The sequence below is a fragment of the Triturus cristatus genome, chromosome 7 (assembly GCF_964204655.1).
Source record: "Triturus cristatus chromosome 7, aTriCri1.1, whole genome shotgun sequence".
Classification (NCBI taxonomy): domain Eukaryota; kingdom Metazoa; phylum Chordata; class Amphibia; order Caudata; family Salamandridae; genus Triturus; species Triturus cristatus.
In genome coordinates, this window is record NC_140590.1 from 1,480,794,100 (window position 1) to 1,481,082,457 (window position 288,358).

Sequence of the window (288,358 nt, forward strand, 5' to 3'; positions counted from 1 at the left end):
AGCAACAAAATTGGGAGAAAAGCATAGGGGTGCAGTCGGGAGCAAACAGAGGAAGGGGCAGGGGTAGAGGCCATGCAAAAACAAACCAACAAGAAGAGGGAAGCGCAACACCAGACCACAAATAAATGGGTACAACAACGAGAAGTATGAGACAGAGGAGGTCCTAGATAATGAATCACAAGAACAAGAACTTAAAGTAATCAATCTGTCTAAAAGCAACATCACAGAATTAGAAACTCAAGTACTGAAACGTGGTCTAAAATTCTGTCCCACAAATGAAATGGACCTGGCACAAACCAGGATAGACCTGTACAAATATGTCCACAAATTAAAACTCGCTAAGATTTTTAATGAGACTCTAAACATGGCTAAACACAAAAAGACAAAAAGGAAAACCTACAATGAGCCTAATGACAAAAGATGCAAGGGACTTTGTCACATTGATGGAATTGGACCAGGATCCAAGTGAACAATGTAGAGATTTGGAAACCTACTGTCCACAACTGGGTGAGGGTACCAGTGGCAAAACAATAAAATCAAAATTCTACCCTCAATTGCCACCAGGCAACAAAATAGAGACCTTCCATGAAGCGGTAGTCAAGGATTTATACTAACTAAAGACCAAAAAACACAAATACAATCTAACACTAAAAGAAAGCAATGCTTTGAGAGATTTGAAAAAGGATGATGAGATTGAAATTAAGATGGCTGATAAGGGTGGAAATATTATCATCCTTGATAGGGACTTCTACATACGCGAAGCACACCCGCAGCTGAGAAACACAGAATACTATCAGCGGCTAAAGGAGAACCCAATGTTGAAAAATCTCTTGGACCATGATGAAATAAAATACCTCACAACTGAATATCCGATCAGAGCAACAATATATTTCCTTCCAAAAATACATAAACATCCAACTAGACCACCAGGGAGACCGATTATATCAGCAAAGGGGCTCCACTAGAACCGTTTGCAAACTTTGTAGATGGCTATCTTTTACCATATGTCAAAGGCTTGACATCATATATATGGGACACAAGTGATCTATTATGATTCATACAAGAGATTACCTGGTTACCAACATATAAACTAATCACAATGGATGTGATCTCGTTGATATACTAACATCAAAAATGAAATTGTCATAACTGCGTGTGAATATTTTCTCAAGGAACACAACATCCATTTTGCTAACCACAACAAAATGGTAATAGAAATGAGAACCACACAGTAGTTATACAAATATGTATTTATTAATATGACACTCTCTAGTACAACACAGTATCTGCTATATGCAGATAATCACAAATCACACAATACTGTCGCACAGAAACAATAGTAAATAGCACTAATACACAGTGGGCTCCAGGGGGAGACCAAACCATATCCTAAATTAGTGGTATAAGAACCACGACTCGAGTCAAGACAGTGTCTAAAGGATGAAGAATCACTGGGAGCCCAAGTAACCACCCAAGGTGAGTAAGTAGGGACCCCACGGAGGATGGGTGCAGTGTGGGAACACAACCGCGTGCTCCGTACAATTCGATCAGGAAGTTGCGGTGGAAGTTTTAAAGTTTAAGGACCCTTCCAAGTGGACTTCGAAGAAACCAAAAGGAGCTTAGGAGGATGGAGAGTCACCCCACCTGTGGATACCATGGTACCAGAGTTACCTATCCCAGGAAAGCATGGTGTATAGGTCTGAAATGGCGTTGGAAACCACAGTCGAACCCAATGGAGGACTTTGAAGAAGAGCCGCTGCTGGAAGGAGGAAAAGTGTCCGTTGGAATCCAAAGGTGGATTCTTGTTGAAGAGTACCTCAAAACATAGGGGACAGAGTCTGGGTCACTCAGGAGTGACCAGGGGCTCGGTAGATGACCGCCCACCAATGTTGGGTGATTCAGTGTGTTGAGGGGGCTCTTGACTCTGCAGCCACAGGAACCAGGAGCTGTCGAGGACAAGGAGCAAAATGCAAGCTGGTACACAAAAGATGTCAAGTGCTGAGGGGTCTGTGTCTGACAGGAGCACCAACAAGCCTTGGCAGCGGCAACCCATGCAGAAGGTCAAGGAAGGTTATGGTTCGGACCAGCAAGGTCCTGGAGACTCACCAAACACAGGGGAGTCAGGGCAAGCCTGAAGCAACCAGGGGAGCCCAAGAAAAGCTGAGTTGAACCTCAAGTGGACCCACAGGCCGGAGGCACAGGAGTCGTGAGGGGACCTCAAGCGATTTCACAAAGCAGCAACCAATGGAGCAATCAGTGCAAGGAGGCCAGAGTTCTTTTTAGGAAATGATGCCAGAGGTTAGGGCTACTTGGAGCCCAGTGCAGTTGTTCAGGAAATTCCAACAAGTATATCCACTTGCAAATGAACATGGTGCACAGGGGTATGCGTATGGCAGCCTCCGCGAGGGATTCTTGCCTCAAACTTGGTGAGAGGACAGCTCTGTCCTCGAGGGATATGGAAACCCACCTCCTGTGTGGTTGGATCCTTCAGAGTCCGTAGGAGCTCTGGAGCAGCAGACCGGTCACTCAAGATGGGGTGCCTGCGATTGCAGGGGAGTGACTCCTTCACTTCTAGGGAGATACCTTCGGTTGTCCTTGATGCTCCACAGGTCTTGCATGGAGCCTGTATGGTGCACGGGCACAGACAATGCTTTAGATTGAGTGGGAGAGAAGTTCAGGCCCAAACAAAGTCCAGCAAAGTCCAGAGTGTCCAGACGGCCAAAGTTCAGTGGTTTCTGGTTCAGAATTGTGTCCATGTTCAATCTAGGGTCCTACGGCCAGGTAGGCCCTTTTGTACCCACAGGAGAGGGTTGTACAGATTTAGGGGACCCTCCTAGGGGAGGGTCTGGACAGTGGGGAGGTTAATCCCATGTCCTTTGTCCAGTTTTGTGCCAGAGCAGGAGCCAACGGCTCACAGGACTGGTTTGAACTGGACTATGCACAGGGAAACCAAATGTGCCCCTCATGCAGACTTTTGGTCACTGGCAAGCACACCCACCCAGCCCTAATGCACTAAATCCTGTCTGGGAGGTGGTCACACCTGCCTGTGACAGGATGCCTATTGTTCCACCTTCCTCTGCTCGAGCTTGGCTCAGCAGCAGGAGGGCAGAAATGTGTCTCTGGTCGGCAGCAACCATTTTGTGCTGCCTGGGACTAGAAGGCAGGTACTGGGAACACCAGGTACCCAACAAAGCTCTCTTCTGAGAGGTGGAATCATACCTCCCACACCAGTTACTGGTGTGGGGGTATGACTCCACAATGTTTGACACCAAACATGATAGAGTTACTTTCAGCCATTTTAGAGTTGGTCATCACGCGGTCGCATGTCGTAAATGGCTCCTGCACTAACAACCCGGGAGAATGGACTCCGTAGGTTGCCGGGGCGTTCTGCTCATGCAGTGGCACCCTCTCACTTAGGACCAAGCACCTTGCCTTCAGGATTGTTAAGGCCTGCTATAGCGGTGACTGATAGGTTTTAAGTGTAATGCCCCTTAGATATAGTAAACCTATATCTTAAGTAAGTGGTGCATGCACCAACTTACACAGGCTGCAATGGCAGGCCTGTAGTTCCATTTTGCATGGCTTCTCATGGGTGGCATAATACATGCTTCAGCTTTGGGTGGCCTCTGGGGTACCTATGCCCTGGGTACCTGGGAACCATATACTAGGGACTGACAAGGGTACCCTAGTATCCAATCTGGAGTGTACCTAAGTACATGACATAACAGTTTAGGCAGAAAGCAGATAGACTGGGGCCCTAATTAGCAGGATCCTAGTCACACTAGTCAAAAACAGTATAACATGAAGCAAAAAGTGGGGGTAACCATAAGAAGCAGATCCTACTTTCTTACACTTAGTCTTGGTGATCCAAGTGTCATAGATTTGTATTGAGTGAACACATGAACAAATAGATGGGTTAGTTGTGGGTAGGTACTGTTAAGGTAGATATATCACACATGCAGCAAGTCCATTTCTAGACGTTTATTCAGTAATCACAAATAGACCCACCAGTCCAACAGCAGCTCAAGCTTCCAACTGACCCCACAGTCCCTAGCATTCCACGAGCCCCAGCATAGCAGATCGTTATGTCACTGGTGACCACTAGAATGTAATGGTAGCTCAGCGACTGAGCCAAAGGGTCAGGAATGCATGGCCCAGGTACTGGGCAGAAGGACCATGAGTACAAACCACAACACATCTTCCCCCCATATAATATATAAAACAAAATTAATTGTCAATTATGAGAGAAAAGAGACAATGAATGAAGTTCAAATACGTAACATAGCATAAAAAATTACAAAGAACTGTCCCCCCCAAAAAAGTATGCATAAAATGTAACCTGACAAAACTAAAATGCATGCCCTAAACACTTTAAGACATAGCATAATCCCTATGCCAGATTGGATTTACCACCATATGGATTTTGAACTTGCTCATCCACACAACCTGATTGATCAGGGAGACCCAACCCATACAAAGTCCTGTTGGCTCTCTGAACACTATCATTCCACTTAACTAACCTGGACATGCTCCACACATCTCCAGAGTTCAATCGCACCACATTGTTCTTCACTTCCAAAATCACAAATGGGCCCATGAACCTGAAACACCCCTTTCTTAAGAACCCCGGCTTCTGGACCAGTACCTTATCTCCCACGCTCCAACTCTTGTCCTGAACCCCATTCCTGACATCAAACCTGATGCCGAGATGACCCTGCATGGTGTTTACTATTGGCAATGGACAGAGTTTCTATGTGGCCCCACTTGGGTTTTGGTCCCGCTTGCTCTAACTTTTGGGCCCCCTTGAGACATGTCCCTTTCACTGCTGGTATACCTGAACTGATCTGCTCCCCTGCCCCTTGTCTTTTCTCCCCTCCCTTTTTCCCCCTCCCTTTCCCCCTCTCCCTCTACTGAGGTCTTGACCTCCTATGTTTGATTATGCAACAGTAACTAACGTAACCATGCAAATCTGTTATTCTTGTTATTCCGGACTGTGGATGTGTTATTAACATGGCTGATGCCCGGTAGAGCTGCTAGACAGCTATAGAGAAGATTGGCCCTGGTCTTCCCCCTCGGCCGTCACCTACCCAGCCGGATATTATGCATAGTTCTCCTTGTCTCCCCACTTTGTCTCCTTCCACCCCCTCCCTCCTACGAACTACTATAACATTGTTCTTTTTCCTATATTTTTATTATGCTCTTGTAACGCATATAATTTGTAACTTGTAATGTAACGATTCAAATGTAAAGCGCCCTGATACCGCAGGGTCTAGCCAGCGCTATATAAAACTCAAATAAATAAAAAAAATAAACCTGGCCTTGTAATGCTCTTGATGAGCTAACCTCTTAGCTTGAAGGCTTTCTTTAAGGATGGTTTGGTTCACAACATATCCCTGTTCTATCTCACCAAGACTCAACCTTAACCATGGAGGGTTTAACTTATCATTTGGCTTCCTGCCTCTCAGGACAGAAAAGGGTGAGAGCAAGGTCCCACAATTAGGCATATTGTGGTGAGATCACCAAGTCTCCCTAAGCATACACTTGAGAGAAGTCCTAGTCTGCAAAGCTCTCTGAGCACAACTCTTCACTATTTTGTTCATACTCTCTGCCAGGCCATTGGCCTGCGGTGATATAACACTGTCTTGTAGTGTTTGATAGATAAATCCTTGAGAAAGGAACACATCTCATGGGATGCAAATTGCACCTCATTGTTGGTGATAATGCACTTTGGTGCACCTTCTCTGGAGAATTTCTCAGAGAGAAATTCTATCACCGTCCTGATGTTAACAAAAGGTACACACTTAGTCACTACCCATTTTGAGGTGTAGTCAACCAGCAATAACACATAACATTCCTCATTACCCAAAAGTTCAAATGGACCAGCAATGTCAGACCTCAACTTGGACCAAGGTTCGACAGGGACCTCCTTAGGTGACAAAGGAATCATACGTTTTTTTGCTCTTGTCGCTGTTGGCACACTCCCAGCAATCTTTCACTACTTGCTCAATTTGCCGATCCATACCTGGCCAGCATTACCATTCATGGACCCTAGCCTTGGTTAAATTTCTGCCAAGATGTCCTTCATGCACTAAATTAATTAAATTGTTCCACAACCCGCAAGGCGGTATCACTCTTTGTCCTCTCAACAGCTTTTCTTCAATTATACACAATTCATCTTTCACATTCATGAAACATTTCAAAGAGTTTGGCACATCACTGTCAGCTGGCCGACTCTTAAAAATCCAGTCCTTCAGTTCTTCCCAATCCTTGTCTTCCTGGCATGCCTGGGACAACGCGTCAGCATCAACCGTCGATTTGCACACCCATGTAACCAAATAAACTTCCACTTCTCCACCACACTAATTTAAAGGCATTCTAGACAAGCAATCGGTTGGTAGGTTTTTCGAACCTGGCACATATTCCACTCTGAAATTGCATTCAGTCAATACTTCCATCCACCTCTTGATTCATGGAGATCAGTTCTCAGCATCCCTACATGTGAAAATCTGGCACAACGGCCGATGATCTGATCTAACAAGGACAGGAAATGATGGATTGCCCAATACACAGCCAATGCTTCGCCCTCCACAACAGAATACCGCTCTTAAGCACCATGGAGTGAACAAGAAGCAAAGACCACAATCTACATCTCACCATCAACAATTTGGGACAGAACTGTCCCCAAACCACTTTTACTGGCATCTGCCGTCAACACCGTTTTCTTGCATGCATCAAAATGCCCAACAGTAGGCATGTCAAAAGCAAGAATACACACATGCGATCACATAAACTTTGCATTCTTCTTCAATAATGATCTCAGGGGTAAAGACAAACCAGCAAATTGGGGAAAAATTGTGAAAAAAACTCTGCTAGTCCCAGAAAGGATCGTACTTGATCTTTATCCACTGGCACGGGTGCCTTCACAACGCTCTCAGCAAAATTCAGTTTGGGACTATTTCCCTCACCCATAATTGTATGTCCAAGATAACTCACCGACGTTACTCGAAACTTGAATTTATCTTTCTTGATCACAAGTCCAACATTTTGCAAGCGAGTAAGAACTTCTCACAACTGCTTGTCATGCTCTTGTTCATTCTTACCAAAAACTAAAATGTCATCCTGAAAAAGAGCACTTTATGTAATCCTTCTGATACCTTGTGCATGACTCTTTGAAAGCAAGCAGCTGTGGAAGCTAATCCAAATGGCATGTGGATGAACCTAAATTCACCCACAGGCGTCACAAATGATGTAAGGTGCCTAGAATCGGGATGGAGCAGAACCTGGTGGTAAGCGTAGGACAAGTCCATTACATTGAAAAACGTTGCGCCTTATATTAGAGCTAAAGTCTCTGAAATGTTAGGTAGAGGTTGTCTGTCTACCCGGATGTGTTTTTTAAGTCCCCTCAAGTCCACACACATCCTAACACTTTTTCCACCATCGTTGGTTGCCAAAACAGTCGGAGCAAGCCATTCTGAACACTTAATCTCCTCAATGACACCAGCTTCAAGTAGTCTCTTGATTTCTCACTCCAAGGACTCTATAATTAAATGTGACACCTTTTTTATGTTAGACACAAAAGGCTGGGCTCTGTGTTTTAAAACAATTTTGTGCTAAACAAAATTCAATAAACCCAGATTTTCGTTGAATACGATGGGAAATTGGAAACATACATCATCAGGCAAGTGGACAGCAGCAACACTTTCTCAGGATTATTGAGATTCAATGTAATGCCCATGTCCCTTCGGTGTCTCCACTCAAGCAAGTTATCTCCTCTATTAACAACATAGACTTTCTCTAGTGTCTCCCTGTACTTAAATTGTATGGTCATTACAGCGTATCCGACTACATCAATTTTCAATCCACCATACCCCACCGGACTGGTATAAGGTGCAGACAACTCGATCTCTTCTGTACCAAATAAAGTTTCCCAGTTCTTATCACCCACCATCGTGTAAGGCGATCCAGAATCAGCCAAAACTGACAATTGTTTCCCTCCAACCATGAAATCACATTCAGGCATCTCCAATTCTTCTCCATCAATTACCCTGTCTTCTCTTACACTCAACATAATCTTTCTTTCTTCTTCCAGATAATGCTCAACCTGACCCTTGGCACTGCGACGCACGCAAGCATAGTGTCCCTTTTTCCCACAAATTTGCACACCGCAAGTCTTGCAAAACAACTTTGACTATTAGACAAGTGTCCATCACTTCCACACCTGAAACACTTCAAACCACTGGTAGTGCGTCCAACATTCAAATGCGCATTTCCAAACATTTTCTTGAGCATGTCACCATTGCTCTGTTTTTTTATTTCACCAGCTCATTTATCACCATCTTTCTTTATTTCATGAATGACAGTTTCATCAGGTGCCACAACATAGTTTTTGTCATCTCTTATCTCACGTACCCACATATTCATGTTCTCTTAACCTTCTACAATATCTATTTTTTTTTATGATATGGATTCTTAGCAAAAAGTTTTTGTTGAACCCTGACATCATTGGTGCATCTAACTATCTGATCCCTTACTAGAGCACAAGTGAATTCACAAGTGCGATCTAGCATTTTTAGAGTTGACACATAACTTCCAATTTTCTCTTGTTTAGCTTGAACCCTTTTGAAAAGCTTGTGCCGTTCTAGCACAGCATTTATTTTAGCTCCAAAGTGCCTTTCCAACATCATGACCAACATATCAAACACATTGTCCGGTTCGCCTTCACCACGCCCCAGAATAATTGAATCTAGACTCTCAGACACATGTCTACCTTCAATCCCTAAATTATGTAACAAAACTGCCTGTTTCCTGAAGGCAGAACATTTCTCACCACCAATGGCAAGCAAATATGAATCAAATAAGAGTTTCCATCTGTTCCAAGGCAAAATGGAATCAGACTTATCAGAGAGAAACTGTGGTGGCTGGGACATGCTAGATGATGCCATAACGTAAGGAATAAGTAATGCTTATAAATAAGAAAGGAGAAGAGGAGAAAGAAGGAGAACAAAAACAAGAGAACGTAGTCAAAATGACAGATAAATGAATAGCTTCTATGGATTATGATCAAAACAATACTAACAGTATACAATGTATAATACCAGAATGCAAACACTATAACAAGCATTAAACCTTTAAAGATGATCGTTGAGCAGATGTGCTACTTCTTGAACCATAATCCAATGAGGTGTGCGCATCACCACGCTACTCAAATTGCTTCTTAGTAAAAATTGGTTTAAAAACAAATAGATATGTGCATCACCACACTGCTTAGAATGCTTGAAATTAAAGAATCACTGTTGCGTGCACATCGTTGTGTAGACTTGTGCTTTTATGATAGTCTAATTACATAAATAAAGGTGTGTGCATCACTGCGAATGTAGAAAGATGGACGTTAGGTCGAAAGGGTGTGCGCATCACCGCGCATGCTCAGGAAATGAATGCTTCAACCGGAAGACTGCACTTTACATTTCTGTGCATGCTCCATCACACGGAAGTGTTGATGATGTCTCTGCGTCTGATGGGAACCGCAAACAACTCTTTAATCTGCCAAAACGTGAAAGACACCATGGTCCGATGCAGTAGCGATGGCCCGATGCTGCAGCGATGAAGACTTAAAGTGTCTGCCTCCATACTCTTCAGATCCGAACTTCCTGCTGTGGACTGTTGCATCACATGAACCACGGCTGGGACTCATAAGTAGGTGCGCGTGGTCAGGCGTCGTGATGAAATTCTAAAGAGACAGCAAATTCGGAAACGGTCCGACCAGTGAAGTAAATGACTCTTCTTTAGGTTTTTGTTTAAAATAAAAAAATAAAAAATAAAATTCAGATGATCAGGGCTCTTTAGTAATAAATATTACTCACAGTGCACAGCAGTTGTACAGTTTCCCATCGATGTTAGGTGGAAATCTTCACCCAAAAAAACATTTCTTGAAAATCCTTGGGTCCATGGGGAATTTGGTGGTCCACAAGTACCTGTCCCCAGCAGGTTGTCGCCGCCAATGTTAAGGTAGATATATCACACGTGCAGCAAGTCCATTTCCAGATGTTTATTCAGTAATGACAAATAGGACCACCAGTCCAATAGCAGCTCAGTCTCCAACTGACCCCACAGTCCCCAGCATTCCACCAGCCCCAGAATAGCAGATTGTTATGTCACTGGTGACCACTACAATGTAATGATTGCTCAGTGACTGAGCCAAAGGGCGAGGAATGCATGGCCCAGGCACTGGTCAGAAGGACCATGAGTACAAACCACAAGTACACAACCATCTTTGGTCTTCTATCTCGGCTTCTTGAGGTGCTAGGACTTTTAGGTTTGTTTTGGCCTTCATATTATCTTCCCTATTTTTCTGTTTATAAATAAGGATTCACTCCTTGCAAAATTAAATTCTTAATGGTTTATACTATATTTAGACTAACCGGAAGCTACTGAAGGGTGTAAAACATACAAAGGGTGTCTTAACTAGTAATAAACCACAATAATTATTGTGGATATAAGCCAATAATAGCCAATTTGCCCAGGACTTTAAGAAAAGGTTTGACATACTCATTCTATGCATCAAATATTTCTATGAGGTTGGGATCTCTACAACCTAGGCTACTCAATTCTTGTTGAAGAATTACATTTTTTTTTTACATTATACTGCATAGAAATGCTGCCTTCCACTACTAAGAATGATAAAACATCACGTTCACTTTGTGCTGAACAAAGCTTTTTGTTAATTTTAAACAGCAGCATCTCCCATGCCCCTTTTTAAGTCAGACCTAATGTTGGGGTCTTCTCCTCAAAATTCAGCCTTAACGCCTCTGATTAGAGATTTCTAGAGCGGGTGTGGTCTAGCTACTCCATCTTTTTATGAGTACTTTACTGCAAGATTCCATCCTCTTTGCGCCAGAATCAAGGACATTCGTCAGCCAATATTTATTCCTAATCATCGCTTATCAGGAGCAAATATTTTGTTGGCTAGATGTGTAGAGAACCCTTTCAAACTCCATACTGATGACAGATGCTTTTTGCTCCAAAGAGCCTCCATTTATCCATTTTTTTCCAACTGGTTCATGCTTGAGGTCTTTTGTTTGTAATCCTAGGCAGTGGATTTATTTGATAATCATTCAGGTAGCTGGATTAGAGGTTCCAAGAAAAGTACACAATAGGTTCTTCACATTGTAGGAAATATTCAATGCAGCCACATGGACAATTCAGTATATCTTTATTTTGAACTACAGTATAGGGTGCCTTGGGGCAAGACTCTTCAATCTAGCTGCCCAAGGAGCTCTGTATTTTCAGCCCTCATTAAACCCGCGTTTCAGCATTTGATGGCTGTCATGGAGATATGTGAATTTGATACTGTAAAAGAGTCTCACTATTGACCTATCCTCATTCAGGTTAAGAATATGGGATTTATTACGTGACACCCAACATGTTATCCCACTGGACGGGCTCCACTCTATGTGATACTTGATGGTTAGGTGTTCCTGGACAAGGAATTCCCAGGTCTGAAAATCCCAGATCTCCTCCTGATTGCAGTCCAGCTACGCCTCGGCCCTTGCAGGACCCGGCAGAAATTGACATACTGTGCTGTGCCTGTTCTTCACACACAATGAAAGCATTTATTAACCCAATGAGGTTAAGAAAGGGACAGAAGAGGAGCCTGGCATGAGCAGTATATGGCCTTTGCATCGCAGAATGCAGCATATATTGTTTCTGCCAAAATTCCGAATGCACCTATCAATTTATGTTAACAGTACAAAATATAGAATTAAACTGTGATGCTGGTACATATTACAACAGGTGTGTAATGAATGTAAATAATCTGTGTATCTATTTGGCAGTTGTAAATCATATGATGAAATCAACAAGGTATAAAGTGATATAGGCAATCCATAAATCAGTGATGCAATCCTGTCACAGCACAGCTAAAAAAATGTTAAGTACACAAAAGCCGGAAGCATTTCAACCTTCTTACTCAGCCCCTGTATCTTGATATGTTCGTAATCGTTTGCAGCACTGCTGCCACTGTGCACTTCGCTGCTTCTACATCTTTTTTTCCTCCAGACTAAATAGTCTGCACCTATCCATATTACTGTACATAGGCAGAAGAACATTGCATTTCTTAGTTTATTTGCCAGTTATGAACGAAAACATAAGATTATATTATTTAATAAGGATGGTTGTACTTCATTAAAAGTCCACAGCCACAATTTATTTCTGATGGTTGATTTGTTTTAGATATGATGAGAATATATTTAATCAATAGATAGAATATTCATCAATATTCAAAACCAAAGCTTCATTTCTCCTTGAGAGAATTTCCTGAACTGTGACCGATTATTACACTATGAATGTGTCTTGGAATTCATGCTTGAGCTTCAGCTTGAAGCAGTTATGAAGTCACTGCCACACTGATGGTCTGGAACCCCTTCATGTTCAAAAACTTGTTACACTTGATGTAGATCTGAAGCTGTCTGTCACCCTTCTTGTATGGGATGAAGTCAAGGTGGATACCCATTGTCTGTTTGGGCTTCAAGGTCAGTCTGAAAAAAAGAAGAAAGAAACCTCAAGTTTATAACAGGTGCCCCGTCTTGGAACCCATGAGACAAGGTCCTGACTGAGTGCTGCTGGAACAACCAGGTGGGGTATTGAGGCCAAGTTCAAACACAATGTTCTGCTAAGTAAGGTATAAGGGAAGAGGAGACCATTTATATTTATGTGTTATTCTTTCACAAGGCTTCCATGCCATTATGTTTAAATTATACATATACACATATTCACAAAGCCCAGCTCCGGTGTTTTTTATTACAATTTCTAGCCCGAGGTTATAACAGAACCAGGGACCTGTCGCAAATGGCCCAATTAGCTGAATTGAGCCATTTGCGATTGGAAAAATGCTTTTTCAGATGTACAAAATGCGATTCGGTAGCTTGTTACCAAATCACAATTTGCATTTGCTATTCGGTATTTGAAAGGGGCGTGTCCTTTCCAAATACTGAATCGGTATGGTATGTATTACAGTTTTGCGACCAAATTTCGGTCACCAAATAGTAATACTTTACCTCCATTTTAAATGTGGTGGTAATCCATGCACAAATAGGGACCCCTTCCCATTTGAGAATATTTAAAAAATATTTTTAAGAGCAGGGACTGGTCCCATGGCCCACCCGCCTCTTAAAAAATGGAACTCAAATGTCCAACTAACTATAACTCCCCTGAAACCAATGGTTTTTTCAGTGAATTTCTAAGGTTTTTTAAACGCTAATTTCTAACTATAACGTGCCTGAAACCTATTGTTTTTTCAGTGAATTTCAAAGGTTTTTTAAATGCTAATTTCTAACTATAACATGCCTGAAACCTATGGTTTTTTCAGTGAATTTTAAAGGTTTTTTAAATGCTAATTTCTAACTATAACGTGCCTGAAACCAATGGTTTTCTAAGTGAATTTCTAATGTTTTTTAAATGCTAGTTTCTAACTATGCCTACAGAAGAAGAAAAAAAGCACAGAAAGAAGCAAAAGAAATGCAAAAAGAAGCAACAGAACTCCACAAAGACAAAGAAAAGTGCAGGAAGAAGCAAGAAATGTGAAGAACGAACCAACATAGGAGCAGAAAGAGGCCTTGTTGCAAAATCAATCTGTGCCCACAACTTTTTCAGATGGTAAAAAACCATTGAAATTCCCCCGTTATAGTTAGTTCAGATAACTATAACTCGCCCGACCGCCACTCTATCACAAGGATGATGTCATCAGTTATATCATGAGTGATGCCACTGACCATGTCATGAGTGATGTAATATGTGACGTCATGAGCAGTGGACTGCGGGCGCGCGAGTTATAGTTATCTGAACTAACCATAACGGGGGAATTTCAATGGTTTTTTACGAGTGAAATGTCCAGCTAACTATAACATGTGTGAAACCTATGGTTTTTTAAGTGAATTTGCAAGGTTTTTTAAATTCTAATTCCTTACTATAACGTGTGTGAAACCTATGGTTTTTTAAGTGAATATATATATATCAATTATCCGATTATTTTTCCTCAAAATAATCACGCAGCACACCAAGGGATTCTTCAAAATGGGTCTCCTTTATTGCGACGAGACACCTGTCTATGCGTTTCGATAGCTTGACGCTACCTTGCTCACGATATATATATACACCTTGCTGAATTTAAAAGCAATCACAGACATGGTGGTCTGCCACGATCCCTGTGATGCCAGCAAATCCTAGTGGGTAGCAAGATTCGACCTACCACGTTAATTATGCATGAGGTAGGTAACCCACTAGAATTGCTAATAAAACTCAAAAGAGTTCAAAATTATTTTTTGCTGTTAGAAAACAGGGCTTATTGCAGATGTCCACTCCATTATTGCTCCCATTTGTTTTCTGACTCTGAGCCTGCAAACGAGGCTTCGATGCCAGTGCTCTCTCCGTAAAAGTGACATCTGTAATTGGCATCCCCAATTGACAGAAACTATGCACCCCTTATACGTTGTCCCTGGTAAGTGGTACTGTGGTACCCGGGGCATGGGTTGTTAAGGTGTACTCAGGGTCTGCAGCACTGATTGTGCCACCTTTTGTGACCAAGGTAAACAGATGACAGTAAGGATGACAATGTCGACTGCAGTAATAGTGTTCACTGTTCTATTTCGACTCACCATGTATGGCAGGATCACAACACTGCTCTTAAATATATGTCAGTCACTCCTAGAGAAGGTCTCTTGTATACAAGAGGCAGATTGCAGTATATTCAGAGTGTAGACATGTAAGTGCAAGCTTGTATTTCTCTATAGTGACTTTACCAGTACACTATAAGTGATAAGTGGTCCATAGGATAACATGGGGCTTGCACCCAAGTATACCTGGGTTGCTAGCTCCATTATAGTACCACATAACCATGTCAAGTTTGGTGTCACATAACATGCCTTCTTTCTCCTGACACAAATCTGACGCCAAGGGAAAGCTGACATGCACCCAGTTGGCTACCAAGTGGTTACTCACCTGGTTACCCCAGCTGACAAGCTTTGGCAAACCAGGGTTTTCCCACCTCCGCTGCCACCAAGACAGGTTTATGACTTCCTGCCAGACGGTGTGTGTTCTCCCAGGAGTCAGAACAAAGGCTTGGGAAGGAAGGAGATCGCATCTCTCCCCCTCCCAAATAGACTAGTAAAGTGACACATCAGAGCGGTGAGCTTCAAAGGCTGCACTGCCTCTGTTATGCATATGGACTATCCCCCTGAGGAGGACACGGCCCTCCCTTTGCCCCAGGCATGCTTGGGCCCTGGCAAGGTGGGAAAGTAGATATGCAGGGGGTGTACTCCTCCAGGAAGGCTGGCCACACTTCCAGATGTGCACACCTAAAGTTGATTTCTGCCATCTTTAGGAGGGCAGAAATTGTGAGACCTGGGAAGTTAAGCACCTACACCACCGGAGATGTTCACCTCATTGGCAGACCTGTAAAGGTCTGGCTGCCCATTGGCTACTAGCTCTCACACCCCTAACTTCCCTAACTCCCCTAAATACAGGATTTAAGGGACCCCCTGACACTGGAACCTCAGGACCGAACCATCTGCTTCTAAGGAGGACCAAGAGGAGACCCATGTCTACAACAACAGGACTTTGCCCACCAGCAGCACGAAGCAAAAGAGGGATAGTGTGTCCCTAAGGCAACAGACTTGGAGCTGAGTTGGAGCTTGGAGCTGACCCTTATTATCTGCCAAAACTCGACACTCCCACAGACTTCCCTTGTTAAAAATGGGGGTCTCTAATTGGCAGAGGTATGTAATTCTGTCTAAGTAGAGACCCTTGTTTCTTGTCAGGATAAAGGAGTTATACACTTCAGATAACCCCTGCTCATCCCCCTGGCAGCTTGGCACAAGCGTACAGGGTTGCCCAAAGGCAATGTGTAAAGTATTTGCACTCAAAACACACAGTAACACAGTGAAAGCATCACAAATTAACACAACACCAGTTTAGAAAAATAAGGTATCTTTATCTGAACCAATCAAGACAAAAACAAGAAAATTCCAACATGCATGCACCAATATATGACCTTAAAACAGTTACTTGGATAAATAGCACTTGTAGAAACAAATAGCTCCACCTGGGCTATTGCGACATAGTGACAGGCAGAAATCCAAGTAGGCTGTTTCCCTGGTTGCCACAGGAGAGGCAAGGAATCGTGCCTGATTGGGAGGCGACATGTTGAGTCCAGGACAGGTGAATAAGGAGCGTCTGCAATGAGGCATCGGTTCAGGTGAGGCAACGCGAAGTCAAAGAGTTTGTGAAGTCACCCTTTTCCGGTATTGGCTCCGTGATAACGGGATGCATGCACTGGAGGCTGGAGGTGACGGCATCAGTGCAAGAACTGGCATCTGGAAGGCTGAAAACTGCAGGTGTTAAAGGGCATCGAAGGTCAGCAGAGCTGTGGTGCAGGCAGGGCATTGCAGTGTGAACTTCATGAGAGGTGCCCCTGGCCTCGGCACAGGTTATGGCATCACGGTGGTGTCGCTGGCGGCATTGGAGTTGTTTTCTTGCTTTCTTGAAGTTTCTTCAAGCTCCCAACAGCAGAAACAACCTCCCGAGGCCCAGAACTGGAACTGGCGCCTCAGGGCAGTCGAGTTCAGGGGGCTAGTGGGGATCCCTTTGTGTCCCTTAGACTTCAGAATAGGAAGCCAGCACACACAAGCCCTTGGAGATTCTTCTTTAAGCAGGTTCACAGCAAAGATCCTGTCTTTGTCCTCCTCCTTGGCAGAATCAGTAAACGCAGGCCAACCCAGCAAAGCACAGAGCAAAGGGGCAGTACTCCTCCTTAAAGCTCTTCAGCTCTTCTCATTGGCAAAAGGTTCCTCTTGAGTGCAGAAGTGACATCATTTTACGGGGTTTAAGGTCCAATACGTATACCCCATTTTCTCTTAGTTCTCTTTGTGGCCTTAGTCTCTGAGCCCAGTCCAAACCAGTTCTGTCCTCTCTGGTGCAGCATGACCACAGGATGGGGAGACAACATAGTGAAAAGGAGACACAGCCTATTCAGGTGCTAGTGAAACTCCTCCGACCACTCTAAATTAGTCACGCAGGAGAGGCAGGACACACCTTAAACCCCGTTGTGGCTGTCTACAGTAAATGCATCTCCCCAGCACCTGTCACTCCAAAACCAGACAGTCAATACACAAGACAGAAGAGGCCTACAGAAGGGTCAAACAAGAACATCCCTACTTTCTAAAAGTGCCATTTTCAAATGCACAATTTTAAAAACACCTTTCTAAAAAGATGTGTTATTAAATTCTAAGTTTAGAGAACCTAAACTCCATTTCTCCATCTTGTCCCAATGGAAAGGCATACTTGTAAGATGGTACAAAGCACCTTCCATGTTAGCCTATAGGACAGATAGCCTTTCAATAGTAAAAACAAAATAGGCTGTATTTCACTATCAGTATATGTTACACACACCAGCACATGCCCTACCTGTCACATACACTGCACCCTGCCCATGGGGGTACCTTAGGCCTACCTGGGGGGGTGCTTAAATGTATAAAAAGGGAAGATTAGGGCCTGGCAAGAGGGGGCACTTGCTTGATCAACAGGACAGTTTAAAACTGCACACAGACACTGCCGGGGCAGGTATGAAATACCTTTACAGGGCTGCTCATGTGGGTGGCACAATCAGTGCTGCAGGCCCACTAGTAGCATTTGATTTACAGGCCCTGGGCACAAATAGTGCACTTTACTAGGGATTTACTAGCAAATCAAATATGCAAATCATGGATAGCCGATCTTGATAACAATTTACACAGGGAGCACCTGCATTTTGACACTGATGAGCAGTGGCAAAGTGCCCAAAGCATCTAAGCCAGCAAAAATTAAATCCAGCATACTGTCCAAAATACAGGAGGTAGAGGCAAAAAGTCTGGCGAAACCATGCCAAAGATGCCAAGGCAAGTCTAACAACCATGGGGGCGCTAGAGAGCCAGGAGCAAGATGGCTGCACCTTAGTGGGGCTCTGCTGGTCGAGATTATCATCCGTCTACTATCCGTTAAATCTGGTGCCTTCCATGGCAGGAAGTGACCTACGATTACTTCTGAAGCACAGAGGAATGCTCTGCGGTCAGTAAACTGAAGATCTGCCGCCTCTACCAGCTTTTACCCCAACAAGGCTTGCTTATCTCAAGATGGCAGCTCCGGGGCCAGCGGGGTGCTAACCTCCTTTCCCTGACACTGTGACTGCTTCCGGGGTGACCCGCCTGGCGACACTGCCCTTCCTACCAGCTAATTGACCCTCGGCGAGCTGTGGGATGGCTCTGCGTTTTACCTTACCGGCCTCGCGGCGTGCTGGGTGACCGCCATTCTCTGACCCTGGCCGCTGCGGTGTGAAGCTTGCCGTGTGGTCCCTACCTGCTGCAGCGGCCGTGGCACTGTGTCCCGCGCTGGTGGTCTGTGGGCGGTGGCACACCCCAGCGAGCTGCGTCTTTGCAGGGGATCAGATTGCCTCTTTACGAGGGCTGTGGCTCTTGGCTGCCCTTCACTGGCGGCGCCCGCTCCACTGCCTCGGCATCGGCTGCTGACACGCCCCGTGGCTGTGGCGCGGCCTCCCTGGAGGTGGTGGCAGTGAGTCTGCCTTCACGCTTTCATTTGTGCATCTCTTCGGCTGCGATGATAACAGGGGGCCCGGATTGACAGCGTAACTGGATGAGTGCTGTCTCTACGCTCTGACTGTGTTATTGATGCGATTTTCGGTGCTGACTGCATTTGTCATCCTCCCTCTGCTCCACATGTGGTGATCCTCACGCAGCGCCCGCTGATGTCCTCAAAGCACTGCTGATACGATTTTTGTACTGTGAGAGCGGGACTCTATACTGTGTTTTTGGTGGCGGTGTGCAGTACTCGATTCCTCACTCGAGCAGATTATCAACATTACCTCACAACAGCAGCAATACCCACTAATATTATCTCTCTGTTACTAACGCATTGATATTAAACACGTGGCTCCATTGAAATTAAACACGTGGCTGATCCTTGTGCTTCAAGTCCTGTGAACGCGCTGACGCAGGAGCGGGCATATAGTGCTAGACCAAAGCTACATGCACTGTTATTGACGCGCCTTGGGGTGGATCCGTCCTTTGCGCCCTGTTCTTCATGGTACACCCCCACTTTCTGCCCAGGAGGATCAATAGCGTCACATCACGGGGAGGACGGAAAAATAGCAGAGTAGATTGAACTTCGAGCCCAAGACGCTCTCTAAATCTCAGCCATCAAACGCCTCGGATACCGATACTGATCCTGAGGCTGGTGCGACTACAAAGCTGGAGCGCATGATGCTGACTATGCAACAAAGCTTGCAAACCATTGACGAAAAATTGATCATCTCAACTTGCGTATGGATACCATGACATCGACAATTAACAAACATGGCTCACAAATCACGGAGGCGGAGCAGCGCATTTCGACCACGGAGGATCGTATGGAGGTAGTCAGTGCCTCGTGTGCCAGCATGGAGAAACTGCTGGAGGTAATCCGAGCAAAGAATGAGGACATCGAAGCCGCTCTCGCAGAAACAACCTCCGTATAATTGGAATCTCAGAGACCACCAACACTGGACCCATGGAGACGTACGTCGAAACCCTGCTCACAACCCTGCTGGGAGCAGAGCACTTCTCAAAGGTGCTCATAGTTGAAAGAGCTCATCCATCGCTAGTTGCTTGGCCGATCCCTGGTGCCCCGCCTCGTCCCATCATTGTCAGACTTTTGAACTATCCAGACTGGGACATGGTGCTCTGCCTGGCTCGGGAAAGGGGAAAATTGGAATACCAAGGGATGAAAGTGGAACTCTTTCCTGACTTCACCGTTGCTGTGCAACAAGCTTGCTGAGAATTTCAAGCAGTCAAAAAGAAATTGCAAGCTCTCCACATTCAATATGCCATGCTTTACCCTGCCCGGCTGCGGATTCAACATGATGGGAAGGCACGTATTTTCACGACACCGAAGGAAGCGCTTCAATATGTCCGGCAAATTGAACGACAGGAGATGCTGCGTGAGAGAGGTGTGGGCTCCGATTCTGAGGGATGAGCACGTGAGACTTTACTGATCATTGTATTTGGTTGCGCCATCGGTCCTGCTTGATTGGACTATTGCCCATAATATATTTGGTACATCCCTGGTTGGAGAGTAGCTCCTGCAGTTTGATGAACACTTTCAGGACTTTCTAGTTTGCTAAGAATAGTTTGCAGGGTAACTATAAGCTGTCACCGTTTCTAGCTAAGGGGGGTTCTTCATGATAGATCTTGCCTTAAAAAGGGTTCTTTGCTATATAACTCTGTAAGTGCGGCAGGTGCTATCTTATCTTGACTGGCATCATATTCACATTGCCCTGCTGCAGGAGACACATCTTACCAAGCGGGCGGTCTCGCACATAGCCGCTAGATGGGTGGGGGTACGGTTGGCTGCCTCATATTTCTCATATGCCCGGGGAGTTATGATTCTTGTGCGAAAAGGTGTCCTATTCTTACCGACACATGTAGAGGAAGATGAGGAGGGGCGATACGTCATAGTGCAGGGAACGCTTTATATTACACGGCTGACTGTTGTGAACCTGTATGGCCCTAACGTGGACGACCCCGCATTTTTTGATAAATTGTGGTGTAAGCTCTGCAAATTGCCTTCCTCAGATCTTGTTTGTGGGGTGATTTTAATGTGATTTTAGATCCTGTAATGGATCGGGTGACTGCAGCAGACCCCCTCCCCGGAGAGCTGCTATATCAGTGCGTGATGGGATGTGGTCGTTGGGCCTCACAGATATCTGGAGATTGCAGCACCCAAACACTAAAGAAGGCACGTGTCACTCATATGCACAACAGTCCTGGTCCCGCATAGATTAGTGGCTAGGCACGCAGGAAATCTGTACATGGACTACACAGATAAAACACTTACCCCGAACACTGTCAGATCACTCTCCAGTGGTTCTTAACATGACTCTGCCATCTCACATCCCCCCTCCCTTAAAGTGGCGACTGCAATCGTCCTCACTGCTGGACCAGGTCTTTCTAGAATGGGTTAGCCAAGCCATATCTGATTATTTTTCATTTAATACGGGGTCTGTCCAAACTATGGACGCCCTGTGGTAGGCCTTCAAGGTGACCATTCGGTGGACATGTATAGGTCTTCAAGCCGGGGTGCTGCGATCTCTACGTCGCACCATGGCAACGCTTGAGCGTGAATTGCATGCCTTGGAGCGACAATATGGTGAGCGGGTGGATCCCACTTCACTAGCGCTCATCAAGGGGAAAATTACAGAATACTATGCAGTGGCTGATCAAGAGATTAACCATCTCTCGCGACGATGCAAACGCGTTATTATGGTGAAGGGGGCAGACCGGGTAGAACATTGGCTAGTCGCATACTGGAACCGCATACTGGGGCATACACGGTGCAGGCGATCACTGCAGATGATGGCACACACTACGACACACCAACTATTCTGCACACATTTACGAAGTATTACGCCGAGATGTATGCTCAACGGCCCACGGCAGATAAGATCACGCTCGAGCAATATCTGGAAGATGTCGCTTTAGTGTGGCTGGCACGGAGACAAGAGTTTTTCATGCATCCGCTCATGTTAGATGAAATATGAGATGCTATTCTTGCTCTGCCCAATGGGAAAGCTGCGGGCACCGATGGGTTGCCGGCTGAATTTTACAAAGTATATATCAACCGGTTAGACCCATGTCTCCTTCAATTAAATGAGGAGGCATACGAAACCTGGGGGCATAATATCAAGCCAGGCGATAAAATTATCGTGGCTTTAGCAGCAGAAAACTGCAGCTAAAACGGCGATAATGGGCTTGATAATATGCTCTATGGAATTCCAATTGAAGCCCATGTTAAATGTGAAGGACGTCTAACATGGGCTTCAATTGGAATTCCATAGAGCCTATTATCAAGCCCATTATCACCGTTTTAGCGGCAGTTTTCTGCCGCTAAAGCGGAGATAATTTTATCACCTGTCTTGATAATATGCCCCCAAGTGTTTACCACCTACCCTGCGCGAGGCACTAATGGTCACACTATTAAAACCTGAGAAACCGCCAGACAGGTGCGACTCATATCACCCCCTGTCTCTAATCAATACGGACGTCAAAGTGTTGGCGAAGGTATTGGCAACCAGGCTGCAGCTACTCCTTCCCGTTATGGAGCTCCCTGACCAATCGGGATTTGTCCCAACCCGATCTACATCACACAATTTGCGTACGATTTTAGCAGCAATGCATGTTCTAGAGCCCACAATCCCGTCCGTAGCAGTGCTGCTCGACGCTGCGAAAGCGTTTGATTTGATATCTTGGTCATATATGATTGCAATTTTGCATCGCATGGGAGTCCCATTTGCTTTTACTAATTGGATAAAATTGTTATATACCATTCCGGAGGCACGGGTTAGGGTTAATGGGCAACTGTCGTAGAAAATCCCTATACGGCGGGTCACTCGGCACGGTTGTCCATTGTCGCCTGTTATTTGCTCTTGTACTCGAGCCCTTGGCTTGCATCTTGAGGCAGCACCAAGCTCAAATGGCCTTGCACTTTTTCCAACGTCCACTTGCTGTTTTCATGTATGCTGATGACATGGTGCTGTATGTTCGCGAACCGGCACGGTATCTTGCACAAATTATATGGGAGTATGTCCGGTTTGAGCGTTTTTCAGGACTGGGAATCAACTGGTCTAAATCAATTTTGTTGCCTCTCACGGATATACCATACGTCCATACTGTGCCAATGCTCTAATTTGGATATCTGAATGTTGTTCTTTATTTTAAAAAAATGCATAAATAAAAAAAATAAAAAAAGTCTAACACCCATAGATTGGTGAGACTTGTCCCCTGCAAAGTGCAGATAAAATGAGGCTCTGCATCTGAAGACTCGCTGGCCATCAGGCCCTCTGAAGGATTACCCAAACTCAATGGTGAAGTGCATTCAGGGAGTTGTATTCTAGTTTTCACTGAAGTTACAAGCCGCTACTGCACTCTCCTAGACAGCAAGACATTGAAGTTCCTTTTCCTTACCTTTACTGCTACCAAGACTTGATGGTTACCAGTGAGGTAACTAACCCCCTAAACTCGACTCTACGTCAAGAGGGCACTACATATCACTGGCAATTGATGTCAGCCATGACCCCGCTCTTCTGTATTTGCATGCCCATTTTGTCGTTACTATGGTAAAAGCAGCTTGGGCACAACTCCCGCTTAAAGACAACTGACAGCCAGGACAACCACTGCACCTGGACTCCACGGGACAGGTAAAATTAAATTGACTGTTTGTCCCGATTGTCACTAGCAGATTTCCCCATTGACCGCTATATTAAATGTCTGCACCTTTAAATATTTCTTTTCTAATGTTTTGAAAATCTATAACTGGTTATTTGTATTCTATTTAGTTCGTCTCAGTGTCTAAATTCACATAAAAATATACTCTATTTTCATACATTGGTGTTGAATTTTTCTCGAGTATTGTCAATTGCTTATAAACCCTTATGGTTCTATAAAATACTTAAATCATGTTCATCCAGTAATGCCAGACTGCTGTTTGCTACGTTACCAGGACTGCGCTAAGGATTATTGCTGTGAATCAAAGGATCATATTTGAAGCATTGTGATAATATTGCCACATAATATTCAATTTTCCTACAATTGCAATTTGAAGGAAATTGGAACTCGGAAATCGCTATTCCTAATCTTTGTACATCTGACCCCAGATTACACGACACAGGTTGAGTAAATTATTTCCACAAAATCAAAGGGCTTTATGTCATGGCCAGGATTAGAACTTGGTTCCCCAGTTCCAATGTCTGTTGTTCTAGCCTTTAGGCCACATCATTTTCCCTATGTAACACCGCTAAGAGCCTACCATCTAATGAACATGAAATAGCTACATTGGAGTCATGTTTTTGCATAGCCATCACCCATCCAAAGAGGCTGAACGTGTATTCCTGTTCAGCAGGGCTGAGTTTATATATAGTCTTTCCCAGTTGTTATGCTTACCGTATTTGAATTTATCTCTCTATTTCCAAATATTTCATTATGAATAGCAATTCCACACCAAGTAAAACTCATGATCACATGCAGTGGTATCTCCTGCGGAGACACCATTCTGCACAACTCCGTATAATGACCAGTGGAGAGCTGACTGTCTATGTTCATTCTTTGGTTCTCTCAGATGAAAATGTACTAATCCCATTGTGGGTCATACTCTATTCAGTGGAAACCATACATAAATGGTGACTGACCACAGTCAGTTACTGTGAAGCTCCAGTCTAGGCAGACTGAGAAACCCTCCAACAAGATGTGTTCTCCACAGACATTAGTCTAACAAGTCTTCATAGGGTTTGCACTACCTGTAAATGGTAGCTGTTGGACTTGGCCCTTTTTGCAGGGTCATCCCTGAACGTTTTGCTTTCCTCCTAGCCTTTTTTCTGACATGGTGTTGGTGGTTTTAGGACTCTGGGCACTTTAGCACTGCTGTCCAGTGTAATGTGTGTTCTCAGTGGAAAAACATGGTAAGATTGGTCTACACCTGTTTGGCATATTTAATTTACCTGTCAGTCCCTTGTAAAGTGGTATCTCATATACCCAGAGCTGGCAAATTAAATGCTACTGGTGGGCTTGCAGCGCTGGTTGCACCACCCACCAAAGTAGCCTTGCAAACCTATCTCAGGCCTCTGCCATTGCAGGACCTGTGCACTCAGTGTTACTGCCGCTGTGTCGTGGCACCTAAAGTGTGTGCCATGTCAGTGACCCCCCTTTTACTACATGTCAGTTACCCCTAAGGTAGGCCCTAGCTATCCCCATGGGCAGGGTGTATTGTAGGTAAAAGTTAGGACATGTACCTTAAGTGTGTGATATGTCCTGGTAATGACAAACCACCATTTTGGTTTTTCACTGCTGTGAAGCTGCCCTCCATTAGGAATGCATTGGAGATTCGCTGATAAGTGTTTCAGTGGTAATTCCTGATATGAGAGGAGCAGTGGTGAAGTTTGGTATATTTGGAATGGTAATAATAAAGGCTGTGCAATGGTGTGCGCAGATTTATTATAACTATTTTAGAAATGCCACTTTTAGAAGTGGGCATTTCTGTGTGGCTCCAGGAGGGGCAGGGTGAGTCAGCGCTAGGCTGAATAGGGTATCTGCATTTGGAGTAGTGGGTGGAGTAGTCCCCTGACCTTGAATAGGTCTGTGCCTGCCTATGTGAACGCTGGCTCCGCCCCCCTGTGGTGTGTCTGATGACTAGCCCCCACCTGACAAAGGACTGGTTCCCCCCAAGCCCTGTGCCAGGGCATACAAAGAAAAATGTTGGTATAAATAATGGGGCTGTGATCCCATGAAAATGTTGTGCTTTACCTTGTACTGGGGGACGTGCTGCTGCTGAGCCCCGGGAGGAACCACCACGAGGGACTGCCACCCTACTGGAGGGCCCTGTGTGCTGGCCTGCCTGGGTCCAGCTGTGCCCCCTGACCTTTAAGGACTCCCAGCGCCTTGTGAGAACTGCATCTGTATTTTCTGGCTTCAGGACAAGAGGAGCATTTTTGCTTTAACTGGTGCAGCACTGGGCTGGGTCGAATTTGGGAGGGAATCCCAACGTGGGGATTTCCCCGCATCGTGGGGGCTTCTGCAGCAGAGCAGGAGCCCACCCTGTACTCCTGCTGCTATTGGAGGCGGGAGCCCACCCCGCACTTCGGTGCACTTTTGCGGGAGCCCACCCCGCAATTTAGATTTTCCAGGCAGGAGCCCACCCCGCACTTCAGGTGCACATTTGCGGGAGCCCACCCCACACTCGAGATATTCCAGGCGGGAGCCCACCCAGCATTTACGTGCTCTTTTGCGGGAGCCCACCCTGCAGTAATGCTGGTTTAAAAAGAGGGTGCCACCCCGCATTGCACTGCAGAGAAGGAGCCGCCACTCTGGGAGTGACCCGGAAGCCAGGTGGCCATGCCTGGTTGTTTGGACGGGGCAAAGCTAAAGCAGCCGCCAATTGCAGCGTGGCTGGAGCGGAAGAGGCAGCACAGCCGACCGGAAGTCAGCGCAGGCCCGAGCAAGGCTCGCATGAGCCGGTGGGAGCCCCGTGGATGTGGTGAAGAGTTGTGGTGGCGGAGAGAGCCCGGCAGGCAGCCTGGGATGGTCGGAGCCTCACGGGCTCCAGGTCAAAGTCCCGAGCCGTAGGAGAGGGCCCAGTTGACGTCAGGAGGATCCCTGGAGACTGGAGTAGTCCCCGAGCCGCCCCGGTGAGTGGGGCTTCCCTTTTGTTACTTCTTTGGTGCCATTCTTCCTGCTGATCTCAGCTGCACCGCAAGAGAGCTGGCATCTGCAAAGTTTGGGCCATTTAGTATTTAGGAGTCCTGGAGTGGGGCTTCGAGGGCACAGTAGTGCCTGGGCTCATTTTCACAGTTGCCCCGCTGGACAGTGGGCAGCTGCAACGTGGGGGCCATATCATTGTTGAGTCCCAGTGGGGACCCAGGAGGCACAGTGGTGCCAGTCCTTCTTTGTGCCAATCCCAGCTGCCCTGCGAGAGCGCAGGCAGCTGCAACGTTTGGGGGCCATTTCTTGTGTTAAGGAAGGGGTGAGTTGCACCCCATGCCCCAGCACATTTGCGCACTTTGGTTTCGCTGCCGAGGCAGTCAGGGGGCCATTTGGAAGGCCCCACTAGAAGCCCTGATGTTTTTGGACATAGGGAATTTGAGCCCCAGTGAAAGGCCAGTTGGCCTGGGGTCAGCTCTGTGGTTAGGCATGATAGGTTTATTCCTAATGTAATGATGCAAAATGTGATGCCTACCGAGAATGCATAGTGGGTTTATGCTTATGAGGTTTTATGCCTACAGTGATGCTGATCTAATGTGATTTATGTGATGCCTAATGAGATTGCATAATGTGTTTATGTTAATGAGGTTTGGGGCCTAATCTGTTTTATGCCTAATGTGATACTGCTGAGGTTATTATTGTACCAGTAGTTACTGGTTGTGTTTTATATTTACTACCTGCATTCTAATGGTTCTGACCGTGGCCGATTGGCCTGGTCCTGTATATAATCCCCTGTGAATATTGCCTAGTGCCAGTTGGCACAGTGTATATGTGTGGTTATGATCTAATGTGTTTATGATAATACAAAGCCTATTTTTGTTACAACCTTGTGGAGTTTCTTTTGTGGTGTGCCTAGTGTGTTGCTGCTGTGTGTGTGTGTTGCGCAAACACTTTACACATTGCCTCTGGGATAAGCCTGACTGCTCGTGCCAAGCTACCAAGGAGGTGAACAGGGGTTATCTTCAGTGTGTAACTACCTTGCCCTGACTAGAGTGGTGATTTCTGCCTGGCTTAGGCGCAAGCCCTAGCCAACCAGAAATTCAATTTCTAACAGTAGCCATAATGAAACTTGCAGAAACAAAAGTATACAAGGTATAACAACTGGGTATAAGTTCAGTTTTCTACTGTTTTAGATTTGTATTGAGATAGCCTTTTGCAAACCCCTTGTTCAGCCTTCAGCGCACATCTGCTGATATAATCAGCCCACCTCCAGGGGCGTAACACAGGGCCCCGCAGCCTCAGCGGTTCGGGGGGGCCCACAAGCTCAAGGGGGCTCCCTCAGCACAGCCCTTTGGTGGGAGAACTCCTGATTGAGTCCGGAGGGGGCCCCTCCATGTACCTTACAGGGAACCCCCCTCAAGTTTCGTTATGCCACTGCCCACCTCCGGGCTGTTACAGAAGATAGGGATCAGTACCAGACTGGGAACTCCTAGCAGCCCTGGCAATTTTCTCAGACCAGCCACTGGTGAAGCACTGCCTGGCCCTCGGAGGCTGGAACTGCGGGCTTGCTGCTTTTGTTACTGGGGGCAAAACTGGCTCCCACTAACAAAAACTGGCTACTACTGCTGCAAAACCGCCCCCCTTTCCAGCCTAACGTGGCAATGCCCGGTACGGCTAGTTTGGCCCTGACAGTGATGATAGACCTCAAAAGCTAATGTACGTCTGTAGTGTAGTTTTACATTTAGGGTTGGAGCAAGATTAATGCCCATGCAGGGTGGAATATTGATTTATATATACTTCTTGTGTTTTTTAAGGGATGCAGAACAGTTGGGAATACCACACACGAAAAATCAATTTTTCTCTAAATATACTTTTGCACATTGACTCTTTTCATTGAATCGTGAAATATTATTTCATAATTAATTGTTCATCCATGCAAATTCTAAAGAGAAAAGACTCATGGTATAATATAAGTCTAGAATACAAAACGAATGGCAGACTCATCTAATCGACAAACCAGGATCTAGGGAAGGAAAAAACTATGACCAGAACAAAACAAGGAGAAAGTAGAAAGCAAGGCCTGAAGAAGAGCAAGACATAAACAAAGGGTTGCGGGCGTGTAGGAAACGGTGAAAAAGACAGAAGCTCTTGGGAATACAGTAACAATAAAGTGCAAGCTGTGCGAAAATCTTAGAGGAGAATGACAGATGAAAATAAGGATTTCGAGAAATAGTGCAAAGAAGCAAAGCACAGAATTAATTGGAGGCCAATAAATCAGAGGAAATACGATATACTGAAGGAGGTGTAGAACTTTATGAGTATTAGACTCAACTAGTGAAAAAATGTGTGGCAAAAAGCCAAGCACGAAAACTTACAATTTTATGACTTCTTGTGCAAGCAGGCCACTGCCCTCTGCATGCATCTCACAGTCCTTGAGCTCCTCGGAGAGAGGGTTTGAAAATGACAGGTCCGCCCGAGCTTTCTCATTCACCACAACCTGGCCAACAACCTGAGCAGAGAGCAAAGAATGAGTCACAATGTGTGTGGGTAACACCCCTCCTATCACAGGCCCTTGTATTCATTAGATCACCTCTTCCCACTGAGGTATTGTGGGTGTCTAAAGTTGGTCTGACGACATCAGAAATTCCATCTGTCAACAGTGCACGTTATCAGTCAGGCTTCACAAATGGGTATTTATAAAGGATGTAACACCAATTTAAAGAAAGTTATGTTAAAAATATTTGTAAAGCGCATGTACACCATACGGTTTCTTGGCGTTAGTTATAGGCAATATCCTGCAGCTCATTGAATCATCCATAAGCTTGGGAGATCAACCAAGTTTTTTAGAAGCCTCCTGAATTGAAGGTAACACAATGAGGATCTGATGTCTGAATGAAGTGAGTTCCAAAATCGAGGGGGCATAACAGCATATGTAGATCCTCCTAGTCCCTTCCTTTTAAAGGTGGGATGACCAGGTGGTTGAGATGGGATGACCTCAGGTTCTGGGCAGGGTTATGTCTCTGGATGAGGGTAGAGACAAATTCTGAGCAAGGGCCATATAGGGATTTAAAGATGAGGCATCCAATCTTAAAAGCATTGCGTTGTGTTAATGGTAGCCAGAGCAGCTTCCTCATTAGAGGGGTGATGTGGCACCACTTGGCTGCTGGTAGATAAGCCTAGCTGCCTGGTTTTGTACCATTGTGCATGTGATCATGGTAATGGTTTAGAATTAAAACTGTTTGGAAGTGCAGCTGTGTTTTATGATCCAACAGTGATTTGAAATTAAGAACTATATAAAGAGATTCACTTCATGTAAATCTAGTGAAGGAGTCCCAAAATTACCTTCCATTAACTACTCAGGATGAATCCTGCTGGAATTCATCCTAGGAACTCTAATGCTCAACTCTGAATCCAGAAGACACTAACCCACCGCAATGCTCTGTCTCCTACAAATACATACCCACAAACCTGCAGTGTATAATAGAGGCATGCATCAACTAAACGACACAGGACCCTAGAGATTCAAAGTCAGCACACTGCACTGGACCCTAGAGCTTGGAAGTCACCACACTACACTGGACCCTTGAAATTCAAAGACAGTATACTGCCCTCAGCCCGAGAGATTTAAAGTCAGCACGCTGCTCTGGGCCCTAGAGATTCGAAGTCAGCACACAGCACTGGACCGAAGAGCTACAAAGTCAGCACACTGCACTGAGCTCTAGAGATTTTAAGTCAGCACACTGCACTGAGCCCTAGAGATTTGAAGTCAGCATACTGCATTGGGCCCCAGAGCTTCGAAGTCAGCACACTGCACTGAGCCTTACAGCTTCGAAGTCAGCACAATGCACTGAACCCCGGAGGTTCGAAGTCACCACACTACACTGAACCCTAGAGATTCGAAGTCAGCACACTGCACTGGACCCAAGAGATTTGAAATGAGCACACTGCACTGGGCCCCAGAGATTCAAAGTAGGCACAATGCACTGGGCCCTAGAGATTCGAAGTCAGCACACTACACTGGACCCAACAGCTTCAAAGTCAGCACACTGCACTGGGCCCTGGAGATTTGATGTCAGCACACTGCACTGGGCCCTAGAGCTTCGAAGTCAGCACACTGCACTGAACCTTGGAGCTTCGAAGCTAGCCCACTGTATTGTGTGTAGATTTAGATTCCGTATATAGGTTTCCCGATTTATGCCCTTATATAGGTACAATTCATATTGCCCTTATTTAGGCATAGAAAATCCAGCCCTTATTTAGGCATTGTCCATGCTAACCAAATACAGGCATGGTCTACTACATCCGTCAATCCACGTCACAACGAGTTCTTGGAAAACCAGACTCTTAAGACTTTAGGAATTTCCCTTGCTTGGATATTGATTTCTCCAAGAACTCATTTATTATGCATGAACATCTATTCCTTAGGGGTTCAGTCATGACGTTCCGATGCCTGACTTTTACGTCAATACAGGCATTCCTAAACACCTTCAAGGTATAAATATACCTGCACTTGCCCTGGCAAATCATGGTTCCAGTACGGTCCAGTTCGACTGCCTACTTGCGGTTTTCCACGGCAAGTTCAGAAGGAGATCGAGTTCAAGCCTGATGCACTGACCAGACGCTGTCATCCTCCCCCCAGAGAATTCAGCTCCAGTGTTTCTGACTCCCCGTGCGGGGTGTTAGATATCGAGTCCCGGAAAGAGATTCCAACCTCGCACATTCTAAGGTATGGAGCAGACTAGAACTTAGAGAAACGTTTGGCAACTCTTGGCAAAACTAAACTATAGCTAGCTATACTTTAGAAAACAGCACCTACTTCTAACCTCATACTACACTTAGGTTAGGTACACTGGGTTAGAACAATTTAGAAGCATCAGATGAGTATTCACATTTTAGACTGTTTTATTTATGTATGTATTTTAATTAATATATGTCATGGCTACAAACCATGCTATTGCAGTATTATTTTATCCTACTGCTAACTCTGTACGTATTGTACTTCGCAGCCTGTCTCACGATTGTAGCAGTTCATATCTCTTGCACGAAAAATAAGACTGTTCAATAAACCCTTTTTATTGAAACGCCCATCTATGCAACTTTGTAGAAACGAAGCATGCACGATTGACTGAGTGAAACTGTTATCTATCAGTCCTTTGTCAAAACTATAGTGTATATTATTCCAATGCGCAGACCCTATCAGGGATATAGGAACTACACTACATGGCGCCCAACGGTATGGTAAGGTACTAATTTAACGCTAGATACTGAATAACTCAGTCGTGATTTTCTCAGAGACCCTCTACTCATAATACTCCATAAGACGTCTGGAGTGTGTAGGGATAATATCCGCCATAGCTGAGTAGGACAAAAATCCTATGAATTAGCTGTTTGGTTTGTTCAACGTTGAAAGATACAGTGTTCCAAAATATTGTGCACCTTATCTTTGTTCCCTTGAAACTTACTCTGAAACTTTCATTAAACAATGTCCGATAGCGACACAAACACTGTGACTGGTGGGGCCGTAGCCGACCAAGTCGCAGCAGCTTTTAATCGTACAGGTTTTCAAGAAACCGACGAGGATGCTATAATCATCCCTCCAAATTTAAGGAGAGCCATCACTCTAAAACTTACAAAACATGGCTGTGAGAATTTGGCCTGGCATATGCTGTCCTCTAGTTATAGGGGACACCTTGCACCAGTCCAATTCGACTCTTAAGGCGATAGGTTAAAAGACAACCTTTAAAGAAAGCTATCCTAGTGGTAGCTGTGGAGAGCAGCCTTCAGGCTAAGTCTTGAAGGGGTGTTAAGCTTATTGTTTTACCATGGATAACCTCTTGAATGACCAAATGAAAGAGTAGTCCACACAGGTAAATATTCAAAATATATGTATTTATTCTAAGAACAAATCCCACTAGTCTCTTTATGAGGCTGGAGGTAAAGATACAATTCAATAAAGCATTAATAGTTACAATAAATAGCACTGGAATCATAGGGCCCCAGGGGGGGACCAAACCATATATTAAAAAAGTGGTATAAGAACCAAGACAGTTCTGCAGACAGTGCCTAGGGCACTTAGGGTCGCTGGCCCCTTATGAAACCACCCAAGGTAGTGAGGAAGGGGACCCACGGGAGACGTGTGCAGCGTTTAAACTACAGTCAGGATCTCTATTAAACCCTATGGGAAATGTCGCGGTTGGAAATTGCAAGAATCTAGACACTTCTAGCAGGAGTTAGAGTTCAGGAGTTTTAAGTTAAGCTCTTGGAGGGCCCACACCCACGACGGTACAGAGGTACCACTGTTACCTGCCCCAGGGAAGCCGGGTGCAGAGGTCGTTTTCGATGTCGGGTTGCGATCTCGTTTTCAATGGAAAAAGGTGAAGAACTGCTGCTGGCGTGAAGCGTCGTCGATGTCGTGCAGATTGAAGATGTAGATCTTGAAGGAAAGGACCTGAAAGCAGAGGGGACAGAGTCTGGGTCACTAGCCAGGGACCAGGGAGCTCAGGAGAAAGAGCCCTTCAATGTCGGGTGCTTCCAGGTTGAAGATGGGTAGCTTGGATCAGCAGCCAAGGGGTCCAGGGGGCTTCAAGGAAGACCAGCTGCTGAAGGGCGACTGTCCCATAAAGGATGAAGGCTGCTGCGGTGTTAGTGTCTGGATTGGATCCACTAAGCCTTGGCAACCGCAACCCATGCAAGAATCAAGAAACAGCTACTGGTGCAGACCCACAAGGTCTGAGTGAGGTCTCCAGCAAGGAGACAGTAGAGCAGGCCTGGAGCTACCAGGGGAGCTCTTGGAAGTGAAGATTGACTTCCGCTAGGGCCCACCAGTCGAGAGACAAGGGACCACAGGAGGCAGCAATTTGGCGTGTGTAAAGATGTGCCCATGGGTTGCCGGAGCGGGCTAGGGAATCGTTCTTTGGCACAGATGATGCTGAGAGGTTGGCTCAATACTGGGCCAAAGCATGACTTCCCCACTGGTCGGGTTCATGTGCTGTGCAAGAGGTGGCTGGTGTCCTGGGGTATTGGGGATCTCAGCACCCACGGGGTCCACGGTGCTCAGCCTTGCTGTGCACACTCACTGGCCTCTGGGATGCTTGGAAACCCACCTCAGGGTAGGCAGAAGTCTTCGATGTCCATAGGAGCAGTGGAGTTCCAACCGGGTCACTTGCAGTGTTTCAGGTGCCTGCCAAGCAGGGGGGTAACTCCTTTACCCCAAGGGAGATATCTTCATTCAGCTGTGCGGCAGCTCGTCGAAGGTTCAAGTCTTTGAAGTCCAAGATTAGTCTGAGGCTCTGGGGACCCTGCACCCACCTTTATCCAGAGATTAGGGGAGTGTCTGAATCAGAGCCCACCAATGAGAGTTCAGGTGGGAAAGGGTGGCAACACCCTCTCCCCTTTGAGTGTTTTCCCGCCTGGGCAGGGGACAGGATGCCCCTGAACTGGTTCTAGGTGGTGTATGCAGAAGTAGGCACTGGAGATGCCTACGTGCACGTTTGAAAGACATCCTATGGTGCACCCACCCAGTTCCAATCCACATAGTCTGTCTGGGGAGGTGGGGACAACTCCCTGCAACAAGATCCCTATTGTCCAGCTGCCGTGGCTGGAGTTCTGCCCAGCAACAGGCATCCAGAGTCGCGTGGGTGGCGGGTAGCATCCATTTTGTACTACGTGTGCACTTTTAAAATGGTGTCTAAAATCTGCCGCTTTTACCATATCACCCCTCTAGCAGGGGGGAATCATGCCCTCACTCCCATGGCTGGATTGGGGGTATGATTCCACGATGTTTGACACCAAACATGACATGTTTCTGTGCAGCCACTCTCAAGTTATCACGCTATCGCGATTACTTATAATGCAGTTAAGAGTATATGGTACGGCTGCACTACAAACAACCTCACAATAGTTTTAACGAAAGTTGCAGAGGGGCCCTACTCAGGTAGGGGTTCCCCCTCACATATATCTCAGCACCCTGCCTTGTAGGATTAGCAAGGCCTGCCTTAGGGGTGACCTATGAGGATATATGTCTTGTATGTAAGTGGGATACAGGGTACCTATATCCCTGTAAGGGGTGCAAGCACCACCTTACCCAGACTACAGTAGTGGTCTGGTGGTGTCAGTTTATATGGCTGTCCCAGGGGTGGCACAATAAGTGCTGCAGCCCCTGGTAGGCCTCTGAGGGACCCATGCCCTGGGTACCTAGGGTACCATCTACAAGGGGCTAATAGGGTGTCCTCAGTATCCACTTGGTATGTACCTAGGGTACTCACATCAGTTTAGAGAGGAAGCAGATAGGCTGAGGCCCTGGATAGCAGGCCCACAGTCTGGCTAGAGTCAGAAAACAGTCAAAACATCAGCAAAAAGTTGGGGGCAACTATGCAGTCGATGCAACTCTCCTACAATGGCCTAACACCAAGAGGTGGGAGAGCAGTTTTTGTGATAGAGGCACATGAATCTCACCAGACAGAGGTATTCTATTCATGGATAGTATTCCCAGAATCAAATCCAGTAACTAAAACGTTTCACTTCTACAAAGAAGATGAACCACCTGAGGAATATATTCCTTTCAAGGATATTGAAATTCCACTCACATATCAGGAGCATGAACTCTGGTTTAAAGGCACCCTAAAACACTACAATCACATTACCAGGCTCGGTCCACTAGGTAGACCAGGAGCAACATGGACGATTTTAGCCGGCTACACACCTGACCCTGAAATTGAATCAATGTGGACGAGGAATTACTTAATAACATATAAAAGCTAATAGAAATCTACAGTTAAAACACTCCTATCTCTTCTAAAAAGAAGTGGGAAAATAGCAAACAGCATTCCAAAGAGAAGCGTTCTCAATCCCGAGGTAGGTCTCCACAAAAGGAGCCCTCTGAAAGGAGGTACAACCTCAGCAATAGGGATAATTTGAGAAAACCTGACAGGTATCAAGATACTGATACATGTTCCTCTTGTACGTTTCAGATATCATCACAGACATCCGAAAGAAGAGGACGGTCAGAGAACAAAGAAGAACGCATGAAGTCCAAAGATGATCAACTTGTTCAGAAACACAAACAAAAACCTCAATTCTCCAAAAAAGAAGGTAGCAGGTTTGAAGATCAGACATGCCGAGGATACTGAGAACACAACTCAAGAACGGAGACTGGGCTCAGACAATGTTGGACAGCGCAGCAGAAGTTACAGTAGCTCCCCGGAACCTGCAGGGACTTCTGGAGACAGTGGACTTGAATGAGGACATTCAAGTTGAAACTGCAGACACCAGGGTTAGTTCTCCGCATAGGTTATATGAAATAACACTCCGGATGGAGGAAGATATACCAAGAAAAGTGAAAGCACTCTTTTGGGAGCGACTTTCAAAGGGTTATGATATACTTCTAGCAGAACAAGACTGGCCACCAGAATTTGTCAGGGAGTGCCCACATGGCGAAGACATCATTATGCCAGCCTTCTCTAACGATGTACCAGTACATTTAAAATATACTTATGCCAGGAAATGGGCAGTGGCCCAGACCTCAGAATTATACAAGAATCATGTAGGATGGTATGAGAACTCATCTCACCACAAAATCCAGTTAAAAAATCAGCGAACTGCACAAAGGCAGTACCCAGTTAAGCAAGAAGCTAATAAAACAAGTCAGGGAGATCTTAGATCAACTTGAATACCAGGGGGTGATTGAAACATGCACCTCATCAATGAACAATCCTTTGTTTCCTGTCTCCAAACCAAACAATACATAATGTCTAGTTTTGGATTACAGACACCTAAACTCTTGTTGTAAAACATTTGCCGTGCAAAATGCACACAGTACAGCATTAATGAATAACATTGTGCGTAAAAAGTACAAAACCACATTAGACATTGCAAATGGTTTCTTTTGTCATAATATTGCACCTGAAAGTAGATATTTGACCGCTTTCTCAATAATGGGGAACCAGGGTCAATTTTGTCGACTCCCACAGGGGTTCAAAAACAGCCCAGGTTTATTCTCAGAAAGGGTAACAGAGTTACTACAAATTTATGATGACGAGGCATTGTCATATGTCGATGATATATATCCGACAGACGGTGACCTGGACAGACACTTGAACAGGGTGAACACCATTATATTGGGCTTTGCTTCTGAGGGTTACAAATTAAACTTTAAAAAATCCAGAATTGCCCATCTCAACGTCCCTTTCCTAGGATATGAACTTTCAAGTGAAGGCAAAAGCCTGGCAGCCAACTTTTTAGAAAAGTGTGCACTGCTCCAACCTCCAAAAACGCTGAAAAACTTTCAGTCGATTCTAGGTTTCCTGAATTTTGGAAGAACATACATTCTAAACTACGTAGAGAGGGCTAAACCTCTCTAAGAATTAATCAAACCTAATTTCAAAGCCACAACTAGAACACAAGAACACACAGTAATTCTGCGTTCACTTCAAACAGACATGTTAGCAACAAAACACTTGCAAACACTCGTAAACGTACGCAACTTAGTGATCCGAATCATTCCGGGTCAATGCGAATTCACCTACTTAACTTTTAACGAAGGTGAAAAAGTACCAATTGCATACAAATCACACTTGTATACACAAGCAGAAATGAAATTCATTTCAACGGAAAAGATTCTGACAGCAGTTCAAACCGCTGTAGCAAAAGAAAGAGCCCTAGCACAGGGCAAACGCATTATGATTGTAACTCCTGAACCAGTCTTAGAGACAGTTACTAAAGCTAGCATTCCGAATGCAAAAGCTTTACATCCAAGATGGATACAATGGGTTAATTCACTTGCTGCAACCGATGTTGAATATGTTTTTGATCCTTCTTTAAAAACACAAGCATTCCTGCAATACGAACACAAATGTCCTCTGCCAACTGAAATTCTCACTCTTGATCAGCACAATTGTATAATTTATACTGACGGATCTGCACAACCCACTACGGAGACTAAACAAGCTTACAGTGCAGCATGCACGATGGTTAAAGGTCGTATGCGTGATGTCAAATTCAGACCAATGGTCACAAAAACACAATCTCTAGGAGATTGTACAGCTCAGCGAGCTGAACTACAAGCATTTAAAATGGCACTTGAAAACACGAATCGCGAACTCCCCACACTCATAGTGTGCGATTCTTTTTATTGTGTTCAATCATACAATGAATATTTACAGAATTGGCTTCAAAATGGTTTCAAAGATGCAAAAGATGGCACAATCAAGCATAAAATGCTTTGGGAACAAGTAGTTCAGTTACGAAACGGACTACAAAACACTCATGTGATACACACGCTGAGTCATCAACACAATGACGTTCACGTGGTTCAGTGACTTAATATCGAGAGACAAAATGTCGACTACACAAAAAATCGACGCCAAAATATAGAAAGACAGAATATCGACTCCCTATCTACAAACAGGTAAGTACTAAAATATCGATTCCAAAATATAGAATGTTAAAATATAGTTAGCTAAAATATCGAATTTTTTAAATGTATTAAAAATAAAATAAAAGTAATTAAATATTAAAAACAATTAAATAAAACATACATAATATAATATAAAAAAGCTTAAAATGTAGACATAATAAAAGTAATGTAAAAAAAGTAGAGATTTTGTTGGATAGTGAGAGCGTAAAAATTACTATTCCCACTCCAGTGAGTGCAAAAGTAGGGAAAGCGTTGGATAGCTTAGGGGTAAAATTTACTATTCCCACTCCAGTGAGTGCAAAAGTAGAGAAAACTGTAGATAGCGTAGGGGTAAGAATTACTATTCCCACTCCAAAGAGTGCAACAGTAGGGAAAGCGTTGCATAGCGGGAGGATACAATTTACTATTCCCACTCCAGAGAGTGCAACAGTAAGGAAAGCGTTGGATAGCAAGAAGGGAAAAATTACTATTCCCACTCCAGTGAGTGCAACAGTAGGGAAAGCGTTGGATAGCGTAGCGGTACAAATTACTATTCCCATCCCACACACAAGTAATTAAGTTTAATGTACTCGATAGAGACATACTGACCTTAGTCCTATGTCAAAACTATAGTGTACATTATTCCAATGTGCAGAGCCTATCAGGGATATAGGAACTACACTACAACTTCAGTGAACCTCAGAGGTTTGAAGTCAGCACGCTACACTGAACCCTAGAGCTTAGAAGTCAGCACACTGCACTGGACCCAAGAGATTCGAAATTAGCACACTGCACTAGGCCCTGGAGATTCAAAGTCAGCACACTGCACTGGGCCCTAGAGATTCAAAGTCAGCACACTTCACTGAACCCTAGAGATTCGAAGTCAGCAGACTGCACTGAACCCCAGAGCATCGAAGTCAGCACACTGCACTGGACCGTAGAGATTCGAAGTCAGCACAATGCACTGGGACCTAGAGATTAAAAGTCAGCACACTCACTGCGCTCTAGAGATTCAAAGTCAGCACACTGCACTGGACGCTAGAGGTTTGAAGTCAGCACACTGCACTGGGCAATAGAGATTCAAAGTCAGCACACTGCACTGAACCATAGAGATTTGAAGTCAGCAGACTGCACTGGACCCCAGAGCTTCGAAGTCAGCACACTGCACTGGACCGTAGAGATTCAAAGTCAGCAGACTGCACTGGACCCCAGAGCTTCGAAGACAGCACACTGCAAAGGACCGTAGAGATTCGAAGTCAGCACACTGCACTGGGCCCTATAAATTTGAAGTCAGCACACTGCTCTGGGCCCAAGAGATTCAAAGACAGCAGACTGCACTGGACGCTAGAGGTTTGAAGTCAGCACACTGCACTGGGCAATAGAGATTCAAAGTCAGCATACTGCACTGAACCCTAGAGATTCGAAGTCAGCACACTGCACTGAACCCTAGAGATTCAAAGTCAGCACACCGCACTTGACCCTAGAAATTCGAAGTCAGCACACTGCACTGGGCCCTGGAGATTCGAAGTCAGCACACTGCACTGAACCCTAGAGATTCGAAGTCAGCACACTGCACTGGATCCTAGAGCTTCAAAGTCAGCACACTACACTGAACCCTGGGGGGCATATCTCAAGGCAACTACAATTAGAAAATCACAACAGACAAACAAGTAACAACTAGGAATGTGTTGAATGTACATTTCACTTGCATGGTTGGTATAAGTTAATGTAATTACTTCACTACTTTTGAAGTTTGCGGACTCCACACAACTTAACTTGCACTGGATGATGCTTCCATGAAAACATTTGTATGGCTTAATTTCTGATTTAAAATGAAGTTTTTCTTGAATTTCCCGTACAAACAGGTGGAAATTTAGGGCACTATTAACCACCTTTTTAAAAATGTGATAGTGTTGACAAAGTTAACCAAGTTTAAAAAAAACTTTGGGCCTTATATACATGAAAGCGACTCAGCGCAGCGCTGCAAGCCATTTTGCTGTGCCTCACTGAGTCACTTTCAAAGCACAGGGATGCGTCATATCTACAACGATATGATGGTGTGCTCCCCCCTGTGCTGGTGCTCAATTGGCTGCCATGAACCAATGAAGGCAGCCTTGCAACATGGTGCAAGGGTGCCTGCATTGTGGGTATGATTGTTTTTGTGCAAGAAGGGACACCTTCCTGCACAAAAACAATCAGGAGAGGTGTTTTCCTCTTTCTATGTGTGCTGCAGAATGCATCATGCATAGAAAGAGGAAAAACCGAGGAGAAATGAAAACAATTCTCCTTGTTGCACCTTCCTGTGCCTCCCCTGGGGAGACATAGGTTTCTAACACATTCCCAGGTTTACGAAAGGTTGTAAATCTGGGAATGTGGCTGAATCCATGGGTGTTGCATGGGAACACCCACAGCAACACCCATGGCACGCCCCTTTTCCGCAAAGTGCTGCGTGAACAAGGGCCATATTTACAAGGACACGAAAAGCCACTCAGGGTGGCTTTACGTGTCCTTGTAAATATGGGGCAGCAAAATGCGCTGTTGGTGCGTCACAAAAAGTGATGTACCAGCGGAGCAAGAGGCTTGTAGATAAGCCCCTTTGTGTTTTTGGGAGGTTCGGAGACGGCTTACTTAGCACACTGCTGCATATGATAAAGTGTTATTGCAGCTATAGCTATAACATATTGTACACTTCATCAGATGAACAAGAAAGGGTGGAGGAGGGAAAATAAACAAGTGTAAGCCCAGTGCCCATGAAACTCACACTGTTATCACTGCTTGCCTATTGCTACCCTGTTGTTGTTCTACAAACATTCTACTTCTGCATGAGCTTGACAGTCTTTTTCATACTGATGCAGTCGTTCATAGGTCTGGCTGAAGGGAGATTTTGCTTTTGCATCAGCATAAAGCATTTATATTAATGGACTCCATGCTAACACATATGCTAAAGGCTGAAAGGGTGAGCCGGCCAAGGTATTTGATCTGGGTTCCAATTCATGACTAGTGTGTCTTATTGTTAAGATAGATTAAATGGTACACCCACAGGATAGGTCTTTTTGGCATTTATTTGGTGCAGTAGTAACTGTCCTTCTACTTTGTGAACAGTTAACTGGACTCCTGAGCACACCATTTGAGGCACATTGGGGATTGCATTTATTTGTTTCACAATGGTGGAATGTGGTCAATTTTTATAGCTTTCCCATGTAGTTTATTTAACATGCAAATATTAACCACCACCAACAGACTCTCAGGGGTCTAATGTTGGTTGGTGGAGTTCCTCAATTCAGGAAGAACCTCAAGACTTGGCTCGTTGACTGAACTGCAGAACCCCTTAGCCCAGAGCCTTGAGACCCTTACGGGTGATTAGTTGTGCTCTACAAAAACCCTGATTGGTTGCTTATGGTGCAATCCCTGCTAAAAATTAATTTATCTGGGGATTCTTTAATTTAACGTTCATTTTGTTTTGAGATGGGACTTCTTTTAGGTTGGATAATCACCTCATCACCATATCCCAACATAGGGCCTGTTGTAGAGATTGGTAAGTAGGATACTAGGTCACAAATTAGACGAATAACCCATTCTCCTTGTTACAAGTGCATTATATCCTATGACTCTTATAATGAGGCGGACGGGAAATCTTCATAAATGTGATGGAGTTCCCGTCTGCAAACTCTAGATCAGGCCCATAATCTTCACAATGGGAACTTCAGGATGCAAAGTAACTTACCTTAATGTTAATGGAGGGACTCTTCAGGGTGATGGTCTGACTAGCCATCACTTTGCCCCCTTGACCGACATTGCACAGCGCGGACACTTCAATTACATTATCATCCGTTAAAGATAGCTTGTACTGCGCATATAGAATATTCACTGGAAGCTCCTTTTCTGCAAAAGTGAAATAGACCATCAGTTAGTACCTAGCATTATTTTATCATATCTAACAGGAGGGGACGTGCTATATAATATTATCTGAAAAACAGCTTGCGACTGGGTGAAACTTGACTGTAGACATGCACATTTATATTAATCCTTTCAAGTATCCCACTGATGTTGGTGCATAACACTGACACGAACAAAAACCAAGTCTCTCACTGCAGATATTGTTTCAATAGTTCCCTTAAGTCCAAAAAAGATCTGCTTAACCCGCTGTTTGTGCACACTTGTCCCATGCTTGACAGTCACCTTAAACATTTGTTCATGATTTCATAGCCCATTGTTACTCACGTCCCCATTCCCTAGTTTTGGACTGGCTATCTGACTATCGGACATTCCATGAGAGGCAGAACCTTACCAGCCTATAGAGGGTTTTTGGGGCATGAAGCCTGGGCTCATGCACAATTTCCCAACAGGGCAGTGTAATGGGGACCAGCCACCAGAACCACCCACAAAAAGAATCAAACACTTACATTCAAAGTCAGTGGGGTATGCAGACTTTCTGCTACTTTTGTATTTGTTGACAGACATTTTGCTGCCTTCACTGCAGCACCTAATTAAATGCACTGCAGTTGAAGGTAGCAAAATGCCTGTGGGCAGTGTCGGGAGGGTGAAGAAGACATAGGAAGGTGGGGGAAGACACCCCGTAAAGAAAACAAAAAGAAAAAAATGACAAGTGCTGCGGGGCAAACACCACCATTGAGAGTGTGTTAGTATTTGCCATGGAACCCCGACCTGGGGCAAAGTAATGCAACACAGGGTTTTAGGCTGTGTTGGGCTGCTTGGGTTTCTCAAGCCACTCAGGGAAATGCAAGGGGTCCTTGCATGGCTTGATAAATCGCATCTGAAGGGTTGCAGCGCTTTCACCTCCCATGGCATGGTGCAAAAATAAGAAAACCCCGTTGATAAATATATTACACTAAGGTCCAGATTTACAAACAGTTTGCACTGTATTTGAGTTAAAAACATTACACAAAACAAATCAAAATTATTTTTTATTTACTTTCCAGCACACAAAACTTTCCTTGCACTGGAAAGCTTCCTAAAAGTAATGCAAAGCAGCACAAAGCACTGCTGTGCATTACTCAGCGTCAAGAAGGCGTTACAAGGGTGGTATATGGGGTTTCCTATGCAGTCACACATGCTTTTTGACGCAAACCTGTCTACAAAGAATAGGAGACAGGGTTTTGCATCAAAAATTACCACCACTTCAATGCAGGTGTTGAAAAGAGAAAGGTTTTCATTTCTTCTCTAATTTCTGACTTTGCATGTGTGCTGCACTGTACAACACACATACATAGTAGGAAAAGTTTTAAAAGTTGTCAAAGAACTTCCAGTACAAAACCTGTGCTAGACTCAGTCATACACCCTTACACTATGGGGCAAAGGTGTGTACGAGGTGCTCTGGAGCAACATTATGTATCAGCGATAGGGAGGGGGAGGAGAGTTCCCTGTCTCTGTAGATATGTATCTATTCTGGTCACTCCCTGTCACACAACACAGTGCAGCATTATTGGCTGCTGCACTGTGTTGGGTGACACTTTTGTAAATTTGGCACTATGGGTCAGACTTTGAGTTTGGTGGGCAGAGTAGTGTCTGTCAGGATGGTGAAGGACATTACCTCTGCTATCCCGATGGTACTCTGCCAGCCGAATTTAAAGATGACCGCCGCCATGCAGTCATCTATGTACATTGAGAGAAACACCTTCACAGCAGTTCCTTTAAATGCACAAAATGTTTGCTGGACAGCCACCGCCATTTTGATTGCCATCCACTAAACATTAAAAAAAAATGTTTGCCAAAAACAACCCCCAAACTTCTGGAAAAAAAATAATGATCCTCAAACTCTGGAAGTTTTCTCCCTGGTCATGGTGGGGGGGTGGGGTATTGTTTTTTTCCTGCCTCTCTTTGCCAGGTTTTTCCTGTTATTGACGGATAGGAAAAACTGCCTTACACCATCCCGCCTAAATAGGGTGGATGCTGTAATGTCCGTCCTCTGACCGCAACTACTCCATTGGCCAGTAGGAAGGAGTATTCAAACAGTAGAGTCAACTGGTGCCTCACAAACGAAAATCTAAGATCCACCCTTTTCTATATGTGGTGGGAAGACCAAGGGTGCCACATTTGCAACAGAGAACACCTGTCTGACAAACTCTAAATCAGGGCCTTTATGTTTTTCATAGAACCTCCTAAGCGAGTCCTAATAGGAGACTTGGGGCTCCTTTTTAGGTCAAGGATTCGAGACGTCTTGTATAGACTTAAGTATATAATGATAGATGTATGTACTTAGTCGGCTCTAGAGAGCAGTCCTAGGACTTGTCTGCTTCCACCTAGGGACTTTTTTTCTGATCATCTGCCTCTATTTAACTTTCTTGATAGAAAATGACCAGTAGAGGTCCGTAAAATACCAGAATTGCTTTCCACTGAGGTACTTTCTTTTTTCTTCTTTTTCTGTCAACTGTCTCTATTTAACTTTTTTGATAGAAAATGACCAACAGAGGTCATTGAAATACCAGAATCACTTTAGCATTCTCTAGATTCCAGTCCATAGAAATTGTCTTCCACGAGCACCCGTAGACAATCATTTTTTCAAATCTTGTATTTTCAGTGATATGACCACCAAAGGCCCTTATTTTATATTAAAAACAGAGCTTTGGATTCTACCCTTTCCTACTGAAAGGCAAAATTTCTCTTTATGTGTTCCCATACCTGGTGTTTGGAGCTTACTTTCCCTCCATGTTAAAGAACCGTAAATGTTTTAGCACCCAGGCTAATGTGCTGCATAGCTAAATACATCTAAGGTATGCATTGCAAATGCTTGTATCCAGCTATCACTTTGCTCAGAGTTAACCTTCTGCATTCCTTGCTTTATACCTACATATATTTGGCTCAAATTATTATTTTTATTCCCTGGTTCGAGAGGAAACTAACGCTCTATTCCTTGCACCACCCTTGTTCGCTAACATGAAATGATTATGCAAATGAAAGCAAGGCCATGCATATTGTCTTGCAATGTTTGGTGAACTCATACCTTCCTCGGGACCCAGAGTGACAGCATGAGAGCTGGACATGAATGACGTCATCTCCCTTCGGGTGTAAGTGCTGCACGCCGCATCAATGTTAACTTTCACAGCCTTGGCAGAAGAAGTGTTGTTTGTCAGTTTCAAAATCAGGGTGACATCCTGACCGACCACCGGGGGATCAAACTTCATGAACTTGCAGGTAACTTCTGCCTTGGGTGCTACTGCCGGCCTCCTCGCAGCTGCACTGCCAGAGTCTCTATCTGCACTGAATGACGTAAACACCTTTCCAAAAAGTTTTGCAGTAGCCTTTTCATACACAGCTCTCTCTTCCTCAGAACCTGGTTGGAAGACAACAAAGCATTACTTTCAAACAGGTGACTCTATCAAACAGCCATTAACATTACCACCATTTAATTTCAATGAGTAATTGCTCAGGATGCCCAGCTTCCTGTAGTACAGTAGCTTGCCGCACTCCAGTGGATGGCTGACCATCTGCCTATGTTAGAAATTCACTGATGATTCTGGGTGAGCTTTGTATGTAAAGGTCGTTTTGTTGGTAGAGAAAATCAGAATCAAAAGTGAATTACCACATGGGCAAAATGGGCCGCCTGTGTGCAAATTGACTTGCCCACACCCATTTTCCCCATGCAGATGTTACAATTTGATACGCATCAGAGATGTAGATGCCCTATTATTAATTCTAATGAGTTGATATTTTTTTAAACGTTATTTACGCAGTATATTTTTGTCAGACAATATTTAGGCCACAACATTCTGGTACCATCCTGTTACAGAGCAATATCCCCTTGTCTGCACTGCAGGCCCGTTCTCCACTGCTCATGAAATGCATGAATTGTGCTCAACAAATCTGCATTTTCAGCTTTAAACTAAGTTACATAAATGAAAATGTAAGCATAGATATGACCTTTGACCTGTACACCCGGTACAGTGATCCATTCAGCATTGACTACTAACATGCACACTCCTTCTAGGGATGGGTCACTGTGGCCCTCGAACCACCATAAGACAAAACTTTCTGCAAACATGTAAATCATTGGCTCCCAATAGACACTCCAATGCGTCTGATGCAGCCTCTTTTTTAAGTCGATCCTAGGCAGCGCATGCGCTGTCTCTTCGAGACCTGCTTTAATCAGTCTGTGGGCTACAAGTCCACAATCCTTCGTCCTGTTGGCTGCCTGCATTGTCAATTGTTCATTCCTTTTTATGATTCATTTAAGGCATGTATTTGTCATGCCTCTTTTACTGTCATCCCTCTCCAAGAGCACCTGCCAAGTACAGTCTTATTCCTCAAGTTAGTTTTATAGGATTGGTTTTTGGAGCTACTTTTTTGGTTATGTGGGCTTTAAAAGGTATTCATAATGTCCAGGGCCGGACTGGGAACCAAAACCAGCCCTGGCAAAGTACTCGGCCGGCTTCCCTGGAGGCAGGGGGTGCGGCCGAGCTGTTTGCTAGGGCCAGTTTTGGACGATTGTTGTTAAAGGCGGCCGATATTGCCGTCCGGCGGTAACAAAAATGGCCCCCACCCTGGCAGCCCACCGGGGAAACGCCTGGTGCCCGCTATGGGCAGTCCGGCCCTGATAATGTCCCGGTCGCGTTGTTTATTTATTTATTTTATTTATTTCATGCGATTTTATATAGCGCGAACATTACCCGAAGGTGTCAGAGCGCTTTACAAAAGAACCAGTTGCGTTACATAAGGAGTTTGGATTGCACGAGTTACATAAGAGATACAAACAGAAAAAATTGCAAATGTACAAGTTGTAAAGAGAGGTGGCAGGGTCACTTGCGCAAGCTTATTACTTATTTCCTCATGTACAAAAAGAACAGTTTTCAAATGAGGTGCTCCAGGGAAGTGGGCTGCCACTATTGCCCACAGAAATGAACGGGAGAACCCAGTTAAAAAACCAGTGAATGCAATTTCCCAAGCACCAACGTGTGAAGAAAAGATGTATCCAATTCCTGTTGTATTCAAATCGATTTATTTCCTCAAAATTCTTCAATTTTCAAATACTCTCATCTTCAGTTATAGTCTTCAACTTGAGCCAACACGTGTTTCGTGAGAAAACGATGTTCTTACATCTCTGACTTCATCAGGGCTTCACAAATAGAATAAGAGAGTATTTAAAAACTGAAGAATTTTGAGGAAATAAATCGATTTGAATACAACAGGAATTGGATACATCTTTTCTTCACACGTTGGTGCTCGGGAAATTGAATTGACTACAAGTTGTAAAGTCATTCAAGGAAGAGATACAAACAGAGGAAAATTGCAAATGTACAAGTTGTAAAATCACTCAAGGAACAGATACAAACAGAAGAAAATTGCAAATGTACAAGTTGTAAAGTCACTCAAGGAAGAGATACAAATGGAAAAACTCAAACTCACATAGGAATGGTAGTCAGTACAAAAGTCTACTACATATACTAGTGGTTAGAGTTCTATATATACAAATAGTAAATTCACTCAGGATTACATTTTAACAGCGATTAGGCTTGGAAAATTGTATATTACATATTTACATATATACATATATTTATGAGTTACAGAAGCATGGCTCAGGCATAGGGAAAAAGCAGGCAAGAGGAGAGAAATTCAGTTGTTGTGCTGCATGCGCGCCAATTTCCCCCAATCCTGTTCCTCGCTCGCTCTATTGTGGAGGTTTCTACTGATATCAGTGCCATAGGAGACAGTGCTGGCAGCCGGTCAGAGAGAAGGTATTTTTCTATAATTCTTTTTCCTGTTGTTGCGTCTTGCTCCTATTGTTGCGTCTTCCCTGTGGAGGTTTCTCCTGATATTGGCGCCAAAGGAGATTGCAATCACAGCAGGTCAGAAAGAACGTATTTCCTGCCCCATCCTGTGTCATCTTCCTCACCATAATTTATTTGTTTAATGGGCTGCAGGCATGACAGAACATGCATGAGGCAATTATTTACTAAACTACATGGCGGACTATCGTCTCTGGTTTCACTTTTGGCGGCAGAGCGGGCTGTGATCTACTTCGCTGTTGTTAGCACGTTACCACTTTCCTTTTCTCTCAGAGACCTTGTGATCCATGTGTATTATGTAACTATTTAATTAGTATGCTGCAGGCAGGACGGAACGTGCATTAGGCATTTAATAATTAAACAACATGGCGGCCAATCATCTCTGGTTAAATTTTTGTTCGAGTGGGTAATACTAACGGGTACTTAAATAGTAGAAAAGGGCTACGCCCCTTTAGCCACTGATTACTACCCTGTTCTTTGGTGGCACATAATGTGGCTTTCACTCAAAAGTAACACTTCAGTTCCCGACATGCTGTGCTGCCATCAGGAAGCCGTGCGCAGTTTGCAAGGAGCCAGGACTGGGACCAGTTGAGACTGTTTCTTTATACTATGAGCCCCTGCTTGTGTTTTTTTTGGGGCAATGTGCTTATTTCAAGTACTGTTCACAGTTTAAGCGAGTAATTTGCCTCCCATGTTCTGAAATGCAAGTGGGTCTAATACTTGAAACCCCAAGCGCATGTTTAGGTCTTGCCTACGCAGTGCGCAAGCGTTGCTTAGGAGAGGACCTCTTGCTATCGTTTAGGACATTTGCTTAAACCGTGCATGTTTTGCATTGGTTTGTATTGGAACTCGTGCACATTTGGCGTTTCCCTTGCGGGAGCGAGCAACAGCTCAATCAGTTAGCAATTATCGCCCTGCCGCTGCTCGCTCCCATAAGGTAAATGCCAAACGTGCACGTGTGGCAAAACAACCCAATGCAAAACATGCACGCGTTTAAGCAAAAGTAAATGCTGTGCGTGTCTGGTCCCTGTTACCATGCAGAGACTGCTTGTTTCTTTTCTTTGTGAGCCACGTTCACTGCAGGCACGACTTGTTTTTCTTTATTAACGGAGCATTGCGCTTTAATGCGCTTAAATTTTTTTTTATTAACGGAGCATTGCGCTTTAATGCGCTTTTAACTTTAAATTCAGTACTGGGCAGTACAGAGCCCTCATTGCTGTGCGTGCCCTACATGAATGGATATGTGTTTGTTGTGTAGTGTGCTGTACTGAGCTGTACAGAGCCCTCATGGCTGTGCGTGCGCTACATGAACGGATATAATAGGCTCTTGCTCTGCAAGGTCTGCTGGCTGTTTGTTTAGCAAATTCATACAGCGCAAACTGAACTCAATAGTAGAGACCTTTACAAGACAACCAGTTATATTACATGAGCCACTCTCACTGCAGGCACAATGTATTTTTTTTTATTAACGGAGCATTGCGCTTTATTGCCCTTTAAATTTTAAATGCAGTACTGGGCTGTACAGAGCGATCATCATGCGTGATTAGTCAATTAATTTCCCCATGGTCCCCCTGTTTGCTAAAAACAGGGTGCTAAGGAACATTCACATGCGCTATAAGAAGGGACCACCCTGTTAAATCTGTTTCGTGTTCTATCTAATCGCCATTTATTGTTTCTAATATTCGGCCTCTTTCTGCTCTCCCATGTGCCCCCTTCGAGATCCTCCTCTCCTTCTGCATTCTGCCAGCACACTCCTACCCAATAGTCATCCACTACCACCACCACGTCCACCACCACGTCCACCACCAACAACCACTGCCAAGTCCACCACCACTATCACATCCACCACATTCACCACCACGTCCACCACCACCACCATGTCCACCACCACGTCCACCATGACCACGTCCACCACCATGTCCACCACCACCATGTCCAGCACCAACACGTCCACCACTACCAGCACCACCACCACTTACACCCCCACCACGTCCACCACCACCACGTCCACTGCCGCCACCATGTCCACCACACCATGTCCACCACCACCACGTCCACAACCACGTCTACCACCACCACCACATCCACCACCATCACCACCACGTCCACCACCACCACAACCATGTCCACCACCAAGTGCACCACCACGTCCACCACCACCTCCACCACCACGTCCACCACCACCACTGTGTCCACCACCACCATGTCCACCACCACCACCATGTCCACCACCACCACATCCACCACCACCATGTCCACCAACAAGTCCACCACCACGTCCACCAGCACCACCACCACATCCACCACCACCATATCCACCACCACCTAATCCACCACCACCACCTCCACCACCACGTACACCACCAACACATCCACCACCACCACATCCACCACCACCACCATATCCACCACCACGTCCACCATCACCACATCCACCACCACTGTGTCCACCACCACTACATCCACCACCACCACGTCCACCACCACCACCACATCCAGCAAGTCCACCACCATATCCACCACCACCACATCCACCACCACCATGTCCACCACCACAACCACCACCATGTCCACCACCACCACCACATCCACCACCACCACGTCCAACACCACCATGTCCACCACCACCACATCCACCACCGTGTCCACCACCACTACCACCATGTACACCACCACCACGTTAACAACCACCACATCCACCACCACCAATCCACTGCCACCACCACATCCACCACCACCAAGTCCACCACCATGTCCACCACCACCACGTCCACCACCATGTCCAGCACCATGTCCACCACCACCATGTCCACCACCACATCCACCACCACTATGTCCACAACCATGTCAACCACGACCACATCCACCACCCCCACATCCACCACTACCACCACATCCACCACTACCACGTCTACCACCACCACGTCCACCATCACCACCAAGTCCACCACCACCTCCACCAGCACCACCACCACCTCCACTACCACCACATCCACCACCACCGCATCCACCACCACCATGTCCACCACCACCATGTCCACCACCACCAATCCACTGCCACCACCACATCCACCACCACCACCACCAAGTCCACCACTATGTCCACCACCACCACATCCACCACCATGTCCAGCACCATGTCCACCACCACCACATCGACCACCACGTCCACCACCACTATGTCCACAACCATGTCAACCACGACCACATCCACCATGACCACATCCACCACTACCACCACATCCACCACTACCACGTCTACCACCACCACGTCCACCACCAAGTCCACCACCACATCCACCAGCACCACCACCACGTCCACTACCACCACATCCACCACCACCACATCCACCACCACCATGTCCACCACCACCATGTCCACCACCACCATGTCCACTGCCACCAATCCACTGCCACCACCACATCCACCACCACCACATCCACCACCACCACATCCACCACCACCAATCCACTGCCACCACCATCATGTCCACCACCACATCCACCACCACCATGTCCACCACCACGTCCAGTATCATGTACACCACCACCATGTCCACCACCACCATGTCCACCACCACCACCACCACATCCACCACCATATCCACCACCACTATGTCTACAACCACATCCACCACCACCACACCCACCACCACCATGTCCTCCACCACCACCACGTCCACCACCACCACATCCACCACCACCATGTCCTTCACCACCACCACCACAACCAAAACCACCACGTCCAACACATCCACCACCAGCATGGCCACCACCACCACATCCACCACCACCACCACATCCACCACCACCACACCCACCACCACCATTTCCTCCACCAGCACCACATCCACCACTACCACATCCACCGCCACCATGTCCTCCACCGCCATCACATCCACCACCACCATGTTCACCACCACCACGTCCACCACATTCACCACCACCACATCCACCACCACCACATCCACCACCACCACCACATCCACCACCACGTCCACCACCACCCACATCCACCAGAACCACCATACCCACCACAACCACCACGTCCACCACCACATCCACCATCACCATGTCTACCACCATCACCATGTCCACCACCATCACATCCACCACCACCACATCCACCACCATGTCCACCACTACCACCACGTCCACCACCAACATGTCCACCACATCCACCACCGCCACATCCACCACCACCACATCCACCACCACCACATCCACCACCACCACTGCGTACACCACCAACACATCCACCACCACCAACACGTCCACCACCACCACATCCAACACCATGTCCACCAGCACCACATTCACCACCAGCACCACTTCCACCACCATGTCCACCACCACCACCACATCCACCACTACCACCACCACATCCACCACCACATCTACCACCACCACCATGTCCACCACCACCACATACACAATCACCACCATGTCTACCACCACCACCACAATGTCCACCACCACCATGTCTACCACCACCACCACCATGTCCACCACCACCATGGCCACCACCATGTCCACTGCCACATCCACCACCACCACGACCATCACCACTATGTCCACCACCACATCCACCACCACCACCAGGTCCACCACCACCACCACCGCTTCCACCACCACCACGTCCACCACCACCACCAGGTCCACCGCCATATGCACCACCACCATGTCCACCACATCCACCACCACCATGTCCACCACCACATCCACCACCACCACATCCAACACCACCACACCCACCACCATGTCCTCCACCACATCCACCACTACCATGTCCTTCACCACCACCACCACATCCAAAACCAACATGTCCAACACATCCACCACCAGCACGTCCACCACCACCACATCCACCACAACCACCACGTCCACCACCACCACATCCTCCACCACCACCACATCCACCACCACCAGATCCACCACCACCACACCCACCACCACCATGCCCTCCACCACCATCACATCCAACACTACCACATCCACCGCCACCATGTCCTCCGCCCCACCACATCCACCACCACCATGTCCACTGTCCACCACCACCATGTCCACCACATCCACCACCACCACGTCCACCACCACCACATCCACCACCACCACCATGTCCACCACCACCATGTCCACCACCACCCACATCCACCACCTCCACCATGTCCACCACAACCACCACGTCCACCACCACGTCCACCACCACGTCCACCACCACCATGTCCTCCACCAGCACCACATCCACCAGCACCACATCCACAACCACCATGCCCACCACATCCACCACCACCATGTCTACCACCACCACATCCGCCACCACCACGTCCACCACCACGTCCACCACCACCCACATCTACCACCTCCACCATTTCCACCACATCCCCCACGTCCACCACCACCACCACATCCACCATCTCCACAACCACCACGTCCACCACTGCATCCACCACCACCTACACATCCACCACCAACACCACATCCTCTACATCCACCACCATGTCCACCACCACCACGTCCACCACCATCATGTCCACCACCACCACGATCACCACTACCATCACCACCACCACATCCACCACCACCACCACGTCCACCACCACCACCACATCCACCACCACCACATACACCACTACCACATCTACTGCCGCCACCACAATGTCCACCACCACCATATCCACCGCCAACACCACCACCACATCCACCACCACTATGTCCACCACCACGTCTACCACCATGGCCACCACTACCATGTCTAGCACCACATCCACCACCACCACGTCCACCACCACTACATCCACCACCACATTCACCACCATCACTACATCCACCACCAACACATCCACCACCACCATGTCCACCACCTCCACCATGTCCACCACCATGTGCACCACCACCACTTCCACCACAACCACATCCACCACCACCATGTCCACCACCACATCCACCACCACCACGTCCACAACCACCATATCAACTCACCACCACATCCACCACCACCAAGTCCACCACCATGTCCACCATCATCACCACCACATCCACCACCACCATGTCCACCACCACGTCCACCACCAACACATCCACCACCATGTCCACCGCCACCACGCCCACCACCACCACCACGTCCACCACCACCACGTCCACCAGCACCACAACCACCACATCCACCACCACATCCACCACTACCACATATACCACCATGTCAACCACCACCATGTGCACCACCCACCACCACCACAGCCACCAGCACCACATCCAGCACCACATCCACCACCACCACCATATCCACCACCACCACCATATCCACAACAACGTCCACCACATCCACCACCAGGTCCACCACCACCATGTCCACCACCACCATGTACACCACCACCACGTCCTCCACCACCACTATGTCCACCACCACCATGTCCACCACCACATCCACCACCACCACATCCACCACCACCACCACATTCACCACCACCATGACCACCACCACCACATCCACCACCACGTCCACCACCACCATGCCCACCACCACATCCACCACCACCATGTCCACCACCATGTCCTCTACTCCCACCACATCCACCACCACCACATCCACCACACCCACCACCACATCCACCATCACCACGTCTAACACCACCACCATGTTCACCACCATCACATCCACCACCACCATGTCCACTACCATGTCCACCACCACCACCATGTCCACCACATCCACTGCCACCACCACCACGTCCACCACCACCACCACCACGTCCACCACCACCCCGCATCCACCACCACCAAGTCCACCACCATGTCCACCATCATCACCACCACATCCACCACCACCATGTCCACCACCACGTCCACCACCAACACATCCACCACCATGTCCACCGCCACCACGCCCACCACCACCACGTCCACCACCACCACGTCTACCAGCACCACAACCACCACATCCACCACCACATCCACCACTACCACATATATCACCATGTCAACCACCACCATGTGCACCACCCATCACCACCACAGCCACCAGCACCACATCCAGCACCACATCCACCACCACCACCATATCCACCACCACCACCATATCCACAACAACGTCCACCACATCCACCACCAGGTCCACCACCACCATGTCCACCACCACCATGTACACCACCACCACGTCCTCCACCACCACTATGTCCACCACCACCATGTCCACCACCACATCCACCACCACCACATCCACCACCACCACCACATTCACCACCACTATGACCACCACCACCACATCCACCACCACGTCCACCACCACCATGCCCACCACCACATCCACCACCACCATGTCCTCTACTCCCACCACATCCACCACCACCACATCCACCACACCCACCACCACATCCACCATCACCACGTCTAACACCACCACCATGTTCACCACCATCACATCCACCACCACCATGTCCACTACCATGTCCACCACCACCACCATGTCCACCACATCCACTGCCACCACCACCACGTCTACCACCACCACCACCACGTCCACCACCACCCTGCATCCACCACCAACACGTCCACCACCACCACTACCACATCCACCACTACCACATGACCCACCACCACATCCACCACCACGTCCACCACCACCTCATCCACCACCACGTCCACCACCAACATGTCCACCACCACCAACACATCCACCACCACCACGTCCACCACCACCACATCCACCGCGTCCACCACAAGCACCACATCTTCCACCACGTCCAGTACCACCACAATGTCCACATCCACCTCCACCACCATGTCCACCACCATCATGTCCACCACCACTATGTCTACCACTACCACCACCACAACCACATCCACCACCACCACTACATCCACCAACACCACCAAGTCCACCATCACCACATACACCACCACCACATCCACCACCACAATGTCCACCACCACCACGTCCACTGCCAACACCACCACCACGTCCACCACCACCATGTCCACTACCACGTCTACCACCACCATGGCTACCACCACCATGACCACCACCATGTCCACCACCACCACGTCCACCACCACTACATCCACCACCACATCCACCACCACCACCACGTATACCACCACATCCACCACCACCACCGATTCTACCACCACCATGTACACCACCATGTGCACCACCACCATGTCCACCACCACCATGTCCACCACCACGTCCTCTACCACCACCACATCCACCACCACCACTACACCCACCACCATGTCCTCCACCACCACCACGTCCACCACCACCACATCCACCACCACGTCCACCACCACCACATCCACCACCACCACATCCACCACATCCACCCACCACCACATCCACCACTACCACCCCCAAGTCCACCACCACGTCCACCAACATCACCACCACATCCACCACCACCACATCCCCCACCAACACATCTACCACCACCACATCCACCACCATGTCCACTAGCACCACGGCCACCACCACCAAGTCCACCACCACATCCACCACCATATCCACAACCACGTCCACCACCACCACATCCACTACCATGTCCACTACCACCATGTCTACCACCACATCCACCACCACGTTCACCACTTCCACCACCACCATCACATTCACCACCACCATCACATCCACCACCACCACGTCCACCACCACCACGTCCACCACCACCACATCCTTTACCACCACCGAGTCCACCACCACCATATCCATCACCACGTCCACCGCCACCACATCCACCACCATCACCACGTCCACCACCACCTCTACATCCACCACCACCACCACCATGTCCACCACCACCACATACACCACCACCATGTACACCACCATAATGTTCATCACCACCAGGTCCACCGCCAACACCACCACCAGGTCCACCACCATGTTCACCACTATCAAGCCCACCACCTCCACAGCCACCACCACCACATCCACCACCATGTCTACCACCACCACGTCCATCACCACCACCACCACCTCATCCACCACAACCACCACCACATCCACCACCACCACATCCACCACCACCACATCCACTACCACCACCACCATGTCCACCACCACGTGCACCACCACCACGTCCACCACCACCATGTCCACCACCACCATGTACACCACCACATCCACCACCATCATGTCCACCACCACAACCACGTCCACCACCACGTCCACCACCACCATGTCCACCACCACATCCACCACCAAGTCCACCGCCACGTCCACCAGCACAACCAACACATCCACTACCCCCATGTCCACCACCACGTCCACCACCACCACGTCCACCACCACCACATCCACCACCACCACATCCACCAGCACCATGACTACCACTACCACATCCACCACCATCACCACGTCCACCACCACCTCCACATCCACCACCACCACCATGTCCACCACCACCACATACACCACCACCACGTACACTACCATAATGTTCACCACCACCAGGTCCACCGCCAACACCATCACCAGGTCCACCACCATTTCCACCACCATCAAGTCCACCACCTCCACAGCCACCACCACCACATCCACCACCATGTCCACCACCACCACGTCCATCACCACCACCACCACCTCGTCCACCACAACCACCACCACATTCACCACCACCACATCCACTATCACCACCACCATGTTCACCACCACGTGCACCACCACCACGTCCACCACCATGTCCACCACCACCATGTACACTACCACATCTACCACCACCATGTCCACCACCACCACCACGTCCACCACCACGTCCACCACCACCATGTCCACCACCACATCCACCACCAAGTCCACCACCATGTCCACCAGCACCACAAACACATCCACTACCCCCATGTCCACCACCACGTCCACCACCACCACGTCGCCCACCACCACATCCACCACCACCACATCCACCAGCACCATGACCACCACTACCAAGTCCACCACCACATCCACCACCACATCCACCACCACCACGTCCACCACCACCATGTCCATCACCACCACATCCCCCACCACCCCTATGTCTACCAGCACAACCATGTCCACTATAACCACGTCCACCCCACCCCCACTTTCACCACATCCACCACCACCACGTCCACCCCACCACATCCACCACCACCACCACGTCCACCACCATCACCACCACATCCACCACCACGGCCACCACGTCCACCACATCCACCACCATGACATCCACCACCACAAAATCTACCACCACCTTGTCCACCACCACCACGTCCACCACCACCATGTCCACTACCACGTCCACCACCACCACCACATCCACCACCACCACCACATCCACTACCACCATGTCCACCACCAACACATCCACCAACACCATGTCCACCAGCACCATATCCACCACCACCATATCCACCACCACCACCACATCCACCACAACCATGTCCACCACCACATCCACCACCACCACTTTCACCACCACCAAGTCCACCAGCACCACGACCACCACCACCATGTCCACCACCACATCCACCACCACATCCACCACCATGTCCACCACCACCATGTCCACCATCCCCACATCCACCACCATCACATCCAGCACCACATCCACCACCACCATGTCCACCACCACATCCACAACCACAACCACTTCCACCACCACCACGCCCAACACCACCACCCCGTCCACCACCACTGTGTCCACCACCGCGTCCTCCACCACCACCACATCCACCACCACCACATCCACCACCACCACCACATCCACCACCACCACATCCACCACCACATCCACCACCACATCCCTCACCACCACGTCCACCACGTCCACAACCACCACCAAGTCCACCACCAAGTCCACCACCACATCTACCAGCACCACCACCATGTCCACTACCACCACATCCACCACCACCACATCCACCACCACCATGTCCACCACCACCATGTCCACCACCACCAATCCACTGCCACCACCACATCCACCAGCAAGTCCACCACCATGTCCACCACCACCACGTCCACCACCATGTCCAGCACCATGTCTACCACCAGCACATCCACCACCACATCTACCACCACTATGTCCATAACCATGTCAACCACGACCACATCCACCACGACCACATCCACCACTACCACCACATCAACCACTACCACGTCTACCACCACCACATCCACAACCACCACCAAGTCCACCACCACATCCACCAGCACCACCACCACGTCCACTACTACCACATCCACCACCACCACATCCACCACCACCATGTCCACCACCACCATGTCCACCACCACCAATCCACTGCCACCACCACATCCACCACCACCACCTCCACCACCACCACATCCACCACCACCACATCCACCACCACCAATCCACTGCCACCACCACCATGTCCACCACCACGTCCACCACCACTACGTCCACCACCACGTCCAGCACCATGTACACCACCATCATGTCCACCACCACATCCACCACCATATCCACCACCACTATGTCCACAACCACATCCACCACCACCATACCTACCACCACCATGTCCTCTACCACCACCATGTCCACCACCACCACATCCACCACCACCATGTCCTTCACCACCACCACCACAACCAAAACCACCATGTTCAACACATCCACCACCAGCATGGCCACCACCACCACATCCACCACCACCACCACGTCCACCACATCCTCCACCACCACCACATCCACCACCACCACACCCACCACCACCATTCCCTCCACCACCACCACCACATCCACCACTACCACATCCACCACCACCATGTCCTCCACTGCCACCACATCTACCACCACCATGTCCACCACCACCACGTCCACCACCACCATATCCACCACCACCACCACATCCACCACCACGTCCACCACCACCCACATCCACCAGAACCACCATACCCACCACAACCACCATGTCCACCACCACATCCACCATCACCATGTCTACCATCATCACCATGTCCACCACCATCACATCCACCACCACCACGTCCACCACCATGTCTACCACTACCACCACATCCACCACCAACATGTCCACCACATCCACCACCGCCACATCCACCACCACCACATCCACCACCACAACATCCACCACCATGTCCACCACCAACACGTCCACCAGCACCAACACGTCCACCACCACCAACACGTCCACCACCATGTCCACCAGCACCAAGTTCACCACCAGCACCACTTCCACCACCACGTCCAGCACTACCACCATGTCCATGTCCACCACCACCACCACGTCCACCACCACCACCACATCCACCACCATCATGTCCACCACCACCACGTCCACCACCACCACATCCACCACCACATCCACCACCACCACCATGTCCACCACCACCACCACATACACCAGCACCACCATGTCTACCACCACCCCCACAATGTCCACCACCACCATGTCTACCACCACCACCATGTCCACCATCACCATGTCCACCACCACCATGGCCACCACCATATCCACTGCCACATCCACTACCACCACGTCCATCACCACTATGTCCACCACCACATCCACCACCACCACCAGGTCCTCCACCACCACCACCGCTTCCACCACCACCACCACCATGTCCACCGCCACATGCACCACCACCATGTCCACCACATCCACCACCACCATGTCCACCACCACATCCACCACCACCACGTCCAACACCACCACACCCACCACCGCCATGTCCTCCACCACCACCACGTCCACCACCACCACATCTACCACTACCATGTCCTTCACCACCACCACCACATCCAAAACCAACATGTCCAACACATCCACCACCAGCACATCCACCACCACCACATCCACCACCACCACCACGTCCACCACCACCACATCCTCCACCACCACCATATCCTCCACCACCACATCCACCACCACCACACCCACCACCACCATGCCCTCCACCACCATCACATCCAACACTACCACATCCACCGCCACCATGTCCCCCGCCCCACCACATCCACCACCACCACGTCCACCACATCCACCACCACCATGTCCACCACCACCATGTCCACCACCACCACCATGTCCACCACCACCCACATCCACCACCACCACCATGTCCACCACAACCACCACGTCCACCACCACGTCCACAACCACCATGTCCTCCACCAGCACCACATCCACCAGCACCATGTCCACCACCACCATGTCCACCACATCCACCACCACCATGTCCACCACCACCACATCCACCACCACCACGTCCACCACCACGTCCACCACCACCCACATCCACCACCTCCACCATGTCCACAACATCCCCCACGTCCACCACCACCACCACATCCACCATCTCCACAACTACCACGTCCACCACCACATCCACCAACACCTACACATCCACCACCAACACCACATCCTCTATGTCCACCACCATGTCCACCACCACCACGTCCACCACCACATCCACCACCGCATCCACCACCATCACGTCCACCACCACCACGATCACCACTACCATCACCACCACCACATCCACCACCACGTCCACCACCACCACCACATCCACCACCACCATATACACCACTACCACATCTACCACCACCACCACAATGTCCACCACCACCATGTCCACCGCCAACACCACCACCACATCCACCACCACTATGTCCACCACCACGTCCACCACCATGGCCACCACTACCATGTCTAGCACCACATCCACCACCACCACGTCTACCACCACTACATCCACCACCACATCCACCACCATCACTACATCCACCACATCCACCACCACCACGTCCACCACCACCACCATGTCCACCACCATGTGCACCCCCACCACTTCCACCACAACCACGTCTACCACCACCACCACCATGTCCACCACCACCATGTCCACCACCACATCCACCAGCACCACATCCACAACCACCACATCAACTCACCACCACATCTACCACCACCAAGTCCACCACCATGTCCATCATCATCACCACCACATCCACCACCATCATGTCCACCACCATGTCCACCACCAACACATCCACCACCATGTCTACCGCCACCACGCCCACCACCACCATGTGCACCACCACCACATCCACCAGCACCACATCCAGCACCACATCCACCACCACCACCATGTCCACCACCACTACCACATCCACAAAAACATCCACCACCAGGTCCACCACCACCATGTCCACCACCACCATGTCCACCACCACCACATCCTCCACCACCACTATCTCCACCACCACCATGTCCACCACCACATCCACCACCACCACATCCACCACCACCACCACATTCACCACCACCATGTCCACCACCACCACATCAACCACCATGTCCACCACCACCATGCCCACCACCACATCCACCACCACCACGTCCACCACCATGTCCTCTACTCCCACCACATCCACCACCACCACATCCACCACATCCACCACCAAATCCACCATCACCATGTCTACCACCACCACCATGTTTACCACCATCACATCCATCACCACCATGTCCACTACCATGTTCACCACCACCACCATGTCCACCACATCCACTGCCACCACCACCACGTCCACCACCACCACGTCCACCACCACCCCGCATCCAACACGTCCACCACCACCACTACCTCATCCACCACTACCACATGCACCACCACCACATCCACCACCACCACCACGTCCACCACCACCTCATCCACCACCACGTCCACCACCAACATGTCCACCACCACCAACACGTCCACCACCACCACATCCACCACCACCACCACCACATCCACGACGTCCACCACAAGCACCACCACGATGTCCACATCCACCTCCACCACCATGACCACCACCATCATGTCCACCACCACACGTCTACCACTACCATCACCACCACCACATCCACCACCACCACTACATCCACCAACACCACCAAGTCCAACACCTCCACATACACCACCACCACATCCATCACCACAATGTCCACCACCACCACATCCACCACCACCATTTCCACCACCACCACGTCCACCACCACCATGTCCACCACCACGTCTACCACCACCATGGCCACCACCACCATGACCACCACCATGTCTACCACCACCCCGTCCACCACCACTACATCCACCACCACATCCACCACCACCACCACGTACACCACCATGTCCACCACCACCACCACCGATTCCACCACCATGTCCACCACCACCATGTCCACCACCACGTCCTCCACCACCACCACATCCACCACTACACCCACCACCACCATATCCTCCACCACCACCAAGTCCACCACCACCACATCCACCACCACCATGTCCACCACCACCACATCCACCACCACCACATCCACCACCACCACATCCACCCACCACCACATCTACCACCACCACCCCCAAGTCCACCACCACATCCACCAACATCACCACCACATCCACCACCACCACATCCACCACCAACACATCCACCACCACCACATCCACCACCATGTCCACTAGCACCACGGCCACCACCACCACGTCCACCACCACATCCACCACCACATTCACAACCACGTCCACCACCACCACATCCACTACCATGTCCACCACCACCACCACCACCACCACCATGTCCACCACCACAACATACACCACCACCACGTACACCACCATAATGTTCACCACCACCAGGTCCACCGCCAATACCACCACCAGGTCCACCACCATGTCCATCACCATCAAGTCCATCACCACCACCACCACCTCATCCACCACAACCACCACCACATCCACCACCACAACGTCCACCACCACCACGTCCACCACCACCACGTCCTTTACCACCACCAAGTCCACCACCACCATGTCCATCACCACGTCCACCACCACCACATCCACCACCATCACCATGTTCACCACCACCTCCACATCCACCACCACCACCACCATCACCACCATGTCCATCACCACCACATACGCCACCACCACGTACACCACCATAATGTTCACCACCACCAGGTCCACCGCCAACACCACCACCAGGTCCACCACCATGTCCACCACCATCAAGTTTATCACCACCACCACCACCACCTCATCCACCACAACCACCACCACATCCACCACCACATCCACTACCACCACCACCATGTCCACCACCATGTGCACCACCACCATGTCCACCACATCCACCACCAACACATCCACCACATCCACACACCACCACATCCACCACCACCACCCCCAAGTCCACCACCACGTCCACCAACATCACCACCACATCCACCACATACACCACCAACACATCCACCACCACCACATCCACCAGCACCATGACCACCACTACCACATCCACCACCATCACCACGTCCACCACCACCTCCACATCCACCACCACCACCACCATGTCCACCACCACCATATACACCACCACCACGTACACCACCATAATGTTCACCACCACCAGGTCCACCGCCAACACCACCACCAGGTCCACCACCATGTCCACCACCATCAAGTCCACCACCTCCACATCCACCACCATGTCCACCACCACCACGTCCTTTACCACCACCGAGTCCACCACCACCATGTCCAAAACCACGTCCACCACCACTACATCCACCACCATCACCACGTCCACCACCACCTCCACATCCACCACCACCACCACCACCACCACCATGTCCACCACCACCATGTACACCACCACATCCACCACCACCACGTCTACCACCACCACCACGTCCACCACCACCATGTCCACCACCACCACGTCCACCACATCCACCACCACCACATCCACCACCACCACATCCACACACCACCACATCCACCACCACCACCCCCAAGTCCACCACCACATCCACCAACATCACCACCACATCCACCACATACACCACCAACACATCCACCACCACCACATCCACCAGCACCATGACCACCACTACCACATCCACCACCATCACCACGTCCACCACCACCTCCACATCCACCACCACCACCACCATGTCCACCACCACCATATACACCACCACCACGTACACCACCATAATATTCACCACCACCAGGTCCACCGCCAACACCACCACCAGGTCCACCACCATGTCCACCACCATCAAGTCCACCACCTCCACATCCACCACCATGTCCACCACCACCACGTCCTTTACCACCACCGAGTCCACCACCACCATGTCCAAAACCACGTCCACCACCACCACATCCACCACCATCACCACGTCCACCACCACCTCCACATCCACCACCACCACCACCACCACCACCATGTCCACCACCAACACATACACCACCACCACATACACCACCATAATGTTCACCACCACCAGGTCCACCGCCAACACCACCACCAGGTCCACCACCATGTCCACCACCATCAAGTCCATCACCACCACCACCACCTCATCCACCACAACCACCACCACATCCACCACCACCACATCCACTACCACCACCACCATGTCCACCACCACGTGCACCACCACCACGTCCACCACCACCATGTCCACCACCACCATGTACACCACCACATCCACCACCACCACGTCCACCACCACCACGTCCACCACCACCATGTCCACCACCACCACGTCCACCACATCCACCACATCCACCACCACCACATCCACCCACCACCACATCCACCACCACCACCCCCAAGTCCACCACCACGTCCACCAACATCACCACCACATCCACCACCACCACATCCACCACCAACACATCCACCACCACCACATCCACCAGCACCATGACCACCACTACCACATCCACCACCATCACCACGTCCACCACCACCTCCACATCCACCACCACCACCACCATCATGTCCACCACCACCACATACACCACCACCACGTACACCACCATAATGTTCACCACCACCAGGTCCACCGCCAACACCACCACCAGGTCCACCACCATGTCCACCACAATCAAGTCCACCACCTCCACAACCACCACCACCACATCCACCACCATGTCCACCACCACCACGTCCATCACCACCACCACCACCACGTCCACCACAACCACCACCACATCCACCACCACATCCACTACCACCACCACCATGTCCACCACCACTTGCACCACCACCACGTCCACCACAACCATGTCCACCACCACCATGTACACCACCACATCTACCACCACCACCTCCACCACCACCATGTCCACCACCACGTCCACCACCACCAAGTCCACCACCACGTCCACCAGCACCACCAACACATCCACTACCCCCATGTCCACCACCACATTCACCACCACCACGTCCACCACCACCACATCCACCACCACCACATCCACCAGCACCATGACCACCACTACCATGTCCACCACCACATCCACCACCACATCCACCACCACATCCACCAACACCACGTCCACCACCACCATGTCCACCACCACCACATTCTCCACCACCCCCACTTCCACCCCACCCCCACTTCCACCACACCCACCATCACCATGTCCACCCCACCACATCCACCACCTCCACCAAGTCCACCACCATCACCACATCCACCACCACGGCCATCACCATTACCACATCCACCACCACCATGTCCACCACGTCCTACACCACCACCACGTCCACCACCACCACGTCCACCACATCCACCACCATGACGTCCACCACCACAAAATCTACCACCACCACTTTGTCCACCACCACCACGTCCACCACCACCATGTCCACCACCACATCCACCACCACATCCACCGCCACCACCACATCCACCACCACCATGTCCACCACCAACACATCCACCAACACCATGTCCACCAGCACTACATCCACCACCACCATGTCCACGACCACATCCACCACAATCATGTCCACCACCACTTTCACCACCACCAAGTCCACCAGCACCACGGCCACCACCACCATGTCCACCACCACATCCACCACCACATCCACCACCACCACATCCACCACAATGTCCACCACCACCATGTCCACCATCACCACATCCATCACCATCACATCCAGCACCACATCCACCACCACCATGACCACCACCACATCCACAACCACTTCCACCACCACCACACCCACCACCACCACCATGTCCACCACCACTGTGTCTACCACCGCGTCCTCCACCACCACCACATCCACCACCACCACATCCACCACCACCACCACGTCCACCACCACATCCACCACCACATCCCTCACCACCACGTCCACCACCACCACGTCCACAACCACCACCATGTCCACCACTACCATGTCCACCACCACATCCACAACCACCACCACATCCACCACCACCACATCCACCACCACCACGTCCTCCACCTCCAGCACGTCCACCACGTCCACCAGCACCACGTCCACCACCACCCCATCCACCACCACCACGTCCACCACCACCACCACATCCACCACCAACATGTCCACCTCCACATCCACCACCACATCCACCACCACCACCACCTGTAACAGGTAAATTGTTACTGGAGGGCAGGGGTAGTAGAAGTGTCAACCCCGGCTGTACATGGGACATTTAAGGATGTATTGGGTGCAAGAAGATGGGAATGGGGGCTAGAAGGATTACACCAGACTCAAGATACATTTTGAAGAGGTGCAATGTCACAGGGGCTCCTGTAAAAGCCTTCACAGCATCTCTACCTCACAGTGGCGTACCTGCACGAGCCACTCACTCAAAACAAGCATTGGCATAGCCAATAGGTCTCACTATTTGGGACATTATAAGTGTTTAGCCATGCAACACTTGATGGTATTGCACCAGGGATATTGTGCTGGATAACTAAACACTCATAAGGTCCCAAATGCGAGACCTATTGGCTATGCCAATGCTTATTTTTTTTCTTGTGATGCCTCTTGGCACATTCAACAGCTGCAGAGGTGTGATCCAGAAGATGGCCAGGACTAATAGTGCTGGGGCCCTATCTGGTCCCCTATAGCGACACTGCTGGTTCATGAGTAAACCTCATGCCACTTACACTCCAGAAACCATGTTGGACGAATTGTTGATGTGTGCATATATTTATTGCCTGTTCAGACTTTGCGGTTGTAACCCCATCAGCCTCTATGTATATCATCAGATCATGTGCTCATATTTTACTGCCTTCCTAGTACATACACACCATGCCCTTATAAAGCACTCGTAGGAAGTTTTTTGCTGTTTGTATTAGTGCGGACGTGTGTTTGTGTGTGAATCCTGAGTTTGTCAAGCATTGGTTATGTTAGCCCTCATGTATATCTCACTGCTTCCTCTCTTGTTTCTTTTTTATGTACACAGTTATCACTTGCTATTAAGCTCTTTGGTTACAACAGGGCTCCTAAATTCAGAAGAACATTAACAGTAAACTGGTAGGTTCTGCACTTATGTTGCCCCCACTTTTTTTCTGATGTTAACACTGGTTTCTGGCTATAGTCTAGCTGGGTCCCTGCTAATCAGGGCCCCAGTCTCTGTGCTCTCTCTAAACAACTTGGAGTGCATATTAGATGCACTAGTGATTGGACACTGTGGTACCTTATGAGCCCCTAGTATATGGTACCTTAGGTACCAAAGGCATAGGTACTTCACAGGCCTACCAGGGGCTGAAGCATGTATTATTCCACCCCTGGGAAGCAGACTAAATCTGACACCACAGGCCTGCTACTGCAGCCTGGGTGAGGTAGTGTTAGCACTCCTCACGGAGGTATAGGTTCCCTATATCTCACCATACACACACATATAAACCTATCAGTCACCCCTAAGGCAGGCCCTATTGATCCTGAGGGCAGGGTGCTTGGTTTACAATGTGTGGGGGTGCCTCTGCCTGAACAGGGCCCCTCTGCAGCTGGCAGAGTCTATTCTCTGTGGCTGTTTGTGGATGCAGTTAAACCATATACTCTTAAGTGCATTATAAATTAGCGGTAAATGCTAACTTTGGAATGACTGCATCAAAACATGTCGTGTTTGGTGTCAAATAACTTGGAATCACACCCCCACACCAGTAAATGGTGTGGGAGTCTGATCCCACCCTTCTAGAGGGGACGACATGTACCTACTGTGGAAACACGGTAGAAATCTGAAAGAGCCCTGGCATCACAAAATGGATGCCACCAGCACAGACACTGGGCTGCCCTCCTGCTGCTGGAGGAGGCCCAACAATAGGCATCCTGTCACAGGGAGGTGTCACCACCTTCCAGACAGGATTTAGTGTATTGGGGCTGGGTGGGTGCACTCCTAGAGTGCTTTGAAGTCCTGCACTGGGGGAGCAGTAGGCTCATCTGTGCATATGCCAGCTCAAACCAGTTCAGGGGCTACCTGCCCCAGCTCTGGCATAAAACTGGACAAAGGGAAGTGGGTGTAACCACCCACTCCCCTGACCCTCCCATAGGAGTGGTCATAGAGCTAGTCCCTCCCTTTCCTTTAGTATAAGATAGGGAAACCTTGCCATTGCAAATCAGATATCCCTGGAAGACGCTCTACAATAAGAATCCTGGCCCTTCGATGTTCCACTGCCTTTGGAAGACTGAAGAATCTCCCTTGGAGTCAAGGAGTGACTCCCCTACTTGGCAGGCACCAAAAACTTGAATCAACGGTCGCAAACTTTCCCGCTCCCGCTGGAGTCCGAAGTCTCTGCAGCCCCAGAAGTAGATTTCCTGACTTCGCAACGGCCATTGTGAGTCCCCAGCAGAGCTGAGGCAAGTGGACCCCACGAGTGATGAGGAACAGCAATACCCAGGTACCATGCACTATTGTTGAGTGCAACCCCTTCACAACGTTCTACAAACTTGTGCATTGGACCACATGTGGTCCAAGCCTCCAGCTGGATTTCTCTTGAAAATCAGAGGCCTACCTCATCCTGAGTTACCATGGGCTCTTGTGAAGCGAATCCTCACGAGGTGTCTTTGCGATCCCTTGCCGGCTGGCTTGTGGGTCTCCTGAAGACTTTTTCATCAAACCAAAGGGCTCCTCTGATTGCTCCAGGCCTGCCCTGACTTACCCTTGCTGGGTGAGTCTCTCAGACCTTGCTGGTCTGCACTACTGACTTTCTTCACTTTTCACAAGACTCGCTGTTGCCAAAGCTTGTTGGCTCCAATCTGGTTGCCGACACCTTAGTAAGCTGCAGACTTTATGTGTCACTCTGAATCCAGCTCCTAGTTGTGGTCGACACCTCCTGGACCTCATGGCTGAAGAGTCAAAACACCCTTGATCACCTGAAATCACCCGACTTCCGTGGGCATCCATCTTCCTGGCCCCGGGTCACTGGCAAGTGACTGTGAATACTGTTCCTTCTGCTTTCAGATCTTATTCATCTTGAATCCAGCCTTGGATTCCCCCGGACACTTCTCCAGTCCTCACAAGCAGCAAAAACGCTTCGGCTTCCATTGAAAACGACGACGTGACCCAACACCAAAAGACACCCATGCACCCGGCTTCCCTGGGTGAGGTAACTTGTGCACTCTGGTGCTCCTGTGGGTGTTGGCCCTCGAACTACTTACCTTGTAAGTGGCTTGCTTGTAGACTCTCTAGAAGTACCCTAAAACTTTAAAAATCCAACCGCGACTTGCTCCATTGAAATCAATAAGGAACCCGCGGCTGTGTTCTCACACTGCACGCGTCTCCCGTGGGTTCTTTACTTACCTGCCTTGGGTGGATTAGTGAGGCCCCAGCGATTCTACAGGCCCTAGGCCTTGTCCCCTTGCAAGTCGACTTCCCTAAACCTCTTTTTCAGTATATGGTCTGGTACGCCCCTAGGCCCCAGCCATATTTGTGCTTAATTTATTGTGAAACGTTGATATTTGCATATGTTCCTGACTTCTAATCTCATAAAGAGATTAGTAGAGTGTATCTAGTAATAAATACATATATATTTGATATATACATACCTGTGTGGTGTCCTTTCATTTGATAATTCAAGAGATTATAAGGTAAAACAAGCTGCTTTACATTCCTCTGAGACTTAGCCTGAAGGCTGCTCTCCACAGCTATCACTAGGATAGCTTTCTTTAAAAGGTTGTCTTAAACCTATCTACCATAAGAGTCGAATTAGACTGGTGCAAGGTGGCCACTATAACTAGTGACCAGCATATGCCAGGCCAACTTCTCACACACATCGCCTGCTCATGCACTGTGGCTGCACATCGCCTGCTCATGCACAGTGGCTGAACTTCACCTGCTTGTGCACAGGGGCTGCATATCGCCTACTTTTGCACAGTGGCTACACATCGCCTGCCCTTGCACAGTCGCTGCACATCGCCTGCTCATGCACAGTGGCTGCACATCGCCTGCTCTTGCACAGTGGCTGCACATCACCTTCTCATGCATAGTAGCTGCACATCGCCTGCTCTTGCACAGTGGCTGCACATCCCCATCTCATGCATAGTAGTTGCACATCGCCTGCTCATGCACAGTAGCTGCACATCTCCTGCTTGTGCACAGTGGCTGAACTTCGCCTCCTTGTGCACAGAGGGTGCATATCGCCTGCTCATGCACAGTGGCTGTACATCGCCTGCTCTTGCATAGTGGCTGCACATCGCCTTCTCATGCATAGTGGCTGCACATCACCTGCTCGTACACAGTGGTTGCACATTGTTTGCTTGTGCACAGTGGCTGCACATTGGGCACTACAGCTAGGACACGTGACCTCGGGGCATGGTGCAGTCCCATGATGTACAGCTTCTGATATTTTAGCGTTGTTTGTTGAAGCATTACTCCTAAAAGACATACATTGACATACTGTTCTCCATGATGAATAGGGAAAATAATTCAGGCCCAGCCGTGATCCATGCAGGTAACAGCGGTGGGGCCGGGTAAGGGGGAATATCGAGGGACGATGCAGAGGGAAAATTAAATAAATCCATAATGTTGCTTCTGCATCGTCCCTTGAAATCCCCCATTACCCGGCCTCACCTCCCGACCGCTGTTACCCACACAGACTGCGGCTGTTCAGGCCACAATACTGCAGAGTGAATAAATATGCTGCGAGTACATGGGATCACGGCAACAGCTCGGCTTTTACTTATATTTAAAGTCAGGTGTAGAGATGCTATTTAAAAATGTTGTCTATTTATCTCAGTTTTTCAATTCATTGTTTATGTGGCCTTCTTTGCATGCTGTGGTCAGTCCATGTTTACAGGGGCTTACTCAATGGTTGGCGCTGTTGTTTACCACTGGTGCGCCAGGGTAACCAAGTTAGTTACTCTATATGTGCTCTTCACTTTCAAGACGTTGAGGAGGTGGCATAGGGTTTGGAACTCAGACAATATATTACGAATAAAGCCGATTCTTTGATCCCGTCGGTAATTTCTCATTCTACATCCTCTAGGCAGAATTGCAGCTGTATCTCTAGTCACAGTGATAACTCCTCATTCTAAGTCATCTAGGCAGTGATGTAGCTGTGTCTCTCTTCCCTGTGGTAACTCCTCATTCTTAGTCCTCTATACTCCTCTATTAAAAAACAATATCATTCAGAATGCCAATAGCTCTAACTTTCACAAATGTGAGACCGATTGCATTGCAAATGCTTGGTATTAGGGACGTGTGTCTCCTTATAAGAATACCTTAGCATGCAAATGTCTATGAATATTCTTACAGTATGTAAATAAGTCAGCAAACCACGGGTCCTACTTTTAAGTTTTGGAGAACCCTCTCCAATAGTCATAAATTGGAAGAGAACCTCGGGGACCGCCTCCTGGATAATTGTACCCCAGACTTGAAGTTGATAACCGGCCACCAGATATTTGTAGGATGTGCCTCTCATCCTTCCAGCTTGGTCCATTAATGATGTATTGCAATCCTCAAATTGACCACTGAAATTTCAACCTTTGTAAATGCTTCCCATTGGTTGGTGACTTTAATGTACAAATGAAAATTGTTAAGTCGCTAACAAAGCAAAAATGGCGTGCCTAGATTCATTCAAGTCAAGACTGATTTGCATATGGCTGGGTTCAAAAAGGAATGGCATGGTGAGCAAAAAAACGATTGATTTAGGCCCAGATCTCTGTACTGGGGTGAATGTATGACATTGTTCTGCATTCTGTCCATCAACTGTTGTTTTTGCATAGATTCATGAAAGCATTTCCTCACTGCAAATCTTTAATACATGGAATAAATGTGACTTCAGTAAAATATTGTGGAATATGTTCATAGAAGTAGGTTGGAATTGCACCTCTTTTGGCTAACTAATGAATAGACCTAGGTTAATTTATTGAAGCCTAAAAATGCTGCATGAACACACTAGGTACACATACCTTATTTATTGTACACAACACATGGCCAACACCGTAAATATGAAAACACATTGGAAACTGATAAGAATGAAAACCACACGAGTTTCACTGGAACAAGGATTTCTAAATGAATTTGTCACAATAAGAACCTGGTTCAATAATATGAAACTTGAAGGCTTAAAAACCCAACTTTCACCATATGCCAAGTCGCTTGGATTTACCCTCGACACCAACCTCACTGTAAAGGAGCACATTGCCAAAAATACAAAGATGGCCTTGTGCCAGCACTGTGTTCTAAAAAAGTCAGACTGTTACTTCCAGAAGGCAAATTTGGAACTACTGTTCAAGCCCTCATACTCTCGCATCGGGATGGTGGTAATGCCTTATATTCCTTGGCCCACCCACCACACTGGAACCCCATAGTGGCATCCTCCACCATGCAGTACCTCTCATCCAAGACCTGAAGAAATGTTATCACATTACCCCCATATGGATGGAACTCCTTTGCCAGCCCTCACCATTTCCAAAACCAACTGTATCATTTACAAAGCCATCACAACCAGCACCCCCGCTTATCTTGCAGACAAGCTCATCATTTCTGGTGGTTCTCAGCTCACTTGCAGTTAGGTCATCCTCAGAATGCAGACTAAGAAGTGTAAAAGAAGAAAGCGCACGAAAGAAGGCCATTTCTATCTGTGTACCCAGGACCTAAAACAACATCCCCATAGCCATAAAGGCTACCACAAAACTGCACCAGTATAGAAAGAGTTGAAAACTACCTTACAATGTATTAACAGTCCAGAAGCCGAGTTCCTCTCCTATTATTTGTTGCCTTAATGCTTGCCTTTGACCATGTACATCACCTCACAACTTTGTGGCTAGGTTAGCACTATAGAAATATCATATATACATATATGCATGCCTACAAACATACATACATACATACATACATACATACATACATACATACATACATACATACATACAGGCAGACATAAGAGTTTCAGATTTCGGGCAAAGATATACTGAGGTTTTCCGTTGGGGTTGTGTCACTTTTTTGAGCGCAGCCCTGATGCAAAATAGATTTTGGGATTTACAAAGCTAGGCAAAGCTCTATTTGTGTGGTCTTGCGTAGCTTAGTAAAAAAAAATAGAGCACCGCAATGCAAGCACTTAGCCGTGCCTTGCGTTACCTTGCATCAGGTAGTCGTTACATAGGTAGACCATTGCTGTTCCCATGCATCCACCCATGTATTTTAATGCAATCCCATATTTGCGATGACTTGTAAACACAGGTTTGCACCAAAATGGTGCACCTATTCAAGTCTGGCGTAATGAGGAGAAATATAGTTATGTATCCTCGCTACTTCCTCTTTGCATGGGTGCTGCATTTTGCAGCGCACTCTTACATTGGCGACTATGGCTTAGTACATGGGGCACTTATTCACTTAATAAAATAATTGTTCAAGAGGGATGACTAGAAACATGAAGCCCTACCCCCATGCATGATTTGAAAACTCCACCATTGAGGCTTCTTGTACCAGAGACGAAAAAAGGATGCACAGTGAGAATACACTTAAAATATGTGAGCCACTCCAGACCATTAGTTTATACGTGAACGCAGTCATGAGATCCAAGGGCGAACTGCCAGGCCCTGCTCAGACAGGTAGGGGCATAGTATCAGCAGGGGTGTTTGGGTGTAACACCCTTAAAAATGTATTCTTGATTTGGTAGGCCTGGTGCCCCAGAACTGGGTCGGCTGTGTCTGTGTTGATTTTATTGCCATTCCCAAAATCACTGAGAGATTTTACCTTGTTCATTTTTACGATCGGGGCCCTAATTATATACAGGTACCAGTTTACCAAAAAAGTAGTAACTATGCACCCTTAGAAGTTCTCCTTGAATGGATGCTTATTTACCACTTTTTGAAACTCACAAACATTGGCAGTAGTAGGCTTGGGAAGCTGCACCAGTTTTGAGTTTCCCAACATACTTCTGACCAGTGGTGGCTGTTGACATTTGAAAGTGGTGGGTCAAAGTTCTGGATGAGCCCTGTGATGAGCAAGCGAGCAGGCCAAGACTGTCATTAGGTGGTTAGGTGGGTTCTCCATCTGGGAAAATTTTGAAAAAAGAGTGGGCAGAGGGCGCATTTTCAAGCAAATTTGAGAAAGCACGAGGGTTAATAAAGCAATTGCGAAATAGTAGTTATGACATCAATAAAGAGATTTCATATGATAATGACGTGGGTAGCTGCTAATTCATTAAAACCAGAGAACTTCATAACAGACTTTGAGGCCTGTGAAAGGGGTTGTGATCTTCAGAATGTCTCAATAATGCCTGTTATGCTCATTGTACTTTAGACACATGCACCCTTTTCGCTCTACATCTCGTTCATATGCATATCTTACCAGCTTCAACAGCCTCTTTTCACTGACTCCTGAATGCACTTTCTCGCATCTCCTTCATTACCTCAGAAAACTCAAAACCGACTCCCCCGTTAGCACTGTATTTTCATTTACTTTTGCCTTCTCAATATTTTGGCAAATGTTCACCTCCTCCTTCACACATAGTTGCACAGAAACACAATTGCAACTGGAATAGGTGACAATTGCTCTGTTTCCCCAATAATTGAATGACCAAGTATGCTGAACACCTTTTTGATCCACTGACAGGCACTGTCAGAATTTGGCATTGCCTTCAGCCTTTGTCTCAGACTTCTCATTAGTGGCCCGTTATAAATGCCTGGAGGCGACTCCTTTCAAAGTACACTCTGTACAAAAGAAAAGCGATTGCATGGAAAGGCGAGGTCTGCAACTGACAATTTCTGGCCACAGAAATGCCATGTTGTTTTAATCGGCTTAACACAACCTTCCTATTTACATGTGCTGACATGCATTGAGGGAGCTTGGGCAAGACATAATATTGGCCCTTGATGTTGCTAACAGGCAGTACATTATGCTGGTGCACAGTGGCATGAATAGGGCACACTTGTATGAGACTTTTTGGGGGGGTTATGGCCATCTGGGTCTCGATGTAGAGGCCGGAGAATTGTTGTGCAAAGTTAAGCCTTAAACAGCATGTACATCCAAGCAACGCAAAGATCACATGTCACTTGCTGTTCCTGGAAACAATCATTACAGTACGCAGCTGTGCAGCCCTCATGCGTCAGCACTGTGGCAGCGGCGGCTTCTGTGATCATTGGGCTTTTGATGTGATAAAACAAGGCGCTCCAATACCATGACATATTAGTGAAAGCAAACACATTTAAATGTGACATTCATACCCAACCCTGTTTTGTCTAATTGGTGCCCGTTTTAATTTACAATGTTCACAACTTTTCATCTGCAATATAGGCTTGCAAAACAAGAGCAATAAATATTATTTAAAATGTACAAAACCATGTTAGGGTGCTGTGCATCACGTCCAAAAGCACAATTGCTGATGGATGAACCGTGGAACATTTAATGGCAGGGTTTCATATCACATGATTTCATTTCCATGTTATGACTTGAATGTTCTTCCACTTAGGTCAATCTCTGTTTCAGAAATCAGTTCTTTCCATTTTTTCTTTTCTAAAATGGCTACATAATTAGTCATAACCCTACTGAAACAAAATAAAATAGTTTGATATTTTCCATCCCAATTGTAGTGCACAGTTATTTCTGAACTGAATGCCGCACTTAGGGCCAGCTTTAGGGTAGTGTGACCGATGCGGCCGCACTGGGCGCTGACCTGTGGAGGGGGGCACTGACCTCAGGAGGGGTGTTGTGTTTAGCAATATCATATGATTGGAGAGGGGCACTTTCTCCCGGTGGTAGTGAGAGAATCCAAGGTGGCAGTCATGGGTTATTGGGGGTGGGGGGGGCACCAAAAGTGAATGTCGCACAAGGTGCCACCACCGATAAAGCCGGTTCAGGCCGCACTACAGAACAAAATTTGTCATAGCCAATAGGTCTCGCCTCTGGGACCTTATAAGTGTTTTGCTAGAGGTGTTTGGAAGTTTGGTAAGAGATGCAATTTAGCATAAAGAGATATGAAATAGGAAACCAGGAAAGTGTGATGGGAGAGGGAGGGAGAAGCAAAGGGATGAGAGAGAGTGAGATAAAGAAAAAGCGGATGGCGAGAAGAAGCGAGTAGGGGGATAAATATAAAAAGGGTTTGGTAAATATAGAAAAACGTTTTAGTGGTCGCAAACCCCTTTATAGATGAGGAAAATGTAAGGGAGAGGATCGATGTGGGGTTATATCAGAGCTGCTGACTTTGGTACTGGGGAACCAGGATCGAATCTTGGCGTCAGCTCAAAAGCCTGTGATTCTGGGCGAATCCCTTAATCTCCCAATGCCTAAAAATAAAAAGTGAATGTGGCCTTGTGTAATGTAACTGGTACTCACGCAAAGTGCTCCAAAACGTTTGGGTCGAGTTCATGTTTTATAAAGCTGCAAAAAACTAGGAAGCTTTAAAAAATAAAAAAACTTAAAAACTTGTTAATAATTTCCTTCCTGTGACTCTTGCACATTTTCTTACATTGCTACGTTCGTGGAGATTGTTAGCTCCGTTTCTTTACTGGTGTGAGTGCCTAATAGGGCTTACAAAGAACCACTTTGGGTGGACATGATCCGCGCGGGGGTGGGAAGCCTCAGCAGCGAGGATCCCTGGAGAGCATCTTCTGAGAAGAGAAGGTTTTTGGGTCACAGTAATGTTTGTCACATGCGCTAACATCAAACACGTGAACCCTGCAGACGTGGAGAGTAGGCCTGTGCTAAAATTTCGTTCCGTTAGCGGAAATTGCGATAATTTGACATTTTCGCGTTCCGCGGAAAGCGCGAAAATGTCAAAATTTCCCCATTCCGCAGCTTTGCGATAATTTGGTTCTTGCTCGCGCTGTAAAATAATACATTCTCGCGCGCGCGATCGCCTTGCCTGAATCCCTGCGTTCGCCGACAAGTTTTCTTGATCCGGTCGCGTTCTCCATGAGATGTTGTATTATTTTTAGCCATTTGCGCTGTCTCGCGACAGTTCGCGCCCGCAGTGACGTCATGCGTCGCGCGATCACGTCTTTCTTCTCGCGATCATGCACCGCGAGACAACTGAAAACAAGATGGCCGCGCCCGCGAGCAACCGCATGGGTAAGTTGGCGAGCCGCAACCATGCAGAAAATCTCGCGAACATGCGGGAAAAAAACTTCCGCATCTTCGCGATATTTCCGCGTGTTTGCGATAATTTTTAACATTTTCGCGATAATTTGCAAAAGTGGATTTCGCAAATTCCGCCCACCCCTAGTGGAGAGGGGGTGTAGGCATCACCTCAGAAAAACATTTTATAAATCACCGCCTATGCGATGCCTGGGTGCTCCCAAACTCCCTCCCTCCCCTTCGGATTCAGAAATTAGAACAAATAAAGGCGCGTGTAAAATCTAGCGGCCTGCTCAGGGTCACAAGTTGCACACAGCAGCTGAAAAGTTCCTCGTTCTAGTAAAGCAAGCACAAGACACCGGAGCAGACACAAGTCCTGCACAAAGCAAACACCGCGGTGCTTGGTGTGGGCCACACCCACACGCACAAATCTGTGCCCTCCAGCTAGGGGTGGAGAGGGAGTGATGCACGCACCGATCCATGCCCTCCAGCTAGGGGTGAAGAGGCGGAGTAATGCACGCACAAATACGTGCCATCCAGCTAGGGGTGGAGAGGTGGGGTGATGCACAAATCTGTGCCCTCCAGCTAGGGGTGGAGAGGCGGAGTGATGCAAGGCCGAGACAACACAGCAAGGGGGAAGTACCCGAATCATCTTCAGAAGACAGCACCACCCAGAGCACCACCGGGGCAGGTGACTGGAGGGCCGGGGAGAGGCAGAGAGAGAGTCAGATGCAAGGGGGCGGGCAATAAAGGTGTAAGAAAGGAGAGAAGAGGGGGAGAGAGAGTCATACGCAGAAATACAGTGTTAGAAAGTAGAGAAGAGGGAACGAGAGAGGGAAAACGTGCGAGTGGTAGTGAGAAGATTAAAAGGGGCAAAAGGATGCTGGATAGAGGTAATGTGAAGTGAATGTAAAGGGGGAGAGAACCTCAGGAAACATCTATGACGGGGAAAAGATCTGAGGTGAGAGTAATGACATCAGAGAGGGGGGTGAACGGGAAGGTGAGGGAAGAGCTGATGTAAAGGAGGAGAAAAGACTGAAAGAGGAGTCCTGGTGAGTGATGGAGGGAGGTGAATAAGAGGCAGAGGGGTGGGGGTGGGGTAAGGAGGAAGCAGAGGGTGAAAGGGAAACATCCGGGTGAGAAAATAGGAAGCGGGAAGGAAGTTTTCAAACATTGAAAGCTCTAAAGTCTCAGATCTAACTATGTGGCCGAAGTTCAAAGTACGAGGGTTACCGTTTCTAGGGAAGGTGTAAATAAAACCATTCACACCCAGCAAGATTAGCCACCACAAAAGAAAGGGACTTGTGGGTACAGTCACTGTTGCAAGGCGCTGGATGACACTACACTGGTGGCGCCGAGGTCGGACCTCATCAAAACAAACAGAGTACATAAGGAACCTGGTCACACATCAGCAGCCCAGGGTGAAAACCATCATCTACCCGTCCTTCAAGCCTCTGACAAGTCTGAATAATTGAATTAATGCTGGTCATTGCGCGGAAACCCTGGGGAAAAAAACAGATTTTACACCACTTTCTCTTTCTTTATTTATGTATTGAAAATATTTGAAGAAGATGAGGAGGCAAAATAAAGTAGGAGTCACGAAAAGAAAACCAAACGAAAAGCAGACAGCCATAAAAAACAAGCGCAGGCGCGCAGAGCGTAATTCGCCGGCGAAAGAGTGGCCACTGCTGTGCATGTGCAAGCGTTAGTGGCCTATTAGACATGGCTGAAAGACAAGCGTGGCCCCGTGGCCGCGAAAGTTAAAGTCCAACGACAGCGTTTACCCTACGGGAGCTAGCAGCGGCGGGTGGGATAGTTGCAAACAGATGGCGCTGCTGCTCACTGCCGCAAGGTAAACGCCGTACATGCACGAGGGCTTATTGGAAACAGTGCAGTATAGTCCCAAAAAGTACGGAGTGATTCCAAAAGGTCACTCCAAAGCCGCGCTGCCACGCTGTGTAGGCGACACCTAAAAACACTTTAGACCCTGTACTGAGACCGCCTCTGCCAGGGAGCCCGCTTGGGCAGAGCCATTGTAACAGGGGCACCTGGAGTGCAGAGACATACAGGACTCATTTATGCAACTCGCTTGGGTGAAGATCTCCAGGAAGTGTGGGCCAAAGAGGTCCTTAAATGCTTTATAAAACTCTGCCATGAGATCGTCTGACCAAGGAGCTTTCCCATTATCATAATGGCGTGCGGTCATAAATCTTATCAGCAGTCAAGGGTTTGTTTCAGGCTGTCGGTCGTCAGGTTAAAGCTGGACACAGCTAATGTTGTCTAGCTAGTCAGCTGACCATGTCCTACAGACAGTATTTGAAAGCAGTATATCTGCATGCAGACAACAGGCTACATCATGTATATGGTGTCAAAATGCTGTACATTGCACACAGTACTGAATGACTAAGCCCTTTCCATGCCAAGTGCTGAAACTGTTGGCCCTTTCAATCATTCAGATTTTTGGGGGGGGAAGGGACGTTTCAAACGTACTAATACACAGGGCTCCATCAATGGAGCTTAAGAAGGCACAAAACGTAATTCCTTTCTTGGAACTCCTCAGGAGATATGCGTCATGTTTGCTGTGTAGTGGGTACCGTGGAAGACAAAAACTGCTTTTATCACTATTTCCAGAGATCCTGACCTACCTATTCTCACAGGTTTTGTGTCTGACGTATTCTGTCTCTTTTTTAGTTCTCTGGGTTTGTAATTGGCAACATGCCTGAGTACAACCTGGCATGTTGAACATGTGGCACAGTTACCAGCAGATATAACCCCTTACTCCAACAAACTCCCCAGTCTGCAACCCCCTTCCTAAGATAAGAAAGCAGAGGAAAGACGTGCACAGATGTTTTTTTTATTTGCGCTTACCTCTTGAAGGTGGTGCATGCTGCAGTCCTCATGGCTGATCGGGCTTTGCTGCAGGGCCACAGTGAAGGGAATGAACTGAAGGTGGTTGACTTCCTACAGCCAGCGCAAACCTAACCAATCCTGGGGCCGCTCTCATGCTGTTTTCAGCATGAGAGAAGCGTCAGGATTGGTTTGAACAGGCTTACCCAGCCGTCCTTTTGAGCCTAGATGCAGATGTCTGCAACCCCCAGCAGTTCAACACTGCTGGGATTAGTGCAGTCTGAAGTACGCATGTCGGGCTGTCCATCACAAACAGCCAGCAAATCCAACATGCGCACTCCCCTCTGGCTGCCAACCTCACAAGTCATCCTGATCATGCGGCTGCCATCAGCCCCGCCCTCATACTCTGGCACTTGCTGCCTGTAATAAAATGGTAATAATGACCAATATTTATTTACATGTACCTGCTGTGCTCACAGCAGGTGGGGCAACTCTCCTTTGCCCTTTAGGAGGAACCACCACTGCTTATGACAAACACAAAAATGTTATGGGATGAGTGCTTGCAAATAGTGTAACCAGTGGCATTCCAGCCCATCATTTTTCGCACACTGTGCCACTCTAGAAAGAGGCCCACCTGATGTAAATCAGTACTGACCCTATTCTTAATGGAAACAGTCTAGTATTTTTGACCACTTCCTTCAGAATGACTGGTCATTCCCATGATATATGTATGGAGGTAACCTATTGCCCACATTTTCACAGCCACTTATCATTTTCTGCTCTACTGAACGTCATCATTTTCCTGCTGGTATAAAATATGCTGTGTAAAATTGTTCAACATTAATCTGAAGGTTGGACCTTATCAAAACTTCTCAATCATAAATGAGGGCTTCCTCTTGTGTTCTATCATCGAATTATCATGTAATTCTTTTCCATTGCTTTTTCACTGCTTGAAGGTCTTTCTGTGAGTTAGTTGTAAGGATGATGCATGTTCAAAATATAGCTTTTTTCATCATATGTGTCTAGTAATCTAATTTCTAATGACGACTCTTCCATTTTAGTCCAGTTTCCTGTGTCATTGATTAGATGGCGTGCCTATGTCTCTGCCATTTCATATTGAGTTTTAAGTTGAGTAAAGGGTATTATTTTTGTCCTGGCACATATATCTCCTTGCATAGAAATTTTAATTGCGTCCCAGCTCTCAAATCTCCTTAGGATGTCCAGCCCCAGAATATTGTCCCCCATCCATTGAGATACTGTAGGTGTCCTTTTAAGAACCTTGTTGCTTTGGTAGTCTTTCTCATCATGGCATTTAGTGTACGGTGAAGTAGACATGAATGTAGCATAGTGTGTGTAGGTGCACATTGTACACAGACAAAAAATGTAAGAGTGCATTATACTGTATGCTATGAATGCTGCATTACCTTCTTGATATTTGTAATTTCCAGTGACATCTTCAAAATTGTCGCTGCCCACAGCCTTGGTCCGGGTAAACTGACCGATTGTGGTGGTGTCTGATTGAACCAGCTCCAAATCTTCATTTTCTTGATCGTATACCCATAGTTTGCGGTCTGCATTCATCTCAGAGAATACAAAAGGCCCATCATATAGCAAGTCGACATCACCGCTCTTGACCGCTTTGACAGATGTCGGTCCCAGTTGGAATATTCCTATGGAGGAGAGAGAAAGGTAACTGTGATATTGTATGTTTGCACTCCATCAAGGCTTATTATGAAAAATTCAATACCTTGCGTCCAGTAATGGCCATTTCTTTGGGGCAGTATGAAAGTAGCGAATGCTAACTCAGTCTCATGCATCAGCAAGATTGTAACTGATTCTAAATTTTCCAGATATGTGGTTTACAGGATTTATTATGAGCATAACTCACTTTTGGTTAAATAGGTGTAACTTGCAGACCTGACAAGTTCAAAAGAACTTTCACTACACTGAATTGGGTAGGGGCATGAAGGGGTTGGAGCTTCATGTCGAGGGTGCACTTAAGGACGCTTCTATGCCCTCCATACTCTGACCCACCATCAACTCTCCCCCAAGGTAAATAATATCTTTCTGAGGTGGCTGCCGAAGTCCTAGGGTGTTTGTTACAACACTTAATGGACATCTTCTTCTCAGAGCCTTCCGAGACAAGCTGAACTGCATTGGGTTCCAGCTCATCTTCCCTGCCACCTTGTGAAATGAGATCCTCACTGGGCGACCATGGGATGGGTGCCCATTTCATGTGACACACAGTGGTACCATGTGAGTTGACAGGTCTGCAGTTGTGTTGGATCCAATACTGGCAATGATCTCTTTGGATGCTCTAGTGAACTTGTAGTCTTCCAATCTATTTTTCTGATCAATCTCTTTATCTGACCAATATACAAAAAGATCACACTCCGTGGTCCAGCCTGCCAGCGGGCACTGTCCATCGGAAACAATACCTGTAGTTTGTGAGAACTACAAAGCATCATCTTCAATTTTTTGGGACAGGTTTAGATGACTACTATAGACTGTTGTGTATTTTCAGGAAGTATATGCAGTAACCTAGTTGTATTCGTTGAGCTTTACAGATTATTTTTATCTTGCAACCAGAGATTTGCTTTCATACTCCACAATAAAGAACCTTTGTGTATCCTGAAATACATTGAGTTACGAACATGCTTGATATTTTCAGATCTCCAAATTAATGGACCTACGAAGATAAAGAATTTTGGGAAACACTAGGCAGCACTGTGCAAATTCTTGAGGTATTTTCTCTGGGGCGGGTCCTCCACTACGGCAGAGGAGCGTTGCCCCACTGATTCTAAGCAGTAAGAAACATAAAATGATAAAAACTTAGAGTTATCCTTGTATGCTTCGTGTCCTGCTGCTTTGCGGCAGACTGGCGGGCGGGCGGGCGGGTGGGCGGGGCTGCTCTGCTCTCCAAGCAGGGGAGGAGTGGTTTACCCACTCCTAAGTGCACAATGATGGTTTGGTGGGCCATCTCAGGCCGCCCAAACCAGTCATGCGCACTTTCCCCGTTCTCCATGCAGGCTGCATTACAGCCTGCATGGAGAACATGCCCACCCCTCATGCACCTGGCTGGTAACCATGTCACGGCCCTCCGACCAATCACAATGCTGCATTTCAGTGTTGTGATTGGCTTAGGAGAGGGAGCCTGGATGACTGCTTCCTGTTCCTGTCGGAGTCGGAGGCAGGAGAGCAGGAGCAGAAAAGAAGAAGGACCTGGGTTCAAGGTAATTTTGTTTTTTTATTCCGATCCCCCCCAATATGACTCCCCCATGCCATCCCTACCCCCCCATGCTCACCCCACCACTCACGAGCCATGCCGGCTGCCACTGCATTTTCTCCGTATCAAAATTGAATGTTTTCTAAATGTCCTCAAATAATTCCTTAAGCCCACACGTTCCATAAAAATGCAGACGCAACCCCCTTCGATTTGTAATTTGAGATAGTTGCAGCCAGATCCTCCTCAGTAAAGGAACAACATAGCTTCAATTGTGTCTGTAACTACTTCTCCTTCAAATGTAAACGTGTGTTTTTCTATGTACCGGGCACAGTATACCTCCACTTAGCTCCTGAGGTGTGGCATCCAGAACCTGCCATCCATCGCTCTGTGGTCCCAGGTCCTTTCGTTTGAACCAACATTCATTCCAGACATGGAAATTCCTATATATAAAATGACAAAGTACTGGTCAGCTTCTGTCATTTCAAGCACATCACACGAATATTTTAAAAAACTCTGCAGTAACTGATGAAACCCAGTCTACTATGTTGATTACTAAAGCTGCCATATATTATATTGACCAAATCCTAGAAGTGTCAGAAATTAGACGGGCCTGATTTCAAGGGCGAAAAAAATGGCATTTACTTCATCAGGGCAATGCATTTAAATACTCCGTCGCTCTGACAGAGAACCCATACTCCACACTCAGATAAGTCCACTGACACTGCGGTCATCTCTTAACATTGGAAAAAACCACTGTCACAGCTCCGTCAAATGTGTCGGACACCCGTCATAGTCCCATTATTGGCAACACACCCCACCCACACCACAACAGAATATGCATGCATAAATAAATACACAACACCACTTTTGTTTGGGAAAAATATTGCTGCAGGTTTATTCCATATAAAAGTATGCAATATGGTGGGTTATCTTACGGGCGATCCAAGGGCAGGCAGCTGTACTAACCTATGCTGCCCTGCCCGCCTGATGAGCCAAGCACTGTGGAGAATCCAATCAGCGCTATCCTTTTGGGGGTGATCCCCTTACTGGATCACGTGACCTATTGGTCCCTTATTACTCACGCCCCTTTCAGGGCGGAGCGTAGCATGGCAAGCCCCCAGTAGTTCAGGCCCCCAACCGCCCGAAGAACTAACGGGGCGCCGACGTAATTATTCCAGGCCTCTCTGCTGAGGTTCCTGGGATTTGGCTCTGGCACCCCAATTGTGCTCTTGCAGAGGTACCGTTCTGTACCCATATGCTTCCAGATCGCCCTGGAACTCCGCCACAGCTCTGGAGGCGGCCACCGTCGCCTAAAGAGCCCCCCACCAAAACAGTTACTTCCTCGTTGCAAGCTGTAATTTCCCGGGCCTCATTCATGTCCAGTCGGAACAGATCCAGGCCCACCTGTGGCAAGTGCACACGAACTTTGTCAAAATAACCTTTGGTGTTCGCCCGGCATAGCCCCTGCCTGATGAAGCCAAAGCCCCTTGCTCTGCGAATTTGCACATGGAGCGGTTTACTCTTCTCTGGGAATGTGCCAAAACCTCGCATGACCTGCAAGAATATGATGGCCTCCAAGGAGGGAGCTCTAATCTTAAACATCGCTATCTTCCTTCAAGCTGAAGTGGCTCCCATCTCCTGCAACCTGTAGTTGCAGTTCTTCTAGCCTTTTGTGCACCCTAACGCCTGCTTCCCCAATTCATGGAACAGCGGCACACTTGTTTACAGGACCGCTTCCACAACCAGCCTATATACTTGGCTATGCGGACGGGGCATTTTGTGCATCACTGAAGCGACCCGTAACCTGACCTGGGGGCAGAGTGCACCTACTTTGTTGAGGTTGACCAGACATGTGCACGGCCTTCTCTATTAATAAACCTTGACGAACAAAACTGTTTTTCGGCTAGCGCACACTATTGTAGTCACAACAACAATTTAGAGAGAAGTTACGCCTACTACCAGACTTGCTTAACTATCGCTGTATCACAGATGCCCACGTACCTGCGAAACAGCTATGACCCTTGATGCTCTGTAGGTCATGCCCCCACTACATTTATGCAGTTTCCTGCAGTGTACCCTTCTGCCCCTGTATGGGTGGGAAAATACCTGCAACATTGCAAATCCCACAGCACTCACATTCTCAGGCAGTCCGGTGGGGAGAGAGGGGTCCTTAGCATTGGTTCTGCTACATTGCCTGGCCTCCTAGCCCGCAAGCACCCTTGTCTGACAGCAGACTTTCTGCTGTGTTGCCCGTGCATTGTCCGCACCCTGGCGCAAGACGTCCCGTTCTATACCTCTGCTAACAGACTACCTTCAGTGAGGCAGGGGTGAACGGTTGTATGTTGGGCATTTGACCATAAGAACCTTGGTTTGCTTTGGCAGGGATCAAATTGTTGCCTCTGTCATACTCCAAATAGTGGCAATGTGCAGTTCTTTTGCATTCTACACTTCAGGGTGGGACTACATACCCCACGAGACAACGGAGTCGTGTGTATATTACCCATTAGAATCTAAGGTTCCCAGTGTCAATTGATGACTATCCCGCCATGGAATATGTGACATAAGCAAGGGAGCCTTCGTGTACTTGTCATTATCCCTCCTGTCGTACAGTAATTTTGCCTTTACAGTTTAATCTGTGGTATTCGCCCCCAGACTTCCCAGGCTGCATACTGCTGGCCATGTGTGCAACTGCTGGCGTAATAAGGGAATCTCCCATTGCAACTTGCATTGAAAGAACGCCCGCTTGAATGTGCTATTTTGGAAGCGATCAAGTGATAACATCTCTCTTCCCCATAAGACCCCAGAACTTGGGGGCAAACCCAGTGGTGACCATGCCTTACATGGTACATCTACCCCAGCGCTTGGCTATCAATGTGCTAGGGACCCCAGTCCCGAAAGATGCCCCTTCTATTGTCTGGTTCTAGCCCGCAGCTGGATAACCGGGGGGGGGGGGGCAGACAAGTTTGTGTAACCAGAGGGGAAAGTGTGTGCAAATACCTGCCCTTTCCTGAATTTTGGGATGCCAAAAGGTCGCAAATACCCTTTCGCCTTTTTTTTTGCCACTGACGCAGTGTTTGCCACACTTTTCCGTGCCACCGCACACTTGTTAGCTGACAACTACCACCACCACCCGCCAGCTGCCCTGGTTAAAGCGCGGGAGGATGTATTACTGAAGCTACCCGATACCGGCCCTTGGCTGCAGGGGAATGCCCACCCAGTGTCCATGGTACCTGATTCTATATGGTGTGTAAAATTATACTTTCCCCACCATTGGGCTGTTAACCGGTGGCAAAGGCAGACTGTTATTTTGCGGCTTATGATATTGCCTCTAGATATATACTACAAAACCACAGTACCTACTACACGCCAGTACCCTTGGGTTTAACACTGCCTGTTAGTTGTATAAGATAACTGAAGCCACCATTCTGGCTGCCCTGTGTAGTATATTGTAAATGCTTCCATTCTGAACTGGTGGGACTGTCACCCTAACGTGTTGAACATTCATTAAATGCCTCCCTTCGATGAATAACAAGCTCAAACGCAAATGGGACCATTACACTAATCAACTTCTGCAACAGCCAGACAGGTCACCTGCACGTACGCCAGGTGCCAAAAGCGGAAAGCGGGAGCCCTTTGGAAACGGAATAGTGGTGCCCAGTCCCCACGTTGGAGACAAAATTGAACTCATTGTACTGCGAGAGAGGTACGTGTGGAGACAAATTAACTATTCTTTGCAAAACAGGGCCTGTCCATAACTTTTGTCTATATTGGGACAAAGGATGAACCATGATAATATCACTGATCTAGTCTGAGATGTCATATACGCTACCTCTGGCATATATCTCATGATTCGCCATATCTGACTGACACCAATCACTCCTCCTGTGCTTTGTGTGATATTGGCCCACTTTGGTGGGAGCAGAGCCCAGTGAAGTATACTTGGCTTCTAGGACAATAAAGCACAAGTGTTAGGTGACAAAGATGAAACCATACTTGCCAAAACCGACAACCATTTTACCATTTCTCCTCAGTAGAACATGCATCAATAAGACATTGATAAGGGCCATGTGCATAACTCCTGGTGGCCAAAGGACTTTGTTGTCCAAGCAGCGAAATCTTCGCTCAATGCAATCGAAACAGATTCTCACGGCGCACGCCACTCAGGCGCCAAACAGGACACCAAGGTTAGCACCGAACATCCTGACTCCAAAGGAAGGGCACCCCAGACCCAACCCTCTGCGCAAGAGAGGTCTCAAGTCTTCGTGCCATTAACTTACACTGTCAGTAACCTTCCTCACAGTGGGCATGTAAGAACTGCACTGTCTCACTTAAAGTTGCTCCAGGCAGGTGCATTTTCATTGTCTGAGTACAACTATGAGAGACATTTAAATGAATATGAAATTACCTTTATTGCTAGCAAAATCAAACTCTGGAGGCGAGGGAGACATACTGATCCGTAATTACACTGCACAATGCTCCGGCCAAGCCGCAAAACCAAGTAACATCACCCACTAACCCCGAAACTTGGGCAAGAGTGGCGATTAAGATTATTCCATGCCCACAAGGCTATAAGAATGGACCGTTAGGTATCCTGGTGATTGAATCCTACACAGCGACATACCGACTGCTGGACGGGCGTCTCCATTAAATGAGAGACGCTTCGGCTTTAAATCGAAATTACCGAACACACCTGCGATATCCCCTCCCAGTATATGCGAAGATAGGCAAATCTGAAAATCACCGCGCTAAGAGATATTATTCTCTATGAATTAATAATGGCAAACTATGATTAAATCCTTGAGCCATACGGAGTGAGACAGTGAATTGGAGTTAGGAGATACTCTTCCATCGCCGCCACATACTGGATCCTACATGGACATAAGTGCGCAATTATTGTCCTCAGAAATACAGTCCTGAAGAGACCCGGTACCTTGAGTGGGTAGAAACGTCGTCGACAACACACATAAAGAGACAGTTTTTGACCAAACAATTACAAATTATAACGAGTCTGTCCTTATATAATTTTCCAATAACCTTTTAATCCTTTGTTCTTCACTTTTGTCATACACAAGCATTTACAATAGGTTATGGTTTTTCACTTGGGGTCACATGTCACTGTAAATATGAATTGTATATATCTGTAATTCTCATAAATTCTCAAAAATAGAAAAGTCTATGATATTAATGAACTTTAGAATAAAATAATACCTACCTCGGCTGAGGTTAGGTTGAATAAAAAGGAAATAGGCTTTTTGTGTGGGCTTATTATGAAGATTGATTTACAATTGATTTGATATGGTTTTTGTAAAGAAAAGTCATATGAGGTTGTGATTAATTCAGAGTGACATAATTTAGTCACATATTATTAATTATTGTTCACAAATGAGTTCCTTGTGAATATTGTTTTGTACTCAGTACCTACCCGGTTCACAAGGACATAAGGGTTGCTCTTGTTATTTTGAATATAATAATATAAATAATATAAATAATATAATATAATATATGGCTTGGGCAGCGCATCGGAATATAGTGTATATTCAATAAATTATTGCCTGCTGCTGTGGTCATCTCTAAATCGACAAACAGCGCTGACTGGTGGAAAGCTGTCACCAGCGCCGGTGTTGACAATTAAGTGAAAGTGCCACGCACCAGGGACCACCCTGTCCGATCTAGCACAAGTGAACTGTCACTTAGTCAAGTGTGCAGGTCACACTAGGGTGCTCCAGTCGTGAGTTTCAATCCGAGAAAGCAGTAAACCGGGGGTAACGTAGGCCTACGCGAGGGGGGAAGGTGACTATATTGCCTACAACCCTTCCAGGGGATACCCATTAAACAATGCTCGCATATGCCTCAACCAAAGTCGCATATAGCAGGTCAAGAACCCCGCAGGCTACAGTAACTCTATGCCACCGGTGCCCATTATCCGCTCGGATAGACGGACATACCACCAATCTGACCAATGCCACCACCCCGCGTGCACAGGGGCAGGCCCACGGCCCCTTCCTACGGCACCGAAATGACACTAGCGTAAAAGGAGAAATAACACAAACCGCGGGACAGTGCCACCCGGTGGCAAAAAGACCTCCTAGGGCACAGAACTATACATGGATACATGGACAAACAGTAGGAGTCTCCGTACGTGAGCCTCCCGTGTTGTCGTGCTCGTTCCCCGGCTCCGGCACTCTGTTAGCTGATGCAGTCCCTGGTGACATCTTCCTGCCCCACAGATGCACAGCCACGCCATCCATACAAAACACAATGCAAAATCAACTGGGCACAATCAAGGGCAAGGAACACTGGGGGGGACATACTGATGTGAGTAATTACACCCATTGTACCAACGCGAACCTCTAAGACCACCGCGGTGTAAAGCTGTTTTTATTTTAAAAAATTTTTTTTGGGGGGGGGCGCATTTCTGGGCTGGAGTCGCCTGAGCGATGTACACATGTTCCATAACCCCTGGCGGCACCAGGACCATGTTGGCCCAGCAGCAACAAACAGATTGCTCACAGCGCACCCCCCTACAGCGCCCCCCAGGCGCCACGGGACAAGCCAAGGTTTAAACTGAGCATCCCAACTCCAAGTAAAGGCAACACAACCAACCAATCCCCTTCTCTGGTCACTCTCAAAGGCACCACTGTAAGGGCCCACCTTACCAACAGCTCCTACATGAAGCTTGGGTGCACTCTGTGAATAATGTAGGCTGATAACTGCCCGTCGCTCCTACACTGTCATTTCATGCAGAACGAACACCGGTAGCCCTGGAGGATACCCCGGATTTTGCAGCTGCCGGTCCGCAGTGACATCAACGCCTATCCTGTGTGCTATTAACAATTCAATCTTTTGACCAGACCCATAGCTGTAATACTGTGACAACAAAAATGGCTATGAGCAGGACGCTTTATTGCCCTTATGCATGAACTAGGGCTGTTCTACCTAGCAAAGACGCTGCGCCCATATAATCCGGCAGCCAAATGGTGCCCGTGAACCGCCCACAAACATATCCTTTGGCGCTGCATGTTCTGCGAAACCTCATGCCTAAGCAACGCAAGTGCCCCAATTAACTTATATCCGCATGGGGGGAAGACATACAAATGACGTGAATAGCAGTTGGCAAGTGAGCACATGTTTGAAACAAAATGCTCCCAGTACCCAGCTAAGGGCACTGCGACCAATGATCCGGCCGCATAAGCGTGTTCCTAACTGAACACGCACCACCAACATATATCATGTGACGTTGCCTGTTCTGCGCCACCACTTGCCGGAGCAACGCAAGTACCCAGATGCTGGTAGGAAGGTGCAGCCCACGGGGATGACACGGTAAATGGCTGCAATAACCAATCCGCTTAGACTGCCTCCACCCGCCCCCCAATGGCTCCTTAAGAGAAGCGGGGGGGTGGGGGGGTGCGGCAGGGGGTACTGTGTCAACATAACTCCCCACCTCACATCCGCCCAGTGAATAACCCGTGATGGGGCGCCAGAAACCAGAGGCTCAGTGCGGGCCGAGCCAGGGGGCACAACGTCTAATGTAATTGCCCGTCTCTGATCTTTTAAAGTCATTGCTGGCTGCTACTTTGCTTAACGCCTCCTCGGCGTGTCCGGTGCAAAGAGGACACCAAAATGGCCGGAGGAGGCATAAATACCTCCCCACCTACTCAGAGCACCGGAAGTGATGCGCCTCTCGCGTCTGGTAAGGGGACTCCTCAAGTCCCCCATTATTCGTGGGGGTGGGGAAGTGCCCAAATGAGACTAAAGGGTCGGCCCGTTGAGGGTGGCCCCCTGCGGCTGCCGCATGCACCCGCAAACATTTATCAAGCTTTTGCTTTTTTTAAATACAAAACCGTAAAGGGGTATTTTGTTTACTAAAAAAGCAAAAATAAATGACCCCCACAAACCACGGAAATGTCTCCTAAGGTGTGGGGGTCATTATTGCTTTTTAAACTGTTTCTCGTCAATGGGTTTTACCCAGTGGTTACTAACAGCAACAAAAAAACACCTATAGGACTTCCAATATAAATTGGGCAGACGGTGGAATATGTGTGAACATCTAAAGGCCAGTACTACACTGGGCTGTCAGAAGAGTATGTCAGTGATGGAGCCAGAATACGCTCCGTCACTTAAATATTTAGGGGCGGATTTACAAGCCCCTTGCGCCACTTTTGCGTCACTTCTCCCATGTTAAAAGTGAGGCAAAAGTGGCGTAAGGGGCTTGTAAATCTGCCCCTTAAGGTCCACAAGCTTGTAATTCAGGCGGTCAAACCGAGGGTTTGGCAGAGAAGGTACTTTTTCGCAGTTGCTACGGAGTACACTTTCCACCAAACCCTAAATCGAGCCATAAGCTTCAACTGTATTCAAGGAGCCCTCTTGCGAAGAGGAATTTGCTATGCATATTTCAGTCTACCGTTTCATAAGAATCACACATTCAACATTCAAGCAAGGCAGATTTATACACCAGGCACATATATAGTAAATCATAAAGATTGTTCTGAATAAAAAATAATAATTTCCGAATTTTAAATGTCTTGGTTCATATCATATTCGAGAACCAAAAAGAAATCTGCCAACAAACTCCATGGGCTCACTTCCTGTTGGGGAAGCAGAGTTTACTTGAGTGGAGCTGGCACGCCCAAATATGGCAACCACTTTTATTAATTGAGTAGGCAAATTGCAAACGGTTGGCCTAATTGAGCAGCTTTTGTATTGTTCCTAGGAAAATTAGCATGCAACTGAATACATTAGCATATGTGCACAATAGGGTTGACCACAACAGGTGCCATCTTTGAGAGGGTGCCTATTAATGGACACTGCATACAAGGGGTCAGTTTCACAACCACCTGTCGCATCAATGGCCCAAAATTAATTTGGTCGTTATGGTCATTGTCCAAAGAACTGAAATGCTTGGCTAATTTTTATGTTCTCAATTTTATTTTATTTTTGTTTCCCAAATGAAATCCATTTCAATACATTGAGCATGTTCACTACAGTAGAGGTTGGAGAAAAGCAGCTTTGTATCCCTTGTAGATAGACACATGACATGGGTTTCTATTCCCTTGCAACAGTGGGACAAAACGTGGCATGCCCAACCACTCTGAAGACATGACGATGGCAGGCTTGGTGTTCTGCATCCACCCATGAGGAATTAGCTTGCTTTCCACAGGAAGCCATATTCTGGCACACATTGATGGAAAAGAACAGTTCCCACACTGTAAAATGTCAATAACCACCTAACCTTCAATTAAGCGAGATGCTGCATACTTCCAAGATGTATGACCTTAATTGGCCTACTCCTGTTGAACCATTGGTTTTAGAATGTAAGTATTAAGAGAAACTGATCTACGTTGCTTTCCTTCTTTGGCTCAAGAGGGACTAGACCTCCATAATTTAACTGATGTGCGGAACTCTATCTTTAAGATCTTTCTTCATACCCTGATGGATTTACAAAGATCTATGAATTGTGTCTGCATCGCGTTACCCATTCGAGTGCATAGTGGAAAGGTGTGTATGAGACTGTGCATGTAATATCTTCATCACAGTCAATGTGTGATATCTCAACTCACCTTTAATCAGAGAATGACATTGATACTCATAATAATGTATTTCATGACAGTTAAAAGATCATTAGGTTCATCAGGGGCAGTGAGGTCAACAAGAAATCCCACAATGCACGGTGACGCCTCATATTTCAATCAGCGATAACATGACCATGCAAGGCTGCAGAGGAGTTGGGCAAGACACATATATTTGGAAGGAAGGAATTTTGTAAAAGAACTAAACGTGCTGAAAATCATAGGAAATGTCTTCATATGCCAGGATAAGACAAAACAGTAGCCAGTTCCAACATTGTGTGCATTGTGGAATATCAAGCAGTTCCAGAAATTTTGATGGTCATTGCCACAATTTTTTTTTCATGGATTGCTCGCAAAAGTTTGAAAAATGCGCATTCCAATCGCCGAAATAGTCTGCAGGCCAACTAGAAATTATGCCCCAATGTCAAGTGAAAATTGTAAAGAAATTTCTGGTGAATTCATGTACGAACATCAGCACGAGGCATTCCCCCGCATTGTTTGGTGATTTTCACAGATTTTTTTTAAAATGTTCTCATGATATTGACTTCTGTACAAGATAATTACTTTTTGGAAAATTTCCCAAATTGTGACAAAATAACCATCCATTTCACAGAAATCGCATCAAACATTTGGGTGAGCTATAAAAGCATATTCCCGTATGGAAAATAAGTGTTCTATGAAATTATAAATGCGGTGCATTGCAATATACAGACTCCATAATACTAGAAATATATACTTTAAAGGTATTAGCAGGTGAATAGAGGAAGTCTAGTTCTTATCAAGTCTTGCAACACCAATATTCACCAGTAATAAGAGTATCAGAATGCCCCTTTGATGATTTATGATTAGATTTCTTACCCTATCATGCCACTATTTATTTAGGGCCTTATTATGATGTCCGGCAGACATGTATCTGTATGGGAACCGCCCGACCATTGTTTGACGGTTCCGCATACCTAATTACAATGCAACCGCAAACTCCCATTTCCCTTTGGGAGCTTGCACTGCGGCTGTAAACCCGTAGCAAAAGCTCCCATAGAGAAATGGTAGTTTGTGTGAATCCCTGCACCGTGTGGCAGGCACCTGACGATGCCTTCACAGGGGGCACCAGAGGTGCCGCCTCGGTGCCCAACTGGAATCTGTAGGATGAAGGGGGCACTGCTAGGGGGCCCAATGTCGCTTTCCGACAGGCTTTTCATGTCAGAAAGCCCGACATGCAAAGGCTGTCCGAAACCGACATCGTAATCCCAACTGTGGAAATGCTTCAATTGGGATTACGTGAAGTCTCGGACTGGCCAACAGGCTCCTTGAGCCCAATCGGAATCTAGCCGGAATGACCAGCTGGTTTCAGTTTCGACCGCCTGCATTGTAATATGGTGGGCGAAACTGAAACTTCCGACCCTCTTTGTAATCGGGACCATAATGTCAAATGATGTGGTAAGTTGTAATTTAGGAAGTACTGTTTATTGCTATATCTGCGTTACTCTATCACTGAAAAACGGTGCAAGAGATCACCTTATTGCAACAAAAGGCTTTTTACTGGGATGAAAGTAGGAGCCTGAATCGAAAAAATATTTTGCCTCGAATTGCTAAAATTCTTTTACTGAAGGAGGGTTTATGCTTGTTGGCCATCTCTTGTCCATTCCTCTATTGCATTGTATATAGGTTTGCACTCCATAAGTAGGGGTAAATACATGCATAGAGAATTCAGAACATTGTATAGCAGATGACTGTTTCATTCATCAGTTGTTAAGCAACAATGACATTTTAGCCAAGTTCTGTATTTCACTAACATATCACTTGTGAAATATTGATAGTTTCAGACATCAACTTCTATCTCCTATTTAGCTTGTCACAGAAAAGTTGCTAGTTAAGAGATAGATTACATTTATACTCTAAAACTCATAGAGACAAATAGTTGCTGGTATTACCATACGCTGTCAGGGCTGCCTATGTATTTCCCCGCGATGTCATAAAATTCATCAATACTCAGGTTGTTGTTTGTGTCATGGGCAGAGTTGAAATTTGTAATGACACGAGTTGGAATTCCGAGGCACCTGAGAGCTAAGGAAAAAAATAGAACAAAGAAGAAAAAAAACTTACAAATAGAATTGCTTAGAAATCTGAAACAAATTCCCATTTCTTTTTATCTCCCATACTAGCAAGGTACCCTTAAATACATCTTGTAGACAGATATGCTAGAAGGTTGTGGAGCACAACTTGATACAAGGCAAAATGTCTTGACTTCTATTATCAATCAGAGACACTGGAATTATGCAGCAGGCGAGGACTAAAAAGTACTTTGAACAAACGGAGAAATTATTACACTACAGTAAGAAGGTGTCCACTCAAGCCAATTGGCTCCTCAAAGTTTGACTTTGAATGTGGTCCTGAGCAGAGTCAGAGAAATGTATCGTAGTGATTCTGGAGAGCAGTAAGCTGATTTACTGTTTCAGCTCTCTAGGGGACACTGATGTCTGATTTTTTTATATCCCTAGCGTGTCTGGATCTCTGCTAGCTAGCAGTAAATCAGCTTACCGCTCTCCAGAATCACTACGATACATTTCTCTGACTCTGCTCAGGACCACATTCAAAGTCAAACTTTGAGGAGCCAATTGGCTTGAGTTCCCAAGACTCACAAAAGTGGACACCTTATTACTGTAGTGTAATAATTTCTCCATTTGTTCAAAGTACTTTTTTCATGTTGTGTGATATGTCATGAAGTCACTGTATAAAATGTAAATATTTGTCACTGTTTTATATAAAGGACATGTGTGCTGTGAAATGAAGAAGCGTTCTTTTTGTTTCAAACAATCAGAGATTGTAATAATTTACTTAAAACTCGCAGTCATTAAACAGGCTAGCTGAGAAAAAAGATATATTTGTGATCAATGGTGTCAGAGGTAAATGCATGTTAAAGACACTGGAGAATCCAGCATGTCCTCCACGTTAGTGATGCTCAACTTGATGACTAGGGTACTTGCAATAGCTATCAATATGTCAATATTATTTCTGGTGTTAAGCATCCTAAGAGTTTCTCAGTGCATTCGTATCCTGGCCTCTGCAGTGTATATATTGTCAAACTAACTATGCACCCTACGTTTTAATCAGTGAATGTATCATTTACTAACTTGCTTGGTCACCACAGTGCACTACAATGCACCTCAGTGCTCTCACAACTCTGCAGTGTTAAAGGGCAACTCTTTGGTGGTAGGGGCAGGTCATTACCAAGCCCTATACCTGCCAAGCAATAGTATGGCTGCCTTTTTTGAGCTTCTCCTGAATAGGCTGCTGACCAACTTTGGGCACTTGAGTCAAGGTAGATGCCAAGAGCCCCTCTTTTCCCCAGGTTCATGGATACAAAAAGAAAACCTCCAATCAAAAAATCATGCTAGGGTGTTAACCTGCTGAGGCCATGAATCTAAAATAGGAATCTTTGGAGCAGGAAGTCTTTATGTTTTAGAAGGACCAAGGGGCATATTATCAAGGAAGGCGTTAAAATTATCGCCGGTTTAGCAGCAGAAAACTGCCGCTAAAGCGGCGATAATGGGCCTGATAATATGCCCTGGAGAATTCCCATAGAAGCCCATGTTCACACCAGAACATGGGCTTCTATAGGAATTCATCAGGGCATATTATCAAGCCCATTATCGCCGCTTTAGCTGCAGTTTTCTGCCGCTAAACCGGCGATAATTTTTAACGCCGTCCTTGATAATATGCCCCTAAATGTGATAGGAGCTCAAAAAGAGGTTTAAGAGTTCTCATAACTCACATGGCAATGCCTTTCAAAGTCTCCATTGTAACACCGCCTACTCAATCCTTGTACTTGGTAAGCAAATGGGCAAAACAATCTCTTGTAAAGGGACACATAATGGTCTCCAAGCTGGGATGCTCCTTCTGCTCCGAGCTACATCATTCATCTACTTGTAAAAAAGTAGTAAAGGAAAGAGAGAATAAAAACTAACAGCCCATGTATTAGAAAAGGGTCCAGAAAGTCTCTACGAATGAACAGCCTCTCAAATGGCTATCTTCCCTTTGAACTCGCAATTTAATTCCCTGAGCTGCCTTTGCTAGCCCCTCTGATGTATTCTGCAAATCTAAGTCATTTTCAAAAGGCGGAAAAGCAAGTGACTAGATTACTTTATTAAAGCCTTACAGCCCTCCGTACCTGGCTCTACCAGCCAATAATGGCTCACTCCAGCGTTAAAGGCCTGAGCCAAAGGCAAGGATCTTTAAAAAGGGAGAGGGCCTTTAATGGTCGGTAGAGCCCGCAACGGAGGGCTCTAAGGCTATTAGAACATTCCGCCCCTAGAGGGCAGAATGTTCTAATTTGTAAAACAATGGCCTCATGGAACCCAAGGCCTTTGTTCACATTGAATGTTGGAGCTGCAGTCTTCTACCGGCCATTAGAAGCCCGGAGCGCTACATTGTTTTCAATGGAGCTCTCAATATTCCAATGTTTTAATATAAAATAAAGTAGTTGGTCATGATTTAGAACAAATATTAATATATTAAGGACATTTCTCAGCTGTTATCAATACTGAATCATTGGGTGCCATTGCCGTAAAATGCAGAAAACGTCAGAAGATTTGGTGGCCTACCGGTAGATATATGCATTTCACTGGTCATTACCAGATTTGTCCTTCGTCAACAATAGGATACTGGAGACATTTCTGAGAACTGATGGAATACTGGTTTACCAGCAACACCTCCTAGCACGACAGTGGTTGCAGCTCTTGAAAATGGCAGATATAGTAAACTGGCTTGAAGAGGAAGTATGTCTGATAACAAGACTGCCAGACTCTCCTCGCTCACTTCAGCAAAAGATGAAATTCTAAATGACCCTCTTCCTATAGATATTATTTTGTAGTTTGAAAATATATTGATACATCATTAGTTTGCATCTTAAATCCTCCCTTCATCAATAAGAACACAAACCAAAGTAATCTAAAAAAGACCGATGGACCCGGGAGCTGAATGAGGACACACAGATCATCGAGTCAAACTTGAACTTGAGTGAAACAGAGGAATGGGAAAAAGAAACCTTTGGTGGAAAACCGACTGTAACGATAGGCAATATTGGAAACAATGTATAACAACCTTAAATGTAGCATTGTTATCCTAATAGGTCCATCGTATGATGTGTATCAAGAAGGTTACAGTGGGGTGATGTGTTTGTTCCTAACAGTTGTCCTATTGGAATTCCATCACCATTTTGTATAAAGTCCTGAGATTATCTGCCTTCCTCGTCACAGTCCTCATCATCTCATGAAATAGGTAAGCCTTGGACCCCACGTGATGAAGATTACTGTTAAGTAATTGGGACATTGGGCCTGTTCTAATCACAATGCTTTCAATCAATACTCAATGTTTCATTGGGTAAATGACACACCAACCCTAAGAAATGTGTTCAATACACAGTATCAACATACTGAGTAGAAGCACATAAGGACAGTCCTTCCATCAGCTGGTCAGAGTTTAGTCCACTCCACAGTACCTGTGCACATCACCCCAGCGAAGACCCAGCACTGCCCATATCGAACTGGTCCGGTTGAAGCAAACTTTCTGAGTATCTCCACGCTTCCATTCCACCTGGATGGACTTTCCTCTTTTGTGTAGTTACCGCTCCAGTTTCCTATCAACACTCCAGTGTCATCATTGCTGTTGACCTGAAGGAGATACATTTAGACAAATATCATAAGAGAGTAGGGCAATTTAAATGGAAGGCCTTAATTTCAGGAAGGGTTACTGAAGCGTATGCACCTAATTGGCAAGAGTGGAGGAAATGACATCAAAAACCATTTGACACCTCTGTGACATCATTGGTTATGTCAACCGTAGCCCGTCAATAGCCATCCATTTACCGCTGAGAAAGTAGGGGCAAAGCAAGTAGCAGAAACAACAGTAACCCTGTTTACTTGCAGATCTATCTTCCGACTGCATGACCCCTGAAGTCGGGGCTAGCAAGGCCACTTCGGGGGGTATGAAACGGCAAGTCAGGGTTAAAAGCTCCTGCCACTGACTACTTCTGATGTCTTTAGGTAGTTTATTGAAGAAACACATGGTTGTTTTCCCTGAATCTATATTGAATGGGAAGCATTTCCTCTTTTCTAGGCTATGAGCCGACAACTCAAATAACATTGACTGGTTGGATTTCGCTTATATACCAGGCACTGCTGTTTCAAAGGAAAAAACTTGGTTAAGCCAGGTCCTTTGACTCAGTGCAGTAATATATCCACTCGGGGTACCTGTATTTGACGGCATGATCACCGGTTCAAATCCTGGGGAATCCATTCAGCGTTTATTCTTCTGAAGTCGTACAAAGACTACCATTGTGTGACATAATTGTATGTTTAATGAGGATGCACCTCACGTCTATTTTGTAAGGTATTGTTTCGCTTGGATCCATGAGTTAATGTCAAACTTTAACAAGAATAATAAGTTTTGCTTTTTGGTACTTTTACTAAAGCATTAAAGCATTTAAATCACTTGGCACTATTTAAAAAAATTGCAATGTTCTTTAGCTCTCTTTTTGCTGTGCATAGAAAGCAGGGATGTGAACAAACTAGTTTTCTAAGTTTTAACTTAAACAAAAATTAAACAAATATCTGTTGGCTCCAACGATACACTGAGGGTCTCCCCATTAAGCCTGGGCGAAATTTGAATTATGCCAGAATAAGTAATTTCTATAATTTTACATTACTCAGGTGATGCTAATTTATTGAAAATTAATGATGATGTTCATGTGCGTAATTTTGAGTAATTTCAGGCAAAGATGCCTACCAAAACGAACACAAACAGAGTGCAACCGGCTGTTGGCTGTTGCTGTTTCTGTCTGTTGCATTTAGCTCTATTCTTTTAGTTCAAGATGCATCCTCAGGTCCATTGTTGGCACAAGGTTAGTCTCACCCCTACTTCTCATTATAAGGTCAGAAGAATTCAACTGAAACCGACCAACTTGCAATTCAATGCACCGAACCCTAGGTTTTCACAAGTTGATTCATGAGTGTGCATCACTTACCAGGGCACTAAATACACGCCCAATGTATCCTGGATCCCTCCGAAGGACATGGTCTGTCGTAGAATTCTTATCCATCAAAGAAAGGGTGATGTTTAAAATGTCCTTTTCAAACTGTTAGTGGAAACAAAGCAAAATAAATGTAAACATTTCACATACCCTTATACAAAGTGATTGACTGATTGTGTCATTTTTCTCAGTTGTTGATCTTCTATTTATTCAAGAGCGCCCACTATCATCAGTTTCCACATGTTCTGGCATACCTCAGTGTCTCTGTCCCTTGCACCATACGGTGTCCCTGCAACTGCGTCTTTTCTCAATTGTACTATTGCATATCAAACATAGAAATATCTTGATATAAGAAAATTGTAGATGAAATATCGAAGACCAACATATTCAAAGGTAAGTGCATGTAGAGGAAGTATAGATTTACTATTCCTAACTCCTCATCTATGTACATTGAAAATAAGTGTATCCTGTAGGTGTGCATAAGTGGAAGTAGAAAATCTATACTTTCAGTATTTCTGTTTTAATATTTTGTTCTTGATATTTCGTACCATGATATTCTGTCTTCGATATTCAGGGTTCACACCCCTTTACTCACATTTGTTGCTGTCACTTATCAGGTGACTCTGCCCTCTCTCTGATTTCTCCCTCCCATTGTGTGCCTTCTCGGTCACAAAACAGCTATTACATTAAATGCAACTTGGCTTCCATCAGCCAATTCATCAGCTTTTTCTTTCCATTTACCTCTTCTGCCTATTCCTCAAAGCCTTTAGTTATTGAGATGGTGAGATACTGTTTTTAATTCTTGCTGTCTCCCTGTATCATTCTGATTCTTCTTTGAAATCTACACATGGAAGTATCTTGACTACTTAAAGCCCTCCAGACCTGTAAGTTCATACTATGCCAGCATAAGAGATCTGATTTCTGCAGATTCCCAATTTCCTGCTCTTTTAGTCATTTATGAGATATTGACTTGAATTAAACTCTCTTGTGAGAATCTCTCTTATGTGAGTGGTATTTCCTCTATTATCCATTGCTCTTCAACCTGCAGCCACATCCAAATACCGCTGTCCTAATGTTTCTTTCTTCTGAAAACTCAGATTTTTGCTCTGAAGAGCCTTCAATACTCTGTCAACTTACCCCTTCCTGTTACATATTCTTTCTGAGAGCGTCAATATGAACACACCACCAAATCTTAACTTTTCTGGTATGACCTAGGCAAAATGTCATCCTCTGTCATTGCTCTTTTTGGAGTTCTCACCCCAAGTGGGATAGGTATGGCCGGATATGGGTCCCATGCTCAGCCTGCATATAGAGGCAAGCCAGCCTGGCTGATGAGGGTGATACCCCGAAACCGGTCCCAGGATGCTTGCTTCCGGTCCAGGAGGACCTGGCCTGGCAGTTCGGCTGGACTGTTCCTATGGGGAGCAGGGCCAAGACTGATTTGCATATGGCTGGTCCAAACTGAAATGGCATGGTTAACAAAAAACGATTGATTTAAGCCCAGGTGTCTGTACTGTGGGTAAATGTTTGACATTGTTCAACATTCCGTCCATCAATTTTAATTTTTGTATTTGTCACCCCGAGTGGGCCAGGTATGCCCAAACGTGGGTCCAGTGCTCACCGTACCACTTGAATCAAGCTAGCATGGCTGATGAGGGGTGATACCCCAAAACTGGTCCCAGGATGATTTTTTCGGGTCCAGGAGGACCTGGCCTGGTAGTTTAGGGCTGGAGTGTTCCCACGGGGAGCAGGGTCAAGACTGATTTGCATATGGCTGGATCCAAACTGGAATGGCATGGTGAGCAAAAAACAATGGATTTAAGCGCAGATCCCTGTACTGGGGGTGAATGTTTGACATTGTTCAGCCTTCCGTCCTCCCGTTGTTCTTTTTGCATTCCTCGGTCATCACCAACATCATTACTTTTACACTACCTCCTCCTATTTCTTTTCATATCTGATCTTTGATGAAGCTGAACCTCTCCTTCCATCATGAATCTCTTCTGCTAAGGATTCTTCCTTTTGGCTTAAATATTTTACTCCTTCCTCACGCGAATCCCAGCTTGTCGTAGGTCTATTCCTGCTCAACCTTCTTTTGATCAACTAATGTTGGATTGGCAATAAACATAAATCAGATGTCCTGTCAGTGCCTCTTGGGTTCCAGTAGTAATTGGGTCCAATCAGTAAATCGTGCAAAAAAAAATGTTTCAGTTATAAATTCAGAGTGAATACTTTAATCAGTGCTAAGGTTTTCCCATAATTGCAGGGGATCTCTATGAGCTTGTGTTTCTTTCAAAGACCTCAATCCGGGTACTCAAGAGCCCTAACAAAAAGTAAACAAGGAGACAGAGAGCAAGGCTAAGTCAGAAAACAACCAGATAGAAAAACCACCAGACTGTGATCAATAGGTTGCATTAGCAGAAATCACAGGATGTTGCAGATGTTCACTTCCATACGTATACTGGCATCGAAAAATGGCAAGTTCTAATTCAAAATTGTATCTGCTGAAAGCATTCAAGTAGCTGAACACTGGCTGAGCATGGAGATTCTAAGGAGGTGGTTCTACTGAAAGGTTTTGCTTTCTTGACTCAAAAAGGTAGACTAGTGACTTCCATAGAAGGTAAATTTTATGTGGAGCATGGTTTAGCTAGAGATGCTTCAGACTCTGCTTTATTAGCACTAGACTGGGACCTTCATGCAGCGGTGACCGGAAAAAACTGAGGTAAATCGGCAGTGAAGTAATTATGTCTCAATGTGTTGGAGATGTGGTATTACCTCTGGTTTTACTACAATAAATGAGGCAAAAATTAGGTAAAGCATGTGGTAGAAATAATGCAAGGAATTCCAAAGTCTTCTCTGGACCCTCTCAGTATTATTATTCTTCATGCTGCAGAACAACACTCTAAAAAATGGAGCCCGAGAGACTGACCACAAAACCTACACTTTGAACACACTTCAATGGTTACCTTTGAATGCATGCACACTATTAAATATTTGTTGGCTGGCCGGAAAACCTATTCACTTAGGACATAGAAGGGCAAGGGCAAACCAAGGGCAAAGTTTCATCAGTAATGGCTCCAGATCTATCTGAAACAAACCTGTCTTACTTTGGATAGACTGAAATCTATAAAAAAAAAAACTAAAAGATAACCAGAAAACATGCTTTCTGCTGGTTTACATCCAACTTTGGAACACACTTCCTCAAAAGATCAGTCTATTCCAATGCTGCCCCTACACCAGAAAGCCTTGAACGTGCCATGTGGATCCTTTCTTGGCTTGGACTGGATTTTTCATATATGTCCTATTCAGAATGTTTTTGTCTTTGTATTTAACATGCCCTGGTCTCCGCTTGAGAGTGGCTAGTATTTTCTCATCATTGTTCCTTGCTCAATTTCTTGCTATCTTTAAAGTTTTCTGTTAATTCTGTGGCTAGATTGTGATAAGCATAAACTATTAATTTAACAAATGTTGCACAGCAAGTGCAAATAACAGACCTGATGTACTCGTCACTAGTTAATTGCAAGCAAATCCTTTATAGCAGTAACAATGCTGCATAGCAATTTGACCACATAACTGATAATCAGCTGGAAAGGAATACAAGTGATTACTAGTTGCTGGCATCAATTATAGCGTTCTGAGACTCACTTTTTAGGTCTTACTACAGACAGTTTTAGGCACTTGGTGAGACACATCAATTCTTCAAAACAGTTCAACATTAGGTAGTACAGAGAAAGTAGAAGGCTTTGGGTCAGCCCCCTTGAGCCATTAGCTTTTTGCTTTATTTAATGGATATGCATTGCTGGGCTCCCCTAATAACTAATGTACTTTGAGATGTTATAAGGGGTGGGGTCCCATTGACTCCTGGAGGGAATCAATAATAGTACTGATCTTCAAAAGAGGGGATAGGAATATCCCAGCCTGTTACCTCCCTATTACATTATTAGATTCTTCCATAAAAAAAATGTGGGTGTGTAATATTGGGCAAATTGGAAAATTGGGTGGAGGCCAATTCCTTTTTTTCAGAGGGCCAATGTGGGGTTTGGCCATGTCTAACAAGTGCTTATCCTTAATAATAGAGAAATATGTTAAAGCCAGGAGGGGTGCCATACATATGGCCTTTATGGACCTCTCCTGTGCCTTTGCCATGGTTGACAGCGGAAAACTATTGGAGTTGATGGAACAAGCCGGTATCGACTATCCTTTATTAGATCTTCTCAAGCACCTTCATTGAAATACCATGAAAATGTGGGCTATGCCCAAAACGGTGATTGCACTCATTCTTTGCGGGCTTCAAGAGGGGTGAGGCAGGGTTGCATTGTGGCATCCTTTTTGTTTTTATTTTACATCGGTGCCCTAGACTCGGCGTTAGCCTCACACATCAAGGATATTACTAAAATCGGGATTCGCTGGGTCCAGTCCTCTTATATGGAGATGATCCAGTTCTTATTGCCCGTACAGCCAATTGTTTACAGGCTCTGTTAGATGCATTCAATGATTTCATGAGTAGCCTAAATGTGAAAGTTAATCACCAGAAAATGTTTTTATTGACTTGCGGTCGAAAAAACACTTGATCCAAAAATGATTTTATCGGGGACTCCCCCATCATCAAGGTATCTGGTTTGAATTATTTTGGTATTTTGCTCAGTGCCAATCTGAAATGGGACAGGCTAATTACCCAGGGAACCTAAACGATGGTGGAGTCTTGCAAATTGATTTGTAGCTTTGCGAAAAACCTAGGCCACAAGCCAATGAGAGAAATGATTTTGTTATATAGGAGTAAGTGCCTCTCAGTTGAGACTTATGGTGCAGGATTATGGGGCTACGCCAGTTTGGGAAATTTGCAGGTAGCAGAGAACATTATTTTGTGTAGGCTATTGGCCATTCCTAAAACCACAACAGATTTAATTTCACACCTTGAACTCGGTTTGGGGTATTTAGAGGAACAAGCGAGAATGCCTTCCCTACTATTGCGGTTGAAACTATGGGCTACTCCCGAGACCAGCTTTTCCCGTGAATACGACGTCTTGCAAAAGGTAGACTTCCAAGATATCCGGAAAGATTTCACCACAAACAAACTGAGGAAAGTGAATATTTTAAGTTTGTTGGTTTATTAAAATGTAAAAAAAATATTTTACTTATTGGTATTGTTGGTTGGTGAAATTAAAAACGTAGTAGGAGATAATTTGTGAGGGGGGCTAAATTTCGACTTCCTAGAGCCCTCCACACAGGTTTAATGTGGCACTGACTAAAAGCAGTGGAGGCAGAGAGAGAAAAGGGTGGGAAGAATGGTTAGAGTTGAGGTCAAGTAGAGTCGGGAAATGGAGGAAGGAGGGTGTAGGAGACTGTTAGCACTTCTAGAAGGGGGTACGGTATGCTTTGGAGAGCTCATCTGGCATTACTCACTCTAGATACAAAATTACAGTTTAATAAGATTGTGCTTCAGGAAAACAGTCTGGAGCTCTTCCCTGAATGGGCAAGGTATTGATAAAGTAAAATTGAGTCGGCAAATCCTGCAAAGTTTACAATTTACAGCAGTTCCTTAACAAAATAACATGCAGGATTAGACCTACGCTCTGAAGGGCATGCCACTAAAAGTGTAACAGAACTGGTCATGCATGTAACACCAAGCGCTGGAAAATATCTCTCAGAAAGTGACTTTCACTTATATCAAATAATTCAGATCAGAGCTTAATTTGTCCGAAGTTTGCAGCTGGTGGGCACCAGCACTCATTTTTTGAGACCCAGCACATATTTACCATTACCAGACTTTCATGTAAAGCAAGAGAAGAAAACAATAAAATGAGAAAAGGAGCAGCAAGAGCGACACAGGACTATAGTGATAAAGGGAGAAAGGGGGGATGAAAATGAGCTGCACCAGTGAAATAGCAAGAAGCAAGTGATGGTGGTGGAAGAAAAGCCAGGAGGTAGAATCAAGCCTTGGTGTGCAGCAATTTGGTATGTAGCAGTGCTGGTGGTAGGCTGCTTTTAACAACGATGTGCCACTGTGTTACATTCCCTTAAGTGTCATTGTATGTAATCCATTCGAGCTGTCTCCTAGCTGCTCAGCCAGAGTGAAAGATCGTAACAGAATGTTGGTGTCACTGTGATGCATGGAATGCTTATTTTGGCGACAACTGGACCTGGACTCAAGTCTTTCAAAGGATTTGAAAGGTGACAACTTATGGAAAAGGCTAATCTACAGGGACCTAGAAAACAAAGCTAAAAGCGTCTTGTCTGGGGCTACAGGCAAGTCAGCCCCACCAGTGTCCTTGTCAACTCTGTTTTTGATGTATTCTATCAAGTGAAATGTCCCGCCGCTGCATCCCCGCCCCCCTGCTTCCCATTCGCCGCCCCGCTCCTGCCTTCCAGCTGCTCCTCCCTCCCTCAGCCCCACAAATGGAGGCCGCGCAGCGGTAGAGAGAGCGAATCTTGACCCTGTCACCAGGCAGGTCGCTCCCCTCACCGCCACACAGCCCCCCTGTGTGCCCTGAGCCCGCTGCTGCTGCAGCTCACATTTGGTTGTATACCGCTTTTCGATCACCTGCATTCCGTTCCGCTGTAATTATTACTGTGTTTTTTCTGTTTTTCTGTGCCCCTGATTGTCTCCAGCCTGTTGTCCTTCCCCCTTGTGCCCCCATTTTGTCTAGTGTCCACTTTTTGCCTTCTGTGACCCCGCCTGCTCCCCCCTCCGTGTTTCCCGCTGCTGCGTCCCCTGCAGCCCCGCCCCCCTGCTTCCCATTCACCGCCCTGATCCCGCCTCCCAGCTGCTCCTCCCTCCCTCTCAGCCCCACATATGGAGGCCGCGCAGCGGTAGAGAGAGCGACCCTTGACCCTGTCACCAGGCAGGTGGCTCCCCTCACCGCCACACAGCCCCCCTGTGTGCCCTGAGCCTGCTGCTGCTGCCGCTCACATTTGGTTGTGTCCCGCTTTTCGATCGCCTGCATTCCTATCTGCTGTAATTATTACTGTGTTTTTTCTGTTTTTCTGTGCCCCTGATTGTCTCCAGCACTGTTGTCCTTCCCCCTTGTGCCCCCATTTTGCCTAGTGTCCACTTTTTGCCTTCTGTGACCCCCCGCCTGCTCCCCCCTCCGTGTTTCCCGCCGCTGCGTCCCCTGCGGCCCCGCCCCCCTGCTTCCCATTCGCCGCCCCGCTCCCACCTCCCAGCTGCTCCTCCCTCCCTCAGCCCCACATATGGAGGCCGCGCAGCTGTAGAGAGAGCGACCCTTGACCCTGTCACCAGGCAGGTCGCTCCCCTCACCGCCACACAGCTCCCCTGTGTGCACTGCGCCCGCTGCTGCTGCCGCTCACATTTGGTTGTGTCCCGCTTTTCGATCACCTGCATTCCGTTCCGCTGTAATTATTACTGTGTTTTTTTCTGTTTTTCTGTGCCCCTGATTGTCTCCAGCACTGTTGTCCTTCCCCCTTGTGCCCCCATTTTGCCTAGTGTCCACTTTTTGCCTTCTGTGACCCCTGCCCACTCCCTCCTCTGTGTTTCCCGCCGCTGCGTCCTCTGCGGCCCCGCCCCCCTGCTTCCCATTTGCCGCCCCGCTCCCGCCTCCCAGCTGCTCCTCCCTCCCTCATCCCCACAGATGGAGGCCATGCAGCGGCCGCGCAGTGGACGCACACAGCGGGCACACCTAAGGCAAGCCCGTCTGCGCCTGTCCGTGCCTGGACCGCGCCCAGCGCCAGGACCCCTGGCCCCCGCGACCGCCACGACGCCTGCCTCCGCTACGACACCAGCACCCTCCACGCACTCAATGCCGGATGATCACGCACCTGCTGCCTGGCCGCCCCGAGGTGCACCCAAGGACCCTTCTCCTGCCGGAATTGCAGCTTCACTAGCATCCGGCCCTCCAACCCACCCACCGAAGGACCCAACTTCCTCAGATGCATCCTGATCAACACCCACTCCACCCGCAAACACGCCGTCGAACTCTGGGACCTACTTGACACCAACGCCCCAGACGTTGCCTTCCTGACGGAGACCTGGCTGAACCCCTCCTCGGCACCCAACATTGCCATAGCCATCCCGTAGGGCTACAAGATCACCCGCAAGGACCGCACCAATGGAGTAGGAAGAGGAATCGCCTTCGTCCACAGGTACAATCTCAAAGTCTCAAAAAACACCGACGACACCCTCAGCACCGCCGAACACCTGCACTTCCATATCCACACCGACCCCAACACCACCCTCAGAGGCACCCTCGTCTACAGACCCCCCGGACCCAGGCCGCAGTTCAGCGACTCCATCGCCGACTTCATCAGCACACACGCCCTCGCCTCTATGAACTGCATCCTCCTCGGGGACCTGAACTTCCACCTCGAGAACAACAACGACTCCAACTCTTCCACCCTGTTCGACAACATCGCCAACCTCGGACTCAGACAATTCGTCACAACACCCACCCACTCCGCCGGCCACACGCTTGACCCCATCTTCTCAGCAAGCACCCATGTCTCCTTCAACTGCACCACCGAACTCCACTGGACCGACCACCGCTGCATCCATTTCACCTTCCGGAAACCCACCACACACCACCACACTCAACAGATGCCTCACGGCAACTGGAGCAAGGTCACCGAGGACCAGCTAACCACCGCCCTCACCCAGAGCCCACCCGCAGAACCCGACCGACCCCGAAGCCGCAGCCTCAGACAGTGGATCAATGACTGCGCCAACACCCTCGCCCAGCTCAAGGAACCCCCCAACACCCACACCAGCAAGAGAGCCAGCTGGTTTACCGAAGACCTCCAGGCCTCCAAGCGAACCTGACAAAAACTCAAAAAGAACTGGACCCGTGACCAAACACCGGAAAGCTACACAGCTCACAGGAACGCCACCCGCAGACACAACCACCTCATCAGATCCGCCAAAAGGACCTCCTTCAAAGACCGCCTAGACAACAACCCACACAACAGCAAAGAGCTCTTCAGCATCGTGAAGGAACTCTCCAACCCCAGATCCAACACCAACGACATCCCACCGTCACAAGACCTGTGCGACTCGCTGGCCACCTTCTTCCATCGCAAGATCACAAACATCCACGACAGCTTCAATGCCATCACCACCCTGGCAACCGCTGAGACCCCCGCTTCCATGACCACCACCCGCACCAACTGCCTGCTGGCCTGGACCAACATCAACGACGACGACACCATCAAGATCATGAACACCGTTCACTCCGGATCCCCGGAAGACCCCTGCCCACACCACATCTTCAACAAAACCAGCAGCACCATCGCACCCCACCTCTGGAAAACCATCAACATCTCCTTCGAGACAGCGACTTCCCCGGAGAGCTGGAAGCATGCAGAGATCAACGCCTTACTCAAGAAACCCAAGGCGGATCCCAAGGACCTCAAAAACTTCTGACCCATCTCCCTGCTCCCGTTCCCGGTGAAGGTCATCGAAAAGGCCATCAACAAACAACTGACCAACTTCCTCGAAGAAAACAACATCCTGGAGCCGTCCCAGTCCGGGTTCCGCAGCAACCACAGCACCGAAACTGCCCTCATCGCCGCCACCGACGACTTCAGGACCCTTCTTGACAACGGAGAAACCACGTCCCTCATCCTCCTGGACCTGTCAGCCGCCTTCGACACGGTCTGACATCGCACACTAAGAACACGCCTCCACGACGCCGGAATCCAAGCGAAGGCCTTGGACTGGATCACCTTTGATGCGCCTCACTGTCCAGGGAGTCACCGCCCGTGCTTAGCAATCACCCACATTACTATTCTCTTGCAACAATCCACCCATGACTTCAAGCAGACCACCCACCCACCTTTGAACAGTTTGTTTAACACTGCCTCATTCACAGCTCCTTGCTGCCCACCGCACCTCAGTTCAGCCAGTAGGTCCAGAAGTGAAGTGACCGCGTTGTGTCATTTGATCAAATATCTTCTTGACTACCTTGGTGGCATGTAGTGAGGAGATGAACTGTGGCAGTGCAGTCATTATACCAGAGCTGGGGTAGCAGCCTGTTTGATTATAATCACATTATATTGGGGTATGGATTCTCACTCGGCTCTGATCTCCCACATTTCCACATATGTGCGAAGAATACATGTATGTGGAGGCAGTGCCGGCATGACCTGCCGAGCCTGTTAACATCCACTAACATCCATGTTGAAAGGTATTCACCCACTACTTTAAAATCTATCCTTACACAAAAAAAGGTTGGAAGTTTACTTCTGACAAGGGGCGGGGCTACGACATTTGTCAGGATTGTAATGTTGTGCACTTACGTGGCTGGGCGCTAGGACCTCCTCGGCTGAGGAGGCTGGTTGGAGGTGGGATAAGGGAGGAGGCGGAGTCACTACCCGAGAGAGGAGTGTGGGACAGAAACGTGAAGGGACCAGTCAAATAAAGTAAGGTCTGAGAATCCTGGCCCTGCGTCCGTGTCCTTTGTGCCCAAAGACACTACAGCTGGCGACGAGGGTGGGATCACGACCCATGCGGTGTGGGTGCGTGCCCTGTGAGCACGTGGACGGTACGAGCGTGGGGAGCATCGTGTAAGGAGTCCCGTGGTGTGTGCCCCGATCGCGCTCGTCTTGGCACATTACAATCCAGGTGCCCACCCCAGTCGTGTCTGTGAGGCCGAAGAACCAAGGGTAGTGGAGAGCCCCCCGACGTGGGAAGTGACACAGGCGAAATACAGGACACTTGTGAGCCCCCCCTCGATGTTGGAGCAGCGTGGAGGTCCCACGCGTGCCGCATGCAGAAGCGATCTGGGTGCCCACCCCAGTCGCGTGTTGTCAAGCCCTGGTGCCTGCTGGTGAGTGCCTTCCTTCGTGTTCGGTTACTGAGTGTGGTCCGGTTGCTGGAGGAGCTGCTGCCGGTGTATGAAAGGCCAAATCCCGTGGGGCGCGAGAGTTCGTGACGGCCATTTTGAGGTCAGGCGCCTGCACCAATCCCCTGCGGGGATGCTCCGGCGGCCATTTTGAAGTCAGGCAAATTTCAAAAAGGCATAAAGCACTGGTAAATGCAACTGGAAGTGCTTAAAAGACATCAAGCATTGGTCAATGTTACTGAATAATATGGAATGCATCAAGCATTGGCAAATATCACTGAATCATTTGGAATTCATCAAGCATTGGTGAATGTAACTGCAAAGTGCCTAAAAGACATCAAGCATTGGTAAATGCAATTGACTAACGTGAAAGTTATCAAGCACTGATAAGTTCAAATGAAAGTCTAAAAAAAAAAAAAAAACTCATCAAGCACTGGTACCGTCAACTGAAAGGCCATTCCGTCACCATGTCTACCTCACCAACTTGTCAAGCAGGTCCGGCGCTAGCCAACGGTGGGCATATGGGGGTGCTTGGAGTGTTGTTTTTGCGTCCACCTGAACCTTTGGTCCTCGAAACGGGAGGAGGTATGGGTCTTCGGTGGAAGGAGTGGCTTGAGGATTTTGAAGACTTTATGAAGGGCTTGCACGTGATGGATGCAGGTCAACAGTTGATAGCACTACGTAATTTAGTAGAAAAAGATGTCAGTCAAATCTTAAAGGAGCTACCTGTAGCCGATGTGGCATCCTACACTACTGTGTGTGCAGCTCTGAACCGGAAATTCTTGCACAAAAAGAACATTTATTATGAGAGATATACGTTCAATCGGGCGGCCCAAGAAAAAGAAGAGCCCATGTGCGTGTTCATCACACGCCTTAGACGGCTGGCACGCTATTGCGAGTTTGACTCTTTCTCAACTGTAGATGCCCTTTGTCTGAGAGTTATTGAAGGCTGTTAGTCTGAATCGCTAAGACGGAAACTACTAAAGAAAAGCTATTCGCTGGACGAAATTGAGGAGATGACAAGGGTGCATGATCAGGCTGAAGAACATGCCAAAAAGATGGAGGCAGGGAGAAATGAAAAGCGGGAACAAGCCTTCAGGCTTCAATCTCGCAACACCCGCAGATATTCTCCAGCGAAGCAGAGATCATCACGGCCTAAGATACCACAGCAACCCGTGAACCGACGACGTCGTAACTCCAGTCGATACACCAGACAGCGGGAGCATCATCTCAAATGCTATCGATGTGGCTATGATTTTCCGCACACGGACGGGTGCCCTGCTATGGACCAGAAATGCCGGAAGTGTGGAGGGGAGAATCATTTCGAGAATGTATGTGGAACCTACCGGAAAGACAAACAGAGAGGTCAAGAAAGGTCATCTCGACCGTCGAGCACGCGTCATCAGGCCAAAGCAGTACGTGATCACAGAGATTCATCAACAGGATCGTCCCGCTCCAGCCGTCAGTCTCACCGAGGCTATCTATCTCGACGCACGTCCTCTCCAGAATCAAGGTCACTGTCTTCCATCTCGCAGGACAGTGATGAATACGTGTGTATGGTCGCTGACCACAACCGATTAAAGAAATATCGTAGGCTCAACATCCAAATTGGCACGCACTGGACCAAATTCGTGATGGACAGCGGAGCCTCTCTCAACTATATACCAATGGCGGAATATCAAAGGATGAAGTCACCTCCGCCATTAAGCCCGGCTCACGTGAGAGTTTACACGTGGATGTCCAAGAAGCCCCTCCCTTGCTTGGGAAGGTTCTCAACACACCTCACGTACCAAGATCGCACCATTCCTGCCTACATCCATGTCATTAAAGGGCCAGAGGCTGACTGCCTTTTGAGTCTTCCGACTGTTGAGCGGTTAACATTAGTGGACATCTTGTACAAGGTGAATGACGAACTCGATGTGGCTCAAAGATTTCCAAAGTTATTTGCTGGCCTGGGAAAGATGGCTCGACCGCCAGCAGTTCCACTGGAAGCCATCGTAGATGCCACTCGTGAAGATAGTGTTTTGCAAGGCGTGATGTGTCGCGTACAAAACAATGACTGGAGATACTTAGATGTCGACACTTCAAACAGCGTAGTTGACAGACATGAACTTGCCGCGTTCAAGCACGTGAAGGAGAAACTGTCAGTAGCCACGAATGGCCTGATTTTACGAGCCAATCGGATAGTCATCCCGAAGCATTTACAGCAAGGCATTATTAATCTGGCCCATGAAGGCCACAGAGGCATTGTGGCCACCAAGAGAGCCCTGAGGGAGCGTGTATGGTTTCCAATGCTGGATCAGATGGTAGAGCTCACCCTAAAGGACTGTCCCCAATGTCAACTGGTCGGTCGACCTGATCCTTCCGCGCCACTGCAAATGTCACCATTGCCGGAAGGTGTGTGGCAGCAGATTGCTGTAGACTTCTCTGGACCCTTTAAATCTGGACAATATCTCTTGGTCATCATGGATGAGTATTCACGCTTTCTGATAGCCCAACTCATTGCGTCAACCAAAGCGTCCAACACAATACCTGTCTTAGATGAAGTGTTCGCCGCCTGGGGTATTCATGAAATAGTGAAAACGGATCATGGGACTCCGTTCAATAGTCAAGACTTTGTGGATTTTGCCATGAATCTCAAAATTACACCGCTGTGGCTACAGGCCAACGGAATGGTTGAGAGATTCATGTCTACCTTAAAGAAAGCAGTTCAACAAGCTGAAGTGTCGCGACACGACACTCAAATGGTTCTAAATGAAGTTCTGCGAGCGTACAGAAACACGCCTCATTCTATCACGGGCAAGTGCCCTGCGACTGTAATGCTGGGCCGTCCAGTGCGCACCAGAATACCCATGGCAGACTGAAATGAGAGAACAGTATCCCATGATTCTGATTCAGATGACATAACCGTCACTGACAAACTCAAGAAAGAGGAAATGAAGACGTATGCCGATCACAGCAGAAAAGCTGCACCGTCCTCGATTCACGAAGGCGACTTAGTACTAGTAAAACAAGAACAACCAAAGAAAACTGATTGTTGTTATCATAAAGTTCCAGTAGTAATCACTTGACAAAAGGGAACCATGATTACTGCTGAATCTGATGAGAAAAGAATTACCCGAGATGTGGCGCAGTTCCAGAAGTGCAGTCCTAAAGTTAAAGAGGTGCTCAAGGGTCCTGTCCCTGGAGAGACTAGATCTAGTTCCACGGAAACCCGTGACCAGCAGTCAAGAGTGACCCCTGATGAAGGAGAACCTGACCGTCCTGACATCCATATCCGGCCCCATCGAACTATTAAGAAACCGAGTCGTCTGATTGAGGAACTGTAACTATGTGATAATTTGTTTTGGGTTATTTAGTAGAGTTGAACTAACTCATTTGTCAAGAAAGGGGGAGATGTAATGTTGTGCACTTACGTGGCTGGGCGCTAGGACCTCCTCGGCTGAGGAGGCTGGTTGGAGGTGGGATAAGGGAGGAGACGGAGTCACTACCCGAGATAGGAGTGTGGGACAGAAATGTGAAGGGATCAGTCGAATAAACTAAGGTCTGAGAATCCTAGCCCTGCGTCCGTGTCCTTTGTGCCCAAAGACACTACAAGGATGGCAAAAAAAGAGTGTAGAAAAAGTGAATTTGGAATCGCTCAGCTGACTTTCGCATGAGCAAATACAACATTTGTGTTTTCCTGAGGGGTTCTTGGCTCTGAAATACCATGTTTATTGTTACTCAACTCAATGGCACACGTTTTATTCACCATGGAATGATGAAAGGCTGAGTGCACCCACCATGGATGCATGCCTGTGACCATGTAGATTTGCTCGTGTGAAAACAGAATTCACAGAAGTCTGCGAAGAGTACAGTTTCCGTCCATAGTCAGGCAACTTTTGCAAATTCTTGAAAGTCATAAATAGGCAGCAATGCAAAGACACATATCTTCAGAGACATTTTTGTGTCTTTTTTTAGGATTTTCCCCCTAAAGTTTTTATGTGCAAATCGTCCACAATGGTTTTACAGGGATTTTCTTTCAATGTGTTTAAAAATGTTAATGCATCGAGCACATTTTACGGAAAGATACCTTAGAGAATTGGTATAAAAAATTGTTCAAAACGCATTTTTTTCCAAGTAGCAATTTTTTATGTGTTTCATTTTGAAAGCAAAAAGTCAACACTCCTGCGTTCATGCTTCTGCATTGAATCAGGACGCATTCTTGAAGAATTATACCTAGCCAAAAATTGTTAAATTTCGCAAAGATGTGCACATGTTTTATATTTGACACCGGTCAGTAATGCATCCACTGCAGGGGCCTGTGTTTGACCCCATGGTCACAGGTTCACTCAGCCTTTCATCCATCTGAGGGCGATAAAATGAGTACCGTTGGGTAGCAATAAACATCTGTTAGTCAGCACCAAGATACCCCGTCAGGGATGAAAAGTGCCCGACCTGTTCAAAGGCTAGCTCACTACTCATACCAGACCCTGATGCACAACATGCTGGGTCCCAACCCATATGGCCTCACATCAGCTGAGGTGTGACTCGCACAAACACCATGTATACTCGCACACACTGTGCAGGCTTGGATACCCCAGCAGGGTGTATAAGGCCTGGCCTGTCATTCATGGAGGTGCGGCCCGTCCACTCAGGCTGCCTTTGCTGTGGATGAAAGTGGTCTTTCAAGTCTGTTTGGTCGAGGGTCCCAGCAGTTTGCATCACATGAGGCATCTTTAACAATATGTCCTCTCACTGTAAGAGGGTGTTGAGAATCCATTTAGGGGTGTGGTAAACCCTTCACAGGTGGTTGTGCACAGAGAACCAACTAATCAGATGGCAATGCAGCTTAAGTGGTGTTTAAACTGTGCGGAAGAGTTCCCTTCTTCCCGCTGGCAGGAGATACTTCTGTACTGAAATTGAGAATGCAGACCTATCCTTGTTTTTATTTTTTTTGTAGAGCTCACTACAAATTCTTCTATCTTAGATAAAGTGTTTCTTTGAATACTCCTTCGGATAGTACTCACATTATCGACCAACGAAGGATGAGTGTCTATGTTGGACATGCCATGATGTGCAGGTTTACGCATTGCTCCGAATAAGACACACTTATCCCGCCCTCACCTTTAACCCGGCAGGGGTCGCCCTTTCCTGGACCCCAGTGGGCGGAGTGGGGCACACTGGGGAGGCCAACCAGGTGGCAGCTGTGCATTCGAGTACGAAAGCTGCATGTTTAGGAACTCATCTTTAAAGAGGCCAATGTCTATATGGTGCAGAAGAACCACATGTGCCAGCAGGGGAAGTGGATTGAAGACACGAGCTGCACTTGCTGGCATTATTGAAGGTCACTCGTTGAGCTCACGGTGCTGCTGTGATTGTGTCACAAAACCCATCTGTTTTGCAGCCGCATCATCTGCTGGTGGGTGTTTGAAGCCCTCGCACTGCACTTGAGCACACCCTACCTGGGACCTGCCCTGTACCTGCAAGAGAGGGCATCTTTCAAAGGCATTTAAACCAATCAAAGCTGCCCTCGCTGCATAAAACCTCCATGTTCACTTCATCCTGCAGACACTCAAGCTGCACCTTCTTAATGAGAGTCTGCAACCGTGGTCAATATTTTGTTTTGTGCAATTTACTCGAGCAATTGTTAATTCATTTCAAACGTGAATTGTAATTGTGCTTACTAATTTTGTAGTATTTTGTCATTCGCCTCTGCTCTTCCAAATTAACGTGCCTGGCTCTAAATTAAAGTGTCTGTTCCTTACCTTTGCACTATGTTGGCGGGACACAGGGCTTCCAGCAGGTTCACACAGTGATGTTAAAAGGGCATGCAAAGACTTCTGCTGCTCGTACTCCCCCGCCCTTTCCACTCTGCGGACCGAGCATGGAGCTGCTGATTCATGAATCTCTCCCAGGGATTTTGCACCATCACAGTGTAGAGATCTCAGGTCTAGTCCCGTCCATGCAGAAATGGCTGGTTCTGTCCCAGTGTTTCCCCCTTGCATTCTAGACCTTGTCCTAGTTTAATAATGGAATAAAGAGGACGGAAAAACCCGGAATGCAAAGAGCACGTCCTGGAAGCATGGATTGCTCACTGGTGGGCTTGGAAAACGTCAGAGATGTAGTAAAGTCGGAGCCTTTCGTGTTAAGGTTCCAGCCCTAATTTAAAATATGTTTAATCGCATGCAGGGAAAAATCCAAAAGTAAAAAAAAAAAGCGCGCACTGAAAGGAGGCAGCAGGGGGAGGGGAGAGATGAGGGGGCCTGCGCCGGTTTTCCTTACGGGAACGAGCAGGAACCATCGGTTAGTTACTAACAGATGGTTTTGAAAGCTCGCTCCCACAAGGGAATCGCCAAACATGCACACGTTGCCACTGAAAGCAATGCAACGCGTGCATGTTTGTGGGCGAAAAAGCGAACCGATTGCTAAAGGTCTCTCCTAAGCAGTGCATGCGCGCTGCTAGGCGAGACCTAAAAGAAAGTGTCTTCGATGGGAAAATTTGGGGGAACTAATAGTTGTCACCTGGACCACTCCCTCCTCCTTCCGAGGTCACCCATGTACATTCACAAAGGTGAAGGCATCTCAAAGGGACACCTTCTCTTTTGTAAATTAGGTACCACCTCCTTTGAGGTAAGGGTAATTGATCAATGGTTGAAGTCAAACACTACCCTATATTCAAAATATCTCTTTCAGGCCTCTTTCTAACTGCAGTTTGATAAGGTTTCCTAAACCCATTTTGCGAGTGGGAAAGACTTTTCCAACTCGTATAATGGAATTACATACTTAAGAGACATTTTGTGGTTGCAAACCACGTGATTTTGCGAATTGCAGGGTTTGCAATTGCAAAATCACATAGAGCATCACCCTCAAGGTGGTTCCATCCTTAATTAACATAACACTAGGAAATACCCTACAGAAAATCTAAAACACAAATTCTGCAAGCTACAGAAACTGAACCCATGATCATTCTTAAAATATTTTTTATGCTTGATTAGAATGGTTATTTTTGTTTTTATTTAATCATCAATAGTGCCCTCTCTGATTGCAACAATGTAGGAATATGTCGGATTACCCTATGTTACTGAATGGAAACAGTGTACCAACATGACTAATGATGTTTAAAAAAGAGACATACTACAAAGTATATAGTGAGAAATGTTTGGCAAAATATGGTGGTGTTTGGAGACACACTGAGGGAAAAATAAAGGATTGGTGAGAGATCATGTATGTATACTAATGTCTTAACTTAAACCTGGGCAATAGTGGTCATTAATGTTTCAAAATATTATGAAAATTGTTTAGAAATTCTATTTTATATAGGGTGATGCTCAATATTGTCTGTAGTGTCATCTAGTGAGAATAGTATGTATATTGTATTTATGAGGCAAGCCACCACATGAGTCAAAGACAATAACACATGAAATGTAGAACCATTTTTATGCTCACTAAGATACTATTTGATTGCAAAACGACGAACAATGTTAATCAAATGGAAGTGAGGAGGCAGTAAAAAGTAACACAAAAAAAGCATTGGCAAAGCCAGTTGGTCTGGCCTGCAAGAGAGATATTCGCATTGCAAATGTCATTTAGCCACGCCCTTTACCAGAGTGGCTGCTATGCAGCATGGCTGAAATGAATAAAATGTGCTATGGTAAGGCCCCTGCTGGCCGTGTAATATTGCTTTGTTTTTTATTGCTGTCGGGATGGGAGGTATGATTGACAACGGAGGGTGTGGAAAAAAACTAAATGAGGCAGCCAGAGTGAGTCAGGAGGCAACACAGACAAAGGGGGTAGGAGGGAAGGGTTGGGAGCAAGCACATGGACAATAGAGGGTTGGAGTGGGGGAAGCTGACAGATAACTGAGGATGGGAGTGGCTGGGGTAAGCAACAACACAGACAGTGGAATGAGGGAGGGCAGATGGACACAAGTAATCACACGGACAACAACAGAAGAATGGAGGGCCGATGAGGGCAAGTAAGAACACAGACAACAATAGAAGAAAATGGTTGATGGGCAAGTAACAAAACTGACAACATTAGTGGGAGGGATTGAGGGTGGAGCAAGCAACACCGGCGAGGACGGCAGGGACTGGGGGCAAACAACACAGATAAGAAGGAGGGATGGAAAAAGGAACATGAAGGAGGATGAAGTACACGAGGAAAGCAGCTGAAAAAAGACGCACTCTGATAGATAGCTTGAGCACAAAGAAAAATGTAGACCCTAAAAAATTAGCAATGGAAGGACACAAGTGATTCCTCCATGCTCCATGGAGGGACAAACACCTAAAGCGAAAGGAAGCCTGCCGCAGATTACCAGTTAAGAAGCAAGCAAATAAGAGTGAGAATGAAGCCATCCAACAGTAAGCAATGGGCGGCCTCTAAGCACACTGTTAGAAAACAAAAGGTCTACAGTGCATTCGCTGTCTAGGCGAGACCTAAAAAGAGAGGGAAGAAACCCAGCATGGGACCAAAGCATCTGAAGACAATTACATTTACCTATACCCACAGGCAGATGTTAAGGCAGCCATAGGTGAAAAATATAATCATAGAACCCAGGTCAATCACTTCCAACCACTTGAGCTACACTAACATAGCTGAAAAAGTCTGACACTAAAGCCCTCTGTACAAAAATTCCCCAATTGCTATTTAGTAATTTTCAATACACTGAGTCCAGTATTTCCTACTTCCAGTATTTACTTAATGAGGTGTCTCCTCACCTTGAGATATGTAACTGGATACCTTACTAAGGGCCTCATGTAGGTAGCATGCCAGTTACCACTTCATAAATACCGAGCCGTACCGAATCGGTATTTAAGAAGTGGTAACTCGTATGTAGGTAATGAGTCGGTAATTTTTACCGATTCGTTACAATTCGGTAATTACCGAATCGGTATTTACCGATTCGGTAATGAGGCATACTTTCCCATTGAGGGGAAGGTATGCCTCATTACCGAATCGGTAAATACCGATTCGGTAATTGTGGAGAACATGCAAGGGTGGCAGGGTGTCACATTGACACCCTGTTGCACCCCTGATTCGGCCATGTGTGCACATGTGGCACACATACATGCCCTAAGGGCATGTATGTATGCCACATTGCACACTGCTACGCGCGTAAAAATGCTTAAACACATACATTAATTATTTACCACCAACTATAAGTTGGTGGTAAATACCGACTCTTAAACACACCCACACGCTCCCCCTACATCTCGATTTTGGTTTCGGAATTTACCGAATCGGTAAAATTACCGATTCGGAAAAGTTACCGATTCGGTATTATTACCGAATCGGTAATTTTACCGATTCGGTAAATTCCGAAACCAAAACTTGTCCCCCTACATACCAATAGCCAAAATACCGGTCGGTAACGGTATAATTACCGAAAATCGGCCGTTACCGACCGGTATTTGGCTACCTACATGAGGCCCTAAATATTTTCATTTTGGGGCTTTACAACTGACTTCCCTAGGTTGTGTGCTGCTATATGCTGGTTGAATGATTAACCTACAAAATATTGGATTGATTTGATCAACTACCACTATGTCTTCAAACTAAGTATGTATAGGAAGTATACATTTACAATTCAGAACTCTACATCTACTTACTTTGTGGAAGTCAACAATGTGGATGCAATATTTTTATGGGTCAATATTTTGAATGCGTAACAGTGGGCAGCGGCACCTCCCCTAGGACTCACCCTCACGAATGCTGATGAAGGGAGACAGTTGAGAATGGAACAAGACAAAGCAACCTACAGCAAAACAGTGAACAGTTAGTGACCAGAGAATTACTTCATTATGTTTTCTCCTTTTCAGATAATGACAGGTCGTGTTTATATAGTGCTTCATGATAACCGCTAAGTTGGGTTCTGCAAGTATTGAAACTCAAACCTGCAGCCCACAGCTAACGACGGCAGTGAACGTTTAACTAAGTCGGCCACTTTGCGAATCAATAACTACATATGATATACCAAGCAGTGAAACGTCATCAGCCTGTTGAGAATCATAATATGTAAAACAGGAATGAGGTATTCTAAAATCAAGGCATCAAAACTCTGCTTCATAAATAAAATATATATTAACCAAATACCACAGAGTGGAGGGACCTTATGTTGTCAAAGAAGGCACCCGAAGCTGACTAGGCAAATGCTCAAGATGTGTCTGAAGACCATTCACATTTGATTAAGGCGTATTATCCTGTGAGTGACAAGAAAACAAAATAAAGTGTAGGAAATCAAGCTATGGCAGGATTTGTTTTGCTAAGAACATAAGTACACGGTTGTTGGAATTAGTGATCTACTTAATTACCGGTCTTAAGATGAAGATTCTTCTCAACAGACTCCATGTCCAAGTTCCTTGTCCAGAGAAGCCATGTTGCAGAAACTGATGGCCTGTACGTCAGCAACAGGAAATGATCAAAACCTATGTCTAAATGTAGCTTCCCCTATGACTCCCTTAGTCCAATAGCAGTAGGCGGCACCTCTTTGAATGATCTAATACATGGACTGAGTGTCCTCAAAGAGAAGTTATCAAAGAGCATTTATCATGGCAGACAACCCCAGAACAAACAAGGACCCATGCAAACCTTCCTCGTGGTCTCAACCCACAGCAGACATCCCCAGGGATGACTGAATTCCTGTATACCAAGCTTCACCGAAAGGATCAGCCTACATAACCAGCACCTTCTTCTCACTGTCAGCCTTAACCATTCACCACCAGCTCTGCTTCCTTTCTTCTTCTGTCCTTTTATGGCCCTGTGTCCCCTCTCCTTTAACTCTACATCTCTGTCCCACAGAGATGACTATGGCTGTCCCACACACTATTATTCCATCTGGTGAAATAATAGTGTTTACAGAAAGACCACTGTAACCACAAGGCGTTTCTCTTCCCCGCTATCTTGCCCCCTCTTGTCCTCTCTCCGGGCCCCTCTTTTTTGTCACTCATTTTCGCCTTGCGCGCTGTGAAGCGTCCTTGTGGTGTCAAATAGCACTGTATTAATATATTTTTAATTATAACAATGTTCAAAAGGTTCGAAAATATATAAAATAGAAACATGCGTAGTTAATTGTAAAAGGCCAAAAGCCATGGATTGGAATGAAAAGAGACAAGGAAAGTGCAGTATGGGTATTGTAGTCAGCTGTCTTACCCTAGTCACCGCAAAATACCGCACGAAGGCGCCAGAGTGCAACAAGGGACACAAAATCTCCCTGCAGCTAGATTAGAAGGAAACCACTAATGACGAACAGTGGTTTTGGCTGGGTTTCAAGTATCTTTGCAAAACAGATGGGCACAAAGGACTATTTGTGGTCCGTTGGAAATGTTCTGGCAACGCCTCGGTGTCACGCCGCATGCCTTCTACTGAGGTCGAGAACTTGAAAAACACCCAGGCCTGCTGTGCAGCAAAATGTTGATGAACACAGGAGTGACTCCAGAAGAGAATTAAAAGTAATTAAGTCGTTAAGTACGTCGTCAACCTATGCCATGTACGTGCAGGCGGCACCGTTTCCAGACTGCATGATTTTTACGAGTAGCCAAAGAGTTGTGCTGAGCAATTAATTGCACGAGGCTAAAAGAGTAAAGCGACGACAACACCCTGCCATTAGCAAGTCAATTAAGAGACGACCGACTCCTGCAAGGGATGGAGATGAAATTAAAAGCCTTACTGGATTTTAGCAAAAGTTACAGGGCAGGTATACAAACAGGGAATGAAAGAAACCGACACAGGCGGCAACATCTCTAAACAAGCAGTGTCATCTTCAGGATATGGGGGGCCTGGAAAAGGCATATTTTGGGGGCTCCTGTATGCAACGAATTTTGAATTTTATTACACGTTTCCTGCTGCCTCAAGCCCGCATCATGCCAAACAATACTAAATTATATATTAAACTTTAGCAGGGTCAGTCTAGAACTGTTGAAAAATGTCTTAAAACCCTTAAGATGGCAAGGGTTGGAAAGATAAACGTAGAAGCAGGCAGCACGGGAGAGAGGTTTAGATAGGGAAATGGAATAGACAGAGATAAAAGAGAGAACGTTTATTCTCACAGGGGGCCCCTTGGAAGGCGGTGGGGCCTGGGCAATCACCCACTTGGATAATGCTTAAATATTCTTTCCTAACAAGAACTTGGGCGGAAGCACTTGTGACATTAAACCCTAGCTCCACAATGCTTCACTGGAGCATCACACAAAAGGTGATGGGAAGAATGCTTGCAATGTGTCTAACCACTGGGGATTTCTCCAGGTAGCATGCCAACTCCTTGCTCCTTTGTTCACCATGCCAACTCAGTAAGAAAACAGCTTTACTCGTGCCTCTGACAGGAGACAGCTTTCAAATATTTCCCAGGTGGCCATACTCGTGCAAATTGTTGATGGCTCTGCACAAACATACATGTTTGGTGGGTATTAATCAACCAGTGCTTAATTTGCAAAATGATAAGTGCCAGCCCCATATTTTGCTCAAAAGCTTGCGTCTGGCACTACTGATTTTTTTTTTTTTTTGCAGAGTTTTATATAGCACGAACTTGGCCCGAATCCAATCAGGTATCAGAGCGCTTTAAGTTGGCACCAGTTATGTTACAGGAGAACACACATTCATTTTTATTTTTTGTTAGGCACGGGGAGATTAAGTGATTTGCCCAGAATCACAGGATGTTTTAGTGTGGTTACCGAGACTCAAACCCAGTTCCCCCAGGTCTGAGGTTGAGCGCCCTAACCATTAGGCCAACTCCTCTCCCAATGAAAGTCGGTGCACCATGGTAATCTTCTATATATGCATCTAAATTGTGTATTGCACATGCAGAAATTAAAAACTGTACAGTGGAAATATGACAGAAAAGTACATTTGCGCTTAAAAAATATATTGTCACTTCTGGAAAAATGTTTAACTTATGGAGAACCACTGTCCCATAATATCCCATTACTTATTGTGAGGAGATGTGGTTTGTTGGCAGCATCCATACACTGGATACAAGAGCCTGGTTTAGAGCTTGGTGGTAATAAAAAATCATCCCTAATGCCTATCATTCTCCTTAATTACATTGTGTAATCTTATGCAAATTAATTCACCTCATTGTGACACAGTTCCCATTTCTGTTTAAGATTGGGAGAGATTAGAAAAAGATGCACATTATACATGCCTTCCTGCACATCTCTGTAAAATACAAATCCAAAATACCAGGTAGTGTTGCATCATGTGCACTTTGCTTCATTATAACACTAATATATTTGCATATCCACAAGTGCTCCTTCTCAGCCTGGGCTGCTCTTCCACAGATCTCTTTACCTGACCGTAGTTCCATCCACGGTGGGCAATATGGTCCACGTTGCCTTGGTACATGATTCCATGCTCACTCAGAACATACTCCTGCCGCTTAGCCTCATCAGGCAGGTGCACAGTGTCAGCTAAAAACAGCAAAGGTGGAGCTTGTCAGTTCCTTTTTACTAAGTTCCCACAGATGAATTGCGTTTTATGAGACTACATCGGTAACGATAATATCAACCTTCTGCTAGACCTTATGGGAAGTATATAATCACCATTCTTGCCTCTATTTCTACTTAGCTAAACTTACCATGCAATTTTGTGGCTGGTTTGATGTGGTGGATGTGAAGTTTTTGTTATGTATGATGTCAGCCCCTCGGAACGAGTATAGTAGGTTCCACCATTTGTCAAGAGAGCTTGGGGATGTCGCTTTCCAATCTGGGAGTATAGTCTTAGTCCCCAATGAGATGAGGAGATCCACTAGTAATGCAGTATTTTCAGTAATTTCAAAGGAAGAAGTCAATTTCTATTGCTGACCCAGTGATTTTTTTGTATCAGGTAAGACATTTTGCAGGTAAGGAACATGTGTCGTAGGTCACCTGTGCTTTTTTGCATCTCCAGCATAAGTCCAAGTTTCTTAACCTCAGTTTATGTAGTCTGGAGGGGGTCCAATAAGTGTTGTGAATTTACCAGAACCTTGACTGTGCAAGAGCTGGTGTGATTTTCACGGAAAAGGGGGAATGACAAATATTACACTACCTTTTGTCTGTGAAATCCGCTTGATGTGTTGATTGTACGTGCTGTCTCCATTTCCAGGTAAAGAGTCGCAGTGTAAGGGTGTTGGGTGTGCCCAGGAGTTTGTATACCTGTGAAGAGGTGTGGCCCTCTCTTATACGTTTACCCAGGAGATCCTGTTGGTCTGGGTAATGTGGAGGCTTCAAAGTGCTCAATGCGCCTTTCAGTCTTATTAATCTATAGAAGTCAGTGTTTGGGATGAAGAATTTCCACTCCAAAGATGAGAATTGGTTGATGTTTGTTCATGAGCCCAGGTCATTTATCTAGCCCACGTTTCTATGTAGACTGTTTTGCCCTCTAGCTTGATTGCGTAGTTATGCCATAGGGAGGCTATAGTGAAACCATATATGCGATTATCTATTCGCTTGTCTAGTAGTAGACGAGAGGCAACAATATCCATTATGATATGACTGGTGTGTTCCAAGGGGAGTGTTGACAGATTGTTTATTGTGAGGGAGGAGGAGGAAGGTATAGGGTAGGGCAAATCAGATTCTATGACAAGTCATAAGACGGAGCTCCCTCTGAACAAGCAATTAGAAAACAACAATTCAGAAAGCAAAACCTGCCATCCCCCATTGCATTCAATTGACTATTCTTTCGTTACATTAAATGAACTCTGCGAATATTCAGAGAGTAGAACTTTATAGAAGACTCTCAACCGTGCTTGGTTTTACACACATGAATACATGACATGTCAACTTGTTAAGGTATTGAAACCTGCTAAATATAGTTTGTAGGGGTGCTACCAGGATAGGGTTGGTGTTTCCTAAAGCAGCATAAGGCAACAAGGTGTCACTTAGAAGCACTACAAAATACAGTGAAAGATAAAAAAAATTACTAATTTCATAGTAGACATAGAGTTCTCCAGGGACTAAGGGCCTCATCGCTGCGTGAAAGCAGTGATGCGCCACTTCTCAGTGCGCCCTCCTTGTGACACCAGTGATGCGTGATATTTACAGTATGACGCATCATGTCGCAAGGAATGACAGATACGTCAGTTTTACTGATGTATCTGTCAGCGCAAAAGTGGTGCATTGCTGGAATTGTGTCGGAAGAGTGACGCAACTCTAGCAATGTTCCTTTCATATGGGGCAAGCCCCATGTGAAAGGGCCTGCATCACCCTTACGCCTGCCATGAGGCAGGCGTAAGGTTTTGACGCATTGGCGTCCTAGAAGAGGCGCAGCGAAATCTCATAGATTTCACTGTGCCACTCCTACGACCCATTCTTGCGGGGGAACCCCCACCCTGCATACATTATACCTGATGCAGGTATGATGTAGCGCAGAGGTTTACGAAGTGACGCATCTGCCTAGATGCGTCACTTTGTAAATATGGTGCAATGTGGCGCATATTTTATGCCGCTGCTGCGTCACAAAAAGTGACGCAACAAGGGTGCAAAAGTGACGCAGTGGCTCATAAATAAGCCCCTAAATGTCATTCCACATAATGAGCAGAAAATGATTGTACCATTTCAGTTGTCACATAAGCTGTATGCCCAGATATTTTACAATGATGCTCAGAAAGCGCCGAGACCGCACAGAAAAGGTTAATTCAAATATGTGAGCTAGGCAGTAAAATAATGGTTTGCAGATGAGCAAAACATAAAAGGGATCTGTGTACAGAGACAGGGAGTCCTTACGTTACTTGAGAAATAAGATTGTGTTTCCATCTATTCACTATAAGAAACTTAGAACTGTTTTCCTGTGAACAGGGGGTTCTCTCACTGGAAGTTCAGTTAAGATCCTGAAATGTTGGGTTAAGTAGCTGATGCTTCCAGTGTCACCCCCTCACCTCCCACCAGCGGCCTCAAAACGCCAGGAAAGTAAAAGTAAAAGGATAATAAACACGTTTTATTATAGTTTCAATTTTCCTTTTCTTTCCTGATGAGTCTTTGGCAGCGGTACCATGCATTGTGATCAGTGCGCATGACGGTTTGGCCATGCGCACTAAAGCTGCCTCCAACCCGAGCTGCGTTGCAGGGTTGGAGACAGCAGGCACAGGCTCCCAGTCTCACTAGAACACAAATTCAGAGTGCTCAGGTCAGCCCTGTCGCTGCTTCAAGCAGCATGAGAACAGCATCAGGATTGGCCGTAGTGGAGTCTGGGTGCCTGTGCCTGCAGAGGTGAGGGGCAGTAGAGCATGACGAGGTGGGCTGCAGGTAAGGTTTTTTTTGTTGTTCTTTTTCATTTTGTCATTTGTCATCTGTCGTCCCCTGAGCCCTTCTCCCCCCCACCCCCTCTCCCCGCCACTCTTCAACAACACCAGCTACTAATGGACACTTCTGGTTACAAGTGAAATTAGTTACATTTTACTGCATCATGGACTGTGTGCAGATGCATTAATTGCTTTGTAATACTTCTCATCTATAAGTAATTTTCAATAAACTATCTCAAATTCAGGCCTTGCCGGGAGAGAGCCAATAGAGAAGCTGCAGATATTGAGGGACATACTGCAATTAACACCAGTGCTTACTTTGTCCAGGTGGCTGAAGGGGGTGGGCGCAGAATCTCATTTTTGGGTACCAGGACTTATTTCACATCATCGGAATTTGGCTGTGAACAAGAGAGACCATGGGAGAAATAAGGAGGAAGAGAATGATAGGAAAACAGAAAGAGAAAGCAGGGATGAAAAAGACCATGCAAGAGTGGTAAACAAACAGGAAGTGGAGGGTGGGAGAGGAAAGAGATAAGCTGTGGAAACAATACTAGGTAGCCTTGGTGTGCCTGAGATAATGGACAGAAAGTGTCTGGTGGTGGAGGAAAAAGGCATGGGGTGGATTCAAGACTGAACAGACTTGGAATGTGGCAACCATGGGGTGCTGCGCTCAAAAGACCCTTTTTTGCTTTACAATGTAAGCACTGAGCACTGCTGTACACATGCACATCCTTTACCTGAAGCCCAAGGATTAAAAAGGACAATACAGTCCAAGAGCTTGCTGGAGTTGACGGTGCCCAGAGAGGAGATGATCACGCCCATCTTGTAGCGCCCAACGATGGCATTGGCTGAGGTAGTGATGGTGACCTTGAGTGGGTTGGTGAATACAGGTCCATGCACAGCGCTCAAGGAGCCGCGGGCAGCAGAACTGGTCATAGGGGTGGTTAGCTTTGTTCCATTTGCTTCAGAAGGATTGGGCCCTGTGATAAAAAAGTGAATATTTGAGAAAAAATTCTCATTTTACGCAAGCCAGACATAAGAATAAACAGTTGCATGAAGTAACTGTGGCAAACTCATGCCAGACCTAAAACAAACGGTTGCATGAAGTAGCTGAAGCTTTTTTGTTACTTGGGCGTTGCTAACATGCACTTTGACTATTTAAATGTGCCAGTCTTTGTGAGTCTGTTAGAGAGCGTTAAATTGTGATTTTAAATTTAGAATAATCCGCTGTGTACATTTAAATACAAAAGCTGAGGCATTTCAGCTTGAAACCATTGCGAAATCAGAGGTTTGTTAAGAAATGAACAATGTGCATCAGCACATGAATTTTGCATAGGTATGTAAGGGGAAAGTCAATGCACTTAAAATGGATGATTTGAATTTGTGTTACAATTTGTATGTTTGTGCTCACGCACTACTTCACATGTGTTTGTCTGATGAATAGCTAGGTCGGCTCTCATCTTTGTATAAAGTAAGAATGTGATTGGTAGAGGGTGCTTGACCGGAACTTAGACCAAAAACATTACCTCTACAAAAAGTAAACGTAAATGATGGATGGAATGTTGAGCAATGCAAAACTTCATCCCAGTCACAAATATCTGGGTTTAATCCACGGGGGTGGTGTGGTGACCAAAAGAACAATGAATTAAACCCAGACCTTTGTGACTGGGAGTGAATGTTTGCATTGTTCAGCATTCCGTCCATCATTTGTTCGTTTTGCTTTTGTCGCTCTAAGTAGAAAGAAAATGCCCAGACGTGGGTCCCGTGCTCACTGTGCCACTGGTCAAGCTAGCTTGGCTGATGAGGGGTGACACCCCAAAACTAGTCCCAGGCTGCTTGTTTCCGGTCCAGGGAGTACCTGGCTTGGCAGTTAGGGCTGGACTATTCCCATGAGGAGCTGGGTCAAGACTGATTTGCAAATGGCTGGGTCCAAACTGGGGTGGCGTGGCGGGCAAAAGAACATTGGATTAAACCAAGGTCTTTGGGACTGGGGTTGAATGTTTGCATTGTTCAGCATTTCGTCCATCATTTGTTCCTTTTGCTTGGTAATAACATAATTCTTAGGATGTGGCTGTGCATAGAAACAGTTTTTCACTGTGAATTTGTGATTAAGTTTATGTTTCACTGAGCTATCTGGAAGGTGAATGTGTGATGGGGAGCATACCCGTAAGGGTATGATGTACCCTTATTTTGGCCGAGACATGTACATGACATAATCTGTCTCTGAGTTGAATAATGAATGGTTAGTGTTGTCGTTTCAGTGTTTGATGAATGTTGCTTTTCTGGGATGTAATCATGTGTTACATTTTACTGGTCAGCTCGCAGCTACTGACTCTGGGACACATTGCTGCTAATCTCTTTTCTGCCCGTGATTCCGGACTCGAGGGGAGTCTACGTCGCTCCTGGAAGGGGCGCTACGGAGGTTCCAACCCCGGGACTGCGAGGACCAGGGTGCCTGTTGTCCAGCTTATACTGCACACCTGTCTCCTCTTCCCGGCCCCGTCTCCATCGACTACACCGCTCCTCGCGGCCCCCGCTTCGCGGGAGCCGCTCGCAGCTACTGACTCTGGGACACTTTGCTGCTAATCTCTTTTCTGCCCGTGACTCCGGACTCGAGGGGAGTCTACGTCGCTCCTGGAAGGGGCGCTACGGAGGTTCCAACCCCGGGACTGCGAGGACCAGGGTGCCTGTTGTCCAGCTTATACTGCACACCTGTCTCCTCTTCCCGGCCCCGCCTCCATCGACTACGCCACTCCTCGCGGCCCCCGCTTCGTGGGAGCCGCTCGCAGCTACTGACTCTGGGACACATTGCTGCTAATCTCTTTTCTGCCCGTGATTCCGGACTCGAGGGGAGTCTACGTCGCTCCTGGAAGGGGCGCTACGGAGGTTCCAACCCCGGGACTGCGAGGACCAGGGTGCCTGTTGTCCAGCTTATACTGCACACCTGTCTCCTCTTCCCGGCCCCGCCTCCATCGACTACACCACTCCTCGCGGCCCCTCCTTCGCGGGTGCCGCTCGCAGATACTGACTCTGGGACACATTGCTGCTAATCTCTTTTCTGCCCGTGATTCCGGACTCGAGGGGAGTCTACGTCGCTCCTGGAAGGGGCGCTACGGAGGTTCCAACCCCGGGACTGCGAGGACCAGGGTGCCTGTTGTCCAGCTTATACTGCACACCTGTCTCCTCTTACCGGCCCCGTCTCCATCGACCACACCACTCCTCGCGGCCCCCGCTTCGCGGGAGCCGCTCGCAGCTACTGACTCTGGGACACATTGCTGCTAATCTCTTTTCTGCCCGTGATTCCGGACTCGAGGGGAGTCTACGTCGCTCCTGGAAGGGGCGCTACGGAGGTTCCAACCCCGGGACTGCGAGGACCAGGGTGCCTGTTGTCCAGCTTATACTGCACACCTGTCTCCTCTTCCCGGCCCCGCCTCCATCGACTACACTGCTCCTCGCGGCCCCCGCTTCGCGGGAGCCGCTCGCAGCTACTGACTCTGGGACACATTGCTGCTAATCTCTTTTCTGCCCGTGATTCCGGACTCGAGGGGAGTCTACGTCGCTCCTGGAAGGGGCGCTACGCAGGTTCCAACCCCGGGACTGCGAGGACCAGGGTGCCTGTTGTCCAGCTTATACTGCACACCTGTCTCCTCTTCCCGGCCCCGCCTTCTCCCTCACCTCTTACTTCTTTAAGGGCCCCGTTTCTACGAGCTAGCGGGACACGCGCGGAGCGGAGCTCGGGGCGAAGACCGGGCAAAGACCGGGCCGTTTGAGGCCGTTCGAGGACGGGAGAGGCAGGGACAGGGCCAATCCCCTGCGCTCCCTTGAATACATAGGACACGGGTGAGGAGTCGACCACACATCATGTCTGCCAGAGAAACTCGGAGTAAAACTGCGCAGGTCGCAGCAAAGCCCACAGGTACTCTGGACTTGTATTTTGCCAAGGCTAGTTCTCTATTGATTGATGACATAACAACTCTAGAAAGGCGTATTTCTCTTGAAATAGATTGGGTTAGAAGATCGTCATTAGGTCCTCTCAAACATGTTACCTCCCCAGTACAACTGTCAGAAATAGCCACTTCTGTTGTGGGGGGGAACCCGGATCTCATATACCTCTGGAGCCAAATATCTTGTCTCTATCGCTTGGAGACTGCGATATCTCTGCCCCTGTTGATTTTAGCACATTACCCTTTCCGCCCCCCAGGGTTTCTACTGTTTCAGTCACTCGCAAAACAGATACTGCTACTAAGGCAGTTACTGTTGATAGTGGCAACTTAACTATACAGTCATCAAAGGGGGACCGAGAAGGAGCAATTCCTAAAAGAAAAAGAGGGGCCCAAACTGTAGGGGGGCGCAGGCCAAAGATCCCAAAGCTTAACCCTAGGGGCGAAACAAATCATTTGGGTGTGGCTTGTAGGGGGCAGAAGCTACCTCTAACTCAGGCTAATAGACCTTCCAACCCAAACATTACAACACGGGAGGAGGGCCCTTTACTCCTTGACATAAAATCTCTCATGAACAAAATGCTCACCCCCTTAATAGATCGTCTTGTAAATTTGGAATTATGCCTAACAAATATTCAAAAGGGAATTGATCAGCTTATGGCTGCTTCCAAATTAGTTAATGAAAGTACGAATCCTGCTGCAGCACCCCTACATAGGGATGGCTGTGGTACACAAAAACTTGCTTATCCACACCCTCCCAGATCATCTCTTTCCCAAATTGCTAGGCCTATGACTCCATTTCGCAAACCCACTCCCAGCCCCTGCGATATGCCAATATTATCTCCAACACGGCTGCAGGGCCAAGATAATAGACATAGACCAGTTAATCTCCCACCCGAATCAGCTCCATATACAGTTATTTTGGCGGGCATTCCGGAACTAAATCCACCTATTGGCGAGCCAGTGATGGCCTTGAAAAACAAGGTCATTCACTGGCTCTCCAAAAATAGGCCCTTACCTATGGGTATTAACAGCGAGATCTTTATGGTGAGGAGACTCTTGTGGCTTGGGAACACCAAAAAAAACATAAAGGGTGACTGTGTACTGATTCATTTCAGAGACCCTCGCACGGTATCACATATATGCAGCTGGCCACATTCTACACCGGGCTCTTCTATTCAGTCCCTTCCCCTCTCTTTTTTCTATCCTTCCACAATTGTTGAACGAGCTGAGGAAGGGTGGAATTTTGTATCTAGGAGAAATGGGAGTAGAGGCCACAGGGCTGGCAGGGAATGCCCGACCATAGCTTGCCCCCAACTAGATCATATTCCAACCCATAACCGATTTAGTACCCTTGACATGGTGGATTGACCGTTGGTGTTAGAGGGTGGTGCTGCTATGAGTAAAAATAATAATAGCCAACCAGCACTTCCCAAGGAGAAGGAGCACCCCCTGCATACCATAGTCAGCGGGGAGGTAGGCTTGGGGATAAATCATTCCATCTCTACCATGCTATCCGAGAGGACTACTCACGGAAACAACAATGGCCTAACCCACTCCCGGAGGATGGACCTGGAAGTGGTTGTACCTCCAAGTCCATGCCCCGAGGTAATAAATTCGTCCACTCTTAGGATTTTATCCTGGAATGTTGCGGGCTTACCTAACAAATTGGATGACCCGTCTTGGAGCTCTTTTATTGAGCAGAAAGATATTTGCCTGCTTCAAGAGACGTGGGCAAGAGAAGACATTACCCATATGGGTTTCGCAACATTCTCAACACATGCAACCTGGGGGGGAAGAGGGCGCCCCTCGGGCGGCCTTGCAATATGGGTGGCCACCGACTTGGGTTGTAAGGCTGATGTACTCCACACAAACACGCCAGATATTCTTGCTGTGATGCTTGAATGGCCAAACGCCCAAAGTCTCCTGTTGATTAATATTTATTCCAGGCCAACTAACATCACCCAGGAGTCACCCACAATTGCGGGGCTTGCCTTGGTCTTGAACGACAAAACAGAGGGCACTCCCTATTTGATAGGAGGAGATTTTAACTGCCATTATGAGCCCCTCCTAGGTATCATGGAGGGCTTGGCTACGGAGGAGGAGCTTCTGTGGCACATACCGCCCCCACAGGCTCCGGCACCAAAAATTTGGTCCCCCTTGGCCCTACAAATTACCTCTTTAACTTTGAAATATGGCCTTCGGGCCTGTAATGGAAGGTTTGGCTCAGACATCCCGGCAAGATGCACTTTTAACAGACTCGGCAGTGAGTCGAGATTGGACTATGTTTTGGTCCCCCTGTCCTCCTGGCCTTATATTAAAGACTTCTGGGTTACCTTTAGGGACGACAGTGATCACAACGCCCTTGAACTTAATTATAGACATCCCGGTCTCACAGCCAAGGGGACCTCGATGAGGACAACTGAGGAAAGTCTGGTTCTTGAGAATAATAGGCGCAGAGTGAAGTGGGAGCAAATATCTTCCCACCCGGCCAAGTTACCCAACTTATATGCGCAAGCAGTGCCCTTATTTGAAAAAGTTGAGGCGCTTATTGAGAAAGCCAGTACGGAGGATATCTATCCTCAACTGGGACAGCTTCATGCTGCCCTGGTTGAATCTCTCTCTGAACTTTTAACTAAAAAAATAAGCCGGCCTAGTGTAAAAATATCTGGCCCTTTATGGTATAATGGTGCTTGCCGCGAGGCAAAAACTGACCTTGTGAGATCAATTAAAGAAGGGAAGGGTAGCGAGGACATTAGGGCAAGGCGACTAACCTATAAGTATCTGACCTCTAATGCCAAAACTGAGTGGGAAGACGAAAAATGGACCAAACTCACCAAGTCCCTGGCTTGTGCGGACTCGCGCAAATTTTGGCGCTGCGTCAACACAGGCTCAGAGGACTTGATTTCCGCCATAGAACCTAATATTCCAGCTAAGGTATGGCAGGACCATTTCCAGTCTCTTTATAAACCACCCGAGGATGAGGGGGCAAATTCTAGTCAACCCCATTGCCCAGTCGTGATTGGCGAACCATTCACACTCAAGGAGGTACATGCTGCTCTACTTGGACTCGCATCAGGAAAGGCCCCAGGGTTAGACGGGCTCCCGGGCGATCTGTTCAAACAAGAACCAGATGTCTGGTCTCCCTATCTCATGATTCTCTTCAATGCCATCCTGGGAGGCATGGCTATGCCAGGTACTTGGCTGGGCGCAGAGATTGTCCCAATTTTTAAAAAGGGTTCGCCTCTGCTCCCAGCCAACTATAGACCTATTAGTCTTATAGATGTACCACAGAAGATCTTTGGCAGACTTATTCTAAACCGTCTCCAGGAATGGATTGAAGACATGGCGATTATGAGTCCCTACCAAGCGGGTTTCCGAAGGGGTATTTCCACCACTGATCAAATCTTCCGCTTAAACCTTTTATACTGGAAGACGGCGCTGATCGAGGGCGGCAGTCTTTACACAGTATTTGTGGACCTCCGTGCCGCCTTTGATCTGGTGCCCAGGGCCAAATTATGGGCGGTGTTAATGGACCTGGGGGTTCCCGCTGACATTCTCTCAATTTTGAGAAGATTGCACCAGGGGAACTTCGCAAAGGTAAGATGCGGAAGAGGAGGCACCCTATCGGAGGCTTTTCCCGTTGACAGGGGGGTCAGACAAGGATGTGTCCTTGCCCCGACCCTTTTTTGTCTTTTTGTCAACGGGATTATAGACCATCTTAACGCCCTGAGTAACATCGATGCCCCAAAGTTGGACGGCAGCAGGGTTCCTGCAATCATGTTTGCAGATGACACCCTGCTGCTTTCCAAATCCCCTATGGGACTCCAACGGGTCCTGGATGGGTTCGTGGGCTTTTGTGTGGATCGCGGTTTGGAGATCAACGCTGCCAAAACCAAATACATGATCTTCAAACCGCCCCCCTCTACACGCGCAAGTCCCTCCCTGGGGTCCTCCAGACTAGAGAGGGTTTACACTTTTGAATATCTGGGGATAGTCATTAATCAGTCTATGACCTGGGATTCACATAAAACAAGGGCAAACATGAAATTGACCCAGCTGATGGGTGGAATTGCCAGGATGACCAAAGGACTGACTTATAGGCCTTTTGGTCCACGTATTCAAATTTACAAAGTCCAGGCCAGGGGGGCGGTTACTTATGGAGCAGAAATCTGGGGGCATACGCCAACGCAGAAGCTCCAGGTAACGGAAAACACTTTTCTCAGGCAGCTGGCAGCACTGCCTGTAAGTACACCTCTCCTGCCACTCAGATTAGATTTGGGTTTAAGACCGATTTCAGAGGAGTTGGCCCTAAAACCCCTCACCCTCTGGTGCAAAATTTGGTCTTTGCCGGAACTCTCCAAATATAGAGCGGAGTTGACAGAGATTTTGCGTCTCCAAAAGAATATACAAGTACCATGGTTAAGTTATATAAAGCATACTTGTGAGTTATTAGATAGATCAGATTTGTGGTATGATCCTGAGACCACATGCCCTAGGGTCTCACGCAAACTCATCTCGAAGGCTTACCATGAGTACCACCTAAGAGGTGCCATTAAGAATGCGCGGGAGGGGTCCCACATCGCATATTTTCTCTCTTTTAAAGATTCTTACCACCTAGAGTTGACTTTTAATGATATAGGTCCGCCACTCACAAGGAAGCTTTATATGCAATGGCGTTACAATACCCTCCCCCTTAGGGCGCACACGGCACTTTGGGCACACTCAAATCACACACCCTTATGCCCCTTCTGCAAACAAATCCCAGAGACAGATTTGCATGTTATATTCTTTTGTCCACTGTACCATAGAGCAAGGATGTATTGGCTGTGCCCTCTCCTCAGGAATTTAGGTTTTAGACAGTATTCCCCTGCTCTTAGAATACTGAAGACTGATCTTTCGGCCCCAATCGTTTTTGCTGTTGCTAAATTTTTAACGTCTATGTGGTTTACACGCTCACGTCATCTCAAAATTATTCCAGAAAATGATCCATTGACCTGATTTATTTATTTTAAATTGTGTTATGTTTAAATTTCAACTGAAACATGATTTTATTTATATTGTAATGAGTTTTTACTTGTATTTTGCTGTATTCTTTTATGGTCTGAGTGACCGAAATAAAGATAAATAAAGTAAGTAAAGTTATGCTTTTTACATGTTTGCAAGAGGAATGTGTCATGTCTCTGAGATGTATGTGATATTTATTACCTATTTGTGAGGTGTGTAATGGATTTAACCAGCCTCTTATATAAGTGTGCCATTGAGGGTACATGTATGGAAGGTAAGTACTTGACTGATATTTCCTGTCTGAATAACAAATGCATGATGGATTTTACTGACTGTAAAGGTTAATATGTAATGGACACTATGAAGGATATGTACAAGAAAATGTCGGAGCACGGTGTAATGCCAAGTTTGGCAACTCCGTACTCCAACATTTTCAAAATGCATGTGTGCATTGTATTTACTAAAATATGGCACACCTCTTCATTTCCTCTATCTCTGGTGCTAAAAAGATGCCTAGCACCAGTGCAATCACCCTTGTGCCATGTTGCAAGGGTGCCTGCACTGCAGGGTCGATTGATTATATGCAGGAAGGTGTCCCTTCCTGCATATAAAACAATCTTTAAAGGTGATTTGCTGTTTCTATGTGTGCTGCAGATATCGCCACCCTAAGTCCAGGTAAAATCTGGCCTCAGTTTTTGGTGCTGCCCTATCCTTGTAAATATGGGGCATCTTCAAAAAGCAATGGGTGTTGCGGTGGAACGCACACTGCAACACCCATTACCCGCCGCTTTGCCGCGAGGGACTGTAGCAGAAAGGGACATATTTACAAGGTGCGTTAAGCCATGTTATGTGGCTTAATGCCACCTTGTAAATATGGGATATAGAGCAAAGCCACCGGAGCGTCAGAAAAAGTGGCACGCAGGTGTCGTTAGGGGCTTGTAAATATGCCACTATATGTCAAAGAGGTCAGTTTTCAATAGAGGCTGACTGCAACATTAGTGTGTCATGATAGCAGCATTTTTGGAAGTTGCCTTTGAGAAGCTTATAGCGGTGTGCAAGGTAAGTGAAGGTGAGTGTGTGATGGATGGTATCTGCCTGGGAGATGTGCATTTGAAAGACATGTTGACACTGTGTTGGGTATTAGCTGTTGTGCTATTGGTTTGTGACAGAAATGTCCTGATGCTTGGTAATGGTGTGCTTCAAATTACTTGGCTTTAAAATAAATGTGTGACAAATATCACTTTTGTGCTAAGTGACTATGGGACTGAAAGCACCATTAGCAACCAAAAGATGAACAAAATACACACTAGCATAAACAACTGGTGAGCATATTTACTAATATTTTGCATCGAGTTTGAGAGACAAAAGTGACCAAGCCAGTGCAAAATGTTTCTTTAGAATATACTTTCAAGCACAAAAGTTTATTTGATCTCAAATGTATCCTTACACTAACATCATAGCACAAGTGCGGCTTTGTGTTGCTTTATGTCACAGGGGCGTACCATGGGTGGTACATTGCTGTTCCCATACAACCACCCATGAATTTTGATGCAAAGCCCTTTCTACTAATATTTGGTGCCGGGGCATTGTGCCAAATATAATACTTCTCTGAAGCTGACATGAAAAAGGAGAAATGTTTTAATTTCTCCTAATTTGTATGTGTGCTGCACTATAGGAAACATTTTAAGGCTTGTCTAAACATAGTATTTTGTACTGGAAGGGATACCTTGGTAGATATGGTGCTGTCTTACTTTCTCTCTCTCATGCCACTCAGCATGGCAACTTTAGTTGGACTGCTGCATTGTGTGACAACTTTACAAATCTGCTCTTTATGGTTCTGACATCACCAAAGCAAAGTTGCCGGCAAAATATTGCCAATGGGAAAAAATACTTTTGGTTATAGTGGGAGTCATGTGATTTAAAATCATTGTCAGTCACAATCTTCTTGCCAAGGACAAAAGCCAAGTATATGCCATGCATAGTTTTTTAGTTTTACTTTGTTTTATATAGCGCGAACTTGACCCTAAGGTATCGGGTATCAGAGCGCTTTACACGAGCACTAGTTGCGTTGCATGTGGACACATCGAATTCATTTTTGTTATGCACGGGGAGATTAGGGGCAGATTTACAAGCCCCTTGCGCCACTTTTGCGTCACTTTTAACATGGGAAAAGTGACGCAAATGTGGCGCAAGGGGCTTATTAATATGCCCCTAAGTGATTTGCCCAGAATCACAGGATGTTGCGCGTCTTTGCCGAGACTCGAACCTGGTGGTTCCCCAGATTCGAGGTTGACCACCCTAGCCGTTAGGCCAACTCCTCTCCCCAGTTGCCATGCATAGCTGGCATTTCTTACAAGGATTTTATTAGGCCTATGTGAGGATTGGGAGACAAATCACTGTGAAAACCCTAACCAATATGTCAAATATGAAGCATGTACACGTTAAATAGTACAATCCATGAGTGAGTTGAGGATTGAATGCTATAATTTTTCTTTTCTCTGAGGCTAGTGTGTCCCTGACATTAGAGTTCAGAGGATTCCACCATTGATTTGCAACGCTATACAAAAACCCCAAAATAAATGTTTTGAAATGTAAGTGTGATGAAGACAACCAGTCTAATAGTTGAATGACTTCATGAGACGAATCACTGAACTTTGCACTCAACATAACACTCCATTTACTCATAATATACCCTGTCTGTGAGGTGAGAGCCCCAAGAAGATTGCTTGACTATGAGTAGGGGGTGTGACAGAGGTGTGATCCCTGTGACAAATGTTACTTTTTTTTGTCTGAATGTTAAGATAGTACCGATGCTCACCTGTTGACATAGTAAAATATAGTCTGTCATCAGCCACGGGTTCTCTGTTGAATTTCATAAGCACGTCGAAGGGCTGTGCCCTCCTTACAATCAGCTCTGGGTTGCTTTTGTAGTCATCACAGTGGTGAGCAATCTTATTGGATGCGAGCTGGAAGTTCACGGATAAAAGCCTGAGTGCTACAAACAAAAAAAGATTCTCATTTGAAGCAGCAAGATTGTTTTATGTAACAAAGTATGAGAGTTGCATAAAAAATAGATGAGAGTATACAGCCAATCATTTCAAAGCAGGTAGTTTTAATACACATACATACGAATACAAGCATCTATAAAAGAAAAGAGCAAAAGATCTTACTATATGCAGTACAGAGCAGAAACCAGATGCTCATCAGGCAACCAAGATGTGTTTCCAAACTACTTCGACACAGAGTGGATTTGCTGACCTGGGGAGGCTGGAGCTGAGTGACATAGTCACAGATGATGTTCACAGTACGGACGCAAAGGAAGCAAGTAGTAAAAAGTTGGGGGCAGATTTACAAGCCCCATGCGCCACATTTACTCCGCCGTTGCGTCACTTCTGTGACACAGCGGCGGCGTAAACAATGTGCCACTTTGCACCTTAATTACAACGAGACGCATCTAGGGAGATGCATCACGTTGTAAAGCCCTGCCCCACATGAAACCTGCGTTAGGTTTCAAGTGGGCGTTCCAGCGCAGGGTGGGCATTCCGTCGCAGGAACGCCTCGTAAAAGTGACGCAGTTAAATCTACAAGATTTCACTGAGTCACTTTTACGTCCATGCTACATCAAAAACCATGTGCTTGCTTGAAGCAGGCGTACGGAGTGACGCAGCATGTTAGGCATAGGGCGCCACTGAGCATTGCTGGAGCTGCGTCGTGCTTGCGACACAACTCCAGCAATGCGCCGCCCTTACGACTCAGGATGCGACACGCATTGCCCTATCCTTGCGCCACGGTGCGCCGCATTGTAAATGTTTTCAACATACATTTTGCCTCTGACACCATTGATTACAACATTTATTTTATCAACTAGTCAGTTTAATGACTGTGATCTACAAAACATTTTTTTGCTTATTAACTTTTTGGTTCGATGAACACTACTAGTTAGACAAACACTTATTGTATACAAAAGATAGTGACATATATATTTACATTTGTACAGTGACTTCGAAATGTGACAAAAAATATATACAACATACAGTCTATCAAATAGAATTGTTTTTCAAAGCTGAAGTCAAGTGTCCGAAACTATTTGATTTGTGAAACTTGAGCGGTTGGCTCCTATAGTTATCGCTGTTATTGCGGTCCTAAGCAGAGTCGGGTACTTGTGTCTATAAATGATTTCAATGAACAATGCAAGTTGCGGTCTGTCTGTGCATTTGCATTTGCTTGTGTAGAGGAGCTGGTTCTAGCTTGGTCTTCTACAAAAGGTGTTCGCGATCTCTGCTTGTGCGCCAACGCGTTTCGACCTGTGTGGATGGGGACCTGTGTGATGTTTGTGAGGTCGTCTTCAGGGCAGATGTGAAGATGGAATCGGACTTCTGTTCCTGTAATTCAATTGTAATGATATCTGATTACTCCTTGTGTCATATTTCAAGATTGTGGATGATTTAAGGGTTGTTCTGTGTCAACTTACGTTCACTCCGAGATGAGGGGCTTGTCTTCTATATGATGCCTTGTTCTGTGTACTGCCGACTGGTGGAGAATGACTTTCTTTGTATTAATCTCGTTGTTTTCTTTCTAGAAAAATTGGAAGTAAGAGGAGTTGGAATCTACATCCTCTTGAAAATGCCTGAAGCTGTGACATTATTTCTGGCAGGTTTCTAATTGCGGTGGTTTTTTTTGTTGTGACTGCTCATGCTGTTTGATTGATAGATTTCTTTTCTGCTTCTACGTGCCTTAATCGTGCTTATTTTTAAGTTGTGGTGGCGTGACCTCTATTTGTGCATGCAGAGGGTTTTTGTGGAGGAGCTCCGCTTCACAATGCCTAGGTGAACACCGTGTTGGTTACGAGTGGGAATCACGGTTCTATTCGCTGAGTGAGCATGGCCCGGTTCAGCGCGTGGTATTAGTTCCGTTTTATTTTTGGAACCTAGATTTATTTGTTCTAGAACAAATAAATCTAGGTTCCAAAAAATCCTTTTCGATTGAACACTACCCCGTTTCACACTAGCAAGTTGCACAGCTTCACAAAAAACTAAGCAACAGTCAACCTTACGCTCACAAACTTCGAGACTACACCTCACAGGTGTAAAAAGTAGAGTTCGCTCAGATCAATGACAGAAACCAAAACCCTAAGCTTCAGAGAGGAAGACATCGAAGAACTCCTAAAAAGACCATCATCGTGCAATCTAGGAAAGAATTCCACCAGTTTTGCCCAACAAACAGATTTGGAGAGAATAACGAGATTGAAGAAAAAACAGATAAGAACAGCCTTACACGGAGAAGCCCTATTAGAACACCTTAGAGCAGGCACAATACCAACAGGCCTACAAGTGAAGAACATACCCGTGATATTCACAGACCAACCGGAGTACCTTGAAGGCTTCAGCCATATTGGAACGAAATGCTCACGGGATTGGATGTTCCATTCCATTAAAACCGCTGAACGATTGAGCCTAAAAGAGTTGGAACTAATTCAAGAACTGGAAGAAGCGTTCCTAAACAATACAGCAATAGAGGACGCCAAGAACATCCTATCCAAATTGGAAAAAGAAAACACCATTTTCAAAAAGAATACTGAAGAAGCAAAAAGATTCAAACTACAGAAAGATATAATAAACTTCTCCATATCCAAAGCCTATCCCTACCTAGAAAAAGAATATTACAACCAGCCTCAAAATACTGGAATATTAAACGTATACGGAGGTAGAAGCAAGAGAAGGTTCCTTACATTCTCAGAACCCTCTTCCTCATCCGGAACATCCAGCGACAGCGAAGGCCCTACAGACACCAGAAACATTCAACAAAGGCCATTCTACCAACAGGCACCTTTTTTAGACAGAGGCAACAGCCGACCGAGAGGCCGTCCACGAGCCAACAGATGGTACAATCCCCAATCGAACCAACATCAGGGAGAGATCACAACCAGGAGGAACGTATACCGATGGTAAGGGAAGAAATAGGCTCCATATACAACCTTTCCAACGAAGTTCTCCTTCCAACCGAAATCCAAGTACTCCAAAAAGGCCTATCATTCATCCCCACGGCCAGACCAGATTTAACTCAGATGAAAATGGAAATAATTCAACTCTTCAGAAAAATGAGACTCAAAGTATTTTTCCAAGAAAGAGAAGAAATCTCTTCTCGTAACTTCTCCGGATTAAAAAATCCATCGTCTTTCTTTCCAAATTCACAAAACATGCCCGTCGAACTCTTAACTTTCGAAAAGAATGTTCTGAGAGATCTCGACAATCTAGACAGGAAGAAACCCTTCATGAAATGGAACCTGTCAAAACAAGAAACGGAAGCTCTGGACCACCTGCAACACAATAAAAATCTCATAATCAAACCGGCAGATAAGGGAGGAGGAATAGTCATCTGGCAGAGGGACAAATATGAAGCGGAAGTACATCGCCAACTAATGGACAAAAAATACTACAGGAAAACTAATGAAGATTGGAGCTCGAAAATAAAAAGGAAACTTCTTCCCATTATCGATATAGGCAAAGAAGAAGGGTGGCTGACAACGAAAGAAGCACAGTATTTGATCAACGATAATCCCAGGACACCCATTATGTATGTCCTCCCAAAAGTGCACAAAGACCCCAAAAATCCTCCTGGGAGGCCCATAATCTCAGGAGTAAATTCGATACTGGAGAGACCAGCAAAATATGTGGACACTTTTTTGAAACCACTGATCAAAGACACTCCGAGTTACGTGAAAGACACCATGCAGGCCATCACCACGCTCGAAAATTTTCCCTTCGACAAAGATAATGAAATCCTTGTAACCTTGGACATTGTCAGCCTATACTCAAATATTCCCCAAGAAGAAGGTCTAGAAGCAATACAAGTTTTCCTGGATAAAAGAGTCCGACCGCACACAGTGCCAACAAACCATCTTGTCCAATTAGCACAAATCTGCCTTAGGAACAACTTTTTTTCCTTCAATGATACCCAATATCTACAGGTCACAGGAACCGCGATGGGTTGTCCCTTCGCTCCAGAAATGGCCATAATGTTCATGGCCCTATATGAGGAAAAATGGGTGTATAATAACAACCCATACGACGGCCACATAAAAATGTGGCGTCGTTACATCGATGATGTTTTCCTCCTTTGGAGAGGTGAGATACAAGATCTAGAAGCGTTTGTGACATGGCTAAACAACAGGAGTCCAAACATTCAATTTACCATGAACCATCACAAAACAGAAATGAATTTTTTGGACCTACTCATCAGACATGAGGATGGTCATCTCTACACAACTCTGTACACCAAAAAAACAGACAGAAACACATTTCTCGACTTCTCAAGTTTCCACCAACGTAACCTACGCGAGAATCTCCCTTACAGTCAATTTCTGCGAATTAGGAGAAACTGTTCGAAAAAAGAAGACTACTTCGAGAACGCTAGCCTCCTAATGGAGAAATTACAAAAAAGGAACTACCCAAAAAACTTCTGAAAAGAGCACTAAAAAGGGCATGGTACACGCCCAGAGATTCCCTTCTATCTCCAAGACCAGACAAAACAAACCCCAAACTGGTATGCGTCACCACTTTTTCAAACAGAACAAATGATATGCAAAAGATCATTCGAAAAAACTGGGATACAGTAAAAGGAATTCAACCATTCGCACAGATACCAATTTTTGCCCTCAAAAAAAACACCAGCATAAGAGAAAAATTGGTACGTGCAAACACCAACTACAAACAACCTGGGACATCATTGAGATCCTTGCTTTCATTACCACCGATAAAAGGCCACAAAAAATGCGGTACATGCGTATCATGCGACAGCACAATAGAAGGTACAAAGTTTGAGTATGGGCCAAAGTACTTGATTCATGAAGACTTCACCAACTGTAACACACAAAACGTCATCTATTGTGTCTTATGCCCATGTAAACTGGCCTATATCGGAAAAACGACACAACCTGTGAAAAACCGCATCTCACAACATCGTTCAAGAATCAAGTGCAAAACTCACAATGCACCAATGGTGTCCCACTGGATTGAAAAAAACCACAGTATAAATGAACTAAAGTGGACAGTTCTACGTCATATCAAAAGCAAGAACGTAGACGCAACCCTTTCGAAAGTGGAAGCCAAAACTATAATGTTCCTAGGTACCATAGATAATGGACTAAACGAAATGACAGAAATATCAAACATCATCTGATAGGGGCCAGACATGTCACCTCTCTGAAAAATAAAGCAGGACATCGCAATATCCAATGTATATCATTATTGAACAACCAACACCGGTCAAAAGATAAATCACATCTGATGCCACATGAACTCGTGTACAACTGGAGACACTTTTATACACCTAATATCCAGCAGCCACATAATAACAGTAGACAATGACTACCTGCAGTCCCAGGAAGGAACGAACAGACGAAACATAGCGCAAGGAAGCGAAAGGCTAAAAAGAAGAACACGCTAATAAAAACATGACTGCTACACATAAAAAATCATGCGTCTGAAAACAGCCCAAAGCGCACCTCATAAGATGCATCAGACCCGGGAGCGGCTCAATAAAGTTTCTTTCGATTTGAATCTGGAGGCAGAGCAACAAAATGATCACCATGACTACAAACACACCTCCAAGCCATGACAGACACGCTGCACGTCAACGTACTGGAATTCCGCATGAATTCATCGATCGAAAGAGCGCCCTTCAACTAAAAATATAAGCCAGTAAAAACGGACCAACCACTTCAACCAACGCAGTGGATAAATACCATCAGCAATTTATATTGTGAAAAGGCGTCACCAAAATAGCTGTTTATTTCAAAAACAGTGCCTGCGAGTGACAACAACCCGGTAACCATGACCACGACACACCCCCAAGTCAAAAACAGCTGCAACCTGGAGCACGCAGCGCGCCAATACGTGGCATTCTCATATAAATCCACCAATCGCAATAGCGCTATCAACAACTTCGAGGAAACGCCAGAAGATTGTCAGCAGCCGCAAAGGAGAGAGGAGACAGGAGACACCGGAGCGCCGAAGAAGCGGACCAAAATACTCACAATCCAAAAAGGTACGGAACAGCATGCCCCCACGAGCTATGTGTAAACAGCATACCGTCTTTTTAAATAAAACTGAACTAATACCACGCGCTGAACCGGGCCATGCTCACTCAGCGAATAGAACCGTGATTCCCACTCGTAACCAACACGGTGTTCACCTAGGCATTGTGAAGCGGAGCTCCTCCACAAAAACCCTCTGCATGCACAAATAGAGGTCACGCCACCACAACTTAAAAATAAGCACGATTAAGGCACGTAGAAGCAGAAAAGAAATCTATCAATCAAACAGCATGAGCAGTCACAACAAAAAAAACCACCGCAATTAGAAACCTGCCAGAAATAATGTCACAGCTTCAGGCATTTTCAAGAGGATGTAGATTCCAACTCCTCTTACTTCCAATTTTTCTAGAAAGAAAACAACGAGATTAATACAAAGAAAGTCATTCTCCACCAGTCGGCAGTACACAGAACAAGGCATCATATAGAAGACAAGCCCCTCATCTCGGAGTGAACGTAAGTTGACACAGAACAACCCTTAGATCATCCACAATCTTGAAATATGACACAAGGAGTAATCAGATATCATTACAATTGAATTACAGGAACAGAAGTCCGATTCCATCTTCACATCTGCCCTGAAGACGACCTCACAAACATCACACAGGTCCCCATCCACACAGGTCGAAACGCGTTGGCGCACAAGCAGAGATCGCGAACACCTTTTGTAGAAGACCAAGCTAGAACCAGCTCCTCTACACAAGCAAATGCAAATGCACAGACAGACCGCAACTTGCATTGTTCATTGAAATCATTTATAGACACAAGTACCCGACTCTGCTTAGGACCGCAATAACAGCGATAACTATAGGAGCCAACCGCTCAAGTTTCACAAATCAAATAGTTTCGGACACTTGACTTCAGCTTTGAAAAACAATTCTATTTGATAGACTGTATGTTGTATATATTTTTTGTCACATTTCGAAGTCACTGTACAAATGTAAATATATATGTCACTATCTTTTGTATACAATAAGTGTTTGTCTAACTAGTAGTGTTCATCGAACCAAAAAGTTAATAAGCAAAAAAATGTTTTGTAGATCACAGTCATTAAACTGACTAGTTGATAAAATAAATGTTGTAATCAATGGTGTCAGAGGCAAAATGTATGTTGAAAACAGTTAGTCCAGATTCCAGCCTCCGTTACACCATATTGAATCTCCCCCCACTTTCTTATCCGCATTGTAAATGTGACGCATTCGTGGTGGCGCAGGGAGGGAATTGCGTGTCGCATCTTTTCCGGCACATACCTGCTGATTTGCAGAGATGTGCCAGAACTCGTAAATCTGCCCCTAGGAGTCCAGGGGATCAAACTGTAGTTCCCCATGTCCATCTGTGTTTATGAGTGTGACTGTCTCTGTTTGTGTGTGTGTGTGTGCATCTGTGTGAATGAGTCTGCTGTCTGTGTGTGCCGGTGTATGTGTGTGTATAAGAAATTGGGTTATTGGTTGAGGATGGTGGAAGCCTCACTCAAGCAACAACCACAATCCTTGTCAGGGTGAAATACAAAAGTTGTTAATTAACCTGTGCTTGACCTTCTGGTAGCTTGGCACAAAGCAGTCTGGCTTAACTTAGCAGCAATGTGTGAAGTATTTATGCAGCACACAAACAGTAATAAAGTAAACAAATAACACAAGAAAAACTCCAAACCAATTTAGAAAAATAGAGTAAAGTTTAATAAACAAAATAATACCAGGGCGACAAAAATCCGATCAGTAGAACTGGAGATATTCAATTGCAATTTTTTAAGTGAAAATAGTGCCTAAAAGCACAAAGCACCACCAGCGGTCATCTGCCTGCACTAGACGGGGGGGTCACAAGTTCAGGCCGACCACGATAGACTGCAGGTCAGATGCAGGGACCAGGTTAATCCTGCTGTAAAGCTACTTCGTCAAATTTGGCACAAATGTGCTTTGTTGGAGGCCCCAAGTAGAAGACTGACTGTCGCAGATGTGAAAGCCCAAACTTCAGGATTTTCAACTTTTCTTTAGGAGGGGCACAAGCTGATGGCAGTTTAGGGTCCAGGACCTGGAAATGCACATCTTAGGGATCAGGACTCACTGCAGCAGAGGCCAGCAGGGCTCAGGCAAGTCCCGTTGCATGTCGAAGCAGGCCCAGTTACAACAAGTCAGCTGGGAATTTGCAATGAGGCCTCTGGAGCTTGTTTTGTCCCTGTAGTTTGGAGCTAAGCCAACTGGACCTTGGGGTCATCCTGGTTAGCCTGGAATAAAGGCAAGCAGGTCCAACCCTCCGTCTCAGGAAGTGAGGCAGTCTTTCAAGCAGCAAGACAGTCCTCTGGCGACAGGGCAGTGTTTCCTCTCTAACATCCACAGGTCCAGGAGTGTTTTGATGAGTCGCTCTGGATTTCCAATATTTATACCTGATGCCAGTTTTTGTGTGGGGGACTCCCTATCTTACTCCCACATCTGGTTCTGGAAAGTTCTTCTGCTTACCATCTCAGGTCTCCAAACTCTCGGGGTGTGACAAATGGCAGGGCAGGACTGGTATAAGTTTCTTTTGAGTGGACAGGACGCAAAGCTCTTTAAAATTCATTTGAGGCTGGGTATAGCCCCTCACCTTCATCCTGCCAGGATGGCTCATCCTGTCCACACCTAAGCCCCCTTTGTGTCATTGTCTGAGAGGAATACAGAAATACCAACAGCAGAGCCATTCACAGTCATGTGACCCAAGACACTGGCAGAAGGCACAAATGGTTGCATCAAGAAAATGTCAGTCAGTCAGTCAAAATCCCTTTATTCGGTTAATTAAAACCATAAAAGCATACTACAGAATAAACAGTAATATGATATAGGCTTACACCAAGAATAGTACACAAACTTCCTAATCAAGGTAAACAAACAATTCATCAAGTACATCTTTAAAATTGATTATAAAAAAATAATTGCTATATTCTAGATCATGGGAGGCACTCTCTCTTTTTTTTCCTTTTTCTGACTACAGCTGTTAAAAAACTCGCAATTTTAAAAGTTTCCCAGACATAAGTCAGCATCTGTAAATATATAAGCGCTGGTTTCGCCTGTAAAAATCCTTCGCCCTTTAAAATTGAAAAATTAAATGTTTCCGACTGTGCAAAAAATGCTCGCAAAACAAGACAAACTGCAATGTGACCTGTTTGGAGAAATTGTCACATGTAAAGACACCCAAGTCCTCCTCCCTTCTCCATCCCTGAGGTTTGGCAAGTAAAAGATTTAACTGATTCAGCCTAAATCTTGCTAAAAGGAAACAATGATTCGGGTTGTTTACTACATTTAAATAGGGTACAATTGTACAAGAGGTTTTTAATAATTAATGGGCACGGACCGTTGGATTTACCAGTTCCCGGCCTCTCTTTCCATTAGTGCCATATATTGGTAAGATTTCTTAACCCACAACATAGCTCCCTTCATTAGATTATCTGGGGAATTAAATTATTCAGGCCGCCCTAATTGCACTGCAAGCCTTTTCACATAACTCAACCAGGGGATACTACTTGCTTGGTCTAAAGCTAAACAGTCGCGCATAATTTTGCGATTCAATTCAAGTTCAGGGTTTATTTATGTTGCTATCCATTTGAGACGAGGTGCCATTCCAATTAGGTCTGCCACAAGACCTACGCCAGTCTCCTGATTAATTATGTATGATGGTGTTGATTGTGGCACCATAGCAGACTTCTTAGAAATTTGTTTTCAACTATTTGGATATCCTTAGCTTCTTTATATCCCCATATATCAGAGCCGTAATTTGAGATAGCAATGCATTTAGCTCTGTATATATTTAACAGTGCTTGTATTGGTTTTGCCCCTAGCCTATGTGCAAAGCTAAGGACCGCTGATGTGGATCTGGCCATTACATTTCATTTTGCATTAATTTGAGGGACCCATGTACCCCTATCGTCAAATAGGACGCCTAAATAAGTAAATGTAGTAACCCTGGTTATCTCGTTTCCTTCACAATGAAGTGTTTTAGGCCTTCTGGGCTTGCAGTCAATTATCATTGTATGGGATTTTGTAAAGTTTACACTTAAGTCCAAGGATCTCATAAAAACAGCAAAGGAAGGTAAAAAACACTGTAAGCCAACCGCAGTTCTAGCTAATAAGGCAGCGTCGTCCACATATAGGAGACCTGGGATCAGCCGTTCCCCCACACTTGGAATGTCTTTTCTGGCTTCCCCTAAGACTGAGTCTGAGTTGTTGATGTATAAGGTAAAAAGTAGGGGGGCTAAAATGCATCCCTGCCTACTCTATTTATAATGCGTATTTCCTGGGTACAATTCCCCCTTTGATCAGATCTCACTGTGGCTGTCAGATCCCTATGCAGATCAGCAAGGAAGTAAACAATGTTCTTGGCCACGCCTAATTTAATTAATATTGCCCATAGCCTGGATCTATTCACCCAGTCAAAGGCCGAGGAAAGATCCACGAATGCCAAATACAGTGTCCCCATTCTTGGCGATGGTATACTTCCCAACTAGTAGGAGCAAATTCAGACACTGATCCGTGGTCTCCCTCCCTTTCCTGAAACCGTATTGCAAATTTGAAAGTGTGTTGGTTTCATTTAACTAATCAGTAACTTTACTAAGTACCACTCTTCCAAGCACCTCCACTGCTGAATCTATAAGTGAGATTGGCCTGTAGCACCTTGGATCCCCTCTGTTACCCTTTTTAAAAACTGGGATGATAATTGACTCAGACCATGATCTAGGCAGGCCAAATTTCCAGGCCATATTAAAAACATGAACGAAAAAATTTGACCATAATGTCACGTTAGATTAAAAAAGATCGTCCGGGACACCATTTGGTCCAGGAGCCTTATTGCTTGTCATTTGGTTTATAGCCTCTGCAACTTCTGTTTCTATAAAAACCAGGGTATATACCTCAGCCTCAAACAATGTACCTAGGGGTCCTTGGGTCTCCTGGTCGCCATATATATGTTTAAAATGATTAAACCACTCCTGCTCTGGTATATTGCATTCCAGAGGGCTACCCTTAGTTTCCTGGAAAAATGGTTTATTAACAATTTCCCAGAACTTAGCACTATTTTTAATAATGTCTATTGACAAAAGATCATTCCACGCCTCATTTTTAATCTCAGATTTGTTTGTATTTATGGCCAACTTATAGGTTTTCCTAAGGGCTGCTATTACAATTTTATCTTGTGGTTTATGTTTTAGGGCCACCAGAAACCTTTGGTGGGCAACTGTACAATTATGGTCAAACCATCTCTCCCCTTTATTCAGAAATTCCTTATGCAGACGTTTAGGGTCACAGGCCACCTGGTTACAGATTTTAGCGTAAGCTATGAGGATATCTTTGTCCCTTAAATTATCATCTAGACATAGATCAATCTCCACTCCAGCAGTGTTCAGTAAGTTCTCGTGAAAATCCTCCGGCACTACCTTACACCACTTGGTCGGGCTTGGTGTTTTGTCTTTAAATTAATAGTGGGGACACATCTATTTGATTTTAAGTTGTTCTTAATACCCCCTGCGAGTGTAATATGTATAGGGTTGTGGTCACTAAAATATGACCATGTAGTTGTATATCCTATCACCAGGGGTGTCAAGGCAGTATTTCTAAAAATATAATCAATAGTGGAATTAATTCCCCTTCCTTTAAAAGTTGGAATGTCATCACTATCAAGCGAGGTATTAGGATATGGTAAACCAAATTCCGCTAGGGTACCCTCCAAGAATCCACCTTGCTGTGAATGTTCAAAATGTGTTTCTAAATGATTACCGGGCCTAAACTGTTAGTAACGTGACAGTTTAATGGGCATCAATGTACATTAAAATCTCCTAAAACAATAACCGAATAAGGTGTAACTTGCTTTCCGCTTCAAGACTCAAGGAAACAATCCAGACTAGTCAAATGTTCATTTGCAGCAATTCTGTCAAATGAGTTATAAAAATTAACAATAAGAATTTTGGGTGCATTAGTAGGCGTAATCTATACTGCTAGACAGTTTAATGAACCTGAGTCCAATTTACAGTGGTTTACTATAACCTTTAATTAAGGTGATTAGGGTTATTAAACCTCCCTTTGCCCTACCAGCTACAGATGGCCTTGCTGGCTCAAAATAGGTTGCGTAACCATCCATCCAGAATTTAGTTTCGGTTTCCCAGGACTCTTGAAGCCCAATTCCATCATACTCTTTTAAAAAACCTTTCCACCTTTCATCGTCAATCTTGTTTTTTAGTCCTGCTATGTTCCAACTTAGTATCTTGGCTTGCTCCCCTGTGTTAGCCTCCTGCACCTGTATAGGTTTGGTAGTATGGTCCATATGACTATCTCTAACTTGCCCTTGCATAGGGGAACGAGAGATGAGTCAATCAGTGCTATCCAATTGGCTCAATGGGGCTCATCTATTTGCAGTTTCAAACCTACTCTCTTTGACCCTTTCTTCTGCTACAGCAGCATAAGATGGATAACATTTGAGTGGGATAATGGTGTTTATCAGAAGGGGCTGGCCATCATGGTGCTTAGTTCTGGCAATAGACTTATAGGTCCATTCTCCTGCTATATGTCTTTGCGGTCCCTTCCAGTCTCTGACCCGTTCCCCGTTTATAAAGCCTCAAGGTGCTAAGAGATGACAATCACGGCTACGGCCGCACAGGAGGCTGAGACTTGTGGTCCTGTCCCCTCTCCCCTCCAGCAGCATAACCAAACACCAAAGAGCCAGTCAACAGGGCTTCCCACGCTGCGGGAGCCCGCAGGTGAATTTATAGCGCCTCCAGGCACTAAGAGATGACGATTGCGACTACGGCCGCATTGGAGGCTGGGACTAGTGGTCCTGTCCCATCTCCCCTCTAGCAGCAACTCCAAACGCCAAAGAGCCGGTAAACAGGGCTTCCCCAGAAAATGTCAAATTTATAAAAGTGTCATTTTCAAAACTGTGACCTAAAATCTTACATTACCATTAAAGAGGATTTAAAAATTACAATTTATTTGAGTGTAAAGAGCATATCTCTATCAGCTCCCATCCACAGATAGCACTTATTAAATATAATAAAGTAACTCAGTGTTCGTCAATTGGAGAGATATGATATGTATTACAGCAGGGAAAAACAACTTGAGGGGTTTTTCATTGCCAGGACATGTAAAACTGAAGTACACATGTCTTACTTTTTACATACAATGCACCCTGCCCTATGAGACTTTAGGGTCTACCTTAGTGGTGACTTACAGGTATTAAAAAGGAAGGTGTAGGTCTTGCAAAAGGTTTATTTTGCCAGGGTGAAATTGTGGTTTCAAACTGCACTACAGACTTCAATGGCAGCCCAGAGGCAAGTTTTACAATGCTACTATGTTCATTGGCACAATGAGTGCTGAAGACCCACTTATAGCATTTCATTTACGAGCCCTGGGTACATGTAGTACCATTTACCATGGACATACAAATAAATTAAACGTGGCAATTAAGTGTAGACCAATTTTGTTATGTTTGAAGGAGAGAGCACAAGCCCTTAAACAGTGTTTAGCATTGGTAAATTGCTCAGAATCCTAAAGCCAATAGAAGCAAACTCAGCAAATTAGGAGGGGTGAAGGCAAAAAGTCTGGGGGAATACAACACCAACAATTTCAGGTCTGACTGTGTGTCTTTCTACGTTCTTGTGTGTCAATATGTGTGTGAGTGACTGTATGTCTATGTGCTTGTCTCAGTGTATTTGTGTCGGTGTCTGAGTTTTCTTGAAGGACATATTTTGTAATCAATTCACATAGATCCATGTGCAAGGTGTCCTTATCACACCTTTTTGTCCTGGCCTTTTGTTTTGATCAATAATTCTACATCCTTGTTTAGAAGCTTCCTCTATTTAAAAACATTACTAGAACTATTTGTATAATACCCTGAATTTCAATCTTTTGTATTTCATTCTTAGTCTATGAATGAGCCTTTTAACGTCATAATTGCTGCAATGTATTATTTAAAAATCTCTAAACAGCATGGCAGTGCCAACAACTCCCAACTGAGCTTTTTTGGCATTAAGCAAAACTGGACTTTATCCAAATTTAGAGACAACAAAGCCCACGTTGGTCTGAGGAAATGGCACTGTCCTGGATCCATCAATGATTATATTTAACAACTTGCTAAATGTATTTATTTTATTTATTTCAAAAAGAGTGTCTCATCACAGTCTTAATGGCGCCTGACTCTTGATACTGAAAAACTGGAAATCCTCTAAAAGTGCTTTGACTGGTAATTGGTTGATGTAGCTGTCTTCCTTGTCTCTTTAAGAAAGAACTTTATTAATAATTTTTGAGAAATTAGAGCTTTATAACAATATTTTAAGTCTGTTTCTTGAACCATAAGACTAGATCCCTTCACTTGAATGCACTTCTTCCTAGGGGCTGTTTTTGGCTGTGATATTTGAAAGCGATTACTGTTACATCATGACAGCTACTACCTTATTGCTATTTGTGCTATTTGTGTTTCCTTTTATCCCTACACTTTCTTTTTGTTCTATATGTGTGTGTACTTATCTTACTTATAAAGCTCATATGTGATAAATAGCTTATGATTCCTTTCAATCAAATTGAGCAACATCAAAACTTAGTGGCCAGTGACCTTTGTTGGACTGTTTATACATCAGATCTATAAGCTTTGCGTCTTTATTTCAGTATTACTCATTGAATTTTGCTTAATAAAGATGTTAAGAATAAAAAGAGACTAGAAAGGCTCGTGAAATGTTGTGTTATGCTCAGCAGGGCTTTTAGTACTTGCTTCCCATCTAATACTTTAAAAAAAACAATGATCATAACAATAATAATAAAAATAATATTAACAGTATTTAAATGCGTCCAAAACAAAATATTATAATACCCCCTGAATAAGAGACTTTACAGCTTTGAAATGCATTGTGGTTGGATAATTGCCTCAATATTATAAAAAAATATTTAATAAAATATATAGATGATGGAAAAGAAGTACGGATTGTGAAATTAAATGAAAGTTTATGAAGCTATGCATCACAATAGAAGTGATTGTTTCAGTAGAGTGCATAAAGGAGTTAATTGAGAGGGTGGTTATTAGGTAGTATTTGGCTTGGGATCCACACTGCGTTTCCCTTACCCTCCCTCTTAGAGGCACCGGTCTCTTAGGAATATTCTCTGTCCTAGGAGGATGGTGATCCAGTAGTCTAGTAGGGCTGAGGCACAGTTATTCTTATTTCTTGCATGCCTTGCATAGAACCAGCAATGCAGCAAACCTACCAGTTTCATGGAAGCACCAGCCTGTGCAGAAAATTCCTATGTTTCAACAGTTTTATGCTTTTCCTAGAAAGATTGGACTAGTCAGAGGCAGGATAGTTTTTCTCCACCCATAGTTAATGCAGCAGAGAGAGTAGATTTAGTTCTACACTAGGCAGTCATGTGTGTCACACAAAGGCAAGCTCATGGGTGATGGAAGGTATCAAGAACATTCATTTTCTTCAGTTTGTCGTTTTGTCAGTGGGGTGCATATGTGGACAGAGGCAACAGTAGCATTTAATATGTTAAAGAATAAAAGAGTAGGAGCCTAAAGTTATTCTCAGTAGCAGACGGCAAGTTCTGCCCAATGACGTGGTTGCTGATTACTAACCCTGCAGAGTCTTGATTACATCTGATCCTTCTTTCTTGCATCACTCTATACTTCCTTCTCTGGATGCCATTCTTACTGGTTCTCCTTCATCCCTGCTTTCTCTCTTTCATATCTCTCTTGCCCTACTTATTTGTCACTTTTCTGTCTTTCTCTCTCTTGCTCCTGATTAAAGTCTGATGATAAAAAATAAGTCCAGGTCCTCAAATGGGAGAGCCTCTCTGCACACCACTCACACCAGCAAGCACAATTTAAGTGCTGGGAAGAAGTATAGTATAGTATAGAAACGCATAGTATAGTCATCTCACACCTTATGCATTGCAAATGTCCTTAGCTATTAGCCGGCAAGATTTCCACACTTTTCAAGGCTGTTACGGAAATGTATCAGCAGGGGCGAAACCTCAACACATATTAAAGCGAAATCTTGACTTGACAAGATGTGACAAGATTGGTGGTTCATGGAACAGATGCTTAGGGATAGTTTGCCGGAGGTGGGTGCAAGCATGATCCATTTCCCACAGAAAGTTACACATACACGAATGAGTCGACTCCCTGCTTGCCAAAAAACATACATTGACTTCTTATCACAAAGATAAGAGTGAACAACCAATTCAAATTACTGGCACACTAGTCGGAAGTAGGATGTGTGTACAGAATGATGTAAACAAGTATTTCATGTGGTATATTACGGGATTGTAGAATGGATTTTATCCCCCTAGCCTCTGAAAAAGTAATTGTCTCTGCACCTGTCAATGCATTGATGATGTCCTCGCTTCACAAAAGGTAGAATTGAAGGTTCACCTGTTCTCATGTTTTTTAAGACAAGCATATTACTGTGGGAGAGTAGCTAGACAAGAGAGGATGCATCTCCACCGAGATCTTGGAGAAAGAAATCGAAGTTTCATCATTTAGCAACATTCATCTGTGCATTTCACAGTAACTGAATGTCATATCAGTGATGGGGAAAACTTCTTATAGACTAATGTCATCCAACATGAGGAACCCTAGGGGTCTGGTAAAACATAGGAGTGTAACAGTCTAAACTGCAGAGATGCAAAGTAAATAAAGCGTAAAGCCGAGAACATTTGCGAGAGTTGTTTTTTGCAAGTAAAAGCATAGAGAATCATCAGTATTATAATTGTTTTTTTTAATTTATGGCATTTATAAAGCTCAACACTACCCATAGTGGCAGTACACTTTGCATATGACAATTCAATTACAATAGAACATCTTCATAATTTCAACTTCAAACTGAATTCTGGGGCAATCAGTATAACTGGAACCCAGCTACAAGGCAGGCGAATACAAGTAAGAAATACCCTCTTAAGGTGTGTTTTAAGATTTTTCCAAGGGTATTGAAATGGTTCCTACAAATCCTGGCATCTGTTTCCATAGTCTGGGGGCTGGGCAAGAAAAGCATGCTTGGCAGTCTTGATTACTTTTCTTTTTAGGACTTCTGGTGTTCGTCTTGATTTTCTGCTTCCTATTGTCTTTGCTATGTGGAGTTTTTCTGGCAGGTAGAATGAAAGCGCTGAGTGTAACACCTTGTGTGTTATGCAGGCAATCTTGAAATTGATTTACATCTTTAGCAGTAGTCAATGGAATTGCCTCAGGAGTGGAAATAAATGACCTGAATTCTTTGTGCTTGCTACCAACTGTGCTGTGTCGTGCAGTGTGACTTTAGGTGTGGGGTCTTCCTGCGCCTGTGAGGGAGAATACCAGAGCTTGAACAGCTCATCTGAAGTCTTCTAGTGGGATGGAGATCTTGATTTTCTCTAAGAGTCGCAAGTGGTGCAGTGGTATGTGCCTGCATCTAGCCGATCATGATCAGGCCGCTAGTACTATACAAGGATGAGTGTCTGATGACCATGTCATAGTTTGAATGTCGTTGGAAAGACACTGAGGCAGTATAAACTTGGTCAAAGGAGATTTGTACATCCAACACAATTGTTGTAGGCCATTTTGGCACTAATCTGATGGCCATTTAGAGACTCCACTTCTAACTTGTCAGGTGAAGAAAATGGCTAGGTTGTTAGGGAACTTGGAAAAACTTCACAGGTGGTTGACAGTTGTCAGAAAGTCACTGCAATGAGTCTTTCACCTAAATCTGACATACAGCTCTTCCTACAAAAATATTGGGTTACTTTAAATGTTTAAAATCAGTTAGTTAGATTAGGGTAGTTAGATTTGATGATCCTCAAAATTTGTGTAGGGCAAATTTAATGTGAGGTTGAAGATTTTCATAATCTATATTTTTGAGCAAATGTTTTTTCCAACTTATGTTTTTTCAGTTTTAGTTTCAGCACCCTACAGCTCGGCCTCTACAATAAAACTAGGACCTTTCACAGGAGCATTACTTCAGACTGGCAGTGCCTAATGTTCCACCCTCAGTTTGCTGATTTCTGAGTTTGGTAGTCATTCTATTTTTGGCATGGTGGGTTTGATTCAGGAGGTGAAGGGTTTTTTTTGTTTTTGTTACAGAGTTGTACATAGCGCAAACTTGACCAGAAGGTATTGGGTATCAGAGCGCTTTACACCAGTACCAGTTGCATTACATGAGGACACATTCATTTTTGTCAGACTCGGAGAGATTAAGTGATTTGCCCAGAATCACAGGATGTTCTGAGTCGTTGCTGAGACTCGAACCTGGTTCCCCAGATTCGGGGTCGACCGCCCTAGCCATTAGGCCAACTCCTTTCCCCTTCTTGTGAGAATGCAGTTGATGTGACTTGGCACAAGTGAAAATTGCTAGAAGCATATGTGCAGGAAGAAGTGCTGATGGTCATAGTTCAAGAGGAAGTGATGGAAGTGCTCTTTGGCTTGGGGTAATTGAAAGAGCCAAGGGAGGTCTCTGCACAATGTTTCAGCCTTGAAACTCCTAGTAAGCTCATTGTAGATCATGATGCTGGAAGGCCTCCAAACTGGAAATAATGGATTTATTCGAAGTTGGTGGTGGATGTTGAATGTGGTTATCCTAAGATGCCTCTGTTTGTATTGGTCACTGATGTGGCTGCGTTGTTTTCATTTTGTGTGCATGTTATTTGTCCTTTAGAGAGGAGAGAAGGAGAGTGGTGTCTCAAGCCCTGGTTATGAGCAGGGCTGAAATTTCATACTCCTTTACAGACTGCTGTTTGCATAGGGGTCACATTTCTGAGTTGCATAGTATTTATCGGGTGCGTTAAAGACCTCACCATTAATTACATTTTGTCACATTAAGCCTGCTGGAATTTAACTGGAGGGAAAGTGTACAATATTTACTAAAAGATGTGGATTTTGGTAAGCAACAAAATCCATATGTCATTCCACAAAAACTCAAAATATGTGATATAATTATTACATCCAATAAATTCCGAACATGTTGGTGTCAATGAATAATTCTGGCATCCAAAATGGCCGACTGGTAATCAGGCCAATGGTGCTCGGGTAGGGTTATGTTATAAATGGCTCTCATAGAGAGCCTCCATGTTTTATTTAAATTTCTGAAAGTCATAACTCCTTGTAATGACATCACAACAGTTGATAACGAAACTGGTTATCAACTTTTGTGATGTGGTAAGGCCATCCAGGCTAGGTGGCAGGTCTCTCTGAAAGCCTGTCAGCGCAGCGCTGCTTGTCTGCTTTGACTGAAATCAGAAAGCACAGCGGCGGGGGGGGGGGGGAAGGAAGGCAAGGAAGGTTGTGGGTTTTAGTTAAGAATGGCAGGTAAGATATTTATTTTTCACATTTGCGTTGGGGAAGAGTGGGAATGTTATGTATAGCTCTCCCATTATCCCCTGCCCCTGCACAATGATTGAAAGCTGGGACAGATGATTTTGGGGGCCATACATAACATAAAATTATAGATGGGAAAAAAGTGAACTACAGGAATATGTTTCACCTGAGAGTTCTTAGTGACTTTATAGATAACTCAAGTTCTACTCTCCTTGTCTATTTGATGTTACTCTGAAACTCCTAGGTGAAAAACATCCCTGTAACTCACTGTTATTCATTTATAGTTTTATATATCTTTCCTCCTGCGTTTGGGTGATTCCTCCTCTGCCTAGAATGAGAAATGTGATAAATTCCCAGAGAGGCTGGATGGTGGGAGGCAAGGATGGTGGAAAAAGGAAAGGGGAGGAATTATTAATTCCTTGCGATAGCTCGCATCATGGAGAAAAAAATCAACATTTCTGTGATCCTATACATTTAATACAATCCAAACTTCACCTGGATCTAACCATTTTGCTTATTAAGGAACACATCCTGGTGTACAGCCGGTGTGGATCAGGTACCATGCAGGTTCATAGTGAATTTTGCCTTATACGTGTGGTTTTTCTAATAAAGTACATGTGGTGTAAGCTTTCTTAGTTAATCGTTCAGCAATACTGCTCCACATAGTATATTTCGGAAGTTGCAACATGAGGAAAACCACAATGAACTGTAGCTGTTGGCAAATGTTTCCATCCTGTCTTCAAGTCGTCATTCTTTAACTGAAAATCCCTCCTCTGGGAACACAGGGCGGTGAAATGATAACACACGTACTATTCATTTATATTGTTGAGGGGGTTCCTGCCCACCACCCTTCTTGCAACTCTAACCTGCCACAATGTTTATATTATGTTGTGCACAGCAATACTGTGCTAAGCTTTGCTACGTTATGTTTTTTAATTGAATGCTGTGCTGTGCGATTTTATTTTAATGCAATTAAATTCTGTGTTATGCTATTTTATGTTATGCTATGCTTTATTATGCCATTACATGCATTGGTGTTATGTTATTATACTAAGATATAATGTTATATGGTTTTATTTTTACTTAGGTATATTTACTAGGATTTGTTATAATGTGTCGTGATGCTATACTGTGCTGTTTTGCAATCTATTGTCCTTTGAAATGGTTTAAATTGAATTTTACTGTACAGCGCTTTGTCACAGACATACGGTATAGCCGCGCTAAAGCAAAAACCTGAAAATAATGAAATAATTGAAAACATATATATTAGTTGCTATTGAATTTTTACTTCTTTTAATGTGTGCATATCACAGACATGCATTGAAGAAATGTAGCTTTTCTTTATTAATTAATTTTGACTGCGTGTACACATCATGGATGTGAAGAGGAGGTTTGTAAACCAGTGTCCTGTTACTTGGGTCAGAGTGTGCACATCACGGATGTGCTATTCCTTGAATAATATATTTGAAGTTCAGACTGTATAACTTTGTTTGTTAACTTCTGTAAACACTTTGGTTTAAATTTAGACAAAATGAAAAACAACTTCCTGATCTTGCTTTTAGAATAATAGTCAGCGTTCTAGTTGTTCTGCAAAAAGTTCTTCAGAAAATAAACCACTAAGTAATTAACTAAATAAATAACCGCAGTGGCATGAAACCATTTGCAAGGACCCCTAATTATTTAACTGAAAGCTTCTCACCTGCAGAGAGGTAAGAAATCAGGCAGTAGGTGTGTGTTTTTCAAGAAATGGAGCTCCACTCCCTGCCTTTCTCATCTGACTGGCGTTTGGAGTAAGAATCAGTCCATGGAAAAAGGGGTATCACACACGTGCAAAAACCTTCTGCAGCACAATGGGGTCCAACATTCTCAGCCGCTCATGCCAGATAGCCCGTCCACGGAGCACTGAAAATGGCAACCGGTCAAAACACTAATGTTCGTAGAGCACAAGGTTTTTTGGGACTGACTCACACATGACTGAGTAGTTACAGTATGGTATGTGTGATATGAATTTCTGTATTCACTCAACATGTTTTGCAAGAATGATCCAACATTTTGTGTTACCCCTCGACTTGCAGCATATGCACACCACCTCATCAGTAGTAGAAAGCCTCTTGTACCACCTAAGCCACTAAACGTTTTTATTGTCAAGTAGCAGAAGTTGCTTTTCCAACGTGGTTTAAAAAATGTGAAGTAACAGCAGGCCCTGCAGCTCACAGCAATAACGCACCTACGCACCTGTACATGGACCTAATGCACCGAGCATTCATCCAATCAACATGTATCTAAGTAAGAATTCCTGGGATTAGAAGACCATGGGGCAGATTTACAAGCCCCTTGCGCCACTTTTGCGTCACTTTTAACATGGGAAAAGTGACGCAAAAGTGGTGCAAGGAACTTGTAAATCTGCCCCTTGTTTTTTTTAAAAACAAGATGGCCGTCAATCAATCAGGGATTTGTGAAGCGCACTACCCACCCGCGAGTGTCTCAAGGCGCTGCATGATTGAAGGTTTCAGTGATTTCATAATATACGTTATAATGTTTAACAAGGTCATACGATAAACTTGGTTAACATAATAATATTGTCAGTGGCTGATGTCAAATTGATGTCAAGACGTCGTGGGAATTGATTGGAGGGAGAAAAGAGCGCGAGGCTGGAAAGAGGCAAACTCGAGAAATATACGGTTGCAATAAAGGAAACTGTGAAGCATGTGCCCCATCAAACTCACCTTCCATGCTGTCTTCTGTGATCTCTTCACCGCTGCCTGCAAGTGGGTCTTCTGCTTTGAAGCTCAGCAAAAGGTTGATGAGCGTGCCACGGGCAAGGAACAGTGTCTGTATTTATAACCGACCTGTAATGCTATCTCTCAGGCTAGCCATGTGGAATGCAGTGGGTGAGGCAATGGGCTTTGTTCCTGATCATCATAATGAATTAAGTCATCCTTTGCAAAATAAAACCTTGCATAACAGCAGTTGGTTAATCTTCTCCAGACCACAGAGGGCAGGGATGGAGCAGTTCCAAGAGGTACATTATCCTGCTTGCTACCTCAAGGCATCTTTTAAAGCATTATCTTTGGTTAAATCCTGCCGTCAAACCAGTTACCTGTGAAACTAAGCAGCAACTGGACATCCCTGTGATCAGTAACTGGACTGACCCTTGAACCACTGTAATCTGGTGCTTTTTAGCCTTTGACTTTCAGTGGGTCCTAAGGATGAACAGTCAATTCTTACCCTTGTAGGGCTGCATGGAGTAAAAAGTGACATAAATGCAACTTACTGACTTTGAACAATAGTTATATGGTCCAGTCAATGGTACATCCTTTTCAAAGAAGTTGTTACCTTTTACATTTTCTGTTCAATTGCTTAGTGTTAATGTTCTGGACAGGCTTGTAGGACACAGAGGGGCATATGTACAAGGAGTTAATGCCGCCTTAGCTGCACTTTTCCAACGGTTTTGCGTCGATATTTACATCACCATATGTACAAGCTGTCGCTAACCTCTGTTAGTGACAGTTTTCCACCGAAAACATCCATAGAAAAGATCGCCACTTCTGTTAGTGATAATGACATGCAAGGAAGGCGTTTCGGTGCAAAAACAGCTACTAACCTCACTTTGCGCTATATATACAAGGGAATCCTTGAATGTAGGAGGACCCAAAAATCTGCCTCTAACTGCAGTTAGTTTTTTAGGCCCAGAAAATAGCTGGTCTTTGAAATGGAGATAACACCTGGGGCCTCATTTCAGCAGGTTTTGGTGCTGGACAGCGCTGGAAGCAATGTTGCTGCGCTGCCCTGCGACAAAACTACAGGGCAGGAATGCGCACCATCAATAAGATAGTGCGCATTCCTGGGACTCAGTCATGAAATGTGTGCCAGCGATGCGACAAGACAGCTTTCCAACACTTTTCACTACGTCCTTCTTGCGACACTATGGAGGGCTGTATTCACTGGACAGCGCTCCATGACGCAAGTAATAACAGATACGTCTGGAATCCCGGTATATTTGTCTGCTCTAAAGTCACACATTGCTGCAGTTGTGTTACAAGCATGATGCAACTCTAGCAATGCATGGGGCCAGCCTATCCATGTGGCACTGCGTCACCCTTACACCTGCCATCAGGCAGGCGTAAGGTACTGATGCAGTGCCGTCCTTCAATTATTGCAGTGATTTTTTCCATGTGTCACTTTGCAAATACGGCGCAACGTGGTGCAAGATTTTGCCTGGTCTTTTTTTGAGGGGTGCCAGGGTGTCGGCGCAGTTGGAGATCCATCAGTGGTGGTTGCGCGCTGCGGTGTTATCGCCTGTAAGCGTTGGCAGAGTGGTGGAGCTGAGGGAGTTGACAAGAAGTTCTTCATTGGCCTTGATCCAGCTACAAAGGGGGCGATGATGGCGCTGGTGTACGGTGGGCATGGTGAAGACGTGATATACAATGATGGTCAGTCCAGGAGAGTCCGATGGTGTGGCTGTAGTTGAAATTCCTGCTGGCGGAGGAGACATGCTCTACCGTCTGTCCTGCTATGTGGCTTGCTGTGGTGACTAGCTGCTTGAGTCTGATGTTGGCGAGCTTCCTCAAGAAGGGGTGGTGTTCTGGTCACTGGGTTGTCCAGGTGGAAGTAGAGTTCACAGAGTAGGATTTCATCTGCGGTTGGGGAGCCTGGGGTGCAATGAGGTCTGCAATGGTATTGGAGAATGGGTGTCCATGGCCTGCGGGGCCTGCAGATGAGGGTGGCGCAGAGGATGGGGTTGGGGTTGGTCCGGATCTGGAAGTTGAGGTGTTCCATGGTCACCATTGGGTCATTAGAGTGCATGGTCAGTCGGAGTGTTCTTATGTAGGTGATGGCAATTCCTCCTCCTAGATGGTTGGGGTAGTCCTTTCGGGTGATTTAGTAGCAGTCACTGATGGCGATGGTGATGTCCGGTCTGGAGCAGAGGTTGGTCCTGGAAGGAGATGTGGCACCTAGGGCTGATGGCGAGGAGGGTGCTGGCGTCATAGTGGTGGAGTGTCCGAGAGGAAGGGGTCTTGGAGCTGAGCATGGTCCTGGGGCAGACGGACGCAGACAGGCTTCCCTATGGCTAGCCAGTGGCATGGGAGACGTCTATTACAATGCAGGCATTTTTTACAACGCAACTACAACAGCGCAGGTGCCTTTACATCGCATTCCATTCAAATGCACTGTGAGGTTAGTAGTTTTGTTTTTTAAGTTTTTCGGGTGGGTATGGGTTTCGGGGGTCTGAGATTAAAATTGGGGTGTATAATGGGGTAAAATATAAAAATTGTGGTCAAATATGATTTTTAGGGTGTGTTTTGGGGGTCAAAGATGAAATGTAGGGTCCAGGGTGTGTTTTGGGGTGCAAGGATTAGTTTTAGGGTTGCACTTACTGAAGTGGGAAGAGTAATGTTTTCATCTCCGCTACCCAGCACTTTCCCTACTGTTGCAATATCTGTAGTATTAGAATACATTGTAATGGAATGCAATGTTATGGTATGCGTTGTAACGTCATATATACCTTTGACACACCAGTGGTACGCCCGCTGCACATGGGCGCACAGTGCCCACCATAGAGAAGTGCTGCGGGGGGGACTGGATAGCTGGCAGGTGAGAAACTCATGGAAGGACACTGGATGGGGCGGGGACGCAGGTGTGTGTGTGAGATGGTGTTCTAACAATTAAAATGAAAGACATCTTATCCCGGGGTAGAGTGCGGTGTCTTCGTTGCTCCTGCTCTCCTCAGTCTGCTTGAAAGCAGTGGGGTGATGCTCTTCCGTCATTGCGGATGAGCCGCCACTGGAGGTGCATCACACCAGGTGCTAGGTCTGGGCGACACGAACCCCGGTCCTCCTCTGCTACGAGACCTACCTTCTCCTTACCTGGACATTGACACCGTGGCGCAATCAGCTGCACTCTCTCCAAATCTGTGACTCAGCCAGCAGGAGACTCAAGCAGGTGGGATTTCACAAGTCTGGGTACAGCAGTCGCCGCCAAGTCCGAGAACACCTCTTTGCAGCCCCGCTGACTTATAGCTTGCTTGAAAACAAGTTTGCCTTGGATCTTACTTTATAATGTTTACTTTCACAATTATGTTTTACTTATGAGGGAATGGTCTGACAGATGTTACCTCTCTTTCCTTTTCCCCAATGTTTGTTGCCTCGTCAATGCATCATACATTCCATCAGCTAAAATGTGAAAGTAGGTTTCTGCCCTTGTCAAAAGGGGTTGCTAACCCAAAGATAATGCCCATGTATACTCAGTCCCACAGCTCATAGTGCCTGCTGTGTAAGTACACCAACTCCCAAGAAAAAGGATATCCATGCGATACAAATGCTAAGATCATGCTTCAGAAAGAGATCGATGGGTTGATGAGCGATGATGCAGACACTTTTCAGGTCAACACGTCTCTTATAGTTTCCCTGCTTAATAGCGAGCATTTGAATACTTCTTAGGTGCCAATTACGATCCGGTAAACAAAATTCCCGTACGACTCGTATCCGGTCTTTTTACCGTACGAATCGTACAAGTGCCGTACAAACTGGCAATCACGATTCGCATGGTAAAACGCCCATACGAGTCGCATTGGGAATAATTCCCCACACGTCCTTGGGTCGGAAAAAGTGTTCGACACGTCCTCGGACGATTTACCGTACAAACGTGAAAAGCGAAGTCCGACCGGGGAATCACGATCCGTCCCGGGCGTCCGAATGTACAACCGTATGGTTAAAAGACCGTCCGCACCGAACTCCAATAGCAACCATGGAGACGTCCAAACAGATGCCCGGTACGCGCCGTACCCCCCCCCCAGCCCCCGCATGTACGCGCCGTACCCCCCCCAGCCCCCGCATGTACGCGCCGTACCCCCGTGTATGTACACCCGAGTACGTTCAAGTCGAACCCCCCCGTGTATGTACACCCGAGTACGTGTCGAACTGTACGTGTCGAACCCCCCGTGTATGTACACCCGAGTACAAGTCGAACCCCCCCGTGTATGTACACCCGAGTACGTGTCGAACTGTACATGTCGAACCCCCGTGTATGTACACCCGAGTACGAGTCGAACCCCCCCGTGTATGTACACCCGAGTACGTGTCGAACTGTACGTGTCGAACCCCCCGTGTATGTACACCCGAGTACGAGTCGAACCCCCCCGTGTATGTACACCCGTGTACGTTCGAGTCGTACCCCCACCCGTGTATGTACGGTGCGTACCCCCGACACGTACAGTTCGACACGTACTCGGGTGTACATACACGGGGGGTTCGACTCGTACTCGGGTGGACATACACGGGGGGTATGTACACCCCAGTACATTCGAGTCCTACCCACACCCCAGTATGTTCGAGTCCTACCCCCACCCCTGTACGTGTCGTACCACCGTGTACCCACACCCCAGTACGTTCGAGTCCTACCCACACCCCTGTACGTGTCGAACCCCCACCCGTGTATGTACACCCCAGTATGTTCGAGTCCTACCCACACCCCTGTACGTGTCGTACCACCGTGTACCCACACCCCAGTACGTTCGAGTCCTACCCACACCCCTGTACGTGTCGAACCCCCACCCGTGTATGTACACCCCAGTACGTTTGAGTCCTACCCACACCCCTGTACGTGTCGAACCCCCACCCGTGTATGTACACCCCAGTACGTTCGAGTCCTACCCACACCCCTGTACGTGTCGTACCACCGTGTACCCACACCCCAGTACGTTCAAGTCCTACCCACACCCCTGTACGTGTCGAACCCCCACCCGTGTATGTACACCCCAGTACGTTCGAGTCCTACCCACACCCCTGTACGTGTCGAACCCCCACCCGTGTATGTACACCCCAGTACGTTCAAGTCCTACCCACACCCCTGTACGTGTCGAACCCCCACCCGTGTATGTACACCCCAGTACGTTCGAGTCCTACCCACACCCCTGTACGTGTCGTACCACCGTGTACTCACACCCCAGTACGTTCGAGTCCTACCCACACCCCTGTACGTGTCGAACCCCCACCCGTGTATGTACACCCCAGTACGTTCGAGTCCTACCCACACCCCTGTACGTGTCGAACCCCCACCCGTGTATGTACACCCCAGTACGTTCGAGTCCTACCCACACCCCTGTACGTGTCGTACCACCGTGTACCCACACCCCAGTACGTTCGAGTCCTACCCCCACCCCTGTACGTGTCGAACCCCCGTGTACCCACACCCCAGTACGTTCGAGTCCTACCCACACCCCTGTACGTGTCGTACCACCGTGTACCCACACCCCAGTACGTCAGAGTCGCACCCCCAACACAACCTCCTAAGTACGGAGCGCACCCCAGGCCCCAAGATCACAACCGCATGTACGAGTCGTACCAAGCCACACACAAGGCCAGCACCGCACAACCAAATGGCCCATGTACACACCGTACACACGCTCAAAACGCACGTACACAACCAGGAAAAACCAAAACAACACAAGAATACACTATTCGAATGGCACAAAGCCACTAAACATGGCCAACAAACACTGAAAAATCACATACACTGACCTGCAACTGCCAAAAACAAACAGAGGCACTAAACACCACCACTCCTTATAACACACCCACCCAAACTTCAAACACAGCCACACCCACCAATGGACCAATAAAAAGGGCCCACACACACAAACCATGAGCCTTTGCAACAGACTCACTGCTGCCAGACACCACAGACAACTACCAGCACCTTACTACAAGCTTCACCACACCTTACACTTGCACATCTCCACACAACCACCTTCACAAACACACCCTCATCACATTCACACACACACACACCTGCACAACCACACCCACACACCCACAACCATCCACACACCCCCCCCATCCACACACACACCCCACCATCCACACCCACACCCCTCACCATGCCCACTACCAAGAATCCAAAGTTCAGTAACCGAGAGTTGGAGGTTCTTGTTGATGAAATCCTCAGAGTCGAGCCACAGCTCTTTGGAACATTGGTCAGAAACACCAGCATGGTAGCAAAAACAGCCATGTGGCAGACCATCATTGATGCTGTGAATGCTGTTGGGGACAACAGAAGGACCAGGCAGGAATGCCAGAACAGGTGGTACGATCTGCGGAGGAGGGTCAGAGCCAAGAGGCAGGAGGAACACGACCAGGCCAACGCCACCGGAGGAGGGCCCTCCCGCAGACCCGTACAGTACCAGCCCTGGGAGGAGAGGGTGATGGCCATACTGCCGGTGGAGGCAGTCGAAGGATTAGAAGGACTCCGAGACCCGGGTGAGTACACAAACAACGCACCTCACATGGGGGGAACGGCATCCACAACCAAAATCACTAACAGGCACGCAACCACCCCAAGCCATCGCATGACTCAACCACACTCCATGAACACGCACATGCTACTGCTGCCACCATGCCCCATGCACCCAGCTGGACAATGTCAAGTCACAGGCCACAGAAGACACCAACACATGACACGGTAACCCGGATGGCGGGAGGCTGGGCACCAAAAATCACATAGTTCAACTCCGAAGCAGACAACAATGCCCACTGCCCATATGGCCTAGGTTACAGCCAGACAAACAGTGTGTCCCAACACAGGAATGACTTGCCAGCAAATGGCGGACGCCTTGCATCAACACATGGGGGTGAAGGCACTGTTTCGCACATGACAGCAGCTAATGAACAGCCAACATTGTGAAAGAGTGGCAGCACACACCACCACAGCAGCAGCGCACACACAGACACTACACCCAATGGGTGCCTGGAGATCAGAAACAAACTCACTTCAACAAGCCAAGGCCCATTCAAAGATCTGCTAACAGTGTGTGCCCAGGAAGCGGGCCTGAGGTGACAGAGGGTGACACACAGAGGGAGGGAGAGGGGGACAGAGAGGGAGGGAGAGGGGGACAGAGAGGGAGGGAGAGGGGGACAGAGAGGGAGGGAGAGGGGGACAGAGAGGGAGCGAGACACAGGGAGAGCAAATCAGCCGTGTGGCGTGTGCGAATGTCTGCTCGTCAGCAGGTAGACTGCGTGCATGTAGACAAGGGTGGCCAGTCCCAGAACCCCCCCTCTTCCCCATGGCAAAACACAGGGCTATGTCACAACCTGTTCACGAGCACAACGACAGCTACCTGGATCATATAAGTGTGTGGATCCACTCCATGTGCACATGTACAGTGCTACACGGAAGGCGCCAATGCATGGCTCGCCACACCTGCCCACTCCACTGCTGACTGCAGTCACACTTGACGCAGCAAGTAAGACTGTGCCACACATAGTTAAAGGGGCCAAAGTGGTTCCCAAGGGACACACCCATGCACAAGTGCACTGTGAGTGGAATGCAAGACAGATCCCAATTCCAAGAGGAAATGTCCCAACTTTGAAACAGATGAAACATGGATGTTGCATGGACCAAAATTAACATTGTCTCTCTCACACACAGGTCAACGTCGTGGTTCACCCCCCAACACTGGGGGGGAAGACTCACAGGACCCGGATCTGCGGGAGCCCGATCCCACCGGCAGCGACCACTCTCACCACTCTGTGGACGACCCCGACCGACCTGGCACCTCTGGTGGCCAACCACCTGCAGCACCTGCGTCAGGTACAACTGTGCCAACCACCACCCCCACTCCTGCCACATCCCAGGAGACACCCAGGATCCCTGCCCCAACACCACAATGCAGCCAGGCTGGCCAGGAGGGACACGGTGTCCCGGGCACCCAGGAGGAGGCAGGCGACAACGCCAATGCCACCCCTCAGGGGTCCCGGAGACCCGATGTACCCACAAGGGCAGGCCAGGTGCAAGTGGGCAGGGGTGGTGGGAGTGGAGGACGGCGGAGGCGCGACCCTGACGAGTTGGCTGGGGAACCGGTATTTGCCCATGTCCGTAACATCCTGGACACACCCGGCAGGACACCACGGGCCTGGCCCAGGTTGTGTATGACCTCGAGGGGATCAAGACCCAGCAGGCCCAGCAACATGCGGAGCTACATGCCTGTCTACTGCGACACCAACGGAGGATGGAGGACAGACAGGCTGAGCAAGTGCCGGCGTTCCAGGGGATTCACGATACACTCCGTCGGATGGCCGACAACATGGCCGACCCTCCCTGTGCCAGAAGGCGGAGAACATCACCACCCACAGGGAGGGATCAGGAGGAGGAGGAGGTAACATCCGATGGAGCATCCCAGACGTCGTCACGGCCTGCTGGTGAGGGTCCCCGCAGGAGGCCGGGTCGTCCACGGAAAGGACCGTGAGGGTCGGCGCTACATCACCATCTCCCAGGACACCTGGCCTGGCACCTGGGCCACTGGACCAACAGCATCACAGCATCAAGAGACATTCTCTGCCACATGGCCCTGCTGGTCACTGTCTGACCAATGTTGACAAAGACTGTGGCATGGACTGTGAGGATTTCAAATGGCAAGGACACCAACTCCCCTACTGAACTTTGGATTCCAAACTCCCGGAAAGCCCCTCACTTTGTCCCCCCCCCATAATAAATCACATTATGAAGAGTAGATGCCTGCTGGTTGCATAATTACCTAACATGTGTCTTGTAAAGTCTAAACATGCCTGAGTCATCTATTGTCTTCAACCATCCACACCCTGGGGCCTGAGTCTGGCACAGGACACATGGGTCACAGTGTATTAGGCAAGACAGACATGGAGCACCATACACACCCGTGATGGGCCCAACCAGCTGAGGGGGTGGCCGAACAACCGTGCTGACAGACACATTGAGTACAGCAACAGTCATGCGCAGAGGTCAGGGATCCAGTCCAGTGTCCTGGGGGGCACCCAGGTATGTGTAGACAGGTGGCAGAACCATGTCCTGCAAGCTTGAGTCCGGTGGATGCAGAGAATGGGGTCATGGACAACGTTGGATGCATGGGGATGGCACATGTCACAATACCCACACAGTCATGGACATCATGCCCAATACACAGTCTCAGCACACACACACAGCTTGCATCTTGCTACTCGACACATAGACACATAGCCACAATCAGGGAATACCATGCCAGACATGCTGGATGCACCGTGGCAACACACCAGCATTGACTGAGAAGAGGCACCTTGGAGGCATAGGGACACCTTTATTAGTCATGTTTTCGGGAGTGCAGAGGCTACTTGAAGTACACATGAACACATCATGTGGAGTAACATGTGGGTCCAACACTGGAACCCCCCTTCTGCAGCACAAATGTGTGTTCGCCATGGAACTGGCACACAAGCCTCGGCTAACAGCTCAACACCCACAGCTGCTCACGGAGAGACTGCCATACACCATTGATCCGCTGATGTGGAAGTCCCACACCATGTCAAGCCAATGCTAACCGTATGTGTCCGAGGGCAGTGTCACACACATTGATGCCATCATCACAATCCCCTATCCCATCACTGATGACTGTCTACCAGGCAGACCATCTATTCAGGTGTACACAGCTGCATGTCATGTCCCATGCTGATGCCACATGGCTGCAGAGGAACCAAACATCGACAGGGCCAGTGTGCATACATCGTGAACACCTGCCACACCCAATACACCCCTGATGCATCCCTTACCCTATGGAGACTTCCAAACGTGTCCGTGCCTGTAACGCTGAGTCAGCCCACGATGTCGTGTCCAGGAGGAATAGCAGTGCCACAACAATGCAAGCAGCAGACGGCATGCGCAAGTACCTGGGGAAGAGAGACACACAAGAAGTCAGCCACAAAAAGCACAGCCACTTGCATGTGCATTGACTCGACACATGTATGGATGACAACATGCTAGGTCACAATTATGACTGGGGAAATACTACCATCACGGCCACCATCACTCCAGTGACACACCCACACACACCTCTGACTCACGTGCCATACCTGCAGGTGGACACACATCACAACACATGCCACACGGGGACCAATGCGTGCACACTCAGACACTGGTACTCACCACTAAGCAAAGAAGTCGCGTATGAGCCGAGTCCAGATGTCCTCTTGCGGCTCCACATCCTCCACATCACTGGCCACATTGCCAAGCCCTTCGTCCTCCACGGGTGGATGGTCCTCGTCATGTTGATTCAGGATGAGTGGCACAGCTCTTTCAACTGCCATGTTGTGCAGCATGCAGCAGACCATGAAGATCTTGCAGACCTTCGCCGGGGCATATGGGAGTGCGCCGCCGGTCTTGTGGAGGCACCTGAATCGGCTCTTCAGCAGGCCAAACGTCCTCTCGATCACTCGCCTTGTCCGGCCATGGGCGGTGTTGTAGCGGAGCTGGGCCGGCGTGATGGGGTTGCGGAGAGGTGTGAGCAGCCAAGGCATGTTGGGATAGCCAGCATCCCCTACATGGGAAGCACATGGACATCGTTAGAAGTGGTGAAGTGGTAGTGCTGGTAGGTAATGCAAAATACAGGACAGACAGACTGTACCCACCAACAACACATGCCCGTTCGTTGCGCAGCTGCATCATCATTTCAGGCATCCTGCTACGCCTCATGATGTAGGCATCGTGTGCTGATCCTTGAAAACGAGCACAGACATGTGAAATCACCATGTTGGCCTGACACACCACAAGGGCATTAATGGAGTGGTAGTGCTTTCGATTGCGGTACGCCACCTCCCGTGCGTTTGGTGGTACCAAAGCTACATGTGTTCCATCTATGGACCCAATGACATGGGGCATCCCTCCCAGGGCATAGAAACCACGCTTGACCTCAGTCATCTGTTCAGGGGTTGGGAATTTGATGAAGTCATCCAGGTGAATCAACATGGCCTCTAAGAAATCATGCAGCACACGGCAGAACATGCTCTGGGACATGCCACCAACATGAGCTATGGTATTTTGAAAGGTACCCGTGGCAAGAAAATGTAGGGCAGCCATTACCTTCAGCTGGGGTGTCAGTGCCGTAGGATACCTGTGCTGCGGTTGCAGATGTGGTGCCAGTCTCGCCGTCAACTCCACAATCAACGGTTGGGTGAAGCGGTAGAGCCGGATGCTGTCATTCTCCTGCATGGCAGCCAAGTCCGGAATAGGTCGGGCAAGAGGCGGCGCTCTGCATTAATTAGGAAATGACAAGGAAGAGTGAGGGCACTACGACAACAAATCATATGTACTGAGCACATGTTAATCTGTCAATACACATATGCTACATAGGGAGTCAGGTATGTGCTACATGCCCAGGACACGTATGGCTGCCAGGTGACCCTCCTACCAAGACCCAGCTACACACGGAGATTGAGAACCTCCCCATGCCACGCCATGGGAATAGCTGTGTCCCAGTGCAAGTGAACAGCCAGACGCAAGACAGGAGTGACATACGCCCACACATCAGCAGCAGTAGGATGCCGATTGCAGAGACTGGTAGCGGAACACTGGATCCACAGGTCACATGACATTCCACTAGGACAGCCCACACACCTTGCCATGAAGGTGCACATGCCATGACTCACCACACATTCCTTGTGAGGATGCTGACATGTCCTTGTTACGCTACTCCGTGTCCCATGCATACATGTGCACCTCACTTCCGATACCACATGTGGCATGGTGTGCGGAACAGTGTGCAATGACAATCTACACACAGACACATGTTGGTTGCTGCAACGGCTGCAGCTTTTGAGGGTGCTCCAACATCAACCTGATGGGAAGCCCCCACACATACATGACATAGTCACATTGTGCACCGTGGGTAGTGAAAAGTCAGGTGTGATAAACCCTGTACCGGGCATCAGGGGACACTTCCGTGTGTTGGTGTCCGTGCCATGCCAGTGACGCCAACCCCAAGTGTGCAGTACGACATGCACACATGTCAAAGGAGCCAAGGCCATGCCTGGCACACATTGCACCATCACACGGTACATCTGTACACATCTCATCATACATCTGGTGCCTTCTCCACTCAGGAGTCATGTGCCACATCACAGGCCGTCACACCTGTGCCCCACACATGTAGTAATGCACAGATGATGCCTTGATGTCAATCAATGGACAAGTATGTCCATCCATGGACAAGTATGTCCGCCCTATCCCTACCTGTGTGCCACCTGTCACCACTGTGATGTGTGAAAACCGCTGTACTGCTGCGAAGAGGGCCTGTGTATGTTCCCATATCACTATGGGAGTGCTGCCGTATGTGTACCCATCGTGATGCCGAGCGTACAGGCGTGTGTACGGCCCATACCACTACGAGTACGCATACGCGAGTCCACCCATAGTGATAGTGAGCGTACAGGCGTGAGTACGGCCCCATCACTATGGGTGTCCTCGCGTATGCGTACTCGTCGTGGTACGGGCCGTACACACGCCTGTACGCTCACTATCACTACGAGTACGCATACGCGAGTCCACCCATAGTGATAGTGAGCGTACAGGCGTGAGTACGGCCCGTACCACGACGAGTACGCATACGCGAGGAGACCCATAATGATAGTGAACGTAGGCATGCGTGTAGGGGCCGTTGCAATGCATCCATAGTGATGGGGCCGTACTCACGCCTGTACGCTCACTATCACTATGGTTGTCCTCGCGTATGCGTACTCGTAGTGATAGTGAGCGTACAGGCGTGTGTACGGCCCGTACCACTACGACTACGCATACGCGAGGACACCCATAGTGATGGGGCCGTACTCACGCCTGTACGCTCACTATCACTATGGGTGTCCTCACGTATGCGTACTCGTAGTGATAGTGAGCGTACAGGCGTGTGTACTGCCCGTACCACTACGACTACGCATACGCGAGGACACCCAGAGTGATGGGGCCGTACTCACGCCTGTACGCTCACTATCACTATGGGTGTCCTGGCGTATGCGTACTCGTAGTGATAGTGAGCGTACAGGCGTGTGTACGGCCCGTACCACTACGACTACGCATACGCGAGGACACCCATAGTGATGGGGCCGTACTCACGCCTGTACGCTCACTATCACTATGGGTGTCCTCGCGTATGCGTACTCGTAGTGATAGTGAGCGTACAGGCGTGTGTACGGCCCGTACCACTACGAGTACGCATACGCGAGTCCACCCATAGTGATAGTGAGCGTACAGGCGTGAGTACGGCCCCATCACTATGGGTGTCCTCGCGTATGCGTACTCGTCGTGGTACGGGCCGTACACACGCCTGTACGCTCACTATCACTACGAGTACGCATACGCGAGTCCACCCATAGTGATAGTGAGCGTACAGGCGTGAGTACGGCCCGTACCACGACGAGTACGCATACGCGAGGAGACCCATAATGATAGTGAACGTAGGCATGCGTGTAGGGGCCGTTGCAATGCATTTGGGGTGCCCTTGGGCCCCGAAACGCACCGTACCTGTGTGTGACGCTGAAAATTACATAGGGGACAAGTATTAAGGCCTACATGCATGCTGGTTGTCATGGAGACCAAGTTCAAATTTCGAAATTGTTCTGGAAGGTGCACAGCAGAAGTCAGTTGGAATTCTTCTACTTTGTTGCAATGTGTTTGTGGGGCTGACATCATGCAGGAGAATGAAACCGATAGAGTACCCACAGACTGCTAGGTTTGAAGGGATTGGAGGAAACATAGGATGCAAATGTGAGTGACCAATCACTCTGTACCCCTGTGCATGAGATGGGCCAGCAAGGCTGATATAAGGCAGCCAGGTCCCATGAGGGAGCACTTGCCTGCACATCTCTGTATTCCACGACCCAGCTGCTGCTACTGATTCCCTGGAACCATGTCAAGGGCTGTGGAGAGGTCACAGTCATTCACCCTGGAGGAGAACATGGCTTTGGTGGATGTGATCCTCCCACAGTACCCCATGCTGTATGGGCGACCAGGTTATCAGGTGAGTGCAGTGTCCACTGGCACAGACTGTGCCCCTTTTTCGTGACTGTGACTTCTGGCATTGTGTCCAGGTGTGACCCACATGCTATGTACTGTAGGGGGGTCCCTGGGGTGGGAATGCCTGATGTCTCCCAGCAGTGCCCAGACACAGGAGGGGTGGGGGCCTATCACTCCCAGCAGTGCCCTGAGACAGGAGGGGTGGGGGCCTAACACTCCCAGCAGTGCCCTGAGACAGGAGGGGTGGGGGACTAACACTCCCAGCAGTGCCCTGAGACAGGAGGGGTGGGGGCCTATCACTCCCAGCAGTGCCCTGAGACAGGAGGGGTGTGTGCAGAGTCCTCCCAGCAGTGCCCTGAGACAGGAGGGGTGGGGGCCTATCACTCCCAGCAGTGCCCTGAGACAGGAGGGGTGGGGGCCTATCACTCCCAGCAGTGCCCTGAGACAGGAGGGGTGTGTGCAGAGTCCTCCCAGCAGTGCCCAGACACAGGAGGGGTGGGGGCCTATCACTCCCAGCAGTGCCCTGAGACAGGAGGGGTGGGGGCCTAACACTCCCAGCAGTGCCCTGAGACAGGAGGGGTGGGGGCCTCACACTCCCAGCAGTGCCCTGAGACAGGAGGGGTGGGGGCCTATCACTCCCAGCAGTGCCCTGAGACAGGAGGGGGGTGTGCAGAGTCCTCCCAGCAGTGCCCTGAGACAGGAGGGGTGGGAGCCTATCACTCCCAGCAGTGCCCTGAGACAGGAGGGGTGGGGGCCTAACACTCCCAGCAGTGCCCTGAGACAGGAGGGGTGGGTGTGATGCACAGTGTGAGCCTGGATCATTGATTGTGTAGTTGCCCTCATTCCACCTGTGTCCTTTCAATGGCACGTACTGCTTTTGGCCTTCCCCCAGAGGATCATGTCCCTATGACAAAGGTGCAATGCGTTGGATGCATACTAGGCCTTGTTGTAAACAGTGAATGTGTTCTAATCTGTGTCCCTGTGACATGTGCCAGGTGTATTGATGTAGTGTCACTTGTCCATCCTCACAGGTAGACGCCTCTGCCAAGGAGAAGATATGGCTGGACGCCGTCAGCGCCGTGAGGAGTGCGGATGGTCGGAAGCGGCGCCTGCCCCAGGTGAGGAAACGCTGGCAGGATATCCGGTGCTGGACGCGGAGGATCGCACGGCTCCTGCTGGGGGACTCACCTGAGAGCCACAAGAACCGCGGGCGCCGTCGTCTCTCCCACATCCAGAAACGTGTGCTGGCGGTGGTCTTTCCTGATTTGGACAGGCGTCTACGGGAGATGCAGCAGCCGGAAAGGGGTAGGTACATGTGTGTGTTTGTTGTGTTTCACCAGCATTTGTATGTGCACTGTTCCATGGATACACTTCCAGGGTTTATGGTGCTGTGCAGATCATGTTCCCCTCAGTATTGCAGTGTTCTCCTGCCTCCCTTCCCCTCCTTGCAATGTGTTCCCTGGTCTGTGTGTAGTCACTCCATCACAAGGTTATGTTGCCTGACACCTTCTCCAAGTGTACAATGCCTGCAGCATCATGTGTGGGGGTGGTGTGTAACAGGTTGTGTGACCTTGCCTGTGCCCTGTCCAGTTCTGGACTTGTGGGTTCCATGTCAGTTGGCACTAATGCTGTGTCCAGACATGGGAGTTAATCTCTCGAGTGGCAGGCCTTCCAGCAGGCATGTCCCATGTGGTGGCCTGTGACATGATGTGCATGATTGTGCGTTAGGCCTAGTGCAGGGATGTTAGCGTGTGTCGCAGTCATTCCCATTCCGGAGCATGGAGTTGTGTGCCCACTACTGTCCCCAGGGGCATATTTTCCTAGGTCTCATGTGTGTAATCCGAGAATGTCGACAATCGCTGTGTCTACAGCATAGGTTGTGCTCTGTGCCATTGTCCCCTGCAAACATGTATATTGACGTGAGGTGTATTACAAGTGTCCACTGTACAGCCTGACCTGATTTTCCTATTACATACTCACGGTGGCCATTGCCTTTGTGTCTTGTTGCAATCATCTGATGCTGCCCATTTGTACATGATAATTTGCACTGCCGCACCTTGGGTAGTTTGTGTGCAATATAGAAGTTTAGCATCCCATGTGTATTTCACCCAGACTAAGAGATGTACGTGCTTCCTGTGTCTCCATTGATTTGTCTTATGTAGGGGGTGGGTGGTGCGGGCATGTCCGACATGTCAAGACCTGATTACTCCTTGCTAGGACTGGCCAGTGTGTGATGTTTGCCTGGACATACACTCAAGGTGCAGTGTGCCAGTCAGGGTGGCCATGTTCTCAGTATTTCCTATGCTGCATGTGCCTCTAGTTCCTGGATTTTGTCCCTGCTCATCCCAATTTCCTGCCACGCTGTGTGGTGCAGATGCAGTGCTGGATTGTCCCCAGGGCCATGCTCCTCAGTCAAAATTCCATATCATCTAATTTGCTATTGTGTGATGCTCTCCATGGATTTTCAATGGCATGGTGGGTCAAAAAACTGTGTCTTGCATGCCCTACATATGTACCTTGTGATGTAGATATAACTCTTCCTTTGTTTCAGGCTATGCACTGTTGCCTACGTAGATTTGACTCATGTGACTTATGTATACAGGTGTATGATAACTTCATGTCTCTTCACCCTGCCCACAGCATCGTCGGGGGACACGGAGGGAGACATGGACACAGACGGCGCGGAGGGACCGAGCACCAGTGCCAGCGGTGACATCAGTGCTGGCATTTCGAGTGGGACAGAGGCGGTGGAGAGTGACCCCGGGGACCTGTCGACTGGCACAACAGACTACGAAGCTGACGGGTCCGAGGGTGATCACTCCGAGTGGGCAGTGGCTGCACCACCATCTGACAGCAGCCCTACATCTGGCACCGCCCCCTCCATTGGCATCAGCCGCCTCCCACGTGCTCGTGTCCCTTCCCAGCGTGCCCGGTCCCCACATGTCTCCTTCCTGCCAGGCACCGCACCCCCTGCCCCTGTCTCCACTGCTGCCGCCAATGCTGAGTCTGTGGACATCCAGCGGCAGTTGCAGATTGGTCAGACTGCGATCCTTAATGTCCTCCATGGCCACAGCCAGGTCCTCAACAACATGGAGGCATACTTGGAGGGCATTCATTCATCGCAGGCTGACCAACGCAACTTGCTGAGGTCCATAGACTCCACACTGACTGCAGCAGTGGGTCTCCTGCAGCGCTACGTCCCACCCCCTACCCCTGCTCCTTCCACAATTCCCACTCACATGCCTGTCCCACATACACCCAGACGTAAGCATGCACCCACCACAACAGACACAGGCACCACACCAGCAGGGAAGGTCCGCCGCACACCTCCTGACACGCACACACAGGGTGCAGTAGGCACACCCACTGGGTCGGGGGGCAAACGTGTGACACGCAGCCAGAGTGGGAGTCCGCATTCCACCCAATCCACTCCCTCCAAATCCCCTCCCCTCAGCTCTCCTGGCCACATCTCCCCCAAAGACTCGTTCATGGCCGCTCAATCCCTGAGCCCCACAGTGACACCACCCCGCAAGCGGTCAAGGAGGTCCCCGGTCAGGGTGCTTGAGTCCCCCCCCCTGTCCACACCCTCCCCCAGTGGCGCTGCGACCCATCCCTCTGACCCCCCCCCTCCTTGGGGCCTGTGGTTCCTTCGGGTGCAGGGGAGTCCCTGGAGGACCTTGCTAAGGTGTGCAGCGAGATACTGGCCTCCGCCTTTGGCCCTGCACCACCCCCTGTGGTGGAGTCCTCCATCCCTGCACCCACGACGCCTACCCTTCACCCTCCTGTCCCTGCGGTGCCTGTTTCTTCCCCCCCACATGATGCCCTCACCCCTGTGGAAGACGATGGATTGTAACTGTGCAGGCAAGCTAGGGGACACGCATCCCACTGTGTCCCCCATCCAGCTGGGACTCCTGGACTGCCCTATGGCCTTTGTTATAATTGGACTTACGTCATACGACTTTTTTTCTCATGCTGAATAAAGCTCTTTAATTTTGGCCTTGGAACACTCCTGCATTGCTGGCATTGCTGTTGGTGGGGCTGCTACATGGTTGTGGGTGTTGGTCATGTGTTGGGTGTGTGGGAAATGTAGTAGTGTGCTGCTCATAGGGGGGACCCTGGGATCTGTGTGCCATCACACGGTGTTAGCTACGTTTGTCCATTCATGTAAGCAGTTGCTGCATGTTGCAATAGTCCCAAGGTGTATTCCTTCCTCTGTGTACCCAGACTTCTTCCCTGCAGGGTGTCCCCTGACTTTGGGACAGAGCTGTGTGTCCATTAGCTGGGTGTGTGACGTAGTCCTTCACCTTTGCACATGCATGCTGAGCGATGTCTCCACCTGCATCATTCGTGGCATCCTTGGTAGTCATTGTACTTGTGTATGTGGCCTATTGACATGACTTCATGTGTACATGTCTTCTTTTCTGCGCTATGCATGCGTATACTCCCAGCATCGTACACATGTGGTACATGTACTGCAGGGTCTTTGTGCACCTGACTGACATTTGTGGGCATGGTATCTGTGACTACTCCACCCTTTGCGTTCCATGGGCACTGCTGGGAGTGATAGGCACCCACCCCTCCTGTCTCTGGGCACTGCTGGGAGGACTCTGCACACACCCCTCCTGTCTCTGGGCACTGCTGTGAGTGTTAGGCACCCACCCCTCCTGTCTCTGGGCACTGCTGGGAGGACTCTGCACACACCCCTCCTGTCTCTGGGCACTGCTGTGAGTGTTAGGCACCCACCCCTCCTGTCTCTGGGCACTGCTGGGAGGACTCTGCACCCACCCCTCCTGTCTCAGGGCACTGCTGGGAGGACTCTGCACACACCCCTCCTGTGTCTGGGCACTGCTGGGAGGACTCTGCACACACCCCTCCTGTCTCTGGGCACTGCTGTGAGTGTTAGGCACACACCCCTCCTGTCTCTGGGCACTGCTGGGAGGACTCTGCACCCACCCCTCCTGCCTCAGGGCACTGCTGGGAGGACTCTGCACACACCCCTCCTGTGTCTGGGCACTGCTGGGAGGACTCTGCACTCACCCCTCCTGTCTCTGGGCACTGCTGGGAGGACTGTGCACCCACCCCTCCTGTCTCTGGGCACTGCTGGGAGGACTCTGCACCCACCCCTCCTGTCTCTGGGCACTGCTGGGAGGACTCTGCACCCACCCCTCCTGTCTCTGGGCACTGCTGGGAGGACTCTGCACACACCCCTCCTGTCTCTGGGCACTGCTGTGAGTGTTAGGCACCCACCCCTCCTGTCTCTGGGCACTGCTGGGAGGACTCTGCACCCACCCCTCCTGTCTCAGGGCACTGCTGGGAGGACTCTGCACCCACCTCTCCTGTCTCAGGGCACTGCTGGGAGGACTCTGCACCCACCTCTCCGATTTCACAATATGTACGCTCATGACATACACGGATGTGGATGCGCTCCATGCATTCGAGGTGAGGGTACGTGTCTTACTTACACTGTTGGGGTGGGGGTACGCTCCATACGTACGCGGGTGGGGGGTACGAGTCGTACTTACACTGTTGGGGTGGGGGTACGCTCCATACGTACGCGGGTGGGTACGGGTCGTACTTACACTGTTGGGGTGGGGGTGCGCTCCATAAGTATGCGGGTGGGGGGTACGAGTCATACTTACACTGTTGGGGTGGGGGTACGCTCCATACGTACGCGGGTGGGTACGGGTCGTACTTACACTGTTGGGGTGGGGGTACGCTCCATACGTACGCGGGTGGGTACGGGTCGTACTTACACTGTTGGGGTGGGGTGCGCTCCATACGTACGCGGGTGGGGGGTACGAGTCGTACTTACACTGTTGGGGTGGGGGTGCGCTCCATACGTATGCGGGTGGGGGGTACGAGTCGTACTTACACTGTTGGGGTGGGGGTGCGCTCCATACGTATGTGGGTGGGGGGTATGAGTCGTACTTACACTGTTGGGGTGGGGGTACGCTCCATACGTACGCGGGTGGGTACGGGTCGTACTTACACTGTTGGGGTGGGGGTACGCTCCATACGTACGCGGGTGGGTACGGGTCGTACTTACACTGTTGGGGTGGGGGTACGCTCCATACGTACGCGGGTGGGTACGGGTCGTACTTACACTGTTGGGGTGAGGGTGCGCTCCATACGTACGCGGGTGGGGGTACGAGTCGTACTTACACTGTTGGGGTGGGGGTGCGCTCCATACGTACGCGGGTGGGGGGTACGAGTCGTACTTACACTGTTGGGGTGGGGGTGCGCTCCATACGTACGTGGGTGGGTACGGGTCGTACTTACACTGTTGGGGTGGGGGTACGCTCCATACGTACGCGGGTGGGGGGTACGTGTCTTACTTACACTGTTGGGGTGGGGGTACGCTCCATACATACGCGGGTGGGTACGGGTCGTACTTACACTGTTGGGGTGGGGGTGCGCTCCATACGTACGCGGGTGGGGGGTACGAGTCGTACTTACACTGTTGGGGTGGGGGTGCGCTCCATACGTACGCGGGTGGGTACGGGTCGTACTTACACTGTTGGGGTGGGGGTACGCTCCATGCATACGGGGTGGGGGTAGGGTCCGTACATATCCGTCCCCACGCTGTGTGATGCTTGTGCGGGCCGTACCCAGGCCTTTGCCACGTGGGTACGAGCCGTCCCGCCATTGTTGGGGTGACGTGGGTGTGGGCGTGGTTCGACTCGTACCCACGCTCTTCAGGCGTGGGTACGGGACGTACATGTCTGGTTGTGTTGCCAGTTCGCGTCGTGACGGACTTCCGTTGTGGCGGTCGCTGGCTTATCTGTACACGCCCCCACCCCCTCGTAGTGACCAGGGTATGGGAGTCAGGTATGTCCAGGGCATGTGTGCTGTGTGACTTTGGTGGGGGGTTTGTGGCCAGCCCTGGTCCTGCCACCCCCACCCCACCCCACTTTCCCCCCTCCCTTAGTTGTTCTGACCTTCTGCGGCGTCTGCGTCCGAACCTGTAGAGGAGGTCGATTGCTATGAGGGCCGGGATGACTCGTAGGTTCGGGTCCATGTCTGTCCGTCGCGTACTGGTCCTCCTTGTTCGCGTCGTCCTGTCGCGTACTGGTCCTCCTTGTTCGCGTCGTCCTGTGTGTCCGTCGCGTACTGGTGGTCCTTGTTCGCGTCGTCCTGATTTCCCGGCAGTTTTTGGCAGCCGGAAAATAATCACCGTGCGGGATGACGTCGGTGCGAATCGTAATTCCTGGTTCGTGAATGGCAGGCTGCGAGCGTCCCGACGTCAGGTCGGCGCTTTGCCGGATCGCATTTGTATGTTTATTTGGTTCGGTCGGGGTTTTTTACGATTCGTACGGAAATGGTGTTCCCGTGCGAATCGTAATTCCATGTTGGTATATTGTTACGACCGGGTACGCGTCGGACGGAGAATATGCTCCGTCCGACGGTTCGTACCCGGTTTTTACAGGATCGTGATCGGCACCTAAGTATTAAGATATTGATCATGTGAATAGAGATTTCCCCTCCTGATAAGAATTATAAAGACCCTACCAGATAGCGCCAATAAAGCATGTAGCCACCCATGCTAAAAGCAGGGTCTTTTAGGTTTGAAAAACCCCATTCCTATTATATACTTATTCCGTGCCATAGTAGGTTAGCAGTGTGCGGCTAAATGACATTCCATTTGCATTCACGTTATGTAACCCACTGAGTTATCCTTGTAATGCGCAAGCCTCAGTTAGCAAGTATGACTCCATTTTGTATTTCGCAATCCCCATTAGGCTTTGTCTGAACTAGGCCTCATTATTCGTATTGCTTGCCTCAGCAGAACACTGTATTCAGCTATTACTTCCTTCCCTGCTCAAGGTTGGATACTGACTTACAAATGAATAGGCCATTCTGCCCCAGCATTCCTATCCTTGTGTGTAACTTTGCTACAACGTTAGGAGACACCAAGCCTCAGCACGGCAACCTTTAGACACTGATAGTATGTGCCATCTGGCAGATGGTAGCCCATCCTTCTGTGCCTGCTTTGTTCACTTTCGGACTGAGCTGGTAACATTCCTCTGTGGACGTAGTTTGAGGATCTTGGAGGAATTATTATGTGTTGCAGACTGTTGGGAAGCCAGTCCCTCGGCAGACATCTTAGGGTGCAGGTCAGACTGGACTCCTCTGCAGAGTATTGCTAATAAAATGTTTGCTTATATTCTCTACTGTCTGACCGACTCTTCATTACTTGGGAAGGCATAGCAGGTGGTTGTAAATAACCCGAGTGGCCCCTAAGGGCCACTTCCTTCAGGGAATCCTCCCGATGCAGGTGATGCAGCCGGGCCTCCTTACGCATGAAGTTGCAGCGCTCCTGCCAAACAAGTTCGGCACAGCTCAGGGGCCTCACCCTTCACAGCATCCGGCCAGTGCATATTTATCCGGCGTGTGATGCAGAGAGTTGCGGCCCACTGTTGGTAATCCCCTCTGTGCACCCTGGTGTAGTGGTGGATCGTAGTATGTGATACAGACCTCCCTACGTTGGTGCACAGGAGCGCCTCTACCATTCACAGTTCCAAAGGGCTCAAGGTAGTCTTCTCACACAGGTCAGCAACGTGTCTCTGTGTGCCCTGCCAGACTTCACCACCAGGTAAGGGCGATCGCCACACCTCAATGTCTACCGCCACGGCTCATCGACTCCATAGCACCTCCGCATCTCACTTCAGGCTCCAGATGCAGGACCAGCGAGGCATCCAAGCTCCAGACGCAGGACCAGCGAAGCCTCCAGGCCCCAGGGACTGTCCGTGCTTTCAAGATTTTTTGATGCCATGGAGTTGCGAAGAGTGCGCAGTGAGAAGTGTTGCATCACTGGTGTTGCACTGCGATGCACATCTTTTCATGGATGTATCCCTCCATTTCCTCTTCCCCTGGGACTCTGGCTGGTCATCCTGGATGTTGGGGGGCTTGAAGGGGTTGTTTATTTGTGCTCCACTTGGCCGTGCCTGCGCCATTCTTCATTCCATTGTTTTTGTACCTATTTTTCATTGGAGGTCGACTGATGGGCTATTTTTGGCTATAGATGCAAAAAAACTCACGTTGGGCTGTCTAACATGCGATTTTTTGCAGCTAATGGGCTTTTAGTTAGTTTTTGCCCACTAAAGCCGGAATTCCTATCGCTATCATGCTAATGTTACCGAAAGTTTTCACTGCTGATCCCTAAAGCTATCACCATATAGTGACATCTTGTAAATACGTCGCTAACAAGGCGATAGTTTTCAGCGGTAGAAAACGGCTGCTAACTCTTGTCAGTGGTAGTTATCGCCAGTCCTTGTACATATGCCCCAGAGTGTTTCATGTTAAGGAGTCGGTGTGGGGACAATCCTGATACTTTTAGGATGTAGAGGATGGTTTACTTGTACTAGCCAGATCATCTAGAGATAGGCTGTACAAGTAAAGCGGCTGAGCCCTTGTGTCTGGTCTATGCATGCAAGTCACATTGTTAGCTTAGTATTCAGCAAAGCTTTATTCATGTTGGAAGTGCACGCTACGACCTTGGTGACTCAAGGACTTCAATGGTAGAAATGCTGCCACCTGATTTTTGGTAGCACATTAACCTAATTTACAAAAATATGAGCATATATACATTCGACACTAGAGGGCATATTTACAATGAACTGGCGGAGCACAGTGCAGCTCGAAAATTGCTACCACCACACTCTCTTAGTTTAAAAATGAAGTGATGCGCTGCATTCACAAAAATGCTGCACACCCCAGCATTTCCCCTAGAGCTGATGCTAAATCTAGCAGCCTAGCGCAAACCCAGGCACACTTGCACCATAGTGCAAGAGTGTATGGTGCCTACGTTGTAGGGAATGATTGTTCATGTGCAGGTAGGTGTCCCTTCCTGCACATAAACAATCACTAATGGCGATTTGTAACATCTATATGTGCTGCAGAATATAGCCATAGATGGAAAAGCTTGTTCTAATGAACGCAAAAAAGCTGTTTTATATGGACTATTGGGTGATGCTGGTAGAGAGATTTTTGATGATCCCCCAGAGACTGAACCGCCACCCGGACAATTTAGATTTTTCACAGCCTGCTAGGCAGAAAATCTGGATTTTATTAAGGACACGGAGGCCAGGACTATGCAAATTCTCCTTTATTGCCACAGCTCAGCAGTAACAATGAAGAGAATATAGAACTTCAGTAACATTCCAATAAAGTATAAAGTCTGTGAACATGCAGTCATCTCCCTTCTTTGTCAGGAGCTGCGAACAAGAATAAATTCAGGAACAATCATAACTTAAGATGATGTAGAAAGAATAACTCCATTCTTAAACGATCCGTAGGCGAATCACTCCATTTAAGAGTCCAGAGACTTTATTCTGCAAGAAAAAGACACACCATGTTAAAGTATAAAATTCCTTGGGGGGGGGAATAGAAAGTGGAGGGATAGTCCTGGCCTCCGTGTCCTTAATAACATTTTCTGCCCAGCAGGCTGTGAAAAATCTAAATTTTACGGCACGACACGGAGGCCAACACTATGCAAGTTCAAAGTGAAGCAAGTACATTATAAATCACATTATTGATTGGTCTGAAATAACAACTCTTAAATATGTTTTCATTTGACCAGTCAGCTGCTCTAAGGATGTCCTGTAGTCCTCCACCTAGAATAAAAGCTTTAGAAGCAGAAGCGCCTCTTACGGAGTACGCACCAAAAATAGAAACATCAACACCACTTTCATTCATCACTTCTTTAACCCATCTAGCAAGCGTGGGAGAAGAAACTCCTTTATGAGGAGATCTGTAAGAAATCAGCAGTTGAGATTCAATACCTCTAAGACTTACCTTCCTTTTTTCATATTCTTTGAGACAACTAACGACACATAGACTTTCATTAAGAGGAAAGAAGGGGTAGAAAATAGATGAAGACATTGTTTTGGTTCTCTTCTTAAGATAAAAACAAACTCCTTCAGGTTGGTAAGACCTGTTAGAAATATCTAAAGCCTTAACATCTGATGTTCGTCTGAAAGAGACCAAGCAAAGAAGTACAGTAAGTTTATAGGAAAGGCATTTGAGAGAGAGGATAGCGTTATCTCCCCAAGAAGAAATAAGTTGTAATACCACTTTAACGTCCCATAAAGCTGAATATTTTGGAGTTGGAGGATTAAGAATTCGCATGCTTCTCATAATCTTTTTTGTTAAAAGGTTTTGTCCAACTGAAACACCATCAACTAAAGAATGACCAGCAGCTATTGCTGATCTATAGACATTAACAGTCCTATAACTTAGGCCTGAGACGAAGAGTTCAGATAGATAATTAACCACGTGTATTAAATCAGTTGAAACGGGATCGTTGTGTCGTTGAAGACACCAGCGAACCCATTTATTCCAAGCCAATCGATATGCTTTCCTTGTTCCAGATGCCCAAGACTCTGATATGAGTTGGAAAGCATGTTCCGAAATGCCAGGGATTTGCCATTGTCGCCTGAAATCTTCCAGGCCGTCAGAATCAATAGACCTTGGTCTATAAGAGGGTGAGACTCGCCGTGAGGACCCAAGAGTAAATCCCTGAAGGGGAGTATTAGAATTAGGCCTGGGCGTAGTTCGCGAAGTAGCACTTCGCGAAGCTACGCAAAGTGAAGTTCGCACTACGCGAGCTACGCGTAGCACTTCGCGAACTGCGTAGTACCTTGTTCGCACTGTGCCAGATGTCGTTTTCAATGATTGCACAGTGCGGACAAGCAACCGGCACTGTGCAATCATTGAAAATGGCATCTTGCACAGTGCGAGCTGTAGTTTTCTGCTGCTCGAGTAGATTTTTACTCGAGCTTCAGCTTTCTCAACGCAAACTGGTAGTTTCTCATCGCGAGCGGTCGCGAGCATACGCGACCACTCGCAATGAGAAACCTGACCTCCTCGCGTTGGGAATCTCGCCGGGAGGTTTATTTTCCATGCTCGCGATCGCCAACTTGAAGTTGCTGATCGCGAACAAGGAAAAAGTCTCGCCGGGATGTCATTTTGCTTGATCGCGGTCGCCAACTTGACGTTGAGGACCACGAGCAAGCAAAAAATGACCGCAGCACTACGCAACACCACGCTACGCGTGTTCGCACTGTGCTACGTGCAGTTCGCGTAGTGCGAAGTAGCGCGAACTTCGCAAACTACGCGAGCGTACCGTAGTGCTTTGCCCAGGCTTAATTAGAATAGGGAAGTCCACAGCCATCTCTAATATTAGAGTGAACCAAGCCTGAGACCTCCAAAGGGGGGTTATTACCAACATGTTCTGCATGTATCGGAGAGCGTGTAAAAGAAGACGAGGAAGCATGACAAATGGCGGGAAGGCATATGGGTTTAAGCCCTGCCAGTCCTGGAGGAAGGCGTCCACCCCTAATGCATGAGGGTCCGGTTTCCAGCTGAAGAAATTCATCAATTGAGTATTCATTCGGTCTGCAAAGAGATCTGTGTCGAAGGGACCCCAAAGGTCTTGAATTGTCAAGAATATCCCTCTGTTCAATTTCCAGTTGCTGGAATCCTTGAAATTCCTGGAGAACCAGTCTGCTACTCCATTGGTCAAACCGGGGATGTGTTCCACTGTGACGGACAGTCCCCTGTTCAGACAATAATCCCAGAAAGTTTTCGCTACTTCGGTAAGATTCTTTAAATGTGGTCCCCCCATCTTGTTGAGATATCTCACTGCAGAGAGATTGTCCATGCGTAACATTATTGAGCACTTGAGAGAGTTCTGGGTAAAGCTCTGAACCGCAAAAGAGCCTGCTAGAAGTTCCAGGCTGTTGATATGAAGTCCCTTCTCTTCGAGTGTCCAAAGACCTCCCGTTGAAATGTTGCCACAAATTGCACCCCAACCATCCAGACTCGCATCTGATTCTATTATCAAATCTGGGGACTCCCCAAAGGTGGCTTTGCCGTTCCAGGCTTCTGCATATTTTAGCCACCAGGCTAGTTCGATCTTCGAGTCTTCGTCTAAGGAGGTCATCTGAGAATAAGAAAGAGACGATTTCAAAGCTTTCGCTTTGAGTCTTTGAAGGGCCCTGTAGTGTAAGGGTCCTGGAAATATCGCTTGAATGGTTGAGTATAGGAGACCCAGGATTCTGGCTAAGAGTCGCAAATGGAACTTCTCTAGAGAAAATATCTTCCTGAGTTCCTTTCTGAGTTTCTTGATCTTTTCTCTCGGTAATTTCAGTTCTGCAGAGACTGTATTTACCATGAAGCCCAGGAATCGAGTTTCCTGGCTTGGTATAATGCAAGATTTCTTCGCATTTATCACGAAACCTAGATGTTGTAGGAGGTGAATAGTAAGGTTTGTATGGTGAGAGACTGTCGTCTTGGATTGAGCCATGATAAGAATATCATCTATATAAATTATTAGTCTTACTCCCCTCTCTCTTAGCCATGCTACTACTGGACGAAGAACCTTGGATTACAGTTGTTTTCCAAGATGGCGGTGCTTTTGATTGAGCAATTTTATTAAAAACATTTGTTAAAAGTGGAGTCCATAGATCTTGATTATCTTAGAATAAATCTATAGGAACTCCATCCGGTCCTGAGGCCTTTGCTCATTTACATTGATTTAAAGCATGTTTTGTTTCAATGAGTGTAAAGCTGACAGGAGACTCATCAGTCTCCTAAACATGGGGAAAAGATTGAGGGGTTGTCATATCATCTGTTCCAAATAGGGCTTCAAAGTGTGTCACCCATGCTTCTTGGTCAACATTATTATCTGTAGTCATAGCCTGCTCATGCTTTAAAAACGGGGCATTAATCAAAGACCAGAAAGATTGTGAACTTTTTAGTATAGCAGCCTTTTGCAAGTTTTCCCACCACTCTTCTTTTAAAAACCTCATTCTAGTGGTCCTTGCATTTTTGTAGGCTTGACACAAGCCTTTTACCAGTAATGTATCTCGCGTTCTGGCCTTCAAAGCTACATGCAGACTCTTAAGGGTTTTATCACAACTGTTATCTAACCAACTACATTTTTTAAGTTGGCCATTCCGGATCACACGGGTTAAATTGTTTTTAACATCAGTTAAAATCAAGTCAAAATCCATGAGCATTTTGTCATGCAAATCCAAGTCTAGACAGCGTATTATTTCCCCATAACGTTTAGAGACTAAGTTTGCCAAAAAGCTCCCCTTGTCCACCTTTTCCCACTTTAAAACGATGCCGTTCTCTCTTGAGATCACAGGATTTATAGGGAGTTTATACGGACACTCAATTTCCTTAGTGTTTTTCATGCAGAAAGTTACTGCAGCATGGTCACTAAATGAATAAAACGAGATCTTAAAATGAGAGAAAAGGCCTATCATTGCATCAGAAACCAAAACATAATCAAGGGTAGAAGACGTAAAATGATTTTAAAAAGTACGTTCAAACTGACCAGTTAAGTTATCAACAACATTTAAAAAAGAAATATTATTTATCATTACTAATCTGTTTAGGGTAATACCATATTCAGTATGACAGAAATGGGGGACACAGTCGCCTTCCTCATCCCGTATTCCACAAATTAAAATGGGGCAACTGTGACAGCTGAGGGATAGAATGAGGTTTATAAAAGAAACCCAAAGGTAAAACAAATGTATCAGAATGAAATGAAGACATGTTTGGAAGAATTGATAATAAGTTGCCCACTACATGGGAACTATCAAAATTTACTATGATACAATCACCTTTGATAGTTTATGAGGCTTTCCCTACCCAGGATACCCTCCTCGCCATGATGATGTTTCGATGAACATTAGAATTTTGACCTAGGCATTTAGATAACCAATGATAGGATTTAATTATAAGCTGCTCCGTATTTTATAGTGTATTGGGGTTTGAGTTCTGGGACGTTAACTAAAACCATAACATAGGGACAGGCAGCTGGAGGAATATCTAATGTTAACTTAGGCTTCCTAAGTTCATCTTGATACTGAGAAACTCCCCTATTTGAGCCTAAAGAATGTAACCCTCCCTGTAGCCCACTCTCCTGGCAAATTGCAGGTATAGGTCTAATAGGGCATGGGAGAGTAATGGCAGAAATAGCGGATATTTGTTGTTCGCCAAACAACCTTGAGCGACAAATATTCTCAAGATTACCTTGTAGCTGTATCGGCATTTGGGACCTATCATTAGCTCTCAAGTTATTAGCAGAAGTAGAGGCACAAACGAAGCCAGAAGGAACAGAAGAAAGCCCAGTAGTTTGTTGTTGGGCAGTGTTTCTCATCCCATCAGTGACAGCATTAGACCTTACAAAGGGGTCTATGCTTAGCTGGGAGTTTGATCTAGCTACGTCAGTTATTGCAGTGATATTGGGAGGGCAGTGATTTGTGAGATAAGAGGTCTCCAGAGCTGTTAAGTTTTCCTCTATTTGAGACAATTTGTACAGTACAGGATTCAACAAAACAGTCATCATAGTTTCTACTCTCTTCATGAAGTCTGAGTCACAAGGATGCACAGCCCCCAAAGCAGGATTGTTAGCATTTTTGTTTTGTCCAGCACATCTAGTAGATCTTAGCTGCAATGAGAGACCTTAGTTCGAGTTGTTACCCCCAGTATCTTTCTCCTTACAAATCTGCTTTGTAGTTCTTTGCTTTACAGGACCACCCCCCTTTCTCTTTTTAGCATTTGAATCTGGTTGGTTTGTTCCCACTTGGTTGGTCGTTAATTGCTTTTGGGTAATATTGGGGTCTCAATCTGTGGTGTGAGTAGGATGTTAATTGGGGGTAAATATGGATCTAGAGTTGGAACTCCGACAGAGCCAGAATCACCTACAAGTTGGCTCGAGTTTAATCGGTCAGCGGCAGTAGAGAAATACCTGAGTTCCAGCTTAGTTTCTTGAGGGCAAAAACATTTTTTTGTATTTTTTGCCACTGCTCCCCCACCCGTGCACAAAATACGACCCTTGACCCCCAACCCCCTCCCTTGGAAAACCCTCCTCTTCTTTCTTGATTGGCTAAGCCTGAGGAGGCCCTCTGAATCTTGGAGACCTATTTCCAAATTTTGAAATCTCATTTCACCCCAACAGTTTGTCTATGACTTTTAACCACTCTCTCATTTAGATCTTAAATCTAGACTAAGCAGCCTGAAAGCGCTGAGTCACCATTCAACACTAGAACGAAAGCTAAAATAGGGAGGCAAAACCATAGGAGAATTAGGAGAGATCAGATATAAAAAGAAGAGAGGGGAGTGAATTCTACCTTCCCTATCTCTTACCGGCCCCTGATATTTATTTAAGAAATTCCTCAGCTTTCTCTTTTCTGCGAAAGGTCTGCATCCTGTTGTTGTGCATTACATGTAGGCTAGCTGGGAATTTTGACTGTGCTGTCGCACCCAGTTTTTTAAAAGGCTCGATCAGATTGCAAAATTCCCATTGCTTATTTGCTGTGAATTGAGGCATCGGATCTAATTTCAACATTGATTCCATCCACTGTCCATGTTCTCTGTTTCAACGCTTTGGTGAGAATGTCTTCCTTAATTTTATAGGTGTGGAAATTTACCAAGACTTTCCTCGGTTTAGCTTTGTTCGTGTCCAGTCCAAATGGATCTCTGTGGACCCTCTGTATATCTCTAATTAGATCCTCTTCTGTGCAATCTATATGCACTCCTTCCTTAATCAGACGTACCACAAATACCTTTATATCTTCTCCCTCTGTTCCTTCTGGAAATGTTAAGATACGGAGGTTACTTCTTCTTTAGTTGTTCTCCAATGACTCTATCTTCTCCTTCAATAGCACCTCATTTCCCATAAGGACTCTGATCTCTTTCGTATTGGCCTCTGATCGAAGTGTTAAGTCTTTCACTGAGGTTTCCAACTGTGAAGTCCTGACGGGTATGTCATCTGGATTCTTTTCTAAACTGTCACAAGCCAATCTAATCTATTTTTGGTTAGACTCAGATATTTCAAATCTGTTTCCAACCTCAGTGGTTAATAGTTGAATTAGATAAGTGACTAACTGGGGCTGTGATTGAGTCTGGGGCTGGGGTTGGTGCTGGGGTTGCTTCACTTCTGTAAAGCTCATTCCTCCCTCCATCTTTAAAAATTACTGGTGAGTCTTCAAAAGGTATTGACTCTGACTGAGACTGAGACTGAGACTGAGACTGTGACTGAGACTCAGCGGAATGTGATCCATATTTCGAGGGATTAAAGGCACCTCAATTCCTGCTTGGGCTTTTTCTTTTCCCTTTAGGAGATCTATTTACTGGGGCTCTGAGATGTTTACCATTACCTGAAATGTGTTTGGGCTTATAATATCTTGTCCTCCTAGCAGTCTATTCCCAGGATGTACTAGAGCAGGGTTCTTTAACAATAGTTATTACTTTGAAAAAAGTCCTCAATGAAGGAGTAATCTTAAGGCTTGTTACTTGTGTCAATCCTCTCTTCCCCTTCGACCTCCTCTTTTTTGGGATCAGCCACTCTCCTGTATCCATATCAACTTACTTCAAGGGAGCAGGCTCATTTACCACACTGTTTGTTTGAGTTTTGCTTTGCGTACCCCTAATATTTTTTCTCTCCCACTTCTCAATTGGTACCTGCACTGCTGAGCCTTCTTCTCTACTGCCCCTTCCACCCTTTCTAAGAATTGGGATGCCCCTATGTTTGACTGCTCCACCCCTTTTTTATCTAAAGGAACACTCTGTTTCTGTTTCTTTCTTAATAAACCTGAATGGCCCCTACTTTTAACACCCGTATGCCTCTCCCTGACACCTTTCTCTCAGCATCTCCTCTCACATCATCCCCTCCTTCAACAATGTTCTGATCTGTACTTTGGGGTGTCCTCCAAGGCTTCCTTTCAGCCTCCAAGTTGTCCAGGAGCGTCTGACCCACGTGGAATACTGGCTCTCCTTGTCTGCCTGCTTTGTGAGTGTATTCACACTAGGAGACTCCCGCGCTTGTGCTGACTCTGCCTAAACCTCCGCGGCTGGAGCGCTGAGCCACCGCCCACCGGACCCTGCCGAGCTCCCAAGCCACACGAGCCCAGCAGGAGTCCCGGACCGGCAGCCCCAACAACTCCACTGATGCCAGCAAGCTGTCCAGGTCCTCCACCCTTGCAGTCAATCAACTGGACCATGCCTCGGAGACCAAAGACGCCAAAGACGCCAAAAACTCACAGGAGCAAAACCACGAGGTAGAGTCCAATTCGTTAATTATGTTTTCTTTTCCCCCAAAGCAAGGACTCGGCTTCCACAATAATGCGTATGCATTGTACCGGCATTATGTCTTCCCGATTTTATTTTTATATGGGCATTGTCTCCCGTTCGGTTTCCAAGCTTCGGGAGCCTTCACGACTGCGTCCTAAGCGGCTGCCATGTTCTCTCTGTGTGGGACGAGTCGAAATCAAATCACTGTTGTTGAAATCTCCCGATATTACCTCTCCATCAACCCCAAGTCAGAAATACATGGACAGGCAGACACTGCGACCTAGGCACATCACAGGTGGGGTGGCACATAACCAGCAGGACAAACGTGTGAACAGGAAAACCAATATTAGTCTGACAGAAAGCAGGGACACCACAATGGTCCGGCCCCAATAAAATGCACATAGCCCGAGGGGCGGGCGTTCAGAAAACATGATAAAGTTAGATGACACATGAAGTGAGGAACAATCAGCCAATCAGAACACAGCCCACACAGTGATCACATGCTCCCCATGCTGGGCATCTGGACATGTTACCCACTGGCCCTCATTGTGTCCACACAAGGCTGAGACCCACCTGCCTTTGCCATCAGGTGGGAATGATTTATGTGTGACTCAATGACTAGGCCTACATCCCACTCCCAAAGGAGGATCTATAAATTATTTTATGATGCTCCTAGAGATGTATATAAAGACTGTGAGAAGCTTGCTTGGTGTATGATGTCCACTAATGTAAGTGGGCACCTTGTAACAGTCCAAACAACCCTTATGGTGATTTAAGAGATCTTAGACAACCTTAGAAAGCTCTCTAAGTGATTGCAGGTTGTTTTACCAGAACGCAATATTATAGTATAGATTGAATGAAAAAGAACCATGCAGAGTATTTCTAAAAATATGTCTTTATTATATAACACTATCTAGTGTATTTACAGTATCTCCCACACGGAGATAGACACAAAGCACACAATACTTTAGAAAAGAAATCACAGTAAATAGCACTAATACACAGTGGGCCCCGGGGGTGGACCAAATCATATACTAAGAAAGTGGTATAAGAACCACAACTTGAGTCGGGACAATGTCGAGAGGACGTAGAATCCCTGCGCACCAAGGACCCCACAGAGAGCGCGTGCAGTGCAGGAACATGACCCCGGGCTCCGTACAGCTCTACCTGTGATTCGCAGTTGGATTTTTAAGGACCCTTCCCAGTGGACCCTGAAGAAACCCCATGGAAGACAGAAGGTTGGAGAGCCGCCCCACCCGTGGATACCCTAGTACCCACATTACCTACACCAATGAAACCGGGTGCATAGGAATGAAGTGCTGTCGGAAACCGCTGCTAGAAGAGGAGAAAATGTCCAACCGAATTCAAACATGTATTCTTGAAGAAGAGTACCTGAAAGCAGAGGGGACAGAGTTTATGTCACTCAGGAGTGACCAGGAGACTGCTCTCTGATGTCGGGTGCTTCAGGAATGATGTTGATGACCTTGACTCTGCCGCAGTGGGGATCAGGCGATGCTGAGGATGACCAGGAGCCGAATACCAGCTCTCCCACAAAGGATGTCGAGTGCTATGGGGTCGGTGTCCTGCGAGAACAAGCCATGGCAAATGCAACCAACGCATGAATCAAAGAAGGAGCAATGTTAGGACCAGCAAAGTCCAGGGGACTCACCAAAAGCAGGGGAGTTGGGGCAGGCCCCTGAGAAATCAGGAGAGCCCAAAAGAAACAAGTGTGGCCCTCAAGTGGACTCACAGGCCGGAGGCACTGGAGTCACAAGAGGACATTAAGCAGCTCACCGAAATATGCAGGCCACGATGTACACAATGTGGAGTGGCTGAAGATTCTGGTCACTGGAGTTTCTTGAGGTTGGGGCTACTTGGAGCCCGAAGATCTTTTTGCAAAGATGCCCACAAGCCTTTGCAAATGCAAGTTGGACACAGGGGTTCGGTTATTGCAACCCCGCAAGTAATACTGGCCTCAAACTTGGTGAGAGGGTGGAGTAGGCCTCAGGAGCTGTGGAAAACCACCACCTGTGTTGCAGTGCCCACAGAGTCCAGAGGAGCTCAGGATCTGCAGACCGGTCGACTTAGTTGCGGTGCCTGCAAATGCAGGGGAGTGACTCCAAGGAAGATTACTTTGGTTGTATTTGATGCCTCACAGGCCGTGGAAGGTTCCAATATGATGCACAGGCACAGATGATGCAGCAGAATGGGAAGGGAGACGAAGTCAGGCCCAAACAGAGTCCAGCGAAGTCCAGAGTGCCCAGACGTTAGAAGTGCAGTGGTGTCTGATCTGAATCTTATCCCATGACAAATCTAAAGACCTACACCCAGGTAAGCCCTTACGTACCCTAAGGAAAGGGTTGGGACGATTTAGGGGACCCTCCCAGGGGAGGGTCTGGAAAGGGGGGGGTTTACTCCCATGTCCTTTGTCCAGTTTTGCACCAGAGCGGGCGCCAATGGCTCCCAGGACTGGTTTGAACTGGACTATGCACAGGGATGCCAAATGTGCCCCTCATACACACTTTCTGGTGCTGGCAAGCACACCCACCCAGCCCTAATACACTAAATCCTGTCTGGGAGGTAGTCACACCTCCCTGTGACAGGATGCCTATTGTTTCACCTTCCTCTTCTTGAGCTCGGCTCAACAGCAGGAGGGCAGAAATGTGTCTCTGAGCCTAACACAGGTCTCTCCCAGTGCTTAGAATCATACCTTCCACACTGTTTATAGTGTGGGGGTATGATTCCAACTTGTTTCATACCATACATGATAGGATTAATTGCAGCCAGTTTCAAGATGGTCATCACGCATTTACGCAGTGCCCCTCTATATGGTATATGGCTGCGTCACTGACAACCCGGGAGAATGGACTCCATAGACTGCAGGGGTGTCCTGCTTATGCAGGGGCACCCTCTCACTAAGAACCAAGCACCCTGCCTTGAGGATTGTCAAAGCCTGCTATAGCAGTGACTTATAGGTTTTAAGTGCAGTGACCCAAGATATAGGAAACCTATATCTTTAGTAAGTGGTGCAAGCATCAACTTACACAGGCTGCAATGGCAGGCCTATTGTTAATTTCTGAATGGTCTCTCATGGGTGGCACAATACATGCTTCAGCCCATGGGAGACTTCTGGGGTACCTATGCCCTGGGTACATGGGTACCACAAACTAGGGACTGACAAGGGTACCCCAGTATCCAATCTGGGATGTACCTAGGTACTGAATACAACCAATTTAGGGAGCAAGCAGAATGACTGGGGTCCTGATTCGCAGGATCCTAGTCAGACTAGTCAAAAACAGCATCACATCAGGCAAAAAAGTGGGGGTAACCATAAGAAGCAGATCCTACTTTCCTACAAAGACACTAAAAACAATTGTACTTTGAGACAGTCCTCAGACCTCGACTGTAATCGTGCTCATGGCCATGGTGTTTGATTAATCCACTGTTCCTGTTTTGCCGAATGTCTCTTGTCTTTGTTTTTTCAAGGTAAATTCATATTTGAGCAACAATAACGGAACACCACAGCACACCAACATACAAAGTGCTAACTCCCAGGGTGGAATATATTTGACTCAATTGTAGGATATGCATGGCATGCTAACATGTGTGTGTTCTGGTGTCCATGCACCACTATACTTTCTTAAGAACTCTTCAATCCACATAGTAACCTGATGCTCTCTGGGAAGTGACTCATTAGCTAGACTGTGGGCACACCAGATGGTACAAAATTGGCAACCTTATTCTCTCTTTTAGGCAAGGAAAGTTGTTTCTCAAAATAAGTTTTTATAGAAATGTGTATTGGTCTATGCTGGAATGAGTGTCATTAATGATGCAGACATTGAGTCATTTCACCTTGTTCCACCACCTTATTGTTGTATCTTTCTTTCAATCAAGTGGTTCTTGAATGGTGACGACCCACTATGCAGACCTCCTGAGGATGAATTTAAGGAAAGCCCCAGTATTCCTACAAGATCATCTGTGTTAACCACTCTATATTCACTGGGAAATGTTCTTTCAAAGGCCTAAATGAGATTCAAACTCGGAATTGTGAGGTTGCCCGTTGTCGCTGGTTGCACATGTCAGTTTGGTGTTTCATGTGTGGATCTGTAGGTGATAGTGTGTGGGTGCATGTTGCTCAAGTTGCCTGACATATATTTAAAGATTTCTGCTGACACATGTCATTGATCGCATATGAAATACAACAGTGTTGAAACTGGATTGTCCCCTACGTGGTACACAGACATGTACTTGTGCCATTGGTGACCCAACTGCATGTGAAACCGGTATGCTGACTTTTATTAGGCCATAGGGCATACTAACAACCACAGGAGACACCCATAGTCTCAGTTGAGGTCTGAGTAATTGTAGTAAGTTTCAACAGTGTCTCAATGGGACTTAATAAGGGGATATGATTTAAAGAATAACATTATACTGTATAAAGTATATAATGACAAAAAGTCCCAAGAACACGGTTAAATGCAATTATATTATCAGCAAAGAAAGGCAGATTGAAATCAGAATTCAGAATCAATAATTTTTTTTAAGTTGTGTACTAAGTGTGAAGGTGAACAGTTTGTGCTTGTGAAAACATATTACACGGCACAAGTGAAACAAGTGAAAAAAATATACAGAATGCCACAGTGAATTGGTCCTAAAATCAAAACAAAGTTATGCATGAATCAAGGCATTTATAAACATTTTTTTTGTAAAATCATGTTATAATTCACAGTCCAAATTAAGGTTGTGCAAGTCGATGGCGTTTCAACCTTCATAACTGGAGGCCATCATCAGGACATAAACAACACAACATTGGATGATAGCTACCTCAAGGGTTTCGTAGGTACATGGGTGAATTCTGGCACCGCTTGAGAATCCAAAGGCTTGGGCAACAGTCGGCAGCTCACGTCCTCAAGGTCACAGATGTGAGCGATAGGATGGTTCCAAGGGGTTCCAACCCACAGAAAGTACTGGTGGAGGGGCTGCCCCTGAAAATCTGAGTGAAAATGCAAGGGACCCTGGGTACAGGCAAGGGATTTGATTGGATGTCACAAGTCGACCGCTCAAAAATCTCAATCGGGTGTCGGCTGCAGATGGGACCACAATCCCAAACCTGGGTAAAGTGTAGGAGTTCATCCCCATGGAACACAACTGAAGGATCAGTCAGCGAGTCCTGACTGAATCAGGAGCTGAATGGGGCGCACCAAGGACACCATTTGTATAACATTTGTATAACATGGAACACCAGTTCATGCCTGGGTTATTCACATAAAGTGGTGGTGGCAGCATACTCATTTTTGTGGATGTAGGAGAGTAGGATCTGCACTTATGTTGCCCCCACTTTTTTCTGATGTATACACTGGTTTCTGGCTATAGTCAGGCTGGGATCCTGCCAATCAGGGCCCCAGCCTCTCTGTTCTCTCTAAACGACTTGGAGTGCTATTAGATGCACTAGTGATTGGATACTGTGGTACCTTATGAGCCCCTAGTATATGGTACCTTAGGTACCTAGGGCATAGGTACTTCACAGGCCTACCAGGGGCTGAAGCATGTATTATGCCACCCCTGGGAAGCAGACTAAATCTGACACCACAGGCCTGCTACTGCAGCCTGGGTGAGGTAGTGTTAGCACTCCTCACTGAGGTATAGGTTTCCTATATCTCACCATACACACACATATAACCCTATCAGTCACCCCTAAGGCAGGCCCTATCAATCCTGAGGGAAGGGTGCTTGGTTTACATGTGAGGGGGTGCCTCTGCCTGAGCAGGGCCCCTCTGCAGCCCTCAGAATCTATTCTCTGTGGCTGTTTGTGGATGCGGTTAAACCATATATTCTTGAGTGCATTATAAATGCTAACTTTGGAATGACTGCATCAAAACATGTCGTGTTTGGTGTCAAACAACTTGGAATCATACCCCCACACCAGTAAATGATGTGGGAGCATGATCCCACCCTTCTAGAGGGGATGACATGTACCCACTGTGGAAACACGGTAGAATCCAATAGAGCCCTGGCATTACAAAATGGATGCACCAGCACAGACACTGGGCTGCCCTCCTGCTGCTGACTGAAACTCGCAGTGGAGGAGGCCCAACAATAGGCATACTGTCACAGGGAGGTGTCACCACCTCCCAGACAGGATTTAGTGTATTGGGGCTGGGTGGGTGCACTCCTAGAGTGCTTTGAAGTCCTGCACTGGGGGAGCAGTAGGCTCCTTTGTGCATATGCCAGCTCAAACCGGTTCAGGGGCTACCTGTCCCTGCTCTGGTGTGAAACTGGACAAAGGGAAGTGGGTGTAACCACCCCCTACCCTGACCCTCCCAGATGAGTGGTCATAGAGCTAGTCCCTCCCATACCTTTAGTATAAGATAGGGAAACCTTGCCATTGCAAATCAGATATCCCTGGACGACGCTCTACAAAGAGAATCCTGGGCCTTCGACGTTCCACTACCTTTGGAAGACTGAAGAATCTCCCTTGGAGTCAAGGAGTGACTGCCCTGCTTGGCAGGCACCAAAACTCTAATCAACAGTTGCAAAATTTCCGGCTCCCGCCGGAGTCCAAAGTCCCTGCAGCCCTGGAAGTAGATTTCCTGACTTCTTGACAGCCATTGTGAGTCCCCAGCAAAGCTGAGGCGAGTGGACCCCACGAGTGACGAGGAACAGTGATACCTGGGTAGCGTGCACTATTGTCAAGTGCAACCCCTTCACTACATTCTACAAACTTGTGCTTTTGACCACTTATGGCCCAAGCTTCCAGCAAGTTTTGCACCGAAAATCAGAGGCCTACCTCATCCCGAGTGACCGTGGACTCCTGGAAAGCATTTCCTCATGAGGCGTCTTCGTGAGCCCTTGCCCGTTAGCTTCTGGGTCCCCTGAAGACTTTTTCTTTGAACTAAAGGGCTCCCCTGGTTGCTCCAGGCCTGCCCTCACTCACCGTTGCTGGGTGAGTCCCTCAGACCCTGCTGGTCTGCACCGCTGACTTTCTTCACATTCCACAAGACTTGCTGTTGCCAAGGCTTGTTGGCTCCAATCCGGTTGCCGACACATTAGTAAGCTGCAGACGTTGTGGGACAGTCCGAATCCAGCTCCTGGTCATCGTCGATACCTCCTGGACCTCGTGACTGAAGAGTCAAAATACCATTGATTACCTGAAATCACCCGACTTCCGTGGTCAGCCATCTTCCTGGCCCCGGGTCACTGGCAAGTGACTGTGAACACTGTCCCTTCTGCTTTCAGGTCATCTTCATCTTGAATCCAGCCTTGGATTCCACCGGACACTTCTACAGACTTCTCAAGCAGCAAATCTTCTTCGGCTTCCATAGAATACGACGACGCGACCCGACACCAAAAGACACCTATGCACTCGGCTTCCCTCGGTCACGTAACTCGTGCACTTCGGTGCCCTAGTGTGTGTTGGCCCTCGAATTACTTACCTTGTAAGTGGCTTGCTTTTAGACTTCCTCGAAGTACCCTAAAACTTTAAAAATCAAACCGCGACTTGCTCCGTTGAAATCAATAGGGAACCCGCGGCTGTGTTCTCACACTGCACGAGTCTCCCGTGGGTCCTTTACTTACCTGCTTCTGCTGCATTAGTAAAGCCCCAGCGATTCTACAGGCCCTAGGCCTTGTCCCCATGCAAGTCGACATTCCTAACCCATTTTTTTAGTATATGGTCTGGTACGCCCCTAGGGCCCCAGCCATGTTTGTTCTTAACTTATTGTGAAACGTTGATAATTGCATATGTTCTTGACTGCTAATCTCATAGAGAGATTAGTAGAGTGTGTCTAGTAAGAAATACATATATATTTGATATATATACCTGTGTGGTGTCCTTTCATTTGGTAATTCAAGAAATTATAAGGTAAAACAAGCTGCTTTACATTCCTCTGAGACTTAGCCTGAAGGCTGCTGTCCACAGCTACCACTAGGATAGCTTTCTTTAAAAGGTTGTCTTAAACCTATCTACCATAAGAGTCGGATTGGACTGGTGCAAGGTGGCCACTTTAACTAGTCACCAGCATATGCCAGGCAAACTTCTCACAGTGGATTAATAATCTTGAGCAGAATTTTGGTTTTTCTTTTTAATTACATTTTTCTGCAAAAGACACACAATTGATGGATGGAATGCAGAACAAAGAAACACATTCACCCCCAGTCAAGAAGCTTGGTTAAATCCATCATTCCTTTGCTCACGATACCACCCCATTTTAGACCTGGCCATATGCAAAACAGTTTTGACCCTGTGCTCATGGGAACAGTCCGGCCAGAACTGCCAAGCCAGGTCCTCCCTGGACCGGAAACAAGCATCCTAGGATGGGTTTTACACCTCATTAGCAAGGATAGCTTTAATCCAGGGGCACAGTGAAACCGGGACCAACGTCTAGGCATAACCGGTGCACTAAGGGCGGGAAATCAAAAGACACACAATTGATGGACGGAATGCAGAACAAATCAAAACATTCACCCGCAGATGCTTGTGACTGGGGGTGAATGTTTGCATTGTCCAGCATTCCGTCTATCAATTGTTTATTTTGCATAAGTCGCCCTATGTAGTAAGGGTATACCCAGAGGTGGGTCCCGTGCTCACTACACCACTGCATTCAAGCTAGCCTGGATGATGAAGGGTGATGCCCTGAAACCTGTCCCAGGACGCTTGTTTCTTGTCCAGGGAGGACCTGGCTTGGCTGTTTGGGCTGGACTGTTACCCCAAGGAACAGGTCCAAAACTGATTTGCATATGGCTGAGTCAAAACCTGGGTGGTTTGGTGAGCAAAAGAATGATGGATTTAACCCAGATTCTTGTGACAGGGTGAATGTTTGCATTGTCCAGCATTCCATCCATCAATTGCTTCTTTTGCATATGCAGCCCTAAGTGGGAAGGCTATGCCCAGACCTGCGTTCCCATGCTCACAACACCACTGGATTCAAGCTAGTCTGGCTGATGTACTGTGAGGCCCAGAAATCAGTCCCAGGATGCTTGTTTTCAGTCCAGGGAGGACCTGGCTTGATAGTTCCGGCTGGACTTTTCACACAAGAACAAGGGTAAAGACTGATTCGCATATGGCTGGGTCCAAACTGGGCTAGGGTGGTGAGCAAAAGAATGATGGATTTAACCCAGATCCTTGTGACAAGGAGGGGGGAATGTTTGGATTGTCCAGCATTCCCTCCATCAATTGTTTCTTTTGCATATGTCTCCCTAAGTAGGAAGGGTATGCCCAGACGTGGGTCCCGTGCTCACTACACCACTGGATTCAATCTAGGCTGGATGATGAAGGGTGATGCCCTGAAACTGGTCCCAGGGTGCTTGTTTCCGGTCCAGAGAGGACCTGGCTTGGCAGTTTAGGCTGGACTGTTCCCACAAGGAACAGGGTCAAGACTTATTTGCATATGGGTGAGTCCAAACTGGGGTGGTGTGTTGAGCGAAAGATTGATGCATTTTGCCCAGATCCTTGTGACTTGGGGTGAATGTTTGCTTTGTCCAGCATTCCATCCAACAATCGTCTCTTTCGCATATGTTGCCCTAAGTGAAAAGGGTATGCCCAGACATGGGTCCCGTGCTCCCTACACCACTGGATTAATGCTTGCCTGGCTGATGAAGGGTGATGCCCTGAAACCGGCCCCAGGATGCTTGTTTCCGGTCCAGGGAGGACCTGGCTTGGCAGTTCGAGCTGGACTATTCCCACAAGAAACAGGGTCAAGTCTGATTTGCATATGGCTGGGTCCAAACTGGGATGGTGTGGTGAACAAAATAATGCTGGATTTTACCCAGATCCTTGTGACTGGGGGTGAATGTTTGCATTGTCCAGCATTCCGTCCATCAAATGTTTCTTTTGCATATGTCACCCTAAGTGGGAAGGGTGTGCCAAGACGTGGGTCATGTGCTCACTACACCACTGGATTCAAGCTAGCCTGGCTGATGAAGGGTGATGCTCTGAAACCAGTCCCAGGATGCATGTTTCCAGTCCTTGGAGGACCTGGCTTGGCAGTTCAGGCTGGACTGTTCCCACATGGTACAGGGTCAAGACTGATTTGTATAGGGCTTGTCCAAACTAGGGTGGTGTGTAGAGCAAAAGAATGATGGATTTAACCCAGATCTTTGTGACTAGGGGTGAAGGGTTTGCATAATCCAGCGTTCTGTCCATCAATTGTTTCTTTTGCAGATTACATTTTTTCAGGGCAATGCTATTTGGTGGTTAGGAGAGGACAAAGGGTGAAGTAGCAGATTCTGTTGTTAGAAGTAAGGAGCATGTAGACAGGGGATTCCCTTTTGTCTTTCACTTATTGCTACCTCAGGAAGGCTGATGAGAGACACATTCAGAGTCTTTGTGCGTACTTGTGACCACGTTTTCTATACCCAGCTCAGAACACGCATTAGCTCTATCTGCTTGAGAAACATCACCTTGCACAAAGGTTGTGCCTGTCCTTCAGTCAGAAAATCGTATTTAAAAGGGAACCACCCCAAAACAGTTCCAGGACCTTATACAGTGGATTAGCATTTCTTGTGTGAAAATGCATGTAAAAGTGGGACTCAAACACTGATCTTTGTTCCAGTTTCAAGTTGCTTCACTGAAGAAGGAAGGGAGAGCTCCACAGAGTATTTAAAGAACTGCTGTGAAACCAGAGCTCATGCATTGGAGCCAGTCTCAAGAGGTGAAGGGAGAAGGTGAAGGCTGAAGTATTTGCAACTTGCTTCAGAAGCTTATAGTCTGTCGTGGGTAGAGAAGTTTGCCAGCACAGAGAGGAAAGGAGTATGCCATGCCCTGCAGGAGAAGAGACTGTGTAGAAGAAGACCCAGGCATATCCCAGTCATTTCCATAGTGGAGAGCATGTGCACACAGCCCGGACGCCACAGCTGTCAAGGACAAAGCACCTATCTACCATGTGCTGCTGTACTGTTTACCCAAGTGAGGCTATTGTCCATGATTGCCTCCCATTTCCGAAGACGTCGCTTGCACTAATCCAACATATGCACCGAGTCGCGACAGCAGTATTACATGAGAACAGAGATCACATGGCCTGAAAACAAAAGATTAAGGAGCCTAGTCGCAAAGGTAAATTTACATGTGAGCAAAACTATACATGTAAATTTACTCTTACCCTTTGTAGTAATGTTACTATTTATGGTTATTCACTATTTCAGAGTGTAAAGTTACAACATAGTGTATAGTTTCATGCCTCCACACCCGTAATTCAGGGAAAGGAGCCTAATTTACTAACATTACTCGTACTAAAATGTCACATGTCAGAATAGTTCTGTACTCCTTAGCAGACGTCTTCCTATGGTAAAATATCTGTAATTTATAAAAAAATTATTAAATTTATAAAAAAACTATATTTTAAAATAAAATAATATGTATTTATTATATATATAATATTTGCAACATTAAATTATATTGATTGATTTTTGCTTTATTTCCTTTGGTGTTATATTGTATGTCTCAATCTCCATTATTTTGGATGGATGCTGCAGAACAAGTGGTTGGCCATATGTAGAGCTTGATTTATTCCAAGTCTGAGCATGAGTACGTGGGTCTTTTTTGGCTATTGTAAATATAGAAGTGCAGTTTATGAGCAGCTATTGGGTTACTCTTTTGTAGATGGATATCCAACCCTAATCGACTCCTTAACCCTACCTAAAGCCTTCCTTTCTCCTCTCTTTAACACTCCCATTTTGACGTGAGTATTCCCCATTTTCCAGATACTCCCCTTGTACATCCCACATTTACTACTAAAGTATAGGTGGACATCTGCAGAGGTCACTGCAGTCTGGGCGGAGATCTATACACAGAGAAAAAAGGAGAGGCAGAGATGCAGACCTTCAGATATAGGTTACTGAAGAGAGTGAGTATTGTACTACTGTAGTGGTATTAAAGGTACTACAAAATTCAGTCTGTAATACAACACTAGTCTAACAATGCATCCCATAAAGCAAGTAATTGTAATGGCTTGCGTGGTAAAGTAATGCGTGGGAACGCCTCAGTCGGGGTACTGACCAGGAAGAGGTGTGGTGCCGCGGCCAGGGCGACTGACTCCGGAATCTGGGGAACATGGTGGCAGATTAGCCCAGCACCATGTAACTCTGGGCAACAGTTTGCTTAATCTTCCCGACGGCCCCCAGCGCCTAGAAACCCTTACGGGTGACTGTTTGGGCTTTACAAATGTGGATTATATTACTGCGGTGTAAAGGCACATAGTGGTATTGACTGTGGTGTAAAGGTTGTTTTCCAGTGGCATGTCAAACAGTGCTACTGAACCAAACGTTTAAAGGGTTCATTCAAACAAATGTCAACAAATGCATGAGACTAAGAAAAACAACCATTAGTAATTACTTTGAGCCACAGTCCTGCTGAATATGTTTTGCCTACCATGCCAACTCTGACAGGAAGCAGCTATACAAAATTCAGCTTTCCACCTGCTTCACTAAAAACAGCCCGGGCTGAACTACTGCCACGCCATATCTCCACTGAACAGAAACACAAGCACCCTCAGACTGGTTTTGGCCTATTTGAAACTCATTTTTAGAATGCAGCTTGAGTCCTAGGACCCAGGGAACAGTGGAGCCATATGTGGGTATACATGTCTCACTTTAGGCGTTGTTCTGAGGAGAACAAAGAAAAGTGATGGGTGGATTGCTTGAATTAATCTCAACTACATCCCAGTTAATTCTGTGTTTTACACACCGTACCACCAAATTAGTCTTAGTCCTGTTCCAATAAGAGGGGCCAACATGAACTGCCAGACCAGGCCCTATCTCTGTAATTACCAAATATAAGAGGATTTCACTCATCACTTTTTTGTTTTCAAACGAATTAGAGCCATACATACTGGTATAGGTTATGGGAACGCTCCTGTACTTGTGGAGACTTTTTTTATCTGTGATAAAAAATAATTGACTCCAAAAAATACAAGGGGGCAGGCATATAGAAGAAATAGCAAAAGTATGTGAGAAATAATCAAAATGACAGGTGTAGAGATGTAAGGTGGTCTAGTGGTTCGAGGGTGGAGCGTCGTGGGAGGAGGAAGAGGAGGACTGGCCGGCAGGAAGGGGCGGAGCGGAGCCGAGGGACGGCAGTCAGAGTAAGGCCATGCTTGTGACCGGTTGTAAATAAAGAGTACAAAGGGAACCCATCGTGTCTGTCGTTATTGTAGGACAGCGGAGACACGACAGCTGGCGACGAGGGTGGGATGGAGCTGAACGCTCTCCCAAAACGCTGACGTACAACCGAGACTGCCGGAGGACTAGACACGGGAGAAGACGGCGGGAGCACCGCCACCCGCAAAACGCACCCCGAGCGTGAAGAGAGCCCAGCAGCGTGAGGAGCGAGAACGCGGAACACACCCTGCATCGGAAGAGGGCCAGCGCTCGAAGCAAAGGGCGGAAAGTGACGACGCCGGCACACGCGTCTCAAGGTGAGGGCATAGCGTGAGGACTCTTCACTCACCCGTTGCGAAGCCCCGAGTGAAGCGGAGGACGTGAGGAGGCCGAATGAGCAGTGCACAGACTGGGAATGAATGAAGACAGCACGTGTGAAGCCCCATGCACGTTACCAGCCCGGCGGCCATCTTGAAGTCAGGCGAAGTGCAAGACGTCCCATTCAAGTGTACCCGGCGGCCATTTTGAAGTCAGGCGCCATAAGAAATAAACAAGCACGAGCAAAAGCAAAGACCACACGAGCTTAAAAGGGACAGACAACTCAAAAAAAAAAAAAAGGCGAGAAGACAGGAAAGACCAACTAAACAAGCATCCAACGAACAAACAAAGGGAAAACAAGTGTTCAGAGCAGACTTAACGTCACGTGAAACACGATGTCGCAACAGGGATCCCCGGTCCGCCAAGAAGCGAAACCAATCGTCATGGGACTGTCGCATCTGCGCCCTCCAGAGCCCCTGGCGCTCGTGGTTGGAAGTAGCATGGGCCCTCACTGGGAAGAGTGGATAGAGGATTTCGAGGACTATATCAAAGGCTCCAAGGTAATGGGGGATGAAGACCAACTGATCGCACTTCGAAATCTCGTGGGGAAGGATATCAGCAAGATGATAAAAGAAATCCCTACCGCAGATGCGGGAACATATGCCAAGGTGCGAGAGGCCCTGGATAAGAAGTTTTTGCACAAGAAGAATGTGGACTACGAACGGTATGTGTTTCAGCGAGCGCGACAGGAGAAAGATGAGGTAATGGGCTCGTACATAACGCGACTACGGCGATTGGCGCGCCACTGCAACTTCGAAGCATTCTCGACAGATGATGCGATACGGCTGCGCGTGATTGACGGCTGTCAGTCAGAGTCCCTTCGCAGGAAATTACTGAAGAAAAGCCACACCTTAGATGAAATCGAGGAACTCACCAGACTACACGACCAAACAGAGGAACAGGCCAAGACCATGGAGGCAGGGCGTACGGAGCGCAAGGAGCTAGTCTGTCAAGTACGCACCGAACGCCCCCGCCGGGGATCGAGAGAACGAGAGCGGCACGCCCGACCGCCGTCGAGACACCGCCGCCTTGGACATCGACGGCCAGACTCGGGAAGGAGGAGCAGACGCCAGGATCACGGGAAGAAGACGCCAGTGCGAAGGTGCTATAGATGTGGGTATGACTTCCCACACAGCGGAACATGCCCCGCCCTAGGGCAGCAGTGCCACAAGTGTGGCCGGAGCAATCATTTTGAGACCATGTGCGGGGAGTACCGCCGTGAGAAAGACAAAGGTACAACAAGGATGCCAAGAGGTGAGACGCGCCGACACCATGCGCGAGCAGTACATGACCGTCGGAAGTCATCGTCCAAATCCTCTCAGTCTAGCAGGGAGTCACGATCCTCAAGGTGGTCGAGAAGGTCACCGTCTAGAGACTCTGGGTCACCGTCAAGCGAACGAGAGTATTCCGTGGAATATGCAAACATGATTGCTGATCCAGACCAGCTGAAAAAATACCCTCGACTGGACATCAGTGTGGGCACACATCACACTAAGTTCGTAATGGACAGTGGGGCATCACTCAACTACATCCCGGTGACAGAGTATAAGAAAATGAACCCTCGGCCCCGGCTAAACCCTGCACATGTCCGTGTCTACACCTGGATGTCCAGGAAACCGCTCCCATGTCTTGGGAAGTTCTCGACGACGCTGAGGCACCAAACAACATCTGTCCCAGCCGTGATACACGTCATCGAGGGGCCTGAAGCAGACTGTCTCCTCAGCCTACCGACGGCTGAACGGTTAAAACTGGTAGAGATACTTTACCGTGTCAGCAGTGACAACGATACCATTCACAAGTTCCCGAAGTTGTTCTCCGGGCTCGGCAAAATGAATAGAGGCCAAATTCGCCTCCACATAAATGAACAAGTCCGCCCAGTTGCCCAGCATCCACGGAAGGTACCTTTCCACCTCCAGCAAGCAGTGGAAGACGAGCTACAAGATCTGCTAAAGGCCGATATCATCGAGCGGACAGAAGGCGCCACGCCGTGGGTATCTCCAGTAGTGGTCATACCAAAGAAAGGAACACCAGGGAAAGTCTGACTATGTGTGGACATGCGAGTGCCCAACACCGCCATCGAGAGGGAGCGTCATCCAGGGCCCCACTTGAGTGACATGATAGCTGCTCTAAATGGGGCACGGGTGTTTTCCAAATTAGACCTTAACAAAGGTTACCACCAGTTGGAACTCCACGAAGGCTCCCGATATATCACGACATTTGCAACGCACCTGGGGCTGTTCAGATATAAGAGACTGAATTTTGGCATCTCATCAGCCGCAGAGATATTTCAAGAAGCTATCAGACAAACAATCCATCACATCCCTAACACGCTGAATTACAGCGATGACATCTTAGTCTACGGGGCAAACATCCAGGACCACGACACAGCCTTGGACAGAGTCTGCCATGCCCTCCTAGAAGCCAACCTCACACTCAACAGAGAGAAGTGTGAGTTCCACCAGTCGCAGCTAAAATTCTTTGGCCACATCTTCTCTGGAGCCGGGATGAAGCCAGACCCTGACAAAGTGAGCACTCTGAACAACACCAAGAGTCCACAAGACGTCAGCGATGTACGGTCCTTCCTGGGCATGGCGAGCTACTGCTCAAGGTACATTAAGGACTACGCCACACTCAGCCACGCCCTTCGAACGCTGACCAAACAGGGACAAGTGTTTGAGTGGACGTTGGAGTGTGAGCGAGCGTTTCAGGAAATCAAACAGGCCGTGGGCACAGTGGAGAGCCTGGCATACTTCAGCCCGGACCGCAAGACTGAAATCACAGTGGACGCGAGCCCCGTCGGGCTAGGTGCCATCCTGGCCCAATACGATAAAGACACGGACCAACGCCACATAGTGGCCCACGCCAGCCGAAGCCTCTCAGAGAAGGCTTACTCTCAACCCGAAAAGGAAAGCCTTGCGGTGGTGTGGGCGTGCGAACACTTCCACGTGTTTATCTACGGCAAACATTTCACAATGGTGACAGACCACCAAGCACTCATCACCATCTACGGAAATCCACGGTCCAAAATGCCCCCCCGCATCGAGCGTTGGGGACTCCGCTTGCAGGAATACACGTTCACCATTGTGCACAAACCGGGGAAGGCAGCCAACCCAGCCGACTATATGTCGCGACACCCCGAGGCTTCCCAGCGCCCCACACCCTCTGTTGCGGACGAATACATCCACTTTGTAGTGGATCAGGCGCGGCCACCCGCGGTCCCCCTAGAAGTCATCCAAGACGCCACCTTGCAGGATACAATGCTGCAACGGGTGATTCGCAAAGTTCAAACAAACCGATGGCGGCATGAAGACACGGAGGATGAAAGCGGTGACCCAACCATGCATCAGGAGTGGCAAGCGTTCCGGAACGTGTGTGAGGAACTATCCGTCACAACAGACGGCCTGCTGCTGAGGGATCACCGAATCGTCATCCCCCAGCAATTGCGGCAAGGAGTCGTCAACTTGGCGCACGAAAGCCATCGAGGAGTGGTCGCAACGAAAAGGGCCCTTCGTGAGCGCGTCTGGTTCCCCTTCCTGGACAAAATGGTAGAAAACACTCTGAAGGACTGTCTGCAGTGCCAAGTGGTAAGGCAAGGAGATCCGCCAGCCCCACTCCAGATGACGCCCTTACCGCCAGGAGTGTGGCAAGAACTGGCGATGGATTTCTATGGCCCCATGCCGTCGGGCAAATATGTGTTAGTAATAATAAATGAATACTCGAGATTCCCTATCGCCCGGTTTGTGACATCCACTAACGCTGCTGCCACACTTACTATCTTGGATGAAGTCTTTGCAGCCTGGGGAATACCCAAAGAGGTGAAAACGGACAATGGTCCTCCTTTCAATGGCCGGGAGTTCAGTGACTTCATGAAACTAATGAATGTTCGACACCGACGGATAACACCACTATGGCCGCAGGCCAACGGCACAGCTGAGAGGTTCATGGCCACCCTCAAGAGGACATTCCAGCAGGCCGCTCTTGACAAGAAAGACCCACAGGCGGCACTCAACGACGTGCTCCGAGCGTACCGGACGACGCCGCACGCCACCACAGGCAAATGTCCAGCAACGCTCATGCTGGGGCGTCCGGTTAGGACGCGGATACCCACCTGGGAGGGAGCTCTACGACCTATATCCCCCAGCCGCATCCATCAGGAAGTGGAAGTTACCGACAAAGCTCGCAAAGAAAGCATGAAGACGTATGCGGATGGCAGAAGACGAGCTCGCTCTCTCTCGTTCCACGAAGGAGATTGCGTGGTAGTCAAGCAGGAGCAATGCAAGAAGACGGATAGCAAGTTCAGAGCGGAACCTCTGACAGTCACCCGACAGAAAGGCACCATGCTGACAGCGGAGTCGGACAACAGGCGCGTCACCCGAAACGTGTCTAACTTTCAAAAATGTAGTCCAGCTCTGCAAGAGGCGCTTGAGTCACGGATGACGTCACCAAGAGTTCGACAGTCTGAAGCGCAAGGCGAAGACGACACCCACTCGGGCAAGGAACTCAGTGCCAGCGCCCCTGTAGTGCCTGAAGGACGATCTCTCAGACCCCGACAGACAATCCGCCAGCCCAAGCGGCTAATTGAAGAAATGTGGCCCGTCAGTGACTCAGTTCGCTTTGCTAACAAAGGGGGAGATGTAGAGATGTAAGGTGGTCTAGTGGTTCGAGGGTGGAGCGTCGTGGGAGGAGGAAGAGGAGGACTGGCCGGCAGGAAGGGGCGGAGCGGAGCCGAGGGACGGCAGTCAGAGTAAGGCCATGCTTGTGACCGGTTGTAAATAAAGAGTACAAAGGGAACCCATCGTGTCTGTCGTTATTGTAGGACAGCGGAGACACGACAACAGGGTGTTTTGCAGTACTGGCTGTGAAAACACCACGCTGTCACAATTGGGTAATGTATTTCAGTCTCCAGTCTCCACTTATACCAAGCCTCTATATTTACCTTTTTTGCTTCCTCGTCTGAATGTCACTTAAAGGTTCACGCCCGTCTCGGTATGCGTCTTGTCATATTTCATTGATCCAGTTGCCTATTCTTATGGTTGCTCGAAGCAATAATCTTATCTCCTCGACATTGATGGCTTAGTTAGTTATGTTGTTGTAGTGACTCAGACTTTTTTACATAGGGGTTATCTAAACAAGCCAAAGTCCTTCCCAGATAAGAATGCGCTGTAAGTGTATTTCAAATTGAAAGACTAATGCAGGGCTTACCATCACATTTGTGGCTTGGCATTTGCATAGCAAGATATCTCCCAAGGTTTTCTGGCCACTCAGAGAAGGAGATGGTTGAATGTCACCCACAGATCAATGGGAAGAACTAGAAAATAGAGCAGAGTCAGGTCAAAGAGCAGAAACTGTGGGGCAGATTTACAAGAAACTGACGCATCTGTACAGATGCGTCAGTTTCCCTGCGCCTGAGCGAAAAACCCTTGTGCCACCATTGATGCGCCATATTTACAATAAGGCGCACTATGGCGCAAGGTTTGACAGAAGCGTCAGAAATTCTGGAAAAGTCACGCATTGATGGAGTCGTGTCGCAAGCACGATGCAACTCCAGCAATGTGTGTTGCGGCCTATTCCCAATACATTGCGTCACTCCTTACGCCTGCGTCAAGCAGGCGTAAGGTTTTGACGCAGTGGCGTCCTAAAAGTCAAGCAGTGAAATCTTGTAGATTTTTACTGTGTCACTTTTACGAGGCTTTCCTGCGCAGGAATGCCCACCCTGCATACATTTGGGCAGATTTGCAAGGAACTGACGCATCTGCATAGATGCGTCAGTTTCCTTACGTTAGCGGTAATGTCCTTGCCCCACCATGAATGCGCTGTATTTACAATACAGTGCTCCATGGCGCAAGGATTAACAGATGTGTCAGAAATTCTGACGCATCTGTTGACCCAAAAGTCACGCATTGCTGGAGTTGTATCGCAAGCTCGACGCAACTCCTGCAATGTATTTTGAGGCATATATTTACAGTACTATGTCACTCCTTGGTTTTGAGGCAGTGGCGTCCTAAAACTGGCACAGTAAAATCTTGTAGATTTCACTGTCCCACTTTTACGAGTCCTTCCTGCATGGGAACGCCCTCCCTGCATACATTATACCTGACGCAGGGCTTTACAATGTGACGCATCTCCCTGGATGCGTCCCGTTGTAAATAGGCCGCATTGTTTGCGCCGCCGTTACATCAAAAAAAGTGACGCAATGGCAGTGCAAGGAGGTGCAAAGGGCTTGTAAATCTGCCACATAATACCTGACGCAGGTATAATGTCACGCAGGGCTTTACAACGCGACGCATCTCCCTAGATGCGTAACATTGTAAATTTGCTGCATTTTTTAAGCCGCCGTTGCGTCACAAAAGTGATGCAACAGCAGCGCAAAAGTGTTGCAAGGGGCTTAGAAATCTGCCCAAGAAAATGGAAGTTTAGGCATGTTTGGTACCTTTTTTTGGCGGAAGTAAAAGCATTTTAAAAGGAGCATTAATTATCAAATGATCTCTTCTCCTCTTTCTGTTCATGCCCCCGAGCCTCCTCCAACCTGCTTTGAAGCAGCCTCTTGGGTTGTGTTGCATCGTATATACAAAAGATACAAAAGCATTGGCAAAGCCAATAGGTATGTCCTTCACTGAGTCTTATACATGGCAATATTGAATGTATTAGAGATGTATTAAACGATAAGAATGAATGTACATTTTTAGGTCTCTTGTGTAATAGTGCTTGCACCATTATTAGGTTTGGTGAGTAATGTTGCCTACACATTTTTGGAAAACATACCAAAGCTTATTTACAAGCGCCTTGTGCCGCTGGTGCCCCACTTTTACCATGGGAAGAAGTGGTGCATCGGCAGCGCAAGGGGCTTGTAAATAAGCCCACTGTATTCAACTCATTCACCATACATACAAAATTAGGGCAGTCTTCTTCTACTATTAGCTTAAGCTATTGTTAAACGCATCATGGACTATCCCACTGTAACATTTTGTTCCCAAGTCTTTCTATCAGCTTAGATAGGTCATGTTGCTTCTTTGTTGAATGAACAAGGAACTATTTTACATTTGAAAGGCAGACTCGGTCATCACACATTCATTATCTCATTCATGGAATGTATAGACAAAGCAATGTTTTGTATTGCACTGCAGCAGGAATATTTGTGATTACTTTTGTCATTGGTGGACCAGGAGACTTAAGTCTCTCCACAACCCACAGACATAAATGTACGGTCCTCCTTTTTCCCAGAGCACCATGAATTTGCTATTGGCAACCAAGTTAGGACCAGGAAAGCTGCAGTTGAACAGATATTAATGACATGTAAGCATGGTGTGATGGAGCTTCCCCCTTGCCTGACCAATCATAGTTCGTATTTTTAAGATATTGAAACTTTAGTGGGTGGAACATGAACAAACGAAGGTATAATTAAGATAGCTTTAGTTAGTCAGTCAGATGAAGACTTACTGAATGCTGTTGGAGACGGAGATGCTGTGCGTGGCGCAGATGAAGAGGGAGATGCTGATGAGAGATGCTGTGAGATGCTGATGAAGAATCGAATGCAGAGCCTGAAGCAGAACTTTCTATCCTAATTTAATTGGGTTAGATCAGAAGATCGCTGAAGAATCTCGAGGAGGAAGAGAGTGTCAGAGAAGGGTGCGGCGCAATCGTCAGTATTTTAGAGAGGTCAACTATCCTGTCCTGAATCCTGTCCTGAAGTCTTTGTCGCCTGACCTATCCCAGGGAACCCTTACCAGCCCCTTGGCCAGGGGGTTGGTCTTTCCCACCATCCTTGGTAATTATAATTTCTCGTTATTTGCTGATGTTCTTCTCTCTGTCCTCTCCCTTTCTGAGCATTGATCATTGTATGAGTCTGAAGTATATGCTTAGTGCCTCACAAAGATAATTTTCTCTACAATGAATGATGGTGACTGTACTGTATTTTTGAAGTGGTTCACATGCATTTAAGTTAGATAAAGATTTAAAACTGAGGCTGTAGTTTATTATATCATATTTTAAAGTATAAAGTAAGTTAGAATTATGTTAATTATCACCATAAACTAGTTCAACTAATGGTCCGTCGGCCAGAGGAAAGAACTTTTTGATCCGTGAAGGGTTAGTTAAAGATGTATAAAGGTATTTTAGACTAATCCTAAAACATTGTGAAAAACTTACAAACTTGACACCAGCGCTTTACTCAATTGTGTGTTTATGGGCCCAGGTGAGTATATTGTAGTAGAGTATCTATTGTTGTTGAACCGTCGGATCAAAGGGGCAATATTAGTTAACCAGATTTAACAAATTATTTTTGCCTGCCACTTTGACCTATAGCCAACGCCCCTTAACCCCTCTGAGAACATCACAAATGTGTCAATTAATTGTAAATAGCTAGCAAAATTGCCACGTAACTTATGGCAGTGCCTGCCGACGCATAAAATTAATTGGAATATCTCTTATCTATGAAATATTTGGGTAGGTTGTCTTTAAGGTGAGTCTCTTGAAGAAAAATCGCTTCTGGCTTGAATGTGAACAGCCAGTCCATCATAGCTTCAGCTTTATGCTTATTAATAAACCCATTGAGATTACGAGAAACAATATTACATTTTTGTATCATGGGATACACAAATAAGCGTTCTGGGACCTCCCTCCTGACTTTAACCTCTCAGTTTTGTTTTGACACCTGTCCTTATCACCTGCACGGATAAAGCTTGCCAAGATCTCAAAAATAATACAGATTATGGACCTCTTGGTTACTCAACTGCTCATTTTTCCGCTAGAGTCCCACCCTGCCCCCCTTCTCCTAACTTCAAACCTATCATAAGGCACCCTTTCACGCTATGGTTAGCATGAAACGGGCGTGCAGTGGGTGTTGCGGTGGACGTTCCATCGCAACACCCATTATTTTTTACACTGCCCCTATGTACAAGGGTGGCGTACATAGGAGGCAGAGTCAAAATTAAGACCAGGAATATCCTGGTCTTAAATTGGTGAAACAAGGAGAAATGCATTATTTCTCCTCGTTTTTGCTTTTTCCATGAAAAAGCAAAATGCCATGGTATATAGCCATGGCATAAAGCAGCACACATGAAAGTGACAGAATTGCAGTTTAGGATTGTTTATGTGCAGGAAGGGACCCCTTCCTACACATAAACAATCCTTCCCTGCACGCAGAAACCCTTGCACTCTGGTGCAAGGGTGCCTGCGTTGGCGATAAGTTGTTAAACTTAGCGCCATCGCAGGGGGAAACGCAAGAATGTGGTGCAGTCCTGCGTTTCCAAAGTAGCGGAGCATGTCGTTAAGCCAAGGAGGCTAACGACGCACTCCGCCACTTCGTTGTACATATCCCCCCTTATTTCTATGGAATCCACTGTGAGTCATTGCCAAACAGGAATATTTCTCACAAAGGGTGCGAGGTTTTCACAGTATCACGTTATCTGAGGGGGAAAATGGTGGAGCTTTTGAAACAGTGGTTTCCATCATCAGGGCCCTGATCTTTCAAGGAAGCAAACAGAGGAGCGGCTAGATGTCAATCTGTATTATGAAGCAGTAAGTTGGGCTTCACAAAAGCTATTTCTCCCAAACACCCATCAGTGCTACCCGACACAGACGTTATCAAGGTCTCCAGAACACAAACTGGACAATAGCAGTAGGGACTCAAGCCAGAGGGATAATGATCAATATCTATAACGGCAATTAATAAATGCAGCAACTTTTGAACAAGTTGGCGGAGCCTTGAGGAAGCTGCGGGTGGACCAGCAAGGTGGGATGAAACACGTTTTGACGAAATAGTTTTCTTGCGAGTATCACAGGAAAAATACAAACAAAGATTTTGATCAGAGAAATTGAGTAAGAATCCTCTCTTAATTCTCTCTTGTCGCAACATCAACATTCTTTATATTGGGCAATTAAGCCAATGTAAAAAAAGATATTGTGGCTGTTCATACTGTTTAATCTAGCATCTAATGCATAGGTTTCCAGTTAATAATCTGACACACTAAGTAGCTCTTCCAGCATTGTATTGTGCAAGGCAGGTAAATGGACAGCTTACTTCTTCAGAAATTAAATACGATGTTGAGATTCGGGGTCTATGCAGTGATCACCCATTATAGGGTTGTTTAGGATAGATAACATGTGACTATTTATATTGCCGCTGGGGTGTTGTAGAATATGATCCATCCTTGGGATATTAATCAGTGACATTCATCTCATGAAATTTCAAATCCTGCTCCTCAGCATGTCACCACTGTTAATAATATTTCAGGAATGTGAATCATGGACATTCCTATAGAGAAATCTATCAATCATTTATATGACTTAATTTCTTTCAAAATGTGAATAAAATTGACACTTAAGTCCAGATTTACAAAGATGTCACAGAACGCAGCTCAGCACATAGTTGCTGCGCTTGCCTTGCGTGGCAGGGAGAGAGCAGGAAACGGTTGTATTTAGAGAGATATGGCAAGATCCTGCTTTCTCTTTCGAGCGGCACACAATTGAGCAGGCGTACCTCACGCATCCTTTGCACCATAGCCCAAGGGTGACTGTTTGCATGAGTCCTGCTTAGGTTTTGTACTGATGGGTGCCCTTTCAGTGCAAATTACTTTGCTTGGACTAACTTTAAAACTTTTGCTACTTCGGATGTGCGCTGTACAGTGGAGTTAGGAGAAAAACAAGCACTTCTCCTTTTAACCCCTTCGGTGCTCATGACGGAACGGTTCCGTCATGAGCCACGGTTGAGCTGTGCTCATGACGGAACCGTTCCGTCATGACCACGCCCGCGCAAGATTCCGTCAGCACAGCGGCGGAATTTGCGCAGCATGGAAGGGGTTAATACCTGTTTCAAAGCGGCGTTATTTTTTGCCACAAAACACTATGGGTGATATTCACAAGGAAGTGGCGGAGAGAGGCATTAACCTTCTTGGCTTAACGCCTCTCTCTGCCACTTCGGAAAAGAATGGCTGCACTATATTTACAAGGACATAGCGCAGCCTTGCTTTTCCCCCTATGATGGCGCTAAGTTTCACAACTTAGCACCAACGCAGGCACCCTTGCACCAGAGTGCAAGGGTGTCTGCAAGCAGGGAGGTTTGTTTATGTACAGGAAGGTGTCCCTTCTTGCACATAAACAAACCTCAAATGCCAGTTTGTAACTTACATGTGTGCTGCTTCATGCAGCACACATGTAAGTTAAAAAACGGAATTTAAAAAAAAGGTGTGTTTATGTACAGGAAGGGACCCCTTCCTTTACATAAACAGACCATGGCATTTTGCATTTTGCATTTTCCATGTGTGCTGCACAAGGCAGCACACATGGAAAATGCAAAAACATGGAGAAATAAAGCATTTCTTCTGGTATCGCCAACTTAAGACAGGGTTTTCCTGGTCTTAAGTTTGGTGTTAGCTCCTATTTACGCTGCCCTTGAGAATAGGGGGCAGCGTAAGTATCAATGGGTTTGGCGGTGGAATGCCCACCACAACACCCACTGCACGCCCCTTTCATGCGAAACACAGGGTGAAAGGGTCTATTCACAAGGCCTTGTGAATAAGGTGAGGCCCCTATCGCCACCACAACGTCACTGAAAGTGATGTTGTGGTGGTGATTGGGGCTTGTGAATATGCCCCTATATGCTATTGTTCGTAGAAATGGTTTTGTGTCAAAAAGCATGGGAACGTCCATGTATCATCCTTGGAACACTCCCTTGATGCAGAGTAATACAAAGCAGCGCTATAGTAAGCCTTGAGTGCTCACCATCCCATCATTTGAATAATCAAAAAGTAATACTTAACACTCAGGCCCAGATTTGCTAAGGACTTGCGTCACTGTTGTGTCACGCAAGGCACTGCAAGCCCTTAAAGCAGATTTACTAAGCCCTTTGCATGGCTTAGTAAATCCCTAATAATGCAAGGCAGTGCAAGGCTCTGCCCTGTGTTGATCAGCTTTGGGAAGGCATTCCATGGGGGGAGCTTGGCTGTTCCACCGCATCCACCCATGCTTTTTGGCGCATTTCCATATTTAGTAAGACCTGTAAACATGGGAATGTGGTATAATGAGGAGAAATATTTCCTTATTTCTCATTGCTAATTCCTCTTTCTATGTGTGCTGTATTCTGCAGCACACATAGAAAGAGGAAAATGCCTCTGAGGATTTTTTTGTCCAGAATACTGCCCCTTCATGCATAAAAATAATTCTGCCTGTAACACATGCATCTTTGCACTAAGGCGAAAGGGTGCATGCTTTGACACTCGGCAGCAGCATTGCTCCAGCGTAGTAAGAGATCAGGAATCCGTCAATTCTTAGTAGATATGGCACATTCCTTTTCTCTCCCTGTCACACAGAGCAGCAAGTTGTCTTGCTGTGTTGCTCCCCATGACTTGTTAGTAAATCTGGGCCTCCATGAGCAGTGCAAGAGCACACAAGGTCATGCACCAGCATTTGAAAACACCAGAAAACTTCCCAGTGACCAATGACTGTGGGAAAATGCCAAACAAAAGCTAATACGCAAAAGTAAGTGACATTGTACTCGAAGGGTAACCAGAAGCAACCCCTGGGATATGTTACTGAGATCTACACACTGCTGATGGGTCTCTTGAGTCCTCGTCTGCAAGTTCACTGTTCTTTTCAGCATTGAAAGAACATAGCTCTTAAAATGCAATTCACAAACAGGATACTATGTACCCAGGAAACCCAGTTTGCAATGTTAGACTTTAATGGAGCACAGCAAAGGATTCTGGGACGTGTAGTATTGGTTTCATTCAATGTATTCCATTGGACTATCACACAGGGATTCAATGGTTTTTAAAATAATGGTCCAGCAATGGAAAACCTGTCTGTTTTTAACACTGAGATCTATAAATGCTTTTTGAAATACTCACCTGTGAGGCCCACCGGAGGGCAATAATTCATCACCATGCAGGTTTGGTGATGTTTGGGAGCGTCTGCATGATTTCAGCAAGCCTATAATTAAGTAGCTGAGGGCTCCGAAACTGTTCAGGCAAAGAAATGAAAATCAGGAATGCCAATTCCGGTTTCCCTTTATTGAAGAATTCAGAAGCATTACTGCTCTTGAGTGCTTTTTCGTTTTTTGGACAGCAAGGAAGGCATATATTTATATACACCCAGTGTTATTTATAGTTAGGACCTCAAAATAGATTTTAAAACGTTGCCACTGTTTGACGAATCCTCATGAAACATTCCAAAAAGAAGTTCATCCACCTCAGCTTCTTCCTGGAAAGTTTCTGGGTAATCTGTCAGGGGGAGGGGCGGGGTCAGAGAAAAATAGGGGTGTCCCAAAAAGCATTAGCACTTTGCAATTTCATAGACAAGTTATACCCTGCTGCTGCCAAAATGGCTGAACGGAATTACATTGAATTTGTCAGAAAGCTAGATCTTTACCCAGGAAGCGTTTTGTTGTGATTTGGTGTAAATCTGTTCAGTAATTTTGGGAAAATTGAGGTCAAAATATATGTACATATTGTGCAGAGGACCTGCAGATAAATCAGATCAACAGATATATTATGATTTGCTGTATTCACAACAACAAAGAAAATAGAGTAAAATATTATAAATAAAATGAGACCAAAAACAACAAATATCCAATCAGTGGAACCAGAGATATGCAATTTTGAATGTTTAAGTAAAAATAGCACCAAGAAGCTCTGGGGGTATCTGGTCTTGCTAGGCCAGGGCACAGTGACAAGTTCAATCAACCACGAGGGAGTGCATGCTGGATACAGGTACCAGGCTAATCCCGCTGAAAAAGTTGGTCTGGCGAGCAGAGTTCAAAACTTCTGGATTTCACAAGAGGAGCTCAACTGATGCCAGCCAATGGTCCAGGACCTGGGGAAGCACCTCTTGTGGATCAGGAACTCATTCTTGCAGAGGCAAGAAGAGTTCATGCAAGTCCAGTTGCAGAAACAGGCAGGGCCGGTTGCAGCAGGTCAGCTGGGCAGTTGCAGGGAGGACTCTGGGGATTGTTGTGCCCCTGTAGCTCAGATCAGGAGGTCAGATAACAAACCCTTGGAGTCACTCATGTAAGTTTTGGATGAAGGGAGCAGGGCAGGCCTCAAGGAGCAGGGTGGTCTTCTGCAGAACAAGGCAGGCCTCAAACTGCTCGGCAGTCCTCTGGGCAACAAGGCAGGCCTCAAGTAGTTGGGCAGGTCACTGGGGAATAAGGCACTCAGTCCTTCTTATGTAATATCCATATGTCCAAGAGTGTACTGATGAGTGGCTTAGGACGTCCAATATTTTTACCTGGTGTCATCCTTTGAAATGGGGGAACCTTCTAGTCCACATCCACATTTGGTTCTGGAAAGCTAATTTCTTCCCCTGCTATGGCTCCAAGAGGTCTAGGGTGACAAAAGGCTGATATTAAGTTCCCTTGGGAGTATGCTGGAGGCAGCTCTTTAAAATGCAAGTGGGGTGGGGACCAGCTTCACCCCTTCCATCCTGGTGGATGGCCCTCTCCCAGTTACACCCTGGTCCTATTTTCACAGTCTTGACCCAATACGCATTCTTGATGGGTAAGCATTTAACAGGCTCAGGTACCTGGAAACTCCTAGAAAGTGTCAGGAAAGTTTAGGGCAGGAAAATGGTAACTTTCTAAAAGAGGCATTTTCAAAATTGTAATCTAATTCAACTTTACCATTAAAGAAGATTTTAAATTACAATTATTTTGAGTCCAAACATGATATTTCTACCTGCTCCCAATCAAAAGTTAGCACTTATTAAATGTAATAGGGTAGCCCAATGGTATTCTATGGGAGAGGTAGACCTTACAGTAGTGAAATACCAATTTTGGTGTTTTTCAACACTAGGACACGTAAAACTTAAAAACATATCCTAGTTTTTAAATACAATGCGCCGTGCCCTGTGGGCTGTTTACAGCCTACTTTAGGGGTGACTTAAATATACTGAAAAGGAAATTTTAGGCATGGAAAAAGGTTTTGTTTTGCAGGTGTAATTGGCAGTTTAATACTGCATATAGGTTGCAATGGCAGGCCTGTGACATGGTTTAAAAGGAAGTTTTTACTGGGATTCAAAATGAGTGCTGCTACCCGCTAGTAGCATTTAATTTACAGCCCTGGGTACTCATGATACCATATATGAGGGACTTGCAAGTAAATTGTATCAATCAGGTGTAAGCCAATGGTACTTTGTTTAACGGGGAGAGCACAAGCACTGGTTAGTAGTGGTAAAGTGCACAGAGTCCTAAAAGACAATAAAAACAGGTTCTGAAAACAGGAGAGGTGAAGCCAAAAAGATTGGGGGTAACCCTGCAGAGAGGGCCAAGTCCAACAACTGGGTTTTGCTTGACCATGTTATTTTTCAGTCGGCAGCAACCATGTTCAATTTTACAATTATCATTGATACAAATATGTAACTATATAAAATGCTAAAAATCAATATTTTAGAAACACTCATTCTGATGTTCACGACCATCGATCAATCAATCAATCAATCAGAGAGTTGTGAAGCGCACTACTCACCCGAAAGGGTCTCAATGCGCTGAGGGGGGGTGCAGCTCCAGTCAGTCAAAGAGCCTGGTCTGGAGGGTCCTCCTGAAGGTGGGAAGAGTTGAAGCGTGTCTGATGTTGATCGGGAGCTCGTTCCAGATTTTTGCTGCGATGAAGAAGGAGGCTCTTCCACCTGTTTCAGCTCTGTGGATGCATGAGATTTCGGCGAGGGAGGCAGATCGGAGGTTTCTCTGGGGTACGTAGAAGGAGATTCTTTCTTTGAGATATTGGGGTCCGGTGTTGTGGAGGCATTTGTAGGCATGGGTGAGTATCTTGAAGGTTACTCTCTTCTCGATGGGGAGCCAGAGGAGGTCTCGCAGGTGTTGTGTGATGTGTTCATGTCAGGGGAGGCTCAGGACGAGTTTGGCTGCGCTGTTCTGTATTGTCAGGAGCTTGCGGACCAGAGATTTGTTGATCCCGGAGTAGAGGGTGTTTCTGTAATCCATTCTGCTGGTTATGAGTGTGTGGGTGATGGTCTTTCTTGATTTGTGGGGATCCATTTGAAGGTATTGGGAAGGATGCGGAGGGTGTTAAAGCAGGTGGAGGCAACGGTGTTGATCTCTCGGGTCATGGTGAGGGAGGAGATGAGTATGATGCTGAGGTATCGGGCATGGTCCGTGGGGGTGGGGGGCTGCCGAGGGCGGTGAGCCACCAGGTGTTGTCCCATGCAGAGGGGGAGGGTCCGAGGATGAGGACTTCTGTCTTCTCTGCGTTAAGCTTCAGGCAGCTGCTGCTCATCCAGGATGCAATGTACTACATTCCTTCCTGGAAGCTGAGTCTGGTGGTGAGGGGGTCCTTGGTGAGGGCGAGGATGAGCTGGGTGTCATTGGTGTAGGATACTATGCTGAGTCCAAGCTGTCTGGCGATGGCGGCGAGGGGGGCCATGTAGATGTTGGAGAGCGTGGGGCTGAGCGAAGATTCTTGGGGCATTCCACAGGTCATCTCTGTGGGTTCAGACAGGAAGGGCGGGAGTCTGAATCTTTGGGTTCTGCCGGTGTGGAAGGAGCAAACCTAGTCGAGGGCGGTTCCCTGGATGCCGGCGTCATGGAGTCTGGTGGTGAGAGTGCAGTGGGAGATGGTGTTGAAGGCTGCGGAAATGTCGAGTAGGATCAGGCCTAGTTCAAGGAGGGTGCAGATGTCGTCTGTGGTCGCGAGCAGGGCAGTCTCGGTGCTGTGGTTGCTGTGGAATCTGGATTGGGAGGGATGAGGATGGAGTTCTCTTCGATGAATTTTGTTAGTTGGACGTTGACAATCTTTTCGATGACTTTGGCTGTGAAAGGGAAGAGAGAGATGGTTCGGTGATGCAAATGTCATCTACATACAGTTTTTAAAAAGTCTAATTTTTAGGGGGAAAACATCACTTAGAGGTTCCATTTACCTGAGGTCACTGGTCTTCATTTATATGGGGTAATATTTACTTACTTATATACTTTGGTAGAGCTGCAGTACCTCAATAGTATAAACATTCTATCAGCACTCGGTACATTTGTGGTGGGGCAAGAAGGGTGCTCTCTTGGGACTACAGTGTTGAAAGGTCTACTTATGGTCACTATTGTCCATTAGGGAGTATCATGTTTAAATGTTTTGAGGTCCGTTCGTAAAGGGGGCCACTCAAACTCAGAAAAAACAGAAAAAAGTATCCATCAAGGACAGACGAGAAAACAAACATGGAAGGAACAGCTGCAGTCGCGGCAGGCATGACTCGTGGGTGGGTGCGGGGGGTGTACCGAGAGGGGGATCACGCAGGGGGGTTTAATTTAATACTAACTTACCTTCCCGCCGGCCATGTCCCACGTTGTCTCTGCTCCTCTCCTGCTCTCCTGCCTCCGGCAGGAACAGGAAGCAGGCAGCCAGGCTCCCACCCCTAAGCCAATCAAAATGATGCAAGCAGCATTTTGATTGGTCCGGGCACCACCTAGCCAGGGGCTAATGGCCCAGCCATGTTCTCCTTGTAGGCTGCATTGCAGCCTGCAACAAAAAGGGCAGAGTGCGCATGACTGGTTTGGTCGGCCCCAGAAGGTTGACCAAACCAGTCATGCGCACTCAGGAGTGGGCACACCACTCCTCCCCTGCCCAGCCCTGCTTGCAGAGCAGCCCTGCCTGCAAACAAACCCTTCTGCTTTCTCGCAGTGCGAGAAGCAGAAACATAAAATGGTAGTTATTACTATTTTATTTTTCTGCTTCTCGCACTGCGAGAAAGCAGTGGGGCGATGCTCCTCCGCCCTAGTGGAGGAGCCGACCCTTAGACAGCTGCATAATCAATCCAGAAGTAAAAAATACTAACATGGATGGAACAGCTGCATTATCAATCCAGAAGTAAAACAACTAACATGGATAGAGCAGCTGCATAATCAATCTAGAATAAAACAAACTAACATGGATATGGAACAGCTGCATAGTCAATCCAGAAGTAAAAGAAACTAACATGGATGGAACAGCTGCATAATCAATCCAGATGTAAAAAATCAGGGATGGAACAGCTGCAGTCTGTCGGTTGTTTCCATCAACATGCTAACTAAAGGGTTTATTCACTTTATTAGGATGCAAAATGAGTTAAGTGCTTGCCGCCGACATCTATGTGAGCTGCTAGGAAAACCCAGCATTTCATCATTATGGGGAGGGGGGTCAGAGAATTATTACTAAACTCATTACAAGTATGTACAAGTCCAGCTCTTGTTTTTATCCAGGCCCCCATATTTTGTAAATAAACGAAGTAGTACTCCCCTGTCCTTCCACCTGTAAAATCAGACATTCTCGCTTTCGATTTTGGCGAATGACATTTTAATGAAAGATGACTCTGGAACTGTACCAGTGCTCAAGCACCGGCTCGGATCGTGTTTGCTCTATTTCCATGCTAAGCTACATTGTACTGTAAGGTATACAGCAAAGCTTAGCTAAAAAGGGCACGGCCACGGGGCTGCTTTCGAAGTGACTTACGGTTGCGCCATTAACGGCCGTACCTACATTATGAAATAAGACACTGAAGTCGTGCAACGGCCCTTGGGCAAGTTCCCATTTGAGTGTCCCTGTACTTTCCTGTGAACGCTGTTTTGAAAGAAAGATACAAAAACACACTTTGTGACGATTGCCCGCATCTCTCCTGGCACTCGTTCAGATCTGATTGTGCTCGGTAGAGTTACAAATGTCGGACAAGAGCTTCTCCAGTCACATAAGGTTCTCTGAGGACGTGGCTTCTTTCAGGAAGTCTCAGTTGCATGCGAGATGCCAATCCGTCTGGCCACCTTCTCCTTGGCCGGATATGATCCTATTAGGGAACGCACACCTTGGTGACTCGCCAATGGAAGGAGACGCGAAATACATACAGATTACTCGGTTTTCTGTTTTTTCTGCCCCGGTCTGAGCTTCGGGAGTGGTGGTGAATAACTGAAGGACCTTCTCGGGTTCTTTGCCCCAAGGCATAGGTGGGCTTGTGATACCCTGGTTCAGAGCCAGGTCGTCTGGCCAGGTGCAGCACAGTGGCTCTGTTTAAGGGAACCCTCCAATAATTGTTTGAGGCATGTCTTGGGTAATTGGGGCCCTCCAAGGGGGTACACTCAGCCAGCTCCTCATACACTGGGCATGTCACCGTTGCTTGTAGCTAGAGTGGCAGGGGTCCTAATTCAAGCAGGGAAATTATGCCACAATCCACCAGCTTCTAAGTAGAAAAGTAGCTACCAGCTGGGGTGAAGTGGGCATCATACCCTTGGCCCGAGTGCCACTACACCTGTTGGACTATTGACAGCTACGCCCCTTGTAGTAGGGGGATCTTGCTGGGGGGGGAGGCGCGGTGATGGGATTAGGGGAGTAAAGTAGGTTTTGGGCCTATGGACACCACGCAGGCACACAATCACGAGCCACACCAGTTACTCTCTATGTGACGACAATCCGAACGCTGATGTCACCTTTATTTATACCCCTGGTTCAAGCCCGGCCCAGAGGGTTGAGTGTGGCTACAATGTATTGACAAGGCCGGGTGGCTCACTACACCCCTGTCGTGTCGTGTTGTGTCAGAGTGGCAGGAGTAACCTCAGATGCTTTCCCTGGATAGCATAACACCATAGTCCATGTAATACCGCTCGCCGTACAGTCCTTTTAGACTATCCTGAAAAAAAAACATCCAAAGGCTAAGAATTAGAGATGGATGATATCATAAAATGTGTCGATTCCCAGCAGATAAAGCAAAAAAATGGTACCTCTGTCATTATGTCATTAATACAATTGCGGATTTACCGCATGCACCAAGTGGTGGAGGATTTTACAATACCAAAATTCTCTAAGTTGTATCTCATGTTCTTTCCTTTGTGATAAAGCTGTTGTTACTTGCAGGGATCCTGAAAGATCCACGTTATCCCCTTATCATTTTACTAGTTTACAAGCCCTTCATTTGCGACTATGCCATATAACATCTATAACCATATGCTACTGACACTAACATATACATATAGGTGTCTATAGATCCTTAAGAGCGGTTTCAAAGCCCTGATTGAACATAGAACCGGATGTAGTGGAACTGCCTGTAACTCATTAGTAGTAAAACAGACATAATTTTCTTTGGGAAGAAAGGGAGAACCTACCAGGCTAATGTAGTGTCGTGAGACTATGTGCTCTATGATCCTTGAAGGTGTAGCTATTAACAGTTATGACGCAATCAGAGTGCAGTGTGTGATGGTATGCTGAGGAATAAAGACATCTGTTGCCTATCCTCGTGTGTGGCGTATTCATTTGCACTAGGGCTAGGGAGGATGCTACATCTGGTGACGAGTAGGATATGTGCTACAAAGAAAATGAGAGTGCTCTCCCTGAGGGTTTGCAATGGGACCTCAAACTACTTTTGTGTGACACATCTGCCCCAAGTCGATGTAACGCAGTCTGAAGTTGGCGTATGTGGAGTTAAACCCCGCTTCTGCCCAGTCACGGCCGTTGAAGATATTGAAGGCCCTACGAAGGAGCATCTTCAAAAGCCCGCCAGAAATATACTGGTAAGGCCAAAAGAAGAGATACTGAGCCACATCACAACACAGAGCCATTATCCATGCAAAGCAAATGCTAAAGGGAGTGATGTCCATGTACAAAAGTACAAAAATACAACCTCAAAGTGGGTATGACAACCCAGGTCCGCTTGAGAGACCAATATGTGCACAGAAGCTAGTGGCATCCAGCGCACCAGTTGCCATTGTAATAGTGAATATTTTCAATGGCTGCAGAAAGGAGCACAAATGACGATGCAGCTGTGCTTCTGAAACAGGTATTCGACACCGCCAAGAAACACCATATTGGCACCAGGTGGACTGTATGGATTGAGACATTCATTGGCTTCATAGATGCCCTAGAAGAATTAGATAAGAAATTCATTAAGTATTTAAAGAACCTCGCCGGTGATGGGTAAAAGAGGTGCCTAAGAAAATCTCACAGAATGATGCAATATCGCATCATCAGATCAAAGAGTCATTGGGTACCAAGTTCAATCCGATGCCGAATGTCGCCTATGAAAGGTTCATTTTCAAACAAGTGAGACAGCAAGCTGGTAAAATGATGGAAGAGTTTGTTGAAAGACTTAAAGTGCTTATCCAACACTGCAAGTTCCGTAAATTCAATAATAAAGAATCCATGCGCCTTAGAGTCATCTATGGATGCCTTTCAGACTTGTTCAGAAGATGCATGTTGAGAGACACTCAGTTTAGAGAAAGAGCTAATGGCCGCGAGCACAGAAGAACATGAAGATAGAAAGGCCGCTTGTATGGAAGCTGGAATAATGCAGGGTGAGTTAGCATTGATAATGAAAAGCAGGCATAAATACAAGATAGATTCACACAAGTCGATGTCTCATAAGAAAACGAAATTGTGTTTTGGATGTGGATTTCCATTTACCCATGAAGGCAAACGTCCAGCCATAGGAGAGAAATGCAAAGTCTGCGAGAAAGAAAACCACTTTATAATGGTGTGCAAAGCAAAAGAGAAACCAAATTTGTCACAGTGAGAAGGGTAAATGGATGCTAGAAGGTTCCAGAAGCATTCTCACCACACACAAGGCCAAAAAGCAATATAAGTTACAAGTAGAAACCAGACAAAGTTGATCATCGTCAAGTTCCTCCTACAAAGGCTCTTCACCGTCATTACCAAGCGCCAGTAAGAAGATGGATGTACAATGATGGTATTGACCAAGGAACAACAGGCGTGTGTAGGTTTGGCTGCTTGAATTGAAGAACAAAAGACAAAGGCAAACCACCAAACAAAACAACCAACTTCATTTGGACACTGTCCCAAGATTACAATAAAGGTCAAATGTTGCCCCATAACCTTTATCATTGACAGTTGTGCTTTGATTAACATTGTGCCAATCAAAAGTTCAATTGTGTGCCCCCTGTGCCACGCCTAAACCTGTCAAACACAAAGGTTTACACGTGTGCTGCTTCTAAACCGTTGCAGAGTTAAGGGTCATTCACAGTGACAGTGCGACATAAAGCAGTATCAGTGCAATCGACAATTCACGTTCTTGAAGGTACTTCCTCAAGTGCATGCCTACTCAGTTTTGCTACTGCTGTTGACATGGGACTAATATCTCTCATCTACAACATCTGTACTCAGTATGAAATTGTGGGTCAGTTCCCGTTGTTGTTTCATTACCTAGGAAGGCTCAAGACAACGAAAGTGCAACTTTTTATCAATGAGGACATTTGCCCTGTTGCCCAATGGCACCGCAGAGGCGATTGCCACCTACAGGAAGCCGTTGAGAAAGAACTAGAAACATTGTTGAAGCATGACATAACTGAGCACCGCATCAGTCATACGCATGGGTTTCACCATAGTGGTGGTGCCAAAAAAAGACAGTGAAGATGGAATGCGCATCTGTGTTGATATACCTATGCACCAGGCCAACAAAGCAATCAAGAGAGAAAGACATCCTGGTCCACACATAGTGGACATGATTATGCAACTGAATGGTGCCAAAGTCTCCAGTCCTGTCCTGTCCTGACCTGAACAAGCGATACCATCAACTTGAGTTGGAGGAGAACTGTAGAGATATCAATACTTTTTCAGCTCATGTTGGTGTGTTCAGATACAAAAGGATGAGTTTTGGAGTGTCGTCAGCTGAAGAAATATTCCAGGATGTTATTCATCAAAATAATTCAACCTGTCCCTCATGTTTTAATTATAGTGATGACATACTGGTATTTGGAGCAATGCAAAAGTAGCACGTTAAGGCTCTTACACAAGTGTGTCAGTTACTTGCTGATGCAGATCTCACTCTGATCGCAGCAAAGTGTGAGTTCACAAGACAAACTTAGGGGCCCATTAGGATGGCGATAGGAAAACTACCCTGACCACCATGGTAGCAGAAAACAACCGCCCACCGGTACCGCGGCAAAACCGGCGGTCTGATTAGGACCAACCGCCAAAGAAAAACGACTGCAGCGGAAAGAGCCAAAGTAAAACTGCCCGTAGCGGGTGGAGAAGGTGAAGAGCCGTCCACGGCGTACCGATTCTCGGCGGAAACACACCAACCCGCCTCCACGATAGCGGAGACACCGCCCGTAAAATTTGGATATCCCCGATGTGCCCGCGGTACATTCCGCTGTTTCCCGACCGCCGCGGTCGCAAACAGTGATGAATGGGAGATATGACAGAAGGGCTGTAGCATAGCCACCGCTACGGACGCTCTGTGAATAAAATGGCGGACAATATGAAAACACACAACATGGTCACCAAGTGCACACAGCAAACTAGTCCTGCCCCTAAAAACACCTAACACATCCCAAAGACACACACCCATGGCAAACCAGAAAACTACGAATCTCAGGACAACCCACACAACACACCTGACAGCAATAACCCACTTTGACACACCCACATAGCTGAGTATAAAACCAGCCCCTTCCCTGACCACAATCCTTTGCAATACTCCACAAGTGAAGGGCCCAACACCACAGCTGAAAGGAGAGGCAAATCAGCACAGCACAGCACACAGACATATCCCACACCACTTCCACACCTGCACCTCTAACCCCTTTGCACATCACACACCATACATATCTCCACCACAACCACCACTCCCACACCGACACCTCTAACCCCTTGGCACATCACACACCATGGCACCACAGAAAATGCCAAAATTCACAGAGAGTGAGTTGAAGGTTATGGTAGATGAGATAATCAGAGTTGAACCACATTTGTTTGGTAACCTGGTCCAACAGATAGCATTAGCCACAAGAGCACAAATGTGGGTAAGGATAGTTAATAAGGTCAATGCAGTAGGAACCACCCCACGCAATAAACAGGAAATACAGAAGCGGTGGAATGACCTGAAGACTGTTGTGAAGAAGAAGAGGAGCAAGAACCGTGAGCTGGCACAGATCACTGGCAGTGGCCTTCCTGTTCCACTAAAAACATTCACTTCATGGGAGGAAAATGTGCTTGCCATACTGCATCCAGAGAGTCTCTCAGGAATTGCTGGGGAGTGCAGGCTGGTAATGACAAACAAATATATACCATCACACTGCTATGTACTGTCTTGCACAACTACAAAGCTACACCTCCTAGGCCCAAGTCCATTAGTCAGCGCCACAATACCCAACACAGGTCTCACAGATGTAACATTCACTCCATCTGAATCACCCCAAAGCTACACAACATTTCAGGGTGGCATGTTTCCAGGCAAACAGCACCACCCCTGAGCAGGATGGAGCACTCCCTCCCACCCAGATGCATGTGGCAGACATTGTATGGTTCTCCCTCACCTAACAGGTAGGCAGCCATGTTCACAGGGAAGGCTGTTTGGGGGTGGGAGGCCTGCACTACAACTCCCACCATGCACCCCTGTCCCACCCATGAGCAGGATGGTGCACTCCCTCCCACCCAGATGCATGTGGCAGCCATTGTATGGTTCCCCCTCGCCTAACAGGTAGGTAACCATCTTAACAGGGAAGGGTGTCAGTGGTTGGGAAGCCTGCACAACAACTCACACCAGGCCCACTTGTACCAATGCTCAGCAGGATGGAGCACTCCCACCACACCCACAACCATGTATCCTCCATTGCATTGCTCTCCACAAACTCACAGGTAGGTAGCCATTTACCAAGGTTGTTCTGTCTGGGGGTGGGAGGCCAGCACCACAACTCCCACCATGCCTCCTTGTTCCCAGGGCCAGCAAGATGGAGCACAGAAGCATGTGTCAGCCATTGCATTTTCCACCTACACCTAACAAGGTAGGTAACCATCTTAACAGGGAGGTGTGTCAGTTGTTGGCAAGCCTGCATTACAACTCACACCAGGCCCACTTGTACCAAAGCTCAGCAGGATGGAGGACTCCCACCACACCCTCAACCATGTATCCTCCATTACATTGGTCTCCACAAACTTACAGGTAGGTAGCCACCTTTACAGGGAGGGTTGTAGGTGGGTAGGAAGCCAGCACTACAACTCCTACCAGGTACCCCATCCCACCCCTGAGCAGGATGCAGCACTCCCTCCCACCCAGATGTATGTGGCAGCCATTGCATTTTCCACCTTCACCTAACAGGTAGGTAACCATCTTAACAGGGAGGGGTGTAAGTGGTTGTGAAGCCTGCACTACAACTCCCACCAGGCACCCCTGTCCCACCCGTGAGCAGGATGGAGTACTCCCTCCCACCCAGATGCATGTGGCAGCCATTACATTTTCCACCTTCACCTAACAGGTAGGTAACCATCTTAACAGGGAGGGGTGTCAGTGGTTGGGAAGCCTGCACTACAACTCACACCAGGCCCACTAATACCAAAGTTCAGCATGATGGAGCACTCCCACCACACCCACAACCATGTGTCCTCCATTCCATTGTTCTCCGCAAACTCACAGGTAGGTAGCTATTTACCAAGGTTGTTCTGTCGGCGGGTGGGTGGCCTGCACCACAACTCCCACCATGCCTCCTTGTTCCCAGGCTCAGCAAGATGGAACACTCCCCCCACCCAGAAGCATGTGTCAGCCATTGCATTTTCCACCTACACCTAACAGGTAGGTAACCATCTTAACAGGAAGGGGTGTCAGTGGTTAGGAAGCCTGTACTACAACTCACACCAGGCCCACTTGTACCAAAGCTCAGCAGGATGGAGCACTCCCACCACACCCACAACCATGTGTCCTCCATTACATTGCTCTCCACAAACTCACAGGTAGGTAGCCATTTACCAAGGTTGTTCTGTCTGGGGGTGGGAGGCCTGCACCACCACTCCCACCATGCCTCCTTGTTCCCAAGCTCAGCAAGATGTAGCACTCACCCCCACCCAGAAGCATGTGGCAGCCATTGCATTGTACACCTTCACCTAACAGGTAAGTAGACATCTTATGCTCTCTTGTTCCACCCCTGAGCAGGATGTAGCCCTCCACCACACACACACAGAGATGTGTCACAAATTCCACCCAATTGTCAGAACCGAACAGGTAAGTAGACATTGCATGCACCCAGCCATTCCTCCCAAAAAGCATGTTGCCATATGACAACACCAGCACTCTCAACACACCAAAATTCACACAGATCCTAGTGCCACTTACAGTGTGCAGCCAGCCAAGCGAATGTAACTGTCACAGCAACCAAAGCGTGACTCACCAGTTCACATGTTGATGAAAGTTGCTGCACAACAATGCACAGCACTGAATGCCGTGTGTAAGTGCCATGGGGCCAGAGCATCAATTACCATATGAGAACAAAGAAAGCATGGGCGGCAATACAAATTGAGGTTTGCACATGGCATGAAAAAGGAATGCATGAGATAACAATGGCCACTCCATGCTCAGCTGTAACCTCTGCCAGGCAGAGTGATCAACAAAGACGCTTCACATTAAATTGTTGTGGCGCCAGTCGTCAGATGACAACATGTCCTTGTAATCACAAATTATGCACGTTGCGCATTGCATATATTGACATGTCATACCATGGACAAGCAATACCTGTCCTGCCACACCAAGTCAGGATGCACAGTAGTGTGCAGACAAACAATGTGACAACTAGTAAACGGTGTTGTGTATGAACAGTGAATAAGGTACATCTAACACCATGCTTGAGGGGTACACCTCAGAGACCATCTCCCCTCTGTCACACAGGTGACCAAGAACTGACTGCAGAGGATGACAACAGCAACCTGCTGAGCCAGTCTACACCCCTGCAACATGGACTCTCGGATGTTGACTCCCTGGATTCTTTGGATGAGGAGTTCGAAGCCGGCTCATCTGGTGTGCCAGGGCGCAACAGGTCCCAGGACCCCATTGTCCCCCCACCACATCTGCTACAACAACAATATCTCTGCAAACCCCTGCTGTAACGGCCTGTGCGTCCTCATCAAGCACCACCACCAGTGCTGCCTGCAACACCGTCCCAGCACCAGAGGATGACTACCCCACACCACCAACTGAGGAGTGCAGGGAGAGTATGTGTGTGTCTACAGTTGTGAGGCAACAGGTCCGTGGAAGCAGGACAGGTGGGAGGACAAGGGTCAGACATAGACAACCGGACAATGGGACTTAAGCCCTGGACAACATCAACAGAGTCATTGGGGCCTATGAACAGGCCCAGGGACGAAGGGGCCGGACTGATGAAGATTCACGCGAGCTCCTCCTGCTGATGAGGTCCATGGACACCCGCATGGGACAAATTGTGGACCTCTTGGGCCAGCTAGTGGCGGTACTGAGGGACAGGCCTGCGCCACAACCAACACCTCCACCTCACTCTGGTGGGCTGCAGGATGACAGTTCACCATCCTCCCCTGCGACCACAGAGAGGGGTGAGTCCTCAGACCCCACTGGCCTGTAGCAGAGGCCCCCCCGCAAAACGAGCAAGGGGCTGTCCAAATAAATCCCTGGGAGTAACCCGTGGCAAAGCACCTCCCAAACACCAGTCACGGAGCCAGCCAGGATGGCTTTACTCTTCCATTCTGCATTGACTTTCTGGACTGTCCTTACCCACACTGCCTTGTGAATGGCATCTGTCTGTTGGACTGGGTCACCACATCGATGTGGTGACTACTTGATTGTTTCATGTACCATAACCGACAACTCACTGCATCAATAATCACCTCATTGTAAATATTCACCCACCCTCACATGTCCCAATTGTAAATAAACACTACTCACACATAAATGTCGTTGTGTCAGCTCCGTGTTTATTCCAGGTAGTGCAGTCTTCACCATGATTACAATGTACTTGGAGTATGGAATGTGTGTTGGCAAGAAGAGGCTGAAGGGACCTAGGAAAACAGATCAGAACAATATTCACTAGACAGGTGTTGGCATCACAGCCATCACTCAACACTTGTCATCAAGGCACTCAATTCTGCACACATTACAATGAGCGACAGTGCTGACATAAACACCATGTAGATGTGCCAAACGACTCTGTCCCAGAAACATTGTCAGCCACCATTGAGTCAACAACCGGCTGCAGTCACAAAGCTGACACACACCTTGCCAACAACAGCGACATCATCACACAATGGGTCCATTGTACATTGTCACTCACCTTCAAGTGAAGTAACGGTTGATGAGCTGTCGCCGCAGGTCAACACCTTCCTCCTCTCCACTCTCCTTGTCACTGGATCACTGGACATGGGTTGGTTAGCAGGCAGGGGTCTCAGCTGCTCATCACCATCCAGGAGCAGGGGGATCTCCTTCCACAAGGCAAGGTTGAGGAGCATGTAGCACAATCTCGGAGTCCAGATCCAGTCTCATTGTCCACCCCCTGCTAGTGGCCACATCTGACGATAGTGACCACGCACAACGCATAACAGACATCAAGGTCAAGATACAGCACACGCAGCACACAGCAGCAGCAGCCCAAGCGGTCCAGGCGCAGACACCATCCCCACAGAAAACTAAAGCCACCCCAGAAGGCAAAGACAAAAGCCTGCCCGGCAACACCAAGGGCCTCAGAGGCATCCCCAGCCAAGGACTCTCCTGACCCAAAAGCGTCTCCCAGAGACAAGCAGACAGTTTCCGTGCCCACTGAGAAGGTGGTGCCTGCTGAGAGTACACATAGGAAGAGCTCCAAGGCAGATTTACCCACAACCTCGACTCCCATCCAAAGCCCAGTGAAGCAGGGGAAAGAGGGCACTGTAGGGGGAAGACCTGGTAAACAGGAGATGGAGGTGCTAAGGCAAGGCCAGGCCAAGCGAACTGCAGGATCCAGCATGTCCCCAGAGGGTGGTCCACCGTCTGCACCTGATGCAGCTTTGGTGGTGAGTGTGCCTGTTGTGTCCACACCATTTCCCATTAATCCCAAGACAGGGAAGCCATTTCGAGTCCTCAAGAAGTGGAAAGGCACCCCTCCACAATCTCCCACCCACACTGTGTCTCACAGCAACATGACTCCACCTCCACATGGCACTACTCCACCTGGTCCAAGCAGCCCTCCGGCTTCCCAAGCCACTGATGCCTCTACCTCAGCTGGTACTCTTTCTCCCCGGGCCAGGCTTCCAACTGTCCCAGACACACAACCAGCTCCCAGTCCGACTGACAGCCAGGTCTGAGTGGTAGTCACACGCACACACCTATCTCTCCTACAGCGGTGCCTGTACTGCCCATTCTTACCCCCCTGACTGTGTTGCTGACCATGGCAGGGTACAGTCGCACACATTCCCTGTGCTGGCCACTGGCCTTGTTATTCACTGCTGGTTACCCCTTGCCTGTGCAGCTTCTCATAAACTCACTCTGCCCTTTGTGCTGGCCACTGGCCTTGTTGTTCACTCCTGTTTGCCCCTTGCCTGTGCAGCTTCTCATGGACTCACTCTGCACATTGGACTGGCCACTGGCCTTGTTGTTCACTCCTGTTTGCCCCTTGCCTGTGCAGCGTCTCATGGACTCACTCTGCACATTGGACTGGCCACTGGTCTTGTTGTTCACTCCTGTTTGCCCCTTGCCTGTGCAGCTTCTCATGGACTCACTCTGTACATTGGACTGGCCACTGGCCATGTTGTTCACTCCTGTTTGCCCCTTGCCTGTGCAACTTCTCATGGGCTCACTCTGCACATTGGACTGGCCACTGGCCTTGTTGTTTACTCCTGTTTGCCCCTTGCCTGTGCAGCTTCTCATGTAACTACTCTGCACATTGGACTAGCCACTGGCCTTGTTGTTCACTCCTGTTTGCCCCTTGCCTGTGCAGCTTCTCATGTAACTACTCTGCACTTTGTGCTGGCCACTGGCCTTGTTGTTCACTGCTGGTTACCCCTTGCCTGTGCAGCTTCTCACGTAAATACTCTGCACTTTGTAATGGCCACTGGCCTTGCTGTTGTCTAATATTGGTGCCTATCTGTGCAATATGTGAATAAAGACAGTTGCTCCTGTTGTCTGTTTTGTCAGTGTCTTTACTGATTAAAGTTTTTTCTGTGTGTGTACGGTTTACTGTGCCACATGTTCGGGATGCCACTTAAACATTGCCAATGGCTTGTCTCACTTTTTCTAGTTTTTTACAGGGGTGACAGGGACTTCAGTTCTTCCTGACTCTAATGCTTGTGGGTGCAATGATGGTGGTTTTACTTGAAATAATGTTGTCATTCTCATACTTTGTTCATGTTAGCTATATTGTACATGTCTAGTTTGGAAGCACTGCCAGCAGAGAGTGTGATTTTATCCACAGGATTGCAGGCAGGCTGGCCAGGGTCATCATGTATGTGTGCTCTTACTTTATCTGTTCCTCAGCAGTGTAGGTGTACAGTCATCTTGTGATGGTCAGTCATCCTAGTCACTTGGGTTACTTTCAATGTGTGCACTTGGGTGGTCTAGAAGTGTGCAGTGTGAAGGGGTGGATTTGTCGTCTGGAGTGTTGATGTGTGTGTGTCCCTGCAATATCAACTACACAAATGTGTCACCCAGGAGTAGAGTGCCTGTTTGTGTGATGGTTCAGCCCTGTGCTTGTGATTGAGTGCACATGTATGTGTTTTATGTTGTGCACTGTGCAGTGTGATGTTGTGTCCTTGCAGTTCTGTCTGACTCCTACTTATTGGCAATTGTGATCATGCAGAGTATGTGACTGGTAAGTCAGTGTTGTGTTTTGTTGATAATCCATGTGTTTTGATGCTGTTTGTGGTCACTGTGCATACTTGCTCAGCCACACTGACATTGTGGGTGTTTTTTCTCATGCATAGCTGTCACATGGTGCTTTATTGCCTCCAGTTTGGCATGTGGGATGTGGTGTCATACCATCCCCTATCTGTGCTTCAGATGCCTAGACATTGTGAGTCTGCACTCCATCTATTTGTGTATGGTACACTCCTGCCATGTCCACTACTGACGTACACACCACTTTACTTTCATGTCAGCTGTCCCCTTGGGTTGCCTGTGTGTGTGCCTCCCCATCACTTCATTTTTGACACAGTGCTTTGTGGTGCAGATCTTTGCGCAGGAGCAATGTGCCACTCAGGACATTTTGCCACATGGTTATATGATTCTCTTGTACTGTTTAGCAGTCATAATTGTTCATATGCAGTTCAACTGTTTGTGCTGCACAGTCCTCTGGTCAGGTTGTTTCCACTTTGGTGTCCCAAACTTGTGCATCTGTGGGTGTTGGGTTAGGTGTATGTGTGTTTGCTGAGGTACTGCTTCACTTCCTGAGTGTGGTGTTGTCTGTGTGCTGTTTTGGTTGTTGTTGTGGGTGTTCATGGTGTGTAACTCATATCTGTGTGTGACTGGTATGTTTGGTGTGCACACACTGCTTGGTGTGCATGTATTGCTGTGGGTGTATGTTGCCTTGTCCTTGCCTGGTGTGCATCCCCTGATGTCCTGCTGTGTTTGCAATGTGATTTATTGGCGTGTGCATCTGTCTTGTGTTTGATGTGGGTGTGTGCAATGTTTGGGCTGTGTTGTCTCTTACAGCTGAAAGATGCTCTGTGTGTGGTGTACTATTTGCATGGCGGTGTGTGTGTTTTGTTGGTGTGGTGTGTTTCATTCAGATGTGTGTTGCCGGTGTGGTGTGTCTTACTTGTGTGTCTGTCACATGAACTTAGGTCTATTCTAGTTCCTGTGCTTGTGTTAGATGTGTCCTTGGTGTTTTCTTCCCTCATATTTGATCTGTCTCTTGTCATTCTTGTGCATGTACAGGCATCTGGTACACTTTGACACCCTGTTGACTTGATGGGTGGTGTGGTATGTCTGTCTGTGTGTTATTGCAGGCCCATTTCTCCCAGTTTGTGTCCATGATTGTTTTGTGATGGTGCACTTCTTGTCTGTGTTGTGGCATGTTGTCTGTGCATTGTTCCTGACTGATGGGGTTGTGCACTCCTGTTCTGTCTGTGCTCCCATTGCCTTTCCACAGTTTTGCTCCACAGGTCATGTCTGGTCTTGTTGTGGTTCTCTGTGTGTTTTTGTTGTGTTATGTGTTTGGCTGTTGTTTTTGTGCAGACATTGGTTCTGGCATCCCTGTGTGTGTGTGTGATGTTTGTGGATATCACACAGGGAGTGTGATTGTTTGTCTGTGTAATGACTGGACATTGTTGACACCCTTCTGTGTGTCTAACAGTGGTGTTGTGTGCTGCAGGTGTGATGGAGGTATGTGTGTAGATTACTACATGTGTTTGACAGTTATATAGTCTTGCAATGGGCCCTGTGTGTCGTGCTGCTGACACACTCCTGTCAAGTAGTTGGATACAGAGATGTTGCTGTTCACTGTTTGACTTCATACCCTTCCTTTCATCCCTATGCCTATACATGGGTTTCCTTGCTGTCTCCCTGAGTTCTTGCACTGAGGTGACTGTGGTTTGATTTCACTCACTGTGCCTGCCATGTGTGATTTGATGGGCTGAGCGTGTTCCTATATGTTTCTTGTCTTGAATGTGACGTACACATGCTTGGTAGTTAGCTCCTTACCCTTCAATTTGTGTACTCCTCACTTTAGCTTTCCTATATGTTGCGCTCCATTGCTCCTGGCATGTGGTCTGTGTATGTGGCTATGTGCCAGTGTGGGCTATGTCTGTGTAACTTGGCAGGCTGTGTCCAGTGAAGTGTTGTTTATTATCTGTGTGTGTGTTCATTTTGTGCTTGGACTCAGTTTTCTAGCCATGTGTGTGGTGTTGTTGTGGTGTGTGGGTTGCCTTGGCCCTGTGCTTCTATGTTGTGTGTTCCTCTGCAGCCACACCCGCCGAGGTTGTCTCCCTAGTTGTTTTGTGTGTGGTGCAGGGTGTGGGTTCACCTTGCTTGCTTTTGGGCATGTGGGTGCACAGGAGGGGCACAGGAGGGCACATGGCATGTCCCTTCATGTTTGAGGGGGGGCTAGTGCGTGGAGGGTGGAGGTGTGGCCCCATGTCCTTTGTTCACTGCCCATGCCTGGCACAGGCCCATCCTTCTGCCCTGGCCTCTGCATTGTGCGCATGTTTTCCCGCGTCTTCGCCGCTGCGGTGACGTGACCGGGAAATTACATCAATATCGCTGTTGATGGGTGTCCTGGATGCGGAGGGATGATTTGGTGACAGGTAGGACATGTATGGGTACACTTGTGGATGTGTTCCTGTCCCCTGCAGGGTGTCTGCTGTGGACAGGAACCCTATATCAGCCCTTGAGTTGTGTGTTGTGGCTGTGTGCGGAGTTGTGTTATTACGTACCTGCGGCGGTGTCTGCGATGGTCCATGAGTTGCTGGTAATGTATCAGATACAGCACCGGGAAGACGTGTAGAGCTGGTTCCATTGCGGTCGGGACCGGGTGGAAGGGACTGGGACGCTATTGAGCTTCTGCCGTCTCTGGTTGGGTGGGTTCTACGCTGCGGTGTGACGGGATGTTTGGGGCATCCTGATTTGTACAGCGGACGGGATGTAATTCCGGACGGCGGTGAGTATCCATTAGCTCCCACCACCACGGTGGCGGACGCACTTTGATGGCGGTTCACGTCGCACTGTGGCGGATTGGAAATGGGCTATGTTTGGCCATACTAATATGGCGGCCGTGAGCACGGCGTACGGAAAAAAGCATTTTCCGTCAGCACTGCTGTGGTGCCTCCGACAGCCATGCTAATAGACCCCTTAAATTCTTTGGGCACATATTCTCTGATGAGGTAAAGACTCCCTGCCCAGATAAAGTGCAAGCACTGTGAGCTACTTGCCTCCCCCTTCAAAATGTCACCACGCTGCAATCCTTCTTAGGCATGGCCAGTTATTGCTCAACATACATTTGTAACATTGCTACTGTGATCCCTCAGTGACCCGGCTGGGGCTAAAAAAGCATTGTTTTAACAAAATTGCTGCAAAGTTGCAGGTGGATCCGGGAATCCGTGGCAGTTTCTTTTTAAAAAAGAAATCTTTTTTCTAAAGCGCTGTGTGGGCCGAATACCGGGGGCAAGAGGGTAATCAAGGAGGGTACTCAATATTAGAACACCCCTCCTAGGGTTTTCTAAAGCCCCAGCGACTGCCAACTACCCGTGGCACATGCATCATTTATTAAAAAAAGGAAGCAGGGGAGACCCTATGGTATGGTTAGCAAAAGAATGATGGATTTAACACAGATCTCTTGACTGGTGGTGACTTTATGATTTATTCAGCATTCTGTCCGTCATTTGTTCGGTTAGCACTTTTCATCCTAGGTGGATGGGTTTGCCCATACGTGGGTCCCTTGCTCACTGTGACACTGGATTCAAGCTAGCCTGGCTGATGAGGGGTAATACCCCAAAACCGGTCCCAGGCTGCTTATTTCCATTCTAGGGAGGACCTGGCTTGGCAGTTCGGTCTGGACTGTTCCCATGAGGCACAGGGTCAAGATTGATTTGCATATGGCTGGATCTAAACTGGGGTGGCATGGTGAGCAATAGTAATTTTTGTATGATTTATTCAGCGTTCCGTCCATCATTTGTTTGCATAGCACTTAAGGATAGATTAAGGAACTGTTCCATTGTACCCCACCCCTCTTACAACCATATTGTGTGTTGAAAATTATTCTCTTAATGGTTGCCCAGTATTCCAGGCGTGCATGAAGGACCCTGCCCTAAACTTTTGCTATGGAATCAATCATTGAAATGGGCCTATAGCATACCGGGTCACTTCTATCGCCTCTTTTGAAGACCGGGACCACAATTGCTTCCTTCCATGATGCAGTCAATGGGGCTATAAAGGCTGCTTTAAAAACATTTGTTAACAACGGTCCCACAACTTAAGATTACTTTTAAAAAGGTCAAGGTGCACTCCATCTGGGCCAGGGGCTTTCAGGCAAATGCCCTGTGATAAGGCCACCTGCACCTCCTCCACTGTCATTGATAAACTGAGCTGTGTAGCTGAGGTTAGATCAATGGGTATTACCCCTGTTTCCTCCTCTAAATCCTAGTGTCAGGGATTAAGAATACGTAAAAATGGGCTTCCCATGTCTCACCTAGGATCAAAGAGTCATCTAAATCACATTTTCAGTAAACAATGGCCGAATTATGATTTTCCAGAATTTCAGGGAGTCTTTGAGAGAACCTGCTTTTTCAGGTCCTCCCACACCCTCCTCCACAGTTCCTTCTTTCTATCTTCGATCACCTTTTTATATTTGTTCCTCGTGATTTTAATTAGCTCTCTTTCACGAGGGGTAGGTAATAAGGCACCTTTTATGAACATATGCGCCTTGGAGCAAGAGTTGAACCATCGCACCTCTGGCAGTTGCTTTTGGGTAGCTTTCCTGGTCAACATCTGGGATACATCAAAGCACAGTAGCTCGAATGCCTGAACTAATTGTGCTGGCGAGGAATCAGACTGCAAGAATCCATCTATTAAATTATAGTTGCTTACAATAATATTTTCCTCAAATTTTACCGGGCTTACCTGTCCCCAATTCAGTTTAATTCCTTGGTTAGGATTAAAATGGACAGGTAGTTCATCACTTTGACCCACTTTTGGTTTTAAATTAGGAGATGCGATCAGAGGATAGTGATCGCTTGCGCAATTTGGTTTGACCTTGAAATCCTGGACAAGAGTGGCGAAATTCTTCGTCATTAGTGTAAAATAAATAGAGCTACCCATACTACCATCAATAAAAGTTGGGTGTTATGCAAAAAGGTTACAATTATAATTGTTTAAAAAACTTAAATCATTTGCCACAAGAATCGAGTTTAAAGCTTTAACCTGAGGAGAGTCAATGAGATGGGTCAGGGGCTGACCCTCATTGTCCTCCAACCCGCACACCTGATGAGAGCTAGACTTGCAGATTGTACAATTGAAATCCCCAACCCATAAAATACATAGTGGTTGCCACTTCATAGTGGCTTGGGTAAATTCCATTTGCAGGGGCTCTATGACTTAATAGTTTGCTTTGTTAAACTTTTGTGGTACCAATTTACCAATAATATTTTAACCTTAGCCAAACACTCAAAAATCCACTCACAAACCCACTGAGACACTTATGCAGGTAAACCCAGATACACTGAGACACTCACACACCCATTGAGACACCCACTCACTCAGCCACACACCCACTGAGACACTGTTGCACTCACTCACACACTAATATTCAAAGGTTACAGGTTACAGTTAGGAAATAGAATTTAAAAAATCTTGGAAATTCACTGAAAAAAACGAAGGTTATAGGAACGTTATAGTTAGGATATAGAATGATTTCTTTTTAGAAATTCACTAAAAAAACAAAGATTACAGAGACGTGATAGTTGCGCTTACATTTCACTCACAGAAAACCAGTGAAATTCCGCAGTTATAGTAACCTGAGCTAACTTTAACTTACGCCACTGCAATCCACTGCTTATGAATTTACATATTACAACACTCATTACATGATCAGTGACATCACTGATGACATCTCCAATGACATCACTGATGACATCATCCACAGAAGCACTCCCACACCCCTATAAGACCTCTCATACACCCATATAACCACTCACATACCCATTCACAGACCCATACAAGTACTCACACAACCCCTCTCTCATCCCTAGAGTCACTCAGACACCCACTCCCTCACTCATAGAGGTCCTCACATAACTACTGACTCACACATAAAGCTACTCTTATAGCCAGTCATGAGCCCATTAAGCCACTCACAGACTCACACACTCACCCAAATAGCTACTCACATGCCCTCTTATTCACCTATATATCTACTCAAACACCCACTCACTCACCCATACAGCCTCTCAACACAGCCACTCAGTCACCCATACAAGTACTCATACAGTCCCTCACATTCACACAACCACTTACATACCCATTCACACATCCATACAAGCACTCACACATCTGCTCACTCACCCATACATCCATTCACACAGACACTTATTTACAATACAGCCACTCATGCACCTTCTTACTTAACCAAACAGCCACTCATTCACCCATACAGCCACTTATACAGCCATTCACTCACTTATACAGCCATTCAGACACCCACTCACTCACCCAGGGTGGACATTGCAGGACCCATCCCTGGGGGTGGCGGACTCCACAGCCATATATGGCTCCAGGAGGGGGGCCGCATGGCCCACCCCAATCATTACATTAGCCCCAGGGAGGTGATGGTCCCCGGGCCAGGGGGCCTCAATGGACACCCTCCATTATATCATTTGAGCAACGGGGAGGTGGCAGTCCCCAGGTCTGCAGTGGGGCACACGGGCCCCCCGCATTTCTATAACTTAAATGCCCTAGGCAGGTGAAGGTCCCCACGACTGCGGGGGACCGAGCAGGCCTCCTGCACTTCTATAATTAATTGTCCCGGGGAAGTGGCAATCCCCGGGGTAGCAGGGGGCCTCCCCCTCATTTCTTTTGAAAGAAGCCCTGGGGAGGTGGTGGTTCATGGGGCATTAATAAGGCCCATGAGGGTTGACCCATACGCCCCCCTCCTATATTTACGTAATGCCCCCGCTGGGAGCGTTAATGATCGAAGCGTGGGAGCCCACCATAAAATGTGCGGCCAGCTCTGCAGATCTAACCAACATTTGTTAAAAGAAAATGCTTTTTTGGGGCCCTGCAGGGTCCCAGTGGGGCTCCCCTTAAGAGGCCTAGGGGGTCTGGGTGTTTCTACCCTGCCCCTTTTCTTTTTTTACACTTTTTGTGCTTCACGCAGAGACCCAAGATGTGTGCCAACACTTCCAGGTTGAAGTGTTGGCAGGCAATCTAATTTCAGTAGGCTTTTTGGCTCCCAGACATCTATATTTTTAAACTTAAATATCTCTGAAACTACTGAACGGATTTACACCAACTCACAAAAAGCACACTTTCTGGACCAACATCTAGCTTTCTGCCAAATTTGGTGTAATTCCGGAAAGTGGTTCAGTCTGTAGTTGTGTTCAAAAAATGAAAAATCCCCATGGACATAACAGGGGGAAAGGCGTTTTAGGACGCTCCTTTTTTCTCAGCCCCTGCTTGGTGGATCATCCCAACCCAAAACTTTCAACACAGCAGCTGAACCGACAAGCATTTGCAATGCAATTGGTCTCGCATTTATGCAAGTTTAAGCTATTGGCATTGTAAATGGCAATGCCTTTTATTTATGTTTTAAAAATTAAAACAAAAATAAAAGGTATTGCAAGTCAATAGCTCAAACACGGGTAAATGCGAGACCTATTGCATTGCAAATGCTTATCTTTTTAGGACCTGTGCCCTGCTCGTGGAGAAAGGCATGTGTGAGACAAGGTTGGCGTTCAAATGGCGCAGTGTTGCAAGGGTGCAAGTCACAGTAACTTAAAGGAGACCACAAATGCTGGACTGATCCTCCATGGTATCTTACCGCTTCCTAGATGAGATTTCAAGAGTAACACGCTTCTCCGCTGCCTCTAGGAGCGGGTCATCATGGTAGAAAGCCGGTCTTTCTTTAACGATAGGAGACGAAAAGTCCAGCACGAAGATGAGATAAGGATGGTTGCGTAGATACACGGCTGGGGTTGCTGCTCATTGCCAAAAAAACTACCTTCGAAACCAGCAGCTCACATTCTAGAATCCAGCTGGTCTCACATAACATAACAACCCTAGGATGCAGCATAAGAACATTACAGGCGTCACCTGTCCCAGATGCTGACTCTGGCACAGGTGCACTGCTACCCGTACCGTACGTAGATGATCGTCTCCTCCCAGCCACACCAAAAAGGAGGTAGAAACTGGTCTGTCCCTTATCCACCGAACCCGTTAAGATCTTGGGGGCATATTATCAAGCCAGGCGATAAAATTATTGCTGCTTTAGCGGCAGAAAACTGCCGCTAAAACGGCGATAATGGGCTTGATAATATGCTCTATGGAATTCCAATTGAAGCTCAGGTTAGATTGAAGGACATCTAACCTGAGCTTCAGTTGGAATTCCATAGAGCATATTATCAAGCCCATTATCGCTGTTTTAGCGGCGGTTTTCTGCCGCTAAAGCGGCGATAATGTTATCGCCTGGCTTGATAATATGCCCCTTGGGTTCTTAGGAAATCACCCATAATCCTAAACTGTAACCGGCCAGAGTTTTCTGCTGCGGCCTGTGGGTATTTTGTGGGCGGATCAGTTAGGACCACTCTCCAGTCAGCCTATCTATGTGGACGTCCGTCTATATTGCGCGTCTTTCTCTGTAGTCTCTCCAGTGCCGCACTGGGTCCTGGCGATCTAGAGCGTCATACCAACAGCCAGGCCGTGGTAAACCAGAGGGCAGTTTACGGATGAAGCCACTGGAGAGCGCTCCGTACTCTGAGACTCCGATTCCTCTGTTAACACCCCAAGATTTCTGACGGCCCTCGGGTCTCCAGCCCCCTCTGACTGACACTTTTCTAGAGAAACATATCTCTTATTTCTCATAATTCCTCGTGGCTTGGCCGACATATAATTCGAAGGCTGCCATAGAGACAGTGCAGGGGCACACTTACAATCTCAGAAGCGAGTTGAGAAAAGAGTCAGACCAGATGCAAAACCTGAATCTGCTACGATAAAATGCAATCCATACAAAATACATTGAGCTTAAAGTTGAACCCTGGCACGTTTATCAAACAACAATTGACTACAAAATGAAAATACGGACAACTGGTCAGGGTGTATTGATGCTCTATTTATGGCGACATCGTAAATGGTACTGTTAAAATGCATACGTTAGTTTCGGTTTTTTAGGTCCAATTTAATACATTTTACAGGAATTTTTATTAACTTAAAAAAAGTTTGTATAGTGCATCTTCCACCATCTGCAGGTGTTTCCATTTTTATTCACTTTCAACGTGAAGTGCGCATGGTCAGTGACTGGCTACCGCCCTCCCCCTATGTCCACACCACCCCCGGACACAGCACCCTAGACGTGGTATCTTTGGAAGGCGGGAGGTCGAGAGACCCCCCGGCCGTATTTATTAAGTACAAAAACAATAAAATTTTTAATTTGCATGATAAACAATTATACAAAAATTCAGCAGGACATTAGATACATTATTGTCAACAGGTGTGAGTGACTATCCTTAACAAAGACTCTAATACAGATTGTTTCCTAACCGAGTCTAACATCCTCCTCTGCATTTTTGTATACTAACATTTCTGGGCCATCCGATGTGGGGGAGCGTCCAGGGAACAAGGGGGTCACCTGGGCGCTCCCCGCCGCTTTAACCCCCCAGAGGCCCGCCCCCCCCTCCCCTCCGACCCGGATGTCGATTAACGTCATCCGGGTCACGTAGGCAGCCAATCGGTGGTAGGGCGCGCCCCCAGTGAACATGCCCCACCACCGAGAAGTCCGGGGGAGGTCGCCGCACTGCCATGCAGGTGGAGGGGCCAAGGGCCCCCCCTTTCCATTCTGCGCCGTCTACATTACCCCACAAAGCCATTTCGAAGATCAATTTTTTGCAGTTGGTTACACTTGAATCTTTAGTAAAGGAGTAGGAGGTGGAATTTCGGCCTGTTGTTTTTCCCAGCTCAACAGCTGTCTTTAATGTATTGCATGACATTTTCAACACTGATTTATTGTAACTATGGTTCCCATTCGTAACGCATGCCCTGGATCATAAACTTCTGTCCGGCTTGTTTGCTGTTGCCTTTTTATTAGCTGGGAGAGCTGTAATCAGAAAACATATTGCAAAGAGGCAATGCCAAAGCCAAGAGGTCTCGTCTGTAGGACCTATTAACTTTGCCAATGGTTTTTAGTGATCCTATGCAGCATCCTCAATGCTCTGCAGCATGGTGAAAGGTAAAACAAAACAGCCACAATGGCGTTTCTCGCATCGTTATTGTAGGCGCACGCAACACACATGCACATGCCTACAAAATGAAGCTGGCGCTTATTTATTTTTCTTTTTATTTACAGATCTGGGGTGGATTAGTACATTTTTAAAAAAAATAACTTGAAAGCAACATGAAGGATAGGGGAAGCAACACAGGCAAGAGATAATGTGGAGCGAGTAGAGATGGGGAAGCACATCAATCAATCAATCATGGAACTTATATCGCGCACTACTCACCCGGAAGGGTCTCAAGGCGCTTGGGGAAGGGGGTCTGCTACTGCTCGAACAGCCAGGTCTTGAGCTGTTTCCTGAAGGCCAGGTGGTCCTGGGTCATCCGCAGGTGGACGGGTAGGGAGTTCCAAGTCTTAGCTGCCAGGTAGGAGAATGATCTTCCTCCGGCGGTGGCTCTCTGGATGCGAGGGACGACGGCGAGGGTGAGGTTAGCGGAACGTAGCTGGCGGGTGGGCGTGTAGAAGGTGAGGCGGCTGTTGAGGTACCCTGGGCCTAGGTCGTGGAGGGATTTGTGTGCGTGGGTGAGGAGTCTGAACGTGATCCTCTTGTTGACAGGGAGCCAGTGCAGGTCTCTCAGGTGGCACGAGATGTGGCTGCATCAGGGGACGTCCAGGATGAGTCGGGCGGAGGCGTTCTGGATACGCTGAAGTCTTTTCTGAAGCTTGGCTGTAGTACCGGCGTAGAGGGTGTTTCCGTAGTCTAGTCTGCTGGTGACGAGAGCCTGGGTGACCGTCTTCCTGGTCTCGGTCGGGATCCATCGGAAGATCTTCCGGAGCATGCGGAGGTTGTGGAAGCAAGCTGAGGAGACGGCGTTGACTTGTCTGGTCATCGATAGGGAGGAGTTCAGTATGACGCCCAAGTTGCGTGTGTGGTCCGTCGGTTCAGGTGCGGTGCCTAGTGCCGGAGGCCACCAGGAGTCGTCCCATGCGGAGGGTGATGGTCCCAGGATGAGGACTTCTGTCTTGTCCGTGTTCAATTTCAGGCGGCTGATGTTCATCCATTCAGCGACGTCTGTCATCCCTTCGTGCAGGCTGGCTTTGGCGGTGTCGGGGTCTCTGGAGAGGGAGAGAATCAGCTGGGTGTCATCGGCGTAGGAAATGATGTTGAGGTTGTGATGGCGTGCGATGGCAGCGAGGGGTTTCATGTAGATGTTGAAGAGAGTGGGGCTGAGCGACGATCCTTGCGGGACGCCGCAGATGACTTCGGTGGCCTCGGAGCGGAACGGAGGGAGGTGTACTCTCTGTGTTCTGCCGGAGAGGTATGAGATGATCCATTCCAGAGCCTTCCCTTGGATGCCGGTGTCGTTGAGGCGTTGGACTAGTGTGCGGTGGCAGACAGTGTCAAATGCTGCGGAGAGGTCTAGGAGAATGAGTGCCGCTGTTTCGCCGTTGTCGAGCAGGGCTCGGATGTCGTCGGTGGCTGCGATGAGGGCGGTCTCGGTGCTGTGGTTGGCTCTGAATCCGGACTGCGATGGGTCGAGGGATCCGTTCGCCTCGAGGAAGGCTGCCAGTTGCTTGTTGACGACCTTCTCGATGACTTTGGCAGGGAAAGGAAGGAGCGAGATGGGGCGGAAGTTCTTGAGGTCGGTCGGGTCCGCTGTTGGTTTCTTCAGCAGAGCGCTGAGTTCGGCGTGCTTCCAGCTCTCCGGGAAGGTTGCTGTGTTGAAGGAGGTGTTGATGATGTCTCGGAGGTGGGGTGCGATGGTAGAGGCTGCCTTGTTGAAGACATGATGGGGGCACGGGTCGGTCGGAGATCCGGAGTGGATGGTGTTCATCATGCGTGACGTGTCTTCGGGGGTCACCTCGGTCCATGTCTGGAGGGTGGTGGCGGGGTGCGAAGGTTCGACCGATGGGTGCGGGGGTGAAATGTCGAAGCTGTTGTGGATGTCGGCGATCTTGCGGTGGAAGTATGAGGCGAGGGAGTCGCAGAGGTCCTGTGAGGGAGTGATGTTGTTGTTGCCGGTGCTGGGGTTGGAGAACTCCTTGACGATGTTGAAGAGCTCCTTGCTGTCATGGGCGTTCTTGTCCAGTCGTTCCCTCAGAGATTTCTTCTTGGTGGTGCAGATGAGCTGGTGATGTCTGCGAGTGGCGAGTTTGAGTGCTGTTATGTTGTCGGCGGTCTTGTTGAGGAGCCAGGCCTTCTCGAGGGTGCGGCAGGCCTTCTTGGAGTCCTTAAGTTCGTCGGTGAACCAGGGGGCCTTCTTGCTTCTGGGCCTGGTGAGGGGGTTCTTCAGTGGGGCGAGGTCATCGGCACAGGAGGTCAGCCACTGCGTGAGGTCGAGGGCTGCTGTGTTAGGGTCCGTAGTCCTGACAGGTGGGCTCTGGCTGAGGGAGGTGGCGAGCTGGTCGGCGGTTATCTTGCTCCAGTTTCTGTGGGGAGCGTGCTTCGGGTGATGGTGGACCGTGTTCTTTCTGAAGCTGAAGTGGACGCAGCTGTGGTCAGTCCAGTGAAGTCCGGTGGAGTGGCTGAAGGTGACGTGTTTGCTGGACGAGAAGAGTGGGTCGAGCGTGTGGCCGGCGTAGTGGGTGGGGGTGTTGACCAGTTGCTGAAGTCCGAGGTTGGCGAGGTTGTCCAGCAGGGCGGTGGTGTTGCGGTCATTGTTGTTCTCCAGGTGGAAGTTGAGGTCCCCGAGGAGGATGTAGTCGGCGGAGGGGAGGGCGTGAGGGCTGATGAAGTCCGTGATGTCCTCGCAGAATTGTGCGCGTGGTCCCGGGGGTCTGTAGACGAGGGTGCCTCTGAGGGTAGTCTTGGGGTCGGTGTGGATCTGGAAGTGCAGGTATTCGGCGGCGTTGAATACGTCGATGGAGTCAGTCGAGATGCGAATGGTGCTCTTGTGTACGATGGCGATGCCCCCTCCGGTCTGGTTGACGCGATCCTTCCTGATGATCTTGTAGCCGTCCGGGATGGCTATGGCGATGTCGGGGGCTGAAGAGTTGTTCATCCAGGTTTCCGTGAGGAAGGCGACGTCTGGAGATGCTGTGTCGAGGAGGTTCCAAAGTTCCACGGCGTGTCTGTGGACGGAGCGGGTGTTGAGCAGGATGCACTTGAGGTGGTTGCTGTTGTCCGTCTTGGTGGGCGTGGTGCTTGTTTGGAGGCAGGAGAAGTTGCAGGATCGGCAGGCGAAGGGTCCATGGGTGCGTCGTGGGGACGCTCGGTAGCACCCGGGTGCTCGGGCGGTGTTGAGTGCGATGAGTGTGGCGGCATCGTAGGTCCTGCGGGGGGGTTGGCGGGCGCGGGGGCCAGGGGCTCTGGCGCTGGGCGCGGTCCAGGCGCGGCACATGGCCTAGAGAGGAACGTGATGCTGTTAGGGGGAAGCACATGCACATGAAAATGTGGGGAAGAAGCAAACAAAGGCAAGCTCAATCAATCAATCAATCACAGCATTTATATAGCGCACTACTCACCCGGAGGGTCTCAAGGCACTAGGGGAGGGGGGGGTCCGCTACTGCTCGAACAGCCAGGTCTTGAGCTGCTTCCTGAAGGCGAGGTGGTCCTGGGTCAGGCGGAGGTGGGTCGGGAGGGAGTTCCAAGTCTTGACGGCCAGGTAGGAGAAGGACCTTCCTCCTGTGGTGGCTCTTCGGATCCGGGGGACGGCGGCGACGGCGTGGCCAGTCGATCGAAGTTGGCGTGTGGGAGCGTAGAAGTTGAGGCAGCTGTTGAGGTATCCTGGGCCTTGGTTGTGTAGGGCCTTGTGTGCGTGGGTGAGGAGACGGAAGGTGATTCTCTTGTTGACCGGGAGCCAGTGCAGATCTCTGAGGTGTCCGAAGATGTGGCTGCGACGGGGGATGTCCAGGATGAGTCGTGCTGAGGCGTTCTGGATTCGCTGGAGTCTCTTCTGGAGTTTGGCGGTGGTTCCGGCATAGAGGGAGTTGCCGTAGTCCAGACGGCTGGTGACGAGGGCCTGGGTGACCGTCTTCCTGGTCTCGGTGGGGATCCACTGGAAGATCTTACGTAGCATGCGCAGGATGTTGAAGCATGACGAGGAGACGGCGTTGACTTGTCTGGTCATGGAGAGGGAGGAGTCCAGGATGAAGCCCAGGTTGCGTGCGTGGTCTGTTGGTTTGGGTGCGCTGCCCAGGGCGGGGGGCCACCAGGAGTCGTCCCAGGCGGAGGGTGAAGAACCCAGGATGAGGACTTCCGTCTTGTCCGAGTTCAGTTTCAGGCAGCTGTTCATCATCCACTTGGCTACATCTGTCATCCCTTCATGTAGGTTGGCTCTGGCGGTGGCGGGGTCGTTGGTGAGGGAGAGGATCAGCTGGGTGTCATCGGCGTAGGAGATGATGTTGAGGTTGTGTTGGCGTGCGATGACTGCGAGGGGGCTCATGTAGACGCTGAAGAGGGTTGGGCTGAGCGAGGAGCCTTGAGGAACGCCGCAGATGACTTCGGTGGCTTCTGATCTGAATGGGGGGAGGCGGACTCTCTGTGTCCTTCCGGCGAGGAACGAGATGATCCATTCCAGTGCCTTCTGGATTCCGACGTTGCTGAGGTGCTGCACTAGGGTACGGTAGCAAACAGTGTCAAAGGCCGCGGAGAGGTCTAGGAGGATGAGGGCTGCTGTTTCTCCATTGTCGAGCAGGGCTCGGATGTCATCGGTAGCTGCGATCAGGGCGGTCTCGGTGCTGTGGTTGGCCCGGAAGCCAGACTGCGAGAGGTCGAGGGATCCGTTCGTCTCGAGGAAGGCGGCCAGCTGCTTGTTGACGGTCTTCTCGATGACTTTTGCTGGATACGGGAGCAGCGAGATGGGGCGGTAGTTCTTGAGGTCGGTGGGGTCGGCTGATGGCTTCTTTAGTAGGGCGCTGAGTTCGGCGTGCTTCCAGCTCTCCGGGAAGGTAGCGGTGACGAAGGAGGTGTTGATGATGTCCCGCAGGTGGGGTGCGATGACAGCGTCGGCCTTGTTGAAGACGTGGTGAGGGCAGGGGTCGGTAGGAGATCCGGAGTGGATGGAGTTCATCGTGTGGACGGTGTCTTCGGTGCTGATCGGGGTCCAGGCGCGGAGGGTGGTGGTGGGGGGCGGTGGTTCGGTCATGGCGTGCGTCGGTTGAGTGCTGAAGCTGTTGAGTATGTCCGCGATCTTGTTGTGGAAGTAGGAGGCGAGGGAGTTGCAGAGGTCTTGCGAAGGGGTGATGTCGTTGTTTCCGGCGTTGGGGTTGGAGAGCTCTTTAACGATGTTGAAGAGTTCCTTGCTGTTGTGGGCGTTGTTGTCCAGTCGTTCCTTGAATGCAGTTTTCTTGGTGGCGTGGATCAGTTGGTGGTGTTTTCGGGTGGCGAGCTTGAGGGCAGTCATGTTGTTCGGTGTTGGGTCTCTGCGCCAGGCTTTCTCGAGGGCTCGGCAGTTCTTCTTGGAGCTCTTGAGTTCTTCGGTGAACCATGGGGCTTTCTTGCTGCCTGGTCTGCTAGGCGGGGTCTTCAGAGGGGCGAGGTCGTCTGCGCAGTTTCTGATCCACTTTGCGAGGTTGGTGGCCGCCTGGCTTGGGTTCGTTGCGCTGGTGGGAGGGTTCGTGCTCAGGGAAGTCGCGAGCTGGTCGGCTGTGATCTTGTTCCAGCTTCTGCGTGCAACCTGTTGCTGGTGGTGGTGGATCGTGGTCCTTCTGAAGCTGAAGTGGATGCAGCTGTGGTCCGTCCAGTGGAGTCCGGTGGCGTGGCTGAAGGCGATGTCCTTGCTGGATGAGAAGACGGGGTCGAGTGTGTGTCCGGCGTAGTGAGTGGGGGTGGTCACCAGTTGCTTGAGACCGAGGTTGGCGAGGTTGTCCAGTAGGGTGGTGGTGTTGCGGTCGTTGTTGTTCTCCAGGTGGAAGTTGAGGTCCCCGAGGAGGAAGTAGTCAGCGGAGGGGAGGGCGTGCGGGCTGATGAAATCGGCGATGTCTTCGCTGAATTGTGTGCGTGGTCCCGGGGGTCTGTAGATGAGGGTGCCTCTGAGGGTGGTCTTGGGGTTGATGTGGATCTGGAAGTGCAGGTGTTCGACGGGTGCGAGGGTGTCGTCGGTGTTGGTCGTGATGCGGATGGAGTTCCTGTGGATGATGGCGATGCCTCCTCCTGTCTGGTTGACGCTGTCCCTCCGGATGATCTTGTAGCCGTCCGGGATGGCGATGGCGATGTCGGGCGCTGAGGAGGTGTTCATCCAGGTTTCCGTGAGGAAGGCGACGTCTGGGGCGGTGGTGTCGAGCAGGTTCCAGAGCTCGACGGCGTGTCTGTGGACGGAGCGGGTGTTGAGCAGGATGCACTTGAGGTGGTTGCTGCTGGAGTTCGGCTTGGTCGGTGCTGGTGTGGTGCAGGTCCGAATGCAGGTGAACTGGCAGGAATGGCAGCAGAAGGGTCCGTGGGTGCGTCTCGGGGTGGCTCGATAGCAGCCCGGGATTCTGCCGGCGTTGAGTGCGTAGAGTTCGGTGGCGTCGTAGGTCCGGTGGGTGGGCTGGTGTCTGCGGGGGCCAGGGGTCCTGGCACTGGGCGCGGCCCAGGCGCGAACGGGTGCAGACGGGCTTACCTTTGGCGCACCTTCGGCGCTCAATCGGTGCTCCCGCTGCGCCGTCCGCTGCGCGGTCGCTCTGGGGGCGTCATAAGAAGGGAGCCGGGAGGGGAGGGTCCGCTGGGAGGCGGGAGCGTGTTAGCCTATCGGCTGGCGGGGGCGGGGCCGCAGGCAGGCAGCGGCGGGAAAATCGAGTGCGGGCTTGGCGGGCAGCCCTGCGGCGGCTGGGGCGCTGGGGAAGGGAGAAGACGGCGTTCGGCGATCAGGCAGGCACAGGCAGCAGGTGAGGCACAGGAGCAGGAGGGACGAGGAGCGTGGGGGCGACCAGGCCGATGAAGGCGCAGAGAAGTTGAAGAGCAAGAAAAATGCTGGATTTCATTTCAAGAGCAGTACACAAGGGATACAACTGGAAAACACATGCACCGTCTTTGAGTGCTTAACTAAAAAGAACAAGTAAAATACATTAAACCGGGGGCAGGATTACAAACGCCACAGGAGAGGGGAGCAATAGGAGAGCGGCTCGCTGAGTCAGCGCGCATGTGCTGCTCGGAGAGTCTTTAGTAGGTGAGTTTTCAAAGTGCTGCTGATGGCTGGCAGTTCGTGCGTGCACGCTCGCGTGAACGCAAGCTTGTCGCCAGCCAGCAGCACTTTGAAAACTCACCTACTAAAGTCTCTCCGAGTGGCGCATGCGCGCTGACTCAGCGAGACCTAAAAAGGGGACATTATTTGAAAATGTCATCAAAGGAGCGCAAAATTTATTGTCAAAACAAAAAAACTTTAGTCCTAACTATAACTACCTACCGGCTATCACCAATAGATATAATATATATTACCTACTGGCAGTTGCCAGTAGGTAGTTATAGTTAGGACCTATTTTCCATAGGAAATCCGCAACATTCTATTTGGAATAACGTTGGCGTCGATTGATGAATCTTCACAAAATTTTCCAAACTTTTGGCCAGCTCCGATCTGCTCCTATCCTGAAAACTTCACGGTGATTCGTCAAGCGGGGGCCGAGAAAAAAGGGGGGTTCCAAAACACGTTTTCCCCATGCATTTTCCCATAGGACCTGTTGACGCAGCTACAGCCCGAAGTGCTGAACGGAACTACACCAAATTTGGCAAAGAGGTAGTCATCAGTTCAGACTCGTGCCTATTGCTTAAATAGTGTAAATCCGTTCAGTAGTTCCTGAGAGAATCAAAAGTAAAATCACATATATATCTGGGCGGAGCCTAACCACACATCTCATCGTGAGATCTGATTGGCTGTCAGCACTTCATCCAAGAAGTGTTGGCAGCCATCTTGGGACCAATATACATGATAGCACCTCATTAAAAAGCATTGCAGTTAATAGAAGGTTTTAAGACTTTAGTTACATTATAAATCATTTGTTGATGGTACCATACTCATTTTAGGAATGGTGGTGTGTTCTAAGGTGATTTTACCATGTGAAAAAGCCTTCTGCTGTGATATCATGAATCATGTTTGAGAGAAAACTATTTTCTCATGCTTTTCCCACAGAGGTTTGGAAGGTGATCTATAAGCTAAACTGAGAGCATATTTTCTGTAAATTCACATTATCTTTCTCAGTCATGTGAGCATGAAGTATGACATTCTCAGTAAAACATGTACATCCAACAAGGGCAGAGACTGTCAGTTGATTCCTTTGTGTTCTACTGCAGCTTCCCAGAGTGTTCTAAAGAACAACTAGAGCGCTAACAGTCCTACTTATGACAAACGTATGGCACACCTGAAGCCATCTTGGTTGGAATAAAGTGGTAACTCTTAAAACATTTAATTTAAAAAGGAACACAATGAGGGGTTCATTTTGCCATAGAAAGTATGATTAGTGCTGCAGAAAGAAAAATTAGGGCACATTTTGAGTGACTTCTCAAATCCTCTTCTATTTCATTAAAAAATTCTGACATGCAGACTGAAACATGCACTTTCAATACCAGCAGCAGACTTCCCTGGTGAGCAGTAGCTTTACTACAGTGATCTAATAAGCAACTAGAGTGCTAACATTCTGAATTTATGGCAAATGTGTGATGGAATCAAAGTTAAAAACTGAAAGTATTTCCCACTGAGGAGACTGTAGTAAATGAGGAAATTAGGAAACATCATAACAAATAAGTCTCCCAAAATGGCCACCAGAGACAAAAGAGCCCAAATGTAGCCCAAATATCACCCAGATGTAGCTCAAGTATAGCCCAATGACAGAATGTCCCAGAGTGTTCTAACGAACAACTAGAGCGCTAACAGTCTTACTTATGACAAAAGTATGGCACACCTGAAGCCATCTTGATTGGAATAAAGTGGTAACACTTAAAACATTTAATTTACAAAGGAACAAAATGAGGGGGTTCATTTTGCCATAGAAATTATGATTAGTTCTGCAGAAAGAAAATTTAGGGCACATTTTGACTTCTCAAATCCTCTTCTATTTCATAAAAGAATTCTGACATGCAGACTGAAACATGCACTTTGAATACCAGCAGCAGACTTCCCTGGTGAGCAGTAGCTTTACTACAGTGATCTAATGAGCAACTAGAGTGCTAACATTCAGAATTTATGGCAAATGTGTGACATATCTGAATACCTGAATCTGAATAGATGTCATCAGTGATGTCATGAGAGATGTCACTGACCATGTCATGAGTGATGTAATATGTGACGTCATCAGCAGTGCATTGCGGGCACGCAAGTTATAGTTAGCTGAACTAACTATAACGGGGGAATTTCACTGATTTTGTACGAGTGAAAAGTCCAGCTAACTATAACGCCCCTGAAACCTATGGTTTTTTCAGTGAATTTCTAAGGTTTTTTTAAATGCTAATTCCTAACTATAATGTGCCTGAAACCTATGTTTTTTTCACTGAATTTCAAAGGTTTTTTAAATGCTAATTTCTAACTATGCCTACAGAGATAGGACATGTGAAGAAAGAAGAAAAAACGCATATATATATATTACCTACTGGCGGACGCCAGTAGGTAGTTATAGTTAGGACCAAGTTCCCATAGGAAGAACATTTTTTGTTTTGCTTATAACTTTGGCGTTGTTTGATGAATCTTTATGAAATGTTTCAAACTCATTCTTTGTTCATATCAGCTCCTATGTTGGAAGCTTGGGGGTGATTCGTCGAGGGGGGGCCGAGAAAAGAGGGGGGTCCCAAAACGTGTTTTCTCCATGCAATTTCCATAGGAACCTTTAGACAAGGCTACAGGTCGAACAGGTGAATGGAATTACCCCAAATTTGGCAAAGATAAGGGTCTTGGTCTAGAAAGCACGAGCTTACAGCTTATTGGCTGCGAGCTGTTGCAACTAGGAAGTGATGGCAGCCACTTTGTGATTCCGTTGAAACGAGTAAGGGGAAAAAGGGCGAAAAGAGTAGGAAACAGGAGGATAGGAGCACTGTAACCTCTGTGGGGGAGTGTGAAGCTAAGTACTCACTCCTACCGGTCTGAAAGTGCGGTTTTGCTCAGAGTGACATGGTGCTGCGATGAGATGCTGCTACACTCGGGTATGAAACCGAGAGCCTAAACCGTGAGTTCATTGCTGTAAAGTGATGTGCTCTGGTCTTTGTAGCATACCTGTGCAAGTAGTGTTAGTAGGCGATTATACCATACAGGGAGTGGGAAGCAAACTACTGACCCCTACTGTGCGTTTATACTATACTGGAAGTGGTAAGCGAAGTACTCACGCCTACCGGTGTGAAGACTCAGGGATCAAACCGAGCTGATTGCTGTAAAGTGATGGGCACAGGGAGCTGTAGCATACTGGCCACTGTAGTATAACTGTGTAAGTAGTTTTAGTATGCGTTTATACTATACAGGGAGTGGGAAGCGAACTACTCACCCCTACTGGTCTGAAGACTCGGGGATTAAATCATGAGCCTAAACCATAAGCTCATTACTGTAAAGTGATGTGCTCTGGGCGCTGTAGCATACCTGTGGAAGTAGTTTTAGTTTGTGTTTATACAATACAGGGAGTGGGAAGCAAACTACTCACCCCTACCGGTCTCAAGACTTGTGGATGAAACCATGTGCTCATTGCTGTAAAGTCATGTGCTCTGTGTAGTATTCCAATGTAAGTAATCATAAAATGTTAGTATGTAATGCTACTAGAATGTAAGTATGTAATGTTAGAATGTAGGGCTGACATGAGAATCTTGGCGAGTTTGTACATAGTGCTGGAGAAGATAGTTGCCTTGCTGTCTGCTCCTGTTGGTGGCTGTTTAAGCTGTCTTCTTTTCCTGTAATAAATCTACTTATCGGATCCACTGCTGTCTGCCTCTTCACTACATAAATTTGGCGAGGAGCGGGAGAAGGTAAAAAGAAGGCAGCACACACCAATATTTAGAGCTTCCTTGCGTTCTGCTGAAGACCCGTTTTCTTCGTGAAGCTGTTTCCACTCATCCCAGGGTCGTCGGTTCATCGAACTATGTGATCCAACCTCTGGTAGGATTTATATTTTTTTAATTTTGTGCTTCCTCTGCCTCTTCACTACACTCTGGTCGCTGTACTACACGTGTGCAAGTAGTGTTAGTATGCGCTTATACTAATTCTGTAGTTATGCAGTAACCAATGCATCATGGCCCTATGGAGCGCCACCTCCCAGGCGCAGCTCATACAATGTCCCGGCTGTGCATCTGCGGGACATTTATGTTTGCTATTACAGGGCAGGAGCATGGCTTCCACCCTGTGATAGCAAATCCTTGTTTTCCTCGTTGGAGCGAGAGGAGGAAAACCTCGTATCGCTTCAATAAAGCGGATCCAAATGGTAAAAATGGGGTCTCACCCGTCGTTTAAATGAGCCCCCTGGTGGGTAATGTTCCGGGGACAATCCTATTATCATATTGGGAGGTCTCTGCAGCACTGGGGACCTTAATCTCAGAGACGTTTCGCAGCCTAGGGATATTGTTTACTAACTGTTCGGGGGGCTTCGAGGCCTACTCAAGTCCGGGGATTGGCAACCTCCGGAGTTTTACTTAAATATGCAGGGTGGGCCTCGCCAGTCCCTGAAGTCTTGGTGGCCCTAGGCAGTGCCTTATTGGTTCTGTAATCACACGGGCAGTACTCATGGTGTTATAAAGTGATAAACTCATAGAACCCTTGCAGTTGTAGAATTACCCAGGCTTCATTTATGTAATAGTCTGTTGGTTTATATTTGGCAGGTGCACCGCAAATTACAAATGTTTTCCCTCATAACCTCCTATCAACCGCCGATTTTCACAATAAACTACAGACAAGTGTTGTCAGAAAAAGAAGACCCATACACTCAGTTATTTATTAGTAAAAAAAATAACCTTTATTAAAACAACACAAATAAATGGAAACGCAACTTTATTCGATGAAACAACAGTATAACATGAAATAAGTGGGTGGGACTCCTCCGGAAGTAGCATACAAAACCTGCAAGACAAAAAAGAAACATAAGTATGTGTGCCATGTCCAAGAGAAAAAGAAAGGTAGTCAGAAAGAAAGGAAGAAAGTAAGAATGGGACAGAGAGCGAGTGGGTGGAAGGGAGAAGGGGAGGGAGAGTCAAAAGAACAGAGGGAGGAAGAGATAGAGTGTCGGCCTACTGCACCCAGCCCTCACTGTTCACCTACCGTAACCCGTGTGTCTGGGACGCTGGATTCCGCGAGAAAGAGTGCGGTCCAGCAAGTCCTTAAAATGAAACAGAGATATGAATGAGGCCAGAGATTACATTATTATCTACGGCAACATCGCTTGCCTGCACATGTGCACCCAGGCTGCTGCACTCCAGCCCCTTTCCCCGCACTGTGCTCAATTGCAGCTCCTGCGCACCGAGGCTTCACTGCTCAACTGCCACCACCGGTGTGTCCAACGACGTGCCGGTGAGAGCTCCGACTCTGGGGTGCCTCTCTCAGGGTGGCACAGCAGGTCTCCGGTCTGGGACGGTGTCTTGATACCACGATGGAAGGTGTCAGAATGCCCAAGGAATTATCACGGGCTGAGCACCTGCTGCGCGCATTTTGGTGCAACTAACTCAGTGTCTGAAAAGGGAGAAATAATATAATGGTGGAAACGTCTTGAGGTAAATGAAGGTTTATTTCAAGCTTAATAGAGAACACCAGTCAAGTGCATCCTTCCTTCTTGAAGTACGATCTACCAACTGTTAGTTGTAATCGTGGTTCAAAGAGGAGTTGGAGTGTACGAGAATACCACAAGGTTAAATAATAATATGTTATGCCAGCGTTCACATACAAAGTAACAGAGCGCATGCTAGAAGCATAATGTGCGCGTGTAATGCAGTGGCGCAAGCCTGTGTGCATATATACTTAGTAATCAGCTGGCTACAGTGCCCCAAAAGCCAATGCCACTTGTCTGTAGGACAGCGCTGCCCGCTGGCTAAGGCCTACAGTATGGTCCAGCAGGTCCTTAAAAGGAGACATGACTGAATGAGGTCAGAGATCACATCATTACGCACGGCAACATCGCTTGTTCGCACCTGCGCGCCCAGGCTGATGCACCCCACCCCTCCCGCCCCACCACGCTCAATTGAAGCCCCTGTGCACCCAGGCCCCACTGCTCACCTGCTGTCATTGTTGTGTGTTCAAACAGCCAGCAGGGTTCACAATTCAAATCGAGTTTTGATTGCCAGGCCAGCATAGGGGTGTGAATAATTATCCGGGGACCTGGGAGTTGTTCAGTTCCTGCCTGGCCAGGAAGTGTACTTATGTGTGTGTCCCTGTTGCAGTTTTGACGTCGCACAATCTGCAATTTACATTAATGTAGCATGTACCGGGAGGGCGGCAAATATCGGTAATGAGATGCTGTCTGAAAACATTGAATGGCCAACATCACATGTCGTTGTCAAGCTTGTGGATATGCGCAGACACACATGTCAAAGGTGTGTAGTATTATTGAAAGTGTTGCTATCGCGAAGCACACACATGTGAATGTGCTCGGATGGAGGGAGGATCAGCAGTGAGGCTACGTCATACACAGTGATAACGCTCATTACAGTCAAGCAATGCATGTCAAATGTGAATCTGAAAGTCTCACATATGACACACTACTATACTGGTAAAGCCTGACAACAGAGCATACTGCAACACAAATATACACATTACTCTTTATTGTTTGTCAATGTGATTTAGGATGTGCACTCTGCCCGTGGCTGATGATACCCCTTCGAGCCACCAATACCCAGGCAGAAAGGCAGCACAATAATGCGCACACACACACACCAGGGGCATCGTGTAACACACATTTGTTTTTTGATGTAACGTTTCAGATGCATGGCCATTACATGTGGAAGGCTACTCTACAGACCATGAATATTGATCAAGATGATCATTGCATGTTGTGTGTAGTATAAGAAATGTGTACACAGCAACAAACTTTTCAAAAAAGCTCTTTAAGCAGAAGAGGTGCCTCTCATCAAACGCTGTAGAGAGAATAACTAAAAGGGGTCGGGTCCTTCAACTGTTACAATGGGAAATGTTATGAACTAATCAAATGCTTTTTTTAAGGTCACATGGCAATCGTGCACCGAGCGTGCACGGAGGCCGCACCCAACGCGATTTTGAGAAAATGTATTCTAGGAAGGTGGAATCTGACTACATGGTTGTCCACACTTTTTTTCTGGTGTGCTTCCCTGGGTGAGGCAACTCCAGCACTACGGTGCTCCTGTGTGTGTTGGCTCTAGAACTACTTACCCTGTAAGTGACTTGCTTGTAGACTCTCCTGAAGTATCCTAAAACTTTAAAATTCCAACCGCGACTTGCTCCATTGAAGTCTTATGGGATCCGCGGCTGTGTTCTCACACTGCATGCGTCTCCCGTGGGTCCTTTACTTACCTGCCTTGGGTGGATTAGTGAGGCCCTAGCGCGTCTGAAGGCCCTAGGCCTTGTCCCTTCTCAAGTCGACATTCCTAAACCTCTTTTTTAGTATAGGGTCTTGTACGCCCCTCGGGCCCCAGCCATATTTGTGCTTAACTTTTTGTGAAACGTTGATTTGTGCATATGTTCCTGACTTCTAATCTCTTTAAGGATTAGTAGAGTGTGTCTAGTAATAAATACATATATATTTTATATATATACCTGTGTGGTGTCCTCTCATTTAGTAATTCAAGTGATTATAAGGTAGAACAAGCTGCTTTACATTCCTCCAAGACTTAGCCTGAAGGCTGCTCTCCACAGCTACCACTAGGATAGCTTTCTTTAAAAGGTTGTCTTAAACCTATCTACCATAAGAGTCGAATTGTACTGGTGCAAAGTGTCCACTTTAACTAGTGAACAGCATATACCAGGCCAACTTCTCACATGTATTTACCATAATATAAGTTAATTACAGTTAGAAATATATAAATGTTTAAAATATTTTAGATTATCCCTTGCTCTCATATACACTTTAAACTTATTTAGATATAGTTTTGAGACATAAAAAAAATGAGGGAATGGCGTACCTGGCGCGACACCATACGTCTATGACATAACACAGGGCCTGGCAGCATGCACTCATCGCATACGCAACGCACAGTGGGTGCGACCTCATACGTATATGACATAACGTGCGGCTTGGTACTGCGTACCCATCGCATACCAACATAGCAGCTTGCGCGACCTCATATGTATATGATGTGACGCGGAACGCGGTGCCACGAACCCGTCGTATACGAAATGCGCATCATTTACGAGTTTAGCAATATGTTGGCTAAGATTTGTGTGCTGATGGAGCTTGGTACACTACCAGTACGGTACTCCAGTTTTCTCAAAAAAAAAAAAAAAAGATATACATATTTTTTTTGAAGATATGAAATATTACATCATTTTTAACGTTAAAAAAAGGATAATAGAGTTCCAAAATATTACAAAAAAATATATAAAAATATAGGTTTTATAAATATTAAAATATGAAATTAACATTTAAAAAACCTTCGAAATTCACTGAAAAAAACATAGGTTTTACAGAAGTTATAGTTAGGAATTAGCATTTAAAAAACCTTTGAAATTCACTAAAAAACCATAGGTTTCAGGGACATTATAGTTAGTTGGACATTAGACTTTGACATTTAAAACCAGAGAAATTCCCCCGTTATAGTTAGTTGAGCTAACTATAACTCGCGCGCCCGCAATGCACTGCTGATGACGTCACATATTATATCACTCATGACATGGTCAGTGACATCACTGATGACATCACTGATGACATCACTGATGGCATCTCAAATGACATCACTGATGATATCACTTATGACATCATCCAGTGAATGTGTGTTTTCTGTAAAGTTTAAATATTGTTCATATATATCTATGCCAAGGTGTATTGAAGAATGAGTGGATTTACAAGTGCCTGAAGGGATTATTTATTGGATGTGTGACTGACTGTATAAGTGAGTGATTGAACGTGTCTTACTGAATGCATGGGTTAGTGACTAAACTGTGTGAAAGTCTGTATTAGTCTCTCAGTTGGTGTGTAAGCAACTGCATGGGTTGGTGAGTAGCTACATGAGTGTCTATATAGGTTATTGATTTGTTGTCTGAGTATCTGTATGGGTGTCTGAGTATCTGTGTGGGTGGGTGAGGGGGTGTGTGACTCTGTGCATAGATGTCTAAGTGGGTGATTCACTGGTTGTATGGATTCAAAAGTGCATCTGGGAAGGGCTGTATGGGTATGTTAGTGTGTGTATGGGTGTGTTGGTGAGTGAATGAATGTCTCAGTGGCATATGTGTGACTAACTACATATGTTTTAAGGCAGTATATGTGAGTGTTGGAGTATTTAAATGACTATACGTGATAGTAAGTTATTTGAAGAGTGGATGTATAAATGAGTGTCTGCTTGTATCAGTGATTGTATAAGACAGTAAGTATGTGTTAGTATCTGCATAAATAAGTGATGTGGTGTCTGTATAAATAATGGAGTTGGTGTGTATAACTGTGTACATGAGTAAATGGGTATGTGATTGATTCTTTGCATGACTACCTAGGTGTGTGAGTACCTCTATGGATGAGTGGCGGAGTGTGACTGTATGTATAGGTGTATGAGTGCATATTATAGTACTGTATTGATGAGTAACTGCATGTATAAGTGACTGGATGTGTGTGTAGACCTAGGAAATAGTCAGTGGTATGTAGTATCTGGCATTGTTGTGTGTATGGTTTCAAAAATAGTAGTCTGTATTTTAGAGTGGGTGTATCAAAGTTTATATTAGGGCAGCAGTATGTGCATCAGATTATCAAGTGGATGATGTCATCAGTGATGTCATTTGAGATGTCATCAGTGATGTCACTGACCATGTCATGAGTGATGTAATATGTGACGTCATCAGCAGTGCATATGGAAAGGTAAGTGCATATTGGAAAGTATAGATTTACTGTTCTCAATTTCACATTTTAGGACATTAAATAGATATATTCTCCACAATTAAGTTATCTTCAAGGTGTGTAGATGTGGATGTGGAGGTAGGTATAGGAAATCTATACATACTAACCTGTTTATAATTATGTCCTTGATATTTTAGCAAAATATTATGGTACCAAGTTATCCCCTACTCTAAATCCCGACCCACACTGGCAGCACAATATGTAAAGATTGATATTAGGTGAGTGTACCGCATATATGACATCAAATCCTCCACTCAGCAACTAATTCTTTCATCCATAATTGAAGTGATCTGGTCTCCTTTTAAAACAAGTGATAAGAATGTTTTTGATACGCACAGCTATTAATTCTAGTTCGATATTAGAAAATCCATTTGTGTATATATAGATCTATTCATGGAGCGCGCATTTTATATTTTTGTGTAATTATATTATTGCAGTTGCTGTTACCCCTTCCATTGCACAGTTAGCAGATAGGTAGCACACTACATGCTGTGGCAACATTTTGTTTACAAGGATATTAAACTGCAGTGTTGCCTATGTGGGAAGTGTTTTGGTGTTGTACGTGAGTGATAGGAGTGGTCTTATTTTGCCTTGGGTCACAGGACTGGTGTGTGTCATGGTGGGAAGAGGAGTGAGTGATACAAAGCAGACACTATATATTAAATTGATTATTATCAATCACTGAGAAGGTATCTATATAATCCAACTGATGAAAAACTTGGAGGCCATGTTGAAACGGGGACCGGCCAGCAAGTCTGCCTCCGAGGAATGGAGCGACCTGCTAGGCGTGTAGCTTACCAGACGGTTTTTAATGTAGGTTGGGGTCTGGCCATAAATGGCTTTGTGCGTGACTCAAAGGCCCTTAAACCTGGTTCTCTGTCTGACCGAAAGCCAGTGCAGCTGACGTAGGAGGGGGGTGGTGTGGGTCCTCCTGGGAAGTCTAAAGATCAGTCTGGTGGCATCGTTCATAATCACCTGCAATCTGGCAAGCAACTTTTCTGGAAGGCCAATGTACAGCGAATTTCCGTAGTCCAGTCGTGACACTATCATGGCCGATACTGTCATTCTGAGTGTTGCGAAGGAGAGAAGGGGAATTAGTTTCCGTAATTGTCTTAACAGACCAACACATGTTCCTACTACGGCAGATACCTGGTGGGTCAAAGAGAGCTTGGCATCAATTTTGATGCCAAGGCTTTTTACGGCCTGGGCAGGTTCAGGATTTGTGCCCAGCTCCTGTGGCCAGAAGAGGTCGCTCCAGGGATTGGTGTCCATGGTGATGGCCAGTACCTCGGTTTTATCATGATTGATTTTGAGGGAATTGGCCTTCATCCAGTTGACTGTATATTTTTTAATGTTTTTCATTCGTATGTGGGCAGCAGGGGAGTTGTCTATCTGGATGATGATTTGGGTGTTGTCCGCGTAGTTATAGACCTGGCACTCCATGTGAGTCAGTGCGGCCACCAAAGGTTGGAGGTAGGCATTGAATAAGAGGGGGGACAACGCCAAGGCCTGTGGAACCCCGCAAGTGAGCTTGCCGGCGTCAGACACCTGGTCGGCCAACTGTATTCTCTGTGATCGATCGGTTAGGAAGGACGTGAGCCATTTAAGAGCCGTACCCTGGATGCCCAACTCCAAGATCCGCAACAGAAGTTGGTCGTGGTTGACCGTATCAAATGCCGTGGATAGGTCTAGCAGGACCAGGGCACATGGCTTTTTGTTATCGGCCCTGAGCCTGAGTTCATCCGTTACTGCCAGCATTACCATTTCCGAACTATGATGGGCCCTAAAACCTGCCTGATTAGTTTGCAGAAGTTGATTTACTGGTGCGACAAGGATTTCCGCACGTGCTGTTCCAGCACTTTTGCCAGGAAAGGGAGCTGGGAAATTGGGCTAAAATTTTTGAGGTTCTTCACGTCTGCCCCTGGTTTTTTCAGAAGATGGGTGACTCGTGCTTCCCTAAAGTCGGTAGGAACGTGGCCAGATTCGAGAGACCGATTTAATAGCGTGAGGACCTCGCTCTCTATCCCTGCTAATGCCATATTGAATACCCTAGGTGGGCAGGGGTCCGCAGGTGACCCTCTAAGTGTAGGATGTATGTTTCAACTCAACCTTCTACCGGGTATCTTGCTGTGTCGGTTAATCTCTTGTAAACGCACAGTCTCCTCTTTGATACTCGGCTCCTGACCGATCATATCGATCAACACAAGTGCATGATGGTCAAGGATTAGAGGCCTAAGTATCACTTTATTATTTTTATTTTTACACTTCATGTCGCAGAGTGACTGTTATTGATCCTGATGAATGCCTTGAACTTTTTGTCACCATGGCAGAAACATGTTGATCATTTAAGAGGGAATACATCCATAACCCTTTACTCACTTGCATTTTAATCACTACTACTTGGGTAGGAGGAATACATTTGTGACCCCTAAGTAGGTAGTTTTTAAGACATGTTTTTCTCTTATTCTTTAGCACTCTGCCCCTCCTTACCTTTTTGAGTTGGTAGTTCCAACATGTGCTTTGCACTCCTGCTCCTTCCCTCTTGGGTTAAGTTGTAGCCCACACGGGGTACCTTGCGGTCCTCGTGTGCTGGAGAAACCCAATGATGAAGCATGTCACCCTCGGTGAGTGAGGGTTTTTGTCCACAACTGTGTTGTGCCCATTTACAGTAGCTGTCCCCTGCACTAGACCCTATATAGTTTTTACTTGCTACCCTATAATTGGTGTGAGATTTATAGTGTGCAAATAACAATGGATTAGGAAGCAGTCCGAGTAATTACCAGTGACCGAGATTAAATCAAGCAATCCATCCATTATTTTTTCTATGCTTTACAATGACTCTGACTCCTGTGAGTTTTCTTTCGGTGTGTGGGGGGCATTTTTTGTCTGTTCAGGTCTAGCTTGCTTTACCAGGCAGTTCTGAACATAAAATAATTGCATCAGACCATCCACTGTAAATAGGGAGGGCATTTACATCAATAGCCCAAAGTCTGTTGGGCATTTGGTGTAAGGTTTCTGCCAGCGGAGCCACAAGGGACTCAACCAGAAAAAACATAATGGTCCGCTCGACACTAAACTGAATGAACAGACTGAAAATTTGGCAGACTTGGTACTCTGCCATGCTACTGGAAGAGTAAGCTGTCCACCAAACTATAAATACCTCTCAGAGTGTTATAGACACTCATGAGAGAGAATTAAAATACTAGTACCCAATGGGGAATCTGCAGTTACTTTAGAAACATGAAGTGGACATAAAATGCCATGTCTTGAGTACAGATTTACTATCCTTCATAAAGGAAGCGCTGCTTGAAAAACCGCTGCACTGCATTACATGAATGATAAAAAATTGTATGCATTGAACAAATGATAAAAAATTAGAGTGCCAGATGTTCAAAGGGTTGCACGTCAATGACGTCATCACCAATACTCACATAAAAATACATGTTTTGTGCAATACTCAGGCCTGCATTGTGGTGCAAAGGCAGTGATGTAAAAATAGCCCCTCACAGCCTCCTAAGTGCGGTGGAGCCTTAGCTTCAGTGGGCCCCCTCTGGCACTGTGCATGGGCGGTGGGCCCCTGGCCTGAGAGCTCCTAACTGGGTTTGAAGCATGGGGCCCCCCTCCATGTACTTTGCAGGGCAACCCCCTACCTTTTTGTTACACCACTGTGCAAAGTCAAGCCAGCGCTGCTAGTGTGAAATATGTACTCAAGGCACCCCCCTCCATTATGAATTCAGATGCACAGACAGCTGCAAATGTTTATGTTGTGTAAGATCCATGAATTAGCAATATGCAATATACCATACAGGGAAGGGCTTCTTTAAACATTGAGGTTGTCTGAGTCTTTTTGGGTGAATTGAATAAATCTCTCAGCAAGTGTTTGTTGCTAGAGAGCAGGTTGTCCAAAGTAGGTTCATGAAGGTTGACTTCATGGCAGACTGTCAGCATATCCTAAAAAAGATAAATATACACACAATGTATCTTAATGAAAAATCTGCCATTGATGCGGCCGTCATGGAGCTACGTTGAATTTGCCGCTAAAATGGTAAATGAGAATAGTAGTTCTCAAGTCCTAGAAAAGATTGGATCCACATGAGGCAGAATGAAGGTCGAGCTTTAGAGAACTGACAAACGAGCAAATCTGCAAGAATGTTGTAGGTGTGATGGCTACTCTACTTTACAACCAAAAGTGTTCAAAAAGCATGCAAAGGAAATCAACAATAAAAAGTTTCTTACACTTGAATGTCAATTCAGTTATGACTTTCTATCTAGTTTCTTCTATTTTTTGGGCATGCTCTTTAATTATCAACTTCAATGCACTCAAAGAACTAGGCAACCCTTTCTGGTACCCGGGAAGCCATTCCTACACCGTCAAGTCCTTCTTTGAAAATGGTGACTTCTGGGTACGGTAATGACCATAGATGTGCCTCTGTTCTTGTATACTGCCATTTTATCACAAAACATTACCGTAACTACGGGTGATTACTAGCTCACTAAAATAAATGTCAACCAATGTCCAGCTTTTGCTTTACAAGCCTTCACTATTCAAATCTACCCCTTTAATAGGGAAACTGTAATCAATTATTTCAGACAGAGGTAGATCCAGATAGTTTCAAAGCAAGGATCACCACCAATATGTTTAGCAATTTTAAGAAAAATTGATTTTTAACCAAACCACTTGGCTTTGCCAATTTTATTGTTATATTTCTTTTGGGAAGATGAAAATGGCTGAGTACATTTTATTTAGATATTATTTCAGTTCTTATTTTGAACTCCTATTTGATGCTCTTTTGGACAGAAAATTTGGTTATATTTTTCCTTAACATTGTCTCAGAGATGTCAAAGACAATAGATTTCTATTCTCAACAGAGACAAAATCTGCAGCATCATCTTCAGTGTGATTAGACACAAGTTTAATAGCAATTCTGGATCTATAGATCTAATTTTAAGACCTAGGATATATCTTGATTTTCCTTAAAATCTGATGGACAAGTTGCAGAGAGAACAAAACACAGTCGCCAACACGACCCTGAATTTAAATACAGGGAAAACACCAAAGCAGCACATCAAGAGTGGTGTTTAGAGGTCTGCATGTGTCAAACCATGCCCACTGCAGAAAGGGTTTGATGTTCTTGGGGTAGTAGCTTTTACAATACGAGTATAATTTCTATTTCTGCTCTCTTGTCTGTTCGGAGATTAAGGAAATCTGAAATGGGCGCATGCCCTTTTTCTGTTTGTGCTGACCTGCTATGAAACCCATTTTCTATCTATTTTATGAGCCAGAAGATCATCCTTAGTTTAGCAAATGGCTTGACAGAACCTGATTTTTTTATTTATACTTTAAGATGTTTTTCATACTGCAAAGAAAGTTAGGTAAGGTTATGTCCTATCCTGGGCAAACACTTTAGATGCTGCCATGCTTGAGCTCTATGCGGGATAATTTAATATGATATCATGTAGTGAACGGAAGAATGAACAGTTTATTGGCATTTCAAAAGACATTTCTTGACAACAACATTCAACAATAAAAATACACAATGTTATTTTCCTCTAACTGTAGACAGTGTGTTTCAATCTTTTTAAAGAACGCTCTGTTATGAGGGTCTTCCTCAGGATTGGGACTAGCAGTAAGCACCACACCCCAGTGTTTATAGTGACTTTCCCACTTTGGTTGTTTTCATTTATTGATCTTACCTGTCATGACTATGGGACACATCTGTTTACAGGTCAAAAGTCAATATTCTTGCATAAGACCCTGTGAATGGAGTTCGTACATTTTTCTGTCTCCCTCTCTCTGCAGCTCATACATTTTTATCTGTAGATTTTGATGTCAGTGTTATGGATAGAAAAGGAGGTAGCAATTGCAGTTATAAAGGGAAGTGTCTGAGTTTAAGAGTGGCAGATGCATGAACAGGTCACAATGAACATATATAGGAAGTCACACGTGCGCGTGAATCAAGATGGCCGCTTCACATTAATCAACGCGGCGTCAGCCCTTTATTGACGGTAACAACAACAAAATTAGGCTGGTTTTACCATTTATTTTGCCTACGGAGTCTTGCTAAGACTGGCGCTTTTTGGATTCATACTTTCCTCAGCATTTGAGTGAGATATTCTAGAGAATCTTCAATTGAGGCTTTCAGCTTTGCTTCCTTCCAAGTACTGCCGAGTTTCTGAGGCATGAGGGTGGAGTCACTCTGAGGAAGGGGCGCGGCTAAGGCCTGGTCACTTTCACAGTTGGTTTTACCTACTGCACAGCCTCATATTGTACAGTTTTTTTTTTTAGCTTGTCTCATTTTTTAATAATTATTGCAAATAGCTTGAAAATAATTAGTTTCTTACTATGGAAGGAAAAAATACTCCTGTGATGCATAGCAAGCGTAAACAAAATACTTCTCCTCCACCAGTCAAGTCATTGTAAATGCGACACATCCGTGGTGGCGCAAGGGGGGAATTGCATGTCGCATCTATTCTGCCGCATCCCTGCTGATTTGCAGAGATGTGCCAGACCTTGTAGATATGCCCCCTAGTGTGGTTGGGCAGAGACTGATGGTGTGGACCAGGTTTTCAACTGCCAAATCGTATAACCTGCAGGCCATGTCTCTAGCTGTCCTCATCCAGGGCTTAATAAATGGTAGCAATGGGAATCAGCTCAGTTGGCAGAACAAAAATTGTTTTTTGTCTTGGGATTTTGGGCTTCTGCAAGGTACTGCTGAGGTCTCAGGGATGCGTAGCTTTTCAATACAACCCAGGTGTATTGGCATTTCGCTAGGGTCACCCTTTAGTCTAACAATGCTGATATTTTTGATGATTTTGATGACACCTTTTCAAATTGATCTAGGCTTGCTGAGTGTTAGACCCGGCATCATTGGCGTGGGTCTCCCTTCCCCTCTTTTAAGACGAACAGACCAAGTAAACGCTGCTTGTTGCTTCTGGCTGGCGCTACATCGCAGTGAGGGCTGTTCACATCTACGCTGTGAGGGCTGTTCACATCTACGACTTGCGGAACCCGCTTCGCGGGTCCCGCTGCGGATCCCCCTCACCTCCTTTTGCCGCTGCTGGTCTCCTGCCTGTCTAGCTGCTTCGTGTGGGGCTTGTGAGGCTACAGGGCTGCGAGCGTGAACCGGGACTCATTTTCCCAGGAGTCCCGGACCCGGAGGCTGAGTCACCTGGCCCCGCTCTCCCTGAACGCCCCGCCCACACCTTGCTAAATTTAAACTGCACCTGGACCCTCTCTTCGTGGGACGCTGCTTGTTGCTTCTGGCTGGCGCTACATCGCTGTGAGGGCTGTTCACATCTACGCTGTGAGGGCTGTTCACATCTACGACTTGCGGAACCCGCTTCGCGGGTCCCGCTGCGGATCCCCCTCACCTCCTCTTGCCGCTGCTGGTCTCCTGCCTGTCTGGCTGCTTCGTGTGGGGCTTGTGAGGCTACAGGGCTGCGAGCGTGAACCGGGACTCATTTTCCCAGGAGTCCCGGACCCGGAGGCTGAGTCACCTGGCCCCGCTCTCCCTGAACGCCCCGCCCACACCTTGCTAAATTTAAACTGCACCTGGACCCTCTCTTCGTGGGACGCTGCTTGTTGCTTCTGGCTGGCGCTACATCGCTGTGAGGGCTGTTCACATCTACGCTGTGAGGGCTGTTCACATCTACGACTTGCGGAACCCGCTTCGCGGGTCCCGCTGCGGATCCCCCTCACCTCCTCTTGCCGCTGCTGGTCTCCTGCCTGTCTGGCTGCTTCGTGTGGGGCTTGTGAAGCTACAGGGCTGCGAGCGTGAACCGGGACTCATTTTCCCAGGAGTCCCAGACCAGGAGGCTGAGTCACCTGGCCCCGCTCTCCCTGAACGCCCCGCCCACACCTTGCTAAATTTAAACTGCACCTGGACCCTCTCTTCGTGGGACGCTGCTTGTTGCTTCTGGCTGGCGCTACATCGCTGTGAGGGCTGTTCACATCTACGCTGTGAGGGCTGTTCACATCTACGACTTGCGGAACCCGCTTCGCGGGTCCCGCTGCGGATCCCCCTCACCTCCTCTTGCCGCTGCTGGTCTCCTGCCTGTCTGGCTGCTTCGTGTGGGGCTTGTGAGGCTACAGGGCTGCGAGCGTGAACCGGGACTCATTTTCCCAGGAGTCCCGGACCCGGAGGCTGAGTCACCTGGCCCCGCTCTCCCTGAACGCCCCGCCCACACCTTGTCACAACACACCTCAATGGTCCTTGGGATATAAATACTGGAGATTGACGCTGCGCGGGAGCGTGCGGGAGCGACCGGGGCGAAGACCGGGCAAAGAGCGGGCCGTTTGAGGCCGTTCGAGTACGTGAGAGTCCGGTCCGGGCCCCCCCTCTTCGCCTGGATCTAAAGGTATTTGAACTGTGAGTAAAATGTGCACACGGGAAACCAGGAGTAAAACTTCCTCACAAACTACATCGGGGGCCGTTAAAGGACCTATTGACACTTACTTTGCCAAAGCTGGCTCCCTTTTGTTTGAGGAAATAGAAGTTCTCGAGCGCAGAATCTCACAAGAAATAGACTGGGTAAGAAGGTCCTCATTGGGCCCCATGGCCCACGTTAGAACCCCAGAAAATAGATCTGGTCTTCCAAATAACCAAAGTATAGACCCGGCAATATGTCCTATCCCAGCCATTAATTCCACCAATCCCGAGTTTACTACTGAGGCCCCGAGTTACCTCGACGACATGAGCCTTATGGCCCTACCCAACACGCAAAACCCCCAGCTTACACCCATAGAGAACACTGAGATAGCTAAAGTTGCAGGAACTAACCTAGACAACAACAGGGGTACTAGGGAAGGGGCTGTTCCAAAAAAGAAGCAGGGCCTCCAAAATAAAGTAGATCATAGGACTAAAACTTCGAAATCTAAGCAAGCTAGAGGCAAAAGGGAGATGGGTGCTTCCTCCGAGCACACTGGGAATACATTAGGACCGCCGTCTCCCCTTAGAACGAGTAAGTCAACTTCTTTACCACAACCTATTAGCAATGCTCCAGCAGATATTATTTCAGATGATATTACTCTAGAAGATATAGGCACCTTAGTTAGGTCTCTGTTGAGCCCTCTTGAGGCAAGACTGATTAAGATGGAAGCCAGACTAGTTAGTATTGAAAAGGCTACCGTGCAACTCGTAGACTCAAGGAAAACGGCCAACAGTGGGACCAAATTAGTTAGAGAGGGACCAGGTTCAAAACTTACCAAAGACAACTTCCCTCCCACACCAACTACTAATAAACCCCCGCAAATTAATCCCAAACCCCTACAACCTGTACCAATCAACGCTCCGGCACCATTGGTTGTAAATTTGGCTCCCACTCCCATCCAACAATCGGCTACCACTATCTCAAAATCAACCCTCCCGCTGAAAGACAATAATACCCAGCCTCCGGCCAAAGCTAAGAGTGACCCTCCTATTACTGGAGAGAAACCTGATATTACTTCTAAATCCAAATTCATAAACCTCCCCCCAGAAGTAGCACCTTACACTCTGGTTCTGGTGGGGGTCCCTGAATTAAATTCTACTACATCTGAATCCACCATCTCACTAATAAATAAAGTAATTAATTGGCTCTCCGTAAATAGACCGTTACCGAGAGGTACTACTAGCGATATAACCATGGCTAGGAGGGCAGCGTGGGTGGGCTATACTAAGAAATCCATCGGTGGCGACTGCATTCTGGTCACCTTCAGAGATCCGAATGCAGCCGCATATATCTGCACCCGTGCTGCTGATGGGGATTTTGCGAGCACCATCCAACCATTGCCCCTCTCATTCTTTTACCCCTCAAATTTTTACAATCTGGAGGATCATAGGTGGAGGTATCACCAGGAGCAGTTGGAGGGTTGGGAAAATAGTCGGAGGAAGAACAACAATTATCCGCCATACAGGGAAAGACCAACAGAGCAGTTCCCTACTTATGGGAGTGAGGCCGGCTGGGAAACTGTTGCAAGAAGGAGGGGGGGAGGCGGTGGACAGAGGAGGGGAATTCCAGGGCCACATAGAATTCACTACCCCGCCCACCTATCTACCCATAACCGCTTTAGTAGCCTTGAGATGGTAGACTGACATGCGGTTGATGAGGGGAGCGCAATTCAAATATCTCACATAAATGGGCTCAAATTTGACCCGGTTGCTGATATTCATCCTTCAGCATTTGGTACAGTTGATCCTGTACATGTACCAAGTGTCGCGCCCTCCTCTCCCATCCATGATAATAACCCCATGGGCACGTCCCTCGTTCCCACAAACCTTCGGCGGCCCCACGAGTGCACCACCACCACTTTGGCTCATATGGGCACGGCCTCCACCCAACCACCAGAAATAATAGTGATTTCATGGAATGTGGCTGGCCTTGCTAGCAAGATAGATTGCACAGAATGGGGTACATATATCAGTTCGAAGGACATAATTCTATTACAAGAAACTTGGGCGCGTGATGAAATAGTATTTCCGGGTTTTGCCTCCTTCTTCAAAGCAGCTAAATGGGGGGGTAGGGGCAGGCCATCTGGGGGACTAACTACATGGGTAGCCACGGATTTGGGTTGCCAAGCTACTTATCTAGAGACCGCTTCTGATGATTTACTGGCTGTCTCACTCGAGTGGCCAGACTCATCGAAGTTGATAGTAATTAATATCTATTCAAGGCCGGTTCCAATGCATAAAGAATCTGGCACAGTGGATGAGCTAGCCAAGCTCCTAGAAGGTATCCCAAGCGAACTGGCTTGCCTGGTAGGAGGCGATTTTAATGCTCAATATGAACCACTGCCGGGGCTACGTGATGGTCCTTCTCTGGAAGAAGACTCATATTGGCTCATACCTGAAACGGCGGCACCTTCCCCACGGGCTTGGACTCCACTAGCCCTACAGATAACCGCCCTCACCCTCAACCTTGGTCTAAGGGCATGCAACGGTCGCACTAAATCAGACACGCCAAGTATTTATACATTTAATAAACCCGGCAGCGAATCCAGATTGGATTACATAATGGTTAAACTGTCCATGTGGTCAGCAATAGTGGACTTCAAAGTTACCCCAAGACTAGACAGTGACCACAACTCCCTGGAACTGACCTATTGTCTACCTGGGAGAGACCCAAGAATCAATGGGTCGGTTAAAGATAAAACGGGCCTCCTACTTGAAAATAATCGTAGGAAGGTCAAGTGGGAGAAATTGGCCAGCAACCCAGATCGAATATCCCACCTATATGCAAGGATAATCCCATTACTGGAGGATGCCTTCCAGCTAGGATCTAGGGTTTTAGACGACGTTATGCGAGGAGAGCTTGCACAAATACATGCAGGCATCCTCACTACCCTAGAGCAGGATCTATTTTCATCTTCAAGGCAAAGGAATGGCCTTAAACCAAAGACATCTTGGTACAATGCTGCTTGCAGGGAAGCCAAGGCCAACTTGCTACTTGCCATAAAGGAACATCACAACAAAGATGAAATTCGCGCCAGGAGAAGATCCTACAAAATCCTCCTGGAGAATGCAAAGGCAGAATGGGACCATGATTACTGGGAAAATCTCACTAATGCTTTAACAACCAGAGATTCCCGTAAATTTTGGCGTGTAGTGGCGAATGGCACGGAGGATTTATCTTCCGCAATAGAGCCCAATATAGCCCCCACGGTATGGCAGACCCATTTTGAAGCCCTGTACGCAGAGGGTGGGGGCGAACAGAACAGAGATGGTCCCACAATTTCATTCTGCCCGATTGGGGTTGCTTTCACTGAAAAAGAAGTGAGGGAAGCCATTAAAGGGTTAGCTGCTCGAAAAGCCCCTGGTCTCGATGGGGTGCCCGGTGACCTGTTTAAGCAGGAACCTGGAATATGGGCACCCTATCTCACACTAATATTTAATGCTATCGCCGGGGGACTGGAGGTGCCTGATACTTGGAGGGGAGCAGAGGTGGTCCCAATCTTCAAAAAGGGATCCCCCTTGCTCCCCTCCAACTATCGTCCTATCAGTTTAATCGATATATCCCAAAAATTGTTCGGTAGACTGATTCTGAATAGATTGCAGGCCTGGATCGAAGAAATGGAAATCTTGTCCCCTTACCAGGCAGGATTCAGGGAGGGCGTGTCAACCATAGACTAAATCTTCAGGTTAAATCTCCTCTACTGGAGAACAGCCATAATCGAGGGCGGCAGTCTATACACCATCTTTGTAGACTTACGTGCCGCCTTTGATTTGGTGCCCAGAGCGAGGCTATGGAGAGTTATGGAAGATTTGGACGTACCTACTGACATCCTGACAATCCTGATGAGACTGCACCACAATAACTACGCTCGCGTAAGGTGTGGCAAAGGTGGCAAACTAACCGAAAGGTTCCCCGTTCGCAGAGGCGTGAGACAGGGTTGTGTGCTTGCACCGACCCTGTTCTGCATCTTTGTGAACGGGGTAGTTGCCCACCTAAACAGGATTCACAACTCGGATGCTCCAAAATTAACCGGCAGCAGGGTGCCTGCAATTATGTTTGCAGATGACACCCTGCTGCTGTCTAAATCCCCTATGGGGATCCAGCGCATCTTGGATGGCTTTCTAGATTTTTGTAACGACCGGGGACTGGAAATCAACCCTCAAAAAACTAAGTTCATGATTCTGAACCCCAAGCCCCAGAATCGTGCCCCACCCAGGCTCGGCACAACACAATTGGAACGTGTGCACAATATTGAATATTTGGGGATCACGTTAAACGAACATCTATCGTGGACGTCTCATCAGGCCAAAGCGACCATCAAACTGGCACAGTTGGCGGGTGGCACTTTGCGCTTGGCGAACAAATCTTTTTACCGTCCACTGACCCCAATTATTCATATATACAAAACCCAAGCAAGGGCGGGTGTTACATACGGGGGTGAAATCTGGGGTCACACTCATGTCCCAAAGTTACAGTCCACCGAAAACAAATTCCTGAGACAGGTAACTGCCCTCCCTCAAAGAACTCCATTACTCCCCCTTAGATTAGACCTGGGAGTAAGACCAATATCAGAGGAGCTAGGTCTTAAACCCCTAACCTTTTGGAGGCGTTTGTGGTGTAGCTCCGATCTCTCAATTTATAGAGAGGAACTTCAGGAATTCTTACAGCTGCGGAACGCCTCGAGGATTCCGTGGCTGACCTATGTCAAGGGCAGGTTTGAGGATCTGGGCTATCCGGAACTATGGACCGATCCTTCCAAATCCTGTGCAAAGATTTCAAAGAAGGCACTCGCAAGAGCATACTACAATTTGATGCTCACAAGAGCCATCAACGAGAGCCGTGAAGGATCCTTGACCCACTTATTCCTGAAAGCAAAAGACGCCTACTGCCTTGAAAGTACTCTGGATGCGATCTCCCCCCTGCTAACGAGGAAATTATTCTTTCAATGGAGATATGGATGCCTTCCTCTAGCTTTTTTCACAGCGTCTTGGTCTCCATGCTCCACCACAGCAACCTGCCCTGTTTGTGCTCATCCGAAAGAAGACGAAGTTCACGCCGTTTTTTTCTGCAAGGGCTACAAGAGGAGCAGGAAACGCTGGTTAGTCCCGTTACTTAGGAACTTGGGCTTCAGATCCTTCCAACCAGCCTATAGGGTCTTAAAGTCAGACCTTTCTCCCATTGTCGTTTTTGCAGTTGCGAAATTCTTAACTTCCATGTAGTTTACCCGCAGCAGCGTCCTGAAAAGACTTGTATAAATTGACTTATTGTCAGATTTTAGTACAGTACATCACATTTCCTTTTTTCTCTTAATGTATTTTAATGTCTTAATTCATTGGATCACATCATGTTTAATACTTTTTTAATTGTCCATATTTTACCATGTATCTTTTATGATCTGTGATCGAAATAAAGATTTCTGAAACGAAACGAAGAGTCTTTATTCAAGTTAGTAGGAACAACCCCCAGATACTTCCTCTCCCTGCAACCGCCAGTACTTCTCCTGGTATGCTCACAATTCTATTTACCATGGAAACTCTTGCGGAATGCAGAGAATGTTGCTAAGACAACATGGTAGGTTGTAGGATGTAAGAATATAACACATCTCCTTTCTTTACAATATAAACAGATTAGAAAATACTATATACACAATTGATTAAGACGATTACAGAAACACTTATAACATGCGTTCTTAACAACCACAAGAATGCTCAATAAGTTACATAATCACTAAACCATCTTGGAGTCGTCCGGGCACGTTTGTCCTTGCTTGTATCCTCATGTTCTTTGACTGTCTTATAATCAGTATTCCTTGGTGAACAGGTTTTTGCTTCCAACTCGTTACATAATGTGACACTACGAGTATTCCACACCCTGCCATCACTTAACCACACACTGTTACCTTTAATCTTGGTAATTTGTTTGGGTACTGACCATTTTGACAAACCCCTCCTTTGTGATCCTACACTGTATGTTCTTACCCAGTCACCAATGGTGAAACTACGTACATTTCTTTTCAATTTTTCATTGTGTCTTTGTACATACTTGTTCTGTTGTCACTTTACTCAGCATTCTAAATTCTTTGTGCACACGGGTCGTGAGAACCCCTTAAACATCCATCCTGGAGTAGCTTTTGTACCTGGTTGTCTTCCTTTCAAGAGTTTGAAAGGTGACTCATTAGTTATTGAGTGAGGCGTGGTACGGTAGTTCCATAACATATCCTTCACCGCTTCCTTACAGTCACCACCACTTTCCTCCGCTAATTGTATGCAATCCTTCAACACTCTATTAAATCTTTCTACCAGACCATTTTCTCTCGGATTGTACACAGCAGTAGTGTGATGATTAATGCCCATGCTGTCAAGATATATGTTGAATTCATTTGAAATAAACTGTGGGCCATTGTCTGTGATTAATTTATCTGGACAGCCTTCCCTGCAAAATATTTGGTCGCAGAACTCTATAATATTGCATGCTTTAGTATCACTTGTAAATGCCACCTCTGGTCATTTAGAGTAGTAGTCTATTAATACCAAGGCATATCTATTAATGATACCCTTGGATGAGAATGGACCACAGATGTCCATCGCAACCTTTTCCCATGGTTTGCTGGGAAATTGGGTTGAGGAGATAGGTGTCTCTTGTACTCTGTGGGTTTTGTCACTGCACATACATTCCATACAATCTCGTACATGTTCTTCTACATTCTTGTCCATACCTGGCCACCAAAATGTTTCTCTAGCTCTCCTCTTCATTCCTGACATCCCACTGTGACCTGCATGTAGTAACCTGAGTAATCTATTGAATAAGCTTTCAGGAACAACTAATCTGCCATTCCTTCGTAATACCCCTTCCACTACAGAAAGTTCTGTCCATACTGTCCAGAACTCTCCAAATTTTTTTGGGAGAATGGCATCAGGAACAGATGGTTTGATAGTTCAACCATTAACTCTATAAAGGTGTTATCATTGTTTATGGCTGCTTTCCATTCTTCACACGAAATAGCACCTTTACATGACCCCTCAACTTCTGCCACCACACAATCATCGTTGGAATCTACATCATTGTCATCACATTCCAATGGTAATCGTGAAAGGCAGTCGGCATTGACGTTGCGGTTCCCTGGTACATACTTTAGTGAGAAATCATACCCTTGCAATCTGTACAACCACTTGGCTATTCTGGGAGTAGCTCTGGCCGCTCCCTTGGTGGTAAACAATTCCATAAGTGGTTTGTGGGCTGATCTGATTTCAAAACGTGTACCCCATATGTAATTCCTAAAATATGTTACCCCCACCAACAAGCAAGTGCCTCCTTCTCAATTACAGAGTAGGTAGCTTCTGCCCCTTTCAAAGTGCGTGACGCAAATGCTACTACCCGTTCTTGGTCCAAGTGCTTTTGCATGAGAACAGCGCCTAGACCATAAGCACTCGCATCTACTACTATTATACTCTGGTGCAAGGGATTGAATGGTTTCAAATTGACTGACTTAACGATTTGTTCTTTGATGAAGGTAAAATCATTTTGACATTCATCTATCCAATTGAATTTTGAACCCTTCTTCATTAATAGTCTAAGTCTGTGAACTTTATCGGCAAATTGACGGACAAATTTGGAATAGAATTCTGCAAGACCCAGGAAAGAACGTAGTTGATCCTTGTCCTGAGGTGGTGGTGCATTTGCGATTGCCTCTAGTAATTTTTTCTTCGGCTTAACACCATCTTTAGATAGAGTATGTCCTAAATACTCAATTTCTTGCACGCCAAATTTGCACTTTTTAATACCTACTGTAAGACCTGCTTGTTGTAACTTCTCTAAGGTCTTGGTTAATGTCGCATCATGTTCTTGATGATTGGCACCACAGACTAACACATCGTCTTGGAAAACTAATACTCTTTGTAATCCTGTCAAAATTTTTGACATTACCCTCTGGAAATCTGCTCCTGCAGAAGCTAATCCAAATGGCATTCTTATAAATTGGAAAGCTCCCTCAGGTGTGATAAACGAAGTGAGATGTTTAGATGCAGGATTTAATTTGATCTGATGATATGCATTGGATAAGTCGATTAATGAAAATTATGCTGCATTGTTCACTGAAGATATCATTTCGTTTATGTGTGGTAGTGGGTGTCGATCTATAAGGATATTGCCATTTAAGTCCCTCAAATCAACACACATGCGCAAATTTCCATCCGGTTTTTGCGCCAAAACTATTGGACTAAGCCATTCTGATGATTCTATGGGTTCTATTACTTGGGCTTCACATAATCTTTGTAATTCTGATTGTAATTTGTCTCTCAGGGTGAATGGTACACTTCTTACTTTATGAACACATGGTACATTGCGTGCTTTAAGTACAATGCGGTGTTCAAATTTTTGTAGACAACCTAAACTCTTACTAAATAATTTAGGAAATTTACTTGACCATTTGATGGTTTCAGCATCTTCAGTGACTAGAACTTGTTGTGGGTGGTTGGGATTTAATGTAATTCCCAATTTCTTTTGCTCACACCACCCCAACAATGCTCTTCCCTTTTCCACCACATATACCTTGCTGACCGCTGTCTTACTTTTGTGAGATAAGGTACATTCAAAATATCCCAGCAGTGGTAGTTTAACTCCACAATATCCTACTGGTTCGACATCAGGGATCTTTAATTTATGACCCCCACCTTTTCCCATGCATGTTTGTCTATAATAGTGTATGGGGAGCGCGAATCAGCCCACACTGTTATTTTAGTGCCATCGATTCCTAAATCACATTTGGGCGGATTGTAATTTTCATTTATGACGTTGTCACATATGACCATTATTTCTATTTCCCCTTCGTTCTCAGAACTATCATTCTCTACATTTTCATCTATAGCATTCACAGGGTGTTTCCATTTTGGATTGAAAACAGATCCCGCTTTGCAAATGCTTGCCAAATGACCTATTTTTTTGCATTTGTAACACTTCTCTTTGACCGCATAGCATCTTTCAGAATCTGCGGTATGTCTTGTGCTGCCACACCTGTAACATATTTTGTTAAATTTTTGATTGATGTGTGTGTTGCTAGTGTTGTTTTCCTTTTTATTAGTTTGTTGTTGGGTTTTCTTTTTGTCTACCACACAAACTTTTGTCGCGACTCCTTTATCTGAACTTAATTCCTTAACATATTTGGACGTGTTTTCAATTCTTCTTGCTGTCTATATAGTTTTTTTAAGGGTAGGATTATTCATATCTAGTAGTCTCTCTTGAATTTTTGTGTTGCTCGTTCTGTTTATGAATTGATCTCTTATGATTTCTTCATGAAGATCTTTAAACTTGCACGTAGCTGCAAGTGTCCTCAAGACAGAAATGTATTGTTCAACCGTTTCACCCGGTTGTTGAGATCGTGAAAAAAACTTGTGCCTTTGTACTACTATGCTAGTTTTTTTCCCCAAATTTTCCTCTAATGCATTTTTTTACTTTAAGATATTCATCTCTGAGGTCTGTTTCTTGGTATTGTATTTCTGTTTCCTCGCTGTCTTCTTTATTTTCATCATCATTGTTTTTCTTATCTATAACAATTTGTCTTTGAATGGTGCCAATAGGTAATGTTTTTAAGACTTTCCTGCCCTCAATACCTAAATTATGTTTTAATATAGCTACTTTCCGAAACGCTAGGAAATCTTCCCCACCAATAGCCTCTAAGTAAGTTTCAAAGGATTCTATCCAATCCTGCCAAGGTAAGGTGGGTTCTCCAGGGTTTTGTAGAAATTTAGGTGGAGCTACGATAGATGACATATCCATATTGCCAGTGTTAGAATTAAAATAACAGGTAACAGGTAACTTATACTCTATGTTTTACAAGTATTTAATGTTCTTGGAAATTATGCTTGCACTTGTACTCGAATACAGTTACTACAAATAAAATTCACTAAAATTGACAATTAATTGGAAAATAACCTGTTAAAAAAAATAACACTCTAACACTAATAATGTAGTCACCGTCGTCTTAAGCGTTTTACCAGTTTCCTTCAGGTTGTAATTTGGATATTAATGCAGTCAATGTCGTTTTATTTGCTTCACTAGTGTTTCCTTCCTCCAGATTGCAACGGTATTCGTGTTAATTGTCTTTGATTTTGTTTTTTTTATTGTAAAACATCAATGAAGTTTTCTCCTGCTTGCCTTCCCTTCATGAACGCGTTGTAGCGCGTATGATGGTTGTTATAGCAACCTTGTGTTGTATTCACAGATCGTGTGAAGTTTGAAACGTCATGACGTATTGCCGTTCCCACAATACATTGCGCGCGCTGAGAGCGAGAAGGAAGAAACAATGATGAAAATTCCTCGTGACGGTGTGAGTCTTAGATCATGGCCGAGTAATTCCGTTCAAAGGTAAACACGAGTGCTGTTTACTATCAGTTTCAGCTTGTAACGTTATTATGACTTTAACGAAGGTTAATGATGGTGTGCTCTTTTCCCACACAGTTTCCCAATGCACGCGTGACGCTCACCTTAATCTCTTCTGCATCAATTATTATTATTTTTTTTAAATTAACACAGTCGTGCATCCAGCTTCGCAATTAGTCTTTTTTAGTATACTCGGCTCTGCTTCCACTCGTATGTTTCTCTGCGCAGTCAATCACCTTTAACAGGGCTATACTTCCACATTTTATATTTTTGGTTACTCACGTTGCTGTAGCTTCACAAGAACTCTGTACAGTTGTCGCGTTCGGACTGACTACCTTTTCCACTGCCTTTATGATGTTGACGGTTGCAGATCTATTAAAAATTCTGTAAATATAACAGTTTCATTCTCATTTGAAGACTCTTGTACATCCTCAATTTTCTGTAGCAGGAAACTGCAGCGCCGATGTTGTCTGGGAGTTGATGGTTCGTGAAACTTCTTTTTTTCCGGTCTGTTTTGCAATGAAAGTTTCCTTCTTGTTTCAGTCTGAGATAGACATATATCCCTCGCTCGTCGCCACTTTTAAGACGAACAGACCAAGTATATTGAAGAGTCTTTATTCAAGTTAGTAGGAACAACCCCCAGATACTTCCTCTCCCTGCAACCGCCAGTACTTCTCCTGGTATGCTCACAATTCTATTAACCATGGAAACTCTTGCGGAATGCAGAGAATGTTGCTAAGACAACATGGTAGGCTGTAGGATGTAGGATGTAAGAATATAACACCCTCTACTCTTCCTATCTTTTATGTTGACTGGATTTAGATGCTCTGGGCGCCGTGCCACTGCTAATCAGTGCCACAGCGCGAATGCTCCCTGTATATAAATCACTGTATTAATTAGGACAACCATAATGCCTACATTTGTGTAGCCTGTTCCAATAGTGAAATACCCTCCATTTCACTGTCGCTACTGTGAAACAATCCGTTCTCATAGGCCAGGATGGGCCGGTTAAGGATTACTTTCTATCATCCTATCTGGCCCTGGGAACCTGATAGGAACTTCGAGTTTGATATGTTTATGCTCAGGACAGTGAGGGACACCTTTTAGTAAGGACCGTTTATATATCACATGTTTGGAAATGCCTCTTCTGAAAACGCGGTAGTTTCTTGCCCAAGCTTTACTGTAGGCTGTTGCGAGTATGTGTATTGGCCGTCTGGTTTTGAAGCAGCTGGGCCAGCTGGGTCAGACCTGGCTGGAGCGAGAGATCGGTATTCAGAGCTTGGGGAAGGGTGACTCTTTGATCCGAGCAGGTCCGTGCCTGGCAAGGTGAATGATGGCTCCACATCCCACTGGGTGTCTGATAGCAAACCCCCTCATTCTGAAAAGGCAGGATGTCGCCTCGTAAACCAAGTGCTTCCCGACCCCACCAAACTGGTTCTGACTGGAGTCAGTGATTTGCGACCTTAGAGAACAACTACTTTTTAGGTATAAAATGCTGCATTGGAACTTTGTCCGGGTGTGTTCCCTCTGGATGTCAAGACGAAACTCTATTCGAGTGAACAGAGGAAAGGACTTTGAAACTTTCACCTAGCTTGCCGAAGAAACTACCCCAGGGCCTAAATCGAGAGCGCCTCCTGCATAAGTCTCAGGGACATTAGACTTCACCCCGTCAGCCGTCAGAAATCCTGTGCGAGGAATTCTACTTGCAGGTGAGGCCTCTGACGAGTAACCCGGAGCCTCTAGTTCTACTGTGAGTACCGCGGACTGGACACCGTCGACACTTTTGCTAAACCTGTGTGGGCCGCTGCAGCTAAGAAAGAGCTTCCGCCGCTGAGAGCCCGCCTGAATCTGAACCCTTGAACCCTTGAACCTTTTGCTAAACCTGTGTGGGCCGCTGCAGCTAAGAGAGAGCTGCAGCCACTGAGAGCCTGCCTGAATCTGAACCCTTTAACCTTTTGCTAAAGCTGTGTGGGCTGCTGCAGCTAAGAGAGAGCTGCCGCCGCTGAGAGCCCACCTAAATCGGCACCTTCAAATCTTTCACTGGATCCGTGTGGGCCGCTGCAGCTGAGAGAGTGCTGCCGCGGCTGAGAGCCTGCCGGAATCTGCACCTTCAGGCCCTTCGCTGAACCTGTGTGGACTGCTGCAGCTAAAAGAGAGCTGTAGCCGCTGAGCGTCCACCGTTGTGCCAGCCTGGTCAAGACCGTCCTCTGCCGTGTGGGCCACCGCAGCTGAGAGAGAGCTGCTGCTGCTGAGTGCCCGCACCCTTGCCAACTTCTGCATCATTGTGGCTCGTCCTGTGGGTCGCCGCAGCTAAGAGAGAGCTGCTGCCGCTGAGTGCCCACACCCTTTGCCACTTAGCATCATCGTGATCATCCTGTGGGCTGCTGCAGCTAAGAGAGAGCTGCTGCCGCTGAGTGCCCGCACCCTTTGCCACTTTGCATCATCATGATCGTCCTGTGGGCCACTGCAGCTAAGACAGAGCTGCTGCCGCTGAGTGCCCGCACCCTTTTGTAACTTTGCATCATTGTGATTCATCCTGTGGGCCGCTGCAGCTAAAAGAGAGCTGATGCCGCTGAGTGCACGCACCCTTTTGCAACTTTGCATCATCGTGATTTGTCCTGTGGGCCGCTGCAGCTAATAGAGAGCTGCTGCCGCTGTGTGCCCAAACTTTATTCACCCTTGTTGAGGATTGTCGCTATCGTCTCGTGGGCCGCCGCAGCTAAGAGAGAGCTGCTGCCGTTGTGAGCCCACCACGGAACTGCACGATGAGAGTCATCCCCACCACCAGCCCGGGCCACCGCAGCTGCGTGCTGCTGCCGCTGAGCGCCCGTCTGTCCCCGAGTGCCCGAATCATTTTGGGTGAGTATGTGTATTGGCCGTCTGGTTTTGAAGCAGCAAGGCCAGCTGGGTCAGACCTGGCTGGAGAGAGAGATCGGTATTCAGAGCATGGGGGGGTGACTCTTTGATCCGAGCAGGGCTGCTCCTGGCAAGGTGAATGATGGCTCTACCTCCCACTGGGTGTCTGATAGCAGACCCCCTCATTCTGAAAGGGCAGGATATCGCCTCATAAACCAAGTGCTCCCCGACCCCACCGAACTGGTTCTGGTTGGAGTCAGTGATTTACCACCTTAGAGAACAAAGACTTTTTAGATATAAAATGCTGCGCTGGAACTTTGTCCGGGTGCGTTCCTTCTGGATGTCAAGATGAAACTCTGTCCGAGTGAACAGAGGAAAGGACTTTGAAACTTTCACCAAGCTTGCCGAAGAAACTACCCGAGGGCCTAAATTGAGAGCCCCTCCTGCAGAAGTCTCAGGGACATTAAACTTCACCCCGTCAGCCGTCGGAATTCCTGTGCGAGTAATTCTACTTGCAGGTGAGGCCTCCGTTGAGTAATCCAGAGCCTCTAGTTCTACTGTGAGGACCGCGGACTGGGCACCGTCAACACTTTTGCTAAACCTGTGTGAGCTGCTGCAGCTAAGAGAAGGCTGCCACCGCTGAGAGCCTGCCTGAATCTGAACCCTTGAACCTTTTGCTAAACCTATGTGAGCCGTTGGAGCTAAGAGAGAGCTGCCGCCGCTGAGAGCCCAACTGAATCTGAACCCTTGAACCTTTGGCTAAACCTGAGTGGGCCGCTGCAGCTAAGAGAGAGCTGCCGCCGGTGAGAGCCCACCGGAATCTGCATCTTCGAGCCCTTTGCTGAACCTGTGTGGACCGCTGCAGCTAAGAGAGAGCTGTAGCCGCTGTGCATCCCCCATTGTGCCAGCCTGGTCGAGAGCCTCTTCTGCCGTGTGGGCTGCCGCAGCTGAGAGAGAGCTGCTGCCGCTGAGTGCCCCCACCCTTGCCAACTTCTGCCTCATTGTGGATCATCCTGTTGGTCACCGCAGCTAAGAGAGAGCTGCTGCTGCTGAGTGCCCGCACCCTTTGCCACTTTGCATCATCCTGATCATCCTGTGGGCCGCCGCAGCTAAGAGAGAGCTGCTGCCGCTGAGTGCTCACACCCTTTGCCACTTTGCAACATCGTGATCGTCCTGTGGGCCACCACAGCTAAGAGAGAGCAGCTGCCGCTGAGTGCCCGCACCCTTTTTCAACTTTGCATCATCGTGATTTGTCCTGTGGGCCACCGCAGCTAAGAGAGAGCTGCTGCCACTAAGTGCCCTCACCCTTTTGCAACTTTGCATCATCATGATTTGTCCTGTGGGCCACACAGCTAAGAGAGAGCTGCTGCCGCTGTGTGCCCGCACTTTATTCACCCTTGTAGAGGATTGTCGCTATCGTCTCATGGGACGCCGCAGCTAAGAGAGAGCTGCTGACGCTGTGTGCCCACCATGGAACTGCACGACGAGAGTCATCGCCACCACCAGCCCAGGCCGCCGCAGCTGCGTGCTACTGCCGCTGAGCGCCCGCCTGTCCCCGAGTGCCCAAAACATTGTGGGTGCTCGCTGCAGACCACTGCAGCTAAGACTTGTGGTCGCTGGGAGTCTGCCTGTCACCGTCTCCACTTCTTCGAGGAGCTGCATGCTGTGTCCCCTTCCAATGACAGGTATCTGGTGCGCCCCGGGCCGCGTCGGCCCCGGCCTTGAACCCAGTCAGTGTCATGCCTTAGTGAATACGTTATTGTCTTTTTGAGTCCCTACGGGTTGACATGAATTGCAGTTGTTGAATCGCTTTGAGAGTTTTGAGTTAAACTGTTGGATAAAGATATTATTTTTCTATACCTACCTGAGTTGTGTCCTTTTGTGGTGTCATTACTGCCTTGTTGTATGTGGTCATAAACGCTTCACCCACTGCCTCTGAGATAGGTCTAACTGCTCGTGCTATGTTACCACAGGGTTGAGCAGGGGTTGTCAAAGGGAGTAGCCCACTTGCCCTGACTTAGGAAGAAGGGTCCCTATTTGGACAGTGGCGCCAGCCTTTGCCAACTAGAGACCCCCATTTCTAACACTGAGGTTAGCCACAATTCCTTCAGGGCTAGCAGTTCGATGGTATCATTGAAATATTTGTGAAAAGGCGAGCGTGGCTTTTTTGCAATCTCCTCCCAAACATAGTAATGAATAGAATTGGGCTCCGCAATTTTTTGCTTATAGCAGAGAACAGCAAAAGCTGCTCCCCTTGCATGAGTCTGCTTTGTTAGCCCAAGCTCAAGTCTG

The 288,358-nt window shown here is 47.1% G+C and overlaps 1 protein-coding gene across 1 annotated transcript; it reads right to left on the reverse strand.

Moving 5' to 3' along the window:
• Positions 1-11,192: 11,192 nt before the first annotated feature.
• LOC146812218 (protein-glutamine gamma-glutamyltransferase 6-like) lies at positions 11,193-161,525 on the reverse strand. The gene is made up of 13 exons (XM_085619247.1): positions 161,391-161,525; positions 139,111-139,287; positions 128,082-128,324; positions 124,419-124,537; positions 100,360-100,470; positions 98,836-99,007; positions 95,270-95,402; positions 84,109-84,212; positions 81,971-82,216; positions 44,618-44,947; positions 41,381-41,538; positions 28,640-28,773; positions 11,193-12,533 (listed from the first exon to the last, which is right to left on the reverse strand). The coding sequence occupies exons 1-13, from the start codon at positions 161,395-161,397 to the stop codon at positions 12,383-12,385; spliced, it is 2,085 nt and encodes a 694-aa protein (XP_085475373.1). The 5' UTR covers positions 161,398-161,525; the 3' UTR covers positions 11,193-12,382.
• Between the last annotated feature and the right edge of the window lie 126,833 nt (positions 161,526-288,358).

Bases quoted from the DNA above. Each gene is read 5' to 3' on its own strand.
- LOC146812218 (XM_085619247.1), bottom strand. The intron at 95,403-98,835 runs GTACTGTGGAGT...TTTTTTCCTTAG, and splicing joins CGCTGGGGTGATGTGCACAG to CTCTCAGGTGCCTCGGAATT. The intron at 28,774-41,380 runs GTAAGTTACTTT...CTCTCTGCTCAG, and splicing joins GTCCCTCCATTAACATTAAG to GTTGTTGGCCAGGTTGTGGT.